Genomic DNA, 288,358 nt, shown 5'->3' on the forward strand with positions numbered 1-288,358 from the left:
TATGGAAATATGTACAAGAGTGTTTTAGAATAGCTGAAACTGCAGGAAAAAACCAAAAGTATTATGCTTGGATCTTTTTAAGAGTCTGTGAAAGAAATTTAGTTTTTATAGAGCTTTTTAATTTTTATTTTTTTTTTAAAATCTTAAATCTGAACAAAAGCCTTAAACTTTTGTACCTGGAGAAAAATTAGTATAATTTTCTCTGTTCTCCTCTACCCCCTCACCTCCCCATATGCTACAACACCACGTCCTGAACATGAAAACAACTTCACTGATTGCCTGTAAAAGCCCAGAGTAAACTCTAGACATCAAGGCCCATAATACAGCCAGCTGGGGTCTTACTTTCCAAGGAAAAAATCCAAAATGGCAGCTCAGATGACTTTGTTTCATGAGTCATCTGAACTGTGGTACAGCGTCTTTGGAGAAAAATGGTTTCCTGAGATTTTCATGTGATCGTTACAGTTGAGTAAGTAATAATGTTTGTAATGATATGGCATATATACATTTTAAATTCCAGTGTTGTCAAAGAAAAATGTGCATTGCATTAGTGTAACATATTGTGATTTACAGTAGGGCACTTCTGTCCACATTACTGAATACCAGAGGACCAAGAGTGTCTGTCGGTTCTTATCTCTCTACTCACAGCTGTATTTAAGCAACTAATACCCATTTCTATAAACAACTTGATTTATGGACAAAGTTGGCCACTGAGAAGTAAAGTTTTCCTGAAGGGTGGGAGACATGTCATTCTTCTTCGGTTTAGTGGGGAGATCACGAACGTCCGGCTCCTGTCGTGCCTTTTGGTGTTCAGTATTAACCATTTTACTCTCCATACTTGTGAGTCCTTTTAAATGTATAATATATTTTTTCCTAAATATTTATTTTATTTTTATGAAACAGGGAAGTGCTTTTAGTCCTTCTGTTCTAGTTACTATCATTAACTCTTTGATAGGCTTTCTTGATTTTAAGTAGAAACATAAAGGAATTTGACTTACAGTTATTTTTCTGTTTTGGAACCTCAGTTGATTAAGAGCTAGAGTTGTCTTGGCAAGAATGTTTCCTTCGCTCCATGCAAAAGAATGACTGAAAATTTTCTTCCAGATGAATGAATCTTTCTGCGTTTTTCTAAGCACTTTTTAACCTGGGTGTTTTTGGGTTTGTCTGTGGGGGGTTTATTTATTTATTTTTAAATCTGATTCCATGTAAGGTCATACATTACATTTCTAATGCTCACACATTTCTAATGGGTGACCGGTGTGACATACCTGAGTGGTTTTTAAGATATTTCCCCAGAATGACTAGTAGACTCCAAGCTATGCACAGCAGTAACTTTAATTAATGTCTGCAGTTTTTGTGATTGGTCCCCACAACTTGGGTGCTCATTCTGTGATTCTTCTTCACAGCTACCCTTTGTGGGTATTAGTATAATAACTCTGCCTTCCTGATGAACTGAGAATGAATTGGTTGCAGCAGTGTTTTCAAAGAAGGAATCATCAGCCTTGGCACCATCCCTACCCTCCTTTCATGCAACTAAACTCGTTAATCTTTGCAGCGTAAGAACTGGATCAGATATGAGATACATCTACTTCATTTTTTTGTCCTGGTCAGCAGAAAAAAAAAAACAACTTAAAGCAAAATAATACAAGAATTGGTGCATGAAAAAACAAGATTAGGCAGAGTGTTTTTTCTCAGTATACTGTCTCAGGTTTATCAGTGGGTGGCTTTAGGGACCTTTTGAGCTGGAAATAGCATATATATATATATTGTCATGTTTAGAAGCCATAGAACTTAATAAAGCATTTAAAACTTTTAGGCATTCATTTTGGGTCTGAGACTCACCCTAGATCCTTGTGCTATGCAACTTAAAATGTCATGTTAAGAGTTTTTCTTTTATGTGGTTTTTAAGCCTGTTCCTAGTCATGTCCTTAGGTGCCTATAATTCTTTAGCTGTGAGAAATAGCATACAACTATTTGTTCACCTTCTCTATAGCATTTATGCTCTCCTTCTTTTTCAATAATGCATTTTCCAAGCTGAAAAGTCCTGCTTGAAATCCTGCCTTTCCTCTTTGCAGATAGCTTTAAGTTGTTTGTCTTTTTTAACTGGGAGAATAGATTCTTTTCAAATTATTTTTGGCACATGTGGAACATTTTGTCTAGCAATTAATTGGTTCACGTTATGCTACAAATAAGATAAATAAGTTTTATATAAATTTTAAATCAAAATATTCTAGAAAACAGGTCCAGAAGGGATGCAATGGTGTCTTTTAGTGCATTCATAGTCCAAAGTGAGTGTCAATTATACCACTGTTGTTTCTGAGAGAAGTTTGTCTAGCTTGCTTTAGTGACATACATAATAACCTTGTTCATAATTCATAGTCCACAGGTATTAAAAGATTTCTCTATTATCTTAACTTAGTCTGTTTTTCTGTAGTTTCAGGCGGTTATTTCTTCTCTTATCCACATTGGACATAGTGAACTCACTTTTTTCCTCTCATTCTTTATGATGGCCTGTAACCGTGAATGCATATCATGTTCCTTAGTTTTCTCTTCTTGAAGTTGATAGACCCTAATTCTCTCAGTCTTACCACAGAGGTTATGTTTTCTAGTTTTCTTATTGTCCTTTTTGCTTTTCTTTGTAGTCTTTCCAGTTTGTTCACATCTTTGAGTGGATAAAATTGGATCCAGTTCTCCTGCTGAGATCTTGCCAGCGCCAAAGAAAACAAAAGGATTACTACTATATATACATCTCTTCATAGTGTGTTTTTTGCAACAACATGACACTATTGACTTGTCACCTTAGTGTCTTGATCCTTTTCTTTAGTAGAAAAAGACAACTTCTTAATCAGTTATTTCTCTTCCTGGATTTGTGGAGTTGATTAATTCTTCTGAAGTGTATGACCTTGCTTTTCTCCCTATTAAATAGCATGATTTTTTCCCTGCTCAGTTCTCAAGTTTGGCAAGATATCTTAATGCTGTGTTTTTTATGTGTTTGTACTGATTCTTTCTGAAAATTTTTAACCTTAGTCTTTGGAGTTATTAAAGAATTGAATATCATATGACTGCAAAATTCCATTTTTTAAGCATCCTTCTAGTTTAACAGTGAAGTTTTGGTGGCTCATCGCAGTTTCCCAAGTAGTTTGGCATCCATGTTATGTTACTTTCATTTGGCTTATATTTGTCTTTAGCTTGGTTATGTGTGTATCTTGAGATTTCTTACCTAATATGACTGCTACTCTTGTTCTTCAATAAAGCCAATTGCTCTGTCATATGAGGACATTAAACAGATACAGCTTTTTGAGAAGTTTTTAAGGTGCTGATTCTTATAGGTGCCTAAAAAGAGTCTGAAGCAGATTACTTGGTCCAGTAAGTCTCAGAGTCAAAACTGACTTATCCATAATTCTCTGGTCTTCCTTTTTTTTTCTGTTAAGATCAAAATTATATTTGTCATTCCTTAGTTCTTTGGTATCACAGTTGTTCCCCAAGAGTTCTCAAAAGCCCTTTTGTTTTCAACAGTTCTGAGATTTTATCTGCCATTTCTATTCCTTGGGCAAAATTCGCTAGTATCTGGCTAATAAGAAAACATTCCAGTGTTAATTTTACTAGCTATTTGATCAGCACTACTCTTGAGTAAAAGGTGATGTAAAAGAGCATCAGCCTTTTGGTGGTCTTGGCATAATCATTTAATAAATTTACAGATGTGTAAGAGAGAATAAGCTTAATAGAGATAAGCCTCATTTAGTATAGCTTTAGTAATTTTGTTTGTATGTGAGTTTATTCATGACATCCTTTTAAAAGTTTGCAAATAAAAGGGATAATGCTGTCTCATCTAGTACAAAATGCTTGGACATTAAAAGGCGATAGGATATTAGAGAATCCATTTCATAATTATGATGGTTAAAGATCCCAGTGGGGTTTGATATCTACCAGCATCCAGTAATTTTAGCAAAGACAGGTGGTAAAGGATGGGGGAAATATAGTTGTAGCCTCAGGCAGATACTCAGCTCATGCAGCTGTTTCATGCATTCTGGCAGCATGACTCAGTCAAAATCAAATAACATTCCTTATGCCAATATTTCTTACCTGCATATGAAACCAGTTGTCTTTCATTTTGCAAAAACATGATAATTCAAAGAGCATTAAAAAAATGTACTGTTTCTCACACAGAATTTATATCTTGCAGCTGCACACTAATCCAAGTGAAATGGCGTAGAGTTTCACTTTATCAGCCAATCATAACTTTAAACTGTTTTTACAATTCATCGTACAGGTTTTAAAGCCAGATTTAAGTCTGTATATGAAAAATAGTCTACTTGATGTATGAAACCGTAGATTAGTCAATATGTATTTAAAGAAGTACTTCAGTAATAGCAGAAGAATGACTTCAGAGAATTTACGGACTAAACGCTGAATGATACACATGGAATGTAAGTGTAACGCCGTCAGTACATTTGGGACTATATGGGAAAGGAGGAGCTGAAAATTATTGTAGAATCATTGAATATGCTGAGTTGGAAGGGACCCATCAGGATCATTGAGTCCAACTCCTGGCCCTGTCCAGGACACCAAAGAATGACTCCATGTGCCTGAGAGCATTGTCCAAATGCTTAGTTTATTAGCTAAAATAATCTCTGATCCCGGTACTCTTTTACAGCTGGCATATTTAGATTATTAGTCTGTTCTATATCGCAGAATCATAGAATCATTTAGGTTGGAAAAGACCTCTAAGATGACAGAGTCCAACTGTTAACCCAGCACTGCCACTAATTTAAAATTTTGTCTTTCACGCCCATATTGTTTTAACATATTTTTGGTTGTTCTTTGTCAATGTTTTTGTTCTGTACAGGCTCAGAGAAAGTGATAGACTACTTAATATGTGAAAAGGTTTTTTTGTATTCTTAGAGGGTTTTGCTACTTCAGAAATTATGTACAGTAAAAGTTACAGCAGTGATTGCTTGAGTGACTGTCATGATCTCCATTTACACAACACATTTAAATATACTCACACTTAGGAACACCCTCTTGAAAAGACAGTTCCCAGGAATAAAAAACTTCAAGTTTTATGCCTATTCCATCCTTTAAAATTCTGTTTATTGTGCCAGATACATTTTGTAGTTGATGCCAGTTATTTGTCTATTTTTGCTGTCATCAAGCTGTTAAACATTACTATTCAGCATTTTTTTGGTATGAAAAACTCCTTTCCTATTTCAACTTTGTTTTTTAGATGTAATTTCCTGCTATAACAATATTTTCTGGAAAAAAAATCAAGAATACCTAAATACCTTAAACAGGTTTTACAAGTTAGCAATTCTGCTGTAATTAGGCTTCAGGCTACCTCTGGCTCCATGGATTTAAAACTATCAGAGTTTACTGTTTTGTGAAAAATATGTTTTACTTTGTTTGGACATGCTTGTCATAAGTTTCTCAGTATATCATTATACTTTAAAACCTCCCACTGGCAGCGTCTGGAAGGAAAAAATATAGTGTAAACTATAGAAGACCTAATGGCAGCTTCCTGCCAACGTTCATTCTTGAATCAACAGTGTTTGTTTTTGTTTTTGCTTTTGTGAAAATATGTCACAATCTAGTCTTTCATATAAGTTTGCTATTTTTTTATCAGCCTAATAAAGCATATATCCACATCTTCTACTTTCCCTTATTTTTTCTCCTTTTCATTCCATGATATCTGTGTTTGTGGTCATACCACCAGTGAGTGTTTGCACACATAAATTATACACCTAAAACCACTCATCACTAGAAAATTTATTACTTCTAATATCTTTCTCATGAACAGTTGTGTTTATTTCTGAGTTGACTTCTCTGGTAAAGACAGCAATGCTCTTAGCTTTGGTTCAGTTCTTTGTTTTTTCAAGACTTTAGATATTACAGTGTATATAGGACCATGTGGGCTTTTAACCATAAGCCTGCACCAGGAATATTTAAATGGGTTTAGTTTATAAATGCAACTCTGAGTAAAAAATAATAGTAGATTGCTATCTGTATTAACTATACTACTTCTACTCTGCTGAAGCAGGGGGCAGTACATGGGAGCAGAATGAATCCTCCTGTCAGAGCATATAGTTGGCTTTTTTTTTTTCCCTTTGAAACCCTGTTGGGAGAAGGCAGGGAGCAGGGAGGAAGGTTGCTGTCCTTTAAGATAAGGAACTTGAATTTTCTTTCCTCTGTCCAGGAAACTTATGTTACTTGGTTTGGTAAATCTTTTATCTTCTGGGTCTCCTTTTGGCAGTTTAACTACTAACTTTACTTAATTAAAGGAGAGACAGATACCACAGATACTTGGAAAAGTATCTTGATGCTCTTCTTTCCTCTTAAAAAACAAAAACAAAAACAAAAAACCAAACCAAAACCCACAAAACTTCTTTAAGCATTCTTTGCCAGTATTTTGGCATGTTTTGGAATATGAAATACCTGCTGATTTGTAGTATTAGAAAAACATAGTAAGTTAATAGTAGTTATTATTTATATTATCTCATGTTAGTGCACATTTATAGCAGTGAGGGTTACTCTTCTGTGATGGTTAATTTTCCCTCCTCTTGAGGGAGAATGTTGTATAACATTACATGAAGTACCACGAAAGATTAAACTATATTCATAATGCAATACAGTAGGATACCAGTTATTCAAACAACTTGTATCACACTACATTTGTCTGGGTGACTCACGGGTTTGTGTTATGAGGAGTCACTGTCAGACAGGAAGACATGTAGAGCAGGGAAGTTTGGATAACCAGGATCATACTGTGAGTATTTGGGTTTTTTGTTGACCAAATCCGTTATATGTAGAAAGGCTATATTTCTCTTTTTGTTCATTTATAGAAACCCTCTGTAAGATTATGCTATCACATGAATTTACTGAACAGATGTATTATAAGCCATTACTTTTGATCTTGTCATGAACAGTAGATATTAGATAAGTGGCACCGGCACAAAAAAAGACTCCAGACTGAAAAAACCAACTTAGAACAAGAGAATTGTTGATCTCTACTTCTGAATAATAATTTTATTTACTCATTGTAAACACTGTTTCTTAAAAGGAAAAAAAAAAGTAAACCCTTAAGTTTTAAGTGTCCAGCTCTCTTCCTATATAAGAAAATATTCAAAACATGTATTTGCTAACCTTGAAATGCTATTTTTCTCAGTATCCCTTATACCAATCAAGAGGAAGAAAAATCCAATTTTCTGTAAAAAATGCCTGCAGTTGTCTAAGCTGCATTGCCTAAATGAATGAGAATTATTGAAATCTCCTGTAGTTTCTTTTGCTTTGTAGGTGTTTGCTGTGGAATTAATCTTAGAGAGGAGAAGGAATTTAGTTGTCATTTATGTGTGTACTCACTGAAGTGATTTTGAAGGTCTTATGTATGCACCAAGAAACTGGAGAAATTAGATATTTGGAAATGGAAATTGGTGGTCTTCCAGGCTATATTGGATCTAAAAGTGCTAAATCCTTTAATAAATAAACCTTGATTCAGACTGGAATGTCTTGGCTTGATCTTAAAGGTGATATTATGAGGGACTTCTAGCTGTTGACTACCCTCAAAGATAATTATCTACACATTCCAATCTTGTTCTGCCATCAGCAGTGTCTGAGGCCTAAATGGAGCAAGTGTTATTTCCACTAGAAATATATTATATTTAGACTATCCTTGTTCCCAAAGATTTAAAAAAAATATTTGTATCTGACTGGAAATACAAAGAATAAAATAAATAACTAAATGATCTCCTTAGAGTCCTGTCAGCTTAACACAGGAGTCATAATTTCGGCCATTGTAGATAGTTTTCTAACTGTGACACTGTGTGTTGTAAGCACAGTTATATTGTTGGTGTTACTACTTTTGCTGGGCTGTAGATGAAAGAATAAGTTTTTCTTTGTGGAATATTTTGGAGGGGACGTCTCTTAAAACATCAGTACAATGTAAATTTTATTTACTGTATCATGTACTGGCTCTAATTTGAGACACTGAATAGCCCATCTGAAACAGGATATATGCTATTTAAGCATTAGAGGGTCATGTTCCAGTGTCAGGCATCTTGAAATGGATGGAAATGCTCTTCTGCCTTAAAAAATCAACACCTTAATTCGTAGTACGTAGCTGTTAATACATGATAAATCTAAGAATATTTTGTTTGTTTTGCAAGTTCTGCTTGCACAAGTGATTATATAAATTTGCTTCTTTTAAGGACTGCTGGGTACGGCAGAGACTTCTGTAGTGAAGTATATCTGTGGGACAAAAGCTGTACAAAGAAAAAGAAAGCAAGCCTAATTTATAAATACTATTTAAATATGTATTTTTGTGAACATGCTCTAATACAGTTTTAAAGTATCCTCGCTTGTGGCATTGTGTGTTCCATGGATGTGGACTCCAGATCTTAAAAAATGCTTCAAATGTACAACTTGATGTACAACGAATGTACAACATAGTCATCTGCATTCGCTGAAACCAAGCCTGTCTTTGAAGAGAGGCATTTAAGAATAATAAAAGATATGTCCCAGTGAGAGTTATTATACAGAATATGGACAGTGGCAAGAGAGTTAGTTTACATGAAAGGTCAAGCAGATCCAAAATAAAGTTCTCATTGAGGCCAGTTTAATCCTTCCATCCATAAGTTTTGTTAAGTCCTGACACTTAGCCCATATATTTTGCCTCAAAATAGAGTGAATAATATCAACTTGTAGTTCTGCATGTTTTCTGTTTATACTCTCCTGCCTGTTGCCTCATGTGGGAAGAGGCTTGAGAGACTCAGAAGGAAAACAAAACTCTTAGCTGAGGAGTAAAAGGCAGCTTGTGTTAGTTAAAGATTCTGACACTACTTTTCCTTTTTTCATCTGGTGAGAAATATTATTGGTCTCATCAAACTTTGTCTAATGCATTTAGCTTGCAAAAATATTTATACCTGTATAAAAGGCCTTTATAAAGCCCATTGCTTCAGTATCTAAATAATGCCCATACAAGAACAGTTAAGTAGTAAAATCTTCGGTAAATTCCATAGAGCAATTATTATGGTTCAGGCCAAGGCTTTATAGTATAATTTTTCTTAATTTTCTTATTATAAACTGATTATTGCTTTATCGATAGGGAAAATTTCTTCATACTGCCTAAATAGAATTCCTGCATCCACTGAGGCTGTCTTTGATAAGGATTCCCTTTTTAATGTAATGTGAAGTGCAATTTAGGAAGCACAAAAGCTCTACCTGAATATTGACAGTTGCTGTTCTTCAGGAGGAATTCCTGCTGACAAATTCTGGGTCGATATTTTTGCTCCATCGTGTGACCATTCCTGGCTTATCATGTGTTAATAATGGAGTCCAGTTGTCAGACATTTTGTTGTCCCCTGGAGGCCTCCCTTGACTGTCCTATGGGTTACCCTATCCTGGACAGACTCATAAGCACTACAGTTCTCTTCCTATTGACTGGTCTCTTCCTGAAGTGGCCCTCCAAAGCAGATTTTAATTATTTTATTTATTCTTGTCCTAGTGGTAAGCTTGTGTTGCTCATGTTCATTCCATGTCTGAAACAATTAATCAGCTGTTTGTAGTCCTGTTCCATATGCTCTCCAGTACTTCCCCCATGGCTCTGAAGAAATTTGGGTAATGATGTAACTACCAGTTGTTATACCAAGTATTGCAAATTTTCTTATTAAGAGTGATTTGCAGGTGGGTGTGCCAGAGCTAAAACTTGGCTCTTCCATGACAGATATAGTTGACTTTACTTAAGATTATTTATGTAATTCATATTACACTATATACAACATGAAATAATTTTAGTTTTTAAGTAGGTAGCACATCCATGCTACTGTGACTTTTGTAGGTGTACCAAGCCAATAAAATATTACATAAATAACTTTATACTAAAAATGCCATAGAGTTAAGTAAACAGGGAAATACTATCTGCAGTAAGAGAAGATATGGGCATTCAGTACTCACAAGAACACTATGTTAAAAGTCACAGAACTAAAGATGGTATCAAATTTCTTTGGTGCAGAAGCTATACCTTATCTGTTACGTGAATCTTTATTTATCTTGCTGCTAATTAATATTATTTAGCTTGGTTCAAACCTTGATAAGAAATTGTATTTTCTGAGATTTCTCACATAAAAATATCCAAGTTTTTTCATACAATAACATTTTCACTCTAATAAATCTTACTTGCTGTTTCACAATATGTAAGCACATTGTAGGGTGTGGAAAAGCTTTTATGTGCATAAACTACCTGTTTGCAGTAAGGCTTTACACACACCACATGAATCCCTGCTGCTTTTGGATATATTCTAAGGGAGAAGCATTTCTAACTTTAATAATATATTGAGATTATGGATTAAAAGCAGTGGGGAAGTAGCTTTGTGCAGTGTAACCTAACTAGTGTGCTAAGAATCAGCTTTTGGCAAGAAAACTCCCAGTTTGCCCTCTCTCCCTGAAGTTGACCTGGTGGATGAAATAGTAGATGTGTGTATGATTCTAGGCATGCCTTCTCCAAAGATCAACATTTGTACACACTTTAGTCACCTTTTATACGCAGTGCTATTGACATTAACCAGAGAGGCCAGGCTGACAGCGCTGTGCTTTAACACCAGCTAAAGAGTTGCTCTGCTCTACTCGCATGGTTTATCTAAAAAGACTCAACACTGAAATCACACAGGGTAATTGTTTTCAGTCTGTAAGAGTTCTCTTCCAGATACAATATCCTGTAGGACAACTGAGTGTCCTACCGAAATCCACATATGTTCACTAGCTAATTCAATTACTTTTCTTTTCTGAAAACATTAGGTTGAGCTCTGTAATTTATCAATACTTTATGTCTAAATTTGCTTTCACTTGCACAACTATAGAACACCTTTCTTGCTCCTTTTGTAATTAGGGTTGGACAGTAGCAAACAAGAGTAAGAGCAGAGCCACGACCATCACCTGTTTAGAAAAATCAAAGACTTGCTCAAATGAAGCTCAGTGGAAAAGGAGAGAAAACGAATCAGATATGTCAATGAAATAACTAATTTTCAAACTAAATGCAAAAATAAAAAGATGCCTTCTTTTTTTTCTTGTAAAAAGTGGACTTACACAATTGTTCAGGTGCTTGGTCTTGCTTCCATCACAGTGCATATCTGGATGACTTCTAGAATTGAATGGGAACAATAATGAGTTAGGCCTTGTCAGCATGAAGTTTACCTTGGAAAAAGAACATTTGTTGACGGATTCTTGCAGCACTTTGACTACTGTATCTTTATTGACATGGTCTAGGGGCTGGTGGTTTTTATTTTATATACCATTGCAAAATTGGAATGTGACATTAATTACTTCACCATATAACAGTATTTTGCTATTAATGAAAGAGCTTTTATTTGGAGTAAAACATTCCAGCTGCATCTGTGAGGAGTATTCTGCTCTCTTGCCCATCCTTTTCAGGTTTGCTGAAGGTTGCATTCATATTTTGACACTGGGTTGTCATACAGAGTTTTTTAGTTGAAGCTAATTGAGAGAACTATAATTGGGGCCAGTTGCGTTTCACAAAATGAAGTGTTTAAATAGATGAAAGTATTCCTGGAACTGCAGTGGAAACATCATTTTGTACTTGACAATAGCCTTTTTTTTCATCTGTCTAGAAACATGGCCCAGAGGTTACTGTTCTTTATACCATCATTTTTGTTTGTTTTAATTAAAACTATATATATAAAAATACTTTTGGTGTTGCTTTTGGTTGTTGGTTTGGTTTGTTGTTTTAAACTGATTGTTTTTCTATTTAAATGATTATGTCCAGTATTTTCCAAAATTGTCTAATGATGTATTTCAGTTATAGGTGAAATCACAATATTAATTGGAAAAGCAGATAACGTATCCAAGAATTATATTGTTTTGGTCCTATATCTTATTGAATTACTGAGGTTTAGAATAAAAGAAGATTAATGTTCTAACTGGCAGTACCAAGACAGTTAACCATTTGAATACATCTCCCAGAACTCTCTTGCAAAATCTTAAATTACCTTTATAAAGAACACATTAGTAGACCTTCCACTCAGCATATATATATTTCTTTTAATCTATCAGAATCCACTAAATTCTACAGTAATTTTATGTAGAGATGGATAAATGTCTCTGTTATAACACCATGCTTATATACATTAACGTGACTGCTTTCCACCATGTGACAGCCAGCAAGAAAATACTAAGGAAACTAAAGTACTTGTTCTCCCTAACTGTGGCCCCTGCAAGTCTTGATAGGAAATATGCTCTGTCTGTGCTGTGTCTCTTCTTTATCTGAATAAAACTAAACCTCGTGTACTCTTAACGCAGCTCTGAGCAGGAGGATTAAAATATTTTAAATCCTACTTTTTGTAATAAAGTAATCTCAGTAAGGATTTTGATTTCAAAGTCTGCAGCATGGCATCCTGTTTAATGATGGTGCTGTTGTGTCCCTGTGGAGATCCAAGCCCTTCCACATGGACTGCTGTTTCAGCGAGCCTGGTAGTTTGTGTTAGACTGCCACTGCATTGCTGGTTGATGTCACTGGGCCCTATTTGCCTTGGCCTTTATGGGTTTTGAAAAACCAACCTGGAATTTATAAATATTCTGCTTAATATTCTGTCAAACCTTTCTCTATTGATGTTTATTTTAAAGCTTTTATGCATTCTAGAGTACGGTTACTTTTTTTCTCTCTAACAGTATCCAAAGTTGTGAGACACAACATGTGTCTAATTTCTTTGTTTGGAAAAGTCCAGGAGCATCAGCCTCCGTAACTATACTGGTTTTCTTAGACCTATTTCCTGGGTTTAAAAATCTGTGATGGAAGAAGTCAGAGGTGAAGAATTTGTCTATGGATGACAAATGGGATGGGAAGAGAGTAGAAGGGAGGGTGACAAAGAGTTTATTTCCATGTCTTGCAAAGCTCAGTATGACACTTTGCTACGTCTGTTTGCTTTTGTGAGAAACACCTTTGTAAGAAACTGTTGAGGCAGTTGGACACTGGAGAAATTCCATTAGCAACAGAAAGGAGCGAGGTATTTACAAACCATATTGCAGGACAGTGTTGGCAATTTTAAAAGCACTAGGTCCACATGACTAGTGTTGGACCTCCTGTAGGTGTGTAATTGAATTAGTCATGAGATAAAGTGGTTCTCTGGTACAGGATCCTGGGATGCCTGGCACTCCCCCTCCACTGTGCAAGGCATAGGCAATCCATTACTGTAAAAAGCTGAAGTCTGCAGCCTGAGAGTCAAAAGAGCTGGTAAGTGGATATTTGTGTGTACAAATTCAGGCTTTTATCTGTTTTCCCTCATCTCTGTGAATGTGTTTTCTATGCCCTCTTAGGGACAGAATAAATTCGTAGGAAAGCCACAAAGGGAAAGTTTAAGGATTGTAGCCTTTCGGTTTTTTGCAATCTCATGCTTAATCTTCGGGGTAAACCCAAATATTATTTTTATTAAGTTAATCTTCACAAAACTGGAGATAACAGAAATTTATATACTGTGTAACTTGGAGGGGGAAAAAAAGAAGCAAAAAAAAAAAGCATTTCCTTAGCAAATGGAAAAGAAAATAAAGTACCTTTGAACACAACTAGATGGATTCTTACACTGACTGACTTATCAAAATGCATCCATCTGTACTGAATTAATGTAATAGTTTGTTAAACTTCTAAAAAATGTCTATAATGCTTAATATTTTAATATTAAATAGAAGAATAAGTAAATAGAAGGAATTATTTATTTTCTTATATAGAATTCATAAATGATCTCCGTGTACTAACACAAAATTAGGTTATAGATTAAAGTGTGGGTATGGAGTTTTTGTATAGCAACTGATACTTGAAAAAGTCAGTTAGGGAAATCCAAAATTCTTACATTTATCACCAGTATTGTTGCTAAAATGAAGTACTAACCCTCTAAAGATAGTAGTACTAACAATATTAACCTTGACTGCTGGAAAGTTGCCAGCTCTTCGTCATCCTGCAGAAATATATCATACTTGAACTGAGAAAACATGCAATTGTCCCTCCCCCTCCTCATTCCCACAAACTGGAGCAGTATTATGTTAGCCTGAGTTGTGCTGAGCCGGATCCAATCTGGAATTAAGAATGCTCCAGGGCATTTTTAATAAACTGTCATTCATTTGAACTCTAACCTCCTTTAATTTGCAGAATCTGGTAACGCAGATGTACACTTCAGCCACATTTACTTCTTTTCTTATCATGGTGTGAAATGCTGCTGATAGCACTTGAAAATGTGAAGCTGCTGAACAAATGGAAAAGTGCTCATTTAAAATAGACTCAAAACTAAGAAATAATTAAAAAATAGTTTAGTTTGCTGGGTTTCTGCCCATTCTGAAATGTAAACTTGATTCTGGTGCAGATTTTAATGAAATCCTCAAAGTGCTGAGGTCAGTTAAGCTTTCTGAAAGTATGAAATAAATAATGGCTTTTATTAGAAAGTGCAAAGGATAAACTGGGGCTGTTGCCTTGCGAAGGGTAAGAAAACCCAGTTAACGCTTTCCGGGCAGAGAGCACTCCTGTGCGTTCACTGAGGTTTGCACAGAAAACTCTGTCAAAATGTGTGTTCTTCTGAATTCAAAACTTGAGGGCTTCATAATTAGAAGCAGTTGGACTGAGAGATACAGCTGGAAAAAGTGACTGGGCTTCCAGTTGGGAACAGCCCGGACAGGTGGGACCTGCCCTGGGCTGCCTCCGCCCCCCACCAGGCGGAGCTGCTCGGCAGGGAAGAAAACCGTGGGGGTTGGGGTGGGTTATGGACCAAACCCCCCAAAAATAGGCCAAAACCGGCCACTCTGGTGGCTTCTCTGGATTTCTGTGCCAATAAACGTCCTAAGGATGCAGGTGTGGTGATTAAGAGTTAGGTGCTGTGGGCTTCAGTTTGGGAGGATGAGCAGGATGAGATGTTACGGGTAACGGACATGGTCATGCAAACTTTATCTCGATCCCGTGGACAATATAAGAAAAGCATGTAAACATGTTGCCTGGTCATTAATGAACTGGTATTTCAGCAGGGGACTCAGTTCAGTATCTGGAGAGTGGAAAAACTGAAACTGGAAGGCAGGACCATACAGCAGTGCTTGGTAGAGGAAAGGGCCCCTGGACACACACCAGTCCTTAGATGAAGTGCCCTGAGTGCAGCAAATGAGGTAGTTGCTGCAGGTCAGAAAGGGAAAATTTTCCCATTTCTTACAGTAGGACTGAGAGGTAGTAAATCAACATGGAACTTTATTTTTTTTTTTGCTATTTTTTCAATTATCAAAGAAGAGAACCTTTGCTTACATTATGAATTTGGTTCGTGTTTTACGATGCTTTTTTTCACCTCTAGACTTATCTAGGTAATACTACCTTCAGCGTTTAAAGTTAATTTTTCATTGTAACACATGTGCTTCAGCTATATAATTAACAAGCTGAGATGACTGTGTGCAACTTCAGTGTTCACTGATTTACACTTGATAGTTGCCAATTTAAAAAAATAAAATCAGTTTTTGTGCACATGCCTGCCAGTTGAATTCTGCTATAGGTGTTGGTGGGACAGTTAATTAGGAAAACGTGCAACTATGAACTTGGGTCATATTCCAAAAAATGAAAGAAGAACTAGCTGGCAAATGCTGTGTTGAAAGTGTAAATGGAAGTATAACTTTCACGTCTACACGTGTTAACGATTTGTGGTTTGAAAAAGTTTTCATATTTAAGTTTTCAAAGTTTTTTTTCTCCTCTCTTTTAAACTTTGATCTCTTTTGTCTAGTAATATGAGTGTGTTATTAATAGACATTAACAAATCCACAGCTTTGTTTTCTACAAGTCTTTAATTCTCTTAAATGTTTTGAAATGTAAATGATGTGATATATCAGAACTTAGGTGAGGATTCAGTCAATCATCAGTTTGGGTGCTAAATTCAGCTGAACCTGGAAAAGGAGTGCAGTGATACCAAAGATATGGAAGTGCTACTATTCTGTCTTTTTACATTCTCATCTGCCAAACAAATCTGCAAGTGTGGAGTGACTTGGTGTTTACAGATACTGTCTCAAAGCTGGAGTCTGTATGAATGAATGACTTTGCAGTCTTGAATCCTTACTACTGTTTCCATTAATGTATGCTGCCTGGAATTAACTAATAGACTGGAGGCTCAGTGGAAATTAGCTACAGTTTTTAAAAGATACAAGGACAAGCCTAAGAAATAGCCCCAGAAAACAGATAGAAATATCATATTATATTATAGTAGTTGAGGCAGCCATGGGTTTATGTTCTTGTACTAAAGCAGAAGATATGAAGCACCTGGTGTTATATTAGAAACTGAATCATTTTTAAAGAAATATGATCTGTCTCTCTCCTGGTTTGTTAATTTTTTTCCCCTGGGATTTAAGTGCAAATCAAGCTTTTTTTTTTTTTTTCCTTTATTTCCCTCAAGTATATTTTCTCTTTGCTGCTTCTACTGTGAAAGTTCACTAGCTAGTCATTTTAGAAGGATATCTTTCTTCATGGTTTACTTTAGTGGAATCTTACAGCTGCAGAGACTCTACTGCATGATATTACACTCCTTGTTATTTCATTTATACCACCCTTATACTAGTTCTAATTTCTGAGTGGAAGGTTGAACATAAATAGTTTCAATGCTATTGGTGATTCTGATTCTGCATTCATGAAATACAAATTCTTATGCACCCCAGGGTATCAGATGTGTTCTAGTATTCCATTGATCTTATTAGTGCTTGTAAAGATGGTGTAGAAGGAAGTAATCAGTGTATCATTTGCAAACAGGTTGTGAATCCTCATTATAATTCAATGACAACTGTGTTATTTATTTGGCTTGATTAAACCTGTTGTATAGGAGGCAATGATTATTCAAACTGAAACAAAAACATGTGGCTTATAAACACAGATAGCATGCTAGTAGGCTTTAGATAACAACAATTAAGCTTGAACTTGGGAGAAGTAGCCACACTGATTACATGAGTGCAGTGGAATTTTGTCAGACTCTTCAATACACAGCAAAATTGAACCCTTTTCAATGCCTTACATAATGTGGATGAATAGAATATATCCTCTTTGCCATTTTATTTTATTTAGAAGTTCTTTCTGAAGTGTTTTCTAGTTTATGAAACATTAATTTTTGGACAAAGGAGGTGACAAAGAAAATACAGGAAATAGGACATTAATTATTTAAATCATTCTATCTCATTAAAGAAAATTGTGTTGTTTACTTGCAGCTCTTAATGTAAACTGTATCATTTGAAGAGGGGGAAATCCTACTGGCCTCCTAATCCTAACTGGCAGGTTATTTGTAGCTCTCTGGTCCTGCGAATAAGCTTACCCCACAGGCAAAGGTTCTGCTGCCAGACAGGTGTACAGGTGTCATTGTATAGTCTCTATTCTTTAGTGTGTTCTTTAATAATGTGATAGATCATGTCATACACCTTTTTTTTTTTTTTAATTCTGAATTTTGTTTTCTCCAAAGACAAAATTTTTTTGAATTCCTGCAATAAGCAATTTATCCTGCATCCAGTTAACATTTACCCATGCTAAGGAAAGAGTGGGATCACCTTAACTTTTCCTGCATTTCATGCTTTGGAGATTCTCACAGTTGTCATGAGGAAAATAACTTTGTTATTAGAGCAGTAACAGACCTTTAAAGTTCAGAATCTTAGAATACTTAAGTCAGAAGGGACCACTAGAGGCAATGCAGCCTAAACCTCTACTCAGAGCAAGACTAACTTCAAAGTTCAGTCAGATTCTCCAGGCTTCATTCAATCAAGATCTGAAAATACCCAAGGACTAGAGAGTTTACAGCTTCCTTGGGCAACCTGTTCTGCATAGAAGAGTGTGCATTTTTTGATGGAAAATACATGGATTGTCCTGGACACTTTTATAGTAAATATGTATCTGTATCATTATCTAAAATTTCTGACATCGATGTTATGCTGAGATACCACTACCCTGAATTTAAATAATACAAATGTTGCAGGAAATATTTATAAATTGTGTCTTTATGTGGCAGTGACCCAGGTTAAATAGGTTTCTGGTAATCTGTGTTAGTTCTTCTCTTCATAAATATTGTTTATTAATCAATAGATGAATGGAAACATTAAATTTTTTTTGGTATTGAAAGACCACTCTTGTTTCTTTTAATTTAAAACACTTAAGATAGGAAGAGATTTGAACAGCCATTTACATAAAATAATTCCTTCAGTGTGTTTTTTCCCCTGTATTTATGTAGATTTCAGATTTACTTCTTGTAAAGAATATGGAACTTAAAAAGTGCTCTCTCTCAGGTAGAAGAGCTGATGAATGCACTGGAAAAGACTAGACAAGAGTTAGATTCTACCAAAGCCCGTCTTGCCTCAACACAGCAGTCTTTGGCTGAAAAAGAAGCACATCTGGCCAACCTGAGAATAGAGCGAAGGAAACAGCTTGAAGAAATTCTAGAAATGAAGTAAGTACATTGATTTCTCTAATTTCCAGAAAAAAATGAAATTACTGCTTTCGCTGTAAGAGAAGGTTGTGTGTTTTTGTGTGTGCGTGTGTGGTTTTTTTTTTCTTCTCTGCATATATTTAAGTCTCAATATAGGACTAGGAATCTAAGACTGTTAAATTCCTTTTAATGCATGGAAATGCAAAAGGCTTTTTTTTAGAAGTACTCAACAATTTACATGAGATGAATTTTTGAAAGTTGTCATTTGCTACATGCAAATAAAAATACCAGCAGTGTGTAAATTCTGTGAGAAATCAAGGATCTAAAGCCCCATCTCTCAGTGGGAATTCTATGCTAGAACTTCTGCTAGTGTCAAATTAGAGGAAAGGGGCTTATTAACTTTATATTGATGGTGCAAAGTTTATTGCATTGAATAATTGGTTAAACCTTCCCCCAAATGAACAAAAATCTCTTTGCATACACTTAATCACTATTTATATGTGTACAGAACGAAAAAGGAAGATACACATATAGTTTAAATCTAACTTGCTCTGCACAATAAAGGTAAATATCTATAATTATGGGACATTAAAGCTCTGATATCTTTAAAATTGGCAAAAAGAGTGAACCTGGTAATGACTTGGCTGGGCTGGTAAGTGTGTAGTTAACATTTAGCAAAGAAAATTCACAGTTGCCATTTTGAAACCATTTTCTTGAGGGAGGAAGCCATAACATAACTGCAGCTAGATTGTTATAGTTATCTTTGCATTTTAAAGGAAGGGAAATAATCAGAAATAATGGTTTTCATAACATTACTGTAAATAAAACAAAGTGGAAATGGAGTCATATGCTTACTAGAGTTTTATAGAAATTTTTGAGAATAGCTGTCATGTAATACAGGTGCAGAAATACTGCAGTGGAAGCACAAATGTTTCCAGTGTTATCTAAAGAATTTCTGGTTCTGACTTTAATGAGGTCTATAGCTACACAGAAAAATGGAATCACATGTGAATTAGAGCAGTATGTGATATTATTTTCTGTAATAGATACATTATTTTAGTTTTCTGATGTTCTATTATATGTACATATTCATTCTCCTGTCATAACTCAGGTGCTCAGTGCCAGTCATCTATATTCTGTATAGTGCTTTGGTCTGTTTCCTCAAGTCCATGTTTGTTTTTTGTCCTAGTCATAAAATTTATGTTTTGAAATCATAATTCATAAATATTGAGCAACATAGAGGAAAAAATCTTTAGTTCTGATAATGTGACTTTTTCAATTAAGTGCACAGAACTGTTGGAGATGGAATCAGACAGAACTTCTATTTCATGTTGTGAGATGGAAAGAACAGAATATGGCTATGAGATGTCAGGATGGTTTTGCTGGTCTAGGAGATAGAAAATAGAGTTAATGAACTAAAAAACCCTATATAAAATCACAATATTAATAAACAGAGAGAACAAATAGATTAATTACAGAAATTTATGTGATCATATTTGCTTTTCTTTTTACTGCCTCTTTAACAACATGAGTACTCTATCAAAAAGCACAGACTTGTTTTTCTGAGCTCTGTGTATAGAAAGGGCTACATGACTGCTCTTAAGTATAAATTAAATGTAAATACTATTATCAGATTATTTAATAAGATATGCTAAACAACATAAAATGATAGATACACATGTATCCATTAGATGCATAATTTTTTAGGTGCGTAAATTAATAGATACAGTGGTTGATGAGAAGCTCAGCATGACCCAACAATGTGCATTTGCAGCCCAGAAAGCCAGTTGTATCCTGGGCTGTGTCAAAAGAAGGGCTGGAGCACCTCTGCTATGGACACAGGCTGGGAGAGCTGGAGTTGTTCACCCTGGAGAGGAGAAGGCTCCAGGGGAACTTAGAGCACCTTCCAGGGCCTGAAGATGGTACAAGAGAGCTGGAGAGGAACTTTTTACAAGGGCATGGAGTGATAGGACAGAGGGAAATGGCTTTAGAATGAAAGAGAGTAGATTTAAGTTGGATATTAGGAAGAAATTCTTCCCTGAGGGTGGTGAGGCCCTGGCACAGGTTGCCCAAAGAAGCTGTGGCTACCCCACTCCTGGAAGTGTCCAAGGCAAGGTTGGATGGGGCTTGGAGCAATCTAGGATAGTGGAAGGTGTCCCTGCCCGTGGCAGGGGGCTTGGAAAAAGATCGTCTTTAAGGTCTCTTCCAACCCAAACTGTTCTCTGATTCTATTAGTAAACATCTTTTAGAAATAATTCAGATATTACTTTACAGTAGTTTAATTTTTCAAAGTGCTCACTGAAATAAGTGAAGGACAAACAAACTTCATGAAACTGCTGCATTATGTATACACTCAATATTGCTTTTTTAAAAAGGGACCAAGGTCTTCTCAAAACTAGATCGTAGAAGCTAACTAAGACCCAGACATCCAAAGACAGAATAATGATAATTCTGTGTTCTAATAATATACTAAAAGAGTGTCTTATCTCTGACATTTTAAGATAATTTATTAATTGGAAGCATTGACCATAATTTCTATTTATCATTTTTTAAAAAAGCAGTATTGAGTGATTACAGTTTTTGGCTGCTAGCTTCCAGTTAAATAGGCATGAACTGAGTGTTTAAGAACGTTCATGATGATTTCCTATGCTTGTATTAAGTTCAAGTTCCAACCATAACTCTGCATTCTAGGCCCATCTGGCTGACATTGTCATGATCCATCTTAATTTACTGGCCCCAGTTTTAGATAACTTCTTCAATTGTCATTACATGTTCCCATATGCATTCCGTTATTTAAGTAAGTTTAGAATAAAAATGGATAGCAGCTTAATCTTGTTCATATTTGCTTGATCTTTTTGAACTGGAAACTAGCAAAGTACCTTTTAAAAGAAAGGTAGTTTGATAACATCAGCTTCTTCTTAACTCGATGCCAATTTGTGAAAAAATGACATTTATTTTAAATAGAAAGTAGTACATTTGGAGGAGTTGCATTTGCATGTTACTTTCTGAATATACGTGTGGGTTTTTTTTCCAAATGTCTATTAGAAATATTACTATATTAGTTCTGGAGGAAATATTTTTGTTATGGTCATATTATTTTAGCAGTGCACTCATAACTCATCCTGACATTAGTGGAAGTTACGTGTAGATGTTAACAGGAAAATGCAACATGTGTTCGAATCCATCATTTTGCCTAATTGTCTTATTGCTTTGTGCTCTTTCTGTCTCTGAGCACAAGAAAAAAATCAATGGACTTTTTATTTTTTTAATAAGTGATAGTTTAAAAAGATCTGTATTGCATAATGTGACAAAAGGCATGTTAGTGGTTTTTTAAGAAAAAAAAAGTATTTATCATCCATAAAAATATTTCAGTTGGCCCGAACTTAAAATTTGGTAGTTACAAATATATCCCAAGTCTACTTTTTCCAGACAGTGTTTTTGTTTTCTGAAAGTCCACAAGTAGGAGCACAGCCTACTGAGAACTTCACAAGGCTTGCCTAGAAAAGCTTATTCATTTTGTAATATGAAGAGCTTGAGGGCAGGAGAAGTTTTTGTGCTGTGATGTAGTGGAGGTTTTTTCAGATGTTTCTGAAATGCCATATTTGTGGAGCATACTTTCATGACCACAGGCTGTCCACAATGCTTTCCTACAGATCTCCTTTCCTATGTGGTGGTTCCTTTCAAAACTCATAAACCTGCTTGTAACAAAATTAGGTAGGTGTATAGACAGATAAATGAGTATTTATATAATGTTAAAATTGCTTTATACGTATATACATGAACTAAATGTCTGCCCTCATGGAAAGTGGGTTTTACTCTATGGGACTTATCATCATTTTAGAAATGGTCAAAATTATTTTCCCTTTGGAAGATATAAAGTTTGACCTTTCTTAAAGTCTAATGGCATGTGAAGGAAAAGATATAAAAATTATTGTCACCCTTTTTGTTAGTTCAAGTTTTAAATTATATGCATTTTATCTTTGAGCTGCAACCACTAAAGTTAAAAACAGAACAAAAAAACCCAACACCCCCTCAGCCCTGCCCCCATCTTTATTATCAAAACTTGGGGTTTCCTTGGCTGAAAATCCTTAAGTGAACTTCCTGTGCTGTTTATTTACTGTTTAAATACAAGATTAAAAGAGAAAGATATTTCAATGGATGTGCATTAATTTGATAATCTTTCAGTGACTTAAGTTACCTGTGATGAACACTACACTTAGTGAGTGACCATGTAATTAATCCCCAGAAAGACTGAACTTCATATTTTAACTTGAAGATCTGAGAATTTTTCTTTTTGAGATTCAGCTGTTGATTACTGAGTGTTTTCTTCAGCTGTCAACTAAGTACACTCAGTGCTCTGAAGCTTTCAGAGTATCCTTAATGAAATTCTCGCCAAGAGTTTGAAAGGCAATTTCCTTGCCTTTAATAGAGTTCATGCCATCACATGTGGGTATTGCTAAATCAGTTTTGTTGGAAGTGACTCTGCCCTGAAATTCATTGCAAATTTCCAGAAGAAAATGTATTTTCCCTTTTGTGGAATAAATCAGATTACTTAATAATGAAGCATTAAAGATCTTATAGTAAAATAATCAGCTACTAGTCTTTTTAGTCTATACCAAGAATAGAACTTGGCTGTGCTGTCCAAAAATATATATTTTAAACTGGGTTTTGCAGTATACAGTGACAGGTTAAAATTAAACATCCCTTCCTTTGTTTAAGTATGTTCACCATTTTTTCACTGAAAATAATAGATGAATATTGCTTATCTCTGGTTTTCAGTAGGTTTATTCATTTAGCAGCACCTGTGTATAGTGAAGGATGAAATATTTGTGGGAAGAAGGGGGTAAAATGTTTTTTTCCCCAAGACATTCAGTCCCACCCGCTGCCACTCTGTGCAGAAGTGCTGGACACGCACTGTACTTTTATCTGCTGGGTTAGTGGTTCAGCTGCTCTGCCAGACAAGGAGAGGGCACTTGCATTTGCCACTAGATGCCAGTCTTGGGTGCAAGACCATGGTCTGAAGCTGCTTGATTCAAAAAATCGAGTAAGAGCAGCTTCACAGGGCAAGGAGGAAGCTTCTCCTGTTGGGAGGAGAGCGTGCCTGGTCCATTTGTCTGTCCCCTGGTCTGACTGGTCCCCTCCCGCCTTGTAGTGCAAGAACTTCAGGCATGGAATAGCATACAAAAGTCTCCATATCGGCTTTCGAGGATGTTGCAGGGTTGAAGAGGGTCTTTGAATGGATTCTGGATGTCAGGGATCACAGCCTAAGGGAAAGACTGTGTAAAATGTAAAAAAAAAAAAAAAAAAAGGAAAACTAAAGAGTAGGAGTTTGTAGGGAAGTCAAAATGCTTTATGAAGTACTAGTGGCAGAAGTATAAGAAAGTTTACCATTCATCTGGTTTTCTGCAGACATACCCCTTTTTTCCATCAATAAATTTTACTGGAGTAGAAGTTGGGGATTTCACATCTGTGTAGCAGCTCAGCAGGAGTTGCTGCTCTGACAAGGGTTGTTGGATGTCCAGAGAATCTAGACGTGTTTCCAGCACCTGGACAAATCAGCTCATGTCCCTGCCTTACATTCTTCTATTACTATTTCCATCCATCACCCTCTGAACCTGACACTTGGGGAGGGGAAAGGGAGAGGAACTCAACATGTTTTCCTTTATTTATGTCCTAATTGCTCCACCCTAAGAGGTTCTGTCACCTACAGGATAGTGGTTTCTTGCACATTGCTGTGGGTACAGCAATGGTGAGAAGGGCTTCTGAAATCTGTGTGAGTAGTAAATCCAGTGCATCTGGAATGTTTCAGGGTAATTATGTATGCAGTTCACCTGCTCAGGGCAAACACAGGCAAGAAGCATGATGCTCGTTGACGGGGAAAATCCCTGCTGGAATTGCAGGGACTCTGCTTGCATGGAATCATGAAGTTAATTTCCTTTTTTTGGGTTCTTCCATACAGCAGCAAGGCTGAGGAAAGCAATATAGCAAGGTAGGAGAAATTGGCAAGGTGATTTAAAGTTGGAACTGCTCTTTGAAATGCGTGGAACTCACTCTTTAAAACCGCTTAAAAGGAGAGCTTCCCTGCAGACCCTGCCTGCTCCCTGTGTTACAGTCAGGCAGTGCTTTCCCCTGCCCCCTGTCTTTGCAGAAAGGACAGCAAGGACCATCGTTTCTCTTGCCTACAGTGGAAACTGAGGCGTTTAACTAAAAGGTGGGGACCAAGTTGCTTAGTTTACGCTCCTTTTTTAAATGCTAGTATATTCTAAAAGGAGCCAGCACCTACCTTGGGGATAGTTCTAGGCTAAATCAGTAGTGGATGCCTGACATCAAAGAAGTCTATTTGAATGGAAGTTTAGGTAAACAGACCAGGGTCAGATTTCTCAGATTATTAATAATGTATTCTTTTGAAAGAAGGATAATTTTAAATATTTTTTTTTTTTTAGTTTTCCAACTCTAATACAACCTATTTTTGGAAAAAGGTGTCTATGATAATTTCTCTAACAAGGATTCTTTAACTCAATAGATTAGATAACAGAATAGTGTATAAAAAGCTCTGAAGAAAAAATAATTTTCAGAAAGCAGTTTACTATTTTTTTCATAATTTTATTAGAAAGATTATTTTGACTTGTTTCAGCTGTGGTAATGTATACTATAAACGTGTTCAGATAGCAAGTTGATTGTCTCAAGAACTGTACCATTTCAAATGCAGAACACTAGACTGTTTTTTAGTAACCTGTGGACTGCTTCCATTTAATTGTAGGATTCATGCTGAGAGTGTAGAGAGTCATATCCCAAGTTAAATACAAACAAAACAGCAGGATGTTGATACAACTGTGACTTCCATAGGAAGTAGTTAGAATGGTAATGTGGTCTCCTTCTAACTTGGGTGGAAAGTCTCTTGTGACTTCTTTTGCCCCACAGACCTGTAACACAGCATGCCTTGACTAACATTTTTGACACCAACTTGCAAACATCATAAAGATTAGAGAAACCCAAATGAAGGCTTTGTTCTCTGGAACAGAAGCTTTCTTGACTAAAATGAAAAGATGTTTTTCTTTTGTAAACAACGAAGGGGCACAAAGCAATAAAATGTTTCTCTCTGTGAGAATAGGAGTGAGCTGTTTACTTGGGAAAGTGCTTCTCTTAAAGACATATGAGTGTCACCAAGTTCCTACCCCCTTCAGAGTTTTGTATGTTCAGATTAAAGGATAGTATGCTTTGATTTTATTTTATAAGATTCATAATGTTTGAAATCTTATCAGCGTGGGAAGCAAGCGTGCCATTTCTTCTCTTCATTTTGTTCAGTCATAATTGACTTTCAAAATAGATTGTCAGCTGCTTCTGAAGGTGAGTAAGATCAATTTAGGATTTCTGCAAGCCATGATATGAGAGGCTGTGTTTGGTCTACTTTTGTATGGGTATCCTAGCAAAGACAGTTGGAGCCTCTCCCGTGTTTCCTGTCCGCTTTAGAGAGTGAGAGTGCAGTAACAACCTTTTCAAAATGTTTCACTGGCAGGAAGACATCGTCTTCCTCTCTCTTATGGAAAGGCAGCAGTTCTTCTTAAGTCACAAAGGCATTGTCTGAAGGCAAACCAGGAAGAGTTCAACCATATTCCTGACAACACATAGTATGGTTATAGTAGTTTAGCATATTTGCTGGGCTAGAAAATGAGTCTAGTTTGTTTTCTTCATTTCATAAGCATTTTGGCTTAATCATCATGTACTTCCATAAACAATGTTCCCAAGAAAATATAGAAATTTAATCTCCTGACTCTCTGGTTGTACAAGTGATCTTCCAGGTTCCTAAGATCCATACGGTTTGAGGCACCTGCCAGACAGAAGGAGGCTGATGATAATTCCCACTCTGTATCCTAGTAGTGCACTTTGCTTTCCAATTTTGTTGCCATTGTTCTTCACCCATTGTGGTACCTGACCTCAGTAAAAAATAAGAGTCAGTGCTCCACAAACATTTTATGTTGGAAATTCTACAATACTTATTAGGGGTTTAGTGCTTTCCCCAGAACCTGAATGGTAGAGAGATCAAGAGGGAACCCTGCAGCTGCTTTATGAGGGAGATACTTAAAGACTTTTGACTCTGGGGAGGGTAAGGCAGGGGGAGGATATGTTTGAAGTTTGAAGAATCTCAAAGGAAGGTATAAACTGAATGTAGAGCTGTTGTTTGCCAGATCTCTCAGCATGAGGAACATCAGGCACTTGCTCTAGTTAATCAGTGATCGATTCAAAAGAAAGAAGTGCTCCTTTACAGAGTGGTTGGTTGGTGACCTTCTGGAACTTGCTTCCACAGAGGCATCAGCTGATTCAAGAAGGGGTTAGACAAATTCATGGACAAGAGGTCCATAAATGGCTACTTCTTTATATATCTTTTGACTCTTGTTATTGACCAGTGCTCCTAACATTTATTTTCTGTCTGAAGTATCAGCTCTTTCCTGCCACATTGCACCCTTACACCAAAACACACATAGTTAATGATCAGATGATTTCTAAACTATATTTATTTATTTATTTATTAAGAACTGGTTATAAGTCAACTAGTATACTGTGGAAAGATCAACGGCCATGCTTTGAATAGCATCTTCTGTTGCCCTACAGTGTGTAAGTGGATTTACAAGATGATATAAGTGACAAACTAATTGGTTTAAAGTGCAGGTTAAAAGTGAGATATGACAGTTACATGACATTCTCTGGTGATTGAACCACATAGAAGACAGACAGGATTAACAGTGCTTCAGGTTTACAGGTGTCTCAAACTGCTTGAAGAACTTGGAGATACAGAGTATTCTAGTCTTTTGTAATGTGAATCAAAATTTGAAGAAACAATTGCAGTTGAAAATCATTACCTTTATTTCTCCTCTCTTTCCTTTTTTTCTTTTATCAATCTCTTTAAATTAAAATGCTCTTCTGTTTTTCAATTTATAAATGTGTTAGGGGTTAAAATACACAAGTCTAATCTATAATATGTATTGATATGTAGAATTATAAATTCATGAGAGATGGAATAGTATTTAGAAAGGGACAGTGATGAAAAGGACAGTATATAAAACTGAGATGGAACTGTAAGTTAGTATTCAGTGAAACAGAGACAGTGGCAAAAGGATGAGGGCTGAAAAAACCTGAAGAATGAAAATTCAAGTTTGAAATCTTACAAAGAAAAGGTGTGGTTTAAAATGAAGTTTGTAATTTTTATCTAAAGGTAACTTACTGGGCAATTTAGCAATCTTAATTTTTTAGGTAAAGAAAAAAAAGCGTATATGCTGTCTACTAAGTATAAAACACTTTTTGTCTGTTTTCTATTGCACAATTTCTTTTATTTTTAGTGTAAGAAAATACAAGAAATAAAAACGTTTTACTGACAGAACAACAAATATAGGAAGAATCTATATTGTGAAATTACTGATCTTGCCAAAGCTATATAAACACCCTGTTTTAAATCTACCTTAAAAATGCTTTTATTAGCTAAAAAATTAGTGATGATAAAAATTATGAAATAGCATGGCATTTGTTTTGAAGTTCAGCCAGCATGGGAATGTAGAGGCCTCCACCTCTGATAATACACTCCAAAGAGCAAGTGGCTCTAAAGTCAGAAAGGAAGGAGTAGGAGGCTGAAAGTAAAAAAAAAAAAAAAAAGAAAAAAAAAGTTAGGCTTCTGTTTCATGGATTTTTTTTCACGCTGACTGAATTACGCCCTTGTCTACTGAAACCCTCTTAGTGTAATTCCCATTGGCCTCTGTGACACCTAGGGCAATGCTGATCAACTGCAGGCTCCCATGTTCCTAACCTCAGCCAGCTTAATATGATTCTAGCAGATGTTTCTGCATTTTAAACCTCAAAATATGATGGGTCAGGTTTTTTTTTTTTTCTCCTTTTTCCAGTGGCAAATCTTGCATACTTGAGACCCAGGCCATGCAATTCAAGGTTAGGAATTATGAGCTGAGGGTCTCCCTGGTGGGATAATGCTGAACTTAATGTAAACTTGGATTTTTGAAAATGGAGAACCAAAGAAATTTAAAGGTTTGGATCATTTAAACTAAATTAGTGGATTATTTTTTAATATTGTATAAAAACCATAAAATATAAAATGTGCTTAGAAATGTATATGTGATGTTTTCTGTTAGAAGGAAAAGGTCTTATAAAGTCAGGAGAGAACAGAGTCAGAAGCAATCAAACAGGAACAGTTTTCTTATTGGCAGAAGGGAAAGGTTTGGTTACCTTTCTCTGCCTTCCCATTAATCCTTAGGTACTGTGAAGTAAATCCACTGCTGCCTTCTTCCTGTGCTTCCTCATTCCTCCCCATGTTCCCAAGAAAACAAGTACTTTTCTGTGTGCTGTGGAAAAATACGTCTAAATTCCTATTGTTTAGTTTCCTCTGGTTGAGTTCTCTTGTGTGTAATAAGGTGCAAAGTGTGCTTCAAGTTTTGCAGTCTCATGTCCAAGAGCATTCCTTACTGGTCTCTCGTGTGCATTCTGTCATGCTTTGTAAGGTGTGAGCTCACAGGGCAGCCCTTCTGCCTGTAAGGACATAAGTAACATTTATTCTTTTTTCTAACCAATATAATGGCACCTGTAAGAATTTATTCTCCTACAGTTCTGTACCTCTGTCTTGAAATGAGTCAAAGAGGTTGTCTTTTGGAGAGGGAGGCACACTTGTCCTGGTGTATGCCCTCCCACTGAACTGTGTATAGATTACTGATTTAGAGTGTGATCCTGACAAGGCTGATCAATCCCCTTTATTAATAATGTGCCAGGTATAATGGGCTCCCATTCTTCATTGGCCGTCAATTGTAACTATAATAAACAGGATAATAATAAAAACATGTGTTTTGTTATCGCTGTCAGCACTGTCTAAACAATGTGAATGTGGAAACATTGTAATAAAAAGAGAATTCTTCAAATATAATTGGTAAAACACGGCAGAGCACACAAAAATGTGCTAAAGCACCAAATTCCTAAGGACCAGCACCTCTCCTTTCAATACCACATTGCTGTTTAGCAGAGACTAACAGATCATGAATTATGTGATGACAGTGGAAATTAGGATGAGCTCATCACAATCACTTTTCTCTGATTGTGAACAAAGTTGGCTATATCCACACTGTTGTGCAGTGTACCAGGGCATCTTAGCAAAGCAAAGCCCCATCTGAGAAGGTACATTATATGTCTGTGCTACGTCTTATAGTCAAACTGTTGTGTTCAGGATAAACATCACCTTAAAAGGACACCTTGGCTTGCTCCCTTAGGGTGAAGTGGCTTCAACTCAATAGATAAACTTTTCAAGGCGAAACAAAAGCTTGGTGACAGCACAAACTTAGGCAGAATATTTCTAGTGAAAGATTTTTTCAGTTGTTGGTAAGTAGATATGTTACATTTGTAGAGGAGCTTGCATAATCCTAATAGGATTGCTATGCTTATTGTGTTGAATCTTAGTATTTAAAAGTATATTGGGGGATGCAAGTGAAAGGTTTGGTATATTTTTTCCCTCCTATTTAGTAGTGATTTTCTCAAAACCCATCCAGATTTAGTTTTGTAAATGTGTAGATACTAATGGAAGAACTGTGATTTATTGGCTTAGATTAAAAATGTAAAAATACTTTTTTTGTGGTTAAACACTTCACATTTTCTAACAACTCCTCCCTCAAACATATAGTTTATCACTGTTGCATTCAGCTCTGACCAAAATTAGGCCACACAGACTTCTGATCACCATATTGCTAGAATAATTCTCATTATAATGAATTATTCTTTTTTGCTTCCCAACAAATTTATCTTTCATTCTTTGAAGACTGCCTTCCATGGTTCTCATCTTCTAGGTGGGAGGGAAAATGTAGCTTGGTCTAACAGAGACAGTCGTTAAATATGCTACTGTGTTCTTTTGGTTTTCAACCTCCTTGACCTTTATTATGTTAGGGAACAGAGATAGGTACTGAGGAGAAAATGTCAAAGGAAGGGTTTATAGCAGTGAGGGGGCTTCATGGTAGTTATGTTCAGCTGTCTCCAGGTTATGGCAAGTTGTGTCCCAAAGGCTGGTTAGGAAGGAGTGATGCAATTGATAGAAGAACTCTTACATTAAACTGAACTTTTACAGACCTCCTTCCTTCCCCCTGCTCCCTTCCCACTAAAAGATTCAAAATACAGAATTTTCTTGTCTCTCTTTAGGAGATTTACGGTTTGATAACTTATGAGTATTTTTTGTGAGCTGGACAACTTCATCTAGGTCTCGTATGACTATCCTGAGAAACACTTTTTAGTTTTCTGTGAGGTCTGTAAACAAAAGGTAAGCAGTTCATGGCTGTGAAGTTTAGGGCAGGAGCTGGTGTTGGGACAGTGTGAATTCAGTAGCAAATAGTAGAGATTATTACGTAACACCTAAAGAACAGAAGCCCAAGAAGTGTGGTAGATCATCATCTGACATCCAGCAACCTGATACCCTCTTAGCAGAGTGGAAAATACTCTGACATTCATGAGCATAAAGAAAGGGATTTTTACCTAATGAAATATGTTTAAATCTGCAACAGGCATGAAAGAAACTTGACTGCTTTCTAGTGCCTGTTACCCTCCTTGCTCACCTGGATTATTTTGTCAACAACTGAAAGAAACCTGGTGAAATGAAAACAGAATGTTTTCTGGTTCTTGTGGCTATGCATACATGTGTACCGAGCTACCCACTACTGCCCCTCCCTGTCTTAAAAAAACAGTACAAAGATCCAGTCAGGATGAAAATTACCTATAGGATTTTTACAGTTGTATTAAGAAATAGAATTTATATTTTTTGTCTCAGAATAATCTCTCTTCAACACTTCAATAGTAGGATATTTTGTTTAATCTGATGTAGGTTTTTGGTAGTACCTACTCTAAAAATGAATCTAATTAACAGATGAATTTAGGAAATCCCTACTGTAATTTGGCAACTAATGAATGGGGAATATCGGTATATGACAAGCAACTTCCACTTAAGGTTAATGTACCTATTACCTCATTAGAAATGCAACTTTACACTCTTCAAATAAAACCTTTTTTGAATTTAAGATATGTATTTGACAAAGGACTGGCTGAACTTATGTGAAATTGGCTTTGTGAAATTATGCTACCTTTATTGGTACTGACTGGCTTTATAAATGTTTACCTTAATTATGTTTTATTGTGATTAAAAAAGATTGCAGATACTCTGCCTTTTTTTGTAAAGTGAGCTGTTGGAGCCTTTTCTGTTAAAGATGGGGGTAGGATATGGAGAATAGTCCAGCTCCGGAGAGGAGGCCCCTCACAGGCCATATGAATCCACTTACATGTAAATTGCTTGTCTATATGAATTAAGGTGAAGGTTATGAAAGAACTGCATTTCTGTGTTTATTGTAGGATTTTTGACAGTCTCTTTCCTCTTTCAAGTAAATTTGGCTTAAGTCCACAGTCAGTACAGTTTTAAGTAAACTCCTCTTTTGTTACATTAACAAGGTTATAACATCACTGAGGCAGATTTCCAGCTGCATGAATTGAGGCCTGAACATGCAGACTGAGGGGATAATTAAAACCTTAGGGTGGGAGAGTTAAACTACCAACTAAAATTGGATAAAAGGCTAATTGTCCATGGCAACATAATACATGTTTCTAAATACCTGTGAAATAAAGATAAATATTCGTGGTCTTTTAATTCCTTTTTGAATGCTCAGTTCAGGTGTTTTTTTTTAGGGCATAACAAAAATAAAGAGAAAGTAAATAGAGAACCAAAGAATTATTCCCCAGATATTGTTGTACTTTAGTTATTAACTGAAAAACAGAATTCTTTTGAAGACTTCAGTGATTTTCTGCCTGCCTTTACAATTCAGGAAGCATTTTTGTGTAGGAAGTATGAGCCTCACTGTGTGATATGGTATATTGGAATGGACTGGTTAGTGCTTTGTCAAAATTTGTCATATCTCTTTTTCCTTCCTTCTTTTTTTCATTTTTGAGAGTGGAGTTACATACCTTTGGTGACCTTCAAGAAGATGACATAGAGTCAGGCAAGATGATACATTACCACAAAGTTAAAAAAACAAAATGGGTTGTAATGGCAGCTTGTACTGAACTAAATGAATTGTGAAGGCCCATTTGTTATTCATTAGGAGAAGCAGAGCAGATTACTGTTCTGCCTTCATAGGGAGCCTTTAAACTTAAGGTCATTTTACACTAGTACCCTTGTGGCATGGACAGCATTTAATACATTTTTAACAGCTTTTACATTTCCATGGTTTGCAGCAGTGCTTGTTGAATCATTTCTCTAATGAAGGTGTTTTAAACTAGTTTAGAGTTACTTTGGGGGAAAAACAGGAAAAAAAAGAAATAATTGGGTTGATGAAGTGACTTTATATACTAAAGAGCTAAGCATGCAGAACATATTGCTATAAAGTAATGCATGCTGATTCCCACTGCTACAGAAGTACATCCCTGGGGAACTGTGCTTTTTTGTTGTTGTTGGTTTTATGCGTGTGTGTGTTTTAAAATGTAAATAGAATGAAAGTTGTGTTTTTCACAGTGCTCATTCCTTTGGGGAAGTAAGGTCTGAGGACAGAAATTTAGGAATATTTTTGTGCTATTTCTGGGTTACTCAGGAGTCTGATGAAGAACATTCAACATTTTGGCATATTTTGGTGTGCATACTGACTCTCTTGTTGAAAGTGGGCATCTAAGGAACCCATCATAAAATGAACGTGGAGTGGAGGGTAGAATTTTACTGATCAAAATAAAAGTTGGTTATTTCAGTGCCTCTCAAATGGTTCAGTGGTGCTGTGGAAAGTCAAGGCAGAAAGGTAGGTACCAATATGGAACAATCTGAGAATAATTTTTTAAAGAGCGCTGAATGAATCTAAAATTCTGTTAGCTTAAAGAACGATTTGTACCTCTAAAGAAAGGTTTAACCCCAGTTAAAGGAAGCAATCATTTCACAAGCTAATGTTTTAATGTAGATTATAGTCTTTCATATGTCTTCAAATTTCATACCTTCAGTCCACATTGTTGTGGATTTAGCTGTCAAAAGCCAAATTACAGTGCCTTTACTCTTGTTCAAAAGGTATTAGAACACAAATGATGTGCTGAGTTTCAATAATTGTTTAAAAATAAACTTAGTTAACAAAATGCTAATTTAAATGTATGATGGTGTTTCTCCCCACAGCCAGTCCACTCTTTATTTTCTTTTTCTTGTATAGCAGATTAGCAGCATTTGTTTTTTACTTCATTGCCAATGGCTTTCACTGCAGATTTTTCTATTGATTTTACTGGAAGCCTACTTTTATGGGAAACAGCTTCTTTCCTACCCTGAATTTTTTTAAAAGCAGTTTTTGAGATAGTATAAGTGTATCTGTTTATTTTCTTTGATTCTATGCAAGTCAGCCCTAGGACTGATCTAATGCACTGGACACACTGACAGTTTTACCTGTGGTTCATAATACACTGTCTGTATTTGCTGTGGCCCAAAAGAGACGTGGTGTGGTAGGATTTGTGAGAATCTGCTGTTGGTTAGAGCTTTGCAGTGTGCCTGCTTCCATCTATGCTCCATGAGTCTAAAGCTCTGTAAATAATCAAATTTGACTAAATAGTTATTAGGTATTACAAAAATAAATTGAGAGACATATTGAAAGGCTAGGTACATGCAAATCCACAGACAAAATCTAGTAGTGGTAGGGTTTTTTTTCTGTGTTATTCTGTCATCATAAAGCAAGCAGGGAGTTTCTTTAAAGAGAGTGTAGGGAAAACAGATTGATTTGGAAAACACTCTATTGTTGTAAATCTGGCAAAACTAAGAGGAAGAAAATCTCCTTCAGTTATATTCCTTCAGGTGACTGAACCTTAGACTGATAAGAATAGTGGCAGATTAAATGAACAGCAGGTAAAAGATTCATGTTGAGAGCTGACATCCTACCTCATAAAGAACAGATTTCTGTACCAAGTGATTTTTTTTGACACTGATCATTGTGGTTGGAGCATGTTTCATAGATGGGAAGGACCAAAAATACTTCTAACACAGAATTTGTGTGAAAGCAAACGTAAATGCATACAGAATATATTTGATGTGTTGTAATCCAAATGCTGCTACATCACTTGTTTCTTGATCAGGTGAATCACAAAGCAGTCACGTTGAGGTCTCAAAACAGAAGCAGGCATGGAAAATACAGAGTATATTGGCAGTCTTCTGTTTTTATAGGCAAGAGTTTATAGCACTCAAGGTAAAGAAGAGCAGTTTCCAGGAGCCAAAGGAGCTTGCACTTGGCTTCTAGATTCCTACTTGCTAAATCTGCGGAAAGCCTGAGGAAACTCCTATAGTTCCCTAAGTTAAGGAAGCAGTAGTGGGACAGGAGCAGAGCTTAAATGAACTGCACAGTAATGTACTGTGTATTCTTTCTGAAGTGCTAATGTATTAAACTTTGTAGGCAGGTGGTAGTAACAATCAAAAGTCAGTTGTTAAAGTCTAGAAAATGAAAGTGATGACATTAAAGAAACAGATCATATGCCTTGGTCCTTTAGAATTATTTAAGAGGGACAAGCTTTGGCAAAACAAAAGGAAATATTCTCCAGGGAGAACGAAGTATCTGTTGTCTGAAATCTGGCACAAGCTAGTTTTTCTTCCATTGGAAGACAGGGGAAATGCCCATGCAATTTGAAAGCACTGGAGGGTTTAAGCTGTATGCCCTTCAGAGATTTTAATAGTGTGACTGGCTCCCTTAGAGTCACAGCTGGGAGAGACTGGGGTTAGCATGTTTTCTTAGGGACAATAATAGAGGTGCCAGCTGTTGTCAGGAACTATCATGTCAGTAACATGTGGTGAATAAATGTGGTTGATAACTATTACATTAAAATTTCTAGTATCAGAGATCATTTTTTTCTCATTAGTGGAAATGAACGATCTGATCTTCAGCTAGTTTATAACTAGAATTTAGATCTTGTAAGAGAACAAAACGAGCTGATGGATTTCAGTGGTGAAAAGCTTCTGGTTAAATGAAGTGAGCTGCAAGAAGCAATAGTCATGACACAGTTGGGCAGAGACAGATGTGCAGATGAATAACCAAAATTAATAACAGGCACCCTTAAAGGGCTGGTTAATCTGCCAGTAGAGAGTCTGTCTCTTTTCTACCCACTAGTACATCAGCTCATAAAAAATACAAATGAGCCCAATAGCAGCAAGAGCCTTAAGATCTGCTTCCTCATTAGTGAAACTTCAGAGAAGTGTTTCCTATGGGTCCATATCTTTTTCTACCTTTTAAGAAAAGTTGTTAGCGGGACTATGTAGACTGAGTTCTTGGGGCAAGGGAGAGAAAGCAGTGGAATGAATCTATAAAAGGAAGAGTTTATCTTGGATTACTTTGGCAAACAGTATATTTAAGGGTTTTAATGGGGAAAAATGCATTAATATATTTGATAAGATTTTTTTTTTGTATGGTGTAGACAAACTATCTTGTGTGGATTATATTTTTATTCATGTTGTAGCCCACTGAGAGCAGGACTGTTAGTAGATTATATGTGATGTTCTGGGCATTCTTAGCTCTTAGGGTAGCAAATTATTCTGTTTTGCACAACTGGGACCAACCTAAGGAAAAGATCCAAGGATGGCTTTTCCTGACAGTATGGAAAAGTTCATGTAAGTTGTATGTGTAGTGTTGAAAGATAAAGTTAAAATTCAGAGTGGGAGCAAATGCCATTTTCAGAAGCTGAAAACAGAAAGGGTAGAGCAAGCTGGGGGAAAAACCTCACCAGCCTCAGCTTTAGAACGATTCTTTCTGCTGTAGTTGTGTAAAAGCTGAAAAAAAAAAAAAAGTGAGGTGGACAAGTAGAAAGAAGAGAAGAGGTCAGTGGTCAAGAGGTACACTAGGGTTTGTTCAGCTGTAATGATAACTGGAACTGATAAATTTAGTTAAGGGGGGTTCTAGTACTGAAAAAACAGAGGATGTAAACAACTTTGTTCCCTCTGTCTTCCTTCTGAAACTACCCAGTGAAAGCTACAGCTCGCTTCAAGCGCTCTCTCACAATTTATCTTCTCTTTGACCTTCTGTTTGGATATATTGCCTAATATATAGCAATTACCTCCAAGCTATTTGTAGTCATCTTTGGGGATCATGTGGCTAGTTATGTGAGCCTCTTTTTTTTCAAAGTTGGAAAAAAAATTGTTCCAGGCAAAACAACCAAATAACAGAATTGTAGAACTGGTTGCACATGTGTTTAGTGTAATGAAATTTATGCCTAATTCTTTCCCTAATGCTACATAGTAGATCATGATGATCTTACTCCTGTACAATGTAATCTTCTCCTGTGTATCTGGGTTATCTGACTGTTACACTATTGTTCAAACTAATTTGGGTGCTTCTTTCTCTCCTTTTCTCCTCTCCCTCATAAACAGTAATCATGGAGAATTACATGTTTCTGTATTTCTTTTAATGACCTAGTTTATGCTTATCAGCAGCTCTTACAGAGGTATTCATGTTCTTTCCCAAGGTGATACACTCTGCCTCTTCACAAGTTCTTTGACTAAGTATTTATCCACACTCATGTTTGGAAGAAAGGGCCTCCAAGCACTAAAGATCCAGATAACAACAGCAATAGGGAGCAATGACGCACATTTGAAGTTCTTACAGTGATGTACTGACTTGTAAACCTGTATGATTCACTTCAGAGTTTTGTTCATTCGGTTTTAGAAGAACTTCATCTATTTTTCTGTCTGTCTACATCTATGAAACACATACATGCACACACATACATTTGGTGTTTGTTTCTCAGTGATGTGAGAGACCCTTTAACCCCCTGCTGCTGTCTAATAGGTTCAGGAATTACTGCTTTTAAAAGCACTTATTGAGCTGATGGAGTCAGGAAAATCACATACTTTTAAAATCCAAGGTCTTCCATGTCAGGAATATTGTTCATTAGCAAAATTGTTCATTTATCTAAATTTATACTTAGCCTGTGTTTAAGTACTTCCTATAGGTCTCTAATTACCATTTGACATGCCAATTCTACACAGATAGAGTGTCAAGAGATTCTGAAGCTTTCCTCCCTCTTGGGAACCTCAGAGACCAAGAAACATATTAGCTATTTAGAACACAAGTAGTTGTATCATTTCACAAACTTTACAACATTTGTAGAATTATTTATATTATTCCTATTTAAAGGATAAAAGTATTTGTGTTTCCTTACCTGGCTTCTCTACACAACAAATTTGTTAGCTGGCAGCTTCATCCAGAGTTTGTTTATGTTTGACACAGTAGGGATGGCCTGCACTTTCTCAATCATCTGCTGTATTTGCATAACCTTGCAGAGTTAATGGCTGCCATTCTGACAAATTAAGCTGGTTTCCTATGTCTTTAATGGATTAAGTCCTCTTAGACAAGTTATGCTTTATTTTATTCCATGAACAGTGTTTGCTAAGAGTCCTAAATAATACATTCGTGTTATTCTATTGTTGTTTGACTTGAATGCTAAAAAACATATATGTGATGAATACTTAACAAATGGGGAACAAACTGAGTTTTTTATCCATATAAAGACAGAATACAAAGATCATCAATGCTTAATAGAAGAAAAAAATTAAAGTTATGCTTTAATTACTTCAAATATTTGAAAATATTTTTTCTGTGAGAATAGTCATACTTTAAGTTTTTATTGCATTATACTAGAATTCTACTCAGTTTCTGATTCCTGCCATGATTTAAAAAAAGTCCATAATTTACACTATGTACTCCAGGTGTAGCAGAAACATTGCAGCATATGGTACATGTGATAAATGAGTTCCCTAAGAGCTGCAACATACATTGGAATTGTCAATATGTGTAAACAGGTTAGAGGCAAAATATCTGAATGGAATGTATGATAATGTTATAAATTCCTGATAATGCCACGTTTTGCAACTAAAGCGGTATTTAAAAATAACAATTTGTGCAAATCAAACAGCATTGAATCTGAGGCAATATCACCTACCTATTTATAGAGTAGTATTTTGATAATTTATAAATGATCCATAATGGACATATTCTTGAAGCCTTCTGGTGTGGTAGAGAGGTAGTGCTTCTGTAGTTTTTACTCTACATATAACTGGAGGTATAAAGCTACTTTTAATGTAAATGAAACTTTTTACTGAAGTTTATTTTTCAGCATGAGAATTAGGCAATACATTAATTTCAGACTGTGCATTTCCTACTTCTGTGCCTGTGCATTTCTCCAGAAATGCACCTAGGTGTTGAGAATACAAATATGCATCTCTGTTCATCACACTGGAATTCATTTAGATAAATTTTAACTCCGTGAAGTACATATATAGTGTATGTGATATTTGGGTTAGAACTGTTTTGAAATGTATTTAGCCATACAGTATAGCTAAGTGCAGAGGAATTGAATTGTTCCTGGCTACCAGACCTTCGTTCAGTTCAGTAGACCACACATACACTGCACTATGATTTTTATTTTTTTTTTGTAACATGTCAGATCTCTGGCAGTGTTCCTAAATTCTGTATGTTTTGCGTGCATGGGCTTATAAGCTAAAGCTCTTCTTTGTAAGCAAATCTGAAAATTCTGTTTCTTCCATATAAGTCCTAAGTATGAGATCTCTCCATGGAGTATAGAGTAAAACAATGCTATTTGTGAGATATGACATAACAACAAAATATTAAACAGGAGCTTAATTCTCCCCATCCTCCTCTGGACCACGATAGTGGGCCTCCTACTGGGAAATACAATGATCTATTATAAAAATGACAGCCCCACCTAGGGAGACAACAGACCAATTCAAAGGGGAGAGCCAAAAGCGCCTCCACTACCACCACCAGCAATTGAGATCAGCTGGTGCACTAACAATCCCTTGATTTAAACATCTGGTGGCAGGACTTTCTCAGTGGAGGTCTGTTGACTGTGGAATTCTCTTACACAGACACATACATGGTTTAACAAAGCCAAAGTTTTTTTATCCTCAGGGTACAGTGTCAGGCTATTTCCTTTCCCAGGCAGAAGCATTTGCTGTTGGTTCCACTGGCATCCAGTGCTGCATTACAAGGATTGTCCTTGAGGGATACACCAGGGATGCCCGAGGACGAGCTGCTCCACAGTGTCAGTTGGTGTTCTTTACCAGCTCTTCACAACTAACAGAGCCCTTGAGGGAGTGAGTGTTAGAACATCTCTTATTCTTCCATGGGAATTCATCATTTTTGTGCATAATCTGTGTTTTACAGAGAGGTGCACAGGGCAGGTAATCAGGAAGTCAGGATATATGTGCTCTCCTGTTCTGCATCCTAGAACCTGTGTTCAACTACCCAATTTCTCTGGGTGCTTCTTTAATTAATCTCCCAAAAATGCAATTTCATTTTTGTTTTGCAGGTGTAATTTTGCAATGCTTTTTGCTAGCTATATCACACCTGTAAAATATGTCTGTGTTAAAGAAAACATTTCCAGACCACTTGAGGTTACTGTAAAAGAATAACCAAGCTACTAGAAGCAGTCAGCTTGCAGTGACAAAGAGAAGACAGTGAATTTATTTTGCAGCTGTGGCCTGTTGTCATGCCTTATGGAGGAGGGATTGCTGTTCTCCGAAGTTATCTCTGGACACTAATGTTCTTTTTTCCTAAAAGTTGAGTGGTTTTTTTGTTTTTTTTTTAGAATCAGGTGAAACCTGTAATCTCCATTATTTATTTTTGTACTACTCCACATATTTCAAATTATAAGGTCCTAAATTAAACATAACATGACTTATTTCATGTCATGGTTTATTTCAGCATGTTAGGAAATTAAGACCACACAGAGGAAACAATATTCAACACAGATATGTGAATGAATAAAACTGTGAAGGGGAAATTAATGGGTATCCATGGGGTTATGATGTAGCACGACAGAGGAGTGTAACACCATACTAGTACTATAATGTAGATACAAAGCAGTACAATTCCTCCTCCCTGCCCCCAAATCTACTTTGCTAAGTAAACATAAGAAAGAAGTTTAGCTGAAGATAAAAAGTGTGTATGACTTTTGAGTGCTTTTCAGCCATGTTTTAGCTGCTTATCTCCCTGATGAAAATTTGTTGGGAAGCGTATGATAAGGAGATGCTGCTACTCTTAAAATGTCTGTGAAAGTTTAAGTGTAACTGCAGTCCAGAATGGTGCATTGCTTTGGCTTTCACTGTGAAACTGCAAAAGGAAAAGCTTAAGTGAGGAAAATTAGAAATGTTTTCCGTGCTGTTTTCTGTTTATTGTTAGAGGCAAGCATTTTTAGTAGCCCAGTACTGAAAGTATAGTGCCTTAAGTTGTTTTTTTCCCCTCTTTATGTTCTCCTGATGTGCATATTAATGTAATAGAAAAATTGACTCTTGTGTTAGAACCAGCTTTGGTCTAAAGACTGTGGTAGAAAGTACTTGGAAGTAACTTTTCCATATCTCTGTCAGCTGTTTATGAATGGGAATAGCAGGGGCAGGACACCAGTGCATTTAGAGACAGGTTCCTCGATGTTATGATTAAATTAAGACTTCTATTAGTTATTAATTTTGGCAGGCAAGTTAAAAAATAGCTTGGTTATCAACTATTCATGCAGTTTTATGTTTAGTTTCATTAATTATTTTAATGTACTTTATGTAGCTATGTTTACAAACATTCTTCTCAGTGTAACTACTAGCTTATATAGAAATAAATAAATATGCTTTTGTATGTTGGTGTAGAGAGAAATGTCATTTGGCAATACTGCAGAATATGTGTTGTTGCTGTTTGTGGAAGTTAAATATTTAAAAGACACAGGTGAATTTCATCCTAACATTCTTCAGTATAGCCTTCACTTAGATTTTTTGACATTTGCTTTACTTTCATACTAGACTGCACATCACTATACCTTACTTTTAATTCTCTTTTGGCTTTTTCTTTGAATTCAGTTCTCTGCTTTCAAACAAAGAGAGCAGTGCAGAGTAAAATTAATGGTGTTTGTATATTTAGTGTGTAGAAGGACATTTATTTCTTACTTTATGTGAGCGGTTATGTTGATTGTTTAGGATATTTAAGATAATACTCTATTTATTTCTGGAATAAAAGAAGTCCAGACTTAAAAAAGGGGATAGAAATTTGTTTTATTAACTTACACTGATAGCTTACACTTGTTGAATACATGCAAGTAAAAAAAAAAACAATGCAAATAGTAGAATCCAAAATATTCTTGAAGTCATATTATCAAACTTAACTAATACCCACTCTTATATAAAATAAACACCAAGCTTCACCACCTTCCCTCAGGCATAGTTAAGGAGTATTGGAATGTTGTTCCAAAATGGCACGTGTCTTTGCAGTTCTAATATCATCATTATCCAATAGATGCTATCCCACAAGTGGGAAAACAAAAATGTATTCCAGAGCCTTTTCTGCTCTCTACATGTGTGGTAAAAAATTTCCATGCACCACATGTCTCTTCACTATATCTATATGGTGTCTGCCAAAATAAATATTTTATTCCATTTATTTTTAGTTGGTATTGCACAGGTCCTCCTAAGATTAAACAGTCAAAGGTCAAATAAGTTGAGATGAACTATAGTTTTAAAATAGTTGTGCTGCTCATAATTATGTGTATAGAGGTTTTCAGATATATACACATATACCTACATGCATATATAGATACACATACATATTTGATTAAAAGCCGAGGATGTTTGCTCAGCAGAGAAGCAAAACCATCATTATCTGATTGTACATGGAATCCAGTGGCTGCTAATCAAACCCGGGGCTGCATCTGGTTAAACATACTTGGCATAGACTTGTTACAATTAGAGGTTTTGCCATGTCAAGGGAATCTTTCACTCAAAGCAGCGACCCATATTGTACTGAACAAACACATGAGTTTTTAATTGAGAACAATAGCTTAACAAACCACTTCCCAGGACCACTGAAAGAAAAAAAATGTGCCTGTGGCAATTCTGGCACTGAATTGTGTTTATTTGAATCCATTTATTCCAAGCCGGGGTACAATATACCAAGCAAATAAAAAAAAATTAAAGTCAACATGGAAAACAAAATTAAAGTGAGAAAAATATAGTATGCTGAAATGTAATGCCAATCTGTAACTGAAATTCTTGTGATTTAGCAGATCTGTGTGTATATGCTTGTGCCCTCTGCTCTCATAACTCTTAAACCTGAAGATCTGCACTTAAATTATTTTGTTTCACAGCGTATGAATTTCACAATGTGTATAGCTACAATGTAATATGTATTTACACTATAAAGTGAGCATTGAATATAGCTTTTGTTACACAGAATTTATGCTACATCTGTATTTCACAATACAACTTGATATAAATTATTGTATATTTAGAAATAGCTGGAAATGGTAACAAGAGTGTAATAAACATTGAAGAACAAAATGCTTAGTTTGGGAGGTTAGGTGTTATATACACTAACCAGCACCCCAAATTTTTAACTAGTACATATGGTATTCTAAATTCGATAGTATCTAAAGTCTGTATTTGATGCTTTAAGTTAGACCAAGGTAAAGGACTGAAAAAGAATAGGAAAAATTTGACACAGTATTTATAATACTGGAATAAAGACTAGAATATTTTAGTTCTATCCTCTGGTTTTCTACAGGTTTCTTAAGATTTTGAAGTCACAATTTAAGAATAATTTTTCAACCCGAGGTTTCCAATAGAAAGATATTATCATCTGCTGATTACATGCAGCTGTAGGTAAAGTTGGGTACTCAAAAAAACAAGCATCTAGATTGGTAGAGACTTTTAAAGGTTCTAATGCTGATTTTTTTTTTTTAAGTTTGTCATCTTTACAATTGGTCTTATACTCAAACCTTTAATTTTTTGTCTACTCTGTCAACCTGCTGGTTCAGTTTCTGATTTATGATTGGAGTGAGCCAACTTTATACCAGCTGGGGACACAAAGGTAAAAGGAGAAAGCAGGGAGGAGAGTGACAGGGAAAGGTGGCTCGGACTGGGAGAGGTGTGTGCTGTAGTCATTGTGGACACAGTAACTGTATGATCCAGCTTGGAAAATGGTTAGTGAAGTATTGAACATGTCTCATAAAAATGCCACAGACAGTGCTTCAAGGGATGTGGAAAGTCTGAAAGCGTGCTTGATTATGAAGTAGAGGAGCAGAATTTTATGAGTTAACTGTTCTGGAAATGCAATGGAAAGTTTGTAAAGAAGAATGCATGGATAGAGACAGCGGAGTATCTATAGTTGTGTGAACTTCTGTCTCAGAGAAAACATGCTTAGAAAGTTCTGCTGGTCAGGAACTGATTATAAGAGTGATACATAATCCCAGAACTTGTTGTTCTGAGCAGAAATTTGAGGCCATTTTACCTGGAAGCAGTATGGTCCAATCTGTTGAAGTTCTTCATCACTAAATGCGGTTTTAGGGGAGTTATTAACAGATAAATAACGTTATTGAGTTTGAATACTGTAGAAACTTGCCCTTATGGTTCTTTTTTGTTTTGGAAAGCATGTTTCTTCTGGCAGACCCTATTCTACATCAGATACTGCATCCAAGGGGACAAACTCTACTCTGGGGTGCATCAAACAGAATAATCAGCTGCTCAAAAGAGAGCATTATCCCGTTGTATCCATCACTGGTGCAGCCTCACCTGGAGTACTGTGAGCAGTTCTGGGACCCCCAATTTAAGAAGGACATTAAGGTTCTGGAATGCATCTAGAGGAGATTAGCAAAGCTGATGAAAGGGCTGGAAGGTATATCTTGTGAGGACAGCCTAAGGACTGTGGGCCTTCTTGTTGAGAAAAAAGGAGGCTGAGGGGTGATCCCGTTCTCTGTAGCTCCTGAGGCAGGGAAATGAGGAGGGAGGTGCTGATCTCTTTTTCGGGAGGTCCAGTGGTAGGACATGTGAGAATGGTTCAAAGCTGCACCAGGGGACATTCAGACTGGACATTAGGAAGCATTTCTTTATGGAGAGGGTGGTCAAACACTAGAACAGGCTTCCTAGAGAGGTGGTCAATGCCCCATTCCTGTCATTGTTTAAGAGGACAATGTCCTTAATAACATGCAATAACTTTTAATCACGCAATTGAACTACATGGTCGTTGTAGGTTCCTTCCAACTGAACTATTTTATTTTATTCCTACCATATTTTGCAAGAAGCGTTTCTGTCCTCCTGTGGGTAACTTAAAATTGGAATAAACACCCTATTTTATAATGAGCTGGCATGATGGAAAGAAATGCAGTTGTTCACACACTAGCATTTTTGCAGCATTGGGCTCCAGCACTGCACAGAGCTTTGAGCATTTAGAGCTATGGTGTTACTTTTGTTTAAAAGAATGGAAAACATTGCTTTCTTATATTGTAATCGATATGGATGTGTTTGGGATCTTGCATTGCAAATGCAGTTTTATTTTTAGTAAGATTCTGTGTTAGGATAGTTTTGATGCTGCTGCTGCTGTCTACATTAGACTCTGCTGTAAATAGTGTTGCTTGAACTTTGCGTTGGGTGATTGACAACAAAAGGTACTTGAACTAGAGAATGTGGTTTTTTTGCGCTGTATGAGACCTCAGTAATATGGAATGTGTAACCTAATAAGTAAAGTACTGGATGTTTGAACTTTTGGTATTCTTGGTTTATTCTTGTTATTGTAATATTAATAATAAGATAATCTTGAAGCATGAATTCATTCAAGTAATATAAAGTTTGTGCTATCCTGCTGCTTGCAAGCTATCACAGTAAGTCACTGCAACTTAGAGTTTTCTTATTGATTTCCTGAGGACTTATTTCATCACTAGAATCTCCTTCTGCCCATAGTATAGTTTTTAATTACGATTTCTTTATACATTTGTCCCAGAATAAATTCCAACTTGCTGACAGCACAGCCTTGTACTAACAGAGTAGTAGAACTAAAATATTATTATGATAAAACTGCCAAAATGAAATAGAGGGACACACTGAATCTGTTTTTTTTTTGTTTTTGTTTTTGTTTTTTTTTTAAAGGCTTTTCTTAACCATGTTGGTTTTTTGTTTATTTTGAATGTGGCATGGTTTTAAGTTAGTCTGAAATGCAGTAGTCAATAGGTTTTAAGTTAAACTTTGTACTATAATCTCAGTGGATGGAGTGAAAACACTGGAAAGTCTTCCATGATTGATTTAACCCTCCTGTGTGTCTTAGCCTCCGTTCACACACCCTGTTCTGGCTGCTGCTGAGTCTAGTTCAGCGCTGAGATTTCACTGCTACAGGTGACAGTCCTCCTTTAATCTCTTTGTACTTGTATTTGCTTCTTTCCCTGGTTCTGTCAGAATGATCAAAGTTATGTTAAGGTCTTTAATAATGTTGAATGATTTTTCTAGACCAGATTGTTTTGATACAAACAGATTTACAACATTTGTAGTTTTACTATCAAATCTGAGGGAGTGGGGATGTTCTCTCACATGATACTTATGAGAAGTTATGCAGTTAAGATTTAGAAGGATGGAAGTTGGGCATCTCCATTTTGCAGGATCTTTGGTGATGTGGCAAGTGAGACTGGTGGTGAAAGTCAGCAGGGGATAGGGATTTGTTTGTGATATGTTAGTCTGTTTGTGCTCATGTGAATGTTTGAAATGAAGTTTATGGTTAAGAGTGACACTGATTTTTCAGCTCATGGTTTTGTATTTGCTGAATACTGACTATTCAAAACAAAGTGAGGGCAACCATCAGCAGTACAGATGGACTCATCTTTTCCTCCTATATGCAGAACAGGGTTAGAAGATGGTTAAGATTTTAGATAGATTGGCCAGAGGAAGGATGCACATGCTATGAAGGGGAGAAATTGATAATTTTTAGATCATTATTTATTTGTAGGAATACTTTGAGCCAAAGTGAATATCAGAGTCTGTGTACTGAAGGCCATGTTTGCAGTGTACATTAGATAGTTGTAGACATTAAAATCGGAGAAATTAGGAGCTGGAGAGCTACTCCACTGAATCTTGCAGTGTGAGGCATGTAGAGGATGGAGTCAAATTTATATAGATAGTAATAGAAAACAGTAATTCCTTGGATACAGTGCTAGGGTTTAGAAAAGCAGTAGCTGGAGGGCTACTCTCATCAAATAAGCTTGCTTAATTTCATAAGCTATGATGGGATAACAAACCTACAAGGGGTAGAAACTCCATTTCACAAAGAGGTTTAACGTTCTTACTGATCACCCACATGGTCATTTCTCATTTGTAGCAAATTAGAAAAATTATGCTGTTATGGCATCACTTGTTATATTTTACATGACTTGTTTTTGACATGGCTTGTGTCTGCAAGCACAACTGCTGCACACAAAACAAGCTTCCTTTCTAAAACACTGTTTCTTCACTGCTCTTCATTGCTTAAAGCAACTTCCTTTGATTGCTCATTGTTATATGCAGCACACATTTGCTGCAGTGTTGTTTTTTAACAAAGAGAAATGCAAATAAAACCAGTATGTTTTTAATAGCTAATATCTGGTATTATAGGAAAGGCTCAATAAATAGTTAAACATTTGCAATCTGCTGTTTCAGAGTAGCAGCTGTATTTCATTTTAGGTAGATAGTAGAAAAAAAAAGTTACCTTTTCAGTGATTGCAGATGAAAGGTTTATTCTGGGTAAATGATTTCTTTGCTGAAATCAGTGCTACCCATTCTGGAAGTTCTGGAGTGGCTTATGTAATCTCCTGAAAAATATTAGGAACACTGTCATGGTCTGCTCCAGTACAGTATAAAAATGTCTCAGCAGAAGGTCTTCGCATCTGATACACCTTTGTTAAAAAAGAAGCATTCCAATATTCGGTGACTCTTGGAGCACTCTGTTTGCTTTACTAGTTGTTTTGGCATACTTTGAACCAGGATCCCTTCCTATTGTGTAGGTTCTTAATATTTTCTTTTGCTTATTGCTGCTAGTGTATGTGAAAATTAACTCATTTGCCCAGGTGGATATTTTTTTTGAAAGCTTCTACTTGTGTTTTCTTGATTGAAATGGGCATATTACAGCTCCACTAGCTGTTAATCTTCATTCTGCCCTATTAACAAATTGTTCAAGTATATAAGCTTGCATGATAAAGAAATGAAGAGGAAAAGGGTAGTATCATGGCCACTATGTGGGCAAAATTAGTTCTGTTGTTAGTTCTGTCTCGACGGTTTGTGAGAAAATCGTATAATCATTGTTTTTGATTTTCAAAAGAAATACAAAAAGAAATACAAAAATATGCTCTCCTCCATGTTATTGAAGTAATGAACTTCAGAGAGCTCATTACTTACTTTGTGAGTGATACTCTTTTTTTTTTTTCCCCCACACTAACTTGCAGTAAATCAGCTCATAATGCTGGCGACAACAGAATAAAGAGACTTCCCAGATCCCCAGGATATGACTTCCTCATTTACTGTAACCCAGTGTCTTTCTTGTTTCTTTTGGCATCATCACAGAAGACTTACCTTTTTTTCAGATAACACTTCCTTGGTCCATCCACATTCTTCTAACTTACTTAAATGCAATAAATATGGAAGCACCTCCCTCTGGTTTCCTACTGGCGACTTTGTCAGTGCAAGTTAGTGCAAGCCTAAGTGAGCCAGGGTGCTTTGCATTGATTCTTCATGCCTCAGTGAATATTAGCCTTGTAGCTGAGATAAAATTATGTAGCTTTTCTATTCAATTACAAGGAGAATTTTCTTCTTTCAAATGATTGTTGGTTCTTAAGGCCAGTAGCCATTTTTGGCAGCTTTATCTCGTGAATTTTAATCCATTCAAACATTAAGATAGAGGGGTTTCGAAGTATCAATAAAAACATTAGCATCCTTGAAAACTGCAGACTGGAGATTATTTTTACTTTTATTCAGGCAGGATGGTGTCTCTAGCAAAATTGCAGTGCATGTCAATTTGATAATATATGGTGATGTGTGGAAAAATTTCACTGTAGTCTTGTTACTTCATATGCACAGATGAGCTTTTCCTTGGGCTGTTGAGAGCGGGTCATTCATCACATCTTCTAATGGAAGTCATATGCTGTGGAAATGTACTTTAGCTATTCCTATCTGGAAGAAATAAATATACATTGAAAGGGGCAGTTATCATTTGGAGATAACAGAATATAAAGGAGCTTTCAGTCATTCTGGAAAGAGTCATAGGCTTTGCTCTAGTTTAGAGAATAAATTTTTTAGAGTCCTTTCAGCTGCATTAATTAAAATTCATCTGAACTTGGTAAAGGAAGAACCGAAAAGGAAGATTCCTGATGATAAGTATGCATTACAATCAGTGATATGTTTTTATGTAGTCATTTAATGGTGCATCATAGAAAGGGTAGTAGACTTCATAATAGAAAAGCAAATGATTAAGCAACATATAAAGCAGCTATTGTGGAGGAAGAACATATATCTGAATTAATGTAATACACAACACTGAAGCACAGTGTTTTATTTTAAAAAAGAGATTTCAATTCTCCTATGACTGATTCTACAGTACTCCTTGTGTTAAGAAAACATTAAAAAAAATAAACCAAACTGTTTTAGATAACTATAGGTATTGTCATGTAGTCTAGAAAGTTTAATAGGAGCTAAAGCATGACTTTGAATTAATGCCATGTAAAGGTAATTATTTAATCTTGGTAAAAATCTTAAATATATATTAGTGGGTATTTTAAAGTAATTTTTTATTTCTTGTCTTTTTGTGAGCTGTATTAGTTTTAAAGTGAGGGTTTTCTTTAAGCTGAGAAAATATATATTTATCCCTCAGTTAGCAGTATGTACAGTTAGATGACCTAGAATGTGAGACTTAATGGAACATAGCTGGAGGTTATGGTTAAACTCACTTTTATTATAGCCATTTTATACACTGCTAGGACGATTTAATTAGCTAATAAGCAAAGGAAGTTATTTCAACCCTCATCTGTTAAGAGGTTGAAAGAATCAGATGGTCCATATGGCTGCATTTAAGCTTCCTGTTGTGTTTTTTTTTTTCACAGTTCAGATATCTTCTTTGTATTAATCTGGGGGATCAAATAAACCAGACATGCCTTAACTGGCACCAACAACAAAGACAAACGCCTTGTAGCTGTGAGACCTCATGAAAGCCAGACTTTGGTCTCTTTGACCTTTTTAATACCATTTACACGTCTACAGAGTCTATTAGTGACATTTTTCTTAAGGTGGAATTACTCACCTTTGAGCTCAGTATAAACTGAGAACCAAAGATTAGATATTTCATATGACACAAAGTAGATGATGATAATAACACAGGTTTTATTGGATGCATGATGCTTACATTGTATTAAAGGAAACAAACTATTGCAGAATATGCATGGTTCCTGTTTCTTTTGGAATTTCATTTCACTTAAGATAATCACTAAAAATAACTTACTATAATGGATAAATAGCTCTATAAAGCAATCTTCCATTCAGGAAATTACTCATTACACGTAATTTTCGTGTTCAAGAAGAGATGGAGGTCTATCCTATAACAATACAAATAACAAGTCTACCACACAATCTGAATTCCAGCACATTTAGTAGTCTAAATAATCACTGTTCAACTAAGTTATAAGTTATTAAAAAAAAAAGGGGGAAGCGATATGCCTGTAGATTTCCTACATGAAGAGGATGTTGGCTACCTTGACATATGTTCCCTGGAAGAACAAATATTCTTTCAGCTACTTTATAGCTTGGCACACAACTAAAATTCAGTTGTCTAACTTTTTGAATAAATATTTATGAAGGGTGCCCTGCACAGTTTCATAGTGAATTATGAAATATTGGCAGTTGAACTGATGTAAATCTACAGAGGACCAGAGACATTTCTTTTGATCTCTGTCTTACTAAAACCCTGTAAATGTAAAAATGACCAGAACCTGATAGCATAGTCTCATCCCATAGAGGCTGAGCTGCTGAAGAAGTCCTGTAGGACATGCTTTTGCTGAAAGGCACGGTCACAGGTTCTGAGCATGGCACTTTGCAGTTTTTCAATATGGCCTTTGAATTGACTGTGGAAATATATTTCTTGTAAGGGAGTTCTGAAAGTTAATTTATCCCCTGGAAAGTTTTGATGAACCAGGAAGTTTCAGCATAGCACTGCAGCCAGTTTTTTTACCCTCCCCTTATGATATTTTAAAATATTTTAGAAAAGTAAATAAAGAAGTGCATTTTGCATATCCACGTATCCATGAAACAGAAGCAGTAGGTTTTGCTGTAGCATGACCTACAGCTTTTCTTTAAAATGTGTGTAAGCTAGTAGAGAAATCTGTGTTTATCTGTGTTTGGTAGTTAAGAAATCAGCATTTCTTTGTTCTAGCATTCTCTGTCTGACTTGGGAAACGTTAATGTTTGCAGTGTATCCTGTAGTTATATTAGAACCACAGACGATAGGCAGAAAAATTCAAGCTGAATCAATCCCACTCCAGTGAAAATAAAGTAATGCCCTGAGTTCTCTGTTACAATTTTGTATGTGAAAGGCATATCCTGTTACATCTATTGAACATTGTGCAGGCGAATTTTGTTATCCAATCCTTGCCTATTGTCTCATTTATTAAGTTGCACTTTTGTGAACAAAACCATGGGAATCCTTGCTTCCAATGTCAAAGCGCGTTGACTGACATGTCTTAGTGATCTCGAGGGTAATCCTTAATCGTAGCATTGCAATAATACAGGATGGAGGTCAAATGGAGTGATGACCTGCAATTTTTCAGCAGCAGAAGGCCAATACAAGCTTGCTGTAGTGGAAAATGAGTTGTAAAGTGCAAGCAAACTCAGCAACAGGCAGGAATCAAAATTATTTTAGTAAAAGCGTCAGTGTGTGACCAAATTTTATTAATCAAATAAGCTTTCACATTTATAGCTAGGGAATTGTTTTGCAGTTTGTCCAGTGATGGGAGGAAGGGGTTTCTTCTCAAAAGAAGCAAGAATTTTTTTTTGTTTCACTCACTTGTTTCTCTCATTTCCATCATTGTAGCAGAAAGAAGGTGGTACTTCATCTGCCTGGAAAATGTTGTAACCTGTTAACTGGCAGTCGGTGTCTTCTTCTACAGCTGTTGCAATAATGATCTGAAAAGAAAAAAGGAATACAAGTGTTTATGAGACACCTGGGGAAATTTGGGCTCCAATCCCTCTACCAGTGGATTAAAAGAAAAAATTAAAACATTTTACCTTAATTCTTCAGTTACTCTAATTGTTTTACTTTCATGGAAAATATTTATTTCCTTTTATCTGGGTTGAGTTTCAGTTTTTGTCCAAGCTTCTTCTGGACTTAGATATTGGGAAAACAGAGGAATACTGAGACGCTGAGTTCTGTTTCTGATACAAGGTGTTGTCTGTGCATTGCTTCTCTCATCATGTGGTTTTGTCACTGAACTGCACCTTTGTATTGAGTTCTGTCTTTAACTTAAAAAGAGAACTTAGTCCTGTTGTTGGAAACCTCTCTGTTCTAGGAGTCTGTATATGTGTACAAACCTGCAGCCCCAAATCCATGAGAACTGGATTTCCTGGGTTCTTTTCTGAACTTTTAATTGAGGAAAAAAGCGTACTGTGTTCAATAATAGTGATCTCCCTCATAGTTCAACACAAAGCCTGAACTGCAATCTTGAGAACATCAACAGATATTCAGGGTTGACATATGTACGGTTTAGGTCTGTGGTATGTTGTGTGTTTGTGGGGGGAAGCATGAGGTTGTAATTAAAGTTTTACATTGTACTGTGTGGAAAGATTAATGTGTTTGTCTGTAATGTGTTTCTTCATCACTGGGAGACAGGGGAAGTTCTTAATAATGATGACAAGCCTGTCACTGAAAATATGCCATTTGGGCACTGGCATGAAATTAAGTATTGTCCCATAATTTGTCATATCCTGAGTTTGCCTTCTGAGTGATACATTTATTCATCTTTTTTTTTTTTTCTTTTAACATGGAATTTTTATTAAGAAATTTGACACCAAAGAAAAGAAAGACTAGTATTCTATTCTTTCAATTTCAATTCTTGTAACTGAAATTTATAATAGAATATTAATTTTAAGACTGCATGAATAAGGGATGTCCTTTAAGATGTTTGATCAGACCCTGCTCCCTGTTTCCTGAATATCAAATGTTAAAAACGGAAAACAACATGCAAATGTTATATATTATTTTTTTTTAATGAATCCTGAAATTTAGGTTCCAAAAGATAATTTGCAGGATATGTTTATCATGCTAAACAACTGTGCTTGACTTTTTGCTTACGGGCAGTACTCTGAAAATCAGGCTGGAAGAACTATGGAAACCTGCAAGGCATATCATGACTAAGTTGGAATACTGCTGCTGTTCAATTTAAATGGCTAGAACAAGCTGAAGTAGTCACACATTAATAAACTGAGGCAGCAATAATTATATAACAAAGTATGCTGAATATAATTTTGCAGGGTTTTTGACTGGACATATTTAGTTTACTTAGGAAGTGGAGTAAATGCTGAGGAAAGGGTAGGTAGGGGAAAGTGTCTCATGGCCGTAGCAGGTTGAAACAAGATGATCTTTAAGGTCTCTTCCAATCGAAACCATTCTGTGGCTCTAAGATAATTCTATGATTTTAGAATGTTAGAAAATGAAAGGAGAAGAAAAATATTAGGATGAGCAAATTCTTAGTGATTTGTATGGACAATAGAAATACCAATTAGATAGATGAATCAGTGAGGAAATACTGGAGAGAAAAAAAGATTAGTACTGAGGTGCTGGAAAAGAATTAGGAGAGTCAGTACTAAAAAGACAACAGAAAGTTGAACTTTCCAGGAGTCATAGGCCCTAGATTAGATTTGGGAGATGGGTGCAAAGTTGAAATTAGTCTTCTATCTCCACCCCAACTGTCTTTCTCCCTCTCATATGATTCCCACGTACTACTGTTCCTTCATAATCTCCTAACACCTTGGTATTCTCCTTACACTTTGCATGATGGATTCATATTGTACCCTCTGGAGATGAACATGTCTTTTTTTTTTTGTAAGGATGTTTGTATTTCAGCTGGCAGTATCCAGAAGGATGGATGCCTGGGAAAGCCAATGATAAGGGTAAAAAGTCTTTGTTAAAAATGATAATGGAATTACATAAAGCGATATAGGTACAAATGTGGCAGTGAGAGCAGAGTACAAATAATTTAGCAGTAAATTTCTGTGTTTAATTATAGACAGATTCAGACCAGATTTTTTTCTTCCCAGGCCTATCATAGGAGAGATAGCACTGTAGAGGCTTAAAAAAAAAGAAAAGGAAGAAGTTTCTCATAAGTTTTGCTGAATTAGTGACCAAACAATGCTTTAATATACCAGACCTCTCTCTGAGTAAGAAATATTGCAATAAGTTATAAACTTAGTTCAGCTCTGAATTATGCATTGTGTACTTAGGCCATACTAGACCTATAGTATGTTTATCTGTTGACTTCCACTAAGATTTAGGGTCTATTTTGACTTAATAACTTGCTTTATTTTGTTTGACATATATTTTATGTCTTCCATGTGCATGGATACATAAGATACACAATCGTGGGTGAGGGTCTTGAGAGAAAGTGCAGCACTATGAGTACTAATAATAGTGGTTGTTACATAAAAAATATCACATCCCTGTTTTTTTTGGTGTTTTGTCACTCCTTAACTGGTGTAGAAACCAGAAGAAAAATGAAGTTATCTCATTATGCTTTTATTATATTAAAAAAATTTTTAAAGCTGTCACTATATTCTGCTGGCGTGCAGATATTTCATTTTACAAAGTGTACTGCTGATTGGTATCCTGTTCTACACATCAGTTTGTGCTTCTGCTATTAAAAGAGATTAGTGAACAAGTCTGTGAGCATATAGAGTGCTCTTAAGATATGATTTATGATATGATGCAGCTCAAGTTGCACTTATTTGATATTAGAGACTGTGAGAATATATATATTTTAGAAAGCAAAAAGTTTTCAGCAGTTTGATCTTAGCTGTTAGAGAAAGATTAAAGCTACACTAGTGTCTCTAGAAATTATTTGACTTCTGCATTCTGCTTTTTTAGCTTTTCCACATTTGGCTTCCTTTTACTTCATGGTTTATAAAGGAAGTCAAGGGCAAACTGCTGTTGTTATGGACCCCTCCTGTTTCAGTGCACTGCTGAAGCTAATCATTGCTTTCTTGGAGATGCATATAAGAAGATTAAATAAAAAACAATCTGGACTTTTAGTAGGGGAAGTGTAATCCTCTGAGTTTATTAAGGTTTTAAATGAGGTGACAGGGCAATCCTTGCCATTTTGTCAAAGATGATAGAGGAATAAACAAAAAGAAAGAAAATTCCAGAAACAAGTCCAAATCAAGGAAGCAATCTATCTGAAGCCAACTTTCAATTCAGTGGAGTTCATAGGGAAAATTGGCAATCTTGTGTTGTCTTGCTTTGGTCCTGCTTTTCTGTTATGTTGTGCCCCTCCAGAAGTGCTGGTGAGATTCTATGTGGGGAAACTGATTTTAAAGAGTTAGTGTGGGTGTGCTTTGGTTGGTTGGTTTATTTGAAAATCTGGCTTCTTTCCTGTCCTACATCACAGATGAGCAGCCCTGAATGTCGGGCTGTGAGTATGGAATTGTGGGAGATCTGACTGGAGGTGTGTTTGTCCACCTGGTTCCTTTTTATAAAGTCCATGGGCATCACTGAAAACAGTGCAGTGCCTTTTGGGACCATCAATCCAAGGTCAATTGAATGCTATGAAGTGAATAGCATAAAATACTTTGTTCCACAGAATAAATTTCATTCTGTACAGAACAAGCTGTGGGTTGCTATGGGGTTGAACTGTTGCTAATATGGACATTAGCAACAAAAAGGGCTTATGAGTAGGTGCTTCTGTAGGGTGGGGTGTTTTCTATTGAGATGGTTGGCATGATAATGAATAATTCAGCCCAACCTTCTCCTGTGAAACTTTGGTAAATGCATTCTGGTGTAGAAGACAGATGTGAGTGATTTGACTCAATTTTAATAGAAAGCTGTTAGGAAGGTTGACAGCAGTGCAGTGTCAGAACACACATTGACTGAGGGTGATCTTCCTGTTCTACAGAGCAATGCAAGTTTGAATTCTAGGAACTCTGGAATTCTAGAAACTGCAGCAATACATCACTATCTGAAACAATTAACCTTGTCAGGTCTTGTTAGCTGGGATGAAGCACTGAGCTGATGTAGCTGGAATCCTCCTACTTCAGAGTTAATTTGTGTGAGGTCATGGCTACACACAAGCCCTTTGAGCCAGAAAACATAATGTGAAGCAAGATAGACTTCACTGCCATTCCCGTCTTTGCCTAATTTTTCAACTGTGGATTTTGGTTTCCAAAGTAGATTTCACCTTTATATTCCTACGCTTTTAATATTGTATGGCATTGTAGCTTTTGAAAGGCTAAGGAAAAAGCATATCTGGAGAACAAGCTATTAAAACACTGAACTATTTGTGGAGACTTTGCAATGGAAATATCATTTATCATCCTAAGCAGTGATTTCGGGATCAAGCTGAGGGTGATGTTCCAGGCAATGTAACATGATTATTCCTTCCTTAGGAGCTAGACAATATATCCTTTAAAGAAAATGATTATATATTGATGACTGAAAAGGAATGCTTGACAAACTGCAGTGAAAATAACATCCCCCCTGGAGAAAGTTTGATAAAATTATGACCTCCTACTATAAATTCGCTATTGCACTTTTTCCATGTTTTTCGATCACTGGAAAAAAAATTCTGTGATCAAAATAAATCTGACATGTTGAAAATAGAAAGTCTTCCTACCTTGATATTTAAAACCGTGGCTTTTGTGATTTCAGGATTTCCTCCAGTATTTTATCATGGTTTGTTTTTCATATACAAAATTAACTTTGAACCGCTGTTTCTCCAATACAAAATACTGAGTTATAGGATATGTATTCATGTAGAAATTGAGGAAAAACTCTGTGAATGTACTCCTGAGTAAAGACCTGTTTTTATATTACCTTTTGAATACTACTTATAAGTTATGAAATATGCTAGTGTTTCTCTTCCTGAATTCTATTTGTGAGGTATTTCTGATTTTTCATATTTAAATAGAATTACATGCAGACATTTAGATAATGTTCTAGAACATATATTTGCATATGTATTTCCATAAAACAAGATAATATTTTTAATACTATAATTAAGGATTGTTCAGAGATAACAAGAAAAGTGTCCTCAGTAAGGGTAAAAGTCAGTCCCATGCATAAGTAATAGATTACTTTTACAGAGGAAATATGTTGTCAAACAAACAACTATTGCAGATGCCCAGGGGATTTGCCTTGTCTGAAAGGTGCAGCACTGACATATCTTTGATTTGCTTGATTCTCCCTTTGTGTTGCAATCTTCTAAAAAAGAAATTAGATAGAAGATTGCTTAAGAAATATTTGTAAGTAAATACTGATTTTTTAAATTTTCCATGGAACCAAACTATGATCTGCCAATGTTTAAGTTTTCTTTGATTTTTAGAATACAAGTGATTTTTAGAATGTCACATACATTTGTAACCACTGACAGAATCAAAGCTTATGGATGTTCCCAAATGAGAGCTGTAAACTTCATTATTACTACAGAATATGATGCTTACTATGATTTTCAGAAGAAAAAGCAAAATTCAGTGTTATTTCATGATACTAGTGGAGGAAGCTTTGAAATATCTGTTGGAGATGATGTTATAAAAGTTGAAAGTACTAAAGCACAGACTTGCCATATATAGTTTTTCAAGAGGAAAGGCCTTTTACTAGGTGAACAGGAACATTATTTATTGACAATATATGTCTGCACAGTAAGGGATAATAAATCCACATAGAAAAGCAGCCACAAAATAATTTTACTATTACAGTTGGTGTCCTGGGCTAGATTAATCCCTGTTTTTTTTCTGGTAGATCAGTAGAACGGCACTAGGGATTCATTTATCGCTTATGAAAACACCCATTCCTCAGCTGTAACTCCCAAAGCCACCACCTTCCCTTCTATCAGAATATAGCCAAATGTTGTGTATCTATGTATATATATGCTGATTTTGTGTGCCTTTTGGCAAAAGTTACCATAACATACCATTGCTCATTCCAGATGCTGTAAAAAAATAAAATGCTTAAACTAGAACTCCAAACAATTAAGAACTTGCACATTGGACATTTTTGCATCCCTTGAAATCTGAATGCCTTAAATTTCAATCAGTCCATCTGTAGAGGGGTTTGTGAAAACTAGATTTCCTAAGTTCTTTAAGGAAGGCAAATTTTTTGCAGTTGCATAATGTTTAGTGCTGAGGTCTTGTATTTCTGGTCTTGCTGTATGAGGAGCCAGCACTGACTTCTAATGGATAGATGACATGTGCCAGGTAAAAGCTAGATAAGTCACAGAAACACCTAGAAGCATGAAAAAAATGCTATCCGAGTTATTTACCTCATCCTTGTGAAAATTTTTACTCAATATATTTTGGATTTAGGAGTAGAAGAAAAACCTTTTCATGCCATGTTCTAGAAGTATTATCAGCACTAGATTTTGTGATTCATACCTTGGGTCACCTGTCATGAGCAAGTTCCTATACGAGATCTACCACTAGGTATAAAAGAGATATTCATGAATCTTGGTAGCCTTCTCTTCTTTCCTCTGAAGCATTACTCAAACTCTCAGGAATGTTTGGTAGAAAAGCTGAAAACAAGGTGTGTCACTGTGTTGAAAGCACGTGAGTTTCCAGCACCCTGGTTGGTGAAGGGTTGAGATATTATTAGCAATATATTCTATTTGCCACAGATAGGTTACTACTTACTAGGATATATTCTTCAGAAAGACCATTGAGTTTCTGTCTGTATCTTTAAATGCTTAAATACCATTTCCCCCCCCGATTTGCCTTTAAATAACTTTTCCCAAGTGATTTGTAGAATCTAGGACAGAGGCAAGAGGCACATCATTATCTTGTGCCTGGTGCTGTAACTGTACTGGGCAGTTGGTACTGGATATGTTAGTACCAGACTAGTCAGTACTGGACGTGAAAACGTGAAGCTGTGTTCTGGAGAAATCCGTAAGAATGCTGGGAGCAGGTAAAGAGATCAAAGGTGTATGACAATTTTCAGTCATTGTGTCCACAGGCTCTCTTTTTAACCCTGTAGCATATTATGTTAACAGTTCATCTTTCTCTGAAAGCCTGGCCCTGCTTGCAGTTAACAAAGATTCATTACCTCCACTCTGGCATTCCATGTCTGCACGGTAAGAGGTGCTGAGTTATCTTCCTGTTTTCATCATCTACCTTCAAATGTGCTTAATGCATTGCCTGTTGACAATAATTGTTTCCTTGATAGCCTAGATTTCTTTTGCATATGTTGACAAGGATAGGAGAACACAGAAGTATAAAACTGTATCATCTTATACAATGTCAAATTCTCCAAATAGCATTCACTTATGCAGTAATATTACAGATGAGAGATCTTATGCACCCTCTGAGAAAGTATTTTTGTAATTGCAACATGGAGAGAAAGTATATTCATTTTTGCATCTTAACTGGTATCAGTACAAAATTTCATTTTGGTGTAGTAAGAGAATAATAAAGAAACTGCCTTAAATTTTAGTTCACATGGAATAATTTAAAGATATATATATATATGTTAATGGAGACTAGTTATCTCATGGACAGCTTGAAGGAGTTAATTGAAATTCTAAGTACTTAGCAGGCCAGTTAGACAAATCTGTATTGTAAAAGCTGAGAGCTGCAGAGGAATATTTGATGTTATTACTAAGAATTTTTTAATGTTATGCCACAACTCTTTGCTGGTTAGTATAACGAGACACTGAATTTTTTGAAAGTAGTTTTTCCAGAATGAATGACTATCATAATTCTAGATCTTTTAAATTAAGAAACAACCTCCCCCACTAATATTTAATTGAGAGAAAATTAGGATAGAAACCAAGTTTTTTGTTAGTTCACATACTTTTTTTTTTTTTTTTTTTCGGTTCTCTGGCTGTGTTTTGCAAAGTTCAGCAGTCGAGCATGACTTAAAAAACAGGAAAGTTCCCTTAGGGACACTTTGGGGATTAGAGACATACTATAGTAGAAAATGTAAACATGATAGAGCAAAGAGCAAGGTCATGCAGAGCACTGTCTGTTAGCAGAAGATCTTAAAATTGATTCACTGCTCCTCTATAAATTCTCTCTGCAGAGAAATAATGATCTCTGACATATAGACTGGGTGATCATTCTTGCAGGAAGGTTTTGCATAGTGTACAGTTGCTTAAGAAGACTAGAAAGATGACACTTTCAAATAATCAGTTGTGTTATTCCAGTCTGGAATTAATGGTCTTAGTGTAAAGGCTTGTTAGACTTAAAAACCATCAAGATGAAGTGAATTACTGTAACCTGAAGAAGTTACTAAATTTGCTAGGATTATGGGCTTATGTTGTGCTTTAAAGAAGGACATAAAGTGAAGCCCAGGTGAGGACTAGTGCAGTATAATTGATCTAAGGTACTAAATCCCAAACTCCCTGAACTCAACTTTTAACCACAACATCAAAAGTCACCATTTATTTTTAATATAAAATTGGTTTGGTTTAAGTGTGTTGCTTTTTAGAGAAGTCAGGCATCATCAGTGTGAAGTGTGCATGTTTTTCACCTCTTGTAAATCATTATTACTATGACTTTATCTTGGATTATATTTCCAATCCTGTCTCCCTACCTTTTTGAAAGTGATGGTGAGCTTGTCTCCTGTAGGCAGCACAGATGATTCCCTCTGGTGGACAGGTTTTTATGTGGGCCTGAATTAATATCTCCTGTGGAAAAGGCAGAAGTACCATGTCTGCCTGCTGATGTTGAGGTTTGCTGCTGGAAGTATGAAGGGTTACAAAGGATTTTAATTTTCTAAAGTATCCTTTACTTAACATGCTACATCACTCTATTTTTGGAGTACTAGGCTTTTAAACAGGACAGATTTGTTCTGTTTAAAAGTCTGGGAAGTGCTTTTTTGAAGATGTGCTTTGTAGCCAAGGAACAGAATAGAGATATTGGAATGCTAAAACAACTAATAGTTGCTCTTATCTGAAGATTAAATAAGATTGTGGGGAACATGAAGGATGTTACAAAATATTTGTGACCCTTTCCCAACTCCTACAACCACAAATGGGTGGGATTTAAAGGACAATCTTACAAGTAAGAATCTTGTGGTTCCTGACCAGCAAAGCACTTCAGCACTTACTCAACTGCAACATGGGGGCAGTTCTGCTGAATCCACATCTGATTTGCTTGTGAGAAAACACATGTTTAAATACTTTTGTGAAGAGGAGCAGACCGGTCTGTGGCTTTTAGAACTTGACCCAATTAGTCAAGAAAAATGTTCTTAAAGGGATTCTGTAGACTTGCAGTATAATCCCTAATGGTGATTGCAGGTTTTTGAGTGTGTTTTTCTACACCCTTGACCCAATGAACTGTTAGAATCGCTTGTTTCTCTTATGACTTGTATATATTTGTTTCTCTTTTACAGAGTTTCTCACTTTTCTTTCCTTATAAACTGTGTGTTCAGTAATTTGGAAAATTTGTGTTGCTGGTTGTAACTCAGTGGCACTGTATGGAAAATGAGTACTTTGGTTATTTTTCTGAAGTTCCCACTTAAAAAACATAAGCATAAATATAGTACTATGTATATATCTGATACCAGACAGTTTTCTGAATCAATATGATCAGAAAATGATTGAAAAAGTAATTGCAGTTGTGGATGTTTAATTTCTTTCTATTAGAATTACTGCTTTTAAAATGCTCATTTGAAGTGGAACTACCACTAGTCCAACTTTTGTAATAGAGATTGCATTTTATCTAGGGCATTTTTGCTTTATTTGTTCTGTATTATTAAAGTAGATTATGCAAATATATACTTGGTTGCTGCATTATACATGTTTAACTCATAGCCCAGAATCAATAGATTTGAAAGAAAATATTGTATATATTGAATATTGTCTATAAAGCAAACCTGAAGATTTAGTAAGCTTTGGAGCTTCTGTAAGGCTGAAGAGAGCCCTGCCATGAGATCAGGCATGAGATCAGTAAGGAGGAACTTTTATTTTGGATGATTTTTACATTGCAGGCTAATTAGCTGCACACATGCCATTCAATTACAGTTTTTCTGTACAGCACGATCAGCTTTGAAAAAAAATAAGTTGGGTTCTTGATGTCTTTGGAGAAAGAATTTGGAGAACAGTAGTATAAATAGATGAAGAAAATGTCTGATGCTCTTTACCATTTTGCCTAGTCTTCCTTTTTCCCTGTTATCTAAACCCTGTTTTTCTGAGGCATGTACCTGATCACGTTGGCTCTAAGCCAAATGAATTTGTTTCCTTTTCCCTGCTTGCTTAAGTAACAAGACTGGTTGTCTCCTGAACTCCCTTTTGCTCTGTGCTTCAGTCTCCTTCCCTTCTAAGTCATTCCATATGTTTATTGTATGTGTCAAATTGTTCAAACTGTTATTTCTAGATTGTTTTATTTAAGATTTATTTTTAAACTGGCAAATACAAATTCAGGGAGCCTGCCTCTGTGTGGACCAGTGTTGACACCCTGTGGCTAACTAGATTAAATCACAGATGAGAATTTAATAGGGATATCCTATGGGACATCTCCCAGACTTTACTGCTGGAATACAGTAGTCTCATAACTGAGCTGTGTATTAACTGTGCAGCAGGTTTCTGCTCTCATTTCCTCAAGGGAATGTGTGAAAATAGTAAAATAATATATTGAATAACGACTGAATTTTATGGCTACTTTCCCTTATCCTGATTCAGTTCCTTTTAACTGCTTCTATGCTACAGGAAGAACTGGATGCCAAGTATACAAAAGCATTATGTGATGTGTGGTGAAGGTGTCTTTTAAACAGTCATAAAATCAATGTTCTATTCGTTGACCATTCCAAACATTCAGTTGCAAAATCTTTAAGTCTTTTTTACTGCTGTTGTGGACATGGCATTTCTCTGGAAATTGTTGCTATATAATTTATTTTATATCTTAAGGTCTGTCTTTACATTAAGTGCAGTGCTTCAACTTTAAAACAAAGCAGTAAATTCAGAGTAGCACCACTGAATGTAGAAACTTTAATCGACTGGGAGTAAGGTGTACTTTAAGCACTGATAAAAATGTGAACTTTTAATAACATCCATTTGACTTTTACTATAGATTTAGGGCATCACGGGAAAATATAAAGCCTTGATATTATTTTGTTTCTGTTAGTTAGCTGTGCAGTGATGGCATAAAAAAAGGTCATGTACTACTCAAAGTACTTTTTTATCATTCTTTAAGGAAACTGCTGAAGTGAGGCCAAGGAATAAAGCAAATCTCAGAATAACTTCACCATTCATGAAGTCAAAGCCTGAATTTTTGCCAGTACGGTTTGTGTGTTCATCAAGTAGTCAGGAATAGGAAACCATACCCTCTTCAGGCACTCAAAAATGATGGTCCTGATGGCATAACCTGGACTGGTTTGCATTAAGAAGTGCAGTTTTTTGCACAAGTAAGGAGACATTTCTTGATAATTTTTCTACTCCCTTCATTCTTGTTCCCCTTTTTTCCCCCCTGCCTCCATGCATTCACACTTCCACAGGGAATACTCTCACACCACCAGCTCTCTTAAGCTGCCCAGCACGAAGGAAGGGTAAGAGGGAATCTTTCAAGTGAGCAGGTGCCAAGCCATTTCAGACTTTGTAGATCAAAACTAACACTTTCAGTTCACCCAGAAGTTGGCAGGCAGCCAGTGCAGGTCATGGAGTATTGGTGTAAAGATCTCTGTCTAAAATACACGATTTACTAAATGAATTGCTGCCTTTTGCATTAGCTCAGATTTCCCCTTGCATCAGCTCTAGAGTTGCCTTGTGTTGAGTACATTGCAGTAATTAGCCCGAGGGCACTTTAGATTAAATTCTTACCTAATTTTACACCCTCTATAGTGCCAGTCATCTCAGTCAGTGTATATGGTATGTAAATCAAAGAGTAATGTCATTAGTTGTTGACACCTGGCACCATTTTGAGCTGCATTTTCTCTATAACTGTACTAACTAGAAGCCTTCCTCTCTTCCTTTAATAAATCCTATGTCAGCTGTTTGTGGACATTGTACCCACTGATGCTACATGACTTATGTCATCCATTAGGGATAATTATTAGATCTATTAAAGCTTCCATGATTTCAATTTTTCAGTGATTTAAAGGAATACTAAAAAAATGAAAAATGTATTTTCTTGGGTTAACTGAGGGGTTTTGCAGCAGCGTATTTTTTGAAAATAACTTGTTGAGCCTTTTTTCCCCCTTATCACTTGATGAGTAATTCACTGTACCAGTCCTTGAGGTAAAAATAGTTTAATATGGTCCATTTGATATTTCTCCTTCAATTTTAACTCTCAAGACTGGGCAGAAAGCTGCCCCTATGTAGGGCTGTTTGGGTCTCCATCACCCCCCGAATGATCCTCCCACTTTAAATAACACCACAGTCAAAAAGTCTCTGTCATTTCAAATTTATGCAACCCTTGCTGCTTTCCCTGTACTGAAGATTTTTCTTATGGTTTTGAGGGAGAACAGGTCTGCCTTGTGAGCTTTCCACCCTATCTCCCTTTAACCTCTCAAATCTCTTTGCCTGGTTTCAAGTTTCATTACATATACTTTGACCAGCTCTACTTGTTGCCAGTTTTAGACTTTTGCATTCCAGTTATTATATTCACTTGGGAATAAAAGCTTGGTGTGCTATAAATTTACTTTTCTTTTACGAGAAACAGAATATAGTTCTTTGGAAGTTAATCTATTGTCCCCATTCGTCTGATAACCTTTGGGCTGGTTTTTTCTTTGAGAAAGTGAGTGAAAACATATTTCAGTGTTCTTGTAACGAAGTATTTTAGTGTAAGACACCAAAGTGTAGGGATTTACTCTATTTTAATATATTCTTACATGCAAAGACCTCTAAGACATAGCATTTAGAAATTTTTAGACAATGGACAACTAATTTAACCAAAATGCAGTGTGGATTCTCTGTTATGGGGAAATGCATTTCTTTTCTCTTTAAGTGTGTTACTCTTCATAATCCTTCATAAAACTTGAAAGTGTCAGTCATCTAGATAATTGAAAACATATAATAAACTTAAGACTTATATAGTTGTTAAATTAACTACTAAGTACATTTAAAGACAAAAATGTATAGCAAAAATGTTTTTTCCGAAGTCTTTTTTGCTTCTAATTATGCACTAAGGAAAAAAAAATTATTTTACAGTTAGTGAGGTTAAAATATTCTCTTCTGTTTAGTCTTTCATCTCGAGTTTTGAGAAGATGAACTACCATGTTTATCATACTTATTTTGACCTTAACCTTTTTTAATGAAAGAGTCTTAAAATGTCCCAGCTGGCATGTCTCCCACTGTTGTGAAAAAAAAGAAGAAAGAAAACTTTGAGTAGTTCTTCCTGTGCAGTAGTTGTAGCAGGATGAATAAAACCTTATAATGTATTAAGCAGAGGGTCAGTAATCTGTTATTTGGAGATGGAATTCGAGCCATGTCTTGCCCCAGTTTGTTATGAAACTTATGAAGAAACAGGGTGGAGAAAAAAAGTCAGAAAATATATTAATAAGTATACAAAAGCATTAAAATATGCTTCTTTATTTTTATTCTTTTGAATCACTAAATACAATCCCAACACTCATCATAACATCTTAACATCTTTAAATATAAGGTAGTTTGGCTCAGTGCAAGGTTTATGTACCAGACCATTAAGTCTGAACTAGGACATTCCCTGTGTTTTCAGTGGAATTTACAAAATGTGGACCAGCTGGAGATCTGATTTAAGGAGCGTTATGTAAACCTTTGTACCTCACCTATAAAAGCACACTGAAATGACAGGTGAGAATTAGCTCTGAGAATATGTTCTCATACTAGTACCAAAGGGGCATCACTTCATAAAAATCAGCAGATTCTGTTTTGGTGCAAAAGTAATGAACTACAGAGATTCTTTTTTCTTTTTTAATTAGCTTATGATTTTTTTTTCACAAGTGTGTCTTGCATCAAATTGTAAAGGAGATGAGGTATAGTTATCTTACTGTCTATGTCAGATGTCTGTTAGTGAACATTGTCTGAGAGAGTGCTTCTGAATGGAGAACACCTTGCTCCAGATCGCTTCCACACATATGTGGGAAGCACTGTAAGGCTTCCCAGATAACAGTAGTATTTGGTCAGGGTCAAAGATGAGAGATAATTCAGTGCCTTTAGGTCTTGTTCTAGTGAAGAGCGTTCTGTTCTGATACTCAGAACTTGAATTATATGCTTTTACTTTTTGACAGTTTCTGCAATTATAGCAGAGTAAATAACACTTTTTTCCCTTTGGAACAAAGGAAGACTCAAGCAGACATACACTGTAGCTTGTGAAAAAGGTTTAGATGAGTAAGTTTTTGGAATTCCTTGTAGGAGTACTTCACCCAAAAGCTGTTAGTAGCTACACACGCTAGCTGTGTGTAAAACCTGCTGATTGTGTTATATGCAGAAATAGAATTTTATCTAGATAAAATGTTCTTAGAGTTCTCGAGTGTTTTTCCTGACTCCATTAAAATTATCCACGCTTTATAGTGAATGTGACTGCTAATTAGGTGCACCATAAAGTTCTTGAAGGCCATACTTGAAAACCATACATCTTAGCAAGTCCATGCCCTTGTGCATTGATGTTAACGTGGACTTCACTCAATGTGTTCAAAATCCATGGGTAGTTCTTTTTGTGATGTCACTATTTCAGCTGTTCATCTCTATTATCTCAGCTTTTCTGACTTTTCATTCAAAGCCTAAGTATGAGAGACGGTGATAATGTTTTTCTTTTTTTAATAGGACTGAAGTCCTTTAATTTCTGTGGCACTCTTGAAGCTACATTCAGTTGTGTCAATGGCATGGAAGGAGCTGTGACTTTTGTCAGTCCTGTGGCATGAGCCTATTTTGACCTGATACACTCTTGGATCAGAGGGCCAGAGAGTTCTGAGCAGGAGAGAGATTCAAGACTTGTACCTTAGCTAGTTCATTATTCTTAGGAAAAAGCATAAATGTTGATGGGGTGAGATTGGCACATTTGTTCTTTATGAATGATCTGAAGTAATTACAGGTTAATATTCCAGAAACCTGTATTTTGTTAAAAATGTGTCAGGTAGCATTATTTTTTAATCCAGTGTCTTCTAAATAAGAAAAAAATAAATGAATGAGATACAAAAAGTGTTTGCTTTAAAAGCTGTCAATGTCCTGGTAACTTGAAAATAAAAAAATCTCATAGACTATTAAAGAAATATAGCATATTGAAGTATTAGAAGTTCATTATCATATAAGTAGATATTTTTCTTTTTGGGATACTATTGCATAAGGGATAGGTAGTGGTAAAATGATGTTTAAAAGCTTGATTATGGTGGCATTATGTAACAGTAACTTTTCAACACAGTTATAGTGTTTCAATTTGCAAATTTTACATACTAAAACAAAAAAATCAGTCTAGCAAGCTGCAGACTTTTAAAGACTTTAAATCTGCCAAATTATAGCCACTTATTTTTGCCTGACATATTTTCAGTTTAGACCCACATAGGAGCTGCCAAACTTGTTTCTTTTCATTACCTGTTCTATGTCTGGCTTGAAGTTTAGATTTTAGAAAATGGAAAAAAGCTGTTTGTGAAATCACAAGGCTCTTGAGCTCTTAGTTTCCTCTTAGTATCAACGTTTATTTATTTAGGTTTGGGCTGGGTTTCAAAAGATTGAAATTGGAAACAGAGAAGGTGACTCTGAATACCATTTATCTGTATGTAAGCGAACATTCAATGTACATTTAATTTAAAAAATTGCTGTTTCCTACGAGAGGGAGATATTTTTCACATTGTTAAAACATTTTTAGAGGTCACTAGGTGGTCATGTCACCAGCAGGGAGTTTTTGTTTGGCAGGCTGCATTAGCAGTTAGTAACAAATGCCTCCCATGATTCTGCGTTCAAAAGGAGTTGCTTTGCAAGTAACAAATACTTACAACCTGAGAACTGAAGTATAAAAAGTAGTGACAGGGGAAAATGTTTGGAAATGTAAAGCAGCATCTTTAGTGGCCAAATTGGAGTGTTTAGGGAGTTGAAGATTACATATCTACTTTATACTTGAGCTTGGAGTTTACAGAAGCATTAATATTTTCACTACTGCAGTTGTGAATCTCATCATTTCTAAAGAACTATAAATTTGCAGCTTACAGAAGTCCTTGGTTTGGGTTGTAATTAACACTTTCAATGTAATTGTCATCAGATCCTTCATCCTTGCTTTAAATTTTGTTCCCTTTGTGGATTTGCATATTTTATGAATGCCTATAAATTTTCTGACTTAATTTTCCTCAGATTTAAAACGTTTTAAACAGTAAGAAGGAATAAAACTGAATAACACCAAATGTGTGCAGAAAGTTTGGCCAAATATACGCTGGGAGAGAATGGAAGCCATGTTTGAGAGATTTGTAATCACTTGCCATGTTGTCTTTGTTGATTGAGATATGATGTGTAAACATTTACTCATGACATTAGTATTTGGAAAGTAAAAGTACCGTGAGTTGGACTGAAGATACCAATTTGTTATGTATGTAGTACAGTCCATTTTCAGACAGATGTAATTGGTAGCTGGAACAGTGATTTTTTTTCCTTTAACCATTGAGTTCACTTTTTCCTGATGAATATAATACAGACATTCTGGTTATTCCAGTGTGTAATTTAGGCCCATGTCATCCCACCATGCAAAAGAAATCAGGGAAGGACTCTAGAAGATGATAATGCTCATGGTGAGGCTGATCTGAAGCAACCACTTGACTTTCTTAGGACTGCATTGATTCACACCTAAGCTCTGACCCTGACATTGCCAAATTGACCCTGGTCCATGGCCAAAATTCCACAGTCCCTAGGCTTTCTGCAGTCAGATGCCCTTGACAGGCTGGCTGTATTTTTCATTTAAACTGATCAAATCCAAACCGAGGCCTTCTCTGTAGGAGAGTATCTGTTGTTGGACACAGGGCCCTCCCAGTTTCATATGAGGTGTAACTTCTATGGAGAGTCTGCAAGGGATGAACAAAGCCAGGGATGAACAAAGCCAGAACGAGGATGAATTGGGCGCATGTGCTCTTTTGCTTTGGCACCTCAAAATACGTGTTTTCTTTAAATAGAGCTTTGCACTTCTCAAAGAGAGTCTCTTGTTGATGGACAGTGCTGAAAGCATGAGAATGGAGAATACCTCTGAAGTATGGCAGGGTAAGATCTGTGTGTAATCCCATCAACTCACCTTTATACTTAACTTTCACGGGAAGGAAACTCTAGAATATGAGATCGAAGAGAATTGCTGTGCCTTCTGATCCTGAGACCTTGTTAAAACCAGGCCTCCAATCTGGATGAGCTGAGGAATAATGTGCGCCAGCTGTGCAGTCTAGATGTAGCACAGGGAACCAAGAGTCTTTGACAAAGAAAGGTGCTTGGAAAGGCACATTAGTCCAATCAATACCACATGGTGACCTTGTGAGGACTGGAGTCCTTGGGGTCCCTTTTTGGTATTAGACTTGGACCAAATCTAGCAGCTGGATTTTGTTTGCTCTAGAGGGTTGCTGTGGTTTAGTTAGCTATACTATTTCTTGTCTGTACTGAATAGGAAAAGACCAGGCCTGGAATTCTCAATATCTCTATTTTATTGTCCTCAGAAGACACATTCTGATAATTTTTCTGGGGATTCCTGGCAGGAGCAATATGAAACTTAATCCTTACCTCAGGCTCTGCTGAACTAGATTAGCTCATGCATTGCTATGGTTAGGGCTAGAGAGGTGCAGATGAGAGTTATCTCAAGTCTGTGGGCCGGTGGTATATCAAGCAAGGAGCAAAGGACTTCTGATTCTCATGTGTGAGTGTTACCTGGTTGCTCTAAAACCTGCCAGCAAGCTCTCTTGCTTTATGTTTTAGTCTGACATTCTGCTCTGTCAGGAGATGTTGACCTGAGAGGTATGGTTATGTTTATCTTCTTTACTGTGGGCTATAATCATGCAATACCTGGAAGCTGTGAACTCTTGCTGGGTAGTGACACAGTCTATGGCTAATGAGATTTACTTAAAATATTTTCTTGACTAAGATTTACTAAAAAGTGATCTTAGCTGATTGGAATAAGCAATATTTACCCAGTCCAAGAGTTTCATGACCCTTTGTAGGGTTCTCACCGTTTCAGTTTCTGTACAAAAGGGATCTGTGAGATATTTTGAATGTTTTTCAAAAACTTAATTTTTATTTAATTATTAGGCTGAAGTTACAGCTTTTTTAAGAATACATAGACACATATTGTCCCATGTACAGTGTGAAATAAATTGCAGTTTGTTGGGATTGTATTTTTATGTTAAAGAACAGAGTTTTAAGTAGCCTACCTTGAAACTGATAACTAAAAATTGATCTATGAGTTGGTAAATGTTGGTAAATGCTGTTTGTTCTTTTGGTAGCTGACATACATCTGCTTCTCTCCTCTCCTGCAGCAGCTGAGGTTTTGCTGCTGGAATACATTATTGTAAGGTGATTAGTATTAGATTCATCTTTAGAAAATGAATGCCACAGCTTTTTAACTAGCAAATTTTATCAACATCTTTAACAATTTGCCAGTGAGGTGCAGGAGCCATTGTCAGTAATCATTTCTTTGCTGACTTGGAAATAGTCATAGTTGTCGAGGCTCTATTCTATTACTTAAAAAACTGAGGCCTCTCTCAACAGTACAAGCATATGCTTAGGTCCTTTGAGGAATTTAAGCTGTTTTTGGAAAGGAGTTGGGGGCACAGTCCATCTCCCTGTTCAAGAATTGGTCATTTTTAAGTACAACATTGAACTTTGGGTACTGTTTTCAGCTGGTTTTGATTGTGCTCTGATTTATTCATTTTACTGTACTGTGACTTAGTGGTTCAGTTACCAGGCAATGGTATAAATTTAATGATGAGGTGTTGCACAGAATAAACTGCACAGATAAGCTCTGCCAGGTAGGTTTTAGATTTATCCAGTTTGTCCATCTGTCTGTGTGTCAGCTGTCTGGGACTGGAGATGCTGGGGGGTGTGAGGCAGAGATTTTAAGCCAATCCTGGCTAAGGGACAAGGCTGGTGCAACTGCAGGATGCAGAAGTACTGTGTGTCCTGAGATTAAGTGGAAGTGGCAGCAGTACCTGCTAAGACAGAAGAGAGGTGGTAACAGCCCAGGGTTGTAAACGGGAAGGATGTCAAGTTGGATCACTCCGTGGAACATTACTTCTTAAGAGATTTTCAGCTGCAAAAATGTTGGCAACTAGTGACTTAGATTACATTTGAATGGAAAGACTTAAAAAATTACTCTCAATTTATCACTCCAGATCCATCAAAATTTCACTGGCTAACACCACAGGATTTGATTATAACCAGTAATAGTTATTCTAACTGTTGAAAAAAATTAGGAAATACCTATTTGCAGTTCCTCCTTTTGTTGTAGTGTGCATGTGCCTTATCCACTCTATTGATTGCAGAGAAGAACAAGTAATTTTCTCTGTTATATGAGTGGCTGAGACAGTGACTTCTTAGAAAACATATTTTGGAGGTATCATCAACATATGTGAAAATATGTTCCCATACCCTGCATTGATTTACTTTTCACGTAGGTAGTCAGAGCTGATAAGTTCCTTGTTTTTCAGGTTTCTTGCTTCCAGCTACTCTGCTTCCTGTAAACGTGAACTGAATACGTCAGCCTTTATAAACATCATATGTACTCTGTTCCTCCCAAACAATTGTAGCTGTTAGTAATTGTTCATTACAAAGTAACTTCCACTAACGTTAAGAAGCATGGAAGTAATTTGGGGAAAAACATACTTTGTTCTTTTGTACTTGAGTAATGCGACTCTGCCTTAAGGATAAGCTTAAATCAACCTTAACTGTGGAACCATGAGCAGTATATTCACATAGTAGGTTTAAAATGAGCAGAAAACCCAAATCAATTATGTCTTTGCCAGGTCTTTAATACTTGAATGTAGTTTTAATTTTTTTAAATATTGTATTTATTAGATTTTTACACTCTGTTTCCTACTTTTAAAAGTATCTGAATCCTTCATTAACTAAAACATTGTTTTCTACTGTTAAATCACAGGGTTTGTTAATGAATACAATAATAGCTTGTATGGCTTACTCAGAAAAAATAAGGCAGACATAGATAAAATTTCTTAGCACCTGATCCTTACCTGAATTTTTCATTTTGCTTAATCTTCTAGTCCAGAAAGGATAATGTTGCATTCTCTCTTTCTGCATCTTTCTGACAAGTTTTTGTGTTATTTTTTTATTTGGGGAAATATTGTTCTAGCCAGCTAATGTGGTTCTCCTACACTTTAAAATAATTTCTAGAGTATTTCACATCTTTGTTGTATTTTGAGTGCATGCATTTTCTTTTGTGTTGGACAGCAATTTAACAGCATAGGTACCTGCAGAGTTGAGTTATAGTGACTGATTCGTTCCCTTTTGTGCAACAGGAAAAAAATGCTACACCTACTTTGTGTGTAGACTTTGATTTGGTTAGTTCTGGCTTCTTTGAGCAGCTGAGGTGCTGTTATTTCTTACCACCTGTACTGAATCTCTGCTAATTGCACAAATTAACAGCTGTTGTTTCATTTCTCAGAGCAATGGCACTTAGTTCTATTAGCATTCCTCCTTCTAGAGACAGATCTTCTTAAAATGGATCCCATTATTTGTGTGAGTCACAAGGCCACCCGGATAGCAATGTAAGAGAGCATTTTCCATAGCAACTCCTTCTTAGGCTCATTCTGTCACGATTCTTTCCAGATGTGCTGTTGATTCAGGTAATGTTCAAAATCCTACTTAGAAACATCTTATTTTTCTGTTGTCTTGGGTTCCAGAGCTCATCTAAGGTTGCAGTAAATGTACAATGTTGTACATAGTTAAAAGAAAAATCAAATCAACCATGGACATGCAGAGGCCTCAGAATGTGTCCTCTATTTGATTCTAAGGAAGTTTTTTTTGTTTGAGTTGGCTGGTGGTTATTTTTCCAAAAGCACTATTGATTTTCATTAGATGTACAGTCCATGTCTTAGGTTTTGGAACAAATTTATAGGTTTTCACTGTACTAATCTTTATTGATTCTATCGTGCTTGCAAACATACCTCTTGTAGGACTATCCTAGGGGAAACCTGGTTGTATGAATTTACTATATGACCTGTATCAAGCATTTTCCAGTTTTTAGTGTTGAAACCTGCGTTGCTTTTCCTTTTTTTGCCTTTAGTTTAAATTTTGTAGGATAAAGTTTTTCATGATTGTTGAATGTCAGATTTGAAAAAGAGATTTGAAAGTTGAAATGATTTACATTCTGCATGATGCTTCTAAGCTGTGCTTTTATTTTTCCACTGTAATGTTAATTTAAATTATGAAATATATGCTTCTGTTAAAATTCAGGTGTACTATCATAGCTTCACTTCCTCTTTGCCCAGAAGTGTCATTTATCCTGATCCGAGCATTAGGATTTCCAGTGATAAGCCATTTTGATCCTTTCAATTCCTTCTGATTGTGTTTCTTTAATTGAATATTTTATCCTCTGCTTTTGTAACATGCAGTACAGGTTTAAGTAACTAGGCTGCCAAATACTAAGCCTTCTGTAGTTCTGTTGACTTCTTTAAAGTTCTTAAATTTTGGTAAGACCATAAACATGACTTCACCCAGTGTTCTGCAACAGATCTGTATATTTTGCTAAGATACAGCCATCAAAAGTTTGCAAAATAACATCTAGAAAGTATTTTTGAGTTGTATTTTTGCAAGTATTTTGTTTTTTTTTTCATTACTGATGGGTTTTCAGGTTATTCCTCTGTGTTTTCTCATGCCCTACCTTTGCTCACCGGACTCAACATTGTTTTTAGAAGAAAAGTGATTTGTTTCCTCCAAATTAGAGAAATACAGTGAGGAGGGGAACTTGCAGAACTTGCAGATACAATGAGGTGGGAGGAAAGCATTGCCAACTCCTGTAGTTTTCCATAAGATAAAAGCAGAAAGACTGAGAAGAAACATGCTGCATTCCTCATCAGAAAGAAAATATTTGAAAATATGCACAAGACCACTATAGACAGTCCAGTTATTCCTGTGTCACTTTGATGATCAGAGCAGTGCATGCATTGCTGCCATAGATGTGTCTGACTGGGGGGTAAACTCAGCTTTGTGCATCTGGATGGATCTTAGATCCTGTAGTTGATGGAGACTTGACTGAATGGCTACACACATAAGTCTGATGTCTTGTGACAGGGACACAGCTTGGTCATAGCTTGGACATGGATCTATATTTTTTTGCCCCTAAGTATTCCTCAAAGATGAGGGAAAGGCTAGGAATGCCTCAGCAGAAATAAAGATCTCGATATAACTCCTCCCCTGCAGACGTGTCCCTTTTCCAGCTGCCTCAGTGACTGTCCAGTTCCCACTGGTTCCTCAAAAGTCCTGTCTGTCCCTGCCACACCTGCTTCTAATCTGGGTGTCTGTGCCAGCTGCTGCCCCCCAGCTCCCTGCTGTGGCATCTTTCTCTGTTCCACCTTGAAGGTTTGGTAGCTGCTTCAGAAAAAGCCTTAATAAATACCCTCTTTTCCCAAGAAGGGTCATGACCAGTTGCCTTCTGACACAGACCTGGCTGGACAGCTTGAGCATGGAGTGTTCTAGCTATGGAAAGAGCTGATAGTTAAAACATTGACAAGAAAGGAAAACCAGTTTGGTTGACCTACCCAACTAACAGTAAGAGTCATATGATCTTTTATTTCTAGTTTACTGATTTTAATAGGTTAAAAAGTATCATCAAATACTGATTTTCAGTAGTCATTAGTACTACAGATTAAGTAATTTTATTATCTAGTTTTGTAGTAGAATTTGACCTAATTTGATCTTAGCACAAAAGCAAACATTTTTTTTTGCCCTAAATAAAAGTCCTTCAATTTTAGAGGTTGTGCTAAAGACTGTCAGAAATATTATTCAAATCAATAGAGAACTTTGTGTGTTAGTCCTGTTTGTCTAGTACGATGTGTAAGAAGTTAATTGTTTATCAAGACTAAACATGCTACAATTAATTGTGGAACTTTCTTAAAAGTATCTAAGTACTGTTATTTGTACTGTGATTATTCCTTGTTGTCATTCAGACCTCTGTCTTGCTGTGCTCTGTACCTTCTCTGTGATACTGCTCAGGGATATACTTTATGCCTCTTGTCTGCTTTGAGAAAGTCAGAACAAACTGTTGTTCACTGTGAGCCAATGCAGATTATCTTAGAGCTCTAAGACTGTACATATGCATTTTTTTAAAATGTTTCCTTAGTCTGAAACAAATTTTGAAACAGTTAACCCACCAAAGAAGATCAATGAGCAAACTTCTTTATGCAAAGTTGAATCATATGACGGTCTTCATGCTTCTGGCAATGCTTGTGAATAGCTCCATTAGCAGGGAAGTCATATAATTAAATAACATCATGTGGTATCCTATCTCCTTCTTTCCCAATCTTTTAAGATACTAATTAGAGAAATATTCATGTGCTGCTGCCTAATTTCCCCTTTCCTTCCATGTAAAATATCTTGTGTCTGCTCTGGGCTTTCATTGTCTTTACTGATACTTCTCTATTTTACAGTTATTAATTTCCTATGCTGTATTTTGGAGGTGCAGTATTTTATTAAAAAGGAAGGTTTTTTTTTTCACTAAAATGATGGTGGTGGTATTTGAATAAATATTCTCTGATAAAATGGCCTTAGGTTTCTAGACACCCCACACCTAAAGGAATGGTGACCTGCTAGTTTGAGAAGAAATATCTTCTTTAATGAGATGCTTAACTACTTTTTTTGATATGATGAAATTGTCAGGAACAGTATGTTTAAGTTTATTCTGTACCTAGGAATACCTTATCAACTAGGCAAGTTTAACAAAAACATATTTTTAACAAATAAACATAGTGAATTGTAATAATTTGTAGGATTTCCTGTACCTATCAAATTAAGCTATGTAACTTTTAACACATATAGTGTAGCAATAAGTAATGGATGTCATCATGTTAATAATGGTAATGATGATTCTGACTTCACAGATCTAAATTAAAATAGTTGAAATGTTAAAACTGTCAACCTGTTTGGGATATGTGCATGTGTTGGGTGTGTGTTGCTTTGTTCAAAGCTCGAAGGAGTTTCTTAGTTTAAAGTTAACATACAGAGTTGTACTCTGACATATATTTGTGACTAGTGGAGATATGATGCTGGTTTACACTGGTCTGACACCGTATTTAGTAAGTGAACATTTAAGCTGTGCCCTCAAATCGGTCATCAAATACGAATTACACACTGCCAAGAGAGTGCATTTTGTTAATCATAAGTATTCAGGCAGTTTTATTTATCAAAATTGCCTTCTAATATACTGTAAAGATCAAGGCATACATTCTAATACATATTCATACTGGTTTCTATGTTTTAATTCGAAGTAGAGTTAATAACTATGATATGTTTTCATGTTCAGTTATCTATGTTGGATTTATGAGCTTTGTTATACATGTTGTTCAAAGGCCAGCTCTTTGTAGCATTACGGAAATTGGAAGGAGGACCTTAAGTTACTTTTTTCAAAATCAGATCAATCTCTTTCTTAAATTTCCAGTGGAAAGGGAGAAAATAGATTTTTATACATTTTTATTTGTGTGGATAATTTTGTTGATCAGCATTTATTAAAAGTTGAAAGAAAGCCCCACTCATTCTTTATCATAACCACCTACTTTGTAACTAATGGTTATTTGGAATATATTGTCAACTCAAAATTAAGGACAGATTACAGTTAACAAAAACTAATAAATGAAAAGGTTAGGTTTTTTTAATATTCTCTTTCTTCATCTCAGTTTTGTATGTCTTTAACTCAATTACTTTGAATTCCTTGTAAATTCATTAAAGCAGGAGTAACTCTTAATAGTAACTATTTTTCCAAGCTTAAACCTTTATTTGGCAGTTCAAAAACATTACCAAGAACTATATTCTAAAGATCAAACCATTCCTCCTGCAAAGTACTTTTATCTTTGTCTTCTATAAACACAAAAAGCGGTGTTGAAGGATGAGGGGGCTGACAATGACAGATTACCTATAGTTTTGTTTTCCTGTTTAACTTAGGTGGACCCTGTGCAGTGCCATGTTGTGCTGTAACACAATCCCATGCATTCACATCCCATTGTTCTTCTTCCCAGCAGTTCCCATTTCTGCACCACGTCGGGCTATCGCATAAAACAGGCAGAGGTATTTTAACCAAGTATGGGTGTCGCTGCTATGGAGAATCGTGGTGAACAGTGGAAGTCAGTTCTAGTAAAAAGCTGCAAAACCCAGGAATAATTGTCATCTCCTAACCTATTCTGCTGTGCTTTGCAGGACTGTGATTTTCTTTTTCCTCTGCATTTCTCACACAGTCTGAAGCTTGTTACATCTCCTCGTGTGTGAGCAGTGCTGCCTGTTTCAATGAAATGAGAGTGCAGTGGTCATTGAAGCATGATCTATGAAACTATGATGTAATTGCTTTCTCAATGTCTTTTCTGAGGGATCTGTTTTACTTATCTGTCATTTTAAAAACATAAATTATCAAGACATCAGAAGTGCAATGTTATAGGGCTTGAAAAAGTTTCAAGAATTCAAAGGGCAGTTGAGTGCCTACTTCTTGCTTGAAAATTAGCCCCAAAAGTTGGGCGTGAAGTTCCTTCTTTGCCTTTTAAAATCTGGATTATTTTTGTTTGCTTAACAAGAGACCTCTATGCACATAGAAAATTGATGTTAATGAGGAAAAAAGGGAATAATTTGCAATTGCCAATGTAAAGACAATAGTTACTGGGAGATGTAAGTAGAGGCGTGATTATGGGAGTAATGAACTGTGGCAGGTAAACTGGAGGAAAAGGACAAATTGGTAAGGAAGCTGCTTTTTCAAGAAACTCTTACATGATTATTCAGAATCAGGTCCTCTCTTCTCCTTATTTCCATTTACTCTGAAATTTCACATTAGGGACAGATGCATCTTCCTGTTTCTTCTTGATTGTAGCCTAATGAAGATATACATGTAATTCAGGTGTAATATAGAGACTGTTTGTTTGTCTCACATAGTGTAAGCATTGACATTTCATCCTCACACCTGTTTCCAGCAGAAGACTTGATCAGATGGAAAATTCAAGGTTTGATACTCAGATAATATGAGGAAAGGTGCCTGGTGGGGTCAGAGTGGTGGACTGGGGTGTGTAAGAGCAGGCACCCCCTCTTTGTGTCCCACACTTAAGGGGGCAGTCCCCTCTGCTCCTTGGTGTGTTTGGGCTGTGGAGCATCAGTAGTTCTCTGTGTTTGCTGTTAAGGGAACCAGGACAACCCCTATTTCATGCTGGTTTTTTCTTCTGGAAGTATTTCAGAAGAGTTTGTTCTTTGAATGCAGTGCAAAATAAATATTCATTCAAAAGAAGTAAGCTATAAATATCCTTTTGTGAAGCAAATGGAGAGATAAATTTTCTGTCAACTTCAAACATACAATTTTAGGATAATCTTTGAAAATCAATAGTGACTGAATTTACATGTCTGTGTCACAGTACTAGCTTAGACTTACAACTCTGTTGTTGAATATACAGATTTTAAATTTCATGTGTATGATCGCTATGCCTTGTTTTTAAAGAAAAAGCTTTAAAATACCAATAATATTCTGAAGTTTATTTTCTGAGATGCATACACATCCATAATGGATTAACAGCATGTTTTAACAAACCATTTATTTGCTTTAGGAGTGACAGAGAGAAGCTGTTTCAAACAGGATCTCTCATCACCGTCTATCTCTAGTCACCTCCTACTGAACCTAAGGTTGAATACTGGGGGTCATGAGGGAAAGAAAACAATAATTAAAGGGAAAAAGTTGATTGAGCTGTTTTTTTTTCTCCTGCAGTACGATTAGCATGTAAGAAGCTGGTTGAGTACTCTACTGTATATCATTAGTTCAAACATTTCTGACTTGATTTAACTTTAATAGTGACTTTCTAAGTTGCATTTCTGTATTTTGTGGAGAACAGCTTAAGTAGTAAAGGCAGTAAAAGTTCTTCTTAGAAGGTCTTGTTTCTATAAATCTTAATCTTGGAATTCTGTTAGATTACAATTGGACTGTTTCTAAGAAATCACTCCACCTCCCAGAAAGTTGTCATGAGTTCTTTTATTAAAGCTCAAAAAATTATTCTTAGACTAACAGAGGTGGGGAGTAAGGCAGGAGTGTTTACAGAGCTCACTTCTAAATTGACTGTGATAAGTGGCAATGCAATGTATTATGATTAGAGGTTTCTGGGAGACTCTTTAAGAAGGTTAACTGCAAGGCAGCTCTCAAAAGAAAGCATTTATCTTAGTGGTCATCCTGCAGTGTTTTATACTACTGAGATTTTTTTGTGGGTGGTTGGAACCATTTTTTTGTGTTTTATTAGCTGTATCTTGAATGCCTCCTACTAGCTGAATGACAGCTTAGGGTTATTAAATCTGTTCTTAGTACATTTTTTTATCCTTAGTTAATCTTGACTAAATATATGCTAGTGAGCAACCCTTTTTTCTGAGTTGTTGCCCATATTTGTTAAAGAAATTATTCCATTTGACATTTGTTTAGGCTGAAGTTTGATAAAATACTGTATACAATATACTTTTTCAGTTTGGCATTCAACGGAGACTTTCATGGATTTATTTCTTCTTGCATTATCTTATCTTCCCTTCTAGTATGCTAAGACTTCCTTTTCATATTAAGTAATTTTTTTCACTCTAGGACAGATGCTTTCACAAATGCATACTCTGTGTCTGTATTGCTAGAGATCCATAAGATTGCGTTTTTCAGGTGTTAGGTAATGTTTATAATTGAGTTGCTTTGATATCATCTACTTTCTCTAATCCTACCTATGGTACTTTTCTTTAATTCAGATTGTTCCTTAGCGCTACTTCCAGTGACTACACTAAAAAATTTATTTTATTTTTTTGTTTGTCTAAAAGCCACCTCTGTTGTCAGATTAATAGTTGATCAATCCTCCAAGGAAAGGCATGTCTGTATTTCACTATCACTGAGGAATGGCCTACACAGTATAAAGTTATTCTTATGTGCAATTGTTATAATGGAATCTTTCACAGGAAACTGTATTGTTCTTTCTTACTGCAGATTTAGAAACTTAAATGTGAAAGGTCTTTCCTTCAGATTGTAGGAAGGTTGGCAAGCATATGATGGAAGCAGATAAAGCATGGCATTAACTCCAAGGACTACTGTCTTGAGACAGAATAAATCTTTTTTAAAACATTGAACCGTTGGGTTGCTGGTAAAGTTGTGTCTTGCAGTAAGATCAACTATACCCAGGTCATTTCTAAGAGATATTTGCCTAAAATGCTCAAAAAGGCTTCCACTGTCAGTGGCCATCTTTCTTCAGCCTCTGGCACAGTTGCTCTTGATACTTAGCCTGCCATTATCATTACACCTTGGCTTGATATTAGGAGGGAAAACAACACAGCTTTCTTCTTCAATTTATGGACATTATTTCTTGTTCTGTGTGAATGAATATAGAAAAAACCCCTCTATTATAATTTGACATAGCATTTTATGTTCTCTTTATGCTGTTGCCACTCATAGACTATTGTAGTTTTTCCCAATGTTTTCTTGTCAGTCATTTCTCTAACTGCTTCTTTCCACATTTTTCTTGGAGTGTTGGATTCATTATTTCAGTTCTTTCATGTAGATCAAAAGACTGACTTCTGCCTTGCATTCTATTTTTGTTTATACTTCTCAGTGTGATATTTGCCTTATTCACAACAGATCCTTAATATAGAGTTTCTCCTTAGTTTTCTAGACAGCGTCTTTGGTTTGTAATGACATTTTTATTCCTCTCTTCATGGCACTTGAAAATCCTCCCATTCTCAAGCCTCATTGAAATGTAATAAGTAGATTTTCTAGTCCATCATTCATGTAGTTAATGAAAACATTGCACAGACTGGAATCCTGAATGGTTTTGCATAGAATACAACTTGTGTAAATAAATTAATTCCTGCCCATTAGGAAGGGAGTGTTTCTTTTGTCTATTATTTTGTATTTTAGTCTGAAGTGACATTAAGTATAGCAAAATATTTGTGCACATTTTCTTGGTACTTCTTACTGGAAACATTAGGATCTTAAGCCCAGCTCTCAGCTGTGACTGTTCCATTCACTGTCTCTGTATTAAGGAGACTTGCATGAGGGAGTAGATTGCTGTGGTTGTTGTCAGTCTTTGCCAGGGAGAGAAGTTTAATTTCATCAGTTTTGCTTTTTCAGGGAAAAGTTCTCCCTCTCCTCTTTGGAAAGAGCAACATATTATAGTGGAAGACATATAAGTGGAGAATTCTAGGAATGACTTTATGTAATTCTGAGGAAAATGTACAGAATAATTAACAATGTGGAGCAAATGCTTTTAGGTTTAATTATGTATTTTTTAGTCTGAGAGTTTACTTAATTTTACCCTGTAAAGTTAGAGTGATTTTTTTTTTTTGGTGTTAAAAGTACTACGCTGTTATTTGTATAACAGATTAGTTTGCCAAAAAAAGAGAGGAAAAACTACTAATAGCAAAAGGGATTACTCTTTATAAATATTACTGTTAAAGAATGTCATTTAATCCACTGCTCTAATAAATTATTTTAAAATGTATTTTATTGCCATAATTTATTAAACAATAAGGAGACATTTTGGCTGCAAATAGTGATAACATCTCTATAGAACTGTATTTGGATAGTAATTTTTTTCCCTGACACAGTAGATAATTAGAAATTATAAATTATGCTTACACTCTTAGGCATGTTAGCTGGAGAATATGTTGGACTGTGTGTTGTTCTTGGTGCCAGTTCAGGTCTTGATTTTCAAAAATTCTTGCACTGAAACACATGATGAGTTTCATTTTCTAGCAGCAAAGTGGAAGTGTATTACCCACCTGAGAGATTTAGAGGAAAACCTTGCCACCAGTTCACATTTTTGAATAAAGTTTACATCATGTTTGTGAGAAAATCATTGTCAGCTGCTTTGCTGGCATCTTAACCATATTGCTAATGGTCAGATAATGTCATTTCAAATGTTTCCTGCAAAACCGGTGATGTTATTTTTTTAGCAGGGTCACTGGATAGCTGAAATAAATTACTGCTGTTCATGGTTTTGTTCTTCCATAGGAAACTTGAAGTGTGATGACAGGGTAGCTTGGCAATGTGGGTAAGATGTGGGTAGATTTGGGTAAACTCGTGTGCAATATGTGATAACTGGGATATGATAATCTAGAGATCCCGGTCTGTCCTGATCAGCAGTTTCATAAATGCTTGGATCCCTTCACTTACAATGCCTTACTAGCACAGGCAAGGTATTTTTCAACTTCTGTGTTCCAGAGACTTAGTGGAGGCTGGGTGCTAGCCCGTGCAGAAGTAAAGGACAACACTTCAGTTTGCTTAGGTGCTCTGTCACAACATCTTTGTCTTGTACTCTGAAAAATGTTAATAAGAACTGTTGGGTTTCTCTGTCTTCCTGCTGTACAGAAGTAGTTTAATAAGGATGTAAGCAACCAACGTGTCGTTTGGTAAGAGTCCACAGTCCTGCTTTGCTGAACTCCTGCTAACCCAGCTGCCTGGTTAAATGCCACTGGATTATATATTTGAGGTTATTACTGTTCAGATTATCCATGCTAATAGACACAGCTAATGTGCCGACATATCCCAGGAGTGTGTCTGTGCAGACAGGTGCAGGCTTGCTCTGCCCGCACTCTGCAGGCTGTGTGTGAGCCAGTTCCAGTCTGGAAGCCATCAGCACATTGTGTGGCACGGTGCCCAAGCTAAAACACCTTGTCTCTTAGATAAATGAGGCTTTACAGCTTCTGAGCTGAAGCTGGCTCACGTTTGGGTGGCTTCAAGAGTGCTGGCAGTGTGAGTTTGTAGTGATGTATTCGTCATTCCACGTTGCCCTGGAAGGATTTGAGTAGAAATCCCCGTCCTTGCACTCTTGCATAGCTTTCTCTCAACGTGCACAGGTTTAAAGCCTCTCAGCTCCACTTAAATTAACTGTAAAGATAAGAATTAAAATATATATTGGCAATAATTTCGTGGGGGCCAGTTCAAACCCGTGTGTGCTGTGGGTTTGATTCAAATCTCAGAGTGTCTCAGAGGAGCACTTGTGGTGTCATATGACAGCAGCTATTTCATGTGACTGTGAACCGTTATTTCCTGGAAGTGTTTGATATGAGTCGTTATTTCCTGGAATTAAGTGTTTGGTTGCATGTTTCCCCAAGATAGGAAAATCCCCATCAGCTGAGAAGGTGCATGCTTGGCTCTGCAGAATTTTGTGGGTTTGGGACTGCAGAATCCAGAGTGCAGATTTTTCAAAGCCCGTTGGCTGGCTCTCCTGTCCCATGGAAGGTTTCACCTCATCTGCTACTTTAAAGTAGAGAGTGTTGCACAGTTGAGCAGTTGTGACCACAGGAATGTGTGATCATTTTGACTGGCAATACAAAAAGTATGGATGCAAGTGAATACTGTTATCAGATGTTGAAATGATACCAAATAATTTGATACCAAATATCATTTATTTGATAGTACATGATACCAAAGAAGTTCTGACTCTTCTTACTCACTAGTCAGGTTTGTGTTTTTGCTGCCAATTTTTGAGGCAGAGGAGAAGCAAACCTCAGAGAAGTAAAACTTCAGAATAGCTTCATAGAGTTTTAAACTTAATTTAAACCTTTCATTCTATTTTTTGCTTTTTACAGCTCTAATATGTGTTACTCATAATTAAATAACTATATATCATTAAAAACCTCACAGATGGCAAGTATTTACTGTGAAATTTGCTATTAGAGAGTAGACATTATATTGGGTCTGACTGGCATGGAGTTCTGACATAGCTTGAGTGAATCTAACTATATTCTAAAACCTTGGAATTTCTGAGATGTATACTTCTTTACCTATGTTCATTGTCAGTGATTTGAGTTTGTGATGACTTGTTTACCTTCAGATACTAAATAAGTATATCTCTGCCATGATGATTATGGTATAAACAGATTTATTTATATTTTGCTGTTTACCTATTTTACAGCAATGACTACCATTATTTAAAGATTAGTGTTTAATCCCACTGGTGTTAATTACAGACAGGGCAAATCTTTTACCCTGCATATCCTCAAAACCAGAGGAATGTTATGAAACCTCTTTTCAATAATGTCCAAAATAATAACAAAATTGTTGCCTGATGCAAGTTAAAAGTAAGAAAATGTTTCTTGATGCAAGACCACTGGAACATTGTCAGCACTTCTGACTAACCTTTCTCAGTAATTTTAATACAGAGTGCTATCAGAAGACTGTGGGGGAGCCAACCTAATCTTATTTGATTTGGAAGAACATATTTTATGTATGTATAAAATATGCTGTTTCTGTTTCTTTGGCTTTAAAGTAACAGAATACCTGTTGTTTCTGCCAGAGAATTTAGGTTAGGACATCTGACATCTGTGAGGGTGGTGAGGTCCTGGCACAGGTTGCCCAGAGAAGCTGTGGCTGCCCCATCCCTGGAAGTGTTCAAGGCCAGCTTGGATGGGGCTCTAAGCAACCTGGTCTAGTGGAAGGTGCCCCTGATATTTTTTATGTGTAATACTGGTTATTTAAAATAATTCATACCTATAATTTCAATTAGACTGTTGGAGTCTTATGGCATATTCTTTTAAACATCATTTAACTGTGATTAGAATGAAGAGGACAGAATAATGAATGAGACTGTTAGAGTGTATGAATAAAATGCAACTGTTTACCTAAAATTGATCCATGTCGCATAACTTGGAGTAAAATAGATGGGTTGTTTTTCTTTGACTCCATCAGAAATATTGTCCTATAAATATTTACATTAATACATTAGGAACTTTAAAATAAAAGTGAAATAGCTTTCTTGACATTTTTGCTGGCAAGCAAAGGACTGTGAGAATTCCAAACTTTTAACTCACCTTGACTGTATGAAGTTCATGAGCCATATTCATACATTTATTAGCAGTTGGAGCCTAAAGTTAATTTATGATTCATTTATCCATGTTTATTTTTTAATGATTGATCTTATATAGTTCTGGAAAAAAGGCATAGGCCATAACATATTCTGTTCTAAAAGCTATTTGATGCCTAAAGGTATTATATGCTTTTCCTTGGCTGATAAGTCATAGTCTGTCATTGAATGCATTGCAGAAGGTCAATATATTTCTTTTATTTATGAAATTAAAGGACAGATTATGGCCTTGCCAGCACGAGCACTTTAGAGTATAAGATACTGCAAGATCTGTGCATGTTGTAAAAATTGCCCTTGTCATATGTCCTCACAAACTATTTATGCTGTGCCCCTGATATTCCCTGTGTAATCCTATATGTTCCTGAGTGCTGTAAGATTCTGTTTGCTTTGTGAAGACTGAGGGATCAAGATTGCAAAGGAAAAAATTTCTCATGAGCAAATAGATCAAGAAACTTATTTTCTAGATGTTCTATTTTACTTCTAGAAATAGATTTTTGTGGTGACACCATGAAAAATAATAAATCCATAGGAAAACATTTAAATAAATATGAGGAAGATGTCCAGATATTTCTGCACTGAGGTTTCTAGGGTACAAAATTAACAGGATATTATAAACATATATCTGTTTTATTTGTTTTCATGATTTGTATAAATCACAAAAGATTTCTAGAAGATGCTCTAGAATTTGGGAAAGTGAATTTAAAAAAATAAATATCAAAGATTTTTAAAAGCAAGAAGTTTCACAGAAATATTGTTAGATATATTGTAGTAAAATAGACTGAGATAAATATTTTATGAAGTAAATAATGGAAAATCTATAAAGAGAACTTCTTCGGCTAATCTGTTTATTTCATGATTTTGTTAGACTTGACAAGGTTTGCTATTTAGAGTGTTCAGAAGGTAGTTGATTGTTCTCCTAGAGACTGAAAGAAACATCTCACATGGTGAGATATAGTAGTATATGTTCTGTTTTAATGAGAATGTAACAATTTTAATTTTATTCTATTTTATCAGACAGGAAGCTTTGCTTGCTGCAATTAGTGAAAAAGATGCAAATATTGCCTTGCTTGAGCTGTCTGCTTCAAAGAAAAAGAAGACTCAAGATGAAGTAATGGCTCTTAAACGAGAGAAGGACAGATTAGTACATCAGTTAAAACAGCAGGTGGGCAGACATTAATTTTCATACTTTCATGGCAACAGAAAATTGGCATTATTTTCATTTGTACCATTTTATTCTGACCTCATGTTGGGAGTGTTCAAACCAGGTCTGACATGTGACAACAGTTACAAAAGGTAGGAAGTGTTCAATATAAGTGTTTATTGCTTTTCTGTAGTTGTTAGGTATTTAGCTGCATGTTTACTTGGCTCATATTATATGCAGTCAATACATTTTCTCTTTTCCCTCATATTGTTTCCAGCCTTCTTAATTGTGTGAGAGAGGAGAGCAGATGCTCTTTGCATAAAGCAAGATCTGTCTGTTCTGTTGACTCTTTTTAACCTCCTTCTGTTCAGTTATTTGCTTATCTGTTGTCAAATAATTGTGTTTTCAGAAGGTTTCTGAGGGGTTATCTGGAAGTCACGATTATCCTTAAAATAAATTCTCAAATGACTAAAAGTCACCCTCTCTTCAACACCATAAGTTATTTGAGGTTCGAATAAAAAACACATAGTTAAAAAAACTCTAGAAATAGGTATCATGGCAAGCAAATTTATGTTCTGCTTTATTAATGAGGAAAATAACCATACTAGACACAGTACACTTGTGCCAAACACAGTGCATAGGTTTCTTCTCTGCCTAGTTAAAAGGTTTAACACTGTGCATAGTGTGCAGTGGCTACTCCTCCTGATTTTTAGGAGATCTGTGGTCATAGACAGAAGAGGTGCTGTAGGCAAGGGGGCAAAGGCTGTTCAGACAACCTGGATACTGAAGATCTGTGTGTATCATGTATGTTGTCAGTCACCTTTCCTCTTTCAGAATAGGTGAAAAAGATAAGAAAGTTGGTTTTTTTCAGACCATGTCTGTTGTATGTAATGTTTTCCGTTGTGGGACATTACAGAATTCTGTGATTGTTGCTTGAGGAGGAGGAGAATACAGTCAGCAAAATCATTGAGGTCTCCTTAGCCTGTCACAGTAACCACCCTGCTGTCAGGCACTGTGCCACCCTACAACTGAGCATGCTGTGTTAATGATAAGTTTGGGACATATTGCACAGTCAATGTTATGGTTCTTTATCCTCAGTCCTGCATCACATGCTGTAGAACTCCATGCACTCAGTGACAGAAAGCTAAGGGAAACCCCTGCTGCTGTGCTAAATTCCCAATAACTCTGATCTCATGTGTCTAATTATTACAGCTTTTTCCCACAGGTTTAAAAAAATAGGAAACAGCCCCTGAGCATCAGTTTCTTATCCAATCCTGATGCTGACTTCAGCTCAGATATTCCAGCTAGGTACCTGTGTTCCAGCCACGATGCAGTCATGTCTCAGGTCAGGAGACATTTCACCCAAAATTTATATGCTAAGTAGGCAGATGTGCTTCATGCTTTTTAACACTTCATCCGCTTGTGCTGCACCAGAGCAGGCGAGGTTCAGTTCCAAATAATTTTAGGGATTTTTGATTTGATTTGCTTTGGAAAAAAAAAGACAGTTACTTTCTTTTTTAGACATCTTCTTTTTTCACCTTTGTCTCATGTTACTGAAGAGTAAATGAATACACCACTTTACCATGTTCATGGATATTACCTGTCATGGATATTTTTAAAATGTTTATCAGACACTTGGGCAACTGTTTTATTGTTGGGTTTGGGTTTGTTTGGTTTTGTACCTTTAAGGTACTGCTGAAGAGTGATCAAAACATTCATAACTTTCTTCAGACAGAGTTAAGGAACAGCAGAAGAAGATTGCTACAGAGACATTGTTTTGGGTAACTTCAGTTAGAATTGTAACCAAATACTTCAAATACCTCCATTATTTATAGTGATAAAGATCTTCAGTAAAGCTATTTAACTAGATTAAATTGATGCCAAAATAATCTCCCTGTTATCTCAGACACTACAAAAAAAGAGACCCCAGGAACAGGAATGTGGTTTAACTAGGTCACCACTTTATTACACTTACGAATTATCTGATAATAGAGGTTGTAGACATCACTCATACTTCTTTAATCCCTTTGGGAAGAACCACTGTCAACCCCCAAAGCTTTTACATGTGCATCCAACACAAAGGCTTGTTAGTGCAGTTCTTCCTTGCTGTGATTGTGCTCGGCCAGGTGACAGATTCCACACTGTGTGATAGATCCACCCAGTTCCTCAGTTTCTTTGAGATATGCTGACTCTCAATCTATTTCTGATGCACTAGAATTCAGTGAATGATCAGCTGCAGTATCAATTTTTTTTGCTTTCCACAGCTGTTACACTGCTAAAAGAGACAAAAAAAGAAAACCTTATTTCTCCATCCTAATGTGATCAACAAAGGAGAAATATTTATAAATATTAGAAGATGACTCACTAGATAATTGTAAACATTAGACCCCTAAATCCATCCCTGTTTTATACTGTAGGAGGAATTTTTGCTTTGAGAGGCAAAATAAGATGATAAAAATCTATATTCCTCTTATATATATCCACAGTGTGTTGCAGACCAGTTCTTCCTTTCTCCATCAGCATCTGCAATTGAGACATTTATTCTGATACACGTGTAACCCAGAGGAAATCCCATTATTGCTTTGCACATCAAATAATGTGTCTCCTGAATGTAAAAGTTACTGTTATATCTGTTCTTTTCAAAGATTGGTCATTTCAGTAAAGAAGCAATAATTTGAAATTAGGCTTTAGTGAGAAAGAGCTGTGCCACTTGAAATAGAACATATTATTCCAATCAAGTTTATTTTGTGATTTTTATAAACAAGTGTATCACTGCATCATAATATGTCAGATGGATTTGCTTTTTGATTTTGTTTGCAGCTTGGGGAGTTTCTGTCTCAGAAACTCTGAGTTGCTGTTTCTGCTACTGTCTCTTTCAGTGGCATCCTAGACTTTGTTGATAAACTTCAGTTCCATATTTTTCGCAATTTCAAATGTTGCTGTACTGTGGACCATTGCAATAGGAAATACCTACAAAAGCACATTATATACCAAGGCTAGGATGCTGCTTTACTACTATTATTGCAGTGGTGGCTTCAGTGTCCAAGGTAGGATTGCTGTAGCTTGCAAAGTCCCCTGCCGATACAAAAAAGTAAGTACAAAGAGAGCTCCTTGAGAGCTACAAAGGCTGTTACTTGAGAGAGAGAAGGACAGGTATGTATGTGAATTTATCAGAATCCAAGACTTCTGATTATATCCATGAAACACCCAGGAATATCCTCTTTGAGGACTAAGAAGGGAAGTCAATGTCTTCCCCTGGAAAATACTGTTGATGGAAGTATATTTCCCAGAATCAGAATGAGAAACATGAATACTTTTCCTTGATACTCAGTGCCCAGGAGAGAGCCAACTACTGCTCTTTCCCCTGACTCTGATGAGATGAGATAGGGTTGCAATTTAAGAGAAGGGTTATGGAATTTCAGTGGATGTAGTTTGTAACACAGGTGCTTACCTAGTTGGAACATCAAAATGCCTTCAAATTCTGCTCAGAAAGGTCTGACTCACCCGAGGTCGTTGTAGGCATCCAAAGAGCTAGGGCACAGTGTGTAGTGATGTCTTAAAGGTTCAGGAGGTCAGTTCTGTTAAACTCAATGAAGTAACACAAAGTATTGAGGTTCCTCATAGAATTTTAGTGTTGGATGAAGGCCAGGAGGATTCTGTCTCTGCACTGTGATGTATCACAGACTCGTCTGAGATCGACTGGCCAAATGCACATAGAGCTGCTCCTGCCACAGACTTGCATTGAGAAAAACTCCTCTGGACCATCATAGCCCATTCTGTATTTCAACTGAAAGCTTCTTGGCTGTCCAAAAGCTTCCTTAGGGTTGCTTCAGAAGTATGTTAGCACTGTGCCACAGGCCATGAGCTTGAAAAATTCCATGAAAGGAAGAAAAGTACCAAGAGTTTTTCAATATCTAGGAGTAACAGGCTATTTTCTGAACAGGCCCCATTCTGGCAAAGATAAAACAAATACAGTGTACTGCCTGCTTAGGCATGAATATTCATCTTAGTGTATCCATGACATAAACTTGATGCTATTTAATGTTTTTTATTTTTCATGTGGGTTGTCTTGCCACCGGTGCAATGAGTTATTACTCAGTTTGGAGGCCAAGTATTTACTTCCCAAGGGTATCCCCCACCCCCCACCCCAGCCCTGGCCCCCCAACTCAAAAATACACCTTTATCCTTTTCTTTTTAATTAATCAATTTTTTTTTTTGGTCATAAAATGTCAGTGCTTTTCACATTGACAAAGGTACTGATCTCCATTGCTCAGCGGTGCCTGCAGACTGACAAAAGGCAGCCTAAGAGTAATCTAAACTGAAATAGAATGAAACCAGAGATAGAATGTGTTCAAAAAAAGAAAGTTTAAAAAAAGTCTCAATTGCAAATTTCAGGCTTTTTTCCCTTTTTTTTTTTTTTATATAGTCTGTGGCTTAGATAATGCTCCTAGCACCAAATATGTCATTGAATTCCCTTATCCAATTTTTCTGCTTTAGTTTTCTGGCCTTTGGGATTATCAGACACATTGTAAACTACTATCAGGACATTGATTTTGAAGTAATTTGTTACAATTTTTAGACTGCAAAAGAAAAAAAGAGTTATCTTAGAGAAAGGAAATATAGTGCCTTTGTAAGGAAATGAGAACTTCTAGGATTTATTTTAAATAAAGCTATAGATAGACATATGTCTAAAGATTAAAATGTTATTTATGTGAATGAGTTGAGCCATATTTTTATGGATTATGACTGTGTGAGTGTAAGTAAAACTTCTGTTATTTCTAAGCTGGAAGAAGATAATTGTTTTTATCTCAAGTGCTGGCTTACTTTTGCAGGTTTCTCACATTATATTTTGATAACCTAGGAAAATTATTTCTATCACACTGTATCCAGCTGTAACATTAGTAGTAATAATACTGACCTCTGTGTTGCAAACACATTCCCATAAGAAACAAACGTATTTAATTGTCATGATTTAAATACAATTTAGCAGCTGCAATCTGTCAGTTAAATATTTATCGTTTACTGCTTTAAATAAATGGCAAGCATAGTAATGCACTCCCAGCAAAGCAACCACTGGAATTGCTTTGATTCATACACCAAATGGTGTGTTTTGAGAGCCGTAGAATTTTAAGAAGCTTTCAGAAATACAGCATTAAACAAAATCACCATGTGGGCTTGGCTGAGTGATTACATAATATGTATAATCACCCTGGCCAAGATTCCTTTTGAGAATTCTGAGACAGCTATTTTTAGAGAAATTTGTATAGTGATGCAATTCTTCATGAAACAATTAGCTTAAAGCCCATTTTTAGAACGTCTCAAGAGATTTTGGTAAGAGCAGAAGACACTGCTAACTTACTGTTTCATTCTGAACTTGGATACTGCGAGCAAATTTCCCAGTTGTCTCTTTTCACTTTTAGGATATAGAGCCAAAAATGTAAGTGGAGTTGGCCAAAGTGCAAGGTCTTCTAACTCCTTGAGAGCATTTTATTTTTCTTCTCAAAACATGAAATTAGAAACCTTTCCAGCATTTTCAGGACTGCAGGTGTACAGAATACTCTGGCCAGAGGCAAAGCTGATGTTTGGCAGTCTTCTCCAGTCTGTTAGTTCACTGCTCTATATTTCATCATATGAATATATTGCTAGTGAAACAAAAAGGGTGAGAAACAATCCAGGAATTTAAAAAATGCGTGTAAGCACAGTTTCTCAGCAAACTAACAACTCACAATATTTTCTCCTGCCTGCAATATGCAGAACTATTTCTTGCCAGTTACCATGTAAATATTTTAAAGAGCTCTTTCAGCAGCAAAGGAATAAAATGGAATAGAAGGGCAAAATGTTGCATTACATATACTGTTCTAGTTAGGTACATCAGAAATAGTGCTACTGTGATATTATGGTGCTGATATCAAAGCTTCAAGAATAACAAAATACCCCACGTTGTATTTTCCCTGATAGATTAATTCAACTGTATTGCACTGTGTATTTTATGATATTGAAAGTGTTTATATTACTGTATGAGAAAAAGGATATGATAAGAAGTTGTTGTGATTTGTGATTATTCTGGCAGCCCAAAACATTGTTCTGCAACACTGTGAATTAATTAATTGTATTTAAGATCTCTATATGTTTAACAAGGGTGGGAACAAAAGTCTTGCAATGCTTTCTTATGGTGTCTGTAGACATTATCATCTGTAGCACTTGGGATCAGTAGCACTGTCCTGCTATTGTGTTGGTTCCTAATCATTATTGTTTAAATTTCTGATGTTGTTAAACCAAGTTAATCTTTTTGATTGCTTTGAATTTTACAGATGGCAGTATTATAGGAACACATTGTTATTCTTGTTGTTATTATTATTATTTACACATATCTACTTCAGAAAGCTTTATGGTAGAGTTGAATCTAAGTATTACTGCACAGCAAATAGAAGCCATTCACATGGGTACTTCAGACAGAATTGACCACTGTGCTGATTTTTCTCCTCTTCTGTTTATACTGTTTATTATCACTCATAATACTGGTCTTGCTCAAGCTTTAAGTGACTTGGTACACAAGAGTAATCTGAGACCTGTAAGTTTTAGCTTTATTTTTGTTATGCTTATGCTACTCAAGTTCTTTGTTTATTTTAGACAGGTAAGAAAAGATGTTCTAATAACTTCATATATTGAACTCATATGAAGATAATCAGTCCAGTAATTTTTTCTTTGAAAGTTCTTAGAAATCATAGTAAAATGGCTATTACTCTCTGATTTTAAATGTGGGTGTTTGGATCCCATTTATGTCAATACAAGCAACCCATGCATTCAGTGGCCTTACTATCTTAAAAATCCTTTTAGTATATGCTTTTCTATCGATTAGAAATATAATAATATTACATTATATAATAGATATAATTAGGAATATTTATGCATGTCTTAACATTGGGGTTTATTGTCCTAATTTTTAACCTGAGTTTTGAATCTGTATTTTTGAATGCGAGTCATTACAGTCTTTACAACTGAATTACATCTTGATTTTGCCAAGTACAAGCAGCTTAGATATAAACCCAGTGCAGACAATCACTCACTGTAGGGGTGAAAGGGCAGAATGGCACTTCCTACAGCTTAATGCAGGAGGCTCCATATGGCAAAGGTAGGAAAGAGAATGTGTGTGTGTAGCTAACAGTCCTTTCCTAAACAAACTATTGATTCAAAAGACATATTCTGTCTTGGAAAAATACTGAAAATGTTGGCAGTGCTCTCTTAGCACTTTTCATGTATTCTGAGTAAGATTTGACAATTTATGCTATAACAGTTGAAGGACCAGAGTCATAGTTAGATATGGCATCACTTTTTCCTCCTTATGCTCTCAGGAATCCAAATTCTTTTGGATGGTATTTTCACACAAATATTTTCCAATAAGAGGGGCTTTTTTTGCCTTATAGCTTATAGCAGTCAGCCCCTGAAGGCACCACAGGCTTGGTCCATAAATCCTTTCCTGCTTTAAAATCCATTTCTGTTTGAAAAACACTCTGAAGAGAGGACATTCTTGAAGAATCTGTATCAGAGCTTAAGCATGGCCATGTCTCATGGCAGCCTTTTTCACTGGTGATAATCTAATTGCAAACTTATCCTAGAACTTCTCAATAGCTATATTGTCATAATGCCCTTTGTTCAGACAAATGGTTGAACTCCACTGAGATTGAAAATCTTAGATGGAAGAAGTGGGTAATGCAGATATCAAATAATGTGTATATTAACACTGGAACTTTTTAAATTTTGGATCTGGCTTACTTGGTAGGTAAAAATGGGTATTGAGTATCTCAAATAAGGACAGTGAATATCTCCATTATAATGATTTTGCTCCAGGAGACATTTTTGAAACAAATCCTTAAGTTCTACTACAATGTACCCCATGATATTAAGGCTAAATATAGTTGAACACTTGATCTCAAATATAGTGGTAAGTAGCCAGTTATTAAAAAAAATATCATAAGTATTGGGTGTCAGATTTTTCTGCTGCTGTAATGGTGGATAAAGCTTGTAACTTCTACAAACTAGCATAAAAAGTAAATTAGTTTTAAGTAAAGTGTCTCTATAGAGCATATCAAGACAGTGGTGTGGTGTTATCTCCATTTCAGTCTATATTCCTATATACTATCCATGTGTTGAAATTTATGTTCTATTTATCAATTTTTATTGCATGTAATGGAAGAAATGTAGTATTTGCAACTTAAGATATATTTTGTTTATGATACAAATGAGAGACCTGGGCTTGGTACTGAAATTGCAAAAATTGCAGCTGAAATGAACAATTCAGACACTAAAAATGCTAAAAAAAACCAACCAGTGCTGCTAACCTGAGATTTTCAGTTTCAAAGGTTTTATTTAGCTGCTGAAGTTTCTGATTCATGTCTGGTTTAAAATAATTATTATGGGGAAGTATCTTTTTAATGAGTTATTTCCTGTTGTAAAAGGGAAAAAAAGAGAACTTGACTTCTTCCGTTGCTTGTCTGCATTTAGTGGGACCTGGCCTGAGATGTCCTCAGGCAGCTACTGTTTCAGAGCTTTAATTATGCTTTTTAACCCACTTCTTTGTGTCTATGTTCTTACATACTTCTGTGTAATTACCAAGTTTAGTAGTAGGACTGAGACAAATACCTTTAGCATGACTTTAGCCTGTACATTACGGAGTATGCTGTATTATTAAAGATATTTCCTGCGCTTCAAGCCATACTTTTAGTTCACAGAACTTTAACATGCTTGAAAAACACAAACTCTAAATGCAGAAAATGTAGCTAAAAAGTCACGGGCCATGTTCATATCAACATAAGTTTGTTTAATCACAAGTATCAGGAAAGTTGAAATTTGGCCTTAGTGCTTTAGAAAGGTGTCTTGGCACTTGGAACTGCTGCCTGTCTCCGTCTGCCAAGTGTCCAATATCCCTGCTGGTGTGTTTGTGAGACTCTTGTCCCTCAGCTGGTGAAGAGGGAGACTTACTGTGAGCTTTAACTTCTTACAGGGTAAGTCAGGTACATTTTGTAATCTTGCAAAGTAACAGGTGTAATGGTTGTTCATATCAGTTAGTATTCTAATTAAAAAAAAATTGAAATATCTGTAAAGCTTCTGTGCTCATGTTCAACGCTAAATTATCAGATCCAAGTCTTTGAAAAGATCTACATTGGAAACTGCCTTGCACTGCTGCACAAGAGTCAGAGTGTCTAATTTGACAAGCAATTGATTTTGTGTTTCACCTGTGAGGAATGTTGGATTTAATGAAAACTTGGAAAATACTCAGTGCCATTTCTGAATCCCTATTCTCTGTCTTGTGAGGGCAGACAGAGGCTGAAGGTCAAGTGTTCTGGTTACATCCATGTTACAGATGATAAGAATTGTGAGATTTTAATGTAAAAACATCATGTGAATTAAGTTTAGTATATAACTAAATATACATGTGAAAAAGAAAAAATTATATACTTTCTCAGCATAAAACCTTTACTGTGTTCCTTATATTGTGTGGAACAGTCTTATCATTAATGTGGTAAAAAATAAAAAGAGTTAAATGCCAAGTAGCCAAACTTTTCTCCAGTAAGTTGTCATGCACACTTTCAGCCTGCATGCATCCTGTCTCTCACACTTTCCAAGACAAGTCATACATTATAACAGGAAAGGAAAAACATGCTTATTAGTCCATTTGGAATTTTAGCAGGGAAAAATTTGTGTTCTTCAATGGAGGCAGGAAACAAAGCAGCAAACCCCATGTTAAAATGTAGTTAAGAGTAAGAATGTAAGACCAGATTACATTACAGGGATGTTATAAAAAGAAAAAACATAATTAAAGCACTCAGTAAAACATAAGTCTACCCCATAGGGATGCATTTCAACACCCATACAGTTATGATTATGATAGTTATTTAGCATTTGAAGTTCCTGCTTAGTTAACACACTGTAATGTTTTCAGTTACTGATGAGTACTTGCAAACTTAGAGTCTTCATTACTTCATTTTTTTTCTATTGGAATTTTCTTGGTGTCTAAACCCTCACTGCATAAGCAACAAAAAAGCCTGAAATGAATATTACTGTATGTTTCTAAACACTGAAGACAAAAGTACGATTTATTCTAGAAATAATGAGCATGATGTTGTTATTATCATGCTGTTAAAAGTGATCTGGATAATTAGGGTAAAGTAATACAATCTCTAGAATACTCTAAAATATACTGAAGTCCACTTCTTCCATGCAGCTCTGATATTGGCAAAAGATCCTTCAGAGCAATGACTGATTAACAGATCTTTTGGCTTGTGGAAAAACAACACTTCTGTCAAAACCATACTTGTTGGGTATGTTTTAAAAATTTGTCTCAAGAAGTGTGCTCCCATTAAAAAGAGAGCAGTCTCAAGGTTTGGCTTTTTAACAATAACAGCCTTAGAATATTCCTTTCTACTTCAGCTAGGTAATTAGTGAACCAGTGCCCCAAAATCCCTAAGTATATCAAGAAGTTAAAAAAAATTTAAACTGGAACTTTGTGGAGGAATCTCTCTTAAGTCTCTTCTCTAGGTGGCAAATTAATCTCACTATTTGGCTTATTATCAAATCACTTATGTGGGGTGCAGGTATCTCTATAAACTCGAGATGCAGCAGTAGAAATTATAAGAAATTCTTCCCTTGTCTTCCGATGATAACAGTTTTCTAAGAATGTGTAAAAATATTGTTCTAACATGAAAATTGATTTTATTTGTAGAGAGTAAGTACAGAGCTGACTTAGTTGGCAAACATTTTGTTAACTCTCAGTTAATGGAATTCAAGCCTGAAGCACTGGATTCATACTGGAAAACCAATTGCAGTTGCACATGTTTTCATTAAATCCAGGTTAACTCACTAAATTTATGCAACTTCTGGATAAACTTGTTGAACTATATAGTGTTTCACTATATGTGAAACACACAGTTTTTTAAACAATTACCTTTTTATGTTTTCTAAGATATTGTCTTAGGAGAAAGAAAAGCTCAGAGTGTTTTGTGGAAAGGGTAGAGCGTTTATTTTCAAACAGTGAGATTGCAAGACACAGACTTTCTGTGTCATTGAACAAAAGAGGCAATTGCAGAATCAATTGCAGAAGGTGGGGATCCAGATTTTAAATTCTGTGCTTTAACAATTAGACCTCAGGATAGCTCCAGGATAGCTTGCAGGCCTCCTTCTCCAGTTATGTAGGGAAAAATCCTACTCTATTGAAAGTGAATATTCTAGAAATATTTCAAATTCCATTTAGTGAAGAGAGATTGAGAAGAAAATCCAAAGGAAAGTAATAGCTATTGAATTGTATTACACCTATATCCCAGAGCAACAGATCTTACTATTTTTCCTCATTTGAACCTCGTTCATGAGAGTTTTGTTGTTAACTTGATCCAGATGACAGATCAAAGCATAGTTCCCTATTGCCACCTTGCTAAAATATTTTTTAAAAGACAGTTTTAATATTATAGTTTTACAGTTACAGATTGCTGTTAAGCTATTTAGTCTGTTACCAGTCAATCAAAGACTTTCATTTCACTTCGGTATATCCTTACTTAAACTCAACAGAATTTTAGGAGGACAAGAAATATCTGTCAGTTTTCTTACAGTGCTAGATCATAAATTCTTTGGTAAGTGGGTTAAAAATTCAGTTACACATACCATTCATGACCTTGACAGCTTAGCAAATAGTGATATTGAATGATCAAAGACGACTGTTTCAAACCCTAAGGGTTAATATACCTGTGCACCTACATTTAAGCTGCTTTTAATTCCTTGATCATTCCTTTATTTCAAAATGGATGCAGTATTTATTGAATGTAGTCAATAAATTTAAAGGAGAAAAATCTGAGGACATTGTTTAAGCTTGAACTAACAAGGCTATACATGGTCTGTAGGAGATGCAGTTAATTAATTGTTGCATTTTACAAGTTAACATGTTTTTCTTCTCTAGTATAAATCGAAATTAAAACCTGCTCCTTCTCAGGTGTGGGCCTGTTGTTCACCAGGCATTTTCAAAAAAAAAAATCGTTGTCAGAGGTGTAGGTATGTAAATTCTGGGAAACCCTGTTTTCGAGTTTGAAAGGAAAATGTGAATAAAAGTTTGACCTATAACTATTTCAGATTAGGAGTGCAGGGTGGCAGGTGAGGCACATTAGATACTGTGCAGTTTAAATGCATGTACGATCATCACTCTAATTTTCATTAATTGTGTATTTTGAGAACCCAGTTTCCAGACCATCCAGAAAAGTCATATGGAATATTAGATATTGTTGTCAGTACTGAGGCACTCCCTGAGTGTGTTGATGTAGACCCAGACCATGGGGATTTACTGTCTCTCTGATAAAGCACCTTTCTGTGTGTTTATGTATGTGCTTGTATGTAGGTGTAGGGGTGTGAAGTCCTGGGGTCCTGAACAAATTCCAATGTGGTTAATTAATTTCTTCCTCAAATAAAAATATAACTGGCATTTCAAAGCCTACTAAAGATTAAAAGTTAGCAAGGGGAGCAAACAGAAGTAATGTTACAGATTTTTGTTTAGGAGGATGTGATAAGGATTGTATTGTTCCTCAGAACGGTTTTATTTTTGTTCTTCTTCCAGAAATCCTCCTGTGCATCCTCTTCAAAAGTCCTGCTTTTAAAAGTTTGAAATCATATCATGTTTGTACTTCTTAGGTCAAAGCTAAGCATGCCTTGAAAATGCAGTTCAGTGTGGAAGTACAGTGCTCTGGCAGTAGCTGAAGCAAAGGCAAACAGAACCTCAAAATCGTTTTTGTTATCATTGTGAAGAGCTAACAAATAAAACCAAAAAGCTTTAAAAAATAATATTTTGGGAAGTATTTAGAATAATTTTAAGAAATTAATGACAGTTACAAGTCTTGTAAAAGTTTGGATGGTTCAATGGTCATTTGGGTGGAAAAGAAGTTCTCATTTCACATTTCTCATATATTTTGCTTCCAGAACAGACAGACTAAAAGAGGGCTACTAGAGCATTAACATTTCTTTGTGCACATTTTACTGCAATCTGGCATCCAAAAGGAAGAAACATTAGAAGTAGTTTATTTATATTTCAGCACCAAATTAGAAAGATGACATCATTCATTTACAGTTCTTATCCCATGACACGTCTAATCCCCAACACCTCATTACAGAGGACACTTTTAGGATTGCATATATCATCTTGTTTAACTTTTGCATTCTTTTATGGAATACAGTTGAAAGGTAGGAAATTTAAGGCTGTTCATTGATAAGAAAATAAACTAATAAAATGTTAGGAGCTTCCCTAAAGAGGCAGGCTATTACAGTGTTTACAGTAAGTGGCTTATTATTTGTCTATTAATTCTCCATCTTTTCCACTCTTTTGTTCAAAAGGCCTTCCTCTTTCAATCTAAAGACAAAAAGACCAGCTATGATGGTTCAGATTGAGATGGTCTTTTTAGAAATACTGATAGAAAGTCATAGCTGAAATTCATACAGCTGTATGCTTCCATCTTCTTGTTTGGGGGGGAGAAAATGAACTGTGCAGATTCCTCTTGTTCTGTAGCACACTGAGAACATGTTGTTCCAGTGCTATGGGGATGCTCAGAAATTCCGATGGTGCACATCTGATCCGTGATTTTTTCTGTATCTTGTTGTTGTGGATGCCTTAAGGATTTGGTTTGGGGTTGGTGGGTTTGTTTCTACTTGAACTGAGTACTGATCCCCTCTGTAAAGTAGTATTCTGTGATCCTTCTAATGGACGTCACATGAAGTGCTTGAGAAGCATTGTGACAACTGGAAAAAAATTAATTGCTAAAAAGACACATTTCCTGTGATTCTGTGGTTAATAGTTTTCCTTGCATTAGATTTAGTTAAGTGCAAATATTATGTAATAGGAATATTTAGTTTGCCTTTTTTTTCCCAAATACCTTTTCAACTTTAGCAAAAAACATTAAAATTGGGAAATTTACTAGCAATCGCTGAGTTTTACATTTCTATTAAAATATACCTACCAGTGACATTTTCCAAACAGAGATTTGATATAGGATTGTTCTCATAGGAAAATCAAATTACAGTAGTCCTGGAAGTAAATTTACCAGATACTAGCTATGGGACACTAGGTATCTCATGGGCACTTTGAATTGAGAGCCAGTTAGACCTGTTAATAAAGGAACATACCCAAACAAATGAGTTGTATTTAAATTAATCTGCTTAAGAATCATTAGTTTGAGCAAAGTCCTGGGCTAGTGTATTTAACCAGCATCCTCATCCGGGTTTCTGTACATCGTGCATGACATGAAGTGTGTTAATATTGCTATCTTTCCTTCAGTTAACTGTGTGATAATAATTGTATATGTCTCCAGTTGATTGTTTTTATTTTGGAAGAGGTTTTTGAGAGTTGACAGCATTTTCTTCTGGGCTTCGTTAGTGCAAAATTAAGTAAAACTTGATTGCAGTTTAATAGGTTTGCCTGTGACAGTCTTCAGTCCTACTAACACAAAAAAATAAGGACTGTATCCACTGGTATCAGACAATTGGTAGTAAGATATTTTTGGTGTTATGAGCAAGGTTTGAATTATTCTGGTCCATGTATTTCATGGTATGGAATAATTGTAACAGTGATAAAGAGCAGCGATGTATCTTGTTATCTCATAGTGACATAGATTTTATTATCTGTACACAACTGTAGCTGAAGTGTTGATCTCTTTTTCAAGATCTGTATCTAAGACTTACTTCCATTCAGTAATGTGTCATTTCTCTGAGTGCCTGTGTGTCTATCAGTTAGTTTTCAGATTCCTTTTACTTACAGTTTAGCGGGGTGCTCCTGGTGTACAATTAAAATAAGTAAGCCAAAGTAGAACTTCTAGCATAACTGTTTATGATTGTTGTACACAAGCTAACTGTAAATATTTGAAGTACACTTAATATTCCTTTCAGTGAGATTTAAAATGTTAATTGCTAAGACATAATATTAGACTGCAAAAAATTGGAAACTGTTCTAAATAAATTTAGAAAATCTGAATGTTTTTCATGCTTCAGATGCAACATCCTTGATCGTTTACTTTTCTGAATTTTTTATGCAATTCTACAGATGTAAAAGCTGAAAGAGAGGATGTATTCACATACTTTATTTTTCTATTTCTGTTCCCTATTCTTTGTGAGCCAGCAGTCTGGACTTTTAAAAAAAAGGAGAGCCAAGATCTTCCTAAAACTCTGACTCCCGTTAGAATAATATGTTCCAATATGTAATAGAATTGTCTTACTTTACATCTTAAACAGACACAAAACAGAATGAAACTGATGGCAGATAACTATGATGATGACCATCACCACTACCACCACCATCACCACCACCACCATCATCGATCTCCTGGGAGGCCACAACACTCCAACCACAGACCCTCTCCAGATCAGGTTGGTCACCTCGTTTTTCACTTTTCGGTTTTATAATTTTGTTATTTTGCTCTCTCAAGATAAAATAAATTTTCCAAAGAATTAATAAGCAAGTGATGTGTTCTTTGAACTGAAACTAATAGCTCTGGTATTTATTTACATCCCTGAAATAGTTTGAAGTTTTGGCTTTTTGTCTGGTGCCTTATTTATCTGCACTAGGAAAAACAGTCTATATACACAAGTAACTAATTTTCAGATGGAGAACCCTGAAGAAAAATTAAGCATTGCTTTTATATGAAAAGTCATTGTTTGATACTAAAATAGGTTATAAGTTCATAATGTCTGGGTAGAAGTAAAAGGGAAAAATGTTGATGAAGTTATAATGGGAATGTATGATAGACTACTTAATTGGAAATAGGAAGCAAAGAAGCTAAAGATGCTTTTTTTTAGAATGACCAATAGAATTGTACTGAAGACAGAAACTGGTAGGAATGAGAAAACTCAATTTCTTGGATAGCAACTCAAAAATAAAAAACAACCCCAAAACCTGAACAACACAACACAGAATCGTTTGAATTCTTGGAACATTCTAAGAAAAATTTTTCTGTCAGAAAGGGGAGAAGGGTATTAAGGACTTACTGTCTTGGTTTAGTTCTTTTTATGATTAACAAAGATAAGTTGGCTGAGTTTATAAAAGAAGGAAAAGTTATCTGGAAATGTCTGTGAATTAAAAAAAGTTTTGACTTTATGCAAGGAATAGAATGAAAAAACAGAATGAAGAGAAGTGAAAAAACACGTAACAACCACTACAGTGTTACTGAAAGCCAGACACTGGTTTCAACTACTTCAAGAAATCTGAACCTGTGAAAAAAACTTGAGGGACAAGACGATATAAGAGAACAAACATTTAGTCAAGAAGGTCTTTTTCAATGCATGGTAACAGGTTAATCAGGGAAAAGAATGGATAAGAAGCATCATGAAAGTCTGTATCAGAACATCTTCAAGAACATAAAGGCATTATATGAATGATGGAAATAGGTACATGATTAAAGATAGAGCACATACAATACTAGCTATTTTACTAGTACTCAGTTTTACTCTGAATTATTTAGGATTATACTGAACTATCTCATGCAGGATATAGGAGATCCTTGGAGCCTCAAAGAAGGCAAAACTCTTCTCATCTTTATAAATAAAACATATGGGGATTTATGAATCGCTTCATTTTAGACCCTGGAAAGTTATGGAACAAATTATTTTTAATCATTGAATCAATGATTAAAGCCAGTAATCTCTTTACTGTTCATTTTCAGTAGCTTGATGTGTGTATCAGACTGTGTGACCTTATCTATCTGTCCATCTCAGTGGATATCAGCCCACTTTATACTTGCTTGGTCCTTACCCTGTTTTCATCATCATCAACTGGTGCTTCCTATCCTAGACCAGATAAACTATTTCTTTGCCTTACGTTCTTTAAGATAAGAGGTCATTTATCACTACTCACTTTATTCTTGCACTTTTCCCAGGTGACGGTTTTGGACCACTCTCTAAAACAGAATGCAGGTCTAGCATTCCCATCCTCTATTTATTATGCTTCTATTTGTCAAGGAGAGTTATGTCAAGCAAATGTAATTTCCTTTGATAAGGTTTTGTGGCTAAAGAAGAAAGTGGTAGCTGTGACATACTTTAAATTCATAATGCCTTTAACACTGTCGCACCATATATTTGTAATATACAAATAAATACATAATTTTGTAATATAATTAACAAGTAATGTGAAAGGAATTACAGTAATGAAAGCTGTAACTGTAAAAAATATTTTTATTTAAATAATTATGAAATCATCATGATATGAGTGAGCAACTGATACAAACAATGTGCCACAGACAAATTTTCTGTTGCTCGTTGTCAGACAGAGGGGCCAGTTACAGAAGGATTCCAAAGAGATCTGTCCTTTATTTGCTTCCATGGAGTATTGTTTTAGAGATTATTTCAGTGATGAAATAGAAAAACCATTAATATTGTTGATCTTGAATCAAGCTGTAAGAAGCTCCAAGCATAGTAGAAGCAGTCAAACTCTCAAAAAGTTCCTCCAGTCATGATAAACTGGAGAAAATCTAGAATCAGTAATTTGAAATTTTGTAAAGACAAGTCCCTTTACAAGGGAGAAGTCACATGCACTGATGAGGTAATAGCATGGAAAAAGGAATCTAAACTGCACAGTGGAATACTGTTGCAATGAATTTGGATCTAATTCGGGGATAGGTATAATGCTGGAAAAGAAGCAGGAAGCAATTATTTTGTTCCTTTGAGCACTGGTGAGACCTCATCTGAAAAGCTGTATACAGTTTTGATCACCATGCTTTAAGGAACACAGACAAATTAGAAAGGGACATAAGGAGAGCAACAAGAATGATAGGAGTTTTAGAGAACATGACCTGTGAGGAAGGCTTAAAGAACATGGTTTGTTTAGTCTAGAAAGAACCAAAAGGGAGACATAAGTCTTCTAATACATAAAATGTTGTTATAAAGGAGACGATGATCAATTGTATTCCAGTGCCCAGTGGAGAAAGAGTAGGAGCAGTAAATTTAATTTTGCCAAGAATAACTAGGTTAGTTATTAAAAAGAAAACTTTTTCACTTTGAGTCTAATGAATCTGTAAGTGGAAACAAACTGTGGACATTCTTTCATATACATGTAATGGAAGGTCTTTTCTTGAAGATTTTTAAGAACAGGTTAGATGAATATAGCTTTATTTCACCTCGTGTTGGACTTGGAATAGGTGTTCTCCTGAAGTGCTCCCTAAGTTTCCACACTCTGTGAACAATTAGCCCAGCATATGTTTACTTGCAAAGCAAGCAAATAGGAGATCCATAGCAAAATCCTTGCTGAAATAACCTTTGAGAACAACACAGACAAAGATAATCATGAGTGAACTTTGGTCATTGCTTTATCTTACATTTTTTAATCATGGGTTTTATTTTTTCTTTCCTTTCTGTTTGTATTTACCATTCTGTATGGCATTCATTTGTGCAGCTACTTGAGTGCCATGTGCTGTAGAAACCTGCATTTCCCATTCAGTATTACACACAAAATCTAGATATGTGGGTTTTGATGGCTATAAACCAACATGTGGCTTAAAAGAACAGAATAAACTGAAAAGAATAATAACCTTGCAGATCATCTGAGGAGATTTTTAATTTTGTAAGGTGACCAGGAAGTTGTGCATATTGTAACATAAACACCAGTTAATTTAGTGAATGCTAGGGAGGAGTTTTGAAAGTTTTCTCACAACTTCTGGAGAGGTATAGTTGAACATACAGTGTTTATCTTGAAACTTTTCTAATTTCTATAGATAATACTGAGTTTTCTAATTTGCATGCTACATTTCTATAGAGAAATAGCTTCATGATGTTATATATGTCTGTAAAAGTATGTACATGTGTGCTGGAGGACATGTTTGTAACAAAGAACAAGATATTTCTGTACTCCTTTTAAAGAGAATGGTGTATCTCCAGTTTCTCAGAAGAAATATATACACACATCCTGCTTGAAATAAGCCTACTTTTTATGAGGAGCTGTTGTATTCAGGTATTGACATTTCTTTTAAAGATTGTGTTTTTGTTATAATTGTTACTTGATTTCATATCCTGCCATGGGCAGCATGTGGCAGCATGGCTCTAGAGAAGTAAAGGAGTAGGTTCTCTGACTTCTCTTGAAGGAACCAGTTGAACACCTTTTTTTCAGATGTAATGGATGTGTTTAGGTCTTCTGGCTGCTGCTAGGGAGCAAAATCAAGTTTCCAGTCCTTTCTTGCCTTTATTCCCTCTTTTTGCTCTTCTGTTTAGGGAGAGGCATAGATTGGTGACCTTTTTTGCCCTTGTATGTCCTTGTTTTACCTAATCTCTGGTGAAGCTGTAAGAAAACTTCTCGAACAGTAGGAAGATTCTAACTCTCCTCTGCCCATACACATGGTCATGTTACAGTGAGTCATGATGTGATCCCTGGTTATGTTGGTGTATCTGATTTTATTATGTGAATAAATATATGGAGATTGAGTGCTGCCATGCTATTGGCATTGCAGTAGTAACCATTTTTAGTAGTCTTTAAAAAACTCAGAAGAAAAGATAATTTTGCAGCTTTGCACAAAAACCAATTTATTCTCTTCAGTTTTAGCTTGAGAGTTGGCAATCTTTCTTAAATTCCACCTGGAAACATTTTGGCAGTCAGTGTGTATCCTGAAGTGTGGGTGTAATACTCCTAGCATGAAAATGAGCTTAATAAGCATTCTATACTAGCTTCAGTTTCCAAGGAGTTGTAATGTGCAGCACCTTGTAGAGTGCATTACAGTAATCTAATCTGGATCATTGTATCCAAGATCTATTTGGAACAAAAAACCCCCATGGCTAAATAAATTTGAACTTCCAGATTTAGAAGCTGTCCTGTCCTGTAGCTTAGACTTCATCACAAAACCTACTGTCCAGCTCCACGTTTCTCATGTTTCTCACCTCTACATACTTACTGTTTTTCCTCAAAACCTTTTTGTCTTGGCCTCAGTTTATCCACATCATCATTCGGTTTTCTTCCTTGTATGGAAAATATCTTGAAGGAAGTGCCTGTCTGTGTCACACAAGTGACTGGGTGCTCTTGAAGCAAATTGCTGTAACTGTTGGAAGTTGTTAGGAATCAGCACATTTGTATTCCCTGCCACAGCTGCCTTCCTGCCCTGCAGCCCTTCTGTCAGCTTTGTCCTTTTAATATCAGAACAGGACTGCACATTACTAACCAACAGGGAATTCTGCCTTGCTAACCACCAGTCTGGTCAAATTGAGACATCTCCTTCCCTTTGTGTTCTAATCTTAGGAGCCTCTCTGCCTCTTCCTGTTTGTTTCCTCTTATGAGTTTCAGGCTCTAGTCCCCCATATTCACTTACTAATAATTTCTGTAAGCATTTGACATTCCTGCTCAAAATCCTTACAGTCCTTAACTTACTGGCACATATGACAGATCTCTAGCTCGGGGATGTTCTCCACATAATGAATAGCATTCCTTTGCCACCACCCAGGACTTTCTTCAAATTCAGGAGAACTTTGCCATGTGGTTGAAGGTCTTAAGTACAGTTCCTTCCTTACGACATAGTAAAAAACTATGATTGATTATTTCAGTTAGAAGCAGTCTCTCTACATGAAAAAGGGACTTAATAAGAAGTGTAGGCAATTTATGACATGTATGTGGCTTGGATATACTTAAGTTGGTCTGATGGCTTTCTTGATAGGAAATTAGACTGTTTGAGAACTTGATTATGCATCCACACAGTGGAAGACTGAAAGTATTCCAAAGAATTCCAAAGAATTTTTGTACTTTAAGACTTTATTGCCAGACCTGATTATTATAAGAACTATCCAATCTTCTTACTTCCCATTGTACTTGGGGTTTTTAAAGACATAAAATGTACCATGTTTCTAATCTCCTAAGAGTTTCCTGAATTCCCAAGCTGTAGTGGATTCAAAGCTGAATCCTTTACTCTATGGTCACCAGGGATACAAATATATTTTAATTTTGTTTTATGATGAGAGATTATGTTCTCATAAAAAAGAATCTGATTTTTAGAAAAATGTGAATATCACAGGGTGTGCCATAAGGCTTTAGGAGCTGGCTGTTTTCCAAAAAGTTGGTCCTATTCTTAGAAGCTGTAATTGGGGATGGAATGTCACATGGTGTCTAAGCATGTAAAAAGATGTCCTTTTACATCTTTTAATCCTGTGTGGCTACATAGAGATTTTGTTCCTCCTTAAAACATTTTTGATGGCCCTTCTGCAAGGTAGTGGTGTTTAGAAGTAGTTTGACACAAACTCAACGACAAGTTTTCTATTATTTTGAGATCTCAGCAAGGAGGCCCAAAAGGTGGTTCGAGGTCTCTAAAACAAAAGTCATCCTTATCAGGACAGTGATGGGACAGGACTTTATCTCCAGTCACAAAGCCAACTGTTACAGAGCTGTCTTAGTATTACATGCATGTCATTTTGAAACAGGCTTTTTGAAAGTATGCTGGTAAACTCATTCATTTGAGAAACGAAATCACATGCAGTGATGCGTGAAACTTGACAACAAACTGACTGTTGCCAAGTAGTTTTAGTATGCCACTACAAACTAACTTTTTGAAGACGACCATATGCTCTCAAAAAATATGTTTATTCTTTTGTAAAGTGGTGACTGGTCTTGGCAACGGGTCTTTGTTCATCAGCTGGAACTGCTAAATGTCCTCGGAGTTGCTGAAAGATGGTATGTGAAAAACTCTGAACAGGTCAGATGGTATTTTGTTTGAGGTAGATGACTTTGAAATCAGAATCACAGGACAGTCAAGCAACAATTATTACTTTAGTGTCTGGATCCTGATCTACAAATCACTGTATTGATCCGTATGTAATTGTGGAGAAGGCAGAGCATGCTACTTTGTGTATTTTGGCAGCTCTGGCTGTTAGCATAATGCCTTATATTCTGTGTCCACACTGGAAAATTGCCAACCTCAAACTCCTGAATAGGCCTCAGGAATATTGAAATTGAGATTTTTCCCTCAAAAAAAGCCAAACAATAAAGAAACAACAAAACAACACAAAACCAAACAGCACAACCTAAAATCCAGACAAACATAAACCGAAACCAATTATTTTAGCATATGCAAATAACCATGGTTATTTGAAAAGCATACAATTCTTCAAACTCCTTGTGTCTGTGAGTAGAAAGTTCAATCAGAGCAGAAGTTTAGTACCTGGAAAACTGGAAACCAGATATCTTGTTTGGGAGTTTTCTACATCCTTGAAACTTTGTCTTTCAAGAAAGAAGGGAAAACCCAAAGCACCAGTGACATTGTCGTATAGAGTGATATGATATAGCTGTTTAATGCAGTAAATTGGAAATGTTGGCTTCCTCCCTGACCCAGATTTTGTTTAATATTCTGTGTGTTTCTTTATCCTGTGTGTTTACACATTGTATTTGGGCAGGTGTGAGCTTGCTCTTGTCTATTCACTAAATGTATGTGAACTTGTTCTGCTGGTGCCTCAAGCTGCAAGGAAATATGCAATTGCATTAGCACAGAGCTGAGCCTGCACTAAGCTCATTGGAGTCACATGGATTTATTTAATTTAGGAATTTGGGCAGGGCAAGGTTTGCTTGTCAGTACATTCAGTATAAACAATCCCAGGCATATCCACTGTAAATAACTAGTATTGCACTGAATTAATTAGATTTTTGAGAACTCAGGAGTGCAGTGCAAATTAGTCATATAAATGCTTTCACATTTTTAAGTATTTCCTCTGATTTTTCATCTTTGCTACGCGTGTTATTCTTCTGGAACAAAGAACTTGTGATTCATGTCACCTGTTGTACAGACTTGTTGAACTGAATGTAGTAAAATCCTATTTATATCGTGGTCACCTTTAAAATATCAATTTTACAATTAAATTGTATGCAGTTATCATAGCTATAGTGTTTATTATAAACTTGCTACTGAATGGCAAATTGTTCTCTTCTAATGAGGATGTAATTTCTGTCTAAGCGTTTCCTAAAAGTCAGAAAGTGTTATTGTGTCATTATTTCAGTAGGTACAGAGAATTTTTCCTGCCTCTGACATCTGTCTAAGTATTTCTGTCTACTTTACCCTCAAAAGAAAACTGAAATAGTCTTCCACAGAGGCTTGCCTACATTTTGAAGTTAATATGATTGATTTCAAACCTAAGGATTATTTTAAGCTACATAGTACTTGTGATGGAACAAAAGAAGGAGCCCTGAAATCTGGAAGAATCTGCTCTGGATTTGAATTTATCTTTCAGGGATACTCTAGTTCTGGATTTTGGTATGCTGCCATTTTGCAGTTATGAACATTGTATGCTACTCAAAATTTCTCATTGACAGTAAAAGCCAATAGAAATTTGTAATATTTGTTAATTCTTTTGTTATTCCTCCTAATTGTAATTATATTATAGGCAGATTAATTTTCATCTACCTTTTAATTATGCTAAATTTGTAATTTACTAAAATACCAGCTGAACCTGACCTATATTAAAAGCAAGAAGTAGAAAATAGATTTTGTCATCTATGATGCTCCAGGAGGTAGATTTTCTATATTGAAAAGTTATACCTCTCCTTTGCTTATAGAAATGAATTTATTTTATGTTTTGAGGTTTAATGAATGTGATATAAATGTATACACACTGCTCAGTGTGTATATTTATATATATCTATATTTATATGTTAGATTTGCAGTCTTTTCCACATATGGAAGAATTTTTCGAGATCATGTTTAGCTACAGAAACCTCTCCCCCTCACTTCCCCTGAATGTGTGTGTTATAATATACAACACATATAGAGGTTTACATTTATCTTATATTTCTTAGTAGAAAAATTATCTGCCACCATCATAGTCTAAAATAGGTCTTTAGACCAGCTGAAAGAGCCAAAAATGCATTTCTGGGAGACAGTAACTTGATAACAAAAGTTGCATATCTGGCACTGGTTACTTAAGTGAGATAACATGTCACAGGCTTTCACTACAAAGGGGACCATAAATTTTTGCATTGCAAATCTGATTTCACGGACCACTTCTTGTAAGAAGCATTGAGTTTCCGCTTCATCTAGTGATAAAACTTCAGAATGCATGAGTATCTGGTGAAACATCTTACTCCTGTTAATGCTGGTCTGGCTGTTGTAAAGTAAATGGTCAGAAACAACCTTTTGCTTACCCCCATCTCCAGTATTTCTGATTGATTTTAACCTTACTACATACAAATAGAACAAATGGCGAGATGGACTTTATGGTCATTTTCATAGCTGGGTGATACATGGTTACTTGTGACCCTTTCTGTTATGGATAGCTGTGAAAATAGACCTCTGACATAGATACATGTTGCTGGAGCAATTTTTAAGATTTATTCAACTTTTTTAATATACAAATGAAACATAAAGACCTTCTAAAGTTCTATGCACCAAGGACTTAAATGAATCCACTGTTAATCTTTCTGCTTTCTGGTTATAGGCTCAGTTCTTCAAATCGTTCATGCACAAAACTCTTCTGTAGTCAGTTGTTCTGCGTATGGAGAATTTGGAAGATTAGTCCTCAGCTGTGTTTGCTCCTAGAAAATGAGTAGCAGATAAAAATCTAAGCTCCGAGATATTCTGATTTTAGACTAAGTCCTTGATTTGAATGAAATGTCGTTGCTTAGCAGGTAGATTTCTTTGTAACAATGGGAAAATAATATTTGTAAGTGCAAGTATTTGCTGTAGGTAGGACAGTTTCACAATTCAGAGCCAGAAGTTACATGTTTAATGACCCATTAGTAGCCATAGATAACAAGGAGAGTAATGTAAATCAGTCATCAGAAAGTTAGTTGAAGAGATGAGCAGGTTATCGGTAGATTTATTTAACCCAAGTTAAGACATTAATTCTTAGCATGCAGCACATGAAAGGGAAATGTGATGAGCCTTGTCAGGAAGGGTCTTCTACTGTGGGAAGAGAGCCAGAAAAGCTTAACTCATCAAGTGTTTAATGTTGCCTGTGTTGCAAAAGCTTTTGGCTAAAAGGAGATTAGGACTTTTTTTTTATTTTTTTATTTCTTTTTTTTGAAAGAATGGATTTTAAAAAGATACTTGCATGCCACAAAACTGAGGGGAATTGTGCTGTAACCAAATTTTATACATGTTTTTATGAGCTGACCTCGTAGAAATGCATTTTTTGCAGTCTTTGAGTGCACCTATGTTGGGATTTTAGTTCTGATCAGGAATGAAGATTTGAATCAAATCCTCCTCATCATTCCCACTTCCTGCACTATGGTTCATATCCAGAAATGATGTTGGAGTGGGCACTCCAAATTCCTTTTTAATTGAAATTAAATGAAAGATACATTCCAGGAGGTCCTCCAACACAGAGAAAATGCTAAAAGGAATTCAGTCTTGGAGATAAGGCAAAATTAATCCAGAATACCCCCCAGGATGGGTGTATTGTACAGAGGCCGACCCTCAGTACCAGTTGTATCGGCTACAGATCTGTTGCTGTTCCAACATGCTGCTAAATACAACCTCCTGCAACTATTCCATGTTCACCAGTAGTCCAGAGTATGCCAAGTGCAGAATGGTTGTGAATAGACTGATCATTCCTGGCATCTGATTCTTAAAATTCTGTAGATTACCTAATCATGTAGACCATGATTAGAGTTATCCTCTCTTTCTAACCCGCTGTGTGATGTAGCCCCTGTTATCTGAAAGCCACGGTCTCAAATTTGCTCCTAAAACTGATGAGCCCTTTATAGAATTGATGGCTGAGAAATGTGCCTGCAAAACCTGCATTGAGATACACTCCAATAATAAAACAGAAGATGTCTTTATACAAGCCTTCTACATCTGTGTGTAGTGTTTTCTGAGCACTATTCTTTAAATTCCTCATTTTGCTACTTTGAAGCCAGTTTTGAGGTTTTAATGTTAGGTTTTGTGGTGATTGGACCAGAACAGTAAATGATATTTAGTAATAGTATTTAGCAGACACTTATTTTTAAGATGGTAAGCAAATATGAGAAGTAGCAGCACAGAAAACAAAAAAAAGGACTAGGAAAGGATGAAATAAAATCAATGAATTTATAATCTATTAATAGCCTATGTACAAAGGCTTTGATAGTATTTGAGATTATACCACTGTGCTATATATGTCCAAATTAGAGACTTGGATGTCAGACCTAAAAATTCAGAGCATTCAATATTTTAAGCTCTTTAAATTGATAATAATTTTATAATAATTAAGTGTGAATACTAATTTATCAATTCAAATGCTATCTTTTTTTCCTTTTTTGCCTGTCAGGAATTGAGATTTTGCTTTGCAGTTTTTGTCATTGAATTGCTATTCTTGACCCTATAAACGAATGAAAGATCCAAGTTTAAAAGGCAGTTAATGTACACAAACATTAATCAAAAATTGCTTGATTACAGTTTATTGTTTGAAAGAGCCGTAGATTAATGATTCTGTAGGATACACACTGATATGAAAAACTAAGCATACTTCTGGAAGGCTCTGATCCAATATTAATACATGATAGGGCATAACTGCAGCTTTTATTTTGTTTCACAGTGTCACAAGAATGGAAAAATAAGTAATGAACTTCATTTTCTCAGAACTTCAGTGAAGAATGCTGTGTTCCCATCATTATCTATTTGCATTGAGGCACCAAACCTTAGCTTCTTGATGAATTTTTATTCGTGAGCCCAGTTAAAGATACAATCCTGATTCTTATGTGCTTTTTCTCCAATGCTTTTGGGTAGCTGTTCCTATCCATACAGAAATATCTGTACCACTAAGTTAGGATTTACACCAGTAAATACCCACTCCTCAAAGTGCAATGGTCAGCAGAATGACAGGGATAGTTGAGGCTCATCTCACAGCTTTACCCCAAGTGAGGGCTTGGAAACAGCCTGTCTGCATAGCAGGAATAGTAAGTGGTCAGTGAGTTCTTTTACTGTCCCTTAGAGAACTTGCATCTGTACCTTCTGGCTTGTGTTAAATTAAGAAGTGACAGCACATATCATGAAATTACAGTTCTTTGGTTTAATCCTATTGTTTTACTGAAAAAGAGGGTTGACATTCTCCAATATCTGTAGGAATTTTACTTTTCTCCTGAATTATCATCAAGCACCAAGTATATTTAGGTCAGTGCATCAATATATGACACAATTAACCAAACATACTAGATAGTAAAACCTATAATTATTAAACATTGGGCTTTTTTTGATGGGGGTGCTGAGTGAGCTCTGCTTAGGTTAGTGTAAGTCTGTTCATCAAGTAACTTGTGTCAGGAATTGAAAATGAGATAGGAACAGATTTTCTGGGGTAAGTGCAAATCAAGTCAAAATACTACATAGATACAGGTTTTTAAAACAAGACAGTATGCTGAGACTGCGTTTGGGGTTGTTCTTAGTATCAAAAATTTAAAATCCAGTGGTGGTTTTGTTTGTTGGTTTTTATTTTTTATTCAATTGTATGTTAAAAAAGATCACCGTGTTCAATTTTGTGAACTTGCTGATCAAAAATTGGAAAATATGTAATAAATTTTTTGCATAAGGAATAAGATCATGGCACACACATTCTCATTGCAACAGATGTGAGGAAAAAATTACAGAAGAGGATTTTTATTAATTGTAGCTGTTGAAGTTGAAGTGGACCATGATCATAATCTGGACCTGACCACACAATAATTCCTTCATTAAATCTATCCTTTTAAAATTTATTTTGGGTACAAGTAGCCATGTCTTTTAGGAAGTGTTTTAGTCTTTATGCAAAATCTTCAAGTCACCCAGAACTGATGTATTACTGAAAAATATGTACCATATTTGCAGTGTAACTGTATCCTCTGATTCCAGAGAAAAGAGCTGTCATCTTTTCTATGTATTAGTTAATAATGATCAGACAACCTTTTAATGTTTTATGTGTGATCAGTTACGTTGAGTCTCTTTTGTTTCTCACTGCCAAGTTTATTTTTCAGTAATTTTCTAGCTGTTTCCTGATGTGGTTACAGTCTTTCAGATATTCACAAGAGTGTGACATGAGCACCAGATGTGTAATTCAGTTTATGGTCTTATGCTACTGTGTAGAGATACAGCAAACTTTGTGATTTTTGTTTCTCTGCCTGTATTTTTCCTGGTAAATTGAAGATTGTATCACGTCACTTCTACCATGATCTGTAAAGCCCTTTTTGAGATCATTGATTTCAGATTCCCCTGTCTTCTAAGCTTGCTCTGTATGTTTTCCAATGATGATACTGTATTCATGCTTTCAGGCATATGTTTATGTGGCTGATAACCTTTATTCAGCTCATCCTAAATATGTTCAGTTTTCCAAGCAGTCTTGGTCAGGCTTTTCTTTCAGATCATGGAAATATGGAACAAGTTTGGGATGAGAAAGATATCTGCAGGTCCCCTTCCTTCCCCAGCAAACATTCATTCTGTATAGAGCTAATTTGTCTGACACTGTGTCACGTGGCACATAATGAAATGTCTTACAGAAATCTCAGCATATTATTTCAAAGCACTTACCTTATCAAAAAGAGTCTCTATGTAATTGGAACAGATAGAAAATTCTTTTGACAGGACCAGTACTCAATAAAGCAATGTTGATTGACATTAACTGAGCTCCAGCTTTTAATTTATTGCTTATTGTATATCGGGATCAGTGTCAAACTGTATGGTCTTTAATTTTCCATAAAACTCTGTACAAATATTTGACAATATTTGATTTTTCAGCTCTTCTAGAATTCTGCCAAAAAGAGATCACACAAATAATTGAAGTGAAAATGAATGTCTGCCTGTTAGAGGAATTACAATGCACTAGCAGCAAACCAGCTGTGTGTAGTTAGGAGGAGTCATTTGGAAACATACCGAGTTGCCCATTTTGTTGATTTGTGCTGTTTTTAAGGATGTCACCAAAGATTAACCTAATGCATTCTGTTAGTGAAATAGGATCAAACTACTCAGTGGAAAAGAAATCCTTCGGTCTTTCTTCAACCTTTACTCTGGCAAAACTCTTGTCAACTTGAAAGTCAGTTCAATTAGTGTTACTAGGCCTGAGCAAGAGTGGCTCCTGTAGAATTCAGAGGGAATGACTTGTGTTTTCAGTGAGGCAAACCCAGCCCACTGGAAGTTTTACAGAACCTGTCCCTTTGTTTCAGAAAATAAATAAGAATATTCAGGCCTCGCTGTGTCTTTGCTTTGTGTGGTGTATTTGTGCAGACCTTATAACTGAGATGTGTTCCAAGTTAATTGTAAAAAATTTACCCACATTTCTTCTGTGTTAAATGATAGCTAAGTTTATAGTGGACTGTCAGATTTCTTTACTTAATTCAGCAACATGCAAGACATCTATCTTAACATCTGGTTTTTAATAACAGTTGACATCTGGGAGCTCTTTTTTATTCCAAGAATGGACTAGGAACAGTAGTGATACTGGCAGTGTATATTTTCAGGCTAAAATTCCTGTCCATTCCAATCATAATTAATTACCATTCATTTTATTTAGTTTTTAGATTTAATTAAGTGCCAGCAATATGTTACACCAGCTAACTTTCAAGGCTCCAAAACTATAGAATGTATTTTTTTTCGTGTTTCTAAAATATTAATGGGTGAATCTAGAATTATATGATTTTATTTGGTTTCGAAATGCTGAGTTCAATGAAAAAACACTGTGTTGTGCACCTCTGTGTCCTAGAAGCTGAGTATCACATCATTTGGCACAGTAGAGCTGTATATAGAGATAGCTCTGCACATACACATCTCTGTGTGTATAGATAAAGAATCATGGTACAACTGCAATCTTCAGTAAATGTATCCTGGGAAGAACATTTCACTCTTCTGATTTAGTTCATGCTTTTTATTTTGTTCTTATTAACTTCAAGTTTATAAAAAATGTGAAGAAAGACCTTCTGCTTTCAGCTTATCTGCCATAAAACAACCCCTTTTAAAAACAATTTCATGAAATTTATTGTTTGCAATTAATTTTATTCATTATTAAAACTCTAAATAAATGAGTAATGTTAAAGGTTCAAAAATGGAAAAAAGAAAAACTATCTAATAGTATTCAACAATGTGCAGTGTTTAACATTTCTTTAAAAGATAGAGTTAATTGATAGCGTGATGGAAAAGTGTGCCTTGCTAATGATAGATTTTTATTATTCAGGAGTTTTGTATCTTTTAACTGAACAGAATTTAAGACAGTTTGATTATACTAATTACTTTGCTTACTTACAAGGTTTGATCTTTGCTGTCAATGTTGTTTAGAATTGCGTGCAAATAAAAAATAGATAATCTTTTAATATTTAATCTTATAATCTACTTCCTACACACTGTTTTAACTAGGATGGAAAAATATGTACGTCACTGTTGTTGTTTTTTTGGTTGCTATAGATGCGGATTCTTGTATATGTAACACAAGCTTGTTCACTTGTTTTCACTGGCTTATGTTTAAAAAAAAAGAAGTCACGTTTTTAACAGCCAAGAAAATTGTATTTTGTGTGCACCAAAGTAACTAACCTTTCCTTCTTTCATTCCAATGCCAACACCTTCTCTGCATCTCCTAACATCTGGCACGCAGGATGATGAGGAGGGTATATGGGCATAGCCGTTCCTATAAACCAAAGTTCCAGTTTTGTTTTGAGGGGTGAGAAACTCTCTTTTCTATCTTTTTTCAATTTTTATGTTTTATTTTAAACTGTGTGGAGCTGTGTGTTTTTTGACAAGTGCGTTTGTGAACCCGCACGTGTGTTTGTGAAGATGTTTTCTCATATGCAATGAAAAATGAGAAACTGTGTCTAATGGTTTGGTGGTCTAGTGGTTTAGTTTTTTACTAACTTACTGTGGCTAAAGGTGTAAGTAGGTACAAAGCTTTAAAAGAAGTCTATTTGTATCTGTTTGTATCTTTCTAAACAATATTCTTTTTTCAGTAGGTAGGTAAGAATTTCTTTAAACTAGTATTAATCTGCTATATCATCTCAACAATCCCTGTAAGAACACTGTAATATTATTGCAGAACGTGTATGATACTTAAGAAAGTTTGCCACAGATTAAGCATGGAATCTCACTGGAATAGAATTTATAATATGCATGGAAAAATGAGAATACTTCTTAAGCTGAAATATTTTAATGAAATTTTAAAATAAGCAGCAGATTCTTAGCAAGGAAAGTATAATCTCTCTATGCAATTCATATTCTGTGCCTGAAACAGTATGATGGAATAACAACCATGCAATAGTTTGGTTGTGATAGTTAAGACTACAAAGTGCAGCTCCTTTTGTTTGTCTCTCAGTTATGAGTAAATACTGTATTGTCATCGTGAGTCACTTATTGATGGATGCATATCCAGTTCTTTGGTGCTTGCCTTTGAAGCTGGAGGGAATTTGCAGCTCACGATCGCCGTGGTCTCAACGTTGCTGAGACCATCAGGCTCGGTGGTTTTCTCCTAGAAAATGTTGCTCACTGCTTCTCACAGGAACAGTTTTATTTGCTGCAATGGGCCTGTTCAAAGGAGCAAAATCTACTCTTATAAGTAAAGGTTATTGTATTATTAAAGCCTCCATACTTTATATTGCTTTGAACCCTGTCACCCCAAGTCAAAGACTTGTATGATTTGCTTCCAGCTGTGTTATAAGCCATGTTGTAAGTCCATTGTTCTATTTGATATGAATAAAATCTTCAAAATATTTTTTGTTCTTATATGTTTAGTTTTCAGAATAGTTGTGAAATGCAAAATTAGTGCAATCCATAATGAATAATTTGAATTTCCTTTTTAAAAAAATGGAAAAATTTAAAATTCCATTACAGAGAACTTTAAGATTCAGTAATTTTAAAATAAAATAATGGACACTATGATACCATTAACATTTAAAAGAAAGCAACCTTGGTTTATCAGAGTATAATTATAAATCTTTCTGGATTTTATGCTTTCTGATTCAGTCCTAAACGGCGTGCTGGTACCGGTTGTATGTGTAGGTAACCTCTGTGTTTATGGACACACATGTTGCATGTGGTAACAGTAGGAAAGGATGTGACTCATATTCTAAATTTTTTCTAGTTTCTTTCTTCTTTCCTGAAAATAAACAGCCTGAGAAAGAATTTGGAGGTGTTCTTTTACACACAAAATGTAAAAATTTAAGAACAGACATTCCTCTTTCATGCTTTTGTGCGAATGCCAACATAGTTTATCTTCTATTGTCATATATCAGACTTTTGACAAATAACTTGTTTGCTGTTTCTTTTCAGGGGGAGGATCTCAGCAAAGGTAGTTTAACAAATAGCTGGTGGCAGGTACAGCCAGTCCTGCAGACTGAACTCATAAGTAGACCTGTCCTCGTGGGTAGAATAGCCATGACTCTGGTGGAACTGCTATCCTAAGGTGGAAGTTCATGTCACAGACCTCCTTCCCTATGGGAAAAAAAATAATTTAGGGCCCTGACCTATAGACCTTTCTGAAAACACGTGGGAATACTAAATTTCCTCATGTTCACTGTTAAGAGCTGTAAGTATATCTTACAAAGGATATACTTAGAAAAAATAATGGATAGATGTCTCTATTGTGCACAGGCTTGAGAGCAAACAGATTGATTTGGCTGTGTGAGCACAGGAGTTTGCATTCTCCGCTCTCTTTAAAAAGTTGTAAGTTAAAAATCATGGAAGTCCCTTTAAAGTTGACTGCTTCAGTGTTCAAATGCTTCACAGGAGTGACATGAAATGATGGTGGAGATGTAGAGTGGCAGGGCAAGGATGTGTTGTGAGGTTATAGAGAGCTAGTTACTCATTAAGAATCAGACAAGGTGTTCAGGAAAATCTCACTGGCCAGCCAATTTAGGAGCAAATGTATCTGCATGGCTTGAGTGTTGTTAGAAACAGGATCTCTCGCTCTCCTCACACTTACAGCGGGGAAAAAAAAGAAAGAAAATCAGAGGTGATGATAAGTTTTAAGAATAAAGCCTATACAGCACTCTGTCATGAGTAACTGAAGCCATGTGACCTTCAGCAAATATGTTTTGTGACACAGCTGGCAGTGCAGGTAGAACACAAGTGCTTGTTTTCCCTTTCCAGTTCCTAGCACTGAAGTGCAGCAGACACTGGAAAACCCATTGGGACTTTGCCACAAGCTGTCTGTGTGTGCCTGTAAGAGAAATCAACACAAAACCTGTTTGGACAGTATTTGTTTGTACAGTACTGTAGACTTTGTTCTTTGTCAGGTGTGAAGTAAATTGGATGTTTGAAAAGATGCTTAGGAGTGTTTGGGCAAATTTATTGTCTGTTATATCCTTAGAACAGGGTTACCTTCACACCTGAAACAAAGAACGACTGAAGCTTGTGCCTGGCAGCAAATGATGTCTGAAAATGGAATCATAAGGCTAGTCTGCTAAATTGGGATTTAGGAGCAGAGCATAAAGTCAGTAATTTTAAAATTTTGCCTCGTAAGACACTCTGGAGGCATCAGTGTCATTCAGTAAAAAACTCCTTCAAATCAGAAATTTCTACAGCATGGGCAAAAGAATATTGCTCAGGCAAATATTCACTGTTCACTTCTAAGTATTGGATGTGTTTTATACGCTTCCGGGAGGAGGAGGCTGTTTTAAAACAAATGTAGTGCCTGGCTTTGTCTTTGCTGAGATGTGGAAACAGTTCTCTTTCAAGATGGCCTTACTAATAGCAGTATAAAGCACACAAAATTTGGCCATGTTGCTATATAAGGATATGTTAAAAGACATTAACTATTAGCTATTGTTCTGCTTTTTGTTTTCATTGTTTCAAGTCTTGATTTTTGTACATAATTTGTATTTTTTTTATGTTTGGATGTTCTGTTTAGCCTGTGTTGGAAAAAACATGCTAACTTTGAAATGAGCCTCAGTAGCATGGAAAAATAAGGAGCATGTCTGTTTGCAGTGTTCATTTTAATTTTCTCATAGAGTGTATGAATACTAGCTCTATGCTTAATTAGCTAAATGGGTGTTGCTGCATTGACTGGAGCCCCAGGGCATTTTGGATTTGTGAATTTTTAGGCATGATTGTTTTACTGCAACTTAGTTTTTACTAAACAAAAGGAGGAACCTCCCAAGGAATGTTTGTTTTGCAAACCATGGACAGATTTGTGACTAGTCTTCATTCCTGTTAAAATACTTTTACTCTTAAGAGAAGACATTTATGGATTTTATTTTGATTGTGAAATTTTATATTAGTTAAAAAGTTACTTTTCTTGTTAAAGATGTCATTACTACTGCTAGTATTTTGAGGTATTAATTGCCCACTACAGAAGACAGAGAGTTTTCATTAAAAGTAGGATTTTGTTTAGCTGTGTGTATTTGGTTATTTTTTACTGATTACACACTGGAAATATGTGAATCACTTGACAAGTATAAAACTCTTTCTGTGTTTCCTATGAAATGGATGATCAATAAAGATCATCAGCATTGTTCCTTTGAAAAAGAAAAAAAAGAGTCTTTGTTACAACACTGCTATGGCCAAATTACATGAGAGTCATGGGCAGAAGTTGAAATCCTGGGCCCACTGAAGTCAGTGAAAGCCCTGTTATTTATTTCAGTCCTGTTCAGTTTTCACTGAGAGCAGTTTCTTTCTTCTGATTGTTCATATTCATAGTAGAAAAACATCTGTTCATATAGACCTATGTATTCTCAAAACTATTTGTATGAACTAGATGTCTTTTAGTTTACCCTGCCAGGCATCTCATGTCAGGGCATACATCTCATGTCATACCTGTCATATATGAGACACCAAACCATGCTCGTGTCTGGCTGTAGAACTGCATTGGATAAATTCAGCAGTTTTTTTTGTCTGTCACTTGTATTTTAGCTGTGAGAGTCAGGCCATTCTGCCTGAACTTAGGCCTCAGATTCTTCACTGCAGCTGCAGGAGGTGTTAAAAAAAATTGGAAAATGTAGCTGATGAACTGAACTTCAAAGCTTTTGATGTAGTCAGTTTGAAGACAACAATCACAGGGCCTAAAATCATCAGTCATGCTCTTTTATAATCTTCCATAGTAAAAATAAATAACATACCAGAGCAATTTTTAACACCCTAGAAAGTTAGAAAAGGCAGAATGTGTTTTCACAGCTAATCTTAGTTTCAAAATTATATAGTTGCTCTGAGTATTTAATCACTGATTTAACAGCTAAGCTGAAGTCTTGAAAAAATAGTGAAAATCTGCTCTAAAGATATGAATTCAGTGATGAATTGCATTGTGTTAGATTGCACTTCTACAAATATTTGTGGGAATATGCGAAATTGCTATTATTTTATTTGACTTGAAAACAGTTTCAAAGAGTTGCCTGCACAGCATTCTGCTTGGAAGGTTTGGATTTGCTTGGAAGCAGAAGTGCCACCTGACCTAATCAAAGGTCATATGACCTGAACTTTTGAATGTAAGGTTTTACAATTGAATACTAAAATATGAAAACATCAATTTTGAATAAATGAAATTTATATGAATTGCTTTGGAAAGCTTATGAAAACATACAGGAGGAAATGTTCATTAGAGTACAGAAAATATGTACCTAATTAAAATTTTCTAGTATCTATTTTTAATATTCTCTTAGTTACAATGCTATAATGCCACTTCCAAAAAAAAAAAAAAAAAAGAAAAAAATTAAGAAAACCTCCCTGTGCTGACCTACTTAACATCAATGAAATAGCAGTTGTCATTGCATTTGTCACTTGATTTCCTCAAGGCAAAGCTCTGATAGGTGATGACTGTCATAGGTATCCAGTCCTACCAGCCACAAAGCCTAGAGCCAGTTTGGAGTCACATCCCTGTCTCTTATGCTTTATGCTCTTCTGGCAGTGGTTTCTGTTGCAGGTTTTCAGATCACACACGTGCAATAATGGAAGCAGTTCATCTGGGTGTGGTGATTAGAGCTCAGACTGAGCTAAGTGAGGTGCAAAGAAACAAAAAGCAAAAGTATTTGGCTGTTTCAGCAGGTGTATAGTGCTTGTATAGTCATTTCCTTTTCTGCCAAAGAAAAGGTATTGGACAGGATGTGATTGTCTTGAGTGGTAGCCTTGAATCAGTGGCCGAATCAAGATAATTTATAAATAATTCTATAACAGTAAAATACAGAAATCTAAGAAAAATATTTATTCATGTGATTTAATTAAGTCCAGTATCCAGCATCTTGGGAATGTTGTTTTGACATTAATAAGCTATTTGTATACTTCTGCTCTGGTAGCAAATATTAATGTAATGGATTAGAAATATTTAAGAAATGCCTGTTGATGTTTCTCATTTTGTTATTCTGTCCCACTCTAATTAATCATTTGTTTTGGCATCAATACTCATTTGCTTAAAAAATCTGTTGTGCTAATTGCTCAAGAGACCACCAGAAAAGAGCAGTTTCAGCTGTTGTGATGGAGTATCCCCTCATATCACAAATGGCAGAGCCTTGCTGCTTCATTTTGCTTCAGTTTTGATCTTTGCTTTATAGACATTTAGCTGGTGAAAATGTTTACAGGTCTGTGTTCCAGAAGAGCAGTGGTGATTTCACTGGTTCCCCCCTGGAGCCTTTCTGAACATCTGGCTGGCCAGATCATCTGCTCTTCTTCAGCCTGGCTCTGAGTTCTACCGACGTGAGCCAAGCTATAGTTAAACAGTTTATGTCCTGGCTTTACTTTAAAACGGATGTTTTTGACTAAAATGAGCAAGCTACTCACTTGAGCAGCGTTACTGGAAGATTGGAAGAGGTAATGGTCTTGTAAGGGAGAGGGAGAAGCAGCTGGAATCCTTCAACAGCATACCTGAATGTAGATGAGGGTGTCTGTCCACAGCCTTGGGCAGAGCTCAGCAAACAGCTGTGCCAGCTGATGATGTTATTGCCACCCACCATTATCTACTTACTACTATTTTTCTGCTGGAGATTGTTACCCTCCCAGATCTATCAACAGAGGAAATCAATCCCTTATCGGCTCCAAGCAAACTGAGCCAGGTTAGCATAAATAGTGCTGAGTACCCATTCATCAGGCCAGCCTGTTCATCCTTGGGTCCTGTGGATAAGAGAGCACGTGGATTAGTGGTAACATCCAGCTGATGGCTGGTGAAGAGCAGCTAGTGGCACTAACATCTTCAAGAGGAAAAGGTTAGTCTGAAAGAGAATTATATCCATAAGTTAAAAACAAAAAGGCCCTTACTGAACTGGCTTTATCTTCAAAGGTTCTAGCACCAATTTAGGTAATCAGGTTATTAAAATAATTTAAATTCGTTCCGTGCAGTTTTCTTGTTTAACTAATCAGAATCAGAACCTCTTTGTTCATTTTGCAGATAGACATATTTCTACCAGATGCAAGCAAGGAGATCAGTAATAAATGATATTTTCCATGGATCTGTAATTTTGGATAGTAAATCTGTGTTAAATTTTAGGAAAATCAGTTCTTCTGACTGTTTTTTGGTTGGGATCTTTTGATAGATCTTCCAACAAGCTTTTTCTGAGCCAATGATATTTATAAGATGATTAATTTTATCACACGTGGTTCTAGGACCTTGAAATGCATTAGGTGATAAATCAAACAAAGCTGAAAGCTTACAAATGGCTGGTGTTCCCTAGCGTGGCTGAGGCCTAAATCTGTGTTTGTTGGAGCCATCAGAGCAGCACAGCACAGTCATGTTTGTGTCATGTTTTCCATCTGCTGACCTGGAGCGTGTGAGCTTATCATGAGGGTTCATTTTAGTTCTAAGAATATGGATAGGGTCGAATGTAAACACTGAGGTAAGTTTTTAATGACTTAGGAATTCTATTAGAGAGGATGATTTTGATTATGGCACTTAGAAGCTTTAGGTCTGACTTAGGTTGGTTCTGTAGCCCCATAGGAATTTATACCTGTGTAAGTAATAACAGATCCTAACATTCTGGTTGAATTAAGTTGTGTTCAAGCCTTTTGCATGGAAAGTGCTCTAAGATTGCCTTTACATTTTTTAAAGTAATTGAGTATCATGTCCTACCTGCATTAATTGTAGGGTGAAAAAATGATAAAGGTGAACAGCTTTACTCCTTTTGCAAAATGTTTTTGGTTTTTGGTTTGGTTTTTTTTTTAATAGCTCCTGGTCCAATGTTGTGCTTGCCTTCCATGTCAAAATACCCTTTCTTTCCCTCTTGAAAGCAGCATAGCTTCTAAGAATGTGTTTTAAGACAAGCTGAGTGAGAAAACCCTGCCTCAGTTACAGAAAAAAGATACTCTACAGAGAAAAAACATGAGCTCTCTATTTGACTGCTGTTAGCACCAGGACAAAATGAATACTGTCAACTGCACTTTTACCAATGTACTCTGTTTTTCCTTGAGGATTGATAGGTTTAAATGTACTGATTCTCTCCTTGAGTCTGTCTGTCAAACTTTGATCTGATGTTGAAGTGTTCAAAAGCTGCATGAGTTGCAGGGTTTCAGCAAACTTGATCTTACAGGTTTAACCTAAATATTGTTTCCATTTTGAAGTCTGTCATATAGGTGTACCACAAAGAGTGTTTGGTTTTAGCCCTGATGTCTTGGGTGGTGGTATGCAGCAAGTAACAGAATACTTGGAATAAAGAAAAATCCTGAAATGAATCCCTCCAGCTATGGGCCGGTTGAGAGTGAGAGAGACAGGATGTAAAGTAAAACCAGTATGTCTCCCTTTGATCAAAGGATAGATTCCCAACCACCACCCAGCAGGTGATTAACACATAAGTACATTTTCCCCTCAATGGGTGGATGGGACAAAGCTGAGTATCTGCTTAGCACCCATAAAGCAAACTTCAGTTAATAGAGTGATGTTAGAAATATTTCAAATGCTGTCTTTGTGCATCCAGATTCATGATGCTACATGATCTGATACACACAAGTGCTACTAAACTGTCTTAGAATATGAATGTCTCTAAAGGAAGAATTGCTAAGCACCTTATGAAACTGCATTTTTAATATCAGGGTGAAAAAAGGCTTTTCCACGTGTCGATGGTTACATATTTGTCCCTTGTGTATGCTTTCTGTTTTTGGAGAAATTCATTAATAGACAGCTGTACTATGAGTTTGGAGTATGGTGAAACAGTCCTGCAGGGTGTGGTGGTACATGGTTTTACACATAAAAGCTGCTCAGAGACAGACTGGACCAGCTGGAAGTTCTGTAAGCCACAGACTGTGTTTGCCTCAAAAGTAATGACAGGGGCTGTTTCAATTCTTTTTCTAGAACTATAACACTGGGTTTAGAAATCTTTATTTTCTCGTGGTTTCATCATATTTTATTTATCACATGTCAAATACATGTCTGTTGAAGAGGAAGAACACAGAACACGAAATTTCCAGTCCTGAAGAATTTCAGTGTAGTAAGACACTGATGTCAGTAAAATCTGTCTTTGTCCCATTGACGTTTTTGAGGACAAAATTTCACACCAGAACTTTTGGGGAGAATGTCAGCTATGCTGATCTCTTTTTCATGATTTTGACTCACTTTCCAGTACAAATCGTAATACAACAACCAAAATCTAAATGTAAGACACCTCTGCTGTATTTCACTACTAGAAAGATAGAAAAATCTCATCAATGAATGACTTTATAATAAGTAGCCTCACTTGAGCTGCCTGATGAAACATAATCTTAAGAAAAATTTTATTAAGAATTAATTGTAGCACAAATGCTTTTTTATGTGAAAGGTAATCAAACCATCTTTCTCAATAAGCAGGATCTACCACATATCCTCATTCCAAACAATGTATTTCACAAAATGGAAAGCAGTAAGCTAATTACTAAGCAAACTAATTTTTTTTCATGATTTTATTATGTGAGATCAAATGTAGATATACATATGACACAGATGATTTTTTCTAGGATCCTGCAAACAATAATTGAAGTATTTATCCCATTACCCAAGAACACTACATTCTTTTAATATCACGACTGAATTTTTGAAACACAAACGTGCATTGCCAGATTCTAAAAACAACATGGAATAAATAAATCTTAATCAAGAGAGACGCAAACGTTCCAGAAATAAAGTGCGGATGTGGTATTCTGGAAAATAAAGCTCCCAAATCTATAAAAGCTGTATTGGGTATTGCCTTTGTTGCAAGACTGCACTGTGGTTGCTCCAAATTGTGTGCTTTGCTATTGGTATTATAATGCAATTTTAGCAAGCTTCTGTATAAGAAAAATATTGTTTATCAGCCAATCGCTTTTCCTTAGATCAAAAAGCAGTAGCTGGAATATAAAACCTCCAAGTCTGCAGGAGAGGTGTTTGACAAATTAATGTAATTTAATAAGATGGAATAACATTGATTTAAAATGTTATTTATATACTGTTTTTCTATATATTTTTCCCACAACTGGTGGGTACAGAGTGCAGAGTTTGCAAGAACCATAATATACTGTTGTCAAAAGTTTCAAAGATTAATGATCAGGTATTTCCAACAGTGTTGTTTTTAAATGATTACAGATAAAGGCTTTGTAGCAAGGAAAAACCAGGTGCTGGGATGCAGAACGATTCATTCTGTGTATTTGGAGGCTTTTTGAGTAGTAGAAAAACTGCTTTCTTCTCCAGTGCCTAGTTTTATATTGCTTTATGATTTTAGCTAATGACTCCGTCTTTTGTGGCGTTCTGCTCTAAGTCATGTCGTGATACAGCTCAACAAAGCACCGCCGAGTCTCCTGATGTGCAGCGCTGGCTGCCAATCACTCGGTGCCTGAGCAGAACGCCCCGGTCCCGAATGTCCTGGAGGTGAATTCTTGTTTGCATTTCCTTTACAGAAAGCCTGCGGTTGTTATTGCACCTGCTGGTGTTCGGTGTCACTGACCTCTCACCTAATGCGCGATCAGGTGCTCTTTTTTAACAGGCAATCTGGCATTCAGCCCACTTAAATTAGGTTCATTTGTCATGTACTCTTACCTGCCAGCCAGCAAACTGGGGAAAAAGAGGTCAAAGTAGGGATTTTTCAAATGTAAATGTTTCCTGCAAGTTGCTGTTGGAACTTAGACCTGTCATTCAAAAGGCGAGTTGCTGCCTGCCTACTTGCTTAGCAAACTAATTGTCTCTTACAAGTACTTGCCTTTCTCAGTGTCTTTGCAAGTTTTGTCTGGGGTTGTTGCATGCATATTCTTATTGCCAAGTATTGTTGCAAGCGATAAATAAATCACTTGGCTATATTTAAAGCATATTTTGCCCAGATGCTGCTTTGAAATACTGGATTAAAATAGAAAAAAAATAGTTTTAAACCACTTACAGGAAGTGGGATCATGCAAAAGGCTGGTTTTGTTTCCGAGTATCTTGTTATGAGTGCTTTTTTATCTGGGATGTATTCAAACATATATTACAATGTGATATTTAATCTACATTTTAAATTTTTTAAATTTCCTCCCCTTTTATTTTGGTTTGGCTTTACTTTTTCTGTTTGGTTAGTTTGGTTTTGTTTGGTTTTGTTTTGGGGTTTTTTTTGCTAATTTTGTCACATGAGTCATTGTATGAGTAATATAGTAAGATGTAGATTCTGGTCGTAGATGATGTTACTTCTTTTAAAATTTAATTAACATCCTGGAGAATTGTGTGGATTCTGTCAAATTACTTAATGTTTCAATGCCCGTGACAACACTGCAGCTCGTATAAGGGAGTGATCCTTGAATTGAGATTATTGCTGCAAGACACAGCTATCCCCAGTAACTGAAACAGAGCAAGATGTGGTGGCAGGAAATTTGCTTTCTGCCTTGTAGAATAGTAATTTGGTTTTAGTTTTGTCATTCTTATAAAGGAACTGAAAATTCATCAAATAACTGTATACAGTTCCACTTGGGTCAAAATTTAGCAATGCTGGCTAAATAATGTGCTGTCTTTTTCTTCTGCTTTTTCATTCCCACTCTTAGTAATGGGGAGGGAAGATTTGGATTGGTGAGATGGGAGTGAGAAGGAAGAGATTGGTTATGAAGCTGGGAATTGGCTTTCTGGGGCTGCAGATTGAGAATAAGAGACTTCTTCAAACCTGTGATCGTTGTATGTGATTCAGAGACAGATGGAGCTGCTGTCCTGCGTGTGTAGGGGGAAGTAGGAAGGGGGAAGTAGGAAGCAGCTGAAGAACCTGGCTGGTTTTAGCACCAGGGTGGAGTGCAGTTTGTTTTGGCAGGATGGAACTTCAACTTTCAACTGCAGTGAAAAGGTGAAAGGCAAAACAGGTTATTTGAGTTATGTCCAGTGGAAGTGGTAGGTACGTGGTGTGCTCAGAGTTAGCTTTAGTGATAGAATTAGGATATGGGGAAACAACAAGATTGAGAAATATAAAAATGGTTGTAATTGCTTTACACTCTTCAGGTTATTCTTTGGTTGATCTTCTCCATCATTCTTTTTAGGTTCCCTTTGTTTCTATTTTGTCTTATTTCCCTTTTCTCATATCTTTACACCTTAATCTTTGGATGTTCTCACCTGAAAACACAATTTATTTACTATGTCTTTGCTGTAGTTCATAATCTGCATTCCTACCCCAGATCCAAAAAATTTTCTCCCAGTTAAAATCATGGCTATTGGAATCCTCAGATATCTGGTTAATAATTAGAGGAAATATATCTACAATAGATAATCTACCTTTTGCTTCTGTTTACTTGCTTTCATAATCTGACTTTTCTAATAGTGTGGTTCAATCAGTTTGCTAAGGTTCCTCAAATAGTCAAACTACCTCGAACTGTAATTCACTTCTGCAGGCACATAAAATGAGCAGCACACAGCTGAAACCTCAAAGCAAGAAAGTAGAGGTAAGTGATGTCTAGAAGACAAAGGAAGAGTAAGTTTTCTTTCTGCCTTTGTTTTGCCTGTGTAGTCCCAAAGCATCTTTTGTTTTGATGATGTTTATTTTAGGCTGTGAATGTGAAAGCGCCTTTAGAAATTGGCCTCCAGAATAGAAAACAATTGTTTTACTTATTGCTAAAGGTAATAATTAGCATATATAAATGTTTGTTACTCTAGATGAGTCACTACACCACAGTTTTAATACAAAATAAACTGCCTGGGATTTAGTATGGATGGAGATGTAGCATACATATCATCCTGCCAGCCCACAGAAGAACCTTCTGATAGAGTCTTCCCAGTGAGTCATATAAATAATATAATAATAATAATATAAATAATATAATAAACTAATATAAACTAATTTATATTAGTTACCCTGCTGCAATAAAGTGTATCCAAAAACTATTTAAGGAGTATGAAATAGTCACAGTTGACACAGTGAGGTAAATCTGATCTTCAGTCATATACAGAACAGAGTATAGAAAAAAAGTAGCTGGAGAACAGATCAAATCTTAAGAAAAAAAACCACAATAAACTATTAAATCAATAGTATTGTTTGTTTCAGATGCTTTTATTTGCTTTTTTGATCGAGCAATATCACATGAGCAGTGAGAAAACTTCTTCTTTCTTTGTGTCATTTTGTCTGTTCTTGCAAAAGCCCTACTGCCTGGGGAAAGACTAAAAAATTGTTCTTTTCTTCTCCAAAGCTAGTTGAAACTACACTGGAAAAAACATTTTATCTGATTTTTCTTCTTGTCAGATATCTAAATTAAACAAGACAGTTAAGCAGGCTGCATTTAGGTTTTGAATCTGTTTTTTTTTTAAGAATTGTCCATTAATGGATGGAGAATTCGGACATATATAATGGATTTAGAAATATGTATGTACAATGCAGTTAGATATAGAATATAAAGTATAATAAAGTATATAATGATGTCAGAGATTCCTTGAACTGCTGTTCTGAAATAAAGAACAAGTATTGAGTTCTTATTACATATAATATTACATATAGAATCATATATATTGTATTACATTTCAATTTTGAATTGGGGAAGCCACTATTTTTTTTACTCTACTGGAGTTAGTATTTCTTGAATCTCTCTGATTAAGGAGACAGTCAAAATAATTGAAGTGGAAAATCATGCAGGGCCAGTCACTTTTAAAGAAACTTTCACTTTTATTGCTTAATGAGTTTTTAAATTAAATCCCCACCACCCCCAACTTTTCAGGGTTAATACTCTGTCTTCCGTTTTCCAGTTGGTCTGAGGTCAAATAAAGAGTTTGAAAAGTCCTCCCAGAATTTCACAAATTCTAAATAATTTTCAGGAGCTAAGGAGGAGTCAGGAAAGGTGTAGAAATTTAGATGGAAGATAAAGTCAGTTCCTTGTTCCCTCAGTGTGGATGGATCGTCATCAACACTGTGCTTTACACATTTAGAAGAGCCAGAGGTTTGCCTGCCATTCTTTCCTGCTGGTGTTTCCACTCTGCAAAGACAGTTAAGGGCTGGTAGCTGGCAGACTTTCAAGTCCACTCCAAATGTAGCTTATTCATAGTAATCCATCTTCTCCCTCCAAACAAACAGATGCATCATAATTTCTGTTTGTCTGTTTTCCAGTAGAATATGAAGGATTTTAAAGCTTCTAAAGCTTTTAAAGAGAGTCTGTTAATATGGAGTGCACTGTGTAAATTTACTCCTATGAAATCAGGAATGACTCAAGATTTTGGGTGTGTGGAAGAGAAAGAATTTTAGATCCTTATTGCCAATTTCCAAGGCAACTGCTGAAGTCAGTCCTGAACACTTGTTCTCACTTTAGCAATTTCTGGCAGAGACAATGTTATATTGTATAGGGCAGCTTGTATGATATCCAAAACAGGACAAAAATTTGGAAACAGTGGGAGAATTTGACATTTACTAATCTGTAGGGTGTGCACATAGGTTAAATAACTTTATTATGTGAACATCTCTGTGCTTTAGAGTCAATAATCAAAGGCTTTACAGATTTAACAGAGAGAATTCCATTTTAAAACAAAATTAATGTCATAAAAAAATCTGAACATGAAACTGGTAAGGCTTACATGTCCAAATCCTTTTCTGTGCCCTTTTCTGAACACAAAGCCCAGTACATACACGCAGATTGAAAAAATGAACCAAATGTAAATCAAGATTCAGTATGTTTGTGCACATATTTTTGCACCTGTATTTGAAAATATTGATTTCCCTGAATTACTATGACTCAGCACATTTACATTTATTATCATGTTGTTTTACAAAATGTCATTGACAACAGATGAATGGATCTCATACTTACAGGTACCAAGAAATAATATACTCTTTTGATAGCTGCATTTTTGTCATTTGAAATCGAGGAAATTTCCCTTTTCTTCCAGTTTTCTTAGAATTCTACACTATTTGCATTTCTGTGGTGTGAGAGGTGGATCATGGTAAAGAATATGACCAAAATGCCCGTACACCATCAAAGAATTCCCAATGCTAAAAAATGTGAGAGGGTTTGATTCACCAGATTTAAGGTGCCTTTATGTCCGGGCAGAAATCAAGTCTACCAGATTCCAGATCAGGGCTGTAGTGTTTTCCCAGGGGTTTGCCACTTAGTAAAAAGGTGGCTTGTTGTGCAGAAGTCTTAAAAGTATAAACTCAGCTATTTTGGTTTTGTGGTTAGGACAGTGCTGTTTATTGAGTTTCCAGGTAGGAATCTGGTAGGTTATCTAGCACTCAATAAATTACAGTATGGCCATTGAGCTAAAAAAAAAAAATCAAGATGCCTACAGTGTCATCATGGGTAATTAATCAACTACTCAATCTGCTTATTTAAAACAATATCATAAAAATGATGACATGCCTTCTGGCATAATTTCCTGGTTCTATAAGGGCGTATTTTAATTTGCTATTCCTGTTTAAAACAACTTCAAAGAAAGCTCATTTATTGCCTTGTCATATATGCTACGTGTTTTTGGTTTATTTTTGTGTTTGTAGGCACACTGTAAGCCTGAATTTTAAATATATTTTGCTGATTAAATGAATAATTTCCTAATTATTTTAGATTCTGAATGCTTGAAAATTTGACATGCATTGAAACATAAATATATATCAATGTTTGGGGCTGAGAGAATACATGTCATGGCTCTTTCTCTAGTGAATAAAATATATTTTTAATGGACTATTTTATAAACCTGGCATGTTCAAGGAAGTCCAAATCTAAATTCCTTTGGCCAGTTGGCTTGACTCTCCTTCCAGGGATTGAGCAGTTGTGCCAGTTTTTTTTATTCATCTTTATTTACACAGAGTGACTGGAAGCTTTCAGAGCCAATCATTCCAATCGCTCATACCTGAACTGAACCCACATGAATGTCAATCCATCTGGCATTTACCCATCCCATTTCATTTGCATATTTAGCTGTATGGTTTGTGTATTTCTCGTAGGCAGAGTCGAATAGTGTTTATTATTTTGTGAGCCCAGCTTGAGCGGTAGCGTCCTCCATGAGGCAGGGAGAGAAGGAAGGGGTTACAAAGGCCACACTGAGGAGCAATGCTCAGCTGCTGTTCCTGCAGGGTCTCAGCAGAACACGTGTGTGCTGGGGTGTGAATGTCCCTTTAACTCGCTGTGTGGTGTGAGGGCCAACCTGATGAGGTAGAGCATGCCAGTTTTCCTTCCCAAAGGATCTAGTTGTTCATATTGGCAGGAAGTTTTACTTACCAAAGTGGTTAGCAACTGGCAAAGTGAGCACATCCAGGTCTGAGGTATTCCTTACACACATTTCTTCATGGGAATTTCTTGTGTTAACAAAGGTACAGTATGCACCGTGCTTAATATTCTGTTTTATTTATCGAGGCAAAGAAACAACTGTATGAGTAAGGTCAATATACAGTAAAAGTTATTTTAGGTTGAAGGTCAATATGTTGGTCCTTGTGGTTTGTTGTTTAAATCTTTAGAGATTTTATGTATTAGCAGCTATTTCCTCAAAGCAATAGGAATGATGTGAAATCCTAGAAGGATTTTCACTTTTCACTTTCCCTATCTTCCTTTGAGAGGAGAATGGTTCTCATCCTCCTAAAATTAGTTCATTCCTTAGTTGGAAAGTTTATATAACATTTGCAGACTTCAATATTTTGCATGTATTAAAGAAAATGTGTGACTGTGTTTTAAAAGGTACACAGATTTCATTCATATAAAAACTAAATAAAATTAGATTAATTGAAGTGTTATGTTTATGAAAATTTTGCTCTCTTCTCATCTGCACCAAATAAAAAGCTACAGAAGGTCCTTGTTTAAGGAGCAAGTCCAAGGAATTTTTCACCTCATGGACATGATGTATGAGTGCACTGTCCTACCATTGAGGTGATTCCTTTTCACTACTGCATGTGATTTAGAGCATTATTTTTGTTGAAATGACTATGTTTTAAATCTTTTGCCTAAAGGAATATGTTTCTCCAAATAATTCACTGAACAAGAAAAATTAATTTCTACATTTATTAAAAAAACCCCTAAGCCCACAAAATTGTTGTCAGTCAAAGCAAAGAAATGCCCCACACCAAATATCAGTTTAAAGGTAGGAAAAAACAGTTAGTTTATTTAAAAAGTAATTTTTTGTTAATATTGTTGTCAACATCAAGACACATCTCCCTTTGTCCTAAAGGTTTTTGATGGGGCAGTGATGTAGTAGTTTGTGATCATTGTGACAGCCTGGCTGCTGAAAGACCATCCCTGTGGTTATCTGGAGGAGATCAAGGTGCATCAAGTGTAGAACAAGGCCTTGTTTTGGCTCACAGCTCCCCTGGAAAAGGGAGCACCAGAGTTTGAAAGAATGTTACTGCTAAATCCATCCTTTCACCTCGGTTACAAGCTTCCCTGTATGTGAAGTTTAACGGGAGATGAGTTATTTCCACAATAAGGCTCCTGTGTTAGCAGGTTTTAAGGCTTGCTACGTGTTCTGCTATCACTGTTTTCTCAGTAGGATGACAGCAGCTGTTCTTTGATTGAAACATGAAGAAAGATGTGTTGAAGTTTGATAAGCATCACTGCTAAAGCAGCTTTACCTCCCAATTAGCTGGTCTTTGTAATATGGCTTGTAATAAGGGATGCTGAAATTGAGCTTTGTACTTGATTTAATTTAAAATCTTGCAAGTTATGTAAATCTAAAGAAATTTATCTTCGTGTAGCTCTGCTTCTTGAGACAAAATGCACTCATGTAGTTATAAAATAAAAGGCACAGAATAAGAGGACATCATTTGACCCTTCGTAGTAGTTCAGTAGGACTTTTTTCTTGTCATTCCTGATGATGTGCCTTTTTGATGATTTATCGGGTTTTTGTTGTTTTGGGGTTTTTTTTGTTTTGTTTTGTTTTTTTTTCCTGAAGTGATTTGTGGTTGGCCAGCAATAGTTTCTTTTATCTTCATTTCCAAAGCTGCACTTGTAAGACTACACTGAGCAGCAGATTAATTCTCAAATACCTTGGTTCGGCTTTCGGAGTTGCTGCCAAATAGACCTTCTTTAAGAGGCCATTTCATACTTTGTGATACTTGTAATGAACAATTACTTATAACAACTTTGCTTTTGTGTTCTGCACAATGAAAAGTAAGCCTTACTGATGCAAAATACTAATGAAGGTAAGGAACATGAAAATTTACAGGAAACTTTCTCTCTCTTATTTTTCAATGCTTTGAAGTACAGTAGGCAAATAATCTCTTGGTGATATGATCCCAAGTGCTTTGGCAGATACTGAAGATTTTTAGAATTTAAGTAGGGCTAAAGAAATGCTCAGATCTGGTTTCTTCTGATCTCATTTGATTTTTGGTTATGTACAATGATGAATGGCATTCTTTAAAAAATGGAGTACTGCTTCTGGTGTCTGCTTGGTATTTTAAACTTACAATACACTCAAATAAGCATTTTCTGATATGTGCAGAAGCCGGTTTTTGAATTTTGTGAACCACTTGCCTTCTGTATTGTTACAAAACTGTAACTGTGCCTATTTGTGTACATGAAGGTACCTTTGACCATTACCCCAAGCGTATTTTTAGCTCTCAGAATCATTAACTCATACCTTTTCTGTAGCCTGAGATTAAATATTCTCAGGACTAAAACTTTGAACAATGCATATTTCTTAAAATGATAACAATTCAAATCCAACCATATCTTACAGGAGGCTCCTCTTATAATATTTATACAAACTTTATGCATTGCATAAAACTGAATGGAAAATCTCAAGAGCATGCTCATTTTATGCATCAGGAATCATTTAAGCAACAGGATTTCAAACAGGGAATTCTTTGTGGACTTTGATCCAAATACATATTACATATGAGATCTTTCAAATATACAAATTGGAGTTAATTTAATTAAAGCTTATTCACTGATAGGAGGACTGTCGTTGATCACTAGTAAAATTTTTATGAAAGAAATACTAATGATGAAAATTTTAAAAAAAAGGTGAAGGTGCCGATAACCCACTCAATAGGAAAAAATGCTGCACAGAAAACTAACATGAAAGTTCACATTCCAGAAAATATTAATAAATAAAACATTTCTTTCCCTGCTTCCTCCTACCTCTTCCAGTGCCCTGTTGAAGAGACCTGGTGTTTTGCACAAGGTAGATGTGATGATTTACAATAATAGGAGCAATAGTTGTAATTTTGCTACCTCTAATCATAGTAGGAGTAATAGTAGAAGCTTTTCTTCTCTAAAAGATGCTAATTTCTACTAAGGTTTGAAATGAAGAGTTTCTAGGTTAGTGTGATAGAGCACTTTGTTTTGAGAATGTACCCATTGTGACACTTTACAGGGACATGTCTATTTTGCTCTGTGAGTAGCTGCCCAGAGCAAACTACAAATCTGAAACAATCCTTCTAATGTGGGCCCTCCTTTCTGTTCCTTCCTGGGGCTCACAGACCCTGCCATCTAGAAAGAACTTGGCAGTGTGCAGAGGCTCTAGGGGGGATGAAAAGGGGGAGTGAATTAGAGCCCCCCTAGTGGGAAAATTTTGAGAAGTGTTTGGTGAAACACTGTGAGATCATTCTAGGAAAGTAAAGCATTTACAATAAACGTAGAGGACACGAAGAAGTTATGCTTTATTTTAAATCTACTATTTTATGTAGCTCGTTTCGGAAAAGGTCCAGTGTCAGTTCCAACCAATTAGTCTAATGAAAAGCAATTAGAATGTCCCTGTTTGCAAGGAGAATTTTCAGACTCTTTTTTTTCCTCTGTGTTGTTTTTAAGGAGAGAGACTCTAAAGTATTTTGGCATAGCTACACTCACTGTATCCATTTTCACTCTTTCTTTTCTCTTACGTATTAGTGAATGTAAACCAAGACATTTTTAGCCTCCCTGGTTTTCATTCAGTTTTTCAAACAAAGTGGTAGTGACTAAAACAGCTCTATCAGCCTCTCAAGGAGGCCAATTTAAGCATTGGCAACTTGCCATAAACATAAAAATACTATTTATTTATTTATTTAGTTACGAGGTGGGGGGCTAAGATGGGACAAGTGCCCCTTTTTTGTTTTCTTAAACAAAAATAAAATTTCCCCTACCTTGAATCCTCTTCAATAATAAATAATTCTTTTTCAAATATGTAATTTAATTAAATATTAGCAATAATTGAAAGTGTTGAAAGGAGATTGTTAGGTCGAGTTCCCTAAATCCATTGTAAGATATGAAAGCAAATCTCAGGGTTTTTAATTACATTGTATTTATATCCCCTTTATTTTGTTTGCAGATTTTAGTCTAAACAACAATTCACATTATTATTGATAGTTAGCATTCACATCCTGTTTTAAGAAATGGCTGCTTTGTTTGCTATTTCTAAAGTTGAGCCAGTGTTAGAACTTAAGGCTGAAATTCCATTTTGAAATTTTGCATATGTACCTTTGACTCTGTCACCCAGTTCAGGTCCATGATCCTGCTTTGTTTTGAGGTGTGATGCAAGTCTTGATAGGTCTGTTTCTAAGCCCTTATTGTATTTATATCTGGGCAGCATTTTCTGGTGAGACTTCACTTCATGGGGATAAAGTAATTCATCTCAATTTCTGAAAACAGTTTGCAAAATTCCCACCTGATTTCTGGGTCCAGCCCATCAACTGCATATTTGGATTGACACCTGGTAATCATTTTACCCTACTGTGAATTAAAAGACTGACACCTCAGCTGGTCTCTGGTTTTTATTTTCCAAGCTGTAAATACCAGTGGTGCTTTTTTAAAAAATGGTTCTCAGTAGCATTGATATCACATTCATTTGCTTCCCCTCTATTTGCTTTTTCCCTGCTCAAAAATATTTGTGTCTTAAACTATGAAAATAAAAGTCAGTGAAATCAAAAAGGCGTATGTTCATGTTAGTGGGATCATCTATGATGTTCATCTTTTAGCATAATTTTTAAACAGTATGGTGCTTCCTTTGAAACACAAATCAGGGATTTTTGATGATTTAACAAAGTGCACAGTATGGAGGAGTGACTGATAAAAACTTAGAAGCAGATGTGAGTTAGAATATGAGAAACCTTATGTATCATGAATAAGTTATTACAGGGATCCTTAGAGGAAAGTGATACACTGTTGATTTTAAGTGTTAGAAATAGCATCCTGCTGTATCTTATACTTGCAGAATTGATAGAGCTGCACAGACTGTGCACACTGTGAACTGGTCCCTATTCTTATGGAATAAGTAAGACATCTTTAAGTATTACCCAGACCCCCTTTTCTGAGGTGCCATGGGTACTGCACTATTCTGGTAGGATCAATCTTACTAAATAGAGCTGACATTTCAGTAGGTTTCTTGGAGCAAGAAACAGCTTGCTGTATGGTTTTTTTATACTCCTTAAAATAATGACTACAGAAAAATTCACCCTAGGTGGAGTGAATGATAACAGTTCATTCTTCCATCATGGTATTAGTTTCTGGCTTCTTATTGGAACAGGAATTTATCTAATTTTCAATCTTAGTGCTCACAAATTGTGATTCTGTAATGCAGATGAATCTTGACTATTCATAGACTTTCTCCTTCATCTGTCATGCTGATTTTAGTTCTAGATTTTAGTACAACATTGATTTAGATTATTGACTTGCCATATCAAAAAAACCATAACCCACAAAACCCCAAAACTGTTCAAAATTAATGCAGGATTTCAAGGATGAAGATGAAATTGTGGAGATGAAATTGTGACACTCTACAAGTTGTCCAGAGGTGTTCATCAGTTTTCAAAGCTGTGCTGCTCCTGGTGGTGATGGTCAGACATTCAGATATAGCTTAATACAGCTGCAAGGTATTACATTCTGTTAGTTAGTTATTCCTCTGGCCCAGGGCTGAAGCTGGGGTTAGCATTTTGAGCTAGAAGTAGGCATATAGATAGGTTTTTGGGGAAGATGGTTTCTGGGGATGTTTATGCTTATATACCTCCAACAGCCTGACAGGAAATCAGTATAGTGTTTCCAAATTACTTCTAGAATTGCATTCTAGAGGACACGATGTCTGTACTGTGGGGACTAGAAGAGTCACAGATAAGAAGAAAGGTTTGATGTTTCCTAGAGAGTCAAAAGTTGCTGCTTGTATAGCAGCACCAGGGCTGCACACTGCTCTAAAGAATGCATGAGTGTCTAATATGCATGAGATGAGAGAGACATATCCTGATTGCTGCTATTCTGGCTTTACCATGAAGAATTCAAGCCAGTTCCTTTTTATTCCAATATATTGCTTTGCCCATTGTGAAATCATTATGATAACACTGCTGCTAACAAAATAAATGTAAGGTTGTGTGCTGTCATATTAGGAGTGTCACTATTTTCAGCTTGTCTTCAAATTACCACATTTTTCATGAAAGTAGAGCTCTTTAGTTTCAAAGCTAACTTAGGTAGTCATTTTCTTGAGATTCTGCCTCACTTGAAAGTCTCCATTGTGTTTTTTGCTGGAGTCAGTATGCTTTAATTTTTTCTCCTAAACTATTCAATCACATTGCTAGCTTTATTTAACTTTTGTTGATTTTACTCAAAATGAGGTGTGGCTTGAAGTGTCTTGGTTCAAATATACTTCATCTAAAGGGTGCGTAGGCACTCGTCTGGATGACAGATGTTACAAAGATAAACTACTGTCATATGCCCTAATATTGTTTCTGAGGATGATTTATCAAGTGATTAGCAGAGCTGTCAGAATTAGCTTATATTTAGTTCCTAGTCTAGAAAGCTTTTTTTTTTTAAGCCACTGACTTGTCTCTTTAATTCTGAAATTGTAACCTCTACTAGTTCGTGTGGGGAGACAACGTAGGGATCTGTGCTTCCCAGGAGATAGTTTTTGAGGCATAAATGCCTTACCTTTAAAGAACAGTAATGAGAAAAATGTCAAGGGAAAGGATTTCCTGAAGTAAAATTTGAAAAAGAATCCATTACAGAGGACATTATGAAATAATATTTTAGGTTACATTGTACTTTAGATGTATTTTCTTGGAAATACTTGCTTTTTAGTGAGTAAAGATGTGGTTGACCACTTGATTGGTTTATACTGTTTTATGTGGAAATAGCCTGCATTAAAATAAAGTATTAAGTTGGTATCTGGATTCCTGATTGGAAGTTTGTCTTGGAAATACAATGTTTTCTGTATTACTGTCAGTAATTACTTGGACAGATCTGTATTTGTTAATTTAAAAGAAAAATTGGCACAATTTAAAAGAAAAATTGACACAATTTAAAGAAAATAATTTGCGGCTCTCGATATCGTGTTTTAGTTTTTCAACCCTATATACTTGTTCTGTAGATTTTTAGAGACAAAACTAAACAGCAATTTGTGAACAAAAATAGATTTATTTTTTTTACTTTTTGAAATGCGTTTTGTTGCTGGGTTTCCGTGCAAACATGAAAATGTGAAAGGTTTAACTGAGAGCCTCAGGGAAGCTTTGGAAATGGAATGAATCCCTCTTCCTTCTAATGACACATTATAAAGATGGTTTAATCTTACACTGTGAGTGAGTGTTCTACTGGCAGGTTCTCATGTGAACAGATTAGACATCCGTCTGAGACAGTTTTATCGTATTGATTCATTCCCTTGGAAGAATGCAGGCTTTTACTTATTTTAGAGATGATTCCAAGTGGCTTGTGGAGATTACATCTTGCATGTGAATTTTAGCTGGGATTATGTGACACGGGAGTGACAACTTTTAATAGGCCTAGTTCAGGTGGTATTGCAGAAAAGGAATGGCTCAGCCTAATGGGAAAAGCTAAAATACACACACACAGCAAGCAGATCCAGGGAATTCCATACATAATGTACTTGAATAGTGCACGTGTGCATACAAAGTAATATAAAAAAACTACTGCTGATTTATGTTCTCAGAGAATAGGCAGATGTATAGAAACCATCCTTATGTCTGGGCACTTCACAACCAAATGGCAGCTCAGAAAGGCATGTTCATTGATGGACAAAAGGGAATAAATATCTTCTCAGCCAGACTTGACTGATACTCTGTAGTGCTGTTACACTTTATCCCATCCAGACAGACTTCAGGGATAAATCAAAATTTCACATAAAACTTAGCAATTAATATTTTGAACAATTTTCAACTATATCTTATCACAAATAGATTTTACTTATTTTAAGTTTGCCAGTTCCTTTGATTTCTGTGTTATGAAGCTAGGAAAATGTAGAAGACAGGCTATTGATAAAGGAAGTTAAAGCTCTTCTTTAGGTAACAGGTTCAAGTTAATAATTATTGCAAAATTACTATAATCAAATAGCCTTATAACTGGATAATATTGAAGGCAGCAATTATGCATGAAAAAGCAGAGATAGAACAGTGTATATGGAAAGTGCAAAATACTGAAAAGGTTTTTTTATCATCTGTGAAAGCTGGTCTGCTGTGAAGTTGGTGCTGCTGTGAAGGATGCTCCTGCCCTTTCCTTGACTCCTGGCCCCTTTTTGCCATTATTAGTACTCAAGCTCAGCCTGCAGAGCTGCTGAACAGTAACCCTCACCAAAAAAATAAAAAGATTGCTTTGTTGAATCAGTGAGTTTATCCATCTCACCAGTTGCCAAATGAATATTCAAGCCAAAAAAGGTCAATTATGAGAACTGCCTGTCAGTGACTGGGAGGTGGGAGGCTCAGGGAGAGGGGGCATAGGGAGGCAGGATGTCCCCTTTTAGCAGGAGAGCAGATAAACTGAAGGCAATTGTAAAATTATATCCATTGGCATCCCTTGAAATATTTGTAGTTGCTGCATGTTTATTCTGTTTTAGGAATATGCTGCTGAACCAAAAAATAGTCCAAGGAATTTGAACTACTAATGTGTTCAGCCAATATGGGATTTTTTGTTTCCTTAAAACACTACATAAAGTCTTTGCATTTTACCTCCATAACCAGTTCTTTAAAGGTCAAATACAAATTCACCCTGTCATGTCTTTACTGATTCAGCATAACAAAAATGGAGTTTTCCCGTCATTGCCAACTGTAAATCATACAGACTATTCTTTCTTTGGGTAGATTTCAGTTGTCATTTCTTATATATAGCACTTGAAAAATTATTTCTAACCAGAAGTTGAACTTCAGTAACAAAGTGCCTATTCATTAGACATGATATTTCCTGGATATCAGAAGGGTATCTGCAATAGCCTTTTATCAAAGGAAAGATAAGATTCCTTCTTTCCCTGTGACTGAGCCAACCCCAGCAAGGAGCAAATAGGGGAGTTCTGTAAGAGAGTTTTGTATCCTGTTCCAGGTAGTTAAGTCAATTGCTTTTCAGTTGGCATTAAGAAAATATTTCTTTCAGTTGCAGATTAATCCCTGACAACAGATGCCTTTATGTAGAAATGCATTAAATATTTTAAAGTTCAAATGTGTTAAAGATGCTTACAATTGAATTAGGATTGGATTTAAATATGCATTATTTTAAAGACATAGAAAGTTTTCCGTTTGTCACAACTAGACAATCATAAATATGTACAACCTTTTCAGGGAAAACTGAGCAACACAATGGCTGAAGTCAAAGTAGTTGGAAATAGAATTAGTTCTAGATAATGGGCCATACCAAATGTAGAAAAGAGGATTTGAAACTTAAACAAACCAAAAATATATAAATAAATGACAACCATTGCTCTGCTGTAATTTACATTCCAAAAGGTGACCTACACTTTAAAGCCTGGCTCCTCCAGAGCTCAATAAAAACAATGGAAGTCACAGTAAACTCCCTGGTTTGCCTTGACAATCCCCTAACATGGAAGATAAAAAGGCATCTGAGATGAGAAGCACTTCATTATGACACTGAATTTTATAGGTCTTCTGAATAACAGATAGCCTTTTAGAAAAAAAAGCATTTTACACGGGTTTCTTTATTTATTGATTCTTTTTTCTTAATGTGGCAGAATTAAGTCTGACTTGAGAAGTTTAAAAATAATCTTGAAAATTGCAGTTAAGTTGCTTTGCTTAGATATATGAGCCCCACACCCAGCTCATGGTATTTGGCAGGTCTGTAGGCATGAATTTTGCATGAGATTATTCCATTTGTTCTTACAAGAGAATAGCCAAATGGTTTTGGGTTTTGTTTTTTCTTTTTAAGGTGGTTTGATTTAGGCATTATTTGCTTATTAATGAATCTTTCTCTGATGCTGATGTTAAAATTATTTAATGTATATTGCATGTATGAATACATTTTAATGGGGAGTATCTGAAAAGAACCTGATAGAGACAGAATTTTTTTTGGGAAAAAAAATCCCAATATAAAAGTCAGCAAAAATAAGTGAACTTCATGCATAGCATGCTGGTACCAGGAGGATTGGGAGCATGAGAAGGCACGTTCTGTTAGTCAGGGATCAGTTGCCAGTGAAAATAGTGGAAGGTTGCACGTGGAGCTGTTGTATCTGGTGTGGATTCCAGTGTGTGCACAACCACATCAAATGCACTTACATGGCACAAAGCATCTTCTGTATCTTCTATATCTTTTATCCCACCGCATATTTTTCAGGTCTTTCTTTGCTCTCTATTGCACTGTCCCCTTCAAGCCACTTAAGGATTCTGTAATACTTTCAGGATAAAAATCAGTGTATACTTACCTTGCAAATACGTCTTTGTGAATGGGTTGTAGTTAAGTCTGGATAGAGTCTTATCTGGGTTGACTTAAATCTCATTTTTTATCCTTAAGATGTCCCTCATGACAGTTTATACTTCTAGGCGCCATCTACATTCACCTCCACTCCGTGTGTAAATAACACTCTTCATTGCCTCTGAATGCAGTAACAGTGCAGAGATGTCTTAAGTAGCATAAGTGGCTTTAATCATAATATTGGGGGATAAAAGAGGAAGAACTCTCAGCAGCACATGTTCAAATGTGGATGTAGAGGGGGCGTTCACTTACATTTCCTTTCACATTTCTGGTTGCAAGGTGCAGTCAGCACAAATTCTACTTCACTGTGGTTGGGCGGTCAAAGATTAAATGCTGCTTCATTTTTTTCCCTCTAGATTTTCCATTGTCTCTTCTAAAATCTGCCATTCAACCCTACTGTAATTATACTGAAGTTTATTTGGTACACTGTTTCATTGTTTGGATATTTGCATTATTAGCAAATTTAAGTTAGTCTGCCATAGATTCTATAGTATAGAGTCACAGAATGGTTTGGGTTGGAAGGGACCTTCAAAGGTCTTGTCGTTGTCCCTCTGCCACGAGCAGGGACATTATCTCCCCACCACCACCATCCTTCTCTTCAGCTCATTTAAAAGCCTCAGGATTCCCCCTGGGGGGATGGTGCAGTAAGCAAACAAGCTTGCATGTTGTTTCACATTATTATGTTATTGTTATTTCTTCTATATTGTTTCATATTCCCTATACATTGATTTGGTTCTTTTGTTATTAATATCACTTGCCTTTCATTAATTTAATTTTACCAGTGGTGAGCAGGTTAGAAAAAATAAATAAATGGAAAGGAGGATCACTTCCAGGATAGGTCAAATTTGAGGCCTTTGGGCCTTGATCTGTCGCTTGAAAAAAACTCCAACAGAACACCAAAACCACCACCCTATAATTCTGTGAAGACATTACAGTCTATTAAGCTAACAATGTAAATATTTATTTAAAGAATAGTTTTTTAAAAAACTTGTCAGTGACCCAGTGTTATAAATAATCAAGGCTGGATTAATTTAAAAACTGTATCCAGCCCTAGGTCATAAGAAGTTTATGTGAGGAATGCAAAGCCCTGGTCTCAGGCACTTGCACTGTGGAGCTTACAAGTGGCAGGATCCAGCTCTCACAAAGTTTTGACTGGATTTCGTCATATACACAGTTGGGGAGTGCTTCAAAAGCATTAACATTAGCACTTTAGTTGGGATTGTGTTGCATGTGCCAAAATGTCTTCCTGTTTTCAACATTTTTCCTCACTTAATTTGGCAGTAGGAAGACGTACGGGGCACGCTGTAGGGATGTTGCTACCCAGAAGGGGTGAAATTAGGAGAAGGGAGTGGCTGGCCTTACTTTAATGTTTGAATTATAGCTGGTCTGATTAAATTAAGTATAAAACTACTGTTCTAAAACAAGAACTTGCTCTGTAGGATAGGGTGAGTCTGACTCCATGTCTGCTGGGAACGTCACTGGCAAAGTGCCTAGGAGGGAATGGATTGAAATGCTCTGTCTCTCCTGGAGGGCTGCTGAAATGGGCCCTATCTCAGAGCAGTTAGGCCAGTGTCCCTCCCGAGCTTTAGAAAACCTGGCTGCATTTGTTCTTTAACAAGAAGGGGCACTGGTTTTGTACATCTCAATCCCAGTTTCACAAACACAAAGTCTCTCCTGAAAAATGAAGTGTCCTGCCCTGCTGTCTCCAGTCAGAGTACTAACCATTAGTTAGTTAAAAGTGAGTTATGCAGTCATGTGTGTGTATAAAGACAGTTACATTCTGTGGAGAAATAGGATGATGTGTGCTTTTCAATGCAGACATACAGTAGCATTTGAGCTCCTTCTGAAGGGAATGTAAACTTTATTTTTTTCTCTAATAGCATCTACTAAGTCCTTATATATTATGTATTATTTTTCTCGGAGTCATATTTGATGGGGAACTTGGAAGACAGGGTGCTAGGAATATGAATTCTTTCAAATCCTCTCTTAAACAGCAAATCAAAGAAGACTATCTACCCCTTTTCTCTCTATCCCCAAAAAGCGATTTATTTATGGGAAAACAAACACGTCAGTGTTCCACTGTGGACTGTATCACCACTTGATGTTTTATGTGCCTCAATTGTTGTGTTTTCAGATTGTAAGCCCCAAGGGGCAGGGACCATGTCTTCTTTTGTTTGTACAGCACTGAGCCTACTGTCAGCACTCTATAAATAAGAAGTAATTATAGTGTTATGCACCCATGTATTTTGAAAACTTGGATCTGCTTCTGTTGAAATCCAAGGAAATTTTTCCCGTCTTACTTCAGGGACAAAGGATAACAGACTGTATTAGCCAGTTGAATTTGTTTTACATTGAGGGAGGGTGTTTATGTGAGGAAAATAGACTAAAAACTATAATACATCCTTTTCAACCGAGGTGCTTTATTATATGGAGCTGTATTTTGATTATGTTAAATGAATATATAGGAGGTGTTGTGAATTAAAAATACTGTTTCAAAAGATGATAACCAGTTTTCCAAAGCTAATGACTTAGCTTATTAACGCGATAGTAAAATAAGAAATGAAACTGCTACCAACTATGGAAAATTGTAATTAGAATGGAAAATTCCATCATTCTGCTCAGTAGACACAAAGGTTTTTCTGAGTGCAGAGAATACTAGAACTAGAATGGGAAACCTGTTTTGAGCTACCTTGTAATCTGAAAGGCACACCATTTTTTTAATATATGTGAAACATACTTTAATGCTGAGACCTTGTGTGTTAAGGTTCTGCCTGAAGTGAAGTTTTACGGCCAATTTATAAGGTCTTGCAAACAGGAGTTTACAGTGGAAACAGTGACTCTTACCTTAATTGTAGCAATGTCAATAGCATTGCTGTAATGAGCATCTGGCTACATTCCATGTGTTGACCACACCAATGGGTTTTGTGCATCATAAAAGAAGTGTTTCCCCTCCATATTTGATTTTCCACATGTCAATCCCTCCTACGCGCTCCAGCCCTCTCAGTTTATTGGAATCCCAACATGTGAGCTGTGTGAGTGAGGGAGATGGGTGTTTGCTCCCGTGACAAAGACATGCAGGCCCCATGCTTTTTCAGCTGCATGACTCGCCCTTGTCACTTCCCCACTGCCATCCAAGTCACAGTGGATGCACGTGGCCGATCACCCTGACAGTTGTGTGCAGCATTTTAGGGTATGGATTTGGAGAGAGGAAGCAGCACCATGCTGTAAATGCATGAGATCTTGCAGCAGGAGAGCATGAGATGAGGCCAAAAGAATGAATTTTGTGTTTAGCACATGAGACTTGGCAGATATAGTTACTGGCACGTGTTTGGGAGCAGCTTGCATGTGCATTTGTACAAGGGAAAAACTATGCATTTAAAAATGTTACCAAAACCAAACTGCGTAATTTTAAATGAATGCTGGGCAATTCCAGCTCTAAGTCACTTTATTATTTTTTTAATCAAAATAAGAATTGAATTAATGCCCCTCCTAAAGTAGGTAAATAATTTGTAATAAAATATATTTTGCATGAAGTACAAATAAAATGTCTTTTTGTATGAAGCAAGTGTTGCCCAGATGTGCATGTAAGGTTTCACAGCAGTACATACAGCTGCTCTTGTTCTTCAAAGGTATGTTCTCCTATTACTTGAACTTTTAATGGGTGATCTAATCGCTTCCAATATCAATGGCTCTTCCATCTCCACCAAGGTGAGATGCTATGAATATCCAAGCTGTTTAATGCAATGACAAACGTACCACTTTTACCTTTTTGGGGACCTGGTGCACTTATTCCAGGAACAGAGACAATTAATAGTGAACTGTCTTTGTTACAGACCTGTATATCTGTATTCTAATATACACAACTTGACTTTTTCCTGAGCATAAAAGAAAGTGTTGTAGCTACTTGCTGGCCTGGCCTGGTTTTGTCAGCATTCAGTCCACGTGGCTTATTAGGTCACAGCATCAGAGTTTCTCGAGCTGTGCTTTAATTTCTCCTCTATGTCGGTCCTGTGTTAGTTTTTCTGCTCCTCTGTCACATCTGTGCACTCAAAACACCAGTCACTGAAACACCTCTCCTTTTGTCCAATATGCACATTTGCATTTTTTGCATATTTTGAAGCAAGAAAACTGTCCTAGATCCACCATCTGAAATGTACAACAATATTCAGGATTGTCAGCTTTGGGAATATATTGCTCAAGCACCTTTTATTAACTTGTGTGGCAGGTTTTCATAGGAAGCTCTTGAACTGTTTAAAAAACCTGACATACCTGAAGATATGTATTACAGTTGTGTTATATATGTAGAGGTCCCTATTTTTTATGCTATGAGCATATCAGCTTTGGCCCCAAGAATCTGGTAAAGTTAGTACAAAATGTGTCATGAATATCTTATAGCAACATTTTTAAGCTAATTAGATTTCTAAATGGTAGTCTTTGGGTCTTTAGGAATTCATTGTGCATCAAAATATTGCTGTAGTTTTGTTCTCAAGGAACATTCCTTCTTTTCTATCTTCATATTTGCTTGCTTTCTGTAGAAAATCTGTTATTAATGCAATAGAAAAAATAAAATCTCAGTTTGGAGGATGAAAGTTGGTCAGTAAACTTAGTCTTTGAGGTGCTCAGAAAACCATGTAATAAACTGGAATATATTAGGCTTGTCTCAGTTTGAGTTTCACATCTCCAATATCAGTTTGACTCCCTACATTTAGATCCAGTATTCCAGGGCACAATGTCATTCCTCCCTTGGCTGCATCAGGACATCCAACCTTTATTGCTGATATAGTCTTGTTTCTCCAACAACTTTGCACTTTCTCTCGTGTTTCCTCCAGGTGAGGTGAAGCTATGTACAAATCTATAAACTCAACACCTTGTCTCCCTTTGAATCACTAATAATTATCCTTAAAGGATAATTGTTGGACAAAAGAGGGACAAGGGATGAGCAAAGCTGATAAATATTCAAATCAGAGCTGTGTCTACCTCTTCATCTCACCTTTATTTGTTTCTTTATAATTTTATCCTAAGTTGGGAAAAATCTGGACAAAAGGGATGTAAGTCCTTGAATGGATAATAGGTACAATTGTAATAGAAATCACTAATTCTGAATGTTATGATCTGTGTGATTTTGAATTTTCACTTTCACTAGATCGCAGGACATGTCACAAAGTGGGAAATGTGCACTTGAGGAAGTTCATTGAAAGCAATTCTGTAAAATAGCAGTTCTTGGACATTCTTGTGCAGACCTTTTGAAGGGGGCATTTTGTTAGGATTGTGACAGGCTTTGGAAAGCTGGGAAAGCTTTACAGCTTTACACCTTTACAGCCACTGCATTCTCTTGCTCTGAAGTGGGTTATTTCCCACCTTCCTTAGAAAGTTTCAATTATTACTTTTGACTGCATGAGGCAAAGACATACTTAATGTGAATGTCTCTTCCAAAAGCCATAATTACCCAATATACTTCACTTTTTTTTTTTGTACGCACATGTAGAAGTAGTATTATTATTTCTAGAAGTATAAATTACTAGGAGTCATATGTAGTGTTGCTGTTTAGGCTGCTTGCCTCTGAAAGATAGTTTCTTTGCTTTTCTTGTTTATAGGAAGAAGATCTTTAGTTTCTATGTTGTAGGCACACTAAATGTTTGCTCCCAACAGAAGATGTCAGTCCTTATCTAATAGACCTTAGAGGGAGTACTAATTTTTGAAATGTCAGAGGAATACCATAATCGTAGCTGTCATTTTTACAGACAGGGTGAATAGTTCCTCTCAGTGAAGGTAACTGCTCAGTGAAAAATGTGGAGACAGGAAAGGACTATTGAAGCAAGAGGCTGAACTCAGTTCAGATCCCCAACTTAATGAGTGTTCCTTGGCTTTGTTGTGTGCACTCTAAGTATGTACTGTGTAGTCATAGCAGAACTATTAATGTGAGCATGTTGTTTAGTCCTGGATTGTTTTGTGCCTCCTGTAGTGATGTCTCCCACAAAGTATTTGATGTGGGAAAAGCTTCCAGAATTTAGGAGTGGAATTTTTTATTTTTTTTTTGTTGCTGTGCCTGCCTCATAACTGCTGATAATGGCTCTGAGAATAGAGGGAGCTAACCAGGCATGGCAAGAGTACAAGTGATTGAGAATGCTAGTGCCTGAAAGTGTTCAAGAGATCTTAGCTGAGCATTTGCTTTGTAAACCAACCTGTGATTCTTGCTTTTCCTTTCACCCTGTATTTATAAAGAGAAAAAAAATATTCCAAGCCAATCAAAAGCAAAAGATGAAAAAAAATGATGATGTACATCTAACATGCGTGATATTGACTTATAAGATACTTCTTTTGTTTAGAGAGAATTAAAACATACAATATTGTTGTGTATAGGGCTCTTATTTTCCTTTTTTAAGCATCTCCGTGGTACTGTATGTATGATGTTTGGATTCTTACTATAATGTACCTCAGTCAAGTATTGTTGTTTTCTACTTAAAGGTCTTAGGCATAGCAGTTCAAAGTTGAGTTATTTATTTATTTGCTTATTTTCCTTGATGTACTCAGAGAAGATAAGTATCCAAAGAATCAAAGACTTAAAAGATGCTTATTCTCACAGCCAAAGTTTTGGAGTCTTTGAGGATATATCTGTTGGAACAACAATAAAGAAGTTTTATTTTATTAGAGCCAAAATATTTTTCAAATGTTGGTAATTAAATTGAGTCCCTAAAGATATTAATATCAAGGGTGGATATTTCAGTATTAGGAGATGCTGGCTTGCAAGATTCATAATTGGTAGTGTGGTTCAAAATTATCACCTTTAACCTATAAACTGTCATCATCAAATCATAAGCCAGAGATCCATACATAACCAGGGCATGCTGGTGGCCTTTTTGTACTTTACTGTATAATAAGTATCTTCAGTGTATTATGAGCATTGCTATAGTTTACTATTGACCTGTTAATAGCAAGCAAAGATTTAATGTATTTAATAATTTCTGGTATTTCGTCACATCAGTCAGGCATCCATACTTTTATTCCATTTTGTTCTTAACTCTTTGTTCCCTCATGTGTGTATTCTGGTCATTTGACACACAGCAGCCAGAAACTAGGGAGTAAGTTGGGATCTGCTTGTACTTGAAATAATTTTTGATGGTTCCATTTTGTCTTATTTGGTCTCATTAGAAAAAAAAAGAAAGAAATGATGATACTTGTGTTTCTTTGGTTTATTTTTTACCTCTTCTCAGTAAGTGTATAGGTCAAACAGCAGATGAAAGAAGCAATATTTTTATTAGTTCTGAATAAATGAATATAATCTAGAAGATTCTACTTTTATGGTGACATGCTCTCTCAGCTTTTCTCACTTTGACATTCTGTTATCCCTTTTGACCAACATCTGCATATGTATAACATTTTTAAAAATAATTTTTGTTTCCATCTTTACTTTTGCCAGTTAACTTATTGACTATATGGGACAAGCTGAGTAAGTTGTCAAGACCTTTCAGAGCAGAGACAGTGAGAATATGCTGGGAGGTCAACGTGAAAAATGTCTTGAATGAGTCATGGCTAATAGGAATAATTTTAACAAAGTAAGGCTATTAAAATGGAGGACAAGAACAAATTTATAACAAAGGAAGCCACAGGGATAGGAGACTTTCCCAGTGATATTTTGCAAAGTGAGAGCAGGAACAGAGAAACTGGAAATTAGAAATACACTCTTGCAGGAAGCAGAATTAAAAGGAGTCTGATGAGTAAAGGAAGAATATAAATCATACAAAACTATTAGTCATGTCAGTAGAGGAAAACAGGGGAAGACGTGCTCAGAAGCCACGGTCATGACATTCAGGGACTGAAAATTGCAAATAACCACTTGGCATGACTGGAAACCTGTGATGGAACTAATTGCAGCATGTATTTCACACCAAAAAAATTAACAGGGCAGATAAGAGAGAAATTTGTATCAGGCAAGAGAATCAAACATCAAAAAATTTGCTGTGGATTCTGTCATTCTGAAACCTTCATTTAGGGCGTATTTGTTCTAGCTAAACAAAAAATTCTGGATGTGTTGAAGGAATCCCTTGAAGGCATATTATGCACGATGTCGTGGAGGGACTTTGGCTTTATCAGTTGCTTTCTCATGGCTTTAAACATGAGGGTAATTATACACAAAGGACCTGGAGAAATGTAAAGAATTTTATTATAAAATAGGGTCAATTGAACTTGCTCACCACCTGCACATTTTTGTCCTCTAGGATCAAAACTTTTCTTTAGAAGCTCATGCACAAATGCATGCTCATTTTTCATAGCTTTTAATACCAAATATAAGGGAGTTGGGATTAATCCTACAGTTGTGTGTAGTTCTAATTTCAGTTATCAGCTAATTTGAAAGTTTCGGAATACTATGTTTAAATCACTGCTGCAGTCCTTTTTTTGTCTTAAAAAGTTATAAACCTAAGAGAAAAACAGATTGTGTGTGTGATACGGGAGAAAGAGCAGAGGAGTGAGGAGAAAACACCATTGCCCAGTTACAGCTTTACAGTGGGAGGTAAATAAGGCAGTGTCTGATATCCTGACTTCCAAAAGGAAAAGCAGGAGCAGTGATGAAAGCCCAACAGCCACATTTTGATCTGATCTCCCATACTTGGCGAATAGGATAAGGTATCTGCACAGGCATGACTGTGGAGAAAGTGATTGAAGTGCAGCCTTCTTTTCTTCAGGTAGACCTCTGCACAAATTTTGTAGCATAATTTCTATTCCAGAATTAAAAAATAGTTGAATGCATTCCTAGTCAGTAGGAGATCAGTTGGTGGAATGAAAGGCCTTTCATGCTGTAATATTTCAGTTGGTGTCTACCAGTGCTAGGGAGGTAATTATCACTGTTACTGTTTTCCAAGTTGACAACAAAGGGGGTCAAAAATGCTTTTTCTGTCTGATAATGTGCTTAACTAGCTTTCAATGAAGTTGTATATTATGGTTCATTGCCCTTGAATTTTTTTGAGGACCTAAAGCGACTGCTTTAGTGACTAGCAGTAATGTATCAGTGCAGATCAGCAGCAGATAATTTAGTCTGATCTTGTTTGATTTTATGGGTCTCCTAAAAACTTTGTTTCCACATACCTACCAGCTTAACAGACAGACATATGATTTCAAGCTGCTAAACTTCAAGGACTGTTGTAGAAGGGGCAAGAATGCATGGTGGAGGAAAAAAGGGTGGAATTAATGCTGGGAAAGAATTTGACTCTGGCTTATACTCGGTTGCCTTTCATTTTTAGACATGTCTACACTGAATATTATACATTTCTGCATCTGTTTGTGGTACAAAAAGACAAAAATGAGATGACTAAATTTTAATAAATAAAAATGTTTTCAGATGTATGTAGTTCTCCATGTTCCTCTAAGAGGAAAAGAGAAAGTTCTTTACAATTCTAAATATAGCTTAACATCTATAGCAAAGGGATTCTTGAAGTAAATGTCTTATGCTTAAACACTTTACAAAAATTGAATTCAGATGCAGAAATTAATAGACTAGAAGTTAAGGGAAATGCGATATGCTAACCAAGTTATCCTCCATACACCATCCTCCTTGGGAACCGACAATTTTGAATTTTATGTGAGGCATTAATTTAATGAGGTTGAATTTTCATAGCTTCCCATAAAATAAAATATACAGTATCTTAGCAAAAGAACAGTCATTCCCAGAAGCCCAAGGAAGATAAAATGTGTTTGTGTTTCTATGAATGATCTTTGCCCTAAAAAATAAGGTGACAGCTTTGCTGAGTTCAACAGACATTATAGAACAAACGTTTTTTTGGTCAGCAAATAAATCTCATTTTAAAGTATCTTATATTTTAATGTTATAATTATATGTTGATAACTGAAAAATATTTATATTTCAAATGTCTGTTATTACTGTCATTTCTTCTACTTGGTTGTTTTTCTCCTCCTATAGTAAAAATTAACATTCAATAAGTAAATAATAGCAAGTGACCATTACTTTAATTTTAGGCAGGATTAATTTGAGTCAAATTTAATGGTGGGGTGTATGTAGAAGGAGCCAAGCTACTCTAACAGAGACCTATCTGGTATTAACCAGGGATCACAGGGTCTCACTTTTATGTGCCTGAGAGCCTGATGTATTTATGGAGTGTAGGATAGTGGATAGTTTCCTTTTAGTTTTTTTTACAGTTAGACAAGGTATTACTGGTATGATCAGGTATTTCCTATATGCAGAGTAGGAAATACTGCTAATACAGTTAATAATCCAGCTAACAGAAGAAAAAAAAATGAAAAGGAAATGTTTTAAGGGCCCTCATGGCACACTGTAGTATTAAACACGTGGCAGCCCATGGCCTCAAAATAAAATCTTACAATTTGAGTGTGATGTCACTGGTCAATTATTTGACTGTGGTAGCACTACTGATAGTGATATCACACCTATGAAAACTGGAACTCCTCCAGCTGGGTTCGAAGGTGTGATCTACAATCCATCAATGTCGACTAAAAGTCAACCATTACCTTTTACATCAAACCATAAAAGTCAGTTTTACCATCTCTGCCCAAGCATAAGGGTGTTGTTCAAGGCAGCCTATTCTTTTTAGGTTTTATGTATATAGTTTATGCATTATGTTCCTCTGAGAGGTCTTTGATTGTATCTTTAATCATAATATCTGGTGTTAATTGCTGCTGCTAATGTCTTCTCTTTTTAATAAATTTAAACTTCCCAAAGTAACTTGCAAGGAGAAGCAATTATATTTCATTTTGAGAAACTGAATTATGAAGACCTGTACATAAGTTATTTGGTATTTATCTATTAGTATTGACCTGCTTTGTGACTAATTATGCCCCTAATTTCATTGTGAACACTAATATTTTACAAAATTTTAAAAGAAAAAAAAAGAAAAATTATTATGATAGATTTAAATATATTTAATCAGTTGTCAATACGGTAGCTTGAAAGTGTTATATATCCTTTTTTCTTCTATTGAATATATGCATACAGTAATTTTTTAATTTCTATTATGCTTAATAAGGACATCAAAATTATATAAATATATGAAAATGTATATCAATGTGTGAAAAATAAAAACATAAAGTTATATTAATGCAGTTTTTATTAAGAACTTTTACAATATTTATTAAGTTGTTCTGCTGAGGTTTTAATAGAGTTTTACAGCTACTTTAACATAATTATCAACCAAGATTTTCCACATCTTTTTATTTTATAATTGCAAATTGCAGCACTTCAGAATTTCCTTTCTGACAGCAAAAGGAAAGAAATTAAATAAGTCATTACAATAAAGCAGTAGTATGGGGTTTATTTATCTGCATTATATATTCCCAGTTTACAGACCTGCTTATAGAGGTTGTCTGACTTTTCCCATAAAGAAATCCTTTCTTTTAGCTGATAATTTTGTAAAATTACTTGGAACACTTGCCAAGTGAGTATCTGTCTGAAGAGTTTATACTCTGCACAAATGCTTCCAGGTGTTTAGCTGAAAAGTCTCAGCTATTTCCAACACAGAGAATTCAGGAAAAAAAAACAACAAGGTAGTAAACAATACGAGTGACAACTTGTTTGAAAAGATTTACTGATCCCTTTTCTTCAAGATGGTCTCCTGAGTTTTAGCAGTTGATGGATGTGCTTTTTGTTTTCCAAGAAAATGTTAAATTCGGTTACATTAGAAGAATCCCTCTTTCCATGAGATTCTTAGGCAACGTACCTCAAAAGAAAAAAAAAGGGCAACTCAGATGTGGGGTAGGATAGAGCTGAGGTGCCTGTGCACACAGGTGGGAATGGTTTGTGGCTCAGGAGACAAGGGTAGAAATGGGGACTGCTAAACTCTGCAGAAGGGGGTTGTGAGATGGGGATTGGAGGGCAGGGTGGAGGCTGGAGCACACAGAGAAGAATGAATGGAAGATGGAGGGAATATTAGAACTGGCTGAGCAAAATCCCTGATGGTAGGGGAAGAGAGTCCAGAGGGATGAGGATAACTGCAAGCCGACCAAGTAGTGGGTGCTGATAGGTAAATGAAGGCAGTAATGTCATAATAAAGGATGCCCTAGAAAAGCCTGAATGAAGGAATTGTTTTGTTTTGACAGTAGTTTTTGAACAGCGTTCAGTCAAGCAGCTTGAAGATCAGATGTATCAAACATCCTGGGCAGCTGGTCGTGGGTGAGGGCCTGGCATTCACTCTGTGTACTGACTGAGGCAGGAGTCCTGGGGAGAAACAAAATATGCAGCGTTAAGGACTGTGTCGTAACTAATACCTAATAAGGTGCAAAATTCAAGCCGAACAGATAACCTCAATCCTGCAACTTTGTACGCTTTGCTTGTTTCAACTTGTAAGCTGATAATGTTGTTATACCCAAGCAGTTTTTTCTGTGTGTGGAATACACATAAAGTAGATTTTATGCAAGATGAAAAAATTTGATGGGTGTCTAGGCTTTAATCATGTTATGTGGTTTAACATTAAGGTGGGTGACAGAAAGATCAACTTCTCAATATCTTTTCAATCAATAAAATATTTGCTTTTTCATCCCTGCAAGAGGTTGAATATGCAGCAAGAGATTTGCTAAGTAACAAAAACTGTAATATGAATTTCAGTGTTTGATTCTCAATGTGTATACCTGTACCAGTCAGCTTGTAATATTTTTAATGATTATTTTGTAATCAATTGCATTATTCAGCTATGACAGCTTTCTTGAGTGAGCTACAGAGCCTGAAAACTTTTACTACAATGCCTAAGTGTCTCAACATTGATAAGTAGTTCTATAACTTTTTTTTTTCATCTACAAGATAAAATCTTGAACTCAAAAAAGCAAAGTAAATAAAATAAATAGGGTAAATGAGACAGCTGTGTTCTTTTGTGAAGAGAAACAGTAACAAAGGATAAATCAGAAAGTTGAGGATGATGTGTTGCAATTGAACCTTGGTTCAATGCAACATATGACAGTTCTCTGTTTAGGATTTTCTCATAAAGATTCAAGGTAGAAAAACTTAAAGGTGGAATAGAGTTCTGCCAGAATATTTGACTTGTCCTGTAGGGAGTGTTTTGAGGCAATGGAAGTATCTGATTTATCTAAATATGTAGAATTTATTGTCCAAGGAGATGAGGTCCATGCATCAGCAGTGTTTACAAAATAATAGTTGTCAGAGTCCATGATGGGTTTTTTATTTGACAGGATCTGGTCAATAAGTTAGTATTTAGAGTAAACATGAAATGGAATGAAATTCAAGAAAACTGTTTTGTGAGTCTGGTGCAGAAGTCTGAAGTCTGTAGTAACCAGGAACCACAGCTTGTCTTGCTAGAAAGTTAGAGAGTACCTGGTTATTCAGAAAACTGATACTGATATACTTGCCCTTGTTTTGGGAAATTATCTGTGTGTTAGTTATTTTCATGTCATCCGTGCAGAATTATGTACTAAAAGAGGTATATAATTGTAATGCATTGCAAGCTATTTCATAACAAGTCTTGAAAGTATGTTTGTAGTATTCTTTTTTTTCTGAATAAGGAGATAAGCATTTATCCTAGTGTAGGAAACCAAATGTTTATCTTAACGACCAAGTATAACTCTGGAGTTATAATCAGCAGGTATGTCTCTCTGGATTTCAACAGAGGTTGAGGAAATCTTGAGCAATGTGTTCTTCTTCCCAGACTCTGGAGCACCTGTTATTAAGACAAAGGCTATGTAAATCTGTCTAAATCTTATATTGTTAAATCCTGCAGTTGTTCGTGCCACTAGAATTCTTTTCAAAGCTCTATGCACAGATTAGATGCTGCATAAGCAGCAATACCACCTGGAAATACTGTTAAGGACAGTCACTGAAGGGCAGAAAAATCAGTGATGTTGAGTTTAGATTCTATAGAAAGAATTAAGTAGTGATTTTTTTTTACTGGATTTTTAAAAATCTGTGTTTCCAAGGGGAGTTTTCGTTTAATTTTTAAAGTATTCTTAAGGATTTAAACGTGAAGATCTGTTTAAATAAAGAAGGCTTTTAGTGGAAGAATAAAAAAAATAATCTAATACCACCTAAAAAAGGCTTCAAAGTCAGTCTGTCATGTTCTTTCTGGCAATGAAGCTCTTACATTATCTTTTTAATGTTGAAATCAGTTCAAGTCAGTGAAATTTCTTTAATGAACTTTAGGGCACATCTTCAAAGGAACCTGCAATTGAACCTGTGGAAAGGCCAATGCCTTTGAACTGTGGAAAAGAAGTTTATCCTAGATTAGCTTGATCTTTTAGTTTACTCTGCCTTCTAATCTAGTAAGAAAGATCTAAGCTTTAAGAATGCCCCTGAACTGCAGTGACAACCTAAAAGTAGTGTATTGTTAGCGATAAATTCATTGCTTCCCTTAGGTATTGGCATTTTAAATTTGGAAGGATAGCTAAGTTGTTTATTTTGTACTGTGAACATGACCATTCTGTATCTCCCTGAGCACTATATTTTCTTTAGTTTTGTTACTACCTTATAAATTGAAAATTTAACTTCGTTTTTGTTTTCGTTCTCCCTCTAACATTTCACTGTACTTCCATCCGGTTCAGTCTTTCATCACTCAAATGTGGAACAATGTACCTTCAAATGTGAAAGAAATAACAAAATCTGGAACAAATTACCAAGTGATGGAGAAGGGAAATGCAAAGCTGTATGGAAATAAGTACATTAATGCATAGGCTCTGATGCACATGAGTCTGTTTTGAAGGACACTTCATTTTTAGTTTGAACTTCTGCTTTTAAATTTCACTGTAATATGATATAACATTTGCTTGGGTGAGTACTTAAGGAACTTTCAGTGTTAACAGTATTCTTTTCTATAGAAATTCCATTGGATTTCGGATTTTGTACTCTTTCCAGGTTACAATAAGAAAAACATGGAAGAGATTTTTAATAGAAAAACAACACTCAGTGGTTTGCAGCTGGCAATCACTGCTGCTTTTATTTTATTAAGTGGAACAGGTCAATTCAGTATCAGAGCTCATTGTGTTCCTTCTCTGGTTGAAGTGAACACACGTTTAGCAAAAAATTAAATGACCACTAGTTTCTTCCTTTCATTCCGTGAAATGTCTTTTAAAAGCCCTCCCGTTTGGTGGAATCAAGTAGGACAAGAAGGGTTATCACTCAACTGGGCAATGGAAAATAAACCATTTGTCTGTAGTACCGACTTCCCCTGTGACATTATTGGATGCCTACTTTTAATTATGGATTAAGAAGAATTAACAGTATGCACGAAGTGCAGAAAGGCAGAGTTAGGTAGAAAAATCTCGTTCAGGTGAAATAAATTGTATTTATAAAACTGGATTTTTGAAAGGGGAAGTATTGAAGAGAATAATAAAACATAATTGAAGGAACAGAGAATAAGTGAAAATTATATGTTTATCCAGCATTAAAGATGTATAGCATTATGCTATATTTTCTTCTATTGTGTTTTATTTTGAGTTTAAATCCTTGACCTTTTAAGGTCAATGGGAATTTCAACACTGACTTGATTGGCGCTATTTCACCCTTCATCTCTGAGAAGCAGTTTCTGCTTTTTATTATTATTTCAAAATGGTATCCTTCCTTTTCTTCTCTCACTCCAGTTTCCTAAGGATTTATAATCTTTTGCATCAAAAGGAAATTTTTCCTTGATACATACTGTATAGTTGAAATCAAGTACCAGGCAACAAGCTTGCTGTTCTAATGGGCTGATTCCAGCAGAGCAGACGTTTTGAATCTGGACTTTTTTAGTTATTGAGGGTACAGGATTTTGACTGCTTTTATCCTTTTATTGGTGAATGCACTAAAGTGCATGCAGACAGAGAATGTTAAAGTGGCAGTCAGATAAACTTGTTAAAGCAGTGGGAGTTTTTCCTTTCTTTCTACGTGACTTTATCATCACAGTGGAGTTAAAAGGCAATTAGCCCTTCAGCTCTTTTCTGGCCAGTTTATTGGCATTTTACACACAACTGTTGAATAGACAGTGCCATATTAAAAATTCCAATGAAGCTGGCCTGGGGATAACAGACTCTAAATTTCTGGTTAATATAGGTTTCCTTGAGAGGGACTATTGCCAAAAAGCTCAAGTGAAATTATCTAAAAACAGTACCTACGCTGAATGTACTCATAGTTGATGGAAAATTGTAGTAGTCTTGCTACATGCTGTGTTACATTTCCAGGGAAATATTTTTATAAAGAGTGTTTGATGAAAAAGTTTATTCCTTTAGTAATAACAGGCTACCCACTGTGTTACTTAAGGCAATGAACATAGTGAGTAGAATGAGACATTTTCATCATCATAACAACAATCATACCTGCTTTGCATTTCTGTAATTTTCATCTGAGGTCATTAAAACACTTTACAAACATGGATTACTTATTTCTATCAGTATAGGAGAAGAAGAGGGGGACAGATTGTTATGACAAAGTTTTGACCAAATTTAGTCCAAATGTATTTTGGTTTTAATTTGTTTTTTTCATGGCTTTTTTGTTTGTTTGCTTAGAATTGTAAAGAAAATATCGTGGGAGTTTCTTCTCATTTCAGTGTCAGTAGAAAAGGAAAGTTTTTGATTGACCTGAGACTATTATTGTCTCTTAACGATTCATTCATTGCTTCTATGAAAAAAATTATTTACTTGAATTTTGTAGCTGATTTTAATTTACTGATGTTAGAATGAGAAATCCATTGAGGTCTATGTGTGGGATGGAGAACCAGATGGTGAAAACAAAGAGTAGATCTGACATTTTTGACCTGACCATATGCAGTGCTCAAACCTCTCCAAGTCACCTGACTGTGACATCAACAAAAAGTCTCCTTGGAAGTCCATTTGATTTTTTGATCTGATCCATTTCAAAGCAGGGAAGGAAAGCTGGCATGTTTAAAGAATCAAAGCCCTATTTTTAACTATGTTTTAGTTTGCATGGCAGCTCCAGAGGGCACTCAGATTTTGTTCAGAGACTAAGTGATGGGTTTATGCTCCAGCGTGCCTTAACACTAAACAAAGCAAACCAAAATGCCTTCATTTGCTCAGGTGTATGTTAGCAGCATTTCTTTCCGTGCACATTAGAAGTGATCCCCAATAAAACCAGGTTTATTTTAAGTGGTGTATACCTGTATTTCGACTGTCTCTCTTAGCAGCTCAAACTTTGCTTCTGCTGCTCACAAGCCATCATTAAAGTTGTCTGTAACTTTTGTCTTTTAATACAGCAAATACATATTGCAAGTCAACAAAATGGCTTCATTAAATGGGTACTGAAGTGTAAATTGAAAGTTTGGAAGTTAGAAAGTGCCAGATTCAAAGTAGCTCATATAGTTTTTATTTTGGTGCCCTTTTGGGTAAATGTTACAGCACTTTTCAGTTATACAGCCATTTACTGCCTTTTCTGCAGCACCTCACTGCTATTCCATGCTTGCTTCCTATTATACTAAATTTATTCTTGAGTTGCATATTAAATGGAACAGCAACTGTGGGAGAGACAAGCAGTTCTGTTATTGGTTAACTTAGCTCTATCCATTCTCTTGGTTCAGATTTCTTATATGCTAAAAAATTGTGTAGACCAAAATATAGTGATTGTGTGAACTTCTGTTAGTTCAGTCATGATCTATCTGAGATGTAGAGAGCACTCTCAGCAACTTCAGAGCAATGAAAACTCTGCCACCGTGGTAGTTAAAGTATCTGCTCATCAGGAGCAAAACCAGTGGTGAAGCACCAGGTGTGGTTCTGAGTTTTAGGGCAGCTGTAACAGTTTTCTGGGCTGCCAGGAAAAAAGTAATTTTTTCACATCTACAAAGTGAGCAAAATAAAATGTACAATATTACTTTTTAGAGATGTGTCAAATGTAACATATTGAAGCCTATACAACTGTTTAAAAACTGAAAAGGACTATAAAATCCAAAGAACTTTACACAAGTAAGCCTAATGCATTAGAGCAAATGACCAAGACATCTGCAACAAAGACTTTTGAAACTGTGCCCAGTATCTGTGCACCATCTTTTCTCACACAGATGATAATGCTCTTCTCAAATCACGAAGAAAATGGTGAAAGCAGTTTGTTAGTGTTGTAGAGAGATCTGTATATGGTGATGAGCAGCACAGAGAAGCCCGGGCAAGTTTCAGGGAGATGCTTAGCAAAAGCAGCATTTTAAAACTTTGGTAGTATTGAAAGCAACTGCACTCTGCAAGGAACATTTGTCCTGTGAACAGAATGACACAGACCCTGGAGTGAAAAATGTGTGATCATTAGTTAGAAATGGCCATAATTTATAGACAGCAGGGGGCAGAATTAAGGTTGCAAGGACAGCTATAAACCTGGCATTTCCAAGCATCTGAAGGGCTATTTATGTTCAAACTCAAACACACATGTAAATTTCAATGTTTGAATGGTATAGAATTTGTTGCAAATAATATTTTATTTGTGGAAAAAATACGTTACAGTGCACTTGGAAAATAAGTGTGATTGCTCATTTATTACAAAATGAATTTATCTAAAAGCTAATTTTAGTTAGTTTCAGCTAATGTTCAAGAATTATTGTTTACGCATAAATTGGTCCAGCTTTCTAAAGGGAAAACATCAAACAAATCCTTCCTTGAAAGTTGGACCTCTCTTTCTTACTTTCTGAACTGCAGAAAATACTGCAGATAACTGCAGCTTTTTATTTCCGACCTGACCTTCCACGTTCTGAAACTAATTTGCCATACTGCTTCTCAAAGTCTGCTCAAGGACTTCCTTTAGCAGAGTAATGTGGTTCTTATTAAGTACATCCTATAAGACCCAGGAGGATTGCATGCAAAGAAAATAAGACGGAAACACAAATGAATTTCCATCCTCCAGTCAGATATATGATATTGATGACCAGGATGGATATGAAAGATATTGTAAAGAAGACAAAGGAAAAGAATTAAAGCAAATGTCTGACAAATTGGCTGCCTTCATATGCAAGGATGACAAGTGGTCTATACAGCTGAGTAGAAGGCGTGTAGGCATCAAGCCAAATCGTTATATAGTCAACAAGTCTCTTTGAATCACATGGTTCTATGTAACCCCTATTTTAAATAAGGCCTCACTTTAAATTACATCATCATGAACGACTTAAAAGCCATGAAGTTTTATGTGAAAACTGATAGTTTCTCTTAACTCCAAATGTTGTTTTTCACTGGTGTGATTTTTATATTTTTCCAAGAATAATGAGATATTCTATTAAAGTGAAACTTCTTTAGGAGATAATTTCCCTAATTTTGAATTAGATGCACCAAATATAAATAGTTGTGAAAATAGCAGCTTTAATTTCAAAAGTTTCTTCCTTTAGTTAATTGTTTTTCTGTAACATGACAAAATAATGTCACACTAGCATAATTTGATGGAATAATGCATTGAAATGGCTTCAATATACTGTGATCTCTGCAACTTGTGATGTTCTCATTCTAATGTAGGTAAATATAGATTTCAGAGATTCACAAGGCGCTTGGTTGATGAGGAATATTTACCCTCTCTATGCAACTCAGTGTAAGTGTAATTAAGAGAACGGGCTCTGGAATTATCAGTATTTTTAATTTCATTCTTCACCAAGGTGCAGAATTTAGGTAATCAGGACTCTAATATGATTTTCCTATTAATCTGTTTTAAACCATGAAATCTGATATTTTCACCATGACTAATCCATGAAATTTGTCAACTTTGTCTGTGATTTACACAAGCTCTATTTATAAAGAGAAATTGTTTGAGTCCTAAGGCATGGAATATTATTTCCCAGCATGCTTTTAGTGTCTTTTTACTAACAAGTATAAACAAAATGTGCTCATTGACTATATTATTATTTCAAGATCAGGAGGTAAAACATGAGGAATGTTGAAGAGTATATTCCCCATAGCAGTGTATATTAGTCTTAAGCCATTAAGAAGAAAATTGTCTATCATATCAGAGTTGGTAAGAATGGTTGTGATCATAAAGTTTATCTAAAATAATTGAATAACTTGCTTGTAGATTAAAAACATATGTGATTCTTGTATGTCTTTATGCTGAGGCTTTAGAATTAATTGCTGTCAGTATAAACCAGGCCAAACAAAAATAGATTTGCATCAATTCTTTGTAATAGGAGGGAAAAAAAAGCTTGAATGACAGTGAGGATAACTCTGTTTTGTATTTGGGGGGAAATGGCTGCACAACGTTCACATGAGGGAGTGCAATTTACTATATATGGGAAAGAATAAAGATCCTTTATGTAAATGTAATAACAGGCAAGTAATACCTTCAAAAGGAAAGAAAAAAAGACTCTTGTGTACAGAAACTTCGTCTACTCCAGCTGTCCTCTCTAGCTTGTGGGGGGGAGATGTTTGGGGAAAGGCCAAAAGACGGATATTCACAAAGCATCCAATTTTTAGCTCAGCACAATGTCTTAATCAGCTTTTACAGAGCTGCTCTGCTCTGTACCAAACATGCTATAAATGTGCAGCACATCCGTACATGTAAATAAGTCACACTCCCTGTGGTGATGAGAACAAGATGACTGCAGATTTCAATAACAGCACAACGCTGCAGGTAATAGAAAAGCAGCATTGCCTCGTTGTTTTTCAGCTGAGCAGGGGGCTAGAGCAGGAGCTGCTGAATGCCATGGCTGTCTATCCATCATTCCAAATTCCTGATCATACCTTTTTTATCAAAGATCTCCAGAAATCACAAAAGTTAAGATCACAGATGGGCAACTTGTTGCAAGATCTGTAGACTGGAGCTTGATAGCAAAAACTTGATCTGCTCTGTAATCTGGTCTTTCTCCAGCAGAAATGACCCTGAATCTATTTACATGTCCACCAAATTGTCAAAATACAGACATCATCTGGCATGGTCCCTCACAGTCGTGTGATGTGAAATGTCCACTTTGTGGTCAGATTAAAGGTGAGCTTCTGGTCATGCCTGGAGAAAGGCCAGGGAATACTGTATCCTCAGGTGTCTGCTGCAAATGTTCTTATGTGGTTGCCCAAGCCATGGCAGGGGAACTCTGTGCCTTTGGGCTTCTGGTTGGTCTTTTCTCTGTCCTGCTTCCTTAATCTCTCTGTACCTCATGTTTGTGAAGGCACAACTGCCTTTTAAACTGATTTCTGAATGAAAACAGTCAGCTGGATGGTTGATATCTGGAGAAGTGATGAAGTATAAACAAATGCCTGTGAGGTTCCAGAAAGTATAAAGCCATCCCTGATGACAAAGTGAATTCCAAACAGCTACTTACTATTCTTCATGTTGTGATTAGTCTGATGGGGTATTTCTTCCTGCAAACTGCAATTCTCCTATGGAGCTTCTTGCTACATGATGCTGTGAGTGCCAAAGTTTTTACTGGTTTAAAAAAAACATTTGATGGATTCATGGGGGAGGGGAGGGGGTGGGAAATCCGTCAGGAGCAATATTAAATGCTGAGGTACTATTTGCAATGTATAAAATCTGTGCTGTGGAGGTTGCTTAAGCTGGGAGATTGCCCCACCACAGGAGAAGGGGTACTGTGTGAAGGGACCAGAGCTGTGCTCCAGTGTTCTCTAGATCTCTACCAGGCCTCCAGCAGTCACTGCACCACTCAGCAATTCTTGTTTCACAATGTGCTGAGAGTCTAGGGGAACTGTGACCTCTACTCCAGGCTGAAATCTGACCTCAGAATTATAATTTATTTCAAATTTACTGAAGTATTTAGTCCAAAAGGATATTTTATGGAGGACAGAGAAGAATATGGGGAAGACATGAATGTTTTACACGCAATATTTTGCACTTCCCCAGCTAAAAAGCAATTAAATAAATTTTCTTCTAATTGCTCATAGCATAAGATGGAAAGTAAGTGGAATCTCAACCTTTTAAAAGATATTTTGAAAATAGTGTGAGTGAAAAATATATGTTCAGAATTAGAGTCTGATTTAATAAAATCCTATCGAATTTAGAAATCAAAATTTTATATTGATCATCTTTAATATCTCAATATGTCTCTTTACAAATGCAACTGTTTACAACCTTGAAATTTGTCTAATGCTGCTGCTATATGGAATTTATGAATAACTAATGGGGTTACATGGATTCTGTTACTCATTCTGAGTATCCTGGATATATATTTGGAGCTAATATTTTTATGTATATTTAACGTAATATACATAGAATTGCTCAGGGCAGAATTAAAGCTGTGTCCAACTATGAAAGCTCTTTGCTTTATCTGTTTACTGAATCATTAAGCAAATAGTACCGTGTTTCCTGCATTTAGGCTCTTAAAATTATTGTCTTTATGTTAGAAATAATTCTGTTCTACGCGATTAACGTGACGTGTTCGTATAAGACAAAATGGTCTTCAGTGTAAATTAGGCCTACAGAATTTACCTCAGTGTGTGTTGCTTATGAGATTTCTTCAGCAGGGCCTTTTCCTAAGGCATACATTTATCAGCTGAAATCTTGATTGTTTTGCCTGTATTATGTCACTCACGTCTGGCAAGAACAGCATCCTGCTGTTTGTGAAGCTGACCTCCTGCTGCTATTTAGCCACTTGTAGGATTCTATCCCAATTCCTCTAATCCACTCTGTTTCAATAGCACCATATTTGGGCTCCTTCACAGATTCTTTTGCTGCTCTGTTTGGGATGCTCTATGAGCTGAATTAGAATTTTAATGTTCCGTTCAAAACAGAAGGAACCTTTTTGTTAAATGAGAACATAAGGAATAATCTCCTCCGCTCCCTTGGACAGAATTTCTACACATGCACTAAATTATTTTCCTTCAAACTTTTGTCCAGAAGTTTGGGGCACTATTTCAATATATTGGCTTACTTTATATAAATCAGATCCAATTTGAGGTTTAATGTTGCAGTAAGGCCTGCTACCACCTTAAGTTGTTTCTTTCCTGTTGTAACTCCTCATTCAGAGTTCAGTGCTCCTTGTTTCCATTATGTCAAGGGTTTACTGAAATCTTTTCAAGCTCCTTGTGCAAGTCAGGCCTAATTAAAGCAGAGAACTGAAAGGACTCCAAAAATGGTGTTAGAAGTGACACCAAAGCACAAAGTGCACTGTAGGTATTTTTGCCATACTTACAAGAAGTCAGCAAAGATTTGCATTTGTATTTTTCCAGCAGCTATTTTCTGATCCCCACATAAAACAAGGTTTAGAGAAAACAACTTAAAGCTTGACTGGCGTATATATGTATACACATCTATATCTGTATGTGTTGTCTGTCCCTTTACTTCACAGCTGAGCCTATTAACTTTGCAAGATCTATTTGTAACTAAGATAGCAATTGGAAAAAATGGGATAGCAAAACATGATCCTTTTTAACACAGAGCTTCTAGCCTTACACTTGCCTTAAGAATTGTTCTTTAGAGAATGGGATTTAGTTTATTGAAAATAAAAAGAATGTGGTTAAATTATAATTTTAATTTTATTCTATAAAAAGGAAGAAGTTCCTTGGACACACTCTAATACTGCTTGAGTCTTTGTTGTACAGTTTAAAAAAAATCTTCAGTGCAGTATATATAACCCTAAGTGTATAAAGAGAAAAAAGACATCATGAAGGTGAAACATATTTCAACAACTTCACAAAATGTCTCTCACTTGTACCAAACTTCCCATTCTGGAAAATTCAGAATGTTTTTTAGAGTTCTGTCGTCTAAAGTTCCCTCAAGGTGCTGGATCATCATCGGCAGGAGCCACTGTGCCAAGACCTGATGAGAAACACCATCCCATGGATGGGGTTAGGGTTGCAAGAGGAAGCTGGAAAAGGCAACAGCTACAGCAGGGGAAGGAAAAAGGCTTCAGAAAGTGAAGGTGAAACAGGGAGAGAGGTAGTAAGGTATGGGAAGAGGCAGAGGAAACCATACTGAAGAAAGAAATGGGACAAAGAAAATGTATTATATGACCTACTTTCTTGCATTTAGAAAGGAATATGTATATATGATTTGTTCACAAATGTGTTAACATTTTTAATGATGACAACATATAGGAAAGACGCTTAAAAACTTTTATCAAGGGATTTATTCTAATACAAAATGAAGAGGTTTGTAAGTGATCCATCTATGCAGTATCAGTGTGAAGACTTTTGGTTCTGCTGCTCCTTCTCTGTTTGTACTTTAAAATTAATTGAAAGCCTCATTGTTTTGTTTAAACTGTGAAAGCTTCCAAGGTCAATGAGTGAGGTAATTGACCTGCCTGTTGTAGGACAAAAATATGTATGTTAAATTGCATAATTAGTTTTAATTACATAATTATGGTGTTTAATGTGGGGGGGTCAAAGGTTACTATTACATTTAGAAGTCATGGCAAGAAACACAAAAATAAGCAACATAGTTTAATTCTGTGTTTCTTTGCGTTTTAAAAAAAGGGTCCACTGTGATCTATCCTTGACCTTGGATATTTGATGATTATAACAAATAATATATTGCTGTTACACTTTTTGGAATCATAGAGACACCTTTGTAAATGACTAAGTGACTTTACCAAAGACTTCATTTAGGTTTAGAGTACACAAAAGTTAATCAACAGTGGGAACTCAACTGACAGCAATTTAATCTGATTGGGTAAGGTAATTACATGATTACCAGGAGTGTTTATATATGGAGAAGGATATTTTTATTGGAAAAAACCCTAATTGCTTTCTTACCAAGAAGAGAAAAAAACAAACAAATTTGTTGTAGCAGGTTAAGAGGACATCCTTCATTCCTTGAGACAGCTTCTTTTCATATTTTAGTGACAAAATGAGCTCATAATTCTTTGAAAATTTGTACTGGGATTATGTTATGAGTTCCTCTGTTTCTGAACTTGAAATAATGCCATCAATATCTTGTTTTGTTTAAGCAGCTCATTGATTATATATCTATTGTGTGATAGCCTAAAGATGTCACAATGCTTGTAATTCATTATCTCTTTTACTGTGTGTAAACACTGTTGCTTAAATACGGGTTGATTTCAGCAAACTGAAACCTAAAGGTCCATTATACTAATGGATATTTCTGTGAAGGAGGGCAGTATTTGTTTTTCCATGATGGTAAAAAAAAAAAAAAAAAGGACACAATGTAAAAGATAGGGAGATAAAAGACGGTCTTCCTACATGTTAGAAGAAAAAGTATCCCTTTAGGTTCTCTGAGTGGTCCTTCAGAATATGCTCTTTCATTCTGTTGACAATGAACGGAGTGCTGGGAGATGTATCTTCATTAACAAACATTAACCTCTGTGCTTACCTCCCTGAAGTGCACTGCAGAGTAGAATCCCATTTGGCTAATAAATACTGGCTTGCTCCAGAGCCTGTTGAAGTTATGGGCCAGGCCTGGCCTTGGCACTTCGTAGACTGGTGTTAGATGCCAAAAAAAAAGAAATTGAAACTTATAACTTCATATCTCATCAGTAACTATTGAACATATTCTGCCAATGGAAATGGGGCAAAATCCTCCAAAGTCTGACTTCTAAGGAATTGAAAGTTAATGAACTAGATATTAAATAAGAAATTAATGATTTTTTGAAATTAAATATAACTTTATGGGAAGAAGTTCTCTGACATATTCCATGTTATAAAAGTCACTTGTTCTTCCTTGTGCTAGTTTTTACCTAATAAGTGCTTTAGAAAATATTACAATTTTGAATTGTTTTTCTAAACCAGATGATCCAGTCACTGTTGGAGGCACATAGCCACGGCAAAATCTCATGCTGTACATTGATCACCTGTCCAACCTTTGCCTAGAGTGTGATCCCCAGTTCCTTCAAGAGATCCATCTTTACCTGTCTATAAAGAAGAAGAGGAGGAGGGAGACATCTGGGATATTCAAGTATCAAAGTTTAACACCAGAGCAGGTTGAATCTTGATTTATATTATTCTCTATGTATGTTGCTAGTATTGACTTGGATATTTGGCTGAAGATTTTTTTTTTCAGTAATTATATAGTATGCTCTAAAGTTTTACCAGTGTTAAAGCATTTTTGTTTAAACTGTACGTGCATTTGTCACAGTTCCGTGGTGTGAATCCAAAGTCACTCTGCTGTTAAGGAAGGCAGCTAATACTGAACATGCCTGGCAGTCTGTACCTCTCTCTTGGACATATGCTGGCCACAGAGACTAAAATGGCTTGTTTCAAACTGTTCAGTGTACTGCAGTTGTAGCATTCCGTGTTTAGCACACAACTAAATCCAGGTCCCCAGCACATGCACTCAGTTTCATTCACTTGTTAGACTCACTTTTTACTCTTCCTCTTCCATTTCCAAGAGGACTTTGATATCCCCAAAAAGCCAAGGTTTCGCTTACTGTCCTAAGGACTGCCCCTTTAGGAGTCTAGCACAGCCCACACACAAACCTGGAATATGTCCAACTTGTTCTTTGAGCAGAATGTGAACCTCTGACCTCCTGGGCCTCCGGCAAGAGTGCTGCCTACTGAGCCACCAATACCCAGGCCATCAATAAGTTTTAAATGCCAGTTGCAGACTTCACAGAGATAATGACTTCAGTGTGTAAAGGTTTTGTTGTGGAGGCTGCAGTCTCACATATGGCGTGACAGAGTAAATATGCTAAAACCATAGAGAGCTGTTGCATAACTTGCCTTGATATAACAGTTTTTGTAATATTTTTCAAGGCATGGAATATTATTTAAAGGGACCCTGTTATGTAGGCTTAGGCCCAAAATGAAGCTATTATGAAAAGAATGTTTAGCAAAACCAGAAATATGTCCATGAAATTGTTGGAGTGGGAATTTCAGGGTAACCCTGCTTGGATTTAAAGTCGCCTGCATGACATTGCACTGTTGTGCTAGGGAATGAGAACCAGCAAATGAAAATACCATTAAGTGAGAGTCAGAAACTGAGAAGAATAAAGATGTTAGCAGGCTGTAACTATTATTGCAACTTTTTGAAGATCTTACCACATCCTGAGAAAGATGAGGTGAAAAAGCTAATTCCAATGTAGTGATTCAAAGCACCATTATTGACACAGGTAAAAACATGTATTTGCATTTTGATAGTATTTTTAACCTGATCACAAGTAAGTTCTTGTATTCTATGTACTTATAAAGGAAAATGAATGTGAAATAAGCTTTCAGGTTTTTGGCCAATTTCAGTTTTATTGATGTTCTCTATTTAAAATTTAGCATTAAAAGCATGCAATAGATATGTTGATGTTTGCAATACTCAAATTGATAAATGTGATTATACAAAAGGTTATTTATAGACTTGTATCAGGAAGGAAAACACGGCCACATTCAAGCTAAGACTTACATCATGGAAAGGCTGTTAGATAAATTGCATGAACCTTCTATGGAGCAAAGGCCAGAACCCAGGACTCCTTTTCCCAGCTGAGTCCCCAGATCACTAGGCTACAGACTCTTGCTCCCTCTTGTGTTCTTTCTCTGGCCCACTGAATCTTGAATTATTTTCTGTACAATGATAGTGCTTCAATAGGAGAACATTGATATACCCCTACCTTTGTCCCAGCATTTACCACAGCCTGCAGCTGACTGACTGGAACATTCCACTAAAAGACATTGCTCTGAGTCCTAGACCAAAGAAGGAAAGGCACCTGGGGATTTGGGTCCTGGGATGGATAGTGCTGCTGCTAGACTGTGAATGACTGTTCATGTACCATTTTAGAAAGAAATAGCACCTGAAGAATTCTGTAGGAAACCCACCTGGTTGGTGTTTATTAGGCTGGCTTAGGCTGGCTTTGAGAGCACCTGGTGGATCAAACTCCTCAATCACCTGTGCAGGGGTGGGTTTCATTCCTAGCTCCCTGTGAGGCTTAAACATAAGCTGAGCTGTGAGATGCTCTGCCCTGGCCGGGCCAGTAAACTCTGGCCATCACAGAGATGCAGCTGCTGGGTCTGGCCCATCTTGCCATCAAAAATTGTATTGTCTTTAGAGAATAGACATCTCCAGGATGAGGTAAGGGCCTTCAGGATCACCATTTTGGCTAGACATGCCTAAATTCTCCTCATGACCCATTTTGAATTCCCATATTTTTAGGCTTGTAATTAGTTTATTTTAATTTAACTGCTCCTTTGAATGTAGAACTGAGAGATTTTTATGAATCTGTTTTTCAAACATAAGTTAAGTTTTAAAGAATGTGTTGTAATTAAACAAGATGACAGGAAGAATTTGTGGTTCAAAAGTGCATTGACAGTGTGTTTTGAAGCTTTAAAAAGTGAAATTGCTTTAAATGTGTTAATGCTGTTCAGGCAATTGTGTAGAGCAGTGTCTACTAGATCTGATCTCAGGAATAGTTAACTAAAATAACTGCATTGCAGATCTCAGGAATAGTTAACTAAATTAACTGCATTGCAGTTATAACACAAATATTTGTCAAAATTGCTGACTTAATTCCTAGACTCTTCTTCTTTTTTTTTTTTTTTTTTTTTTTTGCCACATGTGTGTTTTTTATGAAGTCCTGCAGTGCAGGTCCTTATTCATGCAAATGCATTTATCTGCCTCAGTGGAATATTCTGGTGAGTAAGCCAATGTCTGAGATCAACTAGGATGAGTCTGGTTTTCTTTTTAATAGAAATGCTAATTTTCAAAATGACATCTGTGAATTATTTTTAGTCTGAAGAGCTACAGACAGCATAAAAATAGAACAGTGGATTTCCTTGGCAATTCTTTTATTATTGTTTCTACCTGTTTAAAACACTGGAGGAATAATGTGCTTCATTACACGTTGCTTTTCTGGCAGTAGATGTATCACCTAGTTTGGTATCCGAATGTCAACTATTGCTGCTTTGTAATATGGTGAATTGGAGTGATGGAGGTGGGAATAGAAACTTATATTTGTGACAGGCTGCTGGTTTTTAAAGACAAGTCTTTTTCTGCCTCTTTAGTGTCATTGCAATGAAGGTTTATATATAGTAGGATAACACTCAGAAGTAGAAGGATGCAATCTGTGTCCTAGTTGTTCATTGAGTAGGTTTAGGTGCAGTTCATTTGGCAGCATTTGTGTTTCCATGCACATTCCCTATCTCATAATCTGGCTTTAGAAGGGCTACCATTTGCACAATTTAACATTATGTCTCCTTCCACAGTGAACAGAAGTTAAGCTGATAAAGATTTTAAATCAACATCACATTAATGATTTTGTGTGCGTGGGCACCTACTCGTGTAGGGAACTTAGCACCGTGTTGAATTAATTGCTTTAAAGTGTTTGTTAATATGTTAAAGCAGGTCCTTAGATACCAGTGTGATGAATTTGGGCTAAATAACTAAGAAACCACTGTAGTAACCCACGTAATGGCAGAGAAAGATGGAGAATACTGAATGAAAACCAGAATGGAAAAATTGAGTAGGACAGTGGAGAAAACAAACATTTCTACAGAAAACTATGACTTGATAGAGTGGTAAACTCGGGAGGTGAGTAAAGGTCTCCAAAAATGAATAAATTTTGTAAAAGTATGGATAAACCATATTACATGATTCTAGCGGATTTGAATCAGTGTAATTTGGGAAGGCCTGCATGAGGTAGTTACAGTAATTAAAAGTTGTGATCAATAGGAATCTTGATGGAGTCAGATAATAGTCAAACATGAGCCCAGCTATAGCAGACTTGTAGTTCAAATCACATGAAAATTGCTATTTCATTTGGGAACAGCATATTTTCAAGATTACAAATTGAAAGGGTAAAAGTAAATCACAGTAAATATGACTCATATGTTAGTTAAAGGCCTTATCCTCCCAGCTATAAAAATTGTCAACTTCATTGTCAGTTAGGAAAAAAAAAAAGAAAAAGTATGAATGCTGTTGTGTTTTCCCTCAATCAATTTTAAATTAAAACATTTTAAATTTTATTATATATTTTGTTGTTTTTTTTTTTTATAGAAGAGGTTCATTGATGGATGATTAGTAGCAATGATTCCCCAGCCTCAAATAATTTGGTATCTTGAACAGGAAAAGATCGCATGGCAGAGTCTTGCTGTCTCCTCTTTAGTGTTGCCGGAAAGAAAAAAAGCTTGTTTACAAGAGTCTGAATTTTTTTATATTTGCTCTTGGAAATACTGAAGCTAATAGAGAAATTTTCAAGCTGGCAGTGTTTTTGATAGAAACGGTTGCTTTATCAAACCTCTCTCATGTCAAGGGTAGTTTAAAGAAATTTCCTTTAGAAAACTTTAATTTCAAATAGCAAATAACTAATTTATTGGAAATGGAACTGCTCAACAAGAAACCGTGAGAGAAATCTGCATTACAATACCCAGAGCCTAATAGTTAGGGCATTATCCTTTAAGACATGCGACTTTGGTTCAATTTCCTTTTCTGAATCCAGCTGAATAGAGACTTAAATCCAGCTGAATATCTAATGCATCCAAGGCAACTGTCTTTACCACTGGACTATTGTCTGTAATAGGTTGGGTATCTCTGCTTTTGTGAAAATTGTGAAAGGATTTGTCCTAATACTAACAAGACCTTTCTGAAATCTTCAGAATTCTTATAGGCTAGGAAAGAACCTTTGTGCTTAGCTTTATTTGTAACCCCCAGGCTCTGAAGAAATGCCTGTAATAATCATTATTTTATATATTCATACCAGGCAACATTTGTTAATCTGGACTCTAAACCAAATCTCAGTCTCAGACTCCATATAGAACTGTCTTTCCATGCCTCTGGTTATTCCTGTCAGCTGTCTCAGGTTTTTCTGTTTTTCCTATATCCATACTTTTAACAGTTCAACCAAACCTGCCCAGAAGTAGTACTGGGGATATAACAGCAATGAATACAATGGCATTTTTCAATATAGTCTTCTCTCTGTGTTTTTGCACACTACACTTTATTATGACAAGCTGAACTCAGTGGTGATCACTGTGGAAGATGCTTCTAGTTGAAATGTCCACTTACTGAAAAAAATATTCCAAAACCTGTGGAAAGTAATTTGACAGTGGTTGAGATACTGTTTTGTACTATGCAGTCAGTGATGGATTCCATGAAACTAGAGGAATCAGGATTGTTTCGTGGCCTGTCAGAGTGTAGGTATTCTTCTGGGATTACCAAAAGGGATCAGTTACCTTGGTAATGTGTCCACCAATATTTATTGTGTCTATTCCTTTACACAGGCTAACAAACATTCATCACGTGGGAATGTTGGTCATGATCAACTTGAGCTGAATTTAAATTGATGACCTGAAGGTTAAAGTCTCTGTATCCCGTTACCTCTCCCTTGGGCTGTCCAACCTCCCTACAACTGGGTTAAACACCATTTTTAATATATCAGTGTCTTTGGATGAAGAGCAGTCTTTAGGAGTGCCGATCTGTTAAATACCATTGATGGCCTGGTTTTTTTTTAAAAGAAAACCTACAAAACCCCTCAAACAAACAAAAAAAACCCAACTAAATTCAATATGACTTTTGCAGCTTGTCAATACTTGCTGAAGAAGGTTCTGAACAAGTATTCAGTTGCTGGACTAATAACTTCACCAGCCTGTTAGATAGCTTTAATCCAGTCATATGGGAACATAATGCAGTGTAGCAGCCCAGTGAAACATGAAACTATGAGAACAGCTGAATAAATTTAAACACATTTTTGAACATTCTAACCTTTGTCATAAAAATCTGATAATGTAGAAGAAAAACTAATAACACTTCCTTTTGGTTTTGTTATTCTGTACAGTAGTTGAGAAGACAACATTTCTTGTGGCTGCTGACTTGAAAGAAGTAGTGACAATTTCTGACAATACTTTTTGCCCCATACGAAGTCTAGTCTTTCCCACTCATTAAGGAATGAATCTGGTTTCTGTTTTATTCAATACTGTATATACATCTCACCCATAAATATTTAAACTAAGTAAATATAGAATCTTAAACATGGAATATGCTTTCATTCTAAACTGGTGGCTGTGGGGGAAGGTAAGAATATTTTATTCAAAGATCAGTGGTCCCTTTGGAAGAGAGAAAAAAAAAGTGTTTGGTGCTTGCTGTAGGGCAGCAAACTTTTTACCAGATTATACCTATACTGTTATAAAGTTCAGACTATAAAGGATCTATAGGAAAGGGTTTGCAGATACTCACTTCAAAAACACATGGCTAGTATTCAGCCCCTATATCTGGGGCTAATTTAATTCTTCTTCTCCATTCAAAGTGCCTCACTCCTGCCTACAAATGCAGAACAGATTCCCTGGTAATTTTCTTTCTTGGAAGTACCGTCATTTTATTCCTAACAGGGAATAGCATGAAATGGAAATACATTTATGACTCTACTTTAAAAACAAACACCAAACAAAATAAAAGCAGGGATAATATGAAAGATAGTTCCATAACAAATTGATGCAGAAAAATGCAGAAATTTGAAGCATATTGAAAAATACACAACTGATATTTTCACCGGGAAGATTTCCTTCAGCAAACCGATTTTTGGAAACTGTGTAATGTGGCATACCTAGAGTACTTAATTAATTTTGGCCAACCTGGTAATGCAAATTCATGGTTTTAATTTGATCCATGCGAGCAAAGTTCAATCCATGTCTAGGTATGCAGCAGGCCTAGATCCTACTCTTAAGAGGGTTGTAAAAATAAAGTTTTATTAAGCTGAATACGATGGATAGTGGACATTTGTGCTTTACAATGTTATGACTGTGTGACTCCTATATGTATCCCTCACACTTCGTTCATATGTATTGTACACTTTAAAATGCTGAGGGATACTGAAGGTTGCATCCTAAGGCACAGTCCTACTTAGGCTTTCTTGAGAAAAGACAAGCTCTTGGTTATGTTTTGGAGTCTATGGTTCAAGGTGTAGCTTGTATAGGTAGCTGAGGAGTTGGACCAGCCTCTTCAGTAAAGTCTGAAACTTTTTCTGGGTAATACCTTGTTAAAATGTAAAATAAGCTTTGATTATAAAAGGTGTCTTCTATGAACAAAGACAGTTATAAATATAACACTTTGCACTTACAAGGCAAAATCAGATCAAACCTCAAAACAGAAATGGAAAGTAGATAATATTTTATTATGCATCATAGATATATTTAATTCACTGATCAAAATGCATCTCCTTTGTTGATTTTGATGAGGTCACAGAAGTGATTTAAAGAAAAAAAATGCTCCCTTTATTTTAATGTATTTTTAGGTGTAGACCAAGTACCTGAACTGGACCAGTGGTACAGACTAAATGTAGCTCAATTTAGTATTGCTTCTCTTTTTTTAGGTGACAGAAACAGGAGAGTAAAACAGTATTTTTCACAAGATTCAGTGGCTGTTGTTGACCTTTTTATGTTAAACGTATGCTCATGGAAATCAATGGCAAAAGCTTTATTGATTTCTAAAAGAAAGATTGGGATATGTTAGTTTTGCCTTCTGTAATTAGCATAATAAAGACTTTTTTTGGTGTAGAGTTTTTTAAACAGCTTGGTTTGGAGCTACCCTTTCAAGCTCTGGTGGTTGAAGTGTTATAGTAATGAATCCTCAATTCAAAGATGATTTCTTAGGAGTGTGGCTTTGTTCTACTGTGCAGACTGATGGATACAGGGAGGACAAAACCTTTTTTTGGTCTTAGATCAATACTGTCATGAGCATGCAAATACTTGTGTATGTTGCCACAGCTCCCATAGAAGCACCATTCACACATTGGTTCTTTTCCCCCACTTTGATTATCTGTACTGGCCCACAAATTCAGTCTGTGTTGGCACAGAGCCCTGGAAAATCAAGACAGACAGAAACTGTCCTGTCATGTCTCTCTGTGCTTTTATTTTCCAACTCTTCAAACTGTCTGTCTGAAATTCTCCTCCTCAGCTATGTGGTTACTCTAAGTACTTCAATTTACTAAATTTGTTAAGTGAATCTAGGCCTCTGAGCTCCAAGTACCATTTTCATATGAACATAAACATTTTTTTTTTCTCTTTGTGGGCATCTTAACTCTGCTGTGCAGAATAAAGTACAGTCCCTTTGTCTGTAGTTGTAATGTACTTCATCAGTTTCCAGAAGACAATAACTTGCTTTATTCCCATTTTATAAGGATTAATTATACTCAGAGAAAGCGCTCAAATAGCAAACAGAAAAGGAAACCAGATGTTGCAGAGTTATTTAACCAGTGTTATTTGCAGACAAATATTTAAGCTATGTGATTTAATTTTTCGTGGAACCTTTAGAAGCTGGCTAGTGAGTGAATAAAACATCCAAAGTATACGTGAAAATATATTTTACCTGATGGTATCATTTTTTCACCTAACTATTACAGGTAAATACTTTATCAGTTCTTGGCAACAAATTTGCAAAAGTATTTGATTAGAACAGGAACAATCCCCAAGGCATATTGTGTACAGAGTCATAATTTATAAATAGGCTTTTGTTGCACAAGGCGCAGTTGCACATTTCCAGCAGTTTCAGTTTTCTGTGCAATAATGAAATGGTACAGTGATAAACCTTTGTGCAAATTTGTTTTTCTTATAGATGCAGAGTCCAAAATAATGAATGTTTAGAACAAGCAAGTGAATTCATCATCTGAACACAAATATTTAATTGTGTTTCAACAAGAGCAAGCTTCACTTCTGGAAACGGTGTTTTGCCAAACAGACGAGGGCAATTTCTCTTATAGCAATGGTTTGTATAGGCAGTTAAAGGCATATTTAAAAGTTAGCATATGTTCCTAAAACTGCTCTGTCTGTTTTAACTAATTTTCATGCCATTTACAAACCTATAAGATTTGTAAGACCTAGTTCTAAAGTATAGAAGCTTCCTGGTCTAGGCATTATAGGACGAACAAGAATATCAGTTTCATAATTTCTACATTCTTGACATCCAAGAAATTCTGAGCCATGGTATCTCCCCAAATTTGTCTTTCAGCTTTCTTCTTGAACACCTAGGGCTTGTCTTCTGTCAGCCACTCCCGTCAAAGAAAATGTCCCTCATGTCATTAATAGAAATTATCTAAATGACAAATGTTGCAATATTCCAGTTGCTAATATCTCAACACTTGCATCAAATTCAACTTTGGCTTCCTAATGCAAGGAAGCACCTTATCCTTGTTTTCCCAGATTTGCTCTTTTAATATTTTGCATCCATCATTTCAATGTCTCCTTTCTTAGAGCCTCTAGTGGTTCTTCATCCTCCTATGTAGTATTTCTGCTGTGATCTCCTTTCTCTTTACAGCCTTTTCCAGTTGCAATATTCCTTCCAGGCTTTCAGGTTCATTTGATATATTTACAAGCCTATCTCCAGCCCCTTTTCCCTTCTTTCCTCATTAGTAACCTGCAGGGTCTTTAAGCTCTTTTTTTCCAGACTTAAAAGCTGACTTTCCCAGGTTACATCATTTGCTCCTGCCTCTTCTGCCTTTTCCTACTGATCTCCAGTGGCACAAAGCTTCTGTAACAGTTGTGTTACAGGAACTTTCACTGTTCTCTTCTGACCTTACAATTTCCTGTTATTTGGTCTGTGAAAGTGCTCGACCTGATGGACTTTGCACTGAGCATAATCAGGAAAAAGAAAGTATGTAGTTTCTGTCATCAGAGATGATAATAATCTGTTCCTATTTTTATAGTACCATTTCCTGTTTATGGGAACCCATTATAGTTGACAGGTTATTGCAGAGAGGCATCATTCTTAAATGCACATGCATCTTAAGAAGTTTGTGCTTTTTTTTTTTTTTTACTATATGCAAGGATTGTTTGCTTTATGTAACTATTTCTCCTGTCTAAAAGTAACTTGCAGAAAGTGATGATAAATGTTAAATGGTTCTTGTAAAACTTTTAAATTGACAGTCTCGAAATTTAGTAGAACTCTGATGTTTTCATTAGATCCCAGCACTGAGGAATGTCCGGCTTTCATCAGAACAGGGTTCTTTAGTTCCGTAAAAGTCTAAATACCCTGCCCTTGGGAGAGATCTTACTGTCACCTGCTCCTGAATTGAAAATTATGTGTTCAGCCAAAAGTTGGGTGTGTTTTTTTGGTTTGTAAGACAGGAATCTTTATTTTTTTCTTTAACAGACATCTTTGATGTGGGACAGAATCCCTTCAACTTGAAATAAATCAAAGCCTGAGAACCTGTTAAACAACCCTTGAGTTTAAATATATCCAGTTCTAGATAACCAGAAAATGTTCCTTCCTGCCCTCATTCTTTCTTTCTCTATTAAAGATGTGTAGATTTTCAGACAAACAGTTCTGTTGGCTACTTCATGAGCTTCTAATCACTGGTACTTTTGTTTTTGTTGAATAAAAGTGTAGTGCTAGATAAATTTATTTAGAAAACGTTCTGAGTATGAATATCTAAAAATATTTATCTTAAATAACAGAGGTACAGCCATCAAAGTCAGTAAGTTAATGTCATTCAGCATAAAATAGAATTAAAGGGAGAATGTTTCTTGTCTTACCTGAACATTTAACAGAAGCAGTTTAACTCATAATGTCAAAACCCCTTAAAACTGTATGGAGCAAATACAGCCTTGATTTACTTATGTGTAGATAAGAACTGTTGTCACATTCACCAAGCTGCATTTGGCTTATGCCTGAACATGAACCTTTTTTTTTTTTTAATAATGCCCTCTTTATCTAGAAGATGTATAAGATGTAGGGCCAAATCAGATTTTGCTTGAAAATAATGAAGGAATGCATAAATAAATGCATTAGTACCTAGTTGAACCATATTGTTTTGAATTCTGTAGGGTTTTTTTTTAAATAATAATCTAGAATATTAGCAGGCAAGCTCTTCCAGTAGATATGGTTCTTCAGGGTGGAAAAGGAGCATGAGGCAAATATTATGAGATTAGAAAAAAAACAACTTTGAAAAGAACCAGAGACAGAAAGGAGGAAACAAATCTTAAGGTGTTTTACATTTATTTTCTTAATCCTTGTACAACCAAGACACCCCAAAACAAAAACCCTACAGAAAGTTTATGGAAGCTTGAAGTGTATTGTAACTCTGAAAATCTTACAGTATACATCTTAAAACAGAAAAAGAATGTGTGCAGGTATTTTTTAATGTCTTGGAATATTCTGTCCAGGAACCTGTGGAATCACAACAGTTGGTGTCTTACCCAGATTTTTCTCATTGCTGATGGCAAGGCACAACACAGCACTACACATCCATGTCCTCCTCAGCTCCACTGAAAGAAAAAGCTCCCAGGCCCTCTCTACTAAATCTGGCCTCTTGAATGCATTTCTGGTATGTCATACACGGCATTACGTCGAGCTCTGACTTTCCTTGGTATCTCCAGTAGTTATGCATTCTGTCTCCAGGTCTGTTCTCTGCTGGCAGTGTAGTTGATTCCATGGTATGGGCTCTTATAACTGTGGCCTCATAGGCTGCACTGAGGAATTTCTTAAACATGTGCCATTTACTTGTGACATGTGTGAAAATTACAGATAGACGGAGAAAAAGGCTTCTCTGCTGTCCCTTTTGTTGCTTTCTTCGCCGTGTTCCAGAGTCATTTGGGCTCTCAGTCTTCCCAGTGGCACAGTCCTCTTTTATTTTTCTATCTTCCATTTGCCTGGGGAGCATTTATCTATTCAGAAACAGCTTGTAACACTTTTTCCGCTTCTTTTCTTCCCCCATTTTTTTTTTCCACTTCTGACACTGTAAATACTTCATTGCTTAGTCTTTGTTTTTAAAACAAGAAATAATTCTGTTTTCAATATATGCTGCCCTACTGGCATAGGGCTGTGCATTATCAGTGGCTTTTTGATGCAGCAGCAGAAACCTAAACATTAGGCGACTCTTCCTGATATTAGAAAAATACCAATTAAAGAATGATGATTGAGGAAGACCTAATTAACAGAGGTCTCATATGTAACTAAGATGTATTACAGATTTATCTTTCTGCCTTTCCTCCCCTTCAGATTGCAGACATAGATATAAAACTTAAATTGTCACAAGGTGCAAAGTGATCTGCAGAGTGAGTTGTGTGTCCAGGCTAAGAATATCCATGGATTTGATAGCCACAGCATAACATAATACTCTGTAATTCTGGACAGAGATGAAGAGCATTCCTACTTGCCTAGTTAACAGAGCTGCTGTGAAACCACGTCTTCGTGTCTTTGAACATGAAGTATAAGGAAAAATCCTACTTAAAGGATTTTTACCCTAGTCTTGATCAATTATTTGCTACAGTAGCTCAGAAATGAGAAAGTAGAAGAAAAATATATCTACTTTATCCCATGTTCAAAATACTGATCAGATAATGAGCAAATAAGTATAACTTGTTTTTTTTTCTTTATATATTATGAATTTCTAAAGTCGAAAAGTGTGAGGAAAATGATTAATACTAAAATGTATATGACATCTATTTCTGTGACTACTATGGAGTTTACCTACAAAAATAGCAGGTCTCAAATGATTATTTGTTAGGTTGCTTTTCATATAAAAGAAGTGTCTACTCAACCCGCCTATGGACCAAGAGATCATTTCATTGTGTATGATGCAAATATATATAGTATTTATGACCCTAAAATTGTAAAATCATGGGTTTGAATATGTAAATAAGGTTTGTATGTTTGTGTGTGTAGTAAGCAAGGGTGATTTGTATTTGTGTGTTTGTATTTGTGTATGTGTATACAGACATGTTCATTTTATTAAGCAAGCTTAGACACTACTGTGCAAAGATCTGTCAAAACTTGTTTCTGGGTTCCAATCCTGTTTACAGCCTCTGGGCCTTATTGTAATGTAAATAACAAAGTGGGGGGGATTGGGGCTGGGGGGGGGGAGGGAAAAGATCTCCACTAGAATTCCTTATTTAGAGCATTTTTCACACAGATTTAGTAATCTGGTAAACTTATTCCCGTAATGGACAGCAGTGAACAGGAAATAGCTGATGTGTCTGCTACCAGTTTGACAACTGTTGTTTTATTGAATCGTGGTGTCTAGATGTCTAATCCAGAACTTGCCCTCTAGTGATTTTTGTAAGATATTCAAATTTCCTAGGATTTAATTTTTTTCCCCTGGTGTTGACTGTATTTATTTACTTTTTTTTTGTCTATATGTCTCTATTTTTCTGGTTTTGCTTTCTGTTATTTATTCAGAACTTCAGCACCTCTCCTTATCCTTGTATTGAGAGATTGAGTATTCCTATAGAGAACTTATAGAGTCTTTTTTATATGTATACACCCATATAGGAATCTCTCTAATCACTGAAGCCTTGTATCTTCTAGACAATATTATACTCTTCATGACCTGACTATAAAATCAAGGTTTAAATGGTAGCTACAATTTGAATTTGGTAATACTGTCTAAGAGTATGAAATGAGGTACTAGTGAAAGATACTGTCTGCTCTTCTTCCAGACAATTATTACTCTGGAACACTCAGGTTCTTTAAAAGCAAAGTCATGGAGTGATTTTCTATGTACTGTTGTTATACTTCTAGTAAATTCAGGTTATGAAGATACTAGGAAAGGCTGACACATTGGTAAGTAGACTGGTGATAGTGGTAGGAGGACTTACATACTCTAAATATTTGCATGTGCTGTAGGTCTACCAGTTTGTAAGAACACAAAAATTTCTTCTATTTGAGTAACTGTTTGGTACTGTGTCATTTTAAGCAAAATTTTCAGTAATGAGTATTTATTCAATACAGGATGTACAGAAATGTTTGATCAGTCAGACCTAAGCCATTTAACTTGCATATCTTAAATATGAGTAGGTAATAAAAAATGGATCTCAATAATACCCCAAAGAGGGTTTATTTTATATGACGTTATCCTCCATTGTACATAAGGTTTAATATGAGCCTGTAACGAGGATCCAGAGATTGCAAATCTTTTTAATAAAGAAATATGAATGGAGCTTTAAAGGGCTCTCTAGAGTCTGGATCATCAATTAATTAGAATCTATCAGCAATGAAAAACTTGATGTATAATTGTTACATATAATATTTATAAAGGTGTTTGATATAGAATATCCATGTATGAAATGCATTTATTTGTATTTAATGTTGAGTTTCCATTTAGCTTATGTGTATTTTAAGGTTTGGGAGTAATACAGAGTATAGCAATTGAGATTGGCTGAGGTTGCAAAATTACTTGGTTACACTTACTGAATTATTAAATCCATTCACAACATAACTTAGGAGTATACAGTTAAAAACATTGTGCATAATCAGCCTCTAAAAAATATTTGGCATCTTAAATGTATATGAAACAAGGAATGAATTATTGAAGCACTGAAACAATGCCAATCACAAAGCCATCTAAATCCTTCCCTGCTTTTGTGTCATTCACAAGAAAAGCACTTATTATCTGTTTTCAATTTATAGTCTGTATTTCTGCTCCATATCCTCAGTTTGAAAACAAAAGATCTGGAAATACCTAGTGGCAAATCCGAAGTTTCTTGAAGCTAAGAAACTAATTTTTTTAGTTTGTCATAAATCAATTAGTAATGATTAATATTATAGTATGAAACTAAGCATTAAGAGAATATCTAAATTACAGAATACAGGAAATTAGCTGGTACAGGAGTTACATTCTTTCTTTCTGGGTAAAAGTGCACAGCATAAATATCAAAGCTCAGTCATGTGTGCCCTGTCAAATACAGCAACAGCTCTGCTCTGCTCTGGAGATGGAGCTGCTGAACAGTGAGCAAAGAGCTACATGGCATTCTTCTGAAAGCTTTTAACTTAGCACTACCACAGGATACATAGTTAATAACAAAAACAGCTGCCTAGGCATTCTGGGATGCCATAATTAAACTGATAAATCTGCAGTGACATATATCTGTGATAGAGGGATCTGCCATTAGTGGATTTTTTTCTTCAATGATCATCGATATATCTGTAGCATCTGGCTAAGGAATAAAGCTCCATGCTTAAAATCCACTTGGCTTTTTTTTTTTTTTTATGAAAGTAAAAAAGAACTATATTTTGGTTTAGTACTTTGTTAGGAAAATACTTTCAAAAAGAAAAATCGGTAGTTTTCCCTACCTTTTTGGTAAACTGAATAGTTTTACAGCAAAATCTGTGACCAGTTTTACTTTTGTTGTCACCAATCCACTTAGCACACAGGAACAATATTTTTTTTGTAGAAAAATTGCTGCTGGGTACATGACCTACTAAATCATTGTTGGAAAAACCACTGAATTCTTAGTATTATGGTTTGGATATGAGTGTGATATCTTTTCTTTTGGCTCTACAATTCAACTTTCATTTGAATGGATATAAAAAGCTCTGAAACAAGAACCAGGTCCATTATTAGATATTCTATGCATTATTACCAGATAATTTTCAGATGTCAGCTAAATTTCCCAGTTCCTGTACAACTGTGAACGAATGGATGCAGACTGTGCTGTTTTGGGGAGCGTTTGGGGGGCAGAGAGGGCTGTGTTCAGTATATGCAAGATTCAGTTCCTACTGAACACTCCAAAAACTCTTTCCTTGAGAAGTATTGAACTGCTGCCTGCAGATCAGAGGGTCACGTTCATATCTTGTGTCCTGGAAGCTGTCCAGCTTCCTAACAGACACTCATAAATTCAAGAAGCCTGTTCTGATTTTGAGACCAGTTGGAAATTGCAGTAGCAAATGAGAGTTTGGACCAGTTCGTGGTATGCAAAGAGCAAATGCAAATTAATTTGAGATTACATTAGTTAACCAAAAACCATTGGAAATGTTCCTTACTTAAGATTGTCCACAGTAATGATTAATTTTCCCCAATAAGGGTGATTGCTTTTGCTGGTAGGTTCAACCAGTGTTAATATCTGGTTTTTGGTTATGGGATTTTTTTGGTTTGGTTTGGTTTTGGGTTTTTGTGGGGATTTGTTAGCACTTTATCCTGTTGCAAAGATAACTAGCAATTAATTGTAACATGGTAACAACAGTAGTAAATTACTATAGAAGTATTCTCTAAAATTTATTTTAGCAGATGTTTATATCTAGATTGTGGACCATACAGGTTAGTTCTTTTCCTAATTGAGGTATAGGCAGATGGATGACTAGAGGTGGGCTTTTATTGTAACATTTCCGTTCTTTAATGATAAATCAGTGCTGCTTTTGGAGGGGGTTTTTGAGCACATCATTCTGAGAGATAATTGCTTGTTCCTTATTGTCCTGGGTCAATATGGTCTATATTTTACAAATCTTCTTCATTGGTGGTCATTACAAACTATTTTCACTTTCTCCTTGTTATGATATGTAACAAATTAAGAAACTAAATGCCTTAGGCTTGATGGAAATCTGTAATAAGTCATCATACATGCACAAATGCTATGATCATGGTTCAGAAACCCTCCGGAAATTTTGGCCTGAAGTATTTTGGAAAATGTTTCCAAAATCTGCTGTGCTCTTTTCTTCTTCCAGATTAGTGGTTTCTCTCAGAGTGCAGGTTAACTTCCTAATTTTTTTTCCAGTTCTACGCTAAATTACTGATGTGTTTCAAAATTCACCGTGCATGAAGGCAAAGCTTTTATTATTTCTGTAAAAAGATAACCAACAACTAAGCTATGCAGTTGCAAACACAATAGTTTCATTCTTGTTTCCAAAAACAGTCCCCCATACAAAAAATGGTATTGTGCCAGTTTCAGAAACTCTGATGTGACTTGCAAATCGTAGACTCCAGGGGAGCAGGGCTGCAAGGGGAGCAGGGCTCCTGCACTCCTGACCCTGGGCTGGAATTTGGGAGCTCAGGTGGTGCCTGCTCTGAGCTGTCATACTTGGGCTGCATCTCTGCTGGTCCCTGCACAGCTGGACCCGTCCCTGCCCTGTGCCCTGGCCCAACTGTACTAGTGACAGTCTGTCTCTCCTCTCTCCTTTTGAGCATTATCAGCATTGCTGCAAGTGTAGGGTTTTCTCAGGCTGTTGCCTTCAGGAAAAGCTGGACAGTTGCTGCAGCTGGCTTTTGCCCATGGAGCAGCAGCAGCAGGAAAATGCAAGTTTTGCTTCCCCTTGCCAGGACCCCCTTGGTGTGAGGCAGGTCTGTGTGTCCCGCTGTTCCTCCTGGGATCACACCAGCCCCCGGGTCAAGTGTCCCACGTGAATGTCAGGAAAATAACACCAGCGAAATGATGGAAAGCTAATCATCTGGTTTGCCTGTACTTCTGAGAGATTGCTTTGTAAGCAGTGTGACATCTTGCTGTGGGTGTTAAAATACTTGTGACATTCTGTAAGTGAAGGGTTCTATGTGGGTAACACCATGACTAAAATGTTGTATCTAAGCACTGCCCCTGACTGCATGCACAAGTGCCTCTGTGTGGCTTTCAAACCCTTGTAGAAAAGTGCCTGGGCTCACAGATAAGAGAGGTCTGCTTCCTTTCTGTATCTGTTACTAGTTTGGGCTTCAGTATCATATAGTGTATAAAAATTATCTTTATATGGGGATAATTAGGAACATTTTTGTTGAAAAATCAAAATTTGTTTCGAAAAAATGTTTTGAAGGATGCAATACAGTGTGCAAATTCAGGTCAGACTTGGTGAACAGATGTGCGCTTTCTTTGAAAAAGTGGGTTTTAAAAAGTTTTAAACATTTGTCTATTCTATAGATGGGGCAAATTAGAATGAATTCATAGACAAGCACAGCAGGATTTTTACCACAGTGTTGAACCTTGTGTGCACAAAACAGCATATACTTTTGCATGTTTTCTTTTACAATATGTCTAACTTTACTGCATGTTTGTATTAATTTACATACGTTTCATATACATATGGTCTGTCATTTAATTCTCCGCTGCGTCATTACACAAGAATGCCAAAGCTGATTCTAATTGTTCAGCAAACTGAAGGAATTTAGGGAGGTTGCCCAGAAATTCAACGTTACTTAAATAAAATACACATGTATTTTAAACCTTTTAACAGACACGTTCTGTGCCATATCCCCTTTACTAATATTAAAATAAGACTTATCAGCACAAGCTGCATAAGGTTGTGCTGCTGGAGCCAAATCCTGGGATCAGCATCCAGGCCACGAGCCTGCAATCAGTTACACTTATGTTGAACTTCATGCACATTTGTCATTCTTTTGAAATCAGCAGGATTATTCACCTCCATAAGACAAGTATGTGTGGAACTGATTTTATGAGCAGACCCTCCATTTTTATTGGCTTCGTTATGAAAGCAGGAAGAGAAAAAAAAATCTGCATTGGGACCACAGAATTTAGCTCTTAGGGATCATGCTGGAGACAAAGTTGTGGTACTCGGGCTGCTGGTGTCACTGAAGGAGAAAAGGATCACGCAGACGACACGCATGGTCGGTGGTGGAAGGCGTGTTCTGGGGGATAAAAGAGATTATGGAGAACAAGAGAGCAGAAGGTTATTCCATTGGTTCCTTGGCTGAGCTGAACCTTTTGAGGTCCTGTGAAAAATCACAAGCACATCATGAAATGGTAGGAATGGTAGGAAAACAGTAGAATAAGTGTAGGGGGAAGGATTAGAAGTTTTTCCTTTTGGTCTGTAAGTTCATAACATCTGCATGTAGTAAATATTTTGATCCCAGAGTTTCCCAAGCAGTTTAGTTCAACCTGCCAAAGGATATTTTTTTGGCTCATCCTAAATGATAATGTTAATATCATGTAGGAAGCATTTTATCTTTCCTAGACACTGATTTTTTACATCACTCCTGGAAGTGCTGTATGCAGTTTGCAGTCTCATGTGCAGTAGCTGTAGAATTTTTTGATATCTGGGCCAGTATTTAGCAACAGAATTTTAAGTGTAGATGCGAGTATTGTGTTAATGATCTGATTTCCTTTGATTCTTGAGGAATTTTTTTTTTTTGCATATTTGGGATTGAGTCTTTTGATAATAAATGCATGCCATCCCTTCACTGCCCAAATAAACATCACATAACAGCTATGAGGAGGTTAGACAGGCTAAATGAAATCTTGTTACATTCGATGAACGCAACTGCTGCAGGTAATTAACGCTTTTCATTTTGAAGAGTGAGTTCAAGCACCTGAGGGAATTTGGAACAATATTTTATGTTTTATTCCAACTAGTAATGTAGAAAGGAAATTAAATAAGACTAATTTTATTTTCCATTTTTGCTGTCTCTCTTCTCTCTCTGTTCTTTCTATTGTTGAAAAACTGTTGTCATTTATGTCATTAAAACACAGAATTATTGCCCCCAGACTTTCAGTGAACCACAGCTTTTGACCTTTTTTGTCGAAAGCTTTGAATACAAAGCTACATTGGGAACATTTGTAGCCTGTGGACCATGACAGTACTGTAGACTTCTCTCCTGTCCTGACAGAAGAGAGTGCCAGAGGGTGTGCTCACATAGTGACTACATTATTTTCTGGCAATTGTGGTACAAATTTCCTTGCTTTTGGTTTTTCTGCCTCCTCTCAAATGCACAGTCATCCTTCAAACCTATTATACCACCTTCTGAATGCTGTAGTTTTGTCCCTTAGGCTACATAATCCATTGTTTAAAATGTTTACCAGTCCTGTACAGATATTACATTAAGCATTGCAGCTTAACGTGGAATGTGTGGATAGTTGAAGCTGCATTTAAGAGAAACATCTTGACTTCCTTGCTGTGTAGTAGTTTATTACATTGAATGGTAAAGAAAGTTAAAAATTAACCTTTTCTAGTATAAAAAGTGCTAATTTTCAGTGAAGGCTTATGAATATTAAAAGAAATACTGAATACTAAGCATGTGAAAAATTCAAGATGTCTTCACTTGAAATGTGCCATAAACTCTTTTATTTTTCCAGCTGATTAAAATAAGCACTTTTCAGCCATGCACACCAGCTGCTGCATCTGTAAGGAAACCAAGTACTTTCCCACAGTACATGCTGTATATTTCATTCTTACAGCATTTTATTTTGACAGGTAATCTTCATTCTTCTGCACGTGAAAACAAAATTTAGAGAAGTGAAAAGTAAAGGCAGTATGTTTCACAATTTCTGTGAATTTAAATACAGCCATGTTTTCGTTGATAAATACCAGCACATGTAAAGCTTTCTTTCTAAATACGTGTAGCATGTAGCATGAAATCTCAAGTTTGGACCAAATTTCTTTCTTCTCTGTACAGCTGACATTTCCTCTGTCTTGCTCTTGGGAGTGTATGGGGGAAGCAGGGTGGCAGTGGAAGGGAATTCTGCTTTTTTTTCTTAGGCTAATTTTCTCAGTGAAACTTGATCTGTCTTGGTTACATTTATGAGACTTTGTGCCCAGAGACGGGGCAATGTGATGTGAATGCAAAAATCGTTAATTTCAATACAATTCATTAGATTACTCTGCAACTTATATACAAAAAAAAACCCAAACAACCCAAATCCTTTCATAACTGAGCTTTCTAAGCATTACCGTAATTGTAAGCATATACTTATTCTAAATAGTTTTCCCTCAGAGAATAAGCAGGTACATTTTTTTGAATCCACAGTCAAGTCCACTTAAAGGTGCAAGGAACAGAAATTGTGCTTGCAATTCAACTAGTATTTTGAAATTATTCTGGCAGAAGAGAGGCTGCCTTTCAGAAAACTGTTTTCTATACACTTCCCCCTCCTGTCCCCCCTTTTCTATAATAGGACAATACACTTCTTTCAGCTGAGCCTCGAAGTTCTTGAATATCCTGAAAATCAAAATCAGGATTAATGCTTGAAATGTATGCATGTATCACAGAAAGTTTAACCTGTGACCTACAGAGCTGCTGTTTCTGGTCCCTCCAGATCCCAGGAAACAATGTTAGGCACATCGGGCCACAAGTGATTAAACAGGAATGCAGGCTACTCTGCCTTAGGTAAAACCAAAGAGCTACAGTAATGTCCAAAAGACTATGTAGCCAAAAGGATGGAGAGTAGCAACAGGCATTGAGGACATGGTTTAATACCATTTCTTCTAAATTTGCAGCAATTTTACTGGAAGACTTTAGTGTTTGAAATGTCTACAGCTATTAATAATTAGAATATCTGTTTTCCTATTATACTGTTATGTTTTATACAAGAGTTGTTAGTAGCATATGCAGCGTATGGTTTTGCCTTTTTTACATGGCTACGGACTTTGTAGCCTGCGACAAATTAGCCACGTTATAAAAGGCATTCTGTGACGTCGTTTTTTACTCTTGTCGATTCTGTTAGGCCTGTATCTCAATAAGGGGCTGCCTGCTGGTTGCTGAATGCTCCACGTGCAGACTGGAATGCTCCATAACTGCAGGCAGCAAGTTTAGGCACCTTGCTGCACAATGCTGCCTCCAGTCATATTTTTGTGACTCCGAAAACTAACTTTACTAGTGCTGGTAACACAGGTGATCATTCAGCTGCCTGGGAAAAGCGTCCCAACATACAGTAGTAGTTAGGGGAAATGGCACAAATTTACTTAAGGCTGTGTGGTGGGATGCAGATCTCTGGCTGAGGATACACTTCAAAGCCCAGGGATTAGTGACGGTTCCTCAGTGCTGAAAGGTGTGATGGAAAAAGGGAGTAGGAGTATTGGCACTAATTCTGAGCAAAGCACTTATGAGGAGTCAGATTTATGGCAATATTTAGTAGAAAAGGTACCTTGTTTCCACTCAAGTCCATCTTGTTCTCCTAATTTAATACACTTATACTAAGGAGAGGTACGAAATTTTTCTTTTATTTTGGTAGTTGACATCTTATATCTATTTTATTTTTGTTGTAATTGCTGGGATAATGGCACAAAAAGCCATTATATGAGAGGAATAGAATCCTGATTGTGTACATGAATTTACCTCTAGATTCTTTGTAATACAAGGGAGTGTAGATTCTGTCATCAATAAGGTGATTCTGTCATCCTTCATTTTAGTAAAAAGAAACTATAAACAATTACAATATATATCTTTAAGGAGAAAATTTTAATAATAAAAATAAGAAAATAAGTCTCTTTGAAAGAAATAGGAAATAAGTAGAAACTTATTGGCAATTTTTTGCCCCACATGACATTCTTGGTAAACAAAAAAAAATGAAAGCCAATTAATTATTTATCATGTTATAAACTAGATTAATAGGCTGAAATGTTGTTTTTAAATTATTGACATAATTGAAATCAGTATCTATACGAATTGCCAAAATAAAATACAAGGATGGCAGATTCATAATATGAGCAAAAGAACATTTTTGAGCACATTAGATTCAAAAACATTGGAAACTATTCATCTGATTTAATTGTAATCTTTTGCCAAAAACATTAATGCAATACCTTTGAAGAGTAATTGGTATAAAGAATATCCTCAAAGAGGAGCACTTCCACATGCCTAGGCTTTATTTTGCCCTCATTAAGCTTTATTCTGAGTTAAATATTTCCTGCCTATATCATAAGGATTATTCTTGTTCTGCAAACATCTTAACCTTTTAGTTTTGTCACATTACTCTCTCTGATGCCTTTACCAGATGCAAATCAATTAATGACAATCAAAGAGGATTTTTAAGCCCTTTAATGTTTTCAAGTTTGTCTTTCTCCTTTGTTTGACCAGGCAGGTTGGAAGCTCATTCTGGTCTGCCTGTTCATCAGGTGACAGGCAAATTTATTAAGCATTAATTGCTTTCAGGCTGCATAGGAACCAATATGTACAGTACAACTGAGGTTCAACACAACCATGAATTAAGGACTGATGAATGCTAAGAAGGGAAGGAGCCTTGGGCAGGACTGTCATCTGCATTACTTTTAGTCCCAGCTTTGACTGAAGGACACACGTAAGGAAATTCTCCTAGTTTAGCATCATTCATTCATTTACATGTGACCCTCTCTTACAGCCTTTCTCTGCAACTTTGAATCGATACTTTTTTTGAGTTAGGCATTAGCTGTACCTGCATCACAATGAATCCCTGGCCATTAACTGGTCTAATTGGATAAAACCAAGGCTTGTTGTTTTTATTAAATTGTGTCATAGTCAAATGAGCTGATGCCATTGTCTACGAAATGGATTTATTTGCTCATGAGCTCAAGATCAACCAGATCCTTGGAAGTCAAGATGAAGTCATGAAATGGAAGATATATTAAAAATAAAGTCTAGACTTACTATCTCTTCTCTTCTCACTCTCTCTCTCTTCCTCTCTCCCCCAGCATCCTCTTTTCCCCACCCCCATTATCTCATGAACTTTGCTTCTCACCATAAATTTGTCTGATACTGACATTTCCAAGATAGTAAGTCTAGACTTTTGGAAACTCTGGAGACTAATGAAAAAGTCACTGAGGTGGTTCTTAAGTGTCTTGGGCAGTGTTCCCAGGGCATCTTTGACAATCAGTATTACTTTCACATTTCCACTCCACAATTAGAGGTCTTCTCCATTAGCTTCTGCCTGAGGCTAACCCTGTGGACAAACCAATGTTTATGGTAGGGATTTTGTGGGTGTATGATCCAGTAGGATGTTTCATTAACTTCTCATGGCCTCTCCAGTCATAACAATTCTTAAGGATCTTTGCTTTTACCTTTTTTTTTTTTTTTTTTTTTTTGAGCTAAAGCTTCCTGCTGCTGAGGAGATAATATGAGATAATACTGGTCCCACAAACCTTGGTGAAGGACATTGGCTGTTTTTGCCTGGTATTAAGCAGTCACTAGCAGCAGACATTGCATGGTCTCTGCACATACCATACGACTTCTGCTGTGAAAGCAGCTTTACCTCTTGCTATCTGGGGCACCTGAGTTGTGTTTGGAGACTCTTGTGCAGCCATAATGAAGGTTTTCAGGTGGTAATTAGCAGAATTTTGGTTGGTTTTTAGTTTACTTATTTCATTACAGCTTATAAAGTGATAACAAAAGCCAAAGGAGGAGAATCGCACTTCAAAAGAAATCTATTTTGGTAAGACAAGAGCACAAGGACCACAAGAAGGGGTCAGGCTGCTAGCAGACACCCGCAGTCCTCTGTGCAAACTCATTAAAAATATCTCCCTTGTTAACGACTTTTATCACTTACTGCTAATGAGCCTGGAAGAGATAGAGCTTTGAGGGATGTCATATGTTTTCTAAAAGAGTTTTGTCTGAGAGTTGGTGGTTTTGAAATTTATAGCAGAGGATCTCAAAGCCTTGGCTAGGTTCCCCTTTTTCACAAATATTGTAATGCTTTGTGATAAAACAGTATCTAGAGATGAAGATTTGAAGAGGTCAATTCTTCTAGGTGTCAGGTGGTTTTTGCCAACTAAAGAATGTGCTTTTTGGGACAAGAAGAAATGCTACTCACTACAGATCTCTCAGCGTGGTGAATGTCATATTTCCATTTGTGAACTTTAATTGATTATATAAATAAGAATTATTGTAATAATGACTATTTACATCCATCCTGAAAACTTCTAATTCCCACTGACTACATGTTTAGGAGTATGAAATCAGGTAATGTAAAAATTTCTTCTTTTCAAAACCCTCCAGCTCAAATGGTTTAACAAAATTTTCAACACTAATGTGTTTTTTCCCTGCTACTGTGAGTGTCCACTATATATTGCCTATATTATACATAGTAGACTTATGTATGTGATTCTGTAATGCAGTTAGTGTTTACTGTTTCCTAAGTGCCTGACTGCCCACCAACCTGCTGGCACAAACCCCGTGTCTGCACAGCACCTCTTGGTGCTCTTTGAGCTGAGTAGACCCTGAGAAACCCCACTGACATCAATGGCTCTCACCCAGATATCATGTAAAAGTTCTTTTCTGCTTGGGGGATTCTACCTGTGCTGTCCTGCCCCAAAGTCTGCTTGTTTGCTGCTTATATTTTGCCTGTGTGAAGTGCTGCTGTACAGGGTATATAATTTAACCCTGTTCGTCTCAGTTCCCCACTTCTCTGTCCCTTCAATGTTAAAGAAACAGCCCTCCCCCTAAAAGAATAGATTTCCAAATTCTGTGCATAATTAAGCACACAACTAACCGAACTACTCCATCTTTTCAGTGCACAAATTGAACAACTAGGCTATTCCATGAAAGAAGAAAGCATACCATCTGAGGTATGGTTACAAACACAGCCCTACATATGTACCATCAGAAAGCATCAAACATCTTACATTTAGAATTGGTGAGAAAGTCTTTAATTCATTTGCAGATTAGTGGCCTGCTCATCACTTGGATTCAGCTGTTCCAGTTCCAGTCACATCAGCACAGCCATGCTCACTTACATTTCCCTACTGTCAGACTTGTATTTGCTTTTAGCCCAGTCAGCACTAAGGAACCTGTGCAAAAGCTTCGGTGCATCTGTCTCTGTGTCAGTTTTCAACCAGTCTTTTCAGATGCACCAGTTCCTCTTGTATCTGGTGTGCCCATGTGTTTCTTTGACCTTTCTTGGGAGGCTGACAAATGTGTTTTTAAGCACCCGTAAGTGAATTGTAATATATGCTAAAATTATATTTCTTGCAGTATTTCTGCCAAAGTGAACTACAGTGGATGGCTCGCGTCCACATTACGTTGGAATGTGCGTGCTCATAAAATTTTACACCGGACCTTTGACGTTTTGCCAACATTCATTTGCTATCACATCACCATCATTTCCTACTTTAAACTTATTAGTACCAAGTGCATATACAAGCACAGCTGAATACTGCTTAGAATATTGTGTGTTTAGAGGGGAAGGGAAGATGAAGTCAGGAAGTCTGGATGAAGATCTACTTAAGCAGCATAGTAATGCTTGAGTTTTATTCATCCTGCCTTAGACAACTGTATGAGATGGGTGAAAAAAATCTGTAAGCAAACTTTCTGGTATTTGCATTCTAAGAGCTTATCTCTTATTAAGTTGAGGAAAATTTTTACCAATACCAAATGAGAGCTATTATATCTTCATTGATGTGTACATGAGCTGCAGTCCGGGAAATTACAGGTCAGAGACACCTCTGTTGTCTGAAGAATACAATGAATGGAGCTGTTTTCATGAAATTTTTTATTTAAACCAGTGTTTCTTCCTTCAAATAGAATTATAATTAGAGAATGCAAAGGAGTATTGTCAAGGTAAACTGTGTGGCTCCTACTTGTTATTAACATCTTGGATTTCTGCAGGAGTAGAAAGCGCCAAAATCTGTATTGATTTAAATATTTAGTTCAGTTGCACATTTTTATTTCATTTTGTCAATTATGCATTACCTACCCTGGTCTTTTTGTTCATCATTCTGTTGTATTCAGGATCACAGCACAGGTTGGGGGCTGGCAATAAGAAATAATTTCAGTTATTATTTGTGTTATTTTTAAAATGTGAAAGCATTTCTACCCCAGTAGACTTTCCAAAATATCTTTCACTTCTTTCTATTTCCTTTTCTTAAGGTACAAACCTATATGCTGAGCCCTATTAAGTGATGCTGTATTTAAAAGAAGTTATTACTACTAGACCTGATCTAGGTGTGCAGTGTGGGAAATCTGCCATCCACCTACACGTTCATACCAGCAAAGCTCTCTACATACACAGGGACCTTCAGCTGGCAGAAAGATCAGATGGTCTTTTCTAGAAATGTCTATCCTTGTTGTCAGGATGACTTTTGAAGGAGATGAATTTTTAAGCCTTTAATGGGAAAATATTCTCACTTGTCCGTGGTATTTTGGAAAGAGAAAAATGCATTCTGAGAGCAAAGCATATGAGGTTACGAGGAGAGAAGAAAGTTCCTATTAGTTTGAAATAAAAAAGGAAAATATAGAGGTAAGATAAATTTAAGAGGGAATATGAGAAATATAAGAGGGAATAAAAGATGAATAGATGACCCCAAAAGCTTCTGATTATTCTTAAGTTGTCCAAATTTTTGTACTTTACCTGAACCATCTAGATTTTTATACTGATTTTCTGTATTACATCTCGATGAGCTCATGCTATAAGAAACAGAAGTACTTGAAAGCAAATGAACAAACAAGTCTGGTCTTTATTAGCAAAAGAAAACAAAGGACTAAAGCAAAATTAATCCCCTTTGTAACCGTATAAAGTTAAGAGGCACAGCGTTATGAGACAAACAGCAGAACAATTACATCTGAAGTCTGTAATAAGATTTATAGCATTATATTTGAAGGAGCTTAAAACCATATTTATGAATGTTTTGCATTTTATATGAATCTTATTAAAAGATATAATTTTCCAGGATTTCTCTACCTTAGGACTAAAACCTATAGAAAAGGATAACTTTCTGCATTTCAGACTGTTCAAGATTTCCTTCTAACCCCCTTGTTGCTGGGCTTTGCTACTTAATTACATTTATTTTGTGCCATCTAGTCACTGTCTGCTTAAAAGATAACATGTCGGATGTTTCATGAGAAAGTACACATTTCTTATAAAATGTTCTGTTGTTGACCTACCTCTGAAAAGAGAAATGCTTCTTATAGTGGTCTTGAGTAGTTTGGATATTTGAGTAACAGGTTTGTAAGACAGAACAGATTGAATGCATGAAAAAACCGATTGTAAGAAAAAAAAGCAGAGTGATGTTGTTTTTTTGGAAACTCATGAGACTCATGATATATCCCTTACAGCATCTTATTTAGGCAGAAGTTTTCCCCACGCTTTGCTTCTGGAAGGTACAGACCTCACCCCTCCCTATGGGTTCTTCCTGTGGTAAATAGGTCATGGACAAACAAATGCCATTTATTGCCACAGAGTTGAGGTGTTTGCATTTTCCCTCTTCCTCATTTTCTTACTACAAAAAGCCTCAATGGAATTTTATCCAGAATTGAGAACAGCATGACTAAAAGTCAGGCATGGGTAGGTTTTGGAATACTGCAACATGAGGGAGGATATGAGTCCTCTAAAGCTCATGCAGCCTAAAGCCAGCCCTGGGCCTTGACCAGGAATTGTGCAAGTGCAGTGGATATCTGCTTTCCTCAGTGCCTTTTAGTAAATAAATAAAATCACTGTTGGCTGGTTTGAGAATGAGATAAATTTGGGTTAGGAATACCATCTGCATTATGTGTTTTATTATATGGGTGGGTAACAGTAAATATTATGTAACTATTAAGTTTTGGACAAAAAAAGCAATGCCTTGCTATCCCCTTGATAGGCCCTTATCCCCTGAGGTGCTGAACACTCATTTTCCATAGTAATAACTCAGGCCATTAATTTCATCAAATGATTGCATCAGATTAATACACTTTAGTTTGCGTAGCTTAAAACTAGTAATCCTAAGAGATTAATAAGGTTATAAATGTAACTAGAATTAGTCAATTTTCATCAAGAGAAAGGATTATCATGTTAATACTTTTATTATTGTTGTCAGTCAATCAAAAGAATATTCAAGGCAGAACTTACTTCGAAGCGATGTAGCAACATTTCAGCATTTCAAAACCTCCCTATTCCCAGAAATTCTACATTGCAATTGTGACTGTACAAAACATAATTTATGTCCAGTGCATTAATTCTTTGCTCTTTGCTTCTTAAAACAAGGTACAGTTAAAAATAGACAATAAGATCAGATATAACACACGAGTAAATTTATTTGAACTGGTCATTTAACATGTAATTAATCTACAAAGAATTCCTGATGATGGACCTCTTGGACTTCCATTTTGAAAAAAAGCAATTAGTAGAGATCCAAGACAATTTTTTTCTGCCTTTTCTCTTTATATTGTTTTGTTTTGTCAGAATAAATTTGTGTACCTATCCTTGAAGTAAAGCATTGACTCTCTGCCTTCCAGAGATCTTTAATCTTGCTCTAAACAGAAAATTAATTGTATTCTGTTTAATCTTCCTAGGAATGCAGCTTTCCAGGTCAGTTTTTGTCCACATGGAACCATGGACAATAGAAAGTAAAAAGTATATGTATTAGTTCATGCATTCCATCTTCCTACTCCCTAAGCAGCATCTTCTGCTGTCGTGCTCCTGAAGCTATTGATTTTGGATAACACATAACCTTCAAAAACAGATTTTCAGTGTCTGCAAGGCTGGGATTGAAATAAGGAAATTTGTTTTCCATTTAGGCCTGAGTTTTTAGCTGGAGTGGATTCTGAGTCACTAATTTATGCTAATTTAAGGATCTACATTTCTTTGGGGTGGAACATCACTGCAGGGAGCAAGGCCCCATAGTCCAATAGTTCTAGCTATGAGTGGGCCATTATTCTACTGTAGGAACTGTGTCACCTCTTTGATGCTGCTTTCAGTCTTTATTTGTCTTATCCATTTAGAATGCTTTTCAGTATGCTTGTACAGCCATTCCAAAGGCTACTTATTATACAAATTTATGATAACTATAGAGTTAGTTACAGATCTCTCCTCCCTTTGGAAGAAATTTTTCTCTTCATCTCATATCCCACTGAAGAGTGAAGATCTGGAAAGGCCCACATTGGCACTGACACATATTGTGCTTTTGACTTTAAGATAAATGAAAAGCAAACAAACATGTCTTTGTCTGACAAGTTTTGTCTTGGGCACACCCACCAATCCCTCATCAGCCAAGATAAATTGCTTCAGAGGGAGGACTTCCATGTACACAGAAGGAATGCAGAAATTCTTTCTATTTTGTACATTCTTGGCGTCTTTTCTTTGTTATCAATTTAATGTCCTCTTTGTGTTTTGAAGCTCTGCTTGGGAAAGGAGGTTATAAATATTAAAGTTCTGCACAAATTCTTAACAGTGATTTGGGATTTTTTTTTTTGTTTTGTCTTAAATAGTCTTTGTTTCTGCTATTTTTAGCTCTAAGCTATACTTCCTCATCCAAGCAGTGTATTTTTAGCCAGTTCAAATAGTTGAAAATGCTGTTATTAATTGGACAGAGATTACTTTTGGCTTTCTTCTTTTCCAGTTCTCTTGTAATATTGCCAGCACTGAGAAACACACACTTAGAACGGATTTTTCAAATATTATATGAAAGATACAGAATTTGTGTTTTGAAAGTACTTTAATGAATCCCCTGCCATAAACAGCAAGAGTTTTTAAGTGCTGGATATGTGTGTCTTAAGTTGAACTTCTTGGAGAAACATCCAAAGACTTTGTTCATAATTGCATAGGACTTTGTAATTAAAATTTTAATATGATCAGGCTGTGGTTGATACAGATTCTGTATCACTGTAGACAATGCAAATATGTTGCTGGCATGACTAGAATTAGATGAGAATTTCCATTTTCCCCTCTCATAAACCTTTACAGTAGTTAGTGACACATACCTGAAAGGCCAGGATTTCAACATTTAACTAGGGACAAATATATATATATATAATATATATATATATATATATATATATATATATATATATAATATTGAACCTCTAGCTGTGGGCCCCATTTTTTAGCTCAGGTCCCCTTTTGCACTGTTCCGGAAAAAAAAAAATATGTGGAAAAGTTCCACATAAACTTCTCCACAATTCCTGTATTTTGTTTGCCTGGATTGTAAATAAATAGACACTTTTCCTTCATATGTGTGGGTAATGTACAGCTCCCTCTGTCATTTCCCAGGATCACCTGAAGCTCCATAGGGGAACAGTGGGAAAGGATATGGAGTAAGTAATAAAAAGAAACAGTCCAAGTGCAAAGCAAAAGAAAAAAGAATACTTTCTATAATTGGAAGGTCCATAAATTACTGTAGCCCTGGGGTCAAATATTTGTGTGTGGAACTGCTGGACCATTTAAGCAGCTACTCATTAAAACCATGTAAATGCTCAAACAATCAAGCTATCATTTTACACTGATACTTGTACCTCCTCCCAGGGAGGGAAAGCAAAGGCACGGTGATAAGGATACCATAAGGTAGATTCCCACCTACATAGCACTTCTCCACAAAACATTTCCTTAAAGGCATACTGGCAGGTGAGCTTTGCAGATTTCCAAGCCAGGCATCATATCTCAATGTTAGGACCTGCTCTAAAACTGATGGAAAAAGCCTGTAAGAAATGCAGAAAATTTCCCTGCCAGCTGCTCCATTTTTTTGTATTTTGCCTGGATTTTGCCTGTAGTGTACGACGAGCAGTGTGGGTTTCCCCTCTGAAGTGAGCAGCGAGGTCAGCAAACATCACAGGGGATCCTGCAGAGCCACAAAGCCATCCTCAGGGGTGATGGGTGCTCCTGCACTACCTCTGCACTTCAGTCTCCCACCTTTCAGTTTCTCAGGCACAGGGAGGAGGGAAGGATTTGCTCAGCGATGGTAGTTTGCTCATAGTTTAATTAATCCTCAACTGCATTCACTTTTTGGCAGCCTTCCAGTGGAGTTCAGCAAGGATGGTGGATATCACTCGTGCCTGTACCTGCCTTCTTCCTCTTCCAGAACCGGGGAAATTTCTCTGCAGGTCCAGGAGCAGCAGTGACATCCATCAGTGCCCTCTGTGCTTTGGCACAGAGGGGCCTTCAGGTATAATGTGCAGGCTGCCTTTGTTTAACATGCTGGGCTAAACCCTGCTTTTCTTCTAATGCAGTCTTCTCTCTTTAATTGCTCAGGATGTTTTATGTCTTCTATCTTGGCCTTTCTCCATCTCTGTATTTAAATTCAGTTTTTCAATTTTCCCTGTGCTTTTTCCTTCCAATTTTCGATTGCAACTATTATGATCAGCTGCTACTTTGTCCTTGTCTCTGATCCTTTCACCACCCTGCTGAGGTGAGGTCCCTCATTCTTCAGCCTCACGTGATGTGAGTGGGTGAGCAGTGAGCAGATGACAAAATTAATTTGCAGGTGTCTCCCTCCTTTTGCTTTTGACATCCTGTCATTTACCATGTCCTTATGTCTAGGGGGTTATTTCTCAGTGTTGTGCAATCTTTTTCTAGGTTAGCATTGAGCAATCTTAATTATTTCAGAGACAGTCTTTATATAAGGACGTATTTGTTGAGGAAAAAGACTTTCAAATGCATTTCCTTTAAAAACATTTGAATACTGTAAAATGGAAAAGGCAGGGAAGTAGTGGCATAATTTTAAAGCACGCTACAGCTGCTCTAAGCCAGGAGAATGGAGTAGTTTGCAACAGAACAGAAATGTAGAACTTGAAAAAGTAAAGATAACAACAGTAAGATTCATTGCTGTGTGTTCTTTTTTAGTCCTAGGAAGTGACATATATGGAAGGTTTGGTCTGCTGTGCACACAGTTCCCTCCTGGTGAGGTGAAGCATGTCTGTCTGCAGTAGTGTGGGGTAGTTGACTTGTACGTGAACTTCTTATTTACTCTTTCCTTTGTTTGCAAAAACTGGAATGAGTTACTACAAAGAGTGTTCAGAGTACCCCCATGTGCATCCCTTGTAAGTCTTGTTGTTCCTGGTGAGCACCTCTCATCCATACCACCAACTCATTTTCCAGAGGGGAAAGGGTAAAGGAAAGCTAACCTGTGCAATAATGGAGTCAGGTATGAGTGAAGAATTGTAAACATATATAAAGTGCACACTTAAATCTAATAATATTTATTTAATTGCTGTTTAACTTCCCTTTCAACATTCTAGTGTGCTTTTAATTATTCAATTTTTTTTTTAATTATGTTGGGTGATCTTCCCAAAAAATCATTGTTCTTAATCATTGATATTCTGCCTCATTTTGGGAGAAGAATGTAAGTAAAAATGTCCAGAACTGTAGGTCTTGTGAAAGGTCCTTTGTCTTTAAGCACTACAAATATTATTTCCTTGGAATACTTCAGTTATGCCTAGCCTTAAGGGAAATCATCTTTCTCTTTAAGGCTTTTTTTTTCATTATTTTAAACATTTCCGAGAATGACAAGTGAGATTAGGTGAACACAGTACACATTTGGGGCAAGGAAGGATGAATAAGAAATTTAAATGACATGAACACCAATATTCCTTTTTATGAGCTTCTTGCTGTATGTTGTTGTATGATTACAAAGGGCAAGTATTGCTAACAACTCATTAGAGGGAGACCCCATTTTCTTTAACTGTGGCCTTAAATGCATAAAACTTGTAGTAAAATAAATATGTGCACATCTGTGATGTAATAACAAAAGGAAGTAACAGCTGGAAACAAAATTCTAATTCTTCAGTGCTCACTCTGAATGATAGTTGATTTTTATGTTCAATATTACAGTTCATAACTGGCAGGGAAATAAGGATTATTTCCAAACTGAATTATTAAAAAGCCAGAAATATTTGTCTTGATTTTTTATTTTTTTTTTTGGTCTTAAGCTTTCAGGCACTATGATGAAACTGTTGCTGTAAATGATGAATAGCATCTAGAATTTAATATGGTTGCATGCCACATTTCGTGACTAAATGGATTGGTGATAATTTATTCTTCATAAATGAAATGAATGTTCAGACTCCTTTCAGTGGTTGCATGTTCTCACGGACTTTAGTGGGAATTATTGGTACTATGACCTTTGAAAATTAGGGCAAAGACAGTGTTGTGCAATGCTGTTTGTGGAGTGGTTTGCAGACAGATGTGCAAAATTCAGTTCCGGCACGACTAGAAATCACCAGGAAACTCCATCCACTCCCAGCATCTTTGTGGGAAGATTGTCTCTTATCTACAAATTTATTTCCAAACATCCTAGGCTGTTTAAATTGTATTTCACAGGTTGTACTTCTGAGGCTTTTACAACAAAGCTGGCATCCTTTCCATGAATTTGAAAAAGTTTAAACACATTTTTGTTGTTGCTTGGTTTGCTTTTTAAACTAACTCTCTGATAAATCACCCTTTTAATATTAACCTAAAGATGGGCCAAGCCAAGCTGAACAAGCTGAGTTGGGACAAAGCATTTAACCAACTGGGGAAGGTGACAGTGTGAATGCTTAAGCCAACCTGTCTAATAAGGGAGTCTGTCACAGTTCCCTCTGTCACAGAAGGCTCTTTTACATGCTCTATTTATAATGTCCTGTTGCCATTTTATTGTGCCTTTAACAGCTATGCAAGGGTGATTAAAAACAGTCCCCGAGTTTCCTGTGTCACTTTTCACTCATCATCACTGCTCTGAATGGTAACAGTTTAAACCTTTCCATGCCCATTAGCTAATGCCTGTTAAGAACATAACATTGGCCTCTTTCTTTTTATTGCAAGCTTCATGAATCTGTATTATTAATTTTTCATTGTCAGGCTTATGGGAACTATCCAAATCTGGAAATTTAAATAACAATTAATCTTCCTTGTTTTCTGGTCTTTGAATTCCTCTGCACAAAACTGTACTCGACACAGCATTACTCTAGAATTAGTTTCACTGCCTTTGCCTAGCAACACAAATACTTTTTACACTCTCCAGGTTCCTCCTGTTAACTTCTAAAGCTGATTGTTGTCACCGGCATATCTTTGTTTGCTATTTATTTGTAACTAGGTGTCACGGCTCTGGACAGTCTCCCCGGGCTGGATGCTCCCCAAGCTCTGTCTGTAGGTCCCACCAGGCTGGAGCTGTGCTTGCTCAATCTCCCTGACTTTGAGCAGAGCCCAGGACTGCCTTTGGCTCGAGGCTCCCAAGTGCCTTCAAAAGACACGCTCTCCTAATTGCTCAGACCTGCTCTCTGCTGCTTAGGCCTGCGTTCAGGCCGGATCTCCGGGAAGATCCTCGTGCTTTCACAAAACTCAAATATTTGCACTGTTCTTCTTCGGACCGAGATGGAAATTTTCCCTCTGAACTTTTGACACTGCACAAAACATACTGAGTCCAAAACAAAGAAACAACTTTATGTCCTTGCATGATTTCCTTCTTGCATTAGGAACACAACTTTTAGAGGGGGGTACGGTCCCTCTTTGCAGCCTGTTTCTTGCTGCCAGCCAACTCCCCTTCACCTTTGCCATTACGCAGTAAGGAGGGTTTATTCTTTGGCCCAAAGCCTATGCCTTTGTTCATCTCCTGCTTTTTGCATCATCTGTCTTCTTGACCCACCCTATCTTCACGGATTTAAAAACAGTGTTTAATACTGTGCTCCCTTCGGATTGCCCCAGGAGGGTGGTTCTGCCTTCTCAGGCAATCCTTTGCAAACTTGCTGCCCAGCTCAGCACATTCTTGAAGTGTTAGCAACATCTTTGCTTGTTCTGTAGTTTCTCTGGAACAGAAGGTGTCAGAGGACAGTGTCCTCATCAGATTTATTTCGTATGTGAAATGGAGGGCAAAGAGTGAGGACATGAGGGCACAGCACAGTTTTGACACTGCCTGTCCTAGGCTTGGTGGCAGCCAGGATCGCTGTTCTTCCCTGTAGCATCTGTCCTGTGTGTCCCTTCCTGACTCACCAGCCCACCATGGCAGCTGCTTCCCGGCTCTGCACCCCGGTGATTGTGTCCTGCTCAGGCATGGAAGCAGCAGTCGAGCTGTCTGGCTGTGTAGGGCACTGCAGACCTTGGGATGGGCCGAGCTCCAGCATCTTACTGGATGTGTGGGACATTCTGGCGGTGTACAGAGTGACTCAGAAGGAAAAAAAGTGGCAGCAGGTAAGTCAGTGCTGGTTGCTCAGCAGAGACTTATGCACTTACAACCACACCTCAGATTTGTCATTTAAGAGCTACTGCCAACACATTCTGCACCCAAATGATGCTGGCGGTGGTGGGAGCCCCTGAGCTCCAACCTGATTTCCCTATCTGTACGTCCTCCTCTTGCTGCCTGCCCAGTCACAGCCCCAGAGATTGTCACCTGTCCCACCCACTCACACACAGAGGATTTTCAAACGAGGACAAGTGGAACAAACCTGTGAGCAGAGCCCACGCTCAGCTGTCTGCAAGGGGCTGGTGCTTATGGGGGTCCTCAGTGGAAATATTCCCTTGAGAGAGTCAATTCCTTTCAGGACTGTAAAGTAAATGTTACCGTACAATGTCCTGTGAGGGGGTGTGTTTGTGGTAGTTTTGCATAATATACAAGTAATTCCTAGTTTTGTTGATTTTTAACAATGTGTTGTGTCTATTACACAAATGTGAGGTTAACTGTTCTTTCTGTGGACAAAAAGAAGGCATTTGACTGGAGATCACTTTTTAGTGCACATGCCTCAGCTACACAGTCGTGAATTAGTTACTGTCTGCATTGGGAAATATATTGTGAATATAATTGGCTTGGTGGAATGAAACATTTAGAATGAATAATAGAAAGATACTAAAGAGTTTATATTAAAAAAATTATTAAAAGCAGGAAAGGACATGACCTTCTTATGTCAGTGGTGGTTTTTGTTATTATAGGAATGAGAGGCTTCATTCCTGGAAGTGCTAGACTGTTTTTTTGTTGGCTAAATGTGTCCTTCATAGTAGTCTGTTTGTCATCCCAACTTTTTCGTGAAAATGGAATTCAGATTTCTAGCCAAAAACATAATACTCTTTACTTTGCATTGAGGTTATGTAACAGATGGTGAGCTAAAATGTGCTCGGTGTTTCAAAATGATTTGATGACTCATAAAACTGAAAAACACTTTTTCCTCAGATCAGGTTTTGATTCTATCTAGGGATGAGTAAAACTATTAAATTAGAGAAAACTCCATCTGAAATATTAAGCAAGTATTTGAATCATGAAAATCTGTTGGGATTTTTATTAATTCATTTGCCCGTGGCTTGTCTTGTAGTAGGAAGTACTTGAGATCTCACAGGAGAAAAATCTGCAATTCTTGAAATGTTTAAGGAATAGCTATAATTTAGTCAACGTTGAAACTGCAAACAAAACCTTCAAGTTCTCTGAGAGTTCAACTGTTATGTTTTAACTGGAACCAACATAAAGTATTTCTCTTTAAAACTGCTGTTTTCTCATATATTTGGAATCAGTGGGAGCCAGATGCCTTTGGAAATACTTTAGAGGGTCTGTTGGGAAATTGAGTGTCTAGTTCATTGTGTCTGTTCATTAGGTGTCTGTCCCTAAAACTCGTGTGATGGACAAACTTTAAAGGCGCGTGTCCAATGTTGGAAGTTTCACACCATGGACATACCTGGTTCCTGCTGATGCGATCCATTGTTTTCTTGGACGTTCTAGTAGGTGCCCTTAGCTACTTCTGCACCTCTCTTGGAAGTAGGATAATGTCACTGACATTAATTAGGTCTCAGCAATGCACATTTGGTCCAAACACTCCCGGGCCATTGCTCAGTCTGACCCCTTTTAAGAAGCAAGGCTAGTCACAATACTCTGCTTGGAACACATGACATTTTCTTGGGTTAGGAGGGAAAAAGAACCGTGTTTGTGGTCTTAGCACACATTAATGTATTGGTGAGATCTGAGTAGATCTCAGTACCCACAGAACTTCTGAATCAAAGGGGCAGCAGACAGTTCTCTGATGGGGCACTCAAGGGATTGGCAAAGGAGATGGCCACCAGCCAGCTTTTGAGTTCAGGTTAAGGATTTTCATTCAGAACAAACTCTATTTATCCAAGCCTAAGAGAAAAACTCCATTATTGTACCTTACTACTCAGCTGTGGATATATTTCTAAGTTAACATACACATTACTATAGAAGAAAGCAGGAAACGCAGAACACTTGTATCTTACAAGTACACAAAAGTATATTATGTATACAAAGAATATACAATTTCGAAAGGGCTCTTAGGCCTGCTTGTGATGTTTACATAGAGACTTAGGGTTGCCATTCTAGGTGTATTGGCAATATTTGCCTGAAAAAGAAATGTCAACCGTTGGATTTTCTTCTTCTTTTTCTTTTTTTTTTTTTTTTAAAGTTATATTTTCACTCTGTCTATCTAGTAGCACAAAGCTTGTTTTTCTACAAGTTGCTCTATTCTCAAAGACGATAGGTAGACATTAGAGTTCCAGCTTTTCTTCCTGGTATTCCATGTGTGGCTCTATTTGCATTCTCTCAGCTCATGTTTTCTCAGATGCAGAAAATTATGTAATTAGTTGTGGGGTCTCATACCATCGTTTCAGAGATGTTTCCCATTTAAATTAAAGGCCTGTTCTTCTACCCAATCAGTAATTGTCTAGATCTTTTAAGATCTCCTTCAGCTTGATTTAATTGTTAAACATTAATTTAGTGGGAAAAAGGCTTCAAAGGGGAAAAAAAGAACTGCTGGAGGGGCAAAATATTAATAGGTGCTTAAAAGCAAAACAGTAATTCTTCCCTTTCTAAGCTTGCAGCCCTTCAGGCCTAGTGGAAAAGAAACAATTGACTGTATTACAGGATTATATAGGTTTCATTGACTTAAAATGAACTGAAAGCAGCTGTAGGGAGATTTACCTCAAGTCTTTATTATTAGCCATATGAGGCAGAAAGAAAAACAATGTTTTGTTTGAGTCAGAAAGTACAATTTTCAATGGTGGTTTAGAAAAGGTTAGATAAAGAGAGCATTGCTTTTCAATAGGGAAAAGGTGAATAGAAGAATTCTGTTTTGCCAGCATTATATATCATACGAAAGATTTCAGCTAGCAGAAAAAGAGCCTATCTTGTACTTGTAGGGTCTTTGTTTTGTTTCATTTCTGGTGGATAATCTTGGAGTTTAGTACATTTGATATCTCTTTTACTTACTAATGACTGTAATGCTTCACTCCTTTGAATACTTCTACCATGCAAATGGAGATAAAGAACAAAAAATGTTGGTTTTTTACAAAGAAAATCCTTCTAAAATACATTGGTACAGGTTTTCCTCTAAATTTTCTGCCCTTGGTTGTTAAAAATTCTAATTAAGAAAGAACTGAAGGGTTTTTAGAAAAAAAGTTGAGAATGTAAAGTCAGAATCTATTCTAAAGATCCAGAATATTTCCTTACTGTGAAATGTTAAAAATATTTAGGACTGTTTTACCTACCATAGACTTTTTTTAAAAACATACCTGTCATTAAAATGCATTTAACAATAGTTGTTTTATGAACTGTCTATACTCAGTTATTTTTGTAATTCAGGATGTTGCTTTAATGCCAGTGATGTGCTGAGAATGGGAACTGCTCACTCTCAGGTAAAAGTACAACATTGTGCCACGGTGTTGGGGGATAAGGAATCTGTAGCCATACACAACATGCATAAAAACTGATGCCTGATATCAGTAATAAGATATTACTATTTCAGAAAATATAAAACTTTCTGTTGTATTAGGATTTCTGATACAAGTTTCTTATTTCTTATAGCTTACCTTTGTCTAAGGTCACATGTATTTTGTTAGGTGGTGGTACTGAGTAGGTTCAGAAATACATAATAGACTTTTTCTTCCTTCGTGTTGTTCAAGTGAAATGCTTTTATATAAATGTATCCTCAGCAGTATTCCTTTTGATGCAGGATGGATGGAATTATGTGATTCTGAACATTATATTAGCTGTATATTTGGCATTGCAGCAGCAACATTGCAGCAGAGCCAAATGTGATTTAGAGATACAAATTATAAGTAAGTACAAAAAAATTGTATGGACATTGAAGAAAAGCCGGAATTAAAATCTCGCCGATATTCCAAATATTTTCTTAACCTATAGACCAGCTGCTCTTTAGTCTGGTTTTGATTGGATCAAAAATGAAGCATTCTGGTATGAGGCTGGACAACTCTGTGCAGCTATGAGTGGTTACGCACCCACTTACCCTTAAAGTTCCTTCTTCAAAGGAGAGTCTACAAAGAAAGATGTGGCTGATTCTGTCTGAGCAATGTGGCTTTGAAGTGCATATTGTTGCATTCTGGTACTATGTGTATGCAGAGGTGGAGTTTTCCCATGTTTAAGAATTGTCTTACACTCTCACATTCAATTAATATTTTTATGCCATATTTAATGCTACTCTTTTCAGTAGGGCAATATCTTTTTGAGGTATTATAAATAGTTACTTTTAGAACCTGCAGCACTATCATCTTAATTGTCTGTTTTGAGTTTGATATATTTATGGGAGAGACGCTCTCAACTCTAACATTCATGGAGCCAACATGCCATTGAACTACCATTTTTTTTCTCTTCAATTCACAGAATCATAGAATGGTTTGGGTCAGAAGGGACCTTAAAGTTCATCTAGTTCCAGCTCCCCTGTCATGGGCAGGGACATCTTCCACTAGACCAGATTGCTCAAAGCCCCATCCAGCCTGGCCTTGAACCACTTCCAGGGATGGTGTGTCTTTCTAATTCTTTTACAAATCCTTCACTAAAGAGTTATCTTTCTACAGCTGCAGAGCAGCTATTGCAAACCATGACTTCAAACTGGTAGACCTCATTTTTGGATCTTAAATTAGAGAAAGGCTGAATACTTTGTGAAAGTAAAATATTTTACTTTTTTTTTTTTTTAAATTTGTCATCCATTCATGCTTTTAAAAGGTAAGCCATGGTTCCTAATCAGCCTAAATTCAGGTAACACCATACATATTTCTCAACCTAAAGAAACTGAAAATGGTGTAGCAGTACAGAAGAAAGCATAGCATTTACATTCTGCTTTGATCTGTAAGTTGTAAGGGACTTCTCCAGGTTTAGTAGCTGCTTTTTTGGCTTTTACAATTGAGAAAATCTTGATACAGAGAGATTAAGCAACTTGCCCAAGGTCTCAAAAGGAGCCCTTGGAGACACAATCAGAGCTGAGCACTGAACTCCTGTCTTGTTCACAGCAGGATCACAAGCTGGGAAGGTACACTTGTTCTGGCCTTCAGAGGAGTTTCTTCCTGGAATGTCTCTTGTTTGCTTCTTCCTTATCTCCCACAATTTCCAGTAGGTTCCTCCTCCCTTATGCTATTAGCAGACACTCCTTATTATCAGTGTCGCCTTCTAATAAGAAGTCCAAGTACCTGCACTGTGTGTGCATAGGAAGTGGATGCTTTCATTCAGGTTTATGTGTTTCATGCTCAAAAGTATTCACTTCTAATTGAAACCTCCAAAAGATAAGAGTTCAATGAGGGAATCCAGTGTATTTGCTGTAGATGTGTTGTCAGACCAACTAAATACCATCGCATACACTGGTGGGGGTGGGAAGTGGAGAGTGGATACAAGTGACCTGAAACACACCTGAATCGTTTGCACAACGACCTCCGTAATGACTGGATATGTGCATGCATTTACAGTGCTGTAATTGCATGTCTGATGTGCTTTTAGTTACGTATTCATCTGTTAATCTGCTGAACAGAAATATTGAACAAAATAAACCATTCCTAATGAGCAATTTTATTTGACGTGCATACTCGCAAAAAGAAAACCAACCTGTATTTATTGTGAATTTGGGTGAGTGTTCCTGACAAAGTGGATGCTGTTTGTAGGACAGGAGTAACCTCCCTTCTGGGATGTGACTTCCAATTATTTGTGTATAGGATGAACAGAACGTTCTGCTTCCTTGGGCAATGTTCTCTGTTCAGAATTGTGAGGGACACGTTCATTGTGTTGTTAGTGATCAACAGGAGTTATGAATTATTGAAAGTTAGCACACCTTCCAGGCATTTCAGGGCAGTAACCTGTAACAAGAAGAGGCACATTTCCCTAAATGAATACATTTTCATTCAGCGGGTTATTCACTTAGCCAGCATTAAATGTAATCCTGTTTGAATCTCATGGCCACCTCCTACTCTTTTCCTGTCAGTCTTCATCTCCTGCAAAATCATGAATTCAGCCTTCAAAAGAATAGTAGTTTGGCTAATTCACTGTGCAGTTTTCTGTAAGAAATACAAGAGGGATTCTGTAGAATTAATGCAAAATAGCTCAAGGTCAATAGCTCCTAATATTTACATCATAATTAAAGTATTCTCTTTTTCATTTTCTTTCCTCTCCTCCTTTTTTTGCTTTATTTTTTTTCCTTCTCCTTCTTTTTTCTTTATTTCCTCTTTCTTTTTTTCCCCCCTTTTTCTTTTCTTTTTCAGATGGAAAGGTGTTTGTCTCAGTAATATAGCATCATCACCTCTTTTTATGCTGATTTCATTTTCAGACAAGGCAGATGACACTGCTGGCCATTGCGATTTGCTGCACACCAGCTTTGCAGAATATAATGGAGTGGGACAGTATTCTTTTTGATGTGGTTAATCTCTGTTGTACTTGTGCCTCTCCTGAAAACTGCACTGTGTCAGAGAGTCTTTTGTAGCCAATGGTGACAGGAAAATCAACAGAGAGAGGTTGCTCCATTAACCTCTGAAGTAATGAAGTTGCATTTCAGGCAGTCAACACTCACGCTGCCAATTTATTATCATTTAAGAGGAAGTGAAACTACTTCAGGCCACTCTGGTGTCCACATTTTGATAAATACACAGAGTGCTAATGTTGTAATGCTAACAATCAGCCTCGAAGGGACCTCTAATGGCATAGGATGCTGTGGCTTTGTGTCTTCTTGCTCTTGCAGAATGATCAGCCTTCACAGAATCAAGACCAAGGAAACAGGCTAAGCCTATTTATTCCCATACCGAATATGCAGGTGTAGTTTTGCTGGTAGTGCCAGCTGTATCTGTCCACATATGAAATGCTGAAAGTAGATAGGTCATTTGATAACAAATTTGTGTAAACTTTCAAGGGAACTGAATTTAGATCTCCAGATTTGCTTTCAGGTTTCCCAATGGATACACATTGTTAAGGGGATTACTTTCCATCTTAGGAACGGACATAACCAAAATCTTGGGAACACGGTTAAACCTTCAATTTGTTAAAATCTTGCAGGATTGTCTGACCTTATAAGATTTTCAGGACCAATAGTGAAATCCTGTGAGAACAGCTTTCTGAGGAAGCAATAACACTAGTCTCCCCCACCTCAGCAGTAAAACAGGCTTGTAAAAGAAAACATTGCAAAGCTGGCATGACCATACCCCCATTCTTCCCGAGTTCTGCTCCTAGGCATGGTCTTTGGCACATATTTTTTCCTGCTAAGGGTAGTGTAATTTACATGTCTGGCTTTCCATAAGTAGTGAAAACACTTTTTATATATAAAAAATCCAGGTGGTTTCATAGCCATATCATACATTCCTTTTCTCCCAGGGTGACATAAGTAGTTATTTATCCACAGTATTTCAGAGACACAGAATCAAGGTGGTCAGTTAAGTGCAGCATGTTTCTGCTGGTGCCTTGCTGAATTTCTGATGTATTTTTGTTTGTGCTGTGGACCTAGTTTTGGCTGCAGTTAGGTCTCTGAGTGTTTGCTTCCTGGGACTATTTGACATAGCTCCACTGAGATAAATTGAAAGACTCTGTCTTCTGTGGGCTTTAGATGGATCCTTTTAGTGTCTTTTGTCTGGGAAGAGAAAGCACTCAGTAAACCAGGGGGAATGTTACCTGCATTGTATAAAAGAATATTGTTTATGAACAGAACACTCAGCCATGGCCTCGTGCCCACCGTGCACGATGACTGTTTTCTTGCCTCTCCTGTCAATAGCCTGAACTATCTTCTCTCCCTCTGAACTGTAACTCTTCTTGCGAGGAAGCACATTCTCTGGCCTGCTTCCTTTGTCTTGCATTTCCTTGCTTGGGCTTTCCTTGAGCAGTGGTTGCCGGACTATGTGTCCAGTGGCCGCTGGTGTGGAGCTCTGCCAGGGTGGGGCCAGTGGCTGTGGCCAGTGTAGTGTGTCCCTGCCAGCCCCATCCCCAGCAGAGTGTCCCCAGGGCTGTGTCAGTGCTGCAGGGCTTGGAACAGTGATCTGTGCTCGGCTGTTTGCCAGAATGAGGACCACAAGCATCTCCCACATGTGCCACAAAGCTGCACCGAGCAATGCAGACTGCGAAGCTTCATGAATTTTCTCCCACTCCCTCTCTCCCCACCCCCATGACACAGTTTTCTCTGTACTGAGACAACAGGTGTCTCAAAACTCTCTCTTTTGTCTTTAGGCAGACAGGTTTGGGAAGGGCCCCCTGCCAGGTTAGAGCACAAGGTCTCTTTTGAGCACCCGACTTGACACACAGGGGTTGGTTTTTCAGCTGCTTGGGGCTGGAAGGGGATGGGAGCTCTGCCCCAGCTGCCACAGGGGTGGACCTGGAGGGACACACACACTGCTGCCAGGGCAACACAGCCAAGGAGCGTGGCAAGGGTTATGGAGCTCCACAGCATTCCAGGAAAATGTTTTGAATATTGTGGGAACAGGCCATGGAACCTCTGCCACCTGCGCAGCCGGTGCCGGCTGCAGAACACTCAAGCTGCCCGAGGTCTTCAGTTTCTGCAAGGGCATGTGGCAGAGGAATGGGAAAAGCTGTCAAGAATTCCATAGCAATGCTGAAGCCAGAGAAACACGGGCAACTCTCTGTGGGTTAGTACTGTTCCAATGCTCTCTGCCCTCTCAACCCCTTCCTTACTTGTTATTCCCAGCATTCCTAAAGCAAACGAAAGGCACAGTGTGTGTGGACAGAGAAGAGAGATGGAGTCTGTGTTGTTTGGTATTGCAGAAAGATGTTCTTGGCACCGTTATCAGATTTTCAGGTAGCGAAGATGTTTTCATTTAACACAGAATTAGTTTATATTTTGTACGCGTTTTCAAAAAGGTGAGATAAGATTAGGCAATTCTGAATTATAATTTGTAAATCTACAATTTGTTATTAGTTTGTGTTTGAATTCTTTTTTTGTGATTTAAATACACAGCTCACTGATCTTAGCTTCTTCCCTTCTATGTTTAGCCAAAGTGAGCTGCTGAAGAATGTGAAATATATTACTTTATTGGCACTGACTCACAACTGAGTCAGTGAACTTTTTTGCACTTAAAACTAAAATTGGATTCTAGCTTTCAAAAATTTATGACAATTGCTCCTTCTTGTGGCTTGAATGTTGACATATAATTAATTTAGGATTTCTTCTTGAGATTTCCTGTCTAGGTTTGTACCTGTCACAAAAATATCCTTGCAAGTTTATCTAACAGCTGGAACACCATGAGAGTCGATTGAAATTTAGCAGAGATTTACTGGGGCCAACAGGAAGTGCTCAGAGCAGGATGGCATAAATATGCAGAAAGAGCTCTTTTATTTCAGCTGTTTTAAAGGGTCCCAGCACAGGCTGATAGTGGCGTAATCCTGAAAAATGCTGACACTGTGTCAGCCAGCAACACCAGCACAGCAAAGGATTCCACAAGCATGGATTGGCACTTTGTTGAATTATGCACAGAATGGAGCTATGTCTGTTGCCTTCCCTCCATCCCAGCTGCCCTGCAGGTTTTAGCTCATTCTTCTGAGAAACCAGATATATTTACTGGAAATTTCCCATGAAATGGTTTTGAAATCTATTTTGTTCCTCTGCAGGATTGAAGGAATTCTGGAAATCCAAAATCTAGGTTGCAGTGATTTGAGGGATTGAGCAGATGAAATTTCCTTTAGATAAATGTAAAATGAAGCACATGGGAGGCAAGCAACCCCAAAACTCCATACTTAATTTTTGGATGTAAATTAGCTATTACTCTTCAGGATGGAGATTTTGGAATTATTGTGCATAGTTCTTCAAAAATTTAGCTTTATTTGCAGCAGTGGTAAAAACAGGAAACAATATAATAAGTACTTGGGAAAAAAAAAAGCTATTTAAACACAAAGCCATTTTTAACCCCTGTACCTGTTCAAGGCTTGCCCACGTCTTTGTTATTACATGCATTTCTGATAAGCCACTGAGAAAGAACAGAGAGCACAGCAAAGGCTAAAAAAAAAAAAAGAGATTTTAAATTGTTTCTACATAAAGAGAAGCTTCAGTTTGGAAAAGAGGTAGAAATATGAGAATTCTCTAAAATCATGAATAGTCTGAAGGGTGTGAAGATGAAATGAGTGGTAAATTTTCCTGCAATATGGACTCAGAGTGAAATGAGCTGGCAGTGGTTCTATATATGATACGAGCAATACTGACTCAAATGTCGTGTAATTGTTGCCCACACTTGCCATGCCAACTGCAGGGACCACAAGGATAAATGAAACTGGAATGGTGCTAAATGGTTTGTGGATGCTGTTGGTCTACTGAGGATTATTAAATGCAATGTTCTGGATTTAGCAGGAACCCGGAGCTCTCAGGGGCACCTGCATTGCCTGAAGGGGGAATTCCCTATTTCCTTCTGCATAGGGACAGGGGAAAGTGTGAGTTGTTCTTGATCCACACTTTGAAATTTGGAAGACAGATCAATTATAATTGGAACAAGCTCCATTTTCTATGAGCCTACAAAACATTTTGTGATCATTATCACAGCAGTGCCTAATGGTGGAATGAAAAATTAGATTTCGTTTAATGAAATGAAAGATTCCAAAACATTCTATTGGCAAAAAAATCTACAAAGGACATGGGTGATCCTCCCCCTTCAACTCTTCCTTGTCTGCATCCTGTGTTCATGATTGTCTGGAATGGGAGACTGAGAGGAGAAAGAAAATGATCACAGAGACATAGGTGTTCTCTAACCAAAAAAAGTACTACTCAGTGTAAATTGTGATTAGTGAGAAACTGTGGTGATTATTTTTGTTCAGAAATTTCCTAGACTTGTGTTGCTAAACAGTTTAGTTGTGATGCATCAAGCTCTTTTATAATAGCATTGAGTAGAAAACGTTGCCGTTGTAGTTTTATATGATTTTATAGTAGAGTTCATATTTTTAGTTCTTTATGTTTACCTGTCATTTGACACTTGCATGGAAAGTCTGAGTATCTCCTTTGGAAATCTTGCAATCTAAGCCTCTGATCTCTCCAACTCTTACACACAGGCATGCTTTTGAGTTTCAAAGTGATTATAAACATGGTGTTTGAAGATTGGGGGAGCAATATTTTGCTCAAACACTGGCTTATTGCTGTTTTATTGTTTCCCTTTATGCAATAGTCATTATCATTGGTATGCTGATAACTGTGGGTCTTCAATATGCATGGCATATTATATGTGTGCCCTTAGTTTAATGAAAGCCTGTAAGATCCCTTTCAGGATAAACTCTTAAGCCTTCTCTTAGTATTAGGTGCACTTTTAAGTCTCATTTAGAGTAAAAATTAAAGAATTAAAACATATGCTTATATACTTACCAGAACTGGTCCCTAAGTCTTCCCTATCGTGCACTGAGAAATGCGTGGGCAGAGCCATAATTGTGGAGAAGCTCATAATATTGGGGCCTAAATTATAAAAATTATTGCATAACTAGACCACACAAGTTAGATTTCAAAATGCTGCGTGTTACTTGGATGGGTATTTAAAAAATAAGTAGCTGTGGAGCGTGTATGGTCATGTTCACAGTGCCACACACAGTCATTGTAATGCTTTAGCAGTTCGAAGGGTTTTAAGTAGATCCAGCATTGGTCTTCAAATAGACCAAACCTGCTAATACTTTCCTTAGTTGTATCTCTTTCTTCTTGACATTAAAAGATGCAACTGTAAATATCACGCTTCACTTTTATAAGTAGGTTCATATCATGAACCAGGTAAAATAAAAAATATAGTTAGGATCATTTGAAGGGGAAGAAGATGAAAGTATATCTCATGTACTGTAAAACAGGTTTTTTGTATACTACAGAACTCTGACTATCCTTTGGCATAATGATTTCTTTTATATTATTATTATTACTACAATAACCATACCTCATAATATCCTCCACAGCACAATCAGTATTTAAATATAACTGATAGGATAAATTTAAAGAGTACAGGGCTATTAACTAGCAGAGCAAACTAACGAAATGGCATGTTAATGGTTTGTCTGAATTGTGAAGTATAGGTGGGAACATACAGCTGTTGGTACAGATATTCAGATCCACAGAGCAAGACTGAAGCTCTTTAGTTTATTCTCAACTGTAGAAGATCTGAGGTGATTGGGAAAGCAGGCACAAGCCATTAGATGCATCTTTATTAAATTCCATGTTTGGTTAAGTAAAAATAATCCCAGCAAACTTTTGCTAACTTACTGGAGTTATCTGCCCTAAGGACATTATGCTATGTCCAGCACTTCTAAGAAGTCTTGTCCTTTCTAGCCAAGAATCCACCCTTTTCCTTAGGGGAGAAATAGGCACACACACATCAAGTACCTCAAACCTGCACTCAGCCCTTGCCACCTCTCTTCTGCCCAACTCCATCCAGCCTTTGGGCACATCAAAAGGAGTACAGCCCTTGTGTGCCTCCTCGTTGGCTGGAATGCTTTTGGATTAAACTTCCTCACCACAACCACCAAATTTATTAGTATTTACTCTGGTACAACATCTAGTAACCAATATGCTTCTAACAACAGTGTGGTAGCAGCCACAGTAACTAGAGTTATCCAAGCACAACAGCCAGCCAATTTTAGCTATTAAATATTGACTGACTCTGGTAGGATGCATGAGGTAAAACCCAAATCATCCTTGCTACAACCAGGCAAATATGTATGAGATCTTAAGAATTTCCTTCTAGTCCCAAACTATCAGCAAATCTCAAAAGATGGCAGAAAAAAAAATAACTCCTACAAATTCTAGAAATTTCCCTCATGCAGAGAAAAGCCACAGCTATGACCTTGCTTGGCTCAGGCAAACTCCTAAGAACAGAAAAGAAATGCTCCTTCACCACTGGTGGCCAAAGAAAGAATCTACTTTGCCCTTTTGTCCCTCCAAAAGGAGTGGCCAGTCATTTCTGTGGATCAGCAAGTTGAAACTTCTGCCTGAGCAAAAACCCCTGAAAAACACAGGGGAGGGCACCAGGGAAAAAGAACAAAAGATTGCCAACCCCTTCCCTCCTTCAGCTGTGACCTGTCGTTATCATTCTCTGCACATTTAACCTCTTACATAAGCTTTAGCTCATCCTAAGATGAGGGCAGAGCCAACACGTAACAGGCTCAAGAGAGAGACAAATGTTTCAGATACACAAGTGTTCAGCCAACTCATTATTTGCTCCGTATCTACAGACTGGTAACTCCTGGCAGTGATGAATCTGCAGGGATTTACAAAACGTGGGACCACAATGCAGTTTTGAAAGGCAACCAGAGCTTTCAGAGCTGAGGGATCACAAGCATCCCATCGATGTGCAATAGAAACCTTGCACTGTTCCCTGAAAAAGTGTGGTCCTTAGGGAAATGGGTGGGTGTATTCTGCGTATTAGAATTTAGAACTTAAATCTACCCCTCAGTTATATCTGTAATATCTCCTTTCATTAATTTAATTAATCTTTCTTTTCCATTTATCAATCCAGTTTTTAAATTCTGAATTAAATATATGTTTTATCTTTAAGAAATGAAAAAAGTAGAACACTGTGGAGTGTTGATTTAAATAAGTGGATGCTTATAAGTGAAACCTATCCCAGCAGAGATATTAGTGGGTTCATTTCTTCTCATTTCATTTTGCAGTGAATTTCTAGCAAAAAAGATTTTTCTCTCTGGTGAAAATTTTCTCTTCTAAGAGAAAACAGCATCTTGAGGTTTCCTTTCTTTTATTTTTTTTTAATGAAACAAAACATGCAGCAAGTCGCAATTAAATGTCAGTTAACAAAATGCAAAAATACGCCCACCCTCCCTCTGCTAAAAATAAATAGTTTGAAAAGTAATTTCACATCTCTGACAATGACGACTGTGTTTATGACATATTTTTGGTGCCATATTCCACTCTCCTATCGCTGCCAGCTTGCGTCCAGTATTTAGAAATAAAACAGAAACACATTGAACTTGCTGAACTAGATGTTGCCACACTGCAGCTCTAATGGGCTTAGTGACCACAACCTACAGGGGCCAGAATGTGTCAACAGCAAAAGGGCCAACCTCAATCACTGTCTGTGCTTTTACAAAGTTGTTACATGTTTAATTCTTTGCAGCTTAGTTCTCCCGCTGTTTTGGCTGCTCCAAACCAAGGCTCATATATTGCAGCAGCCTTCTCTGCCTCGTATAATGCCACGAAGGTCCCAGCAGGAGACCTTTCAGTGGAGCAGACAAGCCACAGGCGAGGGCAAACAGGGCATCACAACTTCCTAATAAGATGACTTATTAGACTGGGGGCTTGACACAGCTTTTATTTAACCACTTCTTTCCCCAGCCAGCGGGAACACGAGCTGTCTGTGCGCTGGCAGCGCAGCGAGCGGGGCGTGGGTTCGCAGCCAGCGCTGCCGCCTGCGCTCATCCCCGTCTCCGAGGGTCCGATGCCAGCTTTATCACCACGCCGATGCGGTGATTTCGCCCTCAGTGCCAGGTTTGCAGGCACACGGGTTTCTGCGGGCTGTCCCCCGCGGCGGGGCCGGCAGTGCGCGGGTTAAGCGCGGCCGTGCCGGCGGTTTCCTGCCCGCACTTGCCGTGTCCCGAGGCGGTGCCGCCGCCGGGAGCCGGGAGAGCCGCGCCGGGCCAGGTGGCGGGCAGGCAACACCGTGTTATTAAGCAGCAGAGATCGCAAAAAACCTTGATCTTCAAAAAAAAAAAAAAAAAAAAAAAAAGGCCCCTAATTAGTCCCGGGCACGAGAATAAATGGCATTCCGCATCGGCCAGGGTGGAAAAGGCACCTTCCAATTTCATCCAGTGTTGTCTGTTATTGACAGCTTTCCAGATCGCAGTGGGAACGTTGTTGTTTGAGCCACTTTACTCAATTCTTCTTCTTTCCTTGTCACTTCACTTCCATTTAAATAACAAAAAAAAGAAGTTGCCATGGTCTCACGTGCTGCAGCATCCTAAGGAAGTCATAAATGTCTTGACAAAGAACCCCGTGCCCTGTGCTGCTGAGTCACGGCCGCCTCCTTGAGCGGACTGAGGGTCTCCTGGAATCTACAGGAATTCTTCCATCATCTTCAATCCGCTCCAGCTCAGCCCATGGCAGACTGCTGCGCTGAAACCATCCTTAACATTCCCTGTAACCCTCTTTGTAATTCAGCGTCAAAGTGACAGATTGAAGGATATGTGCTGAGTTTTCTCATATTTCTGAAGAGCTTTGATTTGGACTAGACTTGTTTTATGAAAAGAAAAAGGTTATAAGAAAAAAAATAGCTGTCTTTCAACTCATATAGCACTTGTCTAATTTTGATTTATAAACATTCCCAGTAGAGAAGGCATCCTTGTCCAAATAGTCTCAAGGTTCATAAACTTCATCTAATTTTATGATATAATTGTACAGTAGTTTTCAAGGACTCTTACTCTCTAGAGGGCTTGAATCCATATGATTTTATTCATCCCAATGGTATCTGCTTTTATCCCTAACTAAGATTAACAATTCTGGCATTATAGCAATATGGAAAGTTCATCACATTCGTGCAGTGATTCTACCACCAGCTGCAGATCCTTCTGAAGTTTACTGTGTAGTGAATTTAAAACATAAATAGCAACAAATGGGATAAATAATTTCTTTGCCAGAAATGGAGCAAAGTTAATTTTGTCTTTATAAATAACTTTTTATGCTGATGGGTTTTTGAGAACCTTTCAATATTTAATTAAATCACAGAGTTTCTGGATCTTTCTTTTGAATATGTTTTACTCATGTATTTACCATTTTTAAGCTTTTTAGTAAGTAACTATAAATTATTGAAAAAATAAAAAGAAAAATGGGTTTACTTTTAAAATGTAGCTAAGAAGATATTTTCTAGCATCTAAGAAATAAACCTCAGAATTGCCTATTAAAAATTAAGAGTTATCATTACCAGGGATATTTCACATTATTATAAAAGAGAGATTTGTTATTAGGATTTTGTAAGCTAGGTTTGAACTCCTTATTTTCTGAAAGGACCAGTGCATTAAGAGTAGAGCAGGACACCTTTTGCCTGGGTGTACCTGAATGTTGTCAGACAGTTGCAGATCTCCCAGGTAACATTTCCTTAAGTGGAGTTTTTAAGAATGACTAAAATTTGTTCTTCTCCAAGCAGGGTGTTTACTTTCTGTGTCCAGTGTTCTCCAGATAATGTGCAGTGCTGCACTCACCTTTCAAATCAAGAAACTTCCTCGAGCATTACTTTAACCTGTGGGCTTTATTGATTTGAGATGTAAAAAACTGCACGCCAAAACTTTGGTTATTATAAGTAGTTCTAAACAAGAAAGACTAACATCAGTTTTGACAACAAACAAAACCAGTTTTTGTTCTATCGGTTATGTTTAAAAGATTCCAATTTCAAACCAAACACAACTTGTGGTTATTCTGTCAGATATTTATATAGCCACTGGGGCGCCATAGTTATGCACCGCATACATCATTGTATTTTTAAAATGTACTTAATGAACATTTTTTCTTTTCTGGTAACTACTTCATTGCCTTAAATGAATGCATTCCAATAGAATTTGTAACAAATGAGCACTTTGTGTTTGCATTAATGCCAAACACGTTTAACAAATTTTTAACAAGGAACACTGGCAAAAAGCCAAACTCCTAGAGGGACACTGAAGGAATGCTATAAATTTAAACTAGATTTTACCTTTTCACTCAGCTCAACAAGTGTCTTAGGTGTCTTTGGCATCTCAGCATTGGAAGTTTTGTACATAGGTTGGATACAACTTTATGTCTTAATTGTTTCTCTTCTTGGCCCTCCTCACGGGAGGTTTTCCTATCGATGTAACAGGCTTTAACAGGTTACTGTATTCTTTAGAAAGTGAGAGGTGGGTTTTCATTCTTTCCACAAGAGTTCAGCCAGGAGGAAGTAGCAAAAATGGTATTTATTGTTGGGGCTGTAATGACAGAGAGGTTCAAATAGCACATATTATGCCACTGTCATATCCTGTGTTAAGGGAACTCCGCAGTGGCGAGCACTCCAGCAGATCTGTGCTACCCAGTATTGTTTCTTGTGCTGAGTTGCAAATATCTGGGCTGTGATCGTGTCTGCAACTGCACTTCAGGGGCAGGGAAAAGCAGCCCACAGTGCTCCCACTGGTCCAAGCTCTGGGCTCACACAGAAGCCACAAGCAGATTTTTGGCCGAATCAAACTTCTGGGGGGTTTTTCAGTTGTTAAGTTATGCCCACATGGTACATGTCAGCACAGACCTTGGGAATCACCTAGTCTGTAATACGTGTTCGTATTAAAAGTGTTATAAGTAGCTCCACAAACCACATGCTTGCTCTTTACTTGTAACTTAATATATTAATTTAATTTTTACTATGTTATTTCAGTTTTAATCAAATGCAGGAACTGAAAAATAATAATACTTAGCACTCATCCAAGACTCTTAAGGCACATTACAAACATTAAGCCTTGCAAATTCCTGTGAGGAGCCTGATGTTATGCCTGCTGTAGCAAAGAGAAAGTTAGGCACAGAAAAATAATATGATTTTTGCTTAGTCACAGAATAAGCTGGTGGCAGGGACAGAATTTAGAGTGGTATGTGCCAAGGCTTTGTTTTAGTTAATGTAGTCATTCTTTTCATGGTTTTGCACAGATAAAGGTAAAAATTGAGAATACATTTTTTTTCCTTCATGCCATTTAGATTTTGTTGTTGCAAGAGGCACAGGCGAGTCCCAGGAGGTCACTTGAGAAAGACCTTATGAGTTATAGCCTTATTTTTTAAATACTACTTTTCAGTCTAGTTACTTGTTTCCAGAAAATGAAATAATTTCCCATCATTTGTTGGTACTCTGATTGCAGTAATGATGAATGAGTCTGGAGAAGGAAACTGAGGAATTCATCCTGACAGCTTTTTAAAAGATGTCACATTATAGTACAGATGCCTTGTCGTGGATTAAGGAGCAGAAATAACCCTAATAGGTTTTCATTAATGATATCCTTCTCTACTAGCATTCGGTCAGATACCAATTCCCTGTAATAAAGTGGCTATTCCCTCTCTTTTCCCTCCTCACTAATTACCATATCAGTTGTTGGCCTTTTATGTAGGTACCATGTGTAACAGGTTAGGAGAGGGCAATTTAAGCCTATGTGAATGGGTATCTGTTTTTGTATCTGGGTGCTTGTTGCAAACATTTGGAAAGCATATGGTGCATAATGGACATTAACCCAGATGTCAAAAATAGCCTGCATTTTACTACTGTTATTAAACAGTTTCCCCTTTAACCCCTTTGTGTTTACCCACTCTCTCCAGCTTGTTTCTGCAAATCACTGCTGAGAGGAAAGGATTGGAAGTAAAAAGTACTAATCAGGCAGGTGTCTTTATCCAAAGGAAAAACAATCTGAACAAATATTTGTGGGCTACTACACTTTTATATCTTCACATCCTTCTGCTGTTTTCATTGACTGGTATCTAATGGACTGACAGAGGTGCCAAACTCATAAGACATTAATTTCAGCTGGAGCACTGCTGAATTCAGGCCCAACGTATGTTACCAAACTTTATTTCTGTTTTAGAGGTTCAGTGACTTGTCCCAAGTACAGCACTGAAGAAACAAATATAAATTTAATTTACTCAACCTCAGTTGGTATTTGACAGCAATATCCTTTTATATATTTATTTGGCTTACTTGAGAAATACTTTGCATTTCCTACCTGTGGTGAACAAGTTTTTGTTACACTTCCAATACATGTATGGTTTCCTGATGAATGGGTGGGTTGATTAAGTGGGTGAGGTTTATTTGGGGCATTTCATTCTATAGCAAAATCCCAATGAAAATCTGGGGAGCAACCTGGAGGGAGAGTGCACTTTGTGTTTTTTGCTCTTCCTCAGATTGGACAATTTGTTCTGGGTTCTTATTTTTCCAAGCATAAAAGAGTGTTAATTGCAAAGGAACTTCAGCTTGTAAAATAGCAACTATATTGAAGATTTGCTGTGGTTACGTTTTAGTGAGCCTGTTTTAAAAATCTAGGTATTATTGTGCTACAGTTTGTGGAATGTCCTCTCCTCGTTAATTTACACGTGCTCTTCCTCTGCCTGCGTATCTCTTTGAATGATGATTAGGAAATTCTCGGCACCCAAAAGAATGGGAGCTATGCACAGTTCACAAAACGTAATGCATGCTCTGACTTACAGTTTTCATAAAAAGTTTGCAAAGATTTTATGTGCCAGAACTAGTAACATGATCTACTTTAGGAACTCCCTGGCTTTCCAGCTCTGCAGAAGTCATTTTTTAGACCATTCAAGGGCCAGATCCAAAACTTGTTAAAGTCAGTGGGAACCTTTCCACATTTCAGTGGGCTTTGGATTAGTCCCTAAGTGTTATAACCAGAAGAATTGTACCAGCCCCTCACTGAAAAAGCAGAACTATTCATCTAAGTTTGTATGATATAAACTGTTACATGTACTTTCGTGCATATATATGAACTTGAAAATAAGGATTTAAAATAATTTTTGAGTTTATTCTGTAAGCAGTATTTCACTTTACTCACAGAATAATTTTCTCTTACAAATATTAGATTCTAGAATTTAAAGGGGCTTTTTAGTCAACTAGTTCTATTTGGAAAAACATAAGTTTTCAGCTGTATACAAAAGCATAAGCATTGTATGGCAATTTCTTTTCATACAATTGGATGTTTTGGAAACTTCTAAGGTTACATAAATGGAAGGGCAATAACAGAGAATCCCATACATAATGCATTTCAGATTTTCTAGAAACAGTCAGTGGATAAATGAACAACTGCCCTGTAAGGGAATCATTTAATTCCTCCCACTCATCTGATATATAGATAACGTGAATAAGACTAATTCACTGCTCTCTGCTCACAAAGTTGCTTGCAGCTCAACTGGGGTAACAATGAAGATCATTCAGGTCTCACTCTGTAGCTGCTCACAACCAGACACAGGTCTGTAGAAGGCAGGAAGGCTCTTCCCACTGACTGACTTGGGCTGACACCCATTACCTCTCACAGTCCTCCAGGTTTTGGCCATGCCAAGCCTGTGATTAGTGGGAGTGTGGCTGAAAAACTCATATCAGACTGTTCTGAATTGTAACTTCTGTAAATCTGAGCTTCTTGTATCCATGAAACCTTTCTCTGCTGTGAGGGAAGTTAAATAAGTACTTAAGAACTTAAAGTGAACTTAAAGTGCTTAAAATATAATGACAAAACGGTGCTTCGGTTTTGCAGAGTTGCTCGAGGTACAGCATATTCCCACCTAACATGGAAATAAATGCATGACTCCTTTGGCTGCCACATAAAAGTATTTAGTTTTATTAATAGCATTACTCCTTCAAAGCTACTGTGCCTATAGACAAGATCAAAAAACCCATTGTTTACATACTCACAAGCACAATAGAATTTTACATCTTAGGAATCTAAAATATTTCCCATTTAGGGGGAATCTTGTCATACAAGTCAACAATAAAACTAATTGCGCCCCTATGAACATAGTAAGTGGGTTCGAATCGAATTTAAATGCCTTACTTAATCCTTAGTCCCTAGAAAAGCAATATACCCACTCATGTCAATGAGAATCTCGGTCAGATGAGAAGTAGAATGTTCTGGATGCTTCAATCATGTTGTTAATTGGAATATTTTGTTCCCTTGTTACAGTTGTCAGAGGAACTAGCGAAAAAGGAAGAATAAACTGTAGCACTGGAAGGTAACAATGATAATCTATTGCATTGGATCTCCAAACATGACCATGATATCCTGGAGAAGATCACAGATGCAGAAAATGAATGCTAAGGTTGATATCTAATGAAATGCTGCATTAATTGGCATTTTCTCCATTATTTCTTGTAGTCTATTGTGAAATTAGATACTTTGGAAAATAATGAAGGAGACTCAAGCAGAAATTATAAGAGCTTCATTTCTGTTTTTAATGGGTCTTGTGAGTTATTCTGTTTTCACAAAGAAACCATCTGTTCAGAATATGATTGTTTAATGAAGTTCAGTTAAATAGGCTATTTAACTAATTTTTGGTAAATTAATATTGATTTTAATAAGTAATTCAGATTCTCGTAGATGTGGTATCTGCATTTGCTGATTTTACCTAGTCTATTCTAAAGTATCACTTCTATTGCACTAGATTATCAAAGAGGTATTAGTAAAATGCTATATAAGGGTGTTGGCATTAACCTTACCCCCAGTTAGATGTGGGCTTTTCCAAAAAGTAAAAACAAGCCTTTACCCTCCTCTGTTTTCTTATATCTACTGATAAAATAATATCAATTAAAAAACCAAAACCAAACCAAACAAAAAACAAATATTGATAATATAACCGGTATTAAGCTCTGGGCCAGGTTGGAAATGAAATCAATTTTTGGTACTAATAACTGATGAAAAAGATTAGCTTTATGAAAATATGGTGTGTGTCTCTGACAATGCATAGGACATCTAATTTGAACATAAATATATGATTATATACAAGATGTATCTATTCCGGGATGGTAAAAGCTTGAGGCGTATATAAATACATATGTATGTATATATATATGGACATGTACACAAGGATGTATCAACCTTTTACCATCCAAATGCATACATGTTTTCAATGATAAAAGCTGGGACTCTTAAAAAACAAACAAACAAAAAACAAAAATAAAGATAAGATTGCTGTGAATACAGTATATGCACTAGGTCTCCTGTAAATGTGGAACTGTTTGTTATTGTTCTCTACATTGAAAAACAGTCTCCAACATGGACCCCAATGAATCTTAGATGTTAAAGAAAATACCAATGAACAAATAGCACTTAAAGGCTGTTTGTGTCAACAAAATGTGTCTAGTAAAATAAATTTAAAGCACATGCAAGGAAAAATAAAAATGTGAAGTCATTACATTCAGTGAGAGACTATTAACTGACAGTCAGATCTCTACAACTTCTCAAGGAGAAGTTCCTTCTGACTCCACGAACATTTTCAGTCAGTCTGGCAAACATGTGCAAAAATGTTTGGCTGTTTTGTTGAGGCATCTTTTTGTCCATGGAAGAAATGCTTCCATGCTGATGGCAGTGGGAAGAGAATATCTGCATTTTTAAAGGACAAACAATAAATTTAAGCATGGGTGGCCTTAATCCTTAGTAGTTTTTCTTTGCTGCTGTAAAAAAAAAATAAATCTCAATGGATACTCCTGAAGTCTTGCACTGAATTTAGAAAAATTATTTTTTGAACCTGTGGTGCGATTAACTCCTACATGAGCCATACATAGTAACCCCTTTAAAATTATTATCTAGAGATGATATTTTATTTACTTGTACCATGATTCTTGGTGCAATCAAAGAGCAATTTATTCGAGCAGGAGCCCTGCTGGATGTTACTGTCTTCAGTAAATAGAGTAAAATGTATAGAATTAGCATAGCGTAGATAATCCCAATTTCATTCATGTTTAAAAAGTTTGTCCTTTAACTATCAATGGCATTTTAGATCTTTGTTTTTGAAACAGCAAAGCTTTGAGGAGTATATTTAGCACATATGACAAATGTTGCACTCGGAAACTCAGACAACAAAACTGGTTTCTCATGACAAATTTGTTGTCGCAGTAGGGGACAATCGTCTGTGTCTCTTACAATCAGGTCTTTACCTTAACTCTGCAACCGAATACTTGAAGTAGGATGTAAACTAGGGGGAAAATAGGGTCACAGATACAAAGCTGTATAGTTAGATATTTATATGTACGTGCCAATTTTGTCACAGGTATTATTTTAGGGGCATTTTTGCTCCACTCATGTTGGTAAGAGTATTGATCTAAACTTTTATCAGGGCCTAAAAGTTAGCCCCTTAAAGAGGAAAATTTTGTCTAACATTGCTTTTTTCCTTTCTTGCTTATTTTTTTTTCTTTATTTTCATTTCATGTGATACTCTATGATATTTGGAGAAAATCTTTCATATACTAAAATAGAATCTCGGGGTTTACAATAAACACTGTGATGTTGGGAAGTATTTTATTTCAGCAATGTTTGGTAGATTTTTTTTTCCCCCTCTAAGTGTAATGAAGCAAACCAACTTTTGGTTAGCATTTAAGATAATGATTATTATTTTAATGTGAGATCAGTCTTGTACTGCACATTCTTTCTTTCATTTAAATGTACAGTATGAATTTTGTATTTAATGAATTTTGTGTATCCAGTATGCACGTACCTGCACATTGACTTTCATTTGAAAGTGGGTTTCAATTTACTTTTTAAACAGTGTTTATGAAAAGACCTCAGATGTGCTGACACAAACTATATCCGCAATGTTTTTTTTTGTGTGTGTAGGGTGACGTTTGAATGTGATGTTCTGCAGCAATGGGTCAGTATTCCCTATTTACCTTAGATCCTCATTTGATAGTGCTTCTTGTAATAATTTTTTCAAGTGAGTGGCATGTTCTGGATTGTGATATTGATATATGGTTAAGGACATTGATATGAAACTAAGGAATTCCTAGAAATTACCAGTGGGCATGTATTAGACAGTCATTGTAATTTAATGTCTAGTAGAAGTGTAAAGTACCAAGGTATTTAGAGTTCATGACATTGTTATCATGTGTATGGGAAGTATTTAGTGTTGATCAGCTTGTTTATATTCATCAAATAAACTTTGTTTCTTTCTGAAATCAGTGTTGTGTCATTAAAAGTAGGTTTAATGACTGTAAGAAAATGTGTGAGAGATGTTTTCCACATGGTAAATCTATCACACTCCTTATTTCTCTAATTGCTACCATTCAAAGTAATTTATCTTCCTGTTGTTACTATCACATAAACTGTTTAAGAAAGCATAAAAAAGAGAATGTCTCCTAGGCTCCACTCCCAGAAATGCTTATGAGCAACTTTAGTAAAGTGAAGAATCATTTTCTGGATTGGGCTCTTAGAGAGCAATATGCTTTTGAGTGCGTTTCTAAAACATAATATTCTTGTGTGACCCTGTGTAATTGCATAGAAAATTACATTTTGTTTATGTACTTTACTGACCAAAAGCCATAAGGTGTGAAATTCTCTGCACAGTCAGCTCCTTTTTCAGCTGCCTGGTAAGTGGTTCCCCGTTTCCATTATGTTCACTTTTTTTAGAAAAGGAACTTTTGTTGACCAGGAATTTCTTACCTCATAGAACTCCCTGGACCAGCTCAGGGCACACACAGCAGGAGAATAAAAGGTAAGTTAAGTATGCATTTTACTTAGGTTATTTAAAAACACACAGTCTCTTAGTTTTAAGCTCTGTTTCTTTACCTATAAATTAGTTTTCTTGGTAAGAGAGTACTATGTACTAACACAAGATATTAAGTTTCACTTTTAACTACAGCTAAATATACATTTATTGTGCATTCTACTTACGCCTGCTTAGCTTTGAGCTGCAGTACCATAAATTGAGTAGTAGTTGCTTCTAGCTCCTTTCTAGACCTGCAGAGTTTTTCAGAGTGGTCTTGTTCTGTATTTAGGTAGTGTCTGTATTAGGGGACTCTCCATCCCACTGGAGACAAACATTTTTGATTCTGTTTTCCGTGTTGATCAGCTCCTGCTTTAAAGGCAGCTTCCATGTGGTGAAGGGGACAGTACGTGCCAATATGTCATACTGAGGTTATAGAGGGGACAGCAGTGGGTTTGGGGAAATTCTCAAAGGCTCTTAAGCCTCTTTTTCTGTAGGATGGTTTTCAGCAAGGATCTTTCCTCTGTAAAAGGGGGCTGTGAGGGGCCCAGGGGAAGGGACTGGACCAGCATGTTTGTGTCTGCTGGGGTGGGGAGCTCCCCAGAGGGCAACTGGGTGCGAGATCATATCACCTAATGTTGAAGTTTGAGTTTGTAGTCAAGAGCTCCTCTAGCCCTGAGAGAGCCTGAATAAGGACCAAGCTGAGGTTGAGGTTTCTTCCTCAGAGAGTCTGTTTGTTCACTCCAGGCTTGAGCCAAAGCAGCTCAAGGTTTGAGCAAGCAGGAGATTAAGCAGTGGGGGACGTTCAGGGGATGGAGCTATGTGTTGGCTTGCGTTTCAAGCCAACGTGTCATTCTAGACACATTCTGAGAGCCCCAAACAGCTCTGTGCCAGTGTGAGTTGGATAAAGCCAATTTCAGAACACCTACCACAGTTGTTCACACTGCGCTCCAGGTCCAGGATTTGGTCCTGGAAGAGCCACACTAACCAATGCACACTGGGTCCCACCCCGCGTAGAAAGTACAGAGCAAAGGGGCAAAGAAGAGTGTAACTATGTGTCACCTGTTGATGTTGCTTCTCCAAAACATGGAACTTTTAATAACCAAAGTATTAAATCATTCGAAATAAAGCCAAGTCAGCTCTAAATAAGTAATACATTTCCCATTATGAAGTCAGTGGGAGCTCTGCACGTCGCCAGGGCATGATTTGACCCACATATGAAAAGTACAGCTGATGGGGGGCTGCTGTGCAGATTTTCCTCCTGTGAGATTACAGTGATGTTATTTCATGCTCCTAACTTTTCAAACAAGATATCTCTGTTTCAAATGCATCTTCTCAAACAAGAGGCAACCTCTGCCTTCATAAGGAAATAGCCCAGGGCACATCATTACAGCTTTTGTATGGCCTGGAGGCACTGATGCAGGAGAAGCCCACCCTTGAAGGATGCAGTTGCAGAATCAAGGACTGATTTTGTTTGGGTTTGCATTCCTTCTACTCCTTGCTCTTGAAAATGACTCTTTCTTTAGAATAAGACAATTCTAACCCCAGATCTCCACAGATGCAGGGGAAGAGCAGGCACAATGCCAGTGCATCCTAAAGACAGTGCATGTGTCCCTTTGAAAAGCACACTTAAATTTGTGTTACAGACAGTTATATATTCCCACGAAGCTGCAAGTCTCACGACAGATACAAGAACTTTGAACTCACCCAGTTTCCAATGGAGGCGAGTGTCCAACTTTACAAAGGCTGTGCTTTTGGTACTCACCCCAGCGAGGCCAGGAGACAGCAGATGTTCTGGCAGCTGCAGCCTGCCTTGTGCTCAGGGAGCTGGGGCTGGAGGAGAGCAGCCAAGCTCCCTCCAGATGGAGCAGACAGGGAAGAGGCGAGTGGGAGGCTGCACAAATAAGTTAGATAGCTCCAGATAGCAAAGGACTGATGATGTGTGGCTCCATGTCACCTAACCAACCTCAGAGAGGCTGCAAAAGAGAAATAAGCACCAACCCAGAGCTAACCTGAGCTCAGTAAGAAGCCTTCTTGTCGTGGGAAAATCAATAGGGAGGAAATATCTGTGCAGAATGCATGATAATGTAGCATGGTAACTACTTTTTATTTGAATGTAATTTGGACAAATGCATTACTCATAAGTGAGTTATCCAGGGCTTGCCAAATATGTGGTTAAACAGTTATTATAGCAAATTACACCATCATCTAAACACCTCTGTTTTGGCTCTTAGTTGTCTTCTTTTGCAATGAGGTTTCTTTTTTTTTTTTTTGCTTGATTACTGTTGTCTAATAATGCTGTATTTACTGTTTTGGTTACCATAGAAATAAATAATGGCACAAACAACAACATGCCTACAAGAGAATAAGAGCATTTTCTGAATTTCACAAGGAGAACACTCTCGTTAATGAAGACCTATGTGGTTGCGTAGTTCTTAACATAGCTCTCATGTCTATTGATTTGTGTCCTCATATGCATTTTATTATGGGCTTTATATTTCATTTTAAACTTCCAAAAATAAAGAAAAACAGCTGAGGTACATTTTTTTTTTTAAAATGGCCAGATTTTGGTTAGAGGTTAACACAGGCCAAAAGAGAACTCAGCTCTGCCCTCGAGCCCTTGCAGTCCTGTTTTGTTTTGTTTTAATAAAAAGATCGTTATTACAATCCAGCGAGGGTCACAGAAGCGCGGTCATTACAGACCAGCCGTACTCCTTGTGCAGCTCTCCTGCCCTCTGTACCTTCTCCAGCATTAGATCAATCAAACCTGTGAAGGCAGGACTGTTGTCAGTCATGATAAGTGTGTGCATTAAGGGGCTAATCCAAACTTTACTGAAGTGACCTGAAAGACCATTGATTAAAAGTAAGTTTCTGCTCATAACCCGCTTGCTTCTTTCTGGAGCAAAAGTGTACATTTAGAGGAGCATGGGGCCAAATGTTTCATCTATATATCAAAACTTCAGCTAAATGTAATTCAAATGAACAAAATGATTTTTTGAATGCTTTGTGATAAGAAAATATATCTTGGGTTTCATTACTGAAGTTAATTTACAATGTGTTTTGTTTATAGTTGTCCTGACTGTGTTTCTGGGCCAGCACTCAACTCCTACCAACTCTTAACACAGTGTTTCATTATAGTGTCTTTACATTATGATCACCTATTTCATTGTATTTGTTACAATTGAATAAGTACCACTCAGTCCATGGGGTAGTTTGCTATTGCCTCAAGGAGTAAAATGCATATTTAGGAGTCTGTTTTCTAAAACAAAATAAATTCTGAGCAATCTTGCAGTTGGTGTTACTACAGGGAAAAGAAGAGGCAAAACAACCCCCATAATAATTAACTCCTGGGTCTGTCCAGGTAGCTGGTTTCTAGAGGATTTTTTCCAATTCTGATGCCATTCAGCATGTCAGAGTTGTTCACACTGAAGTTAAACAACCAGTCTCCGTATCTGAAAGCTGAAGGTTGTAAATCTCCCTTGTGAATGTTGCCTATGACAGGGAAGGAAAGACTTGCGTAATTACCACTTGTACTTCCTCAGAGAACACGAGCTCAAGTCTAAAGCAAGGAGTTTGGTCAATAAAACATCAAGGTCTGAAAACTACAGGAAAAGACCTGTCCAGCTCATATGATAAGTGGGTTTTTCTTGGTTAAAAGAAAATTAATATTTCAGTGGAAGGCTCTTCAGACCTGATTAATTTGCAGATATTCTTAATTTTTCTTCAAGATTACCAATAGTTATTGCAATTCATAGCTAAATTAACTGAAATATCTTACAATCTTCCTTCTATGTGAAGCATAGTGCATTGGATATAGTTATTCTGCTAAAATACAGAGAACCATTTACTAATCTAACTATAAATGTTATGATGGTCATCAGTGTCTTTGAACCAGGTTACAAATTTAAAATCAGAGAGCAGGAGTGGCACCTTGTTCCCACGCTACCGAAGTCAGAAGGAATTACTTTCAGTCCTTCTCCAGGCAGTGAGGGATATCAGTGCTTAGCACTTTGGGCTATAATTGGCCAGATAGCTTATGGAAGAACACAACTACTCACGTGAGCAAATTTTTACAGGACTTAGAGCCTTAAATCAATTATTAATGCTTTTTGGCTAATGTGAATAGTCGTGGTCACACTGGTACCTTTTCATAGCAATCTTTGTCCACATCTGTTCTCTACTTACATCACAGGGAATGATTTCAGTTAAAATGTTTATGCATTGCTGCTGTTCTGTTTGCTCGTCTCCATTGCAGCTTTTTCTACTTCCTGCAGTGCTTTGCACATTTTTTAGCTCTAAATTCCCTCACGCAGAAGTGCCATATGCAGTCTTCAAAAACTTCTTTTTGAAGGAACCCTGTGATTCTTCAGCTGCTTTGCCGTCTTCTGTAAGGGTGCACAGAGAACTCTGCACAAGGTAGGAGGCACTTAAAGTAAGACTGTCTGAAATTAAGCACGTACTGCAGACTTGGATTACCTATGGGTCCTGTGCAATAGGAAAATGCTCTACTTCCTTTGATTGCTGTGGGATTTGAATATAATCAGCATCTGGCATGATAGAGACTGAAATACAAAAAAAAACCTTATAAAATTTTCCTGATATACATTAGGTTGTCATCATCAGTGTCCCAAGGAATCAGGCAAACCAAGAAATGTTAAAATAGGTTGTTGAGAAATGTTGTTTTTTCAGAGTTCACCTGCCTAGTTTGGCTCAATGACTGTTTTTCCCTCTCAGTTTTGAAATTCCAGATACAAATGGTGATGCACAAACATTCGTTAAACTCCGAGGGATTAGTGAAAAATTGCATTGAAGGAGCATTTTCTACTGGTTTGTTGGACCTTGCCACCATAGCAAGTTCAGAAAAGAATTTAGATTACTTACCAATACAGATATTAAATTGCAGTCTGAAAATAAATGAGATACTTGAATTGAGTAATTCAAACAGAGTAATTCAAACAGAGTAATTCAAACTGAGTAATTAAAATAGAAAGGAATGGTGCCTTGATGTGTGGTAGCCTAGTACTTCCAGGAAGGTCAAACACCAGAGGAATGGGACAAATTTAAAAAATCAGATGTTTTTTATTTTTCTAAATTTCTTCTTATTTGCATATTCAAAACATTTCAAAGTCACTGCCTTAAACTATGTTACAAACAAAATGGCAATTGAAGAGATAGTTTTGATGTGATGCACATCCTACTTGCACCGCAGGAATGAAGATGAAAAGGACACTTCTTTTGAGTGCCACATCTTAGTAAGTTCTGCAATTATGCTTTGCAGACAATATTAACAATTCTTATTAAATACAGGATATCATCTTAAAATGAATACCAGACTTTTAGGAAGGGCTTTGTAACAAACATTTCAAAAATCTGATTTTACTTTGAATTAGCTTTCAAAATCCAGTCCAGATATATGTAAAGAATATAGAACATAAATATATTTTCTAAAGTACTACAGTATGTGAAATTTATAAATTGTTACATGCTTTGCTAATGCAGCTGGGTGAAGCTTAGTCTCAGATCAGATAGAATCTTTTAGATAAATCATTTATGACTAGATGACTTCTTATCCAAAAGTCAAATATGTGATCATTTACAGAGGTCACTGGCTGTATTCTGCTCTGTGTTCCATAATCAGCTGAAATAAACCCCAGGAGTCCCTCCTGGATGTATACTCACAGGGTCACAGTATAATAAAATACTGCTCAAATTGTATTTCAGACAAGGAATGCTTTCCCCAAAACTACTCCAGTCTCAGGGACAGGACTGTCAATATGCATTGCAGTGCAAATGGCAAGTATAAAGTCCAGCATTTGGAAGGGGAGCGCCCTGCCTACTTAGTGGCAAAAAGCCCTGCTGTGACACACATTTAACTATTTAAGTGACTTTTACAATGTATATTCTATACTCCTTTTTTACAGAGTCAAGCTGGGACTTACAACTAAAGTACCTTTTTGACACAGAGGAGAGGTACAAAGCAAATACTGAAAACCTTGGGAATGTTTTCTGAACGAATACAAGCTGGTGTTATGGGATGGTGAAGAAACGCTATCAGATTCTGTGGAAATAGAGAATATCCTCAAAATATCCCAGCTATGATAATGCAGCATCACAATAACTTCAGACCATATTGTCAAAAACAAACAAATAAACAAAAAAGTCACAGGATGATGGAACTGCATGAAAATGCATTTCTGCCTGAAAAGCAGATAGGGTATTAGCCACGGGCATTTCCATCATTCCATTGAAATACACCTAAGTGATCATGAAAATGCAATAAATGCTCAGTATAAAACCTTACAGAAAGGAATGACATTTTGTTTTCCTGTGGAGTTCACTACAGCCAGTGTTGGATCAATCAATACATCCACCTCTGTGCTGGGTAAGTTCCCCTGTAAGCCTCAGATGATCTGGAAGGAAGTGTTTTATGAAAATATTAGCAAAACAACTGATTAAATAAGGAAAAAATGCAAAATTGGCACCCTGTAATAAAGACAATTAGATAAACAAAAGTGCAATGACTATTATCAAGCAATCAAGTGGCTACTCCTGTAGCTGTTCCTTTGCTTGGCTGCTTTGTTAAAAGTGATATCATGGAGTCACCACTATGCTTTGAATTATAGGTTATTACTGGCTGGGTGGAAGAAATGCTGCGCCCAGGACAGATGCCAGCAAGGCAGGGCTGGGCAATTACCACTGCTGCTCACAGCAGCACACAGGCACTAATGACTACCTGTCATGCTCTCCCAGAAGCAAAAATACAGCTACTTGATGAAAATGCTTACAGTGTTCTGTACTATTATAAAGAGCAGATCATCTTCCATCTCGGTGGGACTGTCAGCTCCAATAGCACAGTACACTGCTCAGATGGTTTCTCTCTGCCTTTGACTGAAGAAGCAGAACAAGAGGAGTCACACACACACAGGCTATGGCCTCTGATACCAGAACTCAGAATCTGGGGTGCAGCAGAGGCCTTACTGCAGGAGCCCTCATCCACTTTATTGCCAGGTCCTGCCTGGAAGCACAGTACACTTTCCACCACAGTCGTCCTTGTTTCTTCCAATATTATACTATAAGCATGTTGTGCCAGGTCACTCCAAGTGACACTCTACACAGGCTCTAAACAGCAGAAGAGAATGAGAGGTGGTCCATGACAAATCAAGTTTCAATTTTTCAAGTTACTGATTTTAGCAGGAGAAGCACTTGCCGTAAGTGCCATGTGCCCATTACACCTATTCCATATAGAATCCTAACAGGTACTCCTCCACCTGGGCCGTGGCTGTGCTATCACTGTACCCTTGTGTTCTTCACTGTGGGCAAACACTCACACTGTTAGTGCCATTTTGAATAGCCTTCATAATTTTCATTTAAATTCAGGAAGATAATGTGGAGCTAAAACGGTACCTCAATCATTCCATGGAGAAATGAAGACAGTAGTATCACTGGGGCAACAAGGTTTGCCTAATCAAGTACTTCAAATGAAGAGTTCAAAACTAATCTCAACGGTAAATATCTTTTAGAGTGAGTTTTAAAACAATGCCGTATTCTAAATAAACAGGCAAGAATCAAGGTCAATTGACGGACTATTATGGACCTTGGAAGATAGGGTTAATTTTATCAGATGTGTTGCTCATGGTGCCTAGATTACTAGCTATCTTCAGAAATATATTGACTTTAAGCAGTCATGGATAAATATACATTGGCTTAGATGTTATGACATATCTTTAGTCCTAAGGAAATGATGAATTAGCTAAGTAGTCTTTAAGATAAATGTCATATAGGGGCTAACCAAGCTCCTTCCTCTCACTCTTAAACACACTTTACTGATGACATGTGTGTACGTATTCCAAAGAAATCCTTACAGATATTTGAGATCTTCAGACAACATCCACCTCCATTCCTCCTTGAGCTATATAGAATCTGAGGATCTAATATTGCTACAGTTATGAACCCAAGCCTAATCTTCTAATCTTCTCAGATGGAAGCAGAGCTGTTCAGGAGTGGGTGTGGTCCCAGGCAAGGACACATGGTTGAGACCCATGTCAGGAGTGGATGTCAGACTGGTCCATGCTTATGGGAAATCTGTGGTGCCTCTTCGTACCCATTCATGATCTGCTCTTTCACCATCATTGAAACCTCCCAAGAGTCCCAGTTACCTGCAGTTCCTGAGTATGGCACCATGAGCATCACACCACCACCATGAAAATATGCCAGGCAGAAAATGGGATTTAAAAGTTCCATAAGGTAGAAGTACTACCTCATAAGGAGGATGATGATGTACCGCCCAGCACAGTATGGGCAGCCCCAAACCACGTCTCGGACTGCCTGGGGTGCGTTGCAGTGTCAGCAGAGAGCAACAGCAGTCTGCTTATGGGGTGTCTGTTCAAAGAGCAGAGACCCCCACAGTGGGTCATCTCTACAGCTGGTGCTGGACTGCTCCTCCCTCCCTTTGCTGCTGCACTTGGGAACCTGAAGCACAGCCATAAGGCAGAGATCTGCCAGCGAGAGTGGGACTGCTAAATGACTGTGAGAGGTAAGGGATACAGGTGGGCTGTGGAAAAGTGCTGTCCTTTCCCCACTCTCTCCTGTGCTGACCCCTGCTGCAGCTGTGGCCTTCCATGCCCCACTTATTCCGCAGCTCTCTGAGGCAGAACTGGGACACTGCGCTGGTCTGTAGTGTGACAAAGCTCCCTGCCTGGTCATCTCTGGAAAATGAAGTCTCTGTGTGCCTTTGTGTGTGCATACTGGGGAGAGTTATGCTCAGGGCACTCAGAAGAAACATGTAAGAGCCCTCCAGAGTTTATGGGAGGTGCCTTTGGCCTCAGAGACAGAAGGAACTGGTAGCATTAGGAGAGGGTAAGTACTCTGTTGTTAAGGAGTGGTGGTGGGATTGTTTATTTTTCCTCCCATAAACTTTTTTTTAAGGTCCTAATGGAAACAAAGCAAAGTATTATTCCTCTAAAAGCACTATTCTTTAAGTAAACCAGACTCACTACTTGAAACATTCCAATGACATATGGTGGCAGCAGATCGGACGGGCGAAGTATCACTGAGATAAAGACCCGCACACACAGGCAAAGGTACAAGGTGTGAGGAGAGGGACATGTGCCCCAGATACAGGCAGGACAGAGGAGAAAACAGCCAACACTTGTGGGGGCATAAACTTATCCCTTCAATAATTACCTTCAACAATCTTACTATTCCAGAGGCAAAAACTAAAAAACGTCACAGCCCTTTCACGGTCTCTATAACTGCAGAGGTCTAGGCAGCTTTCACATGTTCTGTTGGCTGTAGAGGAGTCATGTCCTCCTTGAACGCCTCCTTCAGACACCTGCACTGGCATCAGTACCTGAACCTCAGCTCACTGAGCTCAGTGTGCCAGAGCCAGGGCTGGGCACAAGCTGCTGCCCATGGCACCAGTCTCCCAGAACAGTAAAATAATCATTGCTGTGGGGCACCAAAACTCAGCCTCCCCTGCTCTTGTGAGAGGGCATTTTTTGACCATCTTGCACCTGGTGAGCTCACAGCAGTCAAGCCCCATGCTCCAACAGATGTGCACCTAGTTGGCATCCTGATTCAATAGCTTTTAGAGTTACTTCTCTTTTCTGTAAAGGATTTTCTCATCTCTCTATTTTCCTCCATGACCCAGCACACATGCATGTTGTACCTGGGCTGTAGTTTCTGCAGTGGCAATGAGGTTTGTTAGACCTCAGCAGAAGGGAATGAAAAGAACCCACCTGTGTTTTGCACATGAAAGACTAGAAATGAGTCCACAGCTGTCTTTCTCCAGCTGATAATGCAGACAAATGGGGGCTATTTGCTATGCAGTTCATTACTAGTAACAACAAATTGGTATAGTTATCATCAATTTAAATATAAAGTAGTATAATTTTTTCTACAGGCTTTGCAGGTTTGTAGATTGGTGTATTCACCAGAATTTGTAACACTTCATTACCCTGTAAACTTTCCTCTCTCGCCTGCTGCCTCTTATTTGCATCTCACTGCATCTAAAATATGTCTTCATCTGGTAGACATGAATGCTAATCTAGACTCCATTTCTTCCTCTCTAGTGGTTTACTGCTGCTTCCAAATATCCTGGTTTCTTTCAACATCATGAATTTGGGATCTGGGAGATGGGAAGGGAACGGGGTGGGGATACATCCATACATGGACAGACATCCATACTCTTTTCTTTGTCTTCTAGTCTCTTAACTTGTCAAACTCTCTTCAGCAGAGTTCAGGCAAGCTAGAAATATAACATTATTATTTAAAAAGAGAGTTTCCCTTGCTATTTCTTGCTTCTAGTGGCTAAGGAGTAGGAAAATAACAATTATTGCAGAATTTGGCATTAAATCATCATCTTTGACATTTCTTTTGTAGTTTAGCCATCTTTTGGATTACAGGGTGGTCTGTAGAAAAACAGCTACAGCATGCTTTAGGAAAAAAAAAGGCTCTAGGAAAGTCCATATATGATTTCAAGGCAGTTACACCTAAATGCCTTGGAGCTTAAAAGGTCATCCCTGGAGTAGATGAGCTGGTGGGCAGAGTGCAGGTGACATGTCCAAAGTGACACAACATATTTGCTCTGTCAAATGTTCATTGTGGTATGACCCTCATCTGAAAAAGCCTATATGCAGATACACTATGGGCACTAATAACAAAACAGCTGCAGATGGGCTGTGCCTTCACAATGGCTCAGTGTGATACCTGTCAGAATTCCTATGTTATATATTCAAATTCCATAATAAATAGACATATAGGAAAACACCTTCTTTCCTCGAAAGTTCTGCTTCCCAAACAGGTTCCTCATGACAAAACCCCATGCCTGTTGGCCCCTGACTGCACAGCTGCCATTGGCCAAGGTGGAAAGATATAAATCACACAGCACCACACGTTACAGTGAACACAGGTGAGCAAGGGTTTGATGTGACCACTCCTTTGTTAAAATGCATTACTCTGCAGAAAAATGGCAGAAAGATGTCAAAACGACCAGAAATAATTTATTTCTGTCCTCCAGAGAATTGCAGAGAGACCTGACCTAAATCTCTAAAACCCTGCAGTGCTGCTTTTCGGGGTTCTGCTGTTTGGGCATTCAACGATGTTGTTACACGTCCCATGACACTACTCTGAGCATTTATATTTTTCTCCAGAAAACACTTTGATGTTGGCAGATCAACTGTCTGGTTACCTTAAGAGCTCCGTCGCTAACAAACCTGGAAAACAAAAGCTTAGGCAGCATGAATGCCTCTAACATTGTCAATACTTCTCCCTCCTGCCCCCTCTAGCTTCACCCAGCTGTTTTAAATAGTGAGGAGAAATTAAAATTCTTAAAGCCTTGCGGGATGTTTGGATTTCTGCCCTTTATTTCCACTTCCATGCGCCATAGCTTGAAAATTTGCCCGATTTAAAAATTCCCTGTTCAATTTTCTTTTTAAAAGCAACGACTAGGAATCCCGGGAAGGAAAATTATCTGGTGTTGGCTTCGCCCACTGCCAAACTACCGCTCACAACCCTGCCCGTATGGATCGTCCTGGGCTTGGTGTTTTCCTGTGCCCGATGACATTATGCAATTACACGATGATAAACATCATTCGGGAATACAAATGCGAGAGGTAAACAGCTCGGGGCTCTTTATTAGTTTATTCCAGGCGATCTTTCTTGTTTTACTGCGCAGCTCCTCCCCTTTTTACAGTTTTCTGCTATTCTTTACTAATTCTAGTGATTTGAGAAATGACCTTTAACCTACGCAGTTTGCAGACTCCTAAAGGGGATAATTGAAATGCCACAGTAAACCAAAGGCAATAAAATATTATTTACTAGGCATAAAACTAAGGTTGGTCTTCTTAAAGGAACGAACAGCCCCCTTATTCCTCCCCCCTCCTCGGACCTGGTGCTACACCTAATTTATAAATTCCTCACCAGGCGTCCCGAGGAATGAACAGCAGCCCGGGCAGCGAGGATGCCTAATGGAAGGGCTCTTTGGGACATTAGGGAGTAAAGAAACCTGCCGGGAGCGATGCTGCGGCCGTCGGGGCGGTCAGGTGCCGGCGGGAGCCGCAGTGTCCCGGGCTGATCTCCTGCCCACTATGGGGCGAGGGGGGCTCCGCGCTGCCCTGACGCCCCCGCCGCCTCCTCCCGCTCCCTGCCTGCGCCCCGAGCTGCCTCTGCTCGGCTCCCAGCGCCGGGGCCCCTCTCGGCGGCCCCTCCAGCGCTGCTCCCTCCCGGGGAGGCGACGGGCGCCGCCGAGCTCGACGGGGAGCGGCGCCCCGGGCAGAGCAACGGAGGGGGCGGCCCGGGGGGCCCTGGGCAGAGGGGGGAGCGTGGGGGCCTGGTGGGGCAGCTGTCCCGTTCGGCGGAGGCTACGCTTACCTGGCGGGCAGCGCCCTGTCGGGGCGGACGAGCTCTTGGCCCGGGAGCAGGTGGGCAGGGGCTCGTGCCGGCCGGGATGTGCCTTTTCGCCCCATCGGGCTCCTGAAGGGATTTTATTTGCACTAGAATGGTTTTGAAGGAGTGAATGCTTTTATTGATAGCGGGGCTGCTCTCGCAGCTTGGTTGGATTTCCCAGGGCTGCTTTGATAATGTGCCCCCTCCCCCGAATCCCCCCGTGGACCCTCAGTTGCAGGCGGATACAGGGGAAACACTGCGGAGTTACGGCACGGCTGGGGGAAGGCTCCCATTTCCTGTGCTTGGGTGCACACGAGACGGGAGGGGTGCAATAAAAACCCTTTGGCTGAGGACTGCAGAGCGAGAAAAGAGCGAGGAGGTGCAAAGGGTCCGCGAAGCCTCCCTCGCCTGTAGCTCTCGTTGGGCCTTACTTGATTGAACTCAAACAGTTTTGTCAACAACTTGCTAAATTTACAGCGGCAGAAAAGCCGCTGCAGAAAGAGGAACGCGAGCCGTCGAGCTCGCTCCGTCCCCCCGCGTATGGCAGGCGGCACACGCGGCTCGGAGCATGCGATAAACAGGACTTGTCAAAGAGCCGCCCGGCAGGAATGCCGGGGCAGCCCCTCGGCGCGGCCATGTGCGCCGCACATTGCACGCACATGTGTGCGGGGGGAGCCCCGGGGGGCTCTCCCGGCAGATCCCCGCGTGTGTCTATGCGCCCCCCCCCCAATCCCAGGATTACCAGCCGGCGGTGCTGGTGGGGGCTGTACACCCCCCCACGCATCCCCCCGGTGGGGTGGGCACAGGGGGCACCGCTTTGCACGAACTCTGCGTTCGCGGGGTGTCACGCCGAGCTTGACCAACGAGAATGGCGCGGCGATGGGGGCTCAGCCCCGCCGACGGGATGGGATGGGACGGGGGCGCGCACCACGGGCGCTCGCCGCGGGGCTGCGCGGGGTCCCGCTCGCTGCCGTACAGCTTTAAAATCCAGCCCCGACTGCAATAGGCCGGGCTCGGGCGCATGCGCTGCCCAGAAAGTTTTCCAGCTGCCGTTGGCTCTCTAACTTTTTTTTCTTCTTTTCCTCTTTTTTTTTTTTTTTTTTTTTTCTTTCGCAGTTTTAAGCAGCGGGGTGAAGAGGAGCGGGGAGAGACGCGGGGGGGAGCGGGGCCGGCTGCTGTAGCGGGCGGGGGCAGAGCCCCGTGGAGGAAGGGTCGGCTGCCGCGACGCCGCCTGCCCCGGCTCGCTCTCCCGGCTTGTTCTCCCAGCTCTTCTCCCGCGTATCCCGCTCCCCGGCGCTGGGCGCCTCTGGCACCGATGGATTGGGGGAGCCGCAGCTCCTGAAGCCCGGACTGCTCCCCTCCCCCTGCCCCTGCTCGCCTTGCAGGATCAGTCGCCCCGTAAGACAGACACACGCGTGCACAGCCCCCCTCCCCCTTCCCGCTTGTGCAGAAACTTCTTTTTCTGTTGGGCTTTTTCTTCTCAGTGTAAAATGGAGGGAGCCGGCCCCGGGATGGCTCTGCAGCCGCGGACCCCCGGCTCCGCACCGCTCAGCCTTTAAGCAAGTGAAGGGGGGCGGGCAGGGGGAGCCCTGCACCCGCTCGGCTCCACTCGTCCCCCTCGCCCGGGCCGGTCCGAGCTGCGGAGGGGGCGGTCGGCGGCCCGAGCGCCGGCGGAGCCGGGTGGGAGCGCGGGGAGCCCCGCGGCGGCACCACCTGGGCTGGTGGGACGGATCGTCGCCCGCGGCGCTTTCGCTGCCGCTTGTGAAGATTTTTATTTGCTTCCGCACAATCACGCCCACGGGCGCTGTGTGCGTGTGTGTTGGGTTGGCTTTTTTTTTTTCTTGGCTTTTTTTTTTTGGATTTTTTTTTTTTTTACCTCCTTCTTCTTCTGCTGGTGGAAAGCCCTAATTACTGCGATTGCTGATGGACCTTGGAAAGAAGGCTGCACTGGTGCCCCGCTCCGCAGTCGGACACGCTCAGCTTGCGCCGGACAGGGCGGCCGCTCGCCCGCCGCCCCCCGCCAGCTCCGCGGGCCCCCGCGCTCCCCCGGCCGCGGCTCGGGACGATACCGCCCGGCTCCTGCGAGCCAGGATTTTACTTTCGCCTCGCCGTTTCTCCTGCTCCGCTTGGATTACTTGGCTGCTCCCGCTCGCTGATCCCGCGCGATGGAGGTGAGTCCGCGTGGGGCGCGGGGGCTCCGCGCCTCGGGGCCCGCGGGCGCGCAGGGTGGGCTGCGCCTCGGCGGGGCGAGGGGCCCCGGCGCGGGACGGCCTCTCCTCCCCTCCCCGGCTACCGCCGGGCGCTCCCACCTCTCCGCTCTCACCCACCGCGGAGAGCGCTGCTCCCCACTTGGGAAAAGCTCCCGTATTTTCTGCTTTTTCCTTCTCCTTTTAAATTTCCCCCCGAAGAGAGGCTGCCCGCCGCAGGGACACTTGCGAGGCTCGCTCTGCCCGCCGCGTCCCGGCGCATCTTTCTGGCAGCGGCTCCTAACGCGAGTTTAAAGACATCTTTCCAAACTTCCCAAACTTTTTCGAGGAGGATCGCTATGGAGGAACCCAACGTCGGCGCTAATGGTGGCCTGTACCTTTAAGGAGAGCTGGCGGGGGGCCAGCGGAGGACCTGGAGTCAGGCCCCCCCCCTTTAATTTTATTCTCAGTTTCTGGAGATTATCACTCTGCATCTGCAGCGGGTCCCGCCTGGGTCAGCGCGGAGGAGCGCGACTCCTCAGGGTCCCCTTGGCGCTCCGAGGACTCCATGTTGGAAAGGCTGTTGGCTTTTTGTTGTTTGTTTGTTTTTAATTGTCAATTGTATGGTAAATGGGCTGCGCTCGGAGGGTCACGGGGAGTTCAGCGGAGCCGAGGAGCGAGGCTATCCCCGGGCGCCGAGGGAAGGACACTGTGTGCCTTCACCCCCGGGAAAACACCCCCTCTGCGCCTCCGGTGGGGAGAGCTGGGCCGGGACCCGACCAGTGCTTTTCCCTGCAAACGTGAGACCTGGTCTCGCCCCTCCAAATGGCTGTGAAGCCGCAGCGGGGAGCAGGGGGCGGCCGGGGGGGTCCCCGCGGAGCCGCTGCGCCTCCCGCGGTTTACAGCCCCCCGGAGCCGGGCTCTGGATGCCGCCTGCCCGCTGGTAGTGCTCCTAGAAAACCAGATGCCTTCGCAGGCTTTCCAGACACCCCGTGTAAAACAGGATCAGAGGCGATCCCGCGGTGCAGGATCTGTAAAAGCCTGTCTTTTCATCTCGGCAAGGAGCGCGGGCTCCGCATGGGGTGCGTTAAATACCAAAACCCAATCTCCGCGGCCCTACAAAGTTGAACACGGTGCCTCACACTCCCGATCTCCAGCGCTCCGTGCTGCTGGGCAGTCTGCCCTTTTTTTTTTTTTTTAACTTTTGGCTTTTTTGTGTGTGTTGTTTCTGGTGGCAGCTTGTCAGCCGCTCGGTGCAGAAGGGCCGGGCTGGAGGGGCCGGGCCCCTGCCCGCGGCCCCGGGCGCAGGTGCCTCCTCCGCTTCGCTACTCAGCGCCGCGGCTAGAGGACGAGGAGGGCGATTGCGGCGATGATGAGGCGCGGGAGGTGCCGTCGGAAGGGCAGAAGTCGCCCGGCCCCGTCGCCTCCCGGGGCTGCGGCGAGCGCGGCCGCCCCCTGTTGGGAGTGGGACGCCACAGCTCCCCGGGGGCCGCCGCGACGGGGCTCGGGGGCTCCGGCGCCGCGACGGCCAAGCCCAGGGGAGCACCCGGGCCCTTTGAAAGGGCAGTGCCCTTTGGCCCCGCTGTCCGGGTACTGCAGCTCCCGGTGCTGTCCCGGTCACCAGCTCCTTCCGCGGCCGCCCACCCCGCCGAGGCAGCTCGGCGCGTCCGGGCCGGGCAGCTGCACAGCTCTTGGGGTCCCGCATGGGCACCAGCGTCTCCAACCTCCTCGGGGCTCGGGCAGTTCCATGGCGTTTCTTTGTTACTGTCATTATTCTAAGAACCTAAAAGATGTAAAAAAGCCCAACACGTTGTGGGCTGTCGGATGTCGCTGCTTGCCCCGCGCAGACCTCGTCCCTCGCTCAATACTCCCTCGGCTTTCGCACCTTTCCCGGGACTGAGCCCCTCTGAGGCGGGCGGGCTCTTTCTGCTGCGGGAGACCGGCCCCCATTTACGCCCCCCCATCCATTTACCCACCCCAAGTTGAGGTGGGGGGCTCAACTCCCCCGCGCAGAAGACGTTTAACCCGCACGGCGCGGGGAGGCTTCGCCCCCGGGCTGCAGCCCCGGCGCATGTGGGTCCCCACGCTGTGGCAGCTTCCCCGCGTGTGCTCGGGCAGGTTCCGTGTCCGGCCCCGCCGCCAGCGCTCCGCTCCTCCCGGCCCTTCGCAAACAGAAATAAATTAGAATTAAGAGCACCTTCAATTCAGCGTTAAGGGCCTTTGGAGAATGAATAGGGAATAGGGAGCCCCCAAGTGTCGAAATGTCCTTTTTTTTTTTTCTTTTTTTTTTTTTTTCTTCCCCCCCCCCCCCCCCCTCCTTCCGAGGGGAGGGGAAATAAACCCCGGGAATGGCTGTGGGTAGCGAGTGAGAGAGTCCCGTGTGAGGACCAGACGGTGATCGCGGGACCTGTCGGGGGAAGCGTTTGACTTCCAAGACGGCAGCCCGGTTGTTACGGGGGCCGGGTCGGGACGCGGAGCCGCTCCTTGTCGCTTCTGGTACCTCCCCGGGCCGGTACCTGCCCCGGCGGGGCCCCGGGGCTGCCGTCGGGGCAGTCACCGCGGCGCCAGCGCGGAGCTCGGGGTTGCCTCGGCGATCGCGGCGAGCGGGAGCCCGGAGGCTGCGGCGAGATGGTTTAGGGGACGGCGGGGAGCTCCCTCCACGGCCGGCGGGGAAGGGCGAGGACCGGCCGCATCGTCCCCGGGTGGGAGCCGTCGGGACCCCCGCGGAACCGACCCCTCGAGGCACCGGCCTCTCCCCTCCCTCTTGCGCTCGCTTTGCAAACCTGAAGCCGCCTTTAGCCAGCCGTGAGCTGGCCTCGGCACGGGGAGCGATGGGGTAATGCCCGGCTCGGGCCCCGCGCGTCGCCTGTGGCCCCGGGGCAGCGGGGATGGGGTCCCCCGTGTCCGGGGCCGCTGTTCCGTCCCGTCCGGTGCCGTCCCGCCGCGGGCGGGGTGCGGGAGCGGCGGGGCCGGGGCAGAGGGACGGGCGGACGCCCCGGGAAGGCGGTGTCCGCGGGCGGGGTGGGGGTGCGGGGGTGGGTTTTGCCCGGTGGAGCGGGAGCCGCGACGTGCCTGAGTCTGGCACCAGAGCCTCGGCGGGGAGAAGGGCCGGCGAGGCAGAGTCAAGTTAAAAGGGGCCCGGAGACTTCCGTTGTTTAAACTTGAATGTTCGAAAATGGTCTGAGGAGCAATAAACAATCTGATCCTTTTTCTCCCCCCTCTAGAAATCCAGTGCAGTATTAATCCACGGAGGTGCAGTGGGGACAGTTGGCAGTACAATGGCTTCTCAGTACCTCGTAGTGGCTCTGGCCGTTTTCTCTTCTTTTACCCAGGTTGTAATAGAAGCCAGCTCTTGGTGGTAAGCATCTCCTATCGACTTGATTTTAAAAGGGGGTGTCAAGATTTGCTTGCTTAAATGTCTGTGTGCTTCTTACGTACTTTGTTTCTGAGGGAGTACCGCTGGAGCGAGGCAGCTGGGGAGTGGTGTGCTCGGTGTAGTACGTTGTGTAGTGAAATGAACGGGTCTGTCGAATAAGGGTAAATGTGCACCATCTCGTCTTGTACAATACAGTTTTGAGAATGCTGAATGGTAGATTCTCTGTGGATTTTATCATCTTTAAATTACTAGAATTGTGTCTCTTTTAAAAGAGCCATTTTAAGTCACTTAGAAATTTTGCATGTATAAGAGAGAATGCTGATTTACAAGTAAAAACTTTTATTAAAGTTTTGGCTTGAAGTTTTCTGTAACTCAAATGTTTACAAATATATTTCGTTACAAAGAAGTACATTTAAATTTCTGCTTTGGCAAATTGTATAGTGTTTAATGTTGAGAGTTCTTGAAATAGGTGTTTCTCTGCTGTTTCAAGTGATCCTTTGTGGATTAATGGCCACTTTTTAATTGAAATGTATCATGTGAAGAGCACTTTCAGAATTAAGAAAACAAAGTTGATTTTGTTTACAGTGAATGTACTTGCCTGTATTGTTGTGTTGTCATTCGGAAGAAGCTAGAAGTGGTCTGTAGCAAGTTTCTAACTCCTGGCTTGCTAAAAGTTTCCCTGTTTTTTATAGTAGAAGAGATTGAAAAGTCCGGATTTAAATGTAAAATATGTGTTAAAACAAATTGGGGTTTGGGGGACTTTTTTAATTTTTGCTTTATTTATTTTCCTGGCCTTGCAATTGTTTGGAGCTTCTGTTATTTTTACTATGCCAACTTAAGCTGGTAAAGGGCTGCCTAGATGCAAGTCTTCCAAGTCTGTCTTACTTCAGTCTTTAATATATGGTGATAACCACATGGATGGGAACTAATAACTTCTGTCCTGTCCTTAAAACAAAAGTTTCATATTTAAGTGTTTGTTTAGGGTTTTTTTCTCACTTATTAGCAAAACCAGGAGTTGTATACTCATGTATAAGATACAGTTCTGTTTGGGATTTATGGATTTTTTAAAAAAATATTTTATTTTATTTTAGAGTCTTCTGTTTATTAATGCAAATCTTTCTTTATGCAGGTCCTTAGGGATGAATCCCATGAACCCCATGAACCCTGTTCAGATGTCAGAGGTGTATATAATAGGAGCCCAGCCACTATGTAGCCAGCTAGCAGGGCTTTCCCAAGGACAGAAGAAACTCTGCCAATTGTATCAGGACCATATGCAGTTCATTGGAGAGGGTGCAAAGACGGGCATTAAGGAGTGCCAGTATCAGTTCAGACATAGAAGATGGAATTGCAGCACTGTGGACAACAACTCTGTTTTTGGCAGAGTCATGCAGATAGGTAGGAAGCAACATCTTTATGATTAAACTCTTGTCTAAGGATATGTATGGCACACACTGTTCTGCACTTGAAGCTCTTGCCAGGTTCTTACTGAGTACTGTATACAATCAAGTGTTTTTAAAAGTTGGCAAAGGAGTTGGATTATTTTTAGCTGGAGGTGATTTCCCACCACTGTCCAGCCATGTGTCTTGGAAAACAAAGTAGGAATATATATTTGCATATGGGAATAGAGGAGAAAGGAGAATGAGGCCCTGAAATCTCTTTTTTACTGAACCTGAGAGAAAACGAAGGCAACCTAAGAGAATTAAAACCAGCAGCGTCTTGTAAAATTAAAGATGTCCATGTCTAGTTCCAAAGTTAGCGGCTGCATAATAAATCGCTCTTGGTCCAGAGGTTAACTGAAAATTGCTGCTCTGTCGATTAGTGTTTATAGGCAATTCCTCCTTGCTTATTTCCAGATATGGGTTTTTTTTTCTCTTTTTAAAGAAAACAGATTTATTTTTAAGGTACTGTAGCAGGGCAATTTTTATGAAAGCAGTTCTGTCAGGGCAAAATGTGTGATTGTCTTTATAACTCACCTTTAACGTAATCACACTGCTGGAAAGAGAGACAGATTCCTGTTTAACGTCTTATCACAATTAGGTGGACACCCAACTCTTTCCCTATCAGCTCCTCTTTGAAAAGGGCTTCTCCAGTGCTCACGTGCTGCCTGCCTTTCCCGGCATTTAAGGACCTCATCGTATTTTAAAGGCCTTGGCAAAATTTTAACCAGTGCTGTTGAGCTGAGTCCATGGTGAAACTTCCCTCTGACTTTCTCAAGTCAGATTGCAATCAACTGAAAAATGCCTATTTTCTGGGTGATACCTGTGATCTTTTAAGTAGTGATCAGTACACTGACAAACTCAGCAGTGCTTTTTAGTTGAAGCTGTGAAGCGAAGCTTTTATGTCAGTGTTTTTCTGTGCTGCTTTAAACAAAAAAGTTTTAAAATGGATCTCAGTCTAGGTTTTATCTGTAAATGGGCTGACTCCAGTTAAAGTTGAGGGAATATATCAATTCACATTTGGTCTCAATTTTTGTTAAAAGAAGTTTTTATTTGGAGATTGTCAGACAAATAGAAAAAAATCTATTGCATGAAAGTATCGAATTGGAACAGCTGATTTTAGATAAACAACCTTCCCTAGGCTTTTTGCAAGCACAGTATTAACCCCCCATAGAGTTTGTTTTTTTACCTTACCCGAGCAGAAGTCTAAAAACACATGTAACATGAAAGAAAGCTTTTTCAGTACACCTCTCTGTTCTAGTAATCTAACAAATGTCAGAAAAATAATCCATTTAAAATTTAGGCCTTCATCCTTCAGCCCTTATTTATTATCCAAGCAAGTGAAAATTAGCTCAGGGGGACTATTGGAGTGAAGTACACAGGATTGGGCTCATGATTGGGCTCATGATTTGTGGTGTCTGTCTCTGGAATAGTTGTTTCTGCCCGCCCCAAGTATGACAGGTCTATTTAAAGGTAGTTTCTTTCAAGTTAAATAACTTTGCCGCACCCTTCTGATGAATATGACTGTATTAGCTGATGTCTACACAGCAATTCATCATGTAATTAAGCCACTTATTCTAATTGCAGATGGAAGCAAGGTTAATAGCCATATTCAAGAATTAGAGTGTAAAGAGTGTGTTCACTGAGAGCAAGGAAGGTGGTGGGTGACATTTGTATTATTTCATGCTGACCCTCAGTAATGACCAGTTGGTGTTCCTCTGAGGGGAAGGAAGAGTGGGCACTTTCAGAGCCTGATTCAATTTATTTCAACCTGCCATACCCTGACGTGTCAGGGACTGTCAGACACTCCTTACTCCCACCAGTGTGCAAGGTGACAGTCAGGGTCTGAATGCACATTGTTTGGAAGGGCTTTGCCATCTGCTGTTGGCGGTGCCCCAGAGAGCACCCGGGCACAGCACTGCCCCACAGCACAGCCATGGCCCCATGTGTCAATGGACAGTCTTTCTTCCAGGATTTACCATGCACAGTTAGCTAAAGCTGTACAAATAAACCTAGCACTGGGTTTGGAAACTTGCTCTGTGGCTTATTGAACTGTAAAATTTTAGGGCTTGTGTTCTGCACTGCTCTCCTTGGCTGCTGGTTCCCAGGTCAGGCCGTGGCCCTCCCTACCTTCCCCACCTTGCCCCATCTTGTGCCCATCAGCCCTGGGCAGGCTGTACTTGGGCTTTGCACACAGAAAATAAAGTGACTGGGTCCTCCCCCAGCAGTTCTGTGTACTTGGGGTCCAGTTTATTCTGCCTTTAGCCTGATGTTGAATGCTTTTAAAGTGCAAGACAAAGAATGTTTTGTGTCTTCTGTTCAGGTATATAAAAAAAAAGTTGTTCTGTTCTTGCAGACTTATTCAGATCAAGTGTAAAGCTCAGCTCCTTGCTCTGTGGGTGGCTTCCTACAGTGTGTGTATATTGAACAGTTCCATTTCTATGTTTTATATATATGGGAGAGAGGGGACTTGAACGTGTTTGGAATGTGTGTTTCCTTGCCATGGCTACAATAGAGAGAAATCCTGGACTGTGGGAAAAGACAGATATGTTTGACAGTGAAGGAAAGCACAGTTGTGCCTGAAGACCGAAAAAAAAAAAGTCAGAGTAACTCATCCATGTGAAACCATCACTCTTAGTGTGTTCCTGGGTCGATGACTTGAGGCAGTGTTTGCTTGAAATCTACTTCAGCAGCTGATGCTATTTTATAATTTGCCTTAATGTTCAAGGAGGGAAATTGGGGGCAACTCTCCTTTCTGTACCCCAGCCTTTCTTTCTCCTTCCCACTAAGAGTAAGTTCTTCAAGATTTGTTCCAAATTAATAATGAAAATTAGTCAAAAATAGTCAGCTTTATGAGTTTAAATCCTGCAATAGGTGACATAGTTAACCATGTGAAAGCGTGAGCTGATGAAACATGAAAAAGAACAAAAATGGAATGGAAGAGGCGAGTCCTGTGGTCCAAAGCAGACCACGTTTCTTTCCTCTCAAACTAGTGGAAATTTTTCTTGAAGAATTAATCCAAAAATATGTGTTACAGAGCAAAGGGGAACATTAAAATCTGTATGAGGTTCCCCCTGCTATAGTTTGCAGTAAATGCAAGGGCTAAGTCACTGCATAAAGCCAATTATTTTTAACTGAAAAGGCTACTCCTGTAACCCTTTATACCCGTAATTCGTGTAAATACTTCCATGAACAGGTGGCTGTGAGAATAGATCATTTTAAGTAAAGTAGAAAAGTGCTTCTCATCTTCCTTAAATCTCATCTTTCCCAACATAAGATTTCTGATTTTTCCCATTTAAAACCAGCATCTATTACTAAAATAATCCAGTGGATGACAGCTGTTATATTAACAAAGCTGCTCTGACCATGGTGTCATCTTGATAATAAATATGGACCAAACTGCAAATTATTTATGTTTCGTAAGTGCTTGAAAGCTCCTACTAGATTTGACCTGTCATGGTACATCTTGTACAAAGAGTTTTTGCCTCAAAATGTTGCTGGCTGAATATACATGACTTGCCCAAAACGTAGGCTCTTAAAACCCTAATTTTATGAAGGCCAATGCTGTTCCTTGAGAAAAATCATGTAAAATCAAAACTAAAGCTAGCTTGATTTATTGATTGGACAAAACATTAGGAATAAAACTTAACTTATAAACAGAAAAAAAAATATTTAGTCTATTCTCAGTCATTCTGGGAATCTTTCTTGAAAAGACCCATTGGGATGCTTTCTCTTAAGAAGAAAAGCAAACCTCAGGTGTACTCTTTGGTGCAAGTTCTGTGTTTGTTTGTCTGAAAGCTTTGCTAGTTGTAGTAACTTGTGGCAGCCTTGGAAAAGTGATTGGGAAAGTCAGACTTTAAATAAGATGGGACTAGATACTGTCAGTAGGATGGTACGTGGCCATGTCTTACATTGTGGGTATTGTAACTTTTTCTTCCGAAAGTTTGAAACTTGAGGTTTTCCATTTCCATTTAAGGGCACCAGATGCAGGAGAAAACCTTCAAGGCTGCCTTGTGCCAAAGGCTTTTGCTTCCCTGTAATTTGTAAAGATGATTGTCCATGGACTCACTTGCCATATTCGCATGAGCTCAAGTGGTGGATACTAAACAGCACAGGTTGTCGTTAGTTTTAAATAGTCTCCTACAGAAGTGTCTGGCTAATGTGTGGGGTGGAAAGTTGTGTGTTGCTCTGCTGCACGTTTCTTTTGATACCAGGAGGCTTTGTAAAACGCTTGAACTTTAAATAAATTGGAACAAGTGGGTGAAGTGCATCAATCATGTTTGAGAAGTAGTAATTTAAGAACCAGACTTTTAAAAGTTGTATTTAACATCTCTTTCTTCTGAAAGACAGGAAGCTTGTTTCCCTTCCCACCCCTCACATGCAGGCATGGCCGCTTTGGCCCTGCTGGCATTGTGCTCCAGCCCTGACCCACCTCCTTTCTGCCCTCTCATCCAGGCTTTCACCAACATGAATAACAAGTGAATTCTGCTCTTCACAAACGCTGTGTGTGCTCTAATGGGTTGGTTTTGCTTGGTTCTTTCAGAGTGGAGACATTTGGGGGGGCTTGGTTCAGGGTTACTCTACCTTTTAGTAGGCATATTAGTTTTTGGTGGCTCCTGGAGAGCCTTTGTCCTCCCAGCTCCTCAGTGGGCAGGGAGTGGTGTGCGTGGGCTCTCCCCTAACACCACTTGTCTCTCTGCGCAGGCAGCCGGGAGACGGCGTTCACCTACGCGGTGAGCGCGGCCGGCGTGGTCAATGCCATGAGCCGCGCCTGCCGGGAGGGAGAGCTCTCCTCCTGTGGCTGCAGCCGAGCTGCACGGCCCAAGGACTTGCCCCGGGACTGGCTTTGGGGTGGCTGCGGGGATAACATCGAGTACGGATACCGCTTTGCCAAGGAGTTCGTGGACGCCCGGGAGCGTGAGAGAGTTTACCAGCGAGGCTCCTACGAGAGCGCCCGGATCATGATGAACCTGCACAACAACGAGGCCGGGAGAAGGGTAAGTGACTGCAGAACAGTCTCCCTCCTCTCTCCTCCGTGTCCCTCCTTTTCGGGAAAGATGTGCCTCAGTGAGGCACAGACCGACCACCATGGCTTGTCTTTGTTTTGATGCACGGAACAAGAAGACGGCAAATACAGGGTGTGGGTGGGTGGGGAATACAGGAATTTGTGTTGCTTCTGGTTGTCTGACAGTCCTATTGCCTTCCTCATGGGGGAGGCCGGAACCAAAGCTTGTTGTGTTTCCCTCTGTATTGTTTCATGAAAAGTGCCCTGCTCGCTGTGGATTCTCTGTAGAACAGAATTTTATTAGTTGGTATTTCCAACCAGGACAGTGTGTGTTGGAAGGAGGAGGGATGTGCTGGGCTTCCCAGGCTGGAATCGTGCCGCAGGACTGTTCTGACCTTTTTTCTTTCCCTGCTTTAAGAGGATGTAAAAGAGCTTCTCCATGCTATTAGGAAACATGGTTCTTCTGTGGTTGAACATGTCTTTATGGTTTCTTTAATCTCAAAAATGCCTCAAATGAATGGGTGTAAACTCTTCTTTTTTTTTAATACTCTCAATGTGAAGAGCCAAAATCATTATTTTCCTAGAGCTTGAAGTGCCAGCAATAGTCGGCTGGGGACTTTACACTTGTGTTCTAAGGTGAAGGAGGATGAAAGATAATTGAAAATTAATAGTATTTAAATGTAAGAGGAAGGTGTCTGGAAGCAATGGACAGGCCAATTACTATTAGCAAGAAGAAAAATTACACTTTCACAGTTGCTTACGGAGACTCGAGCAGTTTTTTCCTTCCTCAGCCTCATCTTTGCAGTGCCATTTGGCAGCGCTAAAACTCTCTGTAACTGCTGGGTGGAAGTTGTCTACAGTATCATCTAATGTGTCAGACCCCAGGATTTTTGGGGCAGTGTCAACACTGACTCTTATTTCTATTTGTACAGGGCAAATGACTAAGGTTTCGCTGCCAAAGCTTTGTAAAGAGGATATTGCTATGTAGCTCTGTCTTCCACCCATAGGTGTTTGGGGGTTTCTTCTTGGATGAAGTCTCTCTTCCAGAGCAGTATTTGGGATAGGAGGAGGATGCCGAGCCAAGAGTAGACAATCAGCTGCAGCTGAGCCAGGAGCAAGAGGAATCTTAACTCTTTCCCTAATTGCAGCCTCAAGTAGAGATCAATAGGGAGAGTAACTCAGATAGAAAATAAAGGGATGTTTTACATTTCTCAATGAAACAGCAAAATCCTTTGCTGGCGTGAGAGCAAATTCCTAAAATTTGAGCGCAGCCTGACTGATGCTGCTGTCTGGGCTGTGTATGTGCTGTTGTGGCTGTCTCAGTGGTGGGGAGAGGCTGGTGAGAGTGCTCCCCTCCTCCTCCCAGCTGTTTGGGATGGTGGAGGTGCACGTGTATCAGCTCACTTGCTCTTCCTTCCCAGTGTATTGGAGGAGGGGGGGAGAATGTTAAGGTGAATACAGTGGAAGGGCCAGTGGGAATACGACAGAGGGCAGGAAATGAGGGGAATAAATGCTTTCACAGCCACGCTAGTCTTTCATCATCATTTTTGCTTCTCTCCCTGACTCCTCCAGACGGTGTACAACCTGGCTGACGTGGCCTGCAAGTGCCACGGCGTCTCCGGTTCCTGTAGCCTGAAGACCTGTTGGCTGCAGCTCGCCGATTTCCGCAAGGTAGGCGATGCCCTGAAGGAGAAATACGACAGCGCCGCCGCCATGAAACTCAACAGCCGGGGCAAGCTGGTGCAGGTGAACAGCCGCTTCAACGCCCCCACCATCCACGACCTGGTGTACATCGACCCCAGCCCCGACTACTGCGTGCGCAACGAGAGCACCGGCTCCCTGGGCACCCAGGGCCGCCTGTGCAATAAGACCTCGGAGGGCATGGACGGCTGCGAACTCATGTGCTGCGGCCGGGGGTACGACCAGTTCAAGACGGTGCAGAGAGAGCGCTGCCACTGCAAGTTCCACTGGTGCTGCTACGTGAAATGCAAGTTGTGCACAGAGATCGTGGACCAGTTTGTGTGCAAATAGGGGGACAGGACGAGGTGGGAGGAGCTGCAGCCGCCTGCCAGCGAGGGGCGCGGGCCCCTCTCCCTTTTCCACAGGACTATCTCCACTTTTTATTTATAGAGTCCAACGAGTTGTTGTTTTCTTTTAAGAAAAACAAAAAAAAAAAAAAAGAAAAAAAAGGGCGGGGGAAGGGGAAAAAAACAAAAAAGAAAAAAGAAAAATATAAAGGTTGCAAAGAGAAGTGCCTGGAAACCCTCTCTGTGTCCATCCCAGAACTGTGTTAGGCTTATATTTTTGGCAATAATGGGCGAGAATCTGAGAATATTTATTTTACAAAGTTAAAACATTGACTTTTCTTACAAACAATAGAGTAGTTTGAGGGGAAAATCCGACATATCCTAATTTAGTCCCATGGAACGTAATACATGTGCAGTAGGCAGAGCAACCATGTAATGTGCTTGGGATGCTAGAACAATCCTTATGGATGTGAGGAACACACAGACCTGTCCATGACTTTTAGTTTCAGACACTAGAAGTTGCTAGAATAGGGTATATAAAGCTGTTCAGTGCATGTAGGGCTCTGTAAATAAGGGGTATATCCAGCATGAAGTGCTGTGTTGGTTGCATGTCTGACTGTTCCCGCAGTGTCACCGGAGGGCAAAGAGCAAAGAATCAGAAAGGCTTTAACTGCGCTATCCCTGAGTCACAGGGGCTGGTTCCAAAACCTACCAAGACTGGGAAAAAAAAAAGAAAAAAAAATCTGCCTTGGTGAATAACGAAGATATTCTTCAAGGCAGAGTTTGGCCTCGTTAGGTGATTTGGAGTGTCTCGTCTGACAGAGCAGCACTTCCCTACTGCTGAGTGTGGAGCAGCCCCGGGGCAGGCTGTGTGGAGCACTGTAGCTGGGCAAGGGGAGCTGCACTGCTTACTAACAGCTTTGGTTTCCCAGCCTGGAAAGCCCATGGAAAGTAGAGTTCCCCAAATTTGAAAATGCCTTAAAATGGTGTAATAGCTGGCTGTCTTTCAAAACACAGCTTGACAAATAACTCCTCTAATTTTATGTGAGAAAATAAATCGTTAGATATCCGCTCTTGGAATGATTGATTTTTATTTTTTTCGCAGATTTTGGGAACGCTTTCACTCAAGGATACAATAGTTTCATATTTTAATAACATTAACTGACTATTATAGTTCAATGAAACATTGCAGCAATACCAAATTTATCATCCTATGTCTTTAATACACATGCTTTAGATAATATATTGCAGATATACACTACAACTGTTCAGACTATACTTGAGCAGTTACATATATATGGGAGAACTGTGGTCTGCTGGTGTCTGATACTTCAAAGCTTTTTGTACATATATATTTTAATGATTTAGAAAATAATAAAACATCTAAAATTACAAGGGCAGTTCATCCCTCATTTTCAGATCTCTTCAGGTTTTTAAATTGATTCCAAGCTTTTGGTGGTTTTGTTTTTGTTATTTTGGGATGGTTTTTTGTTCGTTTGTTTGTTTGTTTTGGTTTTGGTTTGGTTTTTGTTTGTTTTTGTTTTTTTTGTTGTTGTTTTGTGTTTGGCTTTGTTTTGGTTTTTTTTTTTAAGCTTTTATCATTCAAAAGTTCTGAGGAGAATCACGAAGAAGTCAGCCTCTTCCCAACTGTAGGACTTTCCTGGGTGGTTGGTAGAGGCAGCACCCTGCACCTGAGTCATTACTGGTCTGGAGATTGCTTCTATTCCACTCTCATGTTAAGGGCATTATTGATTATTGGTGAAAGGAGACACCTTCCAACTCCAAAATGTGCTGCATTTAGCCCTTGCTTTTCAGTTTTTGAACTGAAAAATTGTTATTTGTCAAACAATATGCGTTCCCCCCTATTCTGTGTAGTTACACAGGGTTTCGTCTTTGGTTCAGATGCCTCTTTTCAACTCAGTCCCATTCAACAAGTTAAAGAAAATAGTTTTGCAGATACCAAGTGAGGAAAATCTTTCACTTTAGCCTAGTTGTACTAAAGCCTTGCCTTTTCACAAGCCTTTAAGCTGTATCATTTAATTCATCTTGATCATTTATCAGCTTCTTAATGGCGCTTTATTGCTCTTAATTTATTGTACAAGGACATATTTACCCCTCATCTTCAGATGTTTGCAAAGAGTATCTTTAAAGTAAGAGAAATAAATAAAGCACTAATTCATTGAATATGTCACTTTGGTTTTTATTGTACAAAAATCATGATCTTGTTTTTCATTTGCTGAATCACCTCATGTTCCTTTCTAGTGACTTTTGTCTGAGCAGAACCGAATCTCATGATCCTAGCTATTAAAACACTATTTAATGTAAAATATTTTACTTGTCATTCAGATATGTAAATCTTCTATGTCCTTTCCTCTGTTCTGTACATTTAATGTACATATTTCTGTCTCGTGTGATTTGTATATTTCACTGGTTTAAAACAAAAAAAAAGGATTATGCCATAATTGAAGATAGACTATAAAAATAAAACTTTGGTTGTATATTGGGAAGTGGTTTTAATTATCTTTCAGAGGAGGGTTTGTTAAAACAATGAAGAGAGTTGATTTTTAAATTTACTACATGGTAAAACAGCGAAGTGTTTGTTCGCCAAACATACAAAGTACCTCTTGAAGTTTTATTTCTGTATTGAGAAGACTTACAGATCTAACTACTATTTAAGAGGAAAAAAACCCCAACACACCAAAAAACAAATCACAGATGCCTGTGACTCTGAACTAGAAAGCATTTTAGAGATGGGTAAGTACTAAATTAGCTGTGGATAGAAACCTGGGTTAATGGTACATGTGTGCGTGGTTCTGGGACTGCCTGCAGTGATTCTGGGACAGTGGGACCTGGTCCCGTGAACAGCTTCCTCCAGCAGTCCAGTGATGGCAGCAAGATCCTCATGTGAGCAAAGGTTTCCAACAGGAAAAGTTTCCAGGACTGGGTTTTGTGCGGTCTGGGTTGTGTGTGGGGTGGTTTCCCCCGCATCAGTCTGACTGAACTGAGCTGCAAGGTGAAATGGAGCGTGTATGGACGGAAGAATCCTTAAAAAATGCCAAGGCAAAGTACAATGAAGTGTCAATGAAGTATTCATATGAAGGAGGTAAAGCAGAAAACAAAAATGAATGTAAAAACAAAGCTTTCTGTTTTGAGAATGGCTCGTCTTTGAACTGATTTCTTTAGTCATGATTTTTTTTCTGTTATGGGTAACTTGATGAATTAGTGGCCTTTACCTCTCTCCTGCTTTTCTTTTTTTTTTTTTTTTTTTTTTTTTTTTTTTTTTTTGCTCAAGGATAACCTTCTAACATATCGAAACTCCTTCTGGCTGCCAAGAATGTATTATCCCACAAACCAGTAGACCAACATCGTGTGTTTAAAATAGCGATTCTGGGCAAATGCAACGTTCTGTGGTCCTATTACTGACATCTGGTTCAGTTTTCCTTCACTTGTATATTGACCAGTATTCTTTATTGCAAAAACACAGCCCCTATTTAGGAAAGTCAGCATTTTTTTTGGACTGGATTGTATTCAAGCTCTTCCCAATAACACAAAAGTTACCAAAAAACTTCTTTATTGGCAGCAGTAAATAATCTGTATTCAAAATAGTCATTATGGGCTCAGATACAAGAGGGTTGTTTTTAATTTGCACCAAAGTTTATGTTTAATTTTGTGAAAAATGCTGTTTCAGAATCTTGGTTTTTTAGTAATATCTTCGAATCTGTGTGTTTGGTTATGGATTTGCCAATACCGAGATTCACTCTGTTTTTGCAAAATATTGAAGCCCCCCTGGGTGTTACTGGCAAGTGCACCAGGAATAGGCAAGAGACTGAAGGAAGTGAATGGCATCTTTGAGTCAGGCACTGCATTCAGGATGCAAGCTAAAATCCTTCCTTTCTGAAGGATGTGTTTGATAGAATGGTCTTACAAAGATGGCACAAAACTTGTAGGAATTGGTACTGAAGCTGTCCTTTGGGTGGGAAGTTGTGAGGAATAATATCTAAACCATTATAATATTCATTGTCAAAGTGTGGTTTTGGTGAATCAGGAAAGACTTCTAGGTTTTGCTTCTGGACTATATGGTAGAGGAAACTGAAAACAAAAGGGAAAAAATGCATCTCTTTTAAAAATAAGTATATTCATATACAGCTTGTGTATGTACTTGCTGACTGTGGTAGTCTTAAAATTGTTTATCTATTATTGAAGTCAGTTTGGGAGGCAGGCCAGATCTGTTCTTTTCCTTTTCAAACTGTTTAAAATCCTCAATGGAAAAAAAAAAAAAAAGAAAAAAGAACTTTATTCCCTGCTCCAACGTCTGATATGTCTGTTTATGTTGCAGTGGGATAAAGGATCCACATAGGAGTGCAGTGAGGGGTTTGTACATTAAATTTTGTTTTTTTAAAAGGTGTGATTAAAAAATCCAATCTGCCTCATACTCTGCTCTTCTATGAGATTGCATGTGTGCATTTGTATATACTCTGCTGGTATTTTCCAATTGTGTTGGCCAAATTCTGCTTTTAGTTATGGTTAGGCATCTCTCCTGACTCTGGTGGTGTCATATGAGCCTGACATTTTTCGCCCAGACGTGAAGGCCCCCGTGCTCAAAGAGAATGCATATGAAATATATCAGCCTTTCTTCTGCTGGCTGGTTATTTAAACATGGGTAACTGAATTATTGTGAAACAAATTCTGGGACTGCAGCTGCAAAAGCAGTAATACAGTATATTCGTAGTGATGTTTCTATGCCATACCTCCTAATTTCCCAGTTGATTTCCACTGCAGACAGAAAGTCTAGAATGCATGTGGTATGTTCCTCATCATGTATTTTATAAATGTAAAATAATGATTTGTCAATTACTGTTTCTATTATAGAGATAAAATGAGATATTTCGGGCTCTCCTGATTTGTTGAAAGCCTCTTACCTTTGGCTGCGTTGAGCACTGCTGGCTCGGAGGGGCACTGGTGTGAAGCTGCTTTTGGGAACGTCTCAGAGACCTGGGCTGTGCAGTGTGAATATGGTACACTGTGTGCTTTTGTAGCCAGTGTTGGTTTACTGTGTGTTGTCTTACGTTGTGCTGTCTTTCCCAGCAGTCCTGCTTTCTCAAATGGCAATTGAACAGCAGCAGTCAAAATACTCAGCTGACGGGGAACCTCTGGGCACTCCATGGGCAGTTATTCAAACACTTTCTGAACTGGTTTGACCCATTGCTGATTTATTCCAGATCCATTGTGAGGAATTTAAAAAATGCAAACTGTAGAGTAGAGTTCATGGCATGGCTCACAGTTCTTTTTGGTTTTGTTCTGTTTTCATAAAGCAGTCCATACCAAAGATCCATATTTTTTGAAGATTTTTTTTTTTGTTAAGTCCTTCTCTAGGACACTCTGAACAAAGGAAACAGTCCCCACAATACAAGGTGATAATTTCTGTGCAGTTCCTCTGGTGACTGGCAGGACCTCAGTGACAGGTTCCATGGCAAGGACCACTTCCAGGAACCACCCATCACTCAGGGTGTCCTCCTGCTTCTCACCTGGGACTTGTTAGCAGAGTGCAGCAGTTGCAGCTTGTTAGTCTCAGCAGCAGTGGCTGCTGCTTTTTGCCTCTTCTTTCGTCCAGGGGAGCAAGCTCACCTCCTGGTAGGTTTTCCTGTTATTTTTCATACAGAAAATTGCAACTTTGCACAGCTTTTCTCAAGTGTGGACTGGGATTTATTTTCCATGGGTGTTGATTTCAGAAGAGCTAATGCTTGGTAGGCAAATAGTGCTGGGGCTTCTCAAGTATCTCTTTGCTTTGTAAATCTGCAACCTTGGAGGAGTAAAGGGTAATCCCTGAGCAAACTTGAACTGGACATTACCTGGGGCAGGGAGGTTGAGGTCATTAATGTTATAAAATACTGTTCAGCTGTATTTTTGTGCTTTTCTTTGGAGAAAAGGATTCACAGCATGAGAAAGAAAGTTGTTATTCAGTGAGACACAAAGTAGTAAATACTTGAAGAAAATGGGGAAAAGATCAAGTTATGGTGTGCAAAAAACTTTGTTAGCAAGTCTTCATTGGTGTTGATTGCCATTCATAAAAATTGAGAATATGTGTATTTCTGCATTTATGCTTTCTGGATGAAAGTTTTCCCTTGATAATACTTTCATCTTATAGTATATTGTTGGATAAAGGGCCTGTAAGTAAATCAAGTTTGAGGACTTAATCAACTAGAAGTGAAACTGTAATCTAAGAAACAGCTCCAAAAAAACACTGATGAAAATGAACAGTGCAAGATGTGTCAAACAAGTACTTTTTTTTAATAGTTAGTGTTGCTATAGCTCTCAAATGGTTGCTTGTGTCAAAGATAGTGTGTCCACTTTAAGCCACAGTGCCTGTTGATTTATATATGTACAAGTTGGCAAAATTCAACGATAGTAGACTGGGAGCAATTCCTTGGTAGTTATATGAATTATATGGAATGCTTGTTACTTATGACCTCTGGCAATCCTCAGTAAGTGTGATGACATGTTTGTACCTGCAAATGGGTGATAAGACTTTTTTAAAAGTTTGTAACAAAGTATTACGATTTACACTGCATTTTTTATATATGGATTTTTATTTTTTTTTTGCTACAGTTTTTTGATATATATGAGAATCCAAATAGCTGATCAAAATTATGGGAGAGGGTGCAATGTCTTGGCATAAGCAACAGCTGTACACAGCCTAGGGAATGTGAGGTGGAAGTTTATTCACCTTGATGTTGTCTCTTGTAAAGAGCCAGTATGTACAGATCCTGCATAACAGATGCTTTGGAAAAGAATGATAGGAGGACTTCATGAATGGAGGACATAAGTAATTCACAGCAAGTACAAGGTCTGATGTAGTGGTGTTGCCTTTGCCATGTCATTTGCGTGCAATACGCATTTCTGTATGAGCATGTTAAAGTCTAAGATCTTTACTCAAATGTAAGGACTTTATTAGAGCAGATTAAAAGCAGAATAAGCTCTAATGAAGCCAGATGTAATAGGAATCGAATATGTCCCTTGTTCTTACATGGGAGTGGATTTTGCTGTTACCTTGTTAAGATTCAAACTGTGTCTTCAGGATTTGGCTGACTGAAATGATAGATTAGTCATTGTGGAGGATTTTATGGATAATACATCACTTTTTTTTTTGTTAAGGGATGATAGATGCCTTTTCTGGAGGGCATTTTTATCATAGAATCTGCTTTAATTTGTAATATAGTTTCTGATCCTCTCTGTGGTTAGAGAATATGTGGAAACATCTATGCCTTGTGTAGACTGTCATCTCTCATGTCTTGTTGTCCTCCTTGGTGGTGTATATTTTGAATATTTTAAGTTACTATGGCTTTGCTATTTTAAAGTCTGACTCTTGAAAGTAGAGATCTTGTCAGACCCCTGGCTTGTGGACCTTATTGTAGGAGATCTGTTGCCAAGTTTAGTGGAACCACTTAGCATAAGTAAGAGTGGCAAAACTTAAACATCTATGTGAGGAGCCAGCTTGACTGTACATTTAAAAAAATCTAGGCAAGCAAGATTAGGAAAAGATGTGCTTTCTTCATCTTACTCTCATAGAAAACTAAAGACATCTATCCTCCATGCCTAGGTGAACTTCTGGAAGGAATAAAAGACCAGTGTCAAATGGTAGCCAACTTTTTCCCTCTACGTCATGATCCTAATGTACTTTTGTTATACTTTGAGATCCTAAGGCTATGTTGATCTGCTACATGATTATATAATGCTCCAGGACACCTGTGTAAATAGCAAACAGAGAGGCTTTTTATAGATACTAGATCTTAGATAAGTGACTCTAAGAAGTAATATAGGATCCCAGCTGTAACCTCCTGCTATACATACCATGTATTTTTGGTTGTTTATTATAAGAAGTACAGAAGCTGTTCCTTGTAACATAATTTTTTTAAGGCTTGCATGTGTAAATATTAAATTTGCAAATATTAGATGGAGAAGCATTAGAGAAACCACTAAATGAATAGCTTCACATTCCTCATGGCTTATTCTGATGCCGATTTCCTTAAATGTTTCTCCGCTAACATTCAAATCTGTGTGCTGTTTAAGCCTCAGAGAGGAACTATGCAATCCCTCAGCCCTGGCCCTCTCTGGGTGTAGATCTCAACCAGCGATCTTTAATGGTAACAGATGTTTGCTGGAATCCTCCTCAGGGCGCTGATGTTCTGGGTCAGGAGCTTGTGGTGTTAATCAAAGCACCCTGTCCGTCAGTGCAAGCTGAGGACCTGGCCCTCCACAGGGACCACGTTTTCCAGGGAGGTGATTCTGGTGTAGCAGTCCCCAGGGATAAAACTGGTAGGGACTCTCCTCTTTCAGCTCTATTCCATGGTAGGAATGTCCTGGTACAATTAACCTGGCTTGTGTTAATGAGAATAGACTAGAATCTGGAGCAGGAGAAGTTTTGGGTTTTGTTAGTTTTTTTAATAAATCTGATATCTTGGGAGAAGCAAACTTCTTCCAGTGGTCCTTCATAGGTACACTCCGGACTGCTGAAGCATTACAGTTCTCAGACTCCTGAAAAATGTCCCTGAAATCTATATTGAATAGAAAAGTATATTGAATAGACCTCTCCATAGTTCCTTGGAGTGGTAAGGAACTACAGGGGGTGAGCAAACTGTTGTTTACCAGTATTTATTGAGGGAGGTTGGTTTACATTATTGCTTTTTAATCACTTAATAGGGCACCTATTAAGAATGAATCACGGGTTTTCTTCCGAAAATAGGGTGAGGAAAATTGAGGCGAGAATTCAAAAATGTGGATGTGGCAATAGTGGCATGATACTGTTCCTGTTTGCTCAGTGTTAGCAGAGGATTCTGCAACCACGTAGCTGTAATTAATAGTATGTGTGTGGCTTGCAGCCGACTGACCCATGACTTCCCATGGATTCAAGGTTTCCTTTTCCAGCCATTTCTTGCAATACAGTGAAGAGTAAATAAGTCTTGTGGGACATTTTAGTCAAGCACCTCAATTAACAAGAAAGTGCAGAGCAAATTCAGTGGCGTTGATGAAACTTCTGTTATAAATAAGCTGTGTACAAAGAAGTAATTTAGGTTCCAGCTGCTTTGAATTTCTGTGTACATTTCTTAAACCATCCATAAGTAAACTAGTTATGATCTCATTATTACTCAAACTGATGTTGGTGATGATATACCTTTTATATTGTAAGGACAAAAATGCAATAATATCAAAAGTGCTTAGTTAGGACACAAAAACACATTACACAGTGTAGCTTATAGAACTTGAAGCACCAGACTCATCAACATATTAGAGTAAGTACCAATTAATTAATCCAAGAAGATTTTTTAGTGATTGTTACATTTTTTCCCCCAGTACTCAGACCAATTTGTCATGTTGGTGTTTATTAATTTAACATTTGATCTGAAAAAAATTCCCCAAACTTCAAAGTTCAGCTTGTTCTTTAAGAGCAATCCAAAAATATGTTTCTTCAGGCCCCAGGCATTTCTGAAGTAGCTGAAGTTAAACAAAAACCATTTCTCTCAAACTCTGCAAATGTTCTAAAAGCTTTAAAGTGGCTCCTCACAGGGAGCCGGAGCAGAGAGGGAACCCCTGGGTTATTTTTGTTGCTGTGCAGTGGCACATTGCTTCCTGGTGGAAAGCTCCAGAATTATCGCTTTTCTGTGTGTTTGTGTATGGTTTTCCTTCCTCTTTTCACCTCTGTCACTGAACTCCTCTCTACCCCTGTGCCCTGATTCCCCATTGAGAAAGCCTGGAGAAGGTAAAGGTTAGATTATCCTTCCAGCAGGGATAAACTGAATTCACGTCTGAATGAGAAGATGACTCGCATCACATGTGAGTTTTTCCTAAGCTCCATGTTGGAAGGGATGAAGGAGGACTTTCTTTCCTTGTGCATCATCACACTGGAGTCTGATTGAAGTATTTCCTTGGTGTGTTTCCCTTTCATAAACTGTGTTTTTGCAGTAAAACAGAGTTGGTAAACCAGTCTGTATTTTGCTGGTTCCTTTTGCTGTTATAACAGCATCCCTGAGGTTACGAGTGCTGTTGAGAACTCTTCACTGGAGTAATTTTGGTGTGGTCTTAATTCATTTTCCCAAGCAAAGACTGGTATTCACATAAGATGACAACATGGCTAATCCGTTTTAAGTGCAGGCTCTGAACATATAGAGGCATTTCTAAGGGAATTGCTTCATTATTCTGAGGAGCTCCAACCCAAGCTAGTAATTCTGCATCCAGTTCAGTTAATATTTGTGTTTGTTTAAAGGCTTTCCATTTACAGTTTGCTTCTGGAGACTTCTGCCCAGTGCATCCTGCCCTGTGAGAAGCCCTTTCAGCTCAGTTTCAAGAACTAGAGCACTTTTCAGGGCTTGGTTGTCATGAAATGCACCTCGCAGTGGGGAGTCAAATTAACTTCTCCCAGACAATTGCATTGTATGTTAAAATACATGCTGTTGCCCTTACATCATACAATAGCTAGTCGTGCCACGTCACAGAGAGGAGTTTGACATATGTTGCAAAATAAAAGTTGCCAGTCATGGACACTATTTTGGATGTTTTCATCTCCAGCAGTGCTGACATGATCTCTACCAGCAGATCGTCTCCCGCTGAGAGCATAACACAAACACCGCCAACACCCTGGTTCCAGATGTGCTTCGTGGCATGGAACCAGTGACAAATGATGCTATTTCCATCTTGCATGATAATGGACAGCAAAGAGGGCACCTTGATATCCCCAAATATCAACATACTATTAAACTTTTTGTATCAACGTCATTAAGGGACGGGGTTGCTTTCTGTCACTAGGCATCTGCTTTATGCCAGATGTGGCCTTTCTGGGACCCCTGGTAGGACCCAAACTCTGCCTCACCCACCTCTAAAAAGCCCTAAGCAGCCCCTGAAATTGTGTACTCGTGGCTTTGGTTTGTGTAAGCAGTTGTCCTGGTGAGCAGGAGGAGACCCACAGCCCCTCCATCCACACTGTCCTCCTGCTCTGCCCCGGAGCCATTGTCCCTCCCTGGGAGCTGGGCTGGGAGGGCAAAGGTCCAGCAACACACACTCAGGATGAGTTGAGCAGTGAGGTGCAGAGTGGGGCATCATGCTGGTGTCATGTAATAACACTGGTATGTTTTGTACCACAAGCTTTTAGCCACCTGCTGGTATAACACCCACTATTATGTGGAGCCATGGAGCTCCAACAAACAGCAGGTACTGCTGCAGGCATAGCTTTACCCAAAGATGCTCTCTGGCATGCACTCACTCTCCTTTACACCTGTCAATGAAACAGGAGAATGCTTAAACTTACGATTTTTGCACTTGGATGGTGAAACTTGGGTCATGTGGGATGTGAAGGGCCATGCATTAGCTGTTAAAGCTCTCTTAAAGTGAGCCAATTCTGCTCAGGAAAAGTAATTTTGGTCCTTGGAAAGTAGTGAGCAAAGTGGCATATCCTGAATGCTATTTATTAGTGCATTCTTGAGCTCTCTCTTATCTTGTCTCTTTTGGAGATCGCTCTTGAAATGGTCAACAAACTGAGTTAGTGTGGCCACGACCTCTCCTTGAGTCAAATGAGTTGTGCTCTCACTGAAATATAAGTAAATATAATGGAGGCTGTAGTAGTGACTGCAGGTTTGAGCATTCAGCCTCCTTGTTCATATATTGCTGTAGAAAAACTCTACTGTGGTATTAATACCTTTGTCTTGTACTCACAAGAGAAGTAAATGAGCTTTATTTGGATTTTCTATGGAAGAAACAGCAGTGCTGTTTTACTTGTGGCATTTGAATTAGCTTTTCAGAGCTTATTTGACTGCCTGCTGCTTTTGAGACGGGCAATAGAGCCAATCGGGTTTTGTGTGGTGAATATTTTACAGTAGTAAGAAACAGGTAATTAGAAAGGAAAATATTTAAAATAGCTATATGTCTTAATATCAGTTCAGGTTGGCACTTGTGCATGCAGCCTCTCTTTTCTTTTTCTCGGTCATTAATCATTATTAGTGGATATATGTCAGAATTTATAGTTAGATTCAGCTCTTACTGTGTTTCTCATTTCTTGATAAGTTTTGTGCTTTGGAGCTCTACGAAAAAAATCAATCTTCTTTGTGTTTTATTTTCATGGTGTAACAAAGTGACTTGTGGCAGTAGATAATTGAATTTCTAGTCTGTTTTCCAGTGGGAGGTTGAAATACTACATTGGATAATGCATTAGTGATGATGCTTTATCTGCTATAGATACCAGTGTGAAAAAAAATGGACAAAGGCTTCACATCTGAAAATCTTTGATGCTGCATGAGATAATGTGGCTATGAACCAGCCATCCAGTTATAACTTGGATCTCCTTTGGGCTCAGCAGAAGAAACTGTAAAAAGAAAAACACAATAGAACAAAGTAGATTAAAATAGACAGACAAGTTTACAGGTTATGAGTAGTTTAATCAGGAAATCACACTGTGAAGGCTTTTCTCCTTTTTCCTACTGTTGGTACCAAAGGAACAGAACACCCCATATTGGGGAGAGAAATTTGCTGTCATTGGGCAAATACTTCTGAAAAAGCTCAGGGGATGTCACCACTCAAACTTTCCGTGCTTGGTTATTTCACTTTGAAAAGACAGTAATTCTGGTATAAACCTGATGAAAGCTGGGCTGCAGCTGGGGAGGTTTGAATTGTCACCCAGGCACTCGCCCCCAGGTTGGTGTTCCCCTTGGCTGCACATGGCATGCACGGTGTCCTAAAAGCAACCCAACCCCTCATCACACATGAATGTTCGGGCACCAAGGATGGAGAGTCGAGTGAATCCACAAGATTGTTAAGACATGGCTTTGCAGCTCATGTAAAATCTTGCCAGTTGTCTGGAAAAAATGTTACAGTGGGTAGGCTGTAAATGCAACTGTATTTTTACCTACTCTTATTTTTTTAGAAATCTGATTTCAAAACTAAATATTTAGTAGAACTCAAGCTGACTTCATGGCTGTGTCTTCTTTTCTTCCTCTCTGCGTGGTATTCCATGCATGGTTTACTGAGTGCTGCAATTTTGATTTTTCTCTTCATCACAAGTCTAATGGGTGAATGGTGATAAGTTTGTAGCTTTGGAGAGATTTTCTTGGCAGTTTCAGTCTATATTTCTGACAGGAAATCATTTTCTCCCTTGAATTATGATTGCTGGGTTACATGAGTGCAGTCTAACCACTGCTCAACTGCTGTTTGTCTGCTGTCTTTCTGGTCTTAGAGAGGGCCAAACTGCCCCAATGCAAAACATAAAATTAGATGAATGCTGCAGGAAGGGAATAACAACATCATTTTCTGTGATCTCTTGCGATTTTATTTTACCACTCCTTATCTGAAAAGCATCTTCAATTCCACTTGGAGTCAAGAATTAAATTTGTTTAGAGACAGTTCTTCCCATATATGGAAAACAAATGGAACTGACTCCATTTGTGTGTTGGTTTTTTTTTTTTAGTGGAAGATCACTGTGTTCTGCTACAGATGTTTGCAAATGAGCAAACGAGTGGAATATGTGGACCTTGTCTTAGATCTACAGAAATCTGCCCCATAACTTGGCCTGTATCATTTGGCTAAACCTTGTGTAGTCCACATCAAATGCACAGTCTTGACCTTTCAAGGCCATAAACCTTGTGTTTGCTGTGGTGTTCATCTGTGAATTGCTGTGGGTCCTACTTGTTCCTGAAAATTGATAAATTTAACTCTTAATAATGGAGGCTAATCCAGTGTTTGGAGCCAAATGATTCAATGCAAAATATTGTTGCAGTTGAAATTTATAAAAGCAAACAGGATCCTTTATTTTAATAATGAATGGCCATGTAGGCAGACAGAGAGCAAACCCCATCCATTACTGCAGAGTTATGCCCACAGTTTTACTGTCAGCACCTCAGGCCCTCACTAAGGCCCTGAGTGATGCTGTCAGCAGTGAGCAGACAGCTCTGCAGGGCATCTCCTCTCTAGGTGTAGTAGGAGTTCGCAAAGCTGGTGAGAGAAACAACTGAAGAGGAGCAAATGGAGAAAATTGTGAACTGAAAGTAGCAGAAGTCTCGCCGAACCAGTGCCAGACCCAAAGCAGATCTACCACTTCTATCCTAACTTTCTTCCCAATACTGTGTAATGAAAATCTTCGTGGCACTGGTGTGAGTAATGGCTGAGGAATGGGAGGGAAGAGGGGCTCAGCCCTGCCACTGCTGAAGCCCAGAGAAGCTCTGTCACCGCCTTCTGCGGCTCCTCACCGCAGAGAGCTACAGCTGTCAACTTCGATGCTCTGTTGAACTTGCTAACGTAATTGTAAAGATCATCTTGAAGTAATTTGATTTTTGTCTTCGTAAAGTCACGCAAGTGTTGCTGATTTGTGTACTTGCTGTGTTTATTTTTGTTGCAAGTTCAGTTCTAGTCCATTTAATTAGGAGGCCAGAGGGTCATCTCCCCTCTCCCTGCGCCAAGCCATCAGTAATTCCCAATGCGAAGTGCAGTCGCCTTCAGCAGCAGGGCACGAGCTGTGCCCTTCCTCAGTGGGTGCTGGAGGTGATGGGCCCCTGTGCACCAGTGCCAGAATCCCTAACCAGCCCCTCTGGTGACAGTGGCCAGAGCAGAGTGTAAATCTCTGTTGCAGGGTCCCTGCTGTCACCTGGGAGATGTAAGACCATGTTAATGCAAACAAATCTTGTTAATTCTCATGAAACACGTGCAGTTATAGCCCTGTTAACAGCACAGTATTAATTAACTGAGTGGTGCTTGGATTAGGTGCTTATATAATTTCCCTAACATGTGTTCATAACCCATAGCAACACAGAACATGTTGTGCTCCAGAAAAACTGTGAATGAGAACCAAAGCGTGTCTTGTAGATTTTCTTTCCTTAAGAAAGGAAAGAAATGAGACACTTAGTCCAGTGGTGTCTGATCCCTGTCCCTAATTGTTTTGAAGTCCTGCCCAGTGATGCAGCCTGCATTTTCCCTGGGAATAGAAGAGGCTGAAGGAATTTAATACATGAGATCTGGAATATACCTCTAACTCTTCCAGCTAACGTGCTCTTTAAAGGCTGCCAGTCTCAGGTTTCCGTGTGAACAGAGAGGATGGATGGTATAAAGTGGAGGAAAAGAAATGCACAGAAGGCTGAGTCAGAGTAGTAAAGGTATACATTAATAACCAACTTAAACCCAGTTATTTCTGGCTCACACACAAGCAATACAAGCTCTAGTCCTATTTGCTGTTCTTGAATTAGACTTGCCTTTGCTTGGGAACTTCTTACTTAACAAAGTAGGGAGGTTGATTTTTATCAAATGAAAAAAGCTTTTGTAAAACACTGTTCTAACATAGAAATGATTATTGTAAATGCTCTCATGACACTGGAATTTTCTTTAATGATAACAATTTTCAGCACAATGGGATGCAGTATGTTAATGTGGGTTTTACAAGCATTCAGAGTTTCCAAAAACCCCTAGGAGAGCATCAGGTCATGCAGATGGCGTTTCTCAGACTGTTAAGAGAAGTCCACAGCACAGCCCAGGGAATGGGGTCAGTACTCAGAATAATGTGATTGTAGCAGTGAGGTGCTTCACTAAGGCTGATTAGGAGAAAGTGGGAAATTAAACTGTAGGTAGGGAGTAGGAACCCCCCAATGCTGCCCTGCAAGGCTTTGGTGGCTGGGAGCTGCTGCATCGTGCTTTGCTCAGGTGGGTGCAGCAGCTGAGTGCCCCGTGGTGCAGAAGATGAAGCTTCCCCAACCCTACTGACCCGGTCTGGGGAAAGGATTCCTGGTAATCTAAGAGAAGACTATTTGTGCTACCTCACAACACAACCCTGACCTCTTTGGCTTTTGGACATTGGTTATTAAGGAAAAGGGAGGCAGCAGAGAAGTTATTTCAGACCTGCATGGATGACTGGCTAAATCCCTAATGCCTGCCATTAATCTAAGCATGGATCTACAGGAGTTGGAAGTCTGTGGGCACTGTCAGCAATCCTGTCCATATTATGTTATGATCTTAATAGAAAAAAAGAGAGTACATGGGGGTGTTAAAGGCATGTTGGGGCTGCAAGGGGGAGGATGTGACTGCTGTGGATCAGGGACAGTGTTGTACAGGAGGGCGCTGCACTGAAAGGCTCTCCTGAGTCTTGAAAGCAAACCTGCAACACTACCTCCATCTGAGGGTGCCTGGGGGAAAGTGTATGTCTGTCTGTACGCCTGTGGTTTATTTTAGACTATGTGTCTGCAAGGCTGGGAGGTCACCACCAAAAGGTTACCATTTTCCATGTGTTAGTACCTAAAATCATCAATGAAGACACCTCTCAGCTGCTCCCTAAGTCCCATGCCAATGAGAGAACAACTGGCTCAGCTTGGTAAGTAGATGATGAGATCAAATATGCAGAGTCCATCGCATTGTCCTAAATGATGTCTTATGAGAAGGTGCCAGAGTTTGCAGTATAAAAGCAAAGACTTTGAGGAGTGCTGCAGAAATGTTTGCTTGTGGACAATGAGTAATTTGGTAGAAAGCATGGTATCATATGAACTTCTCAATTTAATCAAAATTATTTCTTAAGCTGTTGTCCTGAAGAAGTCCCAGTTTCTGAGTTGAACCAATACCGCCTTATTTTGCTACAGTGACTACTCACTCTGTGTGGAAATTTTACTTAAGTGATTATTCATTTACTGGCATTCTGAATGCATTGAAAAAAACTGTAAAACCAGTACAATTAAATAAGTAATAAAAATCAGAGATAACAAATATTCTTTCTGAATTGGGGTGTGTTTGCAAAACACCTTGTTGGCATATTTCTGATTTCTTGGTAATCAGAACCACTGGTAGAGTTGCATCCTTCAATATTACTTGAATACTTCAGAACTTCTACTACGCTTTTTTTTTTTTTTTTTTTTTTTTTTTTTTTTTTTTTTTTAAACCAAACCAGCTGTGGTTTGGGATTGGCTTTAGGACCTGGTAGGATGTTGTTGCAAACTCTGTCATTCCCTTGAGCCTGATCCTGCTGTTGACACACACTCAAGTTAGCAATGTTACATGGGAAGAAAGAGAAATCTGGTCTTTCTCAAAAGATAGTTACCTATGAATGATGTAGATGTTGTTAAATATTTCTGTGCTGCTACAGATCAGGTTTAAAAGGAAACCTTTACAACCCTTTTTTTTCATCACTGAATTTGAACAAGATGCAATCTGTGGACCAAGTAGTGTGAATAGGACCCTGCCTACTTGTGTATGCTTTTGAGAAGCACAAAAGCTCGTAGCAACGTGGATAAGAATTATTTTATGCACAATGCCTTTTCAGTCTGACTTCTGTTATACAGAGGTATTTGAACTCACAGGGTACTAAGAGAAAACACATGGTCAGCTGAAACATGAGAGAGCCTTTTAAGCAGCGTGTCTTTCAAGTCTGCAGCCATTCCCCGTTGGCCTGGGAGCTGCCGGCTCGCAGGCGAGGGCGAGGGCCAGGCCTCCACCGTTGGCTGGAAAGCCACCAAAACCCCGGCCCGCTGGGCTACTGGGAGGCACGGCCCTTCTGAGTCAGGGGGATAGGAGAGCTGGAGGAAGTGGTGGACTTCCAAAGGTGCCATCTTTGGGAAGGGGTTGGGCTGGATCACCTCAGGTTTCAACGGCGCAGTTGCAAAAGTACTGTCCTGGCTGAATTCCAGCTTAATTAAGGCAGAATGGGAAGAGCTGATGGCTCTCTGTGTCTCCCACCTACCTTCTGCTTTCTTTGGTAGAAATAACCAGTGAAGGGAACATGTTTTCTTTCCCCATGTGGAAACCTCAGTTTAGGGTGGAGGTGCTTTTCTTTGACTTCATGGGTGACTTTGATGACGTGCCAAGCTTGAAAAAAATTTTCCTACTATACTGTATGTCTTAGATCTGATGAGAAAAAATGATTTTCTTAAATTGCATGGGATGTTTGTGGGATCTGATCCCTAGGTAATAGCATGAGGTTTTAGGGCTCTGAATGTCTCATTAGTTTTACATAACCTCTTGCTCTTTTATGATACCACATCCCCCAAATTTTTCATCCTTCTCCCACTTATGTTCATATGCCTTGTGCTGTCAACACCCACCCCCTCCATTTGTGAGAGCATCTTCCCATTTTTGCAGTAAACAATCACCTACTTTTTCTTTCTTCAGAAACTGTCTTTATAATAAATACTTCTTTAAGACTTTTGTTGGTAAATCAATCAGATCTATACAAACTTGATGCTAGGCTTTTAAGAATCTGGGGGTTATCTATTATGTGCTATGCTGTTAGAACTCTTAAGGACCTAAAAATATTATATTAATGTAGAACTATAACACAATTCAGTACTAGTGTCTACACAACAAAGAGCAGAGCATATTATAACTTATTTGGGACACAATGTCCCAGTCACAGTACATTTTGTGGTGTGGTCAATCTATACTTTCCTTGGGGAAGGAAATAAATGTGAACTATGTACTGTACAGAGCTGAGCATGTTGCTTGTACTGGATAAATTGCTAAACAATATAACTGCTTCTCCAGCATTAATGATCAGAGCCATCCCTAATTATGCTACTGCCTTGGGCAAAGAATTTTTGTAGTGTTGAGTCTCCAGCTTGAAAGCCCACACTATCCTCATCCTACTGTGGCCAGGCTACTGCCCGACATCATGATAACAGCACACCTCGTTCGAGGCTGCTGAAGTCACTTACAGGTGGAGAGGTTTCTGTTGAGGGCAGAAAGATGTATTAGCCCTAATTTTGAAATGATTACATCTGAGCATGAGAAATCTTTTTGTTTCCATTTCACTTAGCAAAATGCAATCAATTCCATATTTTCTGTGAAACAATACACTAGATGACATCACAAAATCAGCCTAATGCCTGCAGTCCTGGGCAGATTTGGTTGGAGACAGATTTTCCATGCAGCCATTCTGTGCAGCCTCAGGACAGAACTGAAATTCCCAGCTCTTTTGAAGGCAGAGAATAAATAACTTTAAATTTCTCCCATTGAATTTCGACATGTTTCTTTTATTGCAGAGCTTGGATTTTCATGCCCTTATTTGAATTGTACATTAAAATCTGTTACTTGCCAGCATCCCACCCACATGTAGTACTACGTCTCATGGAAGTCATCACTTAGTTGGAAATGTGTGCACCATATGCATACTCTCAACTCCAAAAGTAGCACCCAAGGGTTTTTTAAACTCAGCCCATAATCTTCAGACACTGTAAGAAAAATATAAAAGATAAAAGAAAATATTTTAAGATGCTATAAAATCTTTTAGAAACTATTTTAAACCTCTCTCTGTTATAAGGAATCTGAGGAACATTTATTTTTCTCCTCAAACAGGAGAAAAGATAGGAGACTGTCCAAAAACTTTTGCAAGCATTTTTATTGCATGGTAGGAATAGGAAATGGGAAGCTTTGTGGGAAACAGGGGGAATGTTGTTTGTTTTCCCAGCTAGAGAGATCTTAAAGTTTGGAATCCTTATGAATAACATACATTGACATACTTCTGGTTGGACAATGTTAAAATACAGGTGGTGTGGAAGCTCCTAGTTGCACATTGATATTGTAACTATGCCTTTTAAAGAAATACTGCATATAATGCTTCTACCTTTGCTGCAGCTATTCTTGCTTAATAGAGAAGGGTTCACTAGTTGCACATAACATTTCTGTAAATCAGTCACCTGCTTTGGGACCTGCCATAGCCTGTTTTCCTTTGACAGAGAGGAAGAGAAGCTGTCCTGGAAAAATGACTTTCCTATTCTGACAGTTTGAGTTAAATGGGAGTTTGTTATTCTTTTGAAAATTACTTAAATATTATAAAGCGGGCCAAGGTAAAAAGGACGTTTATAAAAGGAGTTCAGAAACAAGAAGAGGCAACATGAGTCTCAAATGTCTGCATTGTGGATAGTTCTGGTTGGGTAACATTTTATATCCTGTTGGCTCTGTTCTGTGTGACTACGCAGGGTAAAAGGCAAGGGAAAGTAATGTTAAACAAAGTTCACTTTATTTTGATAGTTGGGTGTGCGTCTTTTGTTTGAAGCAAAAGATCAAAATGTAATGCCATCACCATATCAACCTGTTCAGCTCTTTGTGTTGCTACTTAAAAAAAATCCCAAAACAAATTCACCAAAAAAAAAAAAAAAAAAAAAAAAAGAAAAAAGAAGAAAAAAAAGAGAAAAGAGGAATGCACTCCAGGAGATGGCAGAAACTTGGGTCAGTGCTAAAAAAAAGTCAGCACATTTTGGTAACTCATGGCCTCAGAAGTAGCTGGTGCCAACCATACTGATGACGTGGGCTCGGCTTACTGCTCACAGCTCGTGCTCTGGAGAGGATCCTAGTCTTTACTGAAGCAGTTTTCTCTCCTCATTTTAGCTCACTGTATTTGTTTATGTGTTTTTGCTGTTCCAGGCAATAGCTCATTATTTAATCAGGAAACCTTTTTTTCATTTTGTTTTTGTTTTGTTTATTTGTTTAAGGGCACACTCACATGTGTCCTTCATCAGCTTGAAACTGAGGAAGGGCAGTTTCTTCTCCTTTTTTAAAGTTTCATAAATGATTTTGGTGACTCTTTAGCAACCTCACTGGTGACAGCCACCTGCACACTCAGTAACTTGATCAGTTTTCAAGTAAGAATTTCCAGGTAGTTGTTAATTAAACCCCCTTCAGATCTTGTCTGAAACTTATTTATACAAAGAGCTCATCTCATAGACAGCTATTACAATTCAATTATTACATTTATTAAAATATAGCCAAATGCTCTTAAAAACTCAGAACACATGTAGATGCAGATGTTCAGATCCCAGGCTAAGGGTTCAGAAGGATTTGTTCCTACAAGAAGATTGCTCCATAGCTGCTTCTATAGCTCCCACACGTCTCCTCCTGACACTCTGGTACCCATTACTGGCAGATACAGTGCGGGGAAGAAATCTCTGGATGGGTAGGGTTTCCTGTTGTCCAGGTTTCAGCTGGGATAGAGTCAACTTTCTTCCTAGTAGTACTGGTGCAGTGCTGTGATTTGGATTTAGGATAAGAGTAATGTTGATAACACGCTGATGGTTTTAGTTTCTGAGCAGTGTTTATACCAATCAAGAACTTCTCAGTTTCTCATGCCGTGACAGTGAGTGGACTGCGGGGGCACAAGAAGTTGGGAGGAGACACAGCAGGGACAGCTGGCCCCAACTGGCCAAAGGGATATTCCAGGCCATATGGCATCATGCTCTGTGTACCATAGAATCATTTAGGTGGGAATAAACCTTTAGGTCCAACTATTAACCCAATACTGCCCAGTCCACCACTAGACCATGTCCCTCAGTGCCACACCTACATGTCTTTTAAATCCCTCCAGGGATGGTGACTCCACCACTGCCCTGGGCAGCTTTTTCCAGTGCTTGACAAATCTTTGGGTGAGGAAATTTTCACTAAATCCAATTAGGGGATAAAATATCCCCTGGGGCAACTTGAGGCCTTTTCCTCTTGTCCTATTGCTTTTCCTCTTGTCCTGTTACCTGTTACTTGGGAGAAGAGACTGACCACCACTTTGCTACAACCACCTCCTTTCAAGTAGTTGAGTCTAGAGGGAGGTGACTGGGTCAGCTGCTCCTGCTGCCTCCACTGTGCCCCTTGGCAGGGTCACTGCTCTTCAGTCCCTCTGCCACCCTCCTGGGAGACTTTATGCCAGAGGAAAATTACAAAATGCAATCCTAATACCTCTCAGAAGCTGATAGATAACTTTGAATTTAAAAAAAAAAACACAGCGGATTTTTCTTATTAATAGATGGATGCCTTTTATGAGCTCTATGTTGAAATATTGATTTTTGGAATTCCTACTACAGAAGTTACTGGTTGCTCCACTTACTGCTCTTATGTTTTGTGACAGCACGAGAGTTTTGTTTCCAAAATTGTTACTGGCTTGTATCTGGAAAGGCAGACAGAAACAATAGTTTGCTCATCTAGTTCTAAATTTAGTGTATTATTAAAATAGCAGTTATGATTTTCCAACTTAAATTAAACTTAGGTCAAATCCTGAAACCTTCACATGAAGAAGAAAACATGATGTGCAGTAAGGACAACTGTGCCAGAACAAGAGCCACCAGCTCCCAGCAGGCCGAGGAGCATCCTTGGATACCTCCTGGGGAACACTGAGCTTTGCATAGCTCCCACAGAAGGAAAAGGGAGCTGTGTTTCCTCAGAATTGCCTACACCAAGGCCTCTGTTTCTGCTGATTAAGCAAACACTTATAGTAGCAGGATGTGAGATTATAGAGGCTCATTTAAATATATACTATCAACACTGTATATTACAAAATTTAGGATGTACATTTCTTATGCAAACAAATTCTAAAACTGTGTATTTCAGTCTCCCAGTAAGTAGGTTTTCTTATTTAGAAGGTAAATTACTGAAACATGATTTGCACTCAGTTTATGCAGTTTGCTTAATCATTTTTAAATTGAAATGTACTTGAGCCTCTAAGCAATCCATAGAGGCTTCCTTGCCCTGATGTTATTACCAGCTGTCTACATTTTATGGGCATTTTGTTCTATCTCAGTAGAGGAAATCCTGAGAGTGCACTCTGCTGAATTTTGTGTATTGACCCAAAGGTCTCGATCTTGTTTTTTTATGGTGAACTTTACCTTAATTTGTATAATTGATGTGGGTTTGGGCTACACTAACATTTGATGTTGGCCAGAGACATTTATGACGTGAGGAGCACACTAATCTTCCTGCCAGTTGCCCTGATGTGAACCCTAAGAGTCACTGCAGCCCTTGCAGGGCTCCTGACTCAGTTACAGGTGAGCTGCACTTGACTTGGTAGAATCAAGTCAACACTTGTGTGCACAAGTGGTGTAGACTTGAGAGTCTCTGCTCGTAGCTGCTTTGGGTCTTGTTTTAGCTTCTCTAAACTATAGCAAGAGTTCTCAGCAGCTCCAGGGTGTGTTTCAGCAGGTGAGAACCCCTTTACACAAGGAGATGCCCTTTTTCTTGGAACAGAGCAAGTACAGGGGCCCAACAGTGTTGTATCAGGACATCTGGTACCAACACAGCACACTGACAGGCATCTGGATACACAGTCTCCTCAAGGCCTGATGTAGAATTGAGAGGTAAATCATGGGTCTTGAGCTCAGTGCTGACCAATTCCACTTCTTGAGCAACAGAGAATGCAAATCTATCACAGTAAGCCCCAGGCCCAGGGACTGGGCTCTGCCCAAGTCTGTACCGTGGCTATTGCGCTGTGGGCTCCGCTTGGGCTGGTGCCTTGTTCTTCTGGAGCCATGGGACATCAGGGAATTTATTGGAAGCATGTTTGGTCCTTGGTTATTTCTGTAAGAAAATAGCACAGTCACAGACGAGTGAAAGATCTGATGTCTGCTCAAGCTCCTGTTGAGAAATAGCATATTACAACTGACAATTCAAATACAGGAATTTGGAGGAAATGTACAAGGAAATACATATAATATATCAAATTATGTATGTCATCCATGGGGAAAATTTCTTAAGCATTTAAGTCTATACTTACTGCATTGCTTTATTTAAAAAAAGAAAAAAATGGCTTTTCCCTATGCTGTATTTGGAGCACTTGTCTCTTTTTGGCATCTCCTGATGTGTGCACTCCTTATTTCAGCAGAGAATTAGCCTGATTAAGAAGCAGGGTTCATACTTTGTGCATTCCTGTTCTATTGGAACTGATTTATGCTTTTAACGCTGTATTTATTCCTACCTTATTTACATAATTTGAATTTTTCAATAATATTTTTATTGCAGAAAGAAAGTGAGAAATTGAATGTTTTGGCCAAATTAGCCTACTTCATGGTAATTTGGCCGGTATGTTAATTTTCTCAGTTTGATCTGAAATAGCAATTACATTATGATGAAAGTCAAGCATAGGTTTTGTCTATACACTGCATATGTTTATTAGCATGTTTGGTGTGTGTGTGTTAAATATTACTTTAACTTGATTTATTATTTATGGCACAGTTCTTTTTGACTGTGTATGCATATATGTATATGCATATAAACACACGCATGTTATGTTATATAAAAGATGGCAGTGTGTGGTAGTAAATACATTTCTTGGCATGAACTTGGAATGTCAGCAGTAGTCATGAGTAGCAAATTTAATTCTTGCCAAGCTAACATAAGAAGATAAGCAAATATTTAACATTGTATATAGTTGTTTTATGGGCTGCAATCTGTATAACCCGTTCTCTTTATTTTGCTTTTGTTGGGAGAGAGATAACTTTTTCTTCAAATTAAAAATCTGAATTAAAATTCTGTGTACCCAGGGGAAGCTGTCACCTGATGACTGGTCTTTTTCCTGAGAAAATCCTTCCTGTTAGTGATGGGAATTAGCTCAACTGAGGACAAAGAAAAATAGGGACAGAGTTTCTCTGCTGCTTCCTTGGGTCATATCGAAGTCCAAGCCTGTAAATACTTATGTATGTATTTAACTTTGGTACTTTGAGTACTCTTAATTATTCAAATGAAATTCCTCGTGGCAGAGTAGTTAATCATGGGAAAAAATGTTTGCAAGTTTGGGTCCCAAGGCTGTTTTTCCTCTTCATCTGCACCATTTCAACTTTCTTTGTATTCTCCTATAGCTGTCGTGTGGGAGTAGTATGCAATGATCAGGTTATACCACAGCTTACAAACCAATAGCAAAATATATCTGTATGTTTTCTTCTGACTCTCTGTTGTCAATCTAAATATTTCTTTTAATTCAACCGCTTTAAAACATTGGTTAAAAGTACAGGAGAATGGTAGAAATCCTGTTTGTAAACTGCAGGATGGGGAAATTCATCAGGGGAGGATAAAATGCAACATGTTACCATGATGAAGTGGGTGCTTTAATTCTTTGTTTGTAAACTCTCATTTAACTCTACTGCGCTGTCAGATATTCCTTAGGAAAAAATGTTAATGCTGATTTAATATGCATGTAGGACTCAGAATCTTGCAAGCCATTTTTGATGTTCGGGTGGAGCATTTACAGGTATGCTTAATGCAAATATTAAATCCAGGCTCATCTAAAGATGGTCTATTAAAGAAACCAAAATGAAATATGGATAAAATAGTAACATTTGCTCTGTTAAATATGGCAAATAGTGTACTCTCAATTTAGATACTTGTATTTCAAATTTTTATTTTTTTTTTTTTATTTTAACTAGTGCTCTAAGTTAAATTAAGTGCTTATATTCTTCTTGCAGCATGTTGCACTGCAAGTTATTTTGTGTGTCGTTGTGGTAGGTAGCACAGTGCTAGAGCAAATGGGCTGCCATTTCAAATCAGCTTCTAAGTGCTTTTTAATATCTCTGGGAGATGAAGGGAAAAATGAGGACTTTGTGATTTTCATCCTGATTTACAGACTGTATTTGTGTAGAATTTATTAAATACTTCAGTTTAATAGTGAGTTTGTTTTGTCAGCTATTTATTTGGAGAATTGCTGAGAAATGTTGCACATGCTTTTTGGGTTATTTTAAATGGACAGATTTGCTTTAAAAGAGGTTTTAATCTTTATCACATCTGTGGTGGATTTACTACACTTCCTGTAAAATGTTTTCTAAGGTAATGAATATAACATTAACAAAGTCTACTTTTTGTGTGTCAGTCAACATGACTTGATTTTTTTCCCCTCTTTATCCATTGGTGTTTTGGGTGGTTTTTTAGTTTTTTTCCTAAAAATGTTTAGACTTCAATGTATTTTAAAAAGTAAACTAGACAAGAAATATTTTAAGTGAACCATCAAAGGTGCTTGGATAGTAATATAAATTATAGTATTTGTTAAATTTTCATTGAAGCATACATTTAACTTTCTAGAGAAGTTTTTAAAATCAAAGAAAAGAAAAATGGGTATGTGCATTATTGTCTGTAGTTTAGAGTAGCCTTCTACTTTGTATTCTGCCTATGTTTGTATCTTTTCCAAGACTATATTTTTTGTATCTTTATTTTATAAATGCAAGGAAGAATATATGCAAATAATATTGCATGGCGTATGTTTTGGTAATATTCTTATCATCCATCCATCTGGATGGTTTTTAAGGGAGAGTTCAGATTGTATATTCTTTATATGCAGTTCATCGTACTGGAGTGAAATATTGCTCTTTTGCACTTGTCCCGGTTCGTGGTGACCTGAGTTTTCTGCCATTACTTTCCCATCTGGAAATTCAATACACCTTCCCATGGGCTGCCTCTTCCCCCACTGAGCAGCTCTGAAAGGTGCTGGTGGGGGGACTGCCTGTCTTCCTGTTGCTGCAGGATGGCATGCTGTGATTTAAATAATCGATCCTTGAAACTGGGACCTTTCCTTTTTGGTAATAGATTATTCCTAAATGAACCTTAATGAGAGTGCTGGCAGGTAGTTAACAGCAGCAAAGGCAGTCATTCTGAGTATATGTCAGAGCCATAAAACTTAGGAAAGTAAAATATAATGAGGTTTTTTGTCTAATCTGCAAGGTGAAAAGGATAGGAATAGAAATGAATGGATTTGAGGACCTCATGGACTACTGTTTATTTCTTTGATAAATGTTACAGCCTGTGCCACATGCCAGTGGAGCAGTCATTTTTCCTGGAAATTTAAGCAGCTGTTTCATCTGACCCGTAAACCTGAGCTTGGATTTAGCCAAACCTCCTACGTCCACCAGTTCCAGTGTTTAACAAGTGTTGTGAATCCAGTTCCAGAACTGTTTACTTTGCGTGTTTGCTGTCAAACTTCTGCTGTTTTTTTCCCCTTGTGTCAGGCACAACCATCATCTGCAGTTACCCATGCTAACACTCCAAAATATCACCATGAGAGACAGAATAATCCCCCTGCCTTCAGTGGGACTTGTTGTATCTTCCTGAACTCAGAGTTAGACCCTGACATGGCATTTTGGTGCACAGGAGGTGGAGGGGAGGCAAGTGCTCACCCGGGACTGGGGCAGGGGCACTGCAGGGCAGTGGGAGTGGAGCCCTGGCCTGAGACTGCCTGGGAAACCTCCTCTTGCCCTGCCAGAGCAGTAGTTCTGGGTCTGCCATGGCCAGATGTGAACAGCCCAGGTTGTATCCTAATCCAGACACCTGACAAACACCCTGCAACCCACTCTATCACACCCAGGGTTTTTTGGCCAGTCAAACTGCAGTGGCAGCAAGTCAGCGCTCTGCACGTACTGCAAAGCTCTGCCTGGAGCTTGGCTCAGTTTTGTACTTGTTAAAGCCTTCTCAGGGGGTGTTTTGGGTTGAATTTTTCTTGGGACTTGGAGTAATATGGGAGTGAAGACAAGATGCCTCAAACAGGGCAGTGACAAATGCAAAAAGAAGCAGTGAAAAATGAGGAGACAAGGATCTTAAGGAAAAATCATAATAAACATCACATACAGGCTACCCACTTATGCCAGCTCAGCTTTCGGGGTGTTTTTCTAGACTCTTTTAATATATAGCATAGGCTTTCCTTCAGTTAGGAAAAACATTAAAAACATATTAATCATCCTTAAACAAAAAACCATGTGTTTGAATGACAGGGGAAAAGCACGCAACATCAAAGTAGATGTTTCTGAATTTTGAATCCTCCCTCCATGCCCTTCTCCTGAATTCCTAAAATTTACAAAACTTCTCTGAGATCCCCAGGCCTGACACTGGTGCCTGTGAGCCACTGCACTGGCACCAGATGGGCACCAGGCCACCTGCAGGGTCAGGGGATGGATTTGGTACCCTGGGTGTTTGCAAGGTGATGCCCCCACTCCTTATCATCTTTATCTAAATAATAGAGATTCAGCTCAGAGTCCTTGTGAAGAGGACTGTGTTTTCTCTTGTAGCAGATGAAATGGAGTAGCTGTGCTTTCAGAATGAAGTAGCAGTATGACCTTTAGCTTGCCTTTTATGTGGGGAGTTGTTTGTCATCCACTGCAGCAGCATTCGGTGACGGAAGGGACAAGAATGCGGCAGGGTAATGGGAACAAACCTATTTGCATGTGACTTGTGGATATCTAAACAAGCTGAATTGGGGCTGTAAATGTAGAGCAGTTGCTGTATGCACCCAAGCTGCTCTTGTTCACCAGGCACTGACAGGTCTCTGTTTATGCAACATTAAAGGAAATCAGGATTAGAAACCCAGTGCTTTCAGCACTGTAAAAAATGTGAGTGGTCCCTATTCCAACACGCTGCCTGGCTAAGGCTTTGCACAGTGGCCTGTGTTAACTGTAACACCCTGATTTAGAAAGACTTAAACATGCATTTTATCTGGCCTCTATTAGAAAACATGTGGGCAATTTAAACAGCTGCTTTACAGGGTTTGTGAGCCGGATGTGCTGTCTGAACTAGCTTCCCATCATAGTCACAGTGAAGAGAGGAGAAGAAAAAGCAAACTAGAAGGAAAAAAAAGGGATTTCAGGATAGAAATTTGTGCATATTTACTGTTATGTGCATATCAAGAGAGTGCCCCTCATGTCACAATAATAGCCTCAAATTTGAGAATACTCAGTAGATAGTGCACTTAGGAAAAATGAGGAGGACAATGTCAGAGGAACATGATATTGAGTTGAGTGTAAAAGAAAACACATTTTAAGAATTTCTTCTCACTTTAGTTGTTATCATCTGGTTGATATAATATTTTTCTGAGAGAAAATTTTTCAGAAAAGGACCTCAGAGCTAGTTTAAGGTGAATATTTGACTTGACTGAAATGAGAAATTAATATGTGAAATGAACAACTAGGTGCTGTGTTCAGCAAGAAGGAGAGTCAGTTTAATAAAACATCAGAGCACATAAATGAGGCTATGGGGATCACTTTTCACTTGGTGGGAGCTTTCCACCCGTGCATGAATCACAGTAGCCCCTGGAGATTCTCAGCTCATCCCAAAGGTAAGAGGGTGCACCATGGCAGCTTTGTGGCAATTTATGAGCAATTGTTAGAGAACATGGGTCAAAAAGCTGTATTTCACCGTGGGAGCAGAAGTTGTGAGCAGATGGGGGAGGGAATTCCCCAGCCTTGAAAGACCTTTGAGATAGTCCAATCTCTGGGAGCTTTCCATTGGTGTGGAAGGGCCCTCTGTGCCAGGCAACCAACTGCTGCAGAATATATTGCTTTTTCCATGGTGCTCTTCTGGCAGAGATCAAAAAAATCAGCACCCAGTCCTCCCCCATTACTACAGATCCTCAGGCCACTGTGCAGAGCAAACATCCCCTTTCTCTGTTTCAATTTTCTCAGAGACACGGAACTATTCTTAGAAGTCCTCTTTCTGGTCTCATTATCTACTTTGTCTATCTTGTATTGTAGCACTTTATTTTCATTGAGCAACATATTAAACATACCAACATATCCAGCACAGCTAATTTGCAGACCAGCAAACTTGTTTTCAGCACCTTCTAATCTCTTAGAAAAAGACTCTGCTTTATTTTCCATAGCAGAGCCAGTCTGTGAGGACTCGCGTCTTTCATGGATCAAACTCTGTTCTGAAGCACTACTGGTTTCACATCTAATATACCCATCTGCCACACAGGACTTGCAAAAATGGATACAATTCCCTTTACTGTAGGCTGCTGGACTCCTTGGGTGGTGTTGGAAGTTTGATGAAAACAGAAGTCCTGCTTACCCCTTCCTCCAGTGTCACCTCAGCAATTGTAAGAAATTTCCGAGAGGTGCAGCCAAGCAGCCAGAGAGAAGTGACTGCGTGGTCTGACTGTCTCTCCCTTCCCTATGAGCTAAAGGGGAGGAAGAAGTGACCCTTGGGCTTGTGTTTTTAAAAGTATAATAGTTTAAAAAAGGATCTAGATATGTTAATGGAGGCCTAGTCCTTCAGGTCTGGTCCACCCTCCAGCTCTGGATGTCCTTATGCCACCTTATGACTGGAAGTTAGGAGTATGAGTGTTGGAGGTAGTGCCACTGCCCACTTTTCTACAATTATATCTTCAGGTGAGACCTGTCCTTGTGTTTTAGAGATTGCTGTCAGAGGCAGAACAGAGCTGGGTGAATCTTTGATCTGATTCAGTACTGACACCCTTATATGAAGAGTTTGAGTCTTGTTTAAAGAGTCTCTGTTGAAAACTTAGAGAGGCCACTCACACTATCTGAAATAGTTTACCATCCTCCTGGCTATGTGCTGTAGAAGACCTCAGAGACTGGAGAGCACCAGGAACTCAAAGTCTGTGCCGCAGGGCACAGTGCATGCAGCTATAGGTCTAAAAATTCCTGTAATGCATCCATTATTATCTGCTGCTCCTCTCATCTTGTTCAGCCCCTGAAGAAGAAGACAAATCCTCTTTTCTCTCTATGCTAATTGGAATGAGGAAGGAGATAGCTGGTAAAACCTACTGATAAGATTTAGACAGAGGTGTCAACAATTCCCAAGATGATGTGGAACATAAAATGTAAAGCTTTTCCCAGAAGAGAAATTTCTAGCCACACTGCTAATTCTGCAAGACAAATGCAAGAGAAGCACTTGCTGTTTACTCTCTCAAATAAACTTCAAAGGCAGGGCAGACCTCCTTTACTCCCTGGGCGTAGGCAGGGACATTGCTGTGATGTCAAATTTGTCCAGCGCTGCTCTAGCATGTTTTACTTTCTAGTTTGTGGCTTGTCATTTGTTATGCAGTTTCCCTGTTCCCAGACCTTCCACACAGCACATTGCTAATGAGCTCGTTTTTCCTGCAGATAGGTATTGATAAATGCTGGGCAGGCAGCAGGCTGCCCTTTATGGTGACGCCTCCTCCCAATAAAACTCTAATGGCAGCAGATGTATTGTAGAATCAAATGGGATCAATATGTTCTGCTCAGACAGAAGACAGTTAGGCTTACGCTGAGTAAAGCAGAGGTGAATTCCAAAAGAGATGTTCCAGGTCTCGTATAATGGGGATTATGAGACCACTGAGCCATATAAGATATTTTAAAGCCTATTCAACAAGCTTGCTGGCAAGCCTGCTGCATAATCAGCTATCAAATGGCCAGTGGTGTGGAGTCCGTCCTGATAACTTCCCTGTTTACTGTGATACTGAATACAGGAGTATCCGCAAGAGCTTTGGAGAGTGCCCCAGGAACAGTCCTCTGCCCACCCTGCCTATGTGGGCATCACCTTTCCTGTGGCAGTCCTGTCAAAATCAGAAACTGCCACAAGTGGCTCATTTTCCGTGACTGATGAGGCTTTGAAAGGAAGATATAAAAAGAGTTAATGGAAGCAGGGGGATGTTTCTGAGTCAGTTGGCCATGTAAAGTTTGAGTGGGGCTTCCCAAACATAACTTCCAATATTTGAGTTAAGTGAATTAACAAGGAGCTATTGAAGCAATGAGCAATGAGTGCTGGATATTTGGCTGCCACGATGTGGTTTTGATCATAAGCATGTTGGAAGGACTGTACGAATTTCCTTTCTGTACTAAAAATCCTAAAATCCCCAATTTGTGTTTTGATTGGTTTTTTTTTCAACTTGTTAGATAAACTACGACTACCTTTCTTTTTTATTTGTATTGATTTTACTCATCCTCTCAGCACTCTTTTCCTGTGACATGATCTAATCCTATCCATTTTCCTGATGGTAAATGAAAACATCTTGGGAATGCAATATGGGCACAGGCACAAACTTTAAAAGCCAGGAGTGATCAAAGACAGCACTGGCTAACCACTGAACAATTTCTAATTAGCTTTCAGCTATCTTTATAGAGAGCAAACTGAATGATAAGGAGTAATTATTCATACAAAGGCCACATAATTTAGACAAATAACTTGTAAAGCACCATGATCAAGCTGCATTGCAATCTCTTTTTTAATTAGAATTCATATTTGGGATTGGGGGGGGGCAGGATTCTTCTCACTTAAAAAAGGGAGAAGATGTAAGGTATAGGAATTAGAGAGTAAAAAACATAATAATTCACCTGGTTATCTAGACAAATCCTAGCCAAACATGGCATTCTTCCCTTGCTACATCATTGGGAAGAACTAGCCTTGCCACACTGAAGCTTGAATATCTTTCCCTGTCTCAAAGGAGACATGTAAAATATTCAAGATGGTTTCACCCTGTGTTGCATTATGTGAAGCAAGTGTTGCACAGTTAATTTGCTTTCAGCATATATTATAAAAGCCACTAGAACTCCAAGTTTAGTGCAGAATTTAACCATCTCTTTTCCCAGGATATTAGCATATATTTGCTTGGGTGGTATTTAATTTGTTTTTTTCTTTCTGGGATTTTAAAGATTTCTGGGTCCTTCCTGATATTTGTAGCACTTCCTAATTAATGTGTCATGTATATTTAGCCAATGTGCTGTGTAATCCCTTTAAAGATATTCATAAAGATGTTAAATAAAATTGGTTCTAGCATTTATCCAGCCATCACTCTCTCTCTGCCTTTATAAAGACATTTATGACAACAGAATCCATTGCATTTTTTTCTCTCACTTAAAATTCTGATGCTATATCAGTCTTGGAGTTTTCTAATGGAATTTTCTCCAAATTACAATCAAGAGCCTGATATCAAGAATCTGGACTTTTGTATATAATTGAATTCTTTAAAATCTAACTGAATTTATGTAATTTGGTTTTGTCAGCTTGTATAAGGTATAATGAATTTCCCCACTTACAGATTTGGTGGCTGCTGCTTATTTATTATGCATCATCGTGGCAAAGCTCTTCATTATCTATTTCAGCTGATTGTTTCACTGCTTTCTAAATGTAGATTTATTGCACCATACTTGCATCTTTCCCTCCCTTTCAATGATTAGCCATAGCTTTACTTTCCTACTCCTCCCACAACTTCTTGCCAATTCCCGCTCTGCTTAATATTTGAAAAATACTCAGTTGTTACTCAGAATTCAAGGGATACTGAAACATTTTTTTGTTTAGTAATTATTAGTTCTCAATATTAATACACCAGGCTTGGAAAAAGGATAATATATTAAAAACTATTAATGTATTAATGTGAAGTGAACCTCAGAAAGGAATAATTAATTCCATATTTTAACGAGATCAGTTAATTTTGCTTCTGAAATTGATCCAATTTGGTTTAGCATTCAATGATAGATATGGAATCAGTCTTTTATTTATGGTGTTCCTGAGAACACTCACTGCAAGTAAATTATTTTAACGATTTTCTTTTTTTATCAGTACAATCTCGCTTTTTAAAGGCTCTTCATGAATGCAATATGATGAAAAATCATGGGAAAACAGAGTGGTGTTTGAGGATGCAAGTACAGTTTAGATGAACAGTGAAAACACTTGTAGCGCAGGCTGGGTTTTCACTATGTTAAGGGAACCGGGGACTTTACATAAACTCCAGCTAGCACAGAATGTGGCTGCCAGGTTTCTTATGAAAAGGAGATGACAGGAGCACATTCGATTTATTTTGAAAATGTATTGGCTGCCAGTCAAATACCATACTGGTTTTGAAATTGCTTGCCTTGTTTGTAAGGTGTTGCACAGTCCCAGCCTATCTCTTTGACAGTCTTTGTCCTCCCGCTCCTGGTCAATCTCTGTGATTTACTCAGTTCCAAGAGTCCTCTAAAGACCAAGGACTTTAATTTCTCACTGACAGTTTCTTATTCAGAAGTTATTAAGATTGTCCCTGATTTTTTCTGGGGCCCTGACTCGGAGAATGTCACCAACCCAATGGAGCAGATTTGAAACCGGGCACACTGCTAAGTACCTTGCTGAATTAAGCTCTCAGTATGACGTTGTCTTCAGTAGTTTTGCAATTCACAGAGTTAGAGAAGAATCAGGCTTTTCCTTGTTTAAAAGTTAAATCCAAAGTGGTAACTTCTTTTTCCAGTTTAGTTTTTCTGATGCATTGAGTATACTTTAAAAAAAACCCACCCCAAAACCACCAGAAAAAGACCCAAAACCGCTGAGGGTTAGTTTTCTGTGCCAGTCATTGTGCAATATTTTCATGACAGCTGGTAGAAACACATTTTTTTGTCTCATGTAAAAGGCTTCAACTGAATTTTTTTTTTCTTTCAATTACTATGCAGGAAATCTTTACAATTTATGACAGGTTTTTATTTTTTAAAAAATTAACGTCAGATACGCTTGTGAATTTGTTTCCCCACCAATTTTATTTCTCCTTTTGTTGTTTTCTGGTTTTTTCCATTGCTCTCCTTTTTTGCCTGCACTTTCTATAAAGTTCTCCAGTCATGATTTTACATGTCAAAAATGCCTTTTTCTGCCTTCCCACTCACACATATTGAGGAACATTCCAAACTTTTGATAAATTAGGGTGGTAGTGTTGTAATGCTCCACATTTTCTTTAGCTTTAGAAAAACATTTGAACTCTTTGGAGTGTGCAGTTCTTAGCCTGACAGAGTGACATCAGAGGAGAGGGGAAGGAGAAGAGAAAAAACACAGAAAAGAACCAATATTCTTTCTCAAGGACATGTATCTATATATCAGCTTTATTTTTTTTTTTCCTTGAAGAAACTTTTCTCTAAAAAGACAAAAATCACCTTGCTGTCTCCACTAAACAGGTGGTGGATAGAAGTAGAAATTTTGGATTTATTTTTACAGCCAGTTTGTGTTTATTTTCTCCAAGTCACTAAGGAACTTGATTTATTCTTTTTTTTTTTTCCCCCACAAGGGTATCATCTTTCCTGCTGTTATTTAATGTTTTACAGTTTAATTAAGTTCATTCCATAATTTGAAAACCACAAATAGGAGTTTTTTCAAACTCAAATAAGATGGTAGTTTAGGATCAAATAAGCCACCACTAGTGCCACCCACTGCCACCCACTGCTGTGACCTAAACGGGGCTTGCAACCTGTACACCTGCAGTGCCCCAGCTGCTGAACGATGCCTCTGTTAGGTCTTTATTTCCAGATTTTTGAACTTGTTATGATTTTCTGAAGAGGCAG

The 288,358-nt window shown here is 37.8% G+C and overlaps 2 protein-coding genes across 5 annotated transcripts; both read left to right on the forward strand.

Annotated features, from left to right (window-relative positions):
- The first annotated feature begins 18,261 nt into the window (after positions 1 to 18,261).
- LOC120322701 (ERC protein 2-like) lies at positions 18,262 to 226,678 on the forward strand. 2 transcript variants are annotated; one of them, XR_005562539.1, is made up of 6 exons: positions 18,262 to 18,419; positions 85,310 to 85,457; positions 100,686 to 100,820; positions 115,920 to 115,985; positions 167,711 to 167,901; positions 223,695 to 226,678. XR_005562539.1 is itself a non-coding variant. In XM_039378706.1 (5 exons), exons 1-4 carry the CDS (start codon positions 18,271 to 18,273, stop codon positions 115,944 to 115,946), a joined length of 459 nt encoding a protein of 152 aa, XP_039234640.1. In that variant the 5' UTR covers positions 18,262 to 18,270; the 3' UTR covers positions 115,947 to 115,985; positions 223,695 to 226,678. The 2 variants fall into 2 exon arrangements, 1 of the variants encoding a protein (XP_039234640.1); XM_039378706.1 differs by lacking the exon at positions 167,711 to 167,901.
- Positions 226,679 to 241,469: 14,791 nt separating this feature from the next.
- On the forward strand, positions 241,470 to 255,014 carry WNT5A (Wnt family member 5A). Of its 3 annotated transcripts, none has more exons than XM_027729476.2 (5): positions 241,470 to 241,760; positions 245,000 to 245,133; positions 246,281 to 246,546; positions 251,292 to 251,584; positions 253,165 to 255,014. In XM_027729476.2, exons 1-5 carry the CDS (start codon positions 241,755 to 241,757, stop codon positions 253,621 to 253,623), a joined length of 1,158 nt encoding a protein of 385 aa, XP_027585277.1. In that variant the 5' UTR covers positions 241,470 to 241,754; the 3' UTR covers positions 253,624 to 255,014. The 3 variants fall into 3 exon arrangements, with proteins under 3 accessions (XP_027585277.1, XP_027585283.1, XP_039234651.1); XM_027729482.2 differs by lacking the exon at positions 241,470 to 241,760 and adding an exon at positions 244,176 to 244,477; XM_039378717.1 differs by lacking the exon at positions 241,470 to 241,760 and adding an exon at positions 244,515 to 244,611.
- The last annotated feature ends 33,344 nt before the right edge of the window (positions 255,015 to 288,358 follow it).

This window comes from Pipra filicauda, unplaced genomic scaffold (assembly GCF_003945595.2).
Source record: "Pipra filicauda isolate LSUMZ 115617 unplaced genomic scaffold, ASM394559v2 scaffold103_size3290846_pilon, whole genome shotgun sequence".
NCBI classification, from domain to species: Eukaryota; Metazoa; Chordata; class Aves; order Passeriformes; family Pipridae; genus Pipra; species Pipra filicauda.

Coding starts and splice junctions, on each gene's coding strand:
- LOC120322701 (XM_039378706.1), top strand. CDS start 18,271: ATGAATGCACTGGAAAAGACTAGACAAGAGTTAGATTCTACCAAAGCC. Junction 18,420..85,309: donor GAAGAAATTCTAGAAATGAA/GTAAGTACATTG, acceptor CTATTTTATCAG/ACAGGAAGCTTTGCTTGCTG. Junction 85,458..100,685: donor TACATCAGTTAAAACAGCAG/GTGGGCAGACAT, acceptor CATCTTAAACAG/ACACAAAACAGAATGAAACT.
- WNT5A (XM_027729476.2), top strand. Junction 245,134..246,280: donor ATAGAAGCCAGCTCTTGGTG/GTAAGCATCTCC, acceptor TTCTTTATGCAG/GTCCTTAGGGATGAATCCCA. Junction 246,547..251,291: donor TGGCAGAGTCATGCAGATAG/GTAGGAAGCAAC, acceptor CTCTCTGCGCAG/GCAGCCGGGAGACGGCGTTC.